The 288,358-nt window shown below is 50.4% G+C and overlaps 1 protein-coding gene across 1 annotated transcript; it reads right to left on the reverse strand.

Moving 5' to 3' along the window:
* Positions 1 to 76,194: 76,194 nt before the first annotated feature.
* stx1b (syntaxin 1B) lies at positions 76,195 to 195,141 on the reverse strand. The gene is made up of 10 exons (XM_063062393.1): positions 195,047 to 195,141; positions 108,817 to 108,891; positions 107,928 to 108,027; positions 107,485 to 107,559; positions 106,640 to 106,713; positions 103,220 to 103,328; positions 101,363 to 101,436; positions 99,003 to 99,140; positions 78,220 to 78,330; positions 76,195 to 77,026 (listed from the first exon to the last, which is right to left on the reverse strand). The coding sequence occupies exons 1-10, from the start codon at positions 195,074 to 195,076 to the stop codon at positions 76,949 to 76,951; spliced, it is 864 nt and encodes a 287-aa protein (XP_062918463.1). The 5' UTR covers positions 195,077 to 195,141; the 3' UTR covers positions 76,195 to 76,948.
* Positions 195,142 to 288,358: the final 93,217 nt, after the last annotated feature.

Below are 288,358 nucleotides of genomic sequence, written 5' to 3' on the forward strand. Positions count from 1 at the left end.
GTTTAAGAGCGTGAGAAGTGTCACGAACATAGGTCGGAAGGGATTGAACAAGGGGGGATAAAACCGTGTCGAGGTATGCAGAAACGAGTTCGGTGGGGCAGGAGTAAGCTGAGACAATAGGCCGGCCAGGACAGGCAGGTTTGTGGATCTAACCTGCACATTTGGGTAACAGCATAAAGACCACTTGGAGATGTACAGATAAATTCCAGAGGAGGGCCCTCTGCAGATACTGGCCGTGTCTTTTGCGATTATGTCTTTGGCAAATCATATAATTTGCCTTTATATTCTTGCACATAGTGTGCTTTAGTCTATGAAGTCTTTCAGCCTCATGCTGTAATTGGACTAGTTCAACAGTAGTTCATGGGGCAACACTGAGGCAGGTCCTGAAGAAGGATCTCGGCTTGAAACCTCAATTCTTTATTCATAGCCGTCTGACCTGTCGCGCTCTTCCAGCATTTTGTATGTGTTACAGTATAAGTTAAATAACATTCAAATTATATGGGACGGCTGTCGCATACATTTTTAAAACAACATGTATAATATTACCCAGAGGATACAGTGGAGCAACCCGGGAGGTCTCAAGTATTGTCCCTGCTGTAACGAGAACAAAGTCAACAGAGAGACGCTGAAGCTTGTGGATACAGAAGTGTTTTATTTAACAAAAACTAGCAGCAGGCATCATATTGAGACGCTCTTGGAGGAAGAGGCCTCCTGACCCAACATTACATGGCATTTTTTAATGTTAAAGATCAAAGGTCACAGCAGGACAATTCTGCATTTACAATGCTTCCTTTGAATTGCATACAGTTTTCAAACCCTTCCTTCTTTGCACCCACACTCCAGACACGCAAAGTGAATATTGATCAGCATTGTCTGGTTTGCAATCAACTCCAGGGCACAGCTTTAGGAAAACTATTGTACAGGGCTGCATTTTAAATTCAATCTACAATCCGTGTTCATGTTTGAAGATCGGTTGATATATACCCTGACTCCAGAATTCACCTTAGCAGTCCCTCCTGTTGCCCCTCCAGGACAAAGATAAATTTGTTCCAGAAAGGCCAAACTTTAAGGAGGATCTAATCAAACAGGACAGAAAAAGTGCCCTGCACTTCGGAATCCCTTCTCCAATTACCCTACGTGCATCCACATCTGAGGCACCATCCCTAATGACTACCTATGAGACTCTAAGCAGATTCTGTCCTGGAAACTTGACCAAGTCTTTAAAATGTAGCTTCATCATCTGTGTGCCTGTTTGCCTGTATCCCTGCTGACCGATTACAGTTTAATCACATTCTTTATTTGGATGACTGTAAGGATCTCACCCTGGTGGCATCCCCTCCAGACACTATGGTCGATCGCTGGTCCAACCACTGGAAGGGCCCAGCTGTGTGTAAATTCTTTTCTTTCTTGGTCTGCCATGCTACTGAAATTGTGGAACCCGACGTCTCTGCTGTAATGTTTTTTTCTGTTCTACGCTATAATTATCTGCCTTCAGCAATTGGAGTCCGGTTGCCATTATAATTAACATGCCATTCACAGCTTGCTGTCACACTCTCTCAGTATCCTCCGTCTTCGCATTTGCTGTGGGTCTGCTTCCATCAGCTGGGGTCAGGTCTGACGCAGCCAGTTGGTGTCCACCACTTGGGTTCTCTGCAATGACGCTGTCACCGGGTACATTGATCTCTCACTCAGTCTGTGAGGGTGACAAGAAGGTGGCTCATACAGCTTAACCTGACTCCGATGTTTCCACTGGCTGCCTCGCCGGGACTGTATACCAACACAGGCATCATTCGTCTGGGGCCCCACCCGTGGCTCTGTCCATTAGTGAGTGAAACCTGTCTTTCCAACCAGCCCCCTTACCGTGACCTGGTCACCTGGTGTGGGAGGACCATCTTCTCTCCCTCTGGCTCTCTCTGATCCACAATTTGTTGCTGCTGCTTTGCTCACTCCCTCAGTGTGTTACCCTGGTTACAGTAGTGCTTCCCATCTCCATGTAATCTTACTAAATCGGCATTTGTAGTTTCTTCCTGTACACTTGTAATTTCTGTAGCTTCTTGTTTTTCCGCTGCCCTCCTTGTACTGATAACCTGCCCAATCGTTCCTTTTCAGCTCTGTACTCTCCCTTTTCTGGTGAGCCTTTACCTTAATCACTGCTCCCTCTCCAGGCAGCTGATGACTTCTAACAGCTCCTGACTGTGCTTGGCCCCAAGCCTTGGGACCTCCTGACATGATTCCCACACATCACCCTGACTCTCCTCCCTGCCTGGGGCTGCTGTCTCTCTGTGGGCCATGTTAGCTGCTTTTCAGGTCACACATGTTCGCTGTCCCTGCCTTGTTCATGTTATTTTTCCTTTTCCTGAGTTTTACTCGGTGTGTCTATCCCCAGGATAGCACCTTCACTCCTTGGGCACACCCAGAAATCTACAGGAAGCTGCACTCCCTCAATCTCCAGTTCCTGGGGCTGACTTCTCTCCACCCTCATTGCTTCATCTCCTGTGCTGGTAATGTACATCTTGTTTCCAGCCACGGGCAGGGGTACATCAGTTATTGATACTGATGGCCTTGTGTCCACCATCATCTCGCATTGCCGGCCCCATAATAAACCTTGTGTACATCAGTGGATGTTGTCAGCTGTCTGTCTGACCTCACCAGCTCTATAGTCCAATCAGCAGCCAAATCGGAATGCTGTGGACTCTGCCTGCTTTGGTGAGTGATTCTCACACCTTTCTCTCTTTTCAGGACACTACCACTAGCCATTATCTCCTTGACCCTCCCATGTCTATTCCAGCAGTTCCTTGCTTCATGCCACAGTTGCTGGCACACAAAGCAAGTCTTGGTGTAATCACATCAGCTACATCCACTGCAGCCACTTACTGACCTCTTTCCCCTCCTCTGGTCTATCTCATTGGCCCATGATGCTCTTGATCCCACTGCTATCCCTAAATCTAAAACTTCCTGGTGGGCTGAGCTCAGGCTTTGTCATAACAAGGGTGCTGGGAGCGAACCCAAATGCAAGACACAGACACTGAAGTACTAGGAACAGGACACGGACTCAGACTAGGAGCTGGGACAGGAACACAGACTTGGGCTAGGACTTGGCTAGGAATGCGGGACCAGGACAAGGAACTTGGAAATAGGACCCTGGGCTTGGACTCTGAGCCAGAGACTGGACAAGGACCCAGAACAAGGGTCTTGACTCGGGCTCGGACTCCGGATCTAGGCGAGGACAAGACGTGGCTACAGTACGTGGCATGGCTACAGGACGAGGAGTGGCAACAGGACTGGATGTGAGACTCCTGGACAGGATGAGGGAACCCCAGCACCGGGCTGGGCGAGGCACATAGACAGGATGAGAACACGAAGCCTTGACTTGGTCAAGGAAGAACAGGAACACAGAGCCTTGGTCGAGGGAGAACAGGAACGCAGAGCGCAGAGCCTTGATAATCTTGGGAGACAGGAACGCAGAACTCAGAGCCTTGGTCTTGAGAGACAGGAACATGGAACACAGAGCTGGGACCCCTCCTTGGGAACAGGACATAGGGCCGGGACTCATACACAGAATGCTGAACAGTACGAGACGGTTCCCAACACAAGGTAGCGGCAAACAGCCAGACCTACCTAGCGAAGGCATGGACATAGAGACAGTTCCAAACAATGATAGCCAGTTCCTTATCTAGACACAACAAGGCTCCGGTCTTGCTCTGGTGGTTGAACCTGACGGCTTTACAGGCGAGGACATAGGTGAAGGTAGCAGGCGAGGCTGCAGAAGGAAGGGGAAGGGGAGGGAAGGGAACAGTCTAGCAACCTAAGCTGAACCCAGGAGCTGTTTATATAGCCAGCCCAAAATGAGAATTATGTGCCTCAATTAAGGCACCAATTGGACAAGGGAAAACCAGAAAACTTGGAATAAGGATTGATGGACTGGACCATGAACTGGAATGCAGATTTCATGGACCGGACCATGACAGGCTTTCCTTCAGCATTTTGAGGAAGACTGGGTTGTCCCTCCCTGAATTATCCAACACTGAATCTGAACTCCTCATACACTCGATATTTACGTTTTGCATAAACTATGATAGGGTCATCAGCTTTCTGAACTACTGACATTATTGTTCCCCAATTACTCTCATCTCCCCCCAGTTGCTGCCTCACTTCCCTTTTAAAGAAGAGATATCTCTCTTCATTGCTGGCATTCCCAGTAGTTGCCCATGTATCATCCTGCACCCTCTGGGCCACAGTGTCCCACATATTGCTTGGGCACTTTGCTTTTACCACCACATGTATATCTTTGGGGCTCATATGGTGAATTTCAACCATTTCCTCGAGCTTGCACCAGAATTCCCGCAGGCGACCTTATGTGAAGGTAACTCTGACAAAATTTTCTGCTTCTCCCCGGGAGTGAAGGACTTATGGATGGTCACAATCAAGGTCAAGGGCTGGCTCGGTTCATCAGGGTTCTCGACCTGACATTGCTTGACCTCAAAAAGTGCCATCGCAACAGATATGTCTGGGTATAACCTCTCGCTCAAATATCTCCACACTAATTCCCACATTATGCAAAATATGAATGACAGATAAAAATTAAAAGAGTACGTATTTCAAACCACAGAGTACATACTCTGCAACCTGCCACTTATGTGTGTCTGAACTCATAATACCTGTTGTATTCCTTTGCATTTAAAACAGTCACTCCAAAGATACAGATGCATTTTTAAAACACACACACTTGCAAATGCGTCTGCCACTATACGGTTCCTTAACGAGTATATATGCACTCCACTGACATCACTAATGTTCAGTAACCACCTTTGGCAACTGGTGGCCCTGTCTTGCCAAATTAACACAGGGATACAGATAAACACACATGCACACATCACACTACTTCTATATCCATTAGCTCATCTCTCCACCGTTTTTGTGCTACCTCGTGATCCTGTGGTCATTGATCCAAACAGATCCTAGTTGTGAGTGCAAATTTCAAAAGCACTCATCCACATAGACTGCTGAGATCCATCACTGGGTCATGAAGGTGTCCCAGACGAAGCCCCAGATGTTGTAATGTGAACAGAGTCACATTGAAGCTAGTGGACACAGAAGTGTTGTACTTTTATTTAACAGGCATCACATTGTAACACTTTGGAGGAAGAGGCCTCCTGACCCAATATTACATGATATTTTTATATGCTAAAGACCAAAGGTAACAGCAAGACAATTTTATAGTTGCAATGTATCTACAATGCCTCCACTGAATTACATGTAGTTTTCAAAGACTTTCTTCTTCACACCCACTCTCCAGACACCCAAAGTGAATGTTAATAAGACCACAAAGCTATTAGGAGCAGAATTAGGCCATTTGACCCAACTGAGTTTGCTCCACCATTTCATCATGGCTGATCCAATTTTTCTCTCAGCCACAATCTCTTGCCTTCTCCCTGTATTCCTTCATGCCTTGACCAATCAAGAATCTATCAACTTCTGCCTTAAATATACATAAAGACTAGGCCTCCACAGATTCATTACTCTCTGGCTAAAGAAATCCCTCCTCATCTCCATTCTAAAAGGATGCCCCTCTATTGTAAGGTTGTGTTCTCTGGTCTTAGACTCTCCCACCACAGGAAACATCTTTTCCATATCAACTCTATCAAGTCCTTTCACTATTTGATAAGTTTCAATGAGGTCACTCTCATTCTTCTGAATTCTGGTGATACAGGCCTAGAGTCATCCAAAGCTCTTCATATGATGAGCCATTCAATCCTGTAATCATCTTTGTGAACCTCCTTTGAACCTTCTCCAGTTTCAGCATATCCTTTCTAAGATAAGAGGCCCAAACCTGCTCACAATACTCCAAGTGCTCTATTAAGTTTCACCATTACATCCTTTTCAAATAAATGCTAACATTACATTTACCTTCCTCACCACAGACTCAACTTGAAAATTAACCTTCAGGGAATCCTGCATGAGAACTCCCAAGTCCTTTTGTATCTTCCTTTTGAAAGGAAGGACATAAGCCGGGAAGATGTGGAATCGATATGGGTAGAGCTGCGTAACACTAAGGGGCAGAAGACGCTGGTGGGAGTTGTGTACAGGCCACCTAACAGTAGTAGTGAGGTCGGAGATGGTATTAAACAGGAAATTAGAAATGTGTGCAATAAAAGAACAGCAGTTATAATGGGTGACTTCAATCTACATGTAGACTGGGTGAACCAAATTGGTAAAGGTGCTGAGGAAGAGGATTTCTTGGAATGTATGCGGGATGGTTTTTTGAACCAACATGTCGAGGAACCAACTAGAGAGCAGGCTATTCTAGACTGGGTTTTGAGCAATGAGGAAGGGTTAATTAGCAATCTTGTCGTGAGAGGCCCCTTGGGTAAGAGTGACCATAATATGGTGGAATTCTTCATTAAGATGGAGAGTGACATAGTTAATTCAGAAACAAAGGTTCTGAACTTAAAGAGGGGTAACTTTGAAGGTATGAGACGTGAATTAGCTAAGATAGACTGGCAAATGACACTTCAAGGATTGACGGTGGATATGCAATGGCAAGCATTTAAAGGTTGCATGGATGAACTACAACAATTGTTCATCCCAGTTTGGCAAAAGAATAAATCAAGGAAGGTAGTGCACCCGTGGCTGACAAGAGAAATTAGGGATAGTATCAATACCAAAGAAGTAGCATACAAATTAGCCAGAGAAAGTGGCTCACCTGAGGACTGGGAGAAATTCAGAGTTCAGCAGAGGAGGACAAAGGGCTTAATTAGGAAGGGGAAAAAAGATTTTGAGAGAAAACTGGCAGAGAACATAAAAACGGACTGTAAAAGCTTTTATAGAGATGTAAAAAGGAAAAGACTGGTAAAGACAAATGTAGGTCCCCTGCAGACAGAAACAGGTGAATTGATTATGGGGAGCAAGGACATGGCAGACCAATTGAATAATTACTTTGGTTCTGTCTTCACTAAGGAGGACATAAATAATCTTCCAGAAATAGTAAGGGACAGAGGGTCCAGTGAGATGGAGGAACTGAGTGAAATACATGTTAGTAGGGAAGTGGTGTTAGGTAAATTGAAGGGATTGAAGGCAGATAAATCCCCAGGGCCAGATGGTCTGCATCCTAGAGTGCTTAAGGAAGTAGCCCAAGAAATAGTGGATGCATTAGTGATAATTTTTCAAAACTCGTTAGATTCTGGACTAGTTCCTGAGGATTGGAGGGTGGCTAATGTAACCCCACTTTTTAAAAAAGGAGGGAGAGAGAAACCGGGGAATTATAGACCAGTTAGCCTAACGTCGGTGGTGGGGAAACTGCTGGAGTCAGTTATCAAGGATGTGATAACAGCACATTTGGAAAGCGGTGAAATGATCGGACAAAGTCAGCATGGATTTGTGAAAGGAAAATCATGTCTGACGAATCTCATAGAATTTTTTGAGGATGTAACTAGTAGAGTGGATAGGGGAGAACCAGTGGATGTGGTATATTTGGATTTTCAAAAGGCTTTTGAAAAGGTCCCACACAGGAGATCAGTGTGCAAACTTAAAGCACACGGTATTGGGGGTAAGGTCTTGGTGTGGGTGGAGAATTGGTTAGCAGACAGGAAGCAAAGAGTGGGAATAAACGGGACCTTTTCAGAATGGCAGGCGGTGACTAGTGGGGTACCGCAAGGCTCAGTGCTGGGACCCCAGTTGTTTACAATATATATTAATGACTTGGATGAGGGAATTAAATGCAGCATCTCCAAGTTTGCGGATGACACGAAGCTGGGTGGCAGTGTTAGCAGTGAGGAGGATGCTAAGAGGATGCAGGGTGACTTGGATAGGTTGGGTGAGTGGGCAAACTCATGGCAGATGCAATTTAATGTGGATAAATGTGAAGTTGTCCACTTTGGTGGCAAAAATAGGAAAACAGATTATTATCTGAATGGTGGCCGATTAGGAAAAGGGGAGGTGCAACGAGACCTGGGTGTCATTATACACCAGTCATTGAAAGTGGGCATGCAGGTACAGCAGGCGGTGAAAAAGGCGAATGGTATGCTGGCATTTATAGCGAGAGGATTCGAGTACAGGAGCAGGGAGGTACTACTGCAGTTGTACAAGGCCTTGGTGAGACCACACCTGGAGTATTGTGTGCAGTTTTGGTCCCCTAATCTGAGGAAAGACATCTTTGCCATAGAGGGAGTACAAAGAAGGTTCACCAGATTGATTCCTGGGATGGCAGGTCTTTCATATGAAGAAAGACTGGATGAACTGGGCTTGTACTCGTTGGAATTTAGAAGATTGAGGGGGGATCTGATTGAAACGTATAAGATCCTAAAGGGATTGGACAGGCTAGATGCGGGAAGATTGTTCCCGATGTTGGGGAGTTCCAGAACGAGGGGTCACAGTTTGAGGATAGAGAGGAAGCCTTTTAGGACCGAGATTAGGAAAAACTTCTTCACACAGAGAGTGGTGAATCTGTGGAATTCTCTGCCACAGCAAACTGTTGAGGCCAGTTCATTGGCTATGTTTAAGAGGGAGTTAGATATGGCCCTTGTGGCTACAGGGGTCAGGGGGTATGGAGGGAAGGCTGGGTTCTGAGTTGGATGATCAGCCATGATCATAATAAATGGCGGTGCAGGCTCGAAGGGCCGAATGGCCTACTCCTGCACCTATTTTCTATGTTTCTATGTTTCTATCTCAGTTTTTCATATTTTTTCTCTCCATTAGGAAAATAGTCAACCCTTTCATTTCTTCTAACAAAGTGCCTGACAGCACACTTCCCATCACTATATTCTATCTGCCATTTCTAAGTCCTTCTGTAGCCTTTCTACTTCCTTAAACCACCTGCCCCTCCACCTATCTTCATATCACCTGCAAACTTGGCAACAAAGCCATCAATTCCATTATCCAAATCACTGACATATAACATAAAAAGGATCAGTCCCAACACAGACCCCTGTGGAACACCACAAGTAACCAGCAGCCAGTCAGAAAAGGCTCCCTTTATTCCCACTCTTTGCCTCCTACCTATCAGTTGCTGCTTTATCAAAGCTAGAATAATTCCTGTAATACCATGGGCTCGTAGCTTGTTAAACAGTCTTGTGTGTGGCACTTTGTCAAAGGCCTTCTGAAAATCCCAGTACATGACAAAAAAAACACAATTTTCTCTTTGTCTATTCTGCTCACGATTTCTTCAAAGAATTCCAATGGATTTTACAGGCAAGAATTTCCTTTGAGGAAACTAGGTTGACTATGGCCTATTTTATTATGTGCCTCCAAGTACCCTCAAACCTCATCCTTAGTAATCGACTTCAACATTTTCCCAACAACTAAGATCAGACCAACAGGCCTATAGTTTCCTTTCTTCTGCCCCCTCCCTTCTTGAAGAGTGGAGTGACATTTACAATTTTCCAGTCTTCCTGAACCATTCCAGAATCTAGTGATTATTGAAAGATCATTACTAATACCTCCACAATCTCTTCAGCCACCTCTTTCAGAACCCTGGGGTGTACACCATCTAATCCAGGAGACTTATTCATCTTCAGATCTTTCAATAACCCTAGAACTTTCTTTCTAGTAATGGTAACTTCACACACTTCATGACCCCTGACACCTGGAACTTCCACCATACTGCTAGTATCTTCCACAGTGAAGACTGATACAAAATACTTATTCAGTTCATCCACTATTTCGTTGTCCCCCGTAAGTACCTCTCCAGCACTGTTTTCCAATGGTCTGATATCCACTCCCTCCTCTCTTTTACACTTTATGTATCTGAAGAAACTTTTGGTATCCTCTTTGATATTATTGTCTAGTTTACTTTTGTAGTCCATCTTTACATTCTTAATGACTCTTTTAGTTGCCTTCTGCTGGTTTTTAAAAACTTCCCAATCCTCTAAATTCCCACTAATTTTTCCTCTGTTATATGCTCTCTCTATGGGTTTTATATTGGCTTTGACGTCTCTTGTTAGCAATGGTTGTACCATCTTTCCTTTAAAATACTTCTTCCTTTTTGGAATGTATATATCCTGTGTTTTCTGAATTGCTTCCAGAAATTCCAGCCATTACTGATCTGCCATCATCCCTGCCAATGTTCTTTTTCAATTAATTCTGGCCAACTCCTCTCTCGTGCCTTTATAACTTCCTTTACTCCACTGTAATACTGATACATCTGACTTTAGCTTGTCCTTCTCAAATTTCAGTGTGAAGTCACTATTAATCAGCATTGTCTGGTTTGCAATCAACTCCAGTGCACAGCTCCAGGAAAACTATTATAGACAATAGACAATAGGTGCAGGAGAAGGCCATTCGGCCCTTCAAGCCAACACCGCCATTCACTGTGATCATGGCTGATCATCCACAATCAGTACCCCGTTCCTGCCTTCTCTCCATATCCCTTGACTCCACTATCTTTAAGAGCTCTATCTAACGCTTTTTTGAAAGCATCCAGAGAATTGGCCTCCACTGCCTTCTGAGGCAGAGCATTCCACAGATCCACAACTCTCTGGGTGAAAAATTTTTTCATCAACTCCGTTCTAAATGGCCTACCCCTTATTCTTAAACACATAATACTCTGCAGGTGCTGGGGTCAAAGCAGCACTTACAACACGCTGGAGGAACTCAGCAGGTCGGGTAGCATCCATGGAAATGATCAGTCAACATTTTGGGCCGGAACACTTCGTCAGGGCTGAAGAGGGAAGGGGCAGAGGCCCTATAAAGAAGATGGGGGGGAGGGTGGGAAGGAGAAGGCTGGTAGGTTCCAGGTGAAAAACCGGTAAAGGGAAAAATAAAGGGGTGGGGGAGGGGAAGCAGGGAGGGGATAGACAGGAAAGGTGAAGAAGGAAAAGGGGAAAACACAATGGGTAGTAGAAGGAGGCAGAACCATGAGGGAGGTGATAGGCAGCGGGGGGAGGGTGCAGAGTGAAACTGGGATGGGGGAAGGGAGGGGGAGGGAATCACCGGAAGTTGGAAAATTCAATGTTCATACCAAGGAGACATCCCAGACGGTATATGAGGTGTTGCTCCTCCAACCTGAGCTTAGCCTCATCATGGCAGTAGAAGAGGCCATGTATGGACATATCTGAATGGGAATGTGAAGCAGAATTGAAGTGGGTGACAACCGGGAGATCCTGTCTGTTGTGGTGGACGGAGCGGAGGTGCTCGACAAAGCGGTCCCCCAGGGTTTCACCGATGTAGAGGAGGCCATACTGGGAGCACCGGATGCAATAGATGACCCCAACAGACTCACAAGTGAAGTGTTGCCTCACTTGGAAGGACTGTTTGGGGCCCTGAATGGTGGCAAGAGAGGAGATGTAGGGACAGGTGTAACACTTTCGCTTACAGGAATAAGTGCCGGGTGGGAGATCCGTGGGGAGGGAGGTGTGGACCAGGGAGTCGCAGAGGGAACGATCCCTGCGGAAAGTGGAGAGGGGTGGAGGGGGATATATGTGCTTAGTGGTGGGGTCCTGTTGCAGGTGGTGGAAGCTGCGGAGGATAATGTGCTGGATCCGGAGGCTGGTGGGGTGGTAGGTGAGGACAAGGGGAACTCTGTCCCTGTCGTGGTGGCGGGAGGATGGGGTGATGGCCGTAGCACAGGAAATGGAGGAGATGAGGGAGAGGGCATCATTGATGATGGCAGAAGGGAAAGCACGATCCTTAAAGAAAGAGGGCATTTGAGATATCCTGGAACGGAAAGCCTCATCCTGGGAGCAGATGCGGCAGAGACGGAGGAACTGGGAATAGGGAATGGCATTTTTGCATGTTGCAGGTTGGGAAGAGGTATAGTTGAGGTAGTTATGAGAGTCAGTGGGCTTATAAAAGATGTCAATGGACAGTCTGTCTCCAGAGATGGAGACCGAGAGATCTAGAAAGGGGAGAGAAGTGTCCGAGATAAACCAAGTGAATTTGAGGGCTGGGTGGAAGTTTGAAGTAAAGTCGATGAAATTGACGAGCTCAGCATGGGTGCAGGAAGCAGCACCAATGTAGTCATTAATGTAGTAAAGGAAAAGTTGGGGAGCAGTACCAGTATAGGTTTGGAGCACAGACTGTTCCACATAACCAATGAAGGGGCAGGCACAGCTGGGGCCCATGCGAGTGCCCATAGCTACACCTTTGGTCTGAAGAAAGCGGGAAGAGCCAAAAGAGACAGTTCCCATTCCCCTTCACAGCTTTAATCCTTTGATGTTGCAATATTCTCAAACACTCACAATTTCACCCAAAGTTTAAACTGCATTTATTATCAAGGTATATAATCTATACAAACTTGAGATTCACTTTCATCTCTTCTCACCTCACACAAGTAACAGTATACAATACATTTTCCTTAACCTTGATTGCAACTCATTTACAACAACATTTATTAAAACAGGTATTCCTGCTTCTGGGATTAATCCAGAATATTTTTAATATATTCTGCAGGTGTTCTACATATTAACCTAATTGATTTCCGTGCACCGCTGTGTATCTTATGCCAGTGCAAGATAAATACTTTATAGCCTCCTTATAGATCAGTTCAGGGTACATTTAAATCAACATATTGCTCATGCCCTCTGCCTCTGCCTCCTGCCTGCCCTGGAGCTACTGCAGATCTCCAGCTGTGCAGGGCACTGGCTGGCACCACCTCACCAGTTGCTCAGGAGGTGCCATTTGCCAGGGACTTTACTCTAACCTGGGGTGCAGCAAGTTACAGATATCTAATTCATCCACAGATTCTAATGCTAATCGTTTTGTTTTAAACACTGAGTTAGACAGCCTGCTTCCACAAACAAGAGAAAATCTGCAGATGCTGGAAATCCGAGCAACACACACATAACGTTGGAGAAGCTCAGCAGGCCAGGCGGCATCTATGGAAAAGAGTGAACAGTCGATGTTTCGGGCCAGTGGGGGAGGGGAGAGAGAATCACCAGGTGATAGGTGAAACCTGTAGGGGGGAGGATAAAGTAAATAGCTGGGAAGTTGATTGGTGAAAGAGACAGAAGGACATGGAAGGAAGAAAAGGGGGAGGAGCACCAGAGGGAGGCAACGGGTGGGCAAGGAGATAAAGTGAGAGAGCGAAAAGGGGATGGGGAATGGTGAGGGGAAGGGGGTGGTGGGGGACATTACTGAAAGTGTGAGAAATCATTGTTCATGTTATGAGGTTGGAGGCTACCCAAGTGGAATATAAGGTGTTGTTCCTCCAACCCAAGTGTGGCCTCACCATGACAGTGGAAGAAGCCTTGGACAATTTACTTGTTCTTTTGGTGATATTCCCTTCTTTAATCTATTCTCACTGTCTCTGATTCATCTAACTATTTTTGCATTTTACATCGACATTGAACGATCATAGGCCACTGTGCAGTCTTCTCACATTTTTCTTTCTCTAGCAACATGTGTGCAGACACTCACTTAGTCCATTCCAACCACTTCTCAACAGACTTCATGCTTTCTGGTCTATAATGTACTGCTGGAGTCCTCTGAAAGGTCCGGGACAGGTGACCTTCACATTACCATCCATGCACACGCATGCAAGGCACTCACTCATACTTTGGAAATATGTTTTTTTAAACCACACACTTTCAGTCTACCTGCGTGGGATCCACCCTGGTCTGAGGAACTCTCTTCATCCATTTGCAGGATACAACCCAGTTCAAAGTACCGTCTTTGTTTATCTGCGGATTATAACCCGGTTCGAAACACCCTCTTAGTGTGTCTGTAGAATACAACCCAGTTTGAAGTACTCTCTTTGTGTATCTGCGGGATACAACCCGACTTGAAATAATGTCTTTGTGTGATTGTAGGATACCACCCAGTCTGAACTACCCCTTTAGTGTGTCTGTAGGATACAACCCAGTTTGAAGTACTCTCTTTGTGTATCTGCGGGATACAACCCGACTTGAAATAATGTCTTTGTGCGATTGTAGGATACAACCCAGTCTGAACTACCCCCTTAGTGTGTCTGTAGGATACAACCCGGTTTGAAATACCCTCTTTGAGTATCTGCGGGATACAACCCGGTTTGAAGTACTGTCTTTGTGTGACTGTAGGATACAACCCAGTTTGAAGTACTGTCTTTGTGTGACTGTAGGATACAACCCAGTTTGAAGTACTCTCTTTGAGTATCTGTGGGATACAACCCGGTTTGAAGTACCCTCTTTGATTTTTACTGTTGTGGCTTTCCTGTCAGTGACAAAGGTATTGATGTACCTTGACTATTCACTCAGGAGGAAATTTGTGTTCTTGCAGCAGCATCAGTCCTTTGCTGACGCAGGAGCGGCCGAGGGTTTAGGACTAATTTAGCATTTTTTGTTGAACGTCAACTTGACCTCATGCCATTTAACAAATACTCCACAGCTACTTGAGGTGAGGGTGTGGATGAAAGTGGAAATGAAGCTCTCCCATAAGAACAGCCTTTCACGGAGGGAGTGTGGTGCTGTCAGTGTGCCTGACATGCTTCCAAATCGAACAAGGGCATTCAGCTGAAAACGAGAGATCCTCAGTAGGGTGGAGAAACAGCCTGCTGCGGATGTGGGGGGTGGGGGGGTGGGGGTGGTGGGGGAGTGTGGTGAGCTGGATCTGACTCTTAGCGCTTGCAAAGAAACCCTTGAGAGCTTAAAATAACCAACACGAGGAGGAGGAGTGTCACATGGTCCGAACTAGGACACCACAAACCACACCAAGAACTGAGACATCAATAGCTGTAAGCAATGGTGTCTACAGAAGGGTGTCTTCGTTGAGTCGGAGATTTATTCAGTGTGTGTGGGAAGCAAACAATGATCTCATGGACCAAGAAATTTTCCAATACCATCGAGGTCGATCTTCACACAGTTCACTGACTCAGGGGGAAATCTGTACGCTAATCAACATCCCTCAGTCCCCCTCTCTCAGAGGGAGATCTGTACACTGACCGGTGTCTCTCAGTCCCTCTCTCTCTCTCAGGAGTTCTGTACACTGACTGGTGTCACTCAGTCCCTCTCTCTCAAGGGTAAAAAGACCCTGCTAGGAGCTATATACAGACCCCCAAACAGTAGTAAAGATGTGGTCTACAAATTATAATGGGAGATAGAAAATGGATGCCAAAAGTGTAATATATTACAATAGTCAAGGGGTATTTCATTATGCAGGTAGATTGGGAAAATCATGTTGGTGCTGGATCCAAGGAGAGGGAGTTCCTAGAATGCCTACAAGATGGCTTCTTAAAGCAGCTCATGGTTGAGCCCACTAGGGGATGAACTATTCTGCATTGGGTGTTGTGCAATGAACCAGGATTGATTAGAGAGCATAAGGTAAGGGAACCCTTTGGGTGAGATGAGGTGAGGGCCTCCATTGGTCACAGTTGACCATGGATATTGCGTCATAGCTGTCTAGATATGCAAGCCTGGGCAGTACGATTATGAGAACAAACTGTTGCCTATGTAGTAAGCTCCCCTTCTCCGCACATCTGACAAACCCAAAGGAATGGCAGAGACCGATACAGTTTGGTACCAGCAGCATTGCAGGAGTTGCCAGTCAACATAGAACTCAATGTAGAACTGCCTTAGGGACTCCAGCTCTGGATTTTTCCTTCGGCGTTTACTCACAAAGCCTTGCCCATGAGTGGGTATAGCCGCGAGGCAGCAGATGTTAGAGATCAGAGTATTCCCTCTCCTAAATAAGCTGCCAACCACAGCTGATGAGTCCCATCTGCCCGAAATGACTGGCTTTAAGGTGTCAGTTACCCACCTTTGCCCCTTCTCCTGTCAGTAGAAACAGCTCCGCAGGGCTTATTAGCTAAGCCACATGTGAAGTCCAGGAGCTGGACTTGGTTGTCAGAGGCTATTTGAGGTGCACGCCATTGGGAGCATTTAATAGGTAGTGGGAGCTTGTCCCCATTACCACCCTCGGCTATAACAACCTTAAGGAACCCTTAGGGACAAGTGATCATAATATGATCGAATTCACCCTGGAATTTGAGAGGGAGAAGCTAAAGTCAGGTGTATCAGTATTACAGCGGATAAAGGGAATTACAGAGGCATGAGAGAGGAGCTGGCCAAAACTGATGGGAAACCTCACTAGTTTCCTTTTTAAATTTCTGTTTGCGCTTCTTATTTAATATAACTATTTAAAATATATATATATATTTACTGTAATTCACAGATTTTTTCTATATTTTTCATGCATTGCATTGTACTGCTGTCACAAAGTAATCAAAGTTCATGACATATGCTGATGATATTAAACCGGATTCTGAAAAGAACACTGGCAAGGATGATGGCAGAGCATCAATGGCTGGAATTTCTGAGAGCAATTCAGAGGGCTTAGGATATATACATCCCAAAGAGGAAGAAGTATTCTAAAGACAGGATGACACAATGATGGCTGACAAGAGAAGTCAAAGCCAATGTAAAAGCCAAAGAGGGACATGTAATAGAACAAAAATAAGTGGGAAGTTAGAGGATTGGGAAGCTTTTAAAACCAACAGAAGGTAACTAAAAGGCCATAAAGGAGTAAAGATGGAATACAAAGGTAAGTTAATCAATAATATTAAAGAGGATACTAACATTTTCTTCAGAAACATGAAGTGTAACAGAGAGGTGAGAGTAGATATTGGACTGCTGGAAAATGATGCTGGAGAGGTAGTAATGAGGGATAAGGAAATGACGGATGAACTGAATAAGTATTTTGTATAAGTCTTCACTGTGGAAGATGTTAGCAGTATATCAGAGGTTCAAGAGTGTCAGGGGGCAGGGATGTGTGAAGTTGCCATTACTCGTGAGAAGGTGCTTAGGAAACTGAAAAGTCTGAAGATAGATAAGTCACCTGGACCAGATGGTGTACACCACAAAGTTCTGAAAGAAGTGGCTGAAGAGATTGTGGAGGCATTAGTAATGATCTTCCAAGAATCAAGAATATACTGCATCCGGTGCACCCGATGTGGCCTTCTATATATTGGTGAGACCCGATGCAGACTGGGAGACCACTTTGCTGAACATCTACGCTCTGTCCGCCAGAGAAAGCAGGATCTCCCAGTGGCCACACATTTTAATTCCACATCCCATTCCCATTCTGACATGTCTATCCACGGCCTCCTCTACTGTAAAGATGAAGCCACACTCAGGTTGGAGGAACAACACCTTATATTCCGTCTGGGTAGCCTCCAACCTGATGGCATGAACATTGACTTCTCTAACTTCCGCTAATGCCCCACCTCCCCCTCGTACCCCATCCGTTATTTATTTTTATACACACATTCTTTCTCTCACTCTCCTTTTTCTCCCTCTGTCCCTCTGACTATACCCTTTGCCCATCCTCTGGGTTCCCCCCACCTTGTCTTTCTCCCCGGACCTCCTGTCCCATGATCCTCTCATATCCCTTTTGCCAATCACCTGTCCAGGTCTTGGCTCCATCCCTCCTCCTCCTGTCTTCTCCTATCATTTTGGATCTCCCCCTCCCCCTCCCACTTTCAAATCTCTTACTAACTCTTCCTTCAGTTAGTCCTGACGAAGGGTCTCGGCCTGAAACGTCAACTGTACCTCATCCTATAGATGCTGCCTGGCCTTCTGCGTTCACCAGCAACTTTGATGTGTGTTGCTTGAATTTCCAGCATCTGCAGAATTCCTGTTGTTTGCGTATCAATTGATTCTGGCATGGTTCTGGAGGAATGAAAAATTGCAAATGTCACTCCATTCTTCAAGAAGGAAGAGAGGCAGAAGAAAGGAAATTACAGGCCAGTTAGTCTGACCTCAGTGGTTGGGAAGATGTTGGAGTCGATTGTCAAGGACGTGGTTTCGAGATACTTGGAGGCACATGATTAAATAGGCCGTAGTCAGCATGAATTCCTGAAGGGAAAGTATTGCCTGACAAATCTGTTGGAATTCTTTGAAGAAATAACAAGCAGGATAGACAGAATTGATGGATGTTGCATATTTGGATTTTATTTGATACTAGCATGATACTGGCTGATTGACAGGAAGCAAAAAGTGGGAATAAAGGGAGCCTTTTCTGCTGCTGATGACTAGAGGTGTTCCACAGAGGTCTGTGTTGGGACGACTTCTTTTTTACTTTACATGTCAATAACTTGGATAATGGAATTAAACATAGAAACATAGAAAATAGGTGCAGGAGTAGGCCATTCGGCTCTTTGAGCCTGCATCGTCATTCAGTATGATCATGGCTGATCATCCAACTCAGAACCCTGTACCTGCCTTCTCTCCATACCCCCTGATCCCTTTAGCCACAAGGGCCATATCTAACTCCCTCTTAAATATAGCCAATGAACTGGCCTCAACAGTTTCCTGTGGCAGAGAATTCCACAGATTCACCACTCTCTGTGTGAAGAAGTTTTTCCTCATCTCGGTCCTAAAAGGCTTCCCCTTTATCCTTAAACTGTGACCCCTCATTCTGGACTTCCCCAACATCGGGAACAATTTTCCTGCATCTAGCCTGTCCAATCCCTTTAGAATTTTATACATTTCAATCAGATCCCCCCTCAATCTTCTAAATTCCATTGAGTATAAGCCTAGTTCATCCAGTCTTTCTTCATATGAAAGTCCTGCCATCCCAGGAATCAATCTGGTGAACCTTCTTTGTACTCCCTCTATGGCAAGAATGTCTTTCCACAGATTAGGGGACCAAAACTGCACACAATACTCCAGGTGTGGTCTCACCAAGGCCTTGTATGATTGCAGTAGTACCTCCCTGCTCCTGTACTCAAATCTCTTGCTATGAATGCCAGCATACCATTCGCCTTTTTCACCGCCTGCTGTACCTGCATGCCCACTTTCAATGACTGGTGTATAATGACACCCAGGTCTCGTTGCACCTCCCCCTTTCCTAATTGGCCACCATTCAGATAATAATCTGCTTTCCGTTTTCTGTTCTGTTTTGTTTGTTTGTTTGTTTGTTTGTTTGTTTTCCTGTTCTTGCCGATTGATGGTTTTGGGGCCAAGTTTGTGGATGATACAAAGGTGGGTGGAGGGGCAACTAGTTTTGAGGAAGTAGAGAGGCTACAGAAGGACTTAGACAGATTAGGATAATGGACAATGAAGTTGCAGATGGAATACAGTGTTGGGAATTGTATGGTCATGCACTTTGGTAGAAGAAATAAAAGGGTAATCTATTTTCTATTTGGGGAGAAAATTCAAAAATTGAAGGTACAAAGGGACATGACAGTTCTTGTGCAGGATTCCTTAAAGATTAATTTGCAGGTTGAGTTGACAAATGCAATGTTAGCATTCTTTTTGAGAGGACTAGAATATAAAAGCAAGGATAAATGCTTTATAAAGCACTAGTGAGGCTTCACTTGGAGTATTGTGAGCAGTTTTGGGCCATGAGACCATAAGACACAGGAGCAGAATTAGGCCATTTGGCCCATTGCCTCTGCTACACCGATCAATCATGGCTGATCCTTATTTCCCTTCCTCAGCCCCACTACCCGGCCTTTTCCCCATAACCTTTGATGCCATGTCCAATTAAGAACCTATATAGCTTTGCCTTAAATACATCCAATGACCTGGGCTCCACAGCTGCCTGTGGTAACAAATTCCGCAAATTCACCATCCTCTGGCTAAAGAAATTTCATTGCACGTCTGTTTTAAATGAATGCCCCTTTATCCTGAGGCTGTGTCCTCTAGTCTGAGACTCCCCACCATGGGAATCATCTTTTCCACATCCATTCTGCCTAGGCCTTTCAACATCCAAAAAGTTTCAATGAGATCCCCCTTCATCCTTTTAAATTCCAGCGAATACAGACCCTGAGCTATCAAACGTTCCTCGTATGATAACCTTTTCATTCCCGGAATCATCCTTGTGAACCTCCTCTGAACCCTCTCCAATGCCAAAACATCTTTCTTTAGATGAGGAGCCCTATAACTGTTCATCTAAGGAAGAATGTGCTGACATTGGAGAGGGTTTAAAGGTAGTTCATGAAAATGATTCTAGGATTGAAAGGTTTGTCCTGTGAAGAACATTTGATGGCTCTGGGCCTTAATTTACTGTTGTTCGAAATGAAGAGTGGCCTCATTGAAACTTATCAAATGTTGGAAGGCCTCGCTACAGTGGATGTAGCGAGCATGTTTCTTGCAGTGGAGGAACCCAAGACCAGAGGACACAACCTTAGAATAGAGGGGCATCCATTTAGAATGGTGGTGAGTGTAAGAGCTATATTTGGGTTTAGCACAGATAGCAAATAACTTCGGGCACCAATGTTCAAATATGAATATAGATTGTAGATTGAATTTAAAATGCAGCTCTGAACAATAGGTTCCTAAATGTCTTGAATCACAGAGCAGACAATGCTGATCAAAATTCACTTAGGCGTCTGTGGCCTGCATGCCAATCGGGAGGTATGAAGTTTGTGTGTTGTTCCAAAGGAAGCATTGTGGATTTATGATAAATATGGAATTATCTTTTGATATTTAGCACATAAAGTTTTGTGGGGTGTAGGGCCAGGCAGACCTTGCTTGGTTCTTGTTTTTCTCTCTCTCTAAGTGGGTGAGTATTTTTATAATTAACACTCAGACTCGGATCTGTTCGAGTCAGTGGTACATGGGCTCGCTAGGTATCACGAATATGTAGAGCTGAGATGTTAGATATCAAAGTAGCGAGTGCGCGAATAATATTATCTAAGAGATAATATCTATTTGTGTGCTAATCTGGTGAGACGGGGCTATCAGTTGTGAAGGGTGGTTATTTAAGTTTCAGAACAGCTGTGGAAGCGTGTATACTCATTCCGGGGGGCTGCATTTTTGCGCACGTTTGCAATTAAGTGTGTGTGTGTGTGTGTGTGTGTCTACACACACACGCCTTGGTGTAGCAGTTAGATGCAAAGGAATACAACAGGCATCGTGAGTTCAGGCGAACAAAAGTGGTCGATTACGGAATACGTACTCTGGTTTTATGAGTGTACTTTTCAAACTAGTATCCGTCATTTATGTTTTGCGTAGTGTGGGAATGAGTGTGGAGATATTTCAAGGAGCGATTTTACTCAGATATATCTGTCAGAATGGCATCTATGAGGTCAGACAACGTCAGCTGAGAACCCTAAAGACCCAAGTCAGCCCTTGGCCCTAATTACCTCCGGGGGAAACAAGCATTTTGCCAAAGTGGCCCTCACTTAAAGTTGCATATGGGAATTCAGAATTCTGGTGCCAGCTCCAGGAAATAGTTGAAATTTATCAGATATACATAGGACCATTAGTTTAATGAGTCATATCACCACTATACTTCTAAGAATTTTGATGACAAGAGCTAAAAGTAAGATATAAGCTGAAATAGGTAAACAACAATGTGGTTTTGTGAAAGACAAAGGTACAAGAAACGCGATATTGATGTTAAAGATACTATCAGAACGAGCTATTCAAGTGTAAAAAGATTTGTTTGTTTTATCAACTACACAAAAGCATTTGATAAAGTGAAGCACAATAAGTTATTTGAAATATTACAGGAAACTCTAGATCTAGATTTGAAAGACCTCCACCTAATCAGAAATCTGTACTGAGAACAAACTGCTGCTGTAAGAATAGATGGAGAAGTGAGTCAGTTTACGAAAATCAAGAGAAGCGTTAGACAAGGGTGTGTTTTCTCCCCTAATTTGTTTAATGTGTACAGTGAAACAATATTACAAATAATAAGAGACATCTTAGGAATCAAAGTTGGCAGTGAAAACATCAATAATTTCAGATATGCAGATGACACTGTGTTAATTGCAAGTACAGAGGAGGAACTATAACACTTAATTGATATAGTTGTTGAAGAAAGTGCAAAAATGGGTCTATCTACCAATCACAAAAAGACAGAATGTGTGGTGATATCCAAAAAGGAGAATCCTATCTGCAGGCTGAGAATAAATGGAGAAGATATAAAACAGTTCAGAACTTTTGCTACTTAGGAAGCTGGGTGACATCAGATGGCAGGTGCGACTTGGACATCAAAAGAAGAATAAGGATGGCAAAAGACACCTTTACCAGAACGAAGAGTATACTGACCAACACTAAACTAGGCATGACAACCCACTTCAGAACACTGAAATGTTACGTTTATCCAGTTATGTTATATGGCTCAGAATGTTGGACAATATCTAGTAACATGAGGAAACGAATTGAAGCAGCAGAGATGTGGTTTTTGAGGAGGATGCAAAAAATATCATGGACGAAACGAATATCTAATGAGGATGTCATGAACAGAGCAAACACAAAAAGAGAAATAATGTATGAGATCATGAAAAGGCAACGTGACTTCATTGGACATGTGACTAGGAAAGAGGAGTTAGAGTACACAGTAATTATGGGAAAGATTGAAGGGAAGAAAGAAAGAGGAAGGCAAAGACAAATGAGGATGGAGACAGCAGCCAGAGAACTGGAAACGAATATCAATGAATTGATCCACTTGACCCGAAACAGGAGTGTGTGGGCCATGGCAGTCAAAGCTCAAACCGGACATGGCACCTGATGATGATGATGATGATACCCTAAAGATATACACGTATTGGTAAAAGCGAAGTGAAGCGCCCGAGGAATATGTGGGACGGTATGGCCCAGGATGTGCGGGCAAATACAGGGAATGCCAGCAACGAAGAGAGATTTTTTTTTAAAAGGGAAGTGAGGCAGCTGGAGTGGTGGTGGTGGGGGGTGGGGTGGTGAATGGTGGTGGGGGGTGTAGATAAGCGTAACTGGGTAATGATAATAGCAGTGATTCAAAGAGCTGATGAGCCAGCCATGGATTATGCAGAACATTAATATCGAGTTTGTGCAGAGTATTCAGGATTGGATAATTTGGGGAGGGACGACCCAGTCTTCCTGAAAATGCTGAAGGAAGACCTGAGTTTAGCCCAGCAGGAAGCTTTAGATTTGGGAATAGTGGTGGGGTCGCCTACTCTGCGATAGTTTCACGGGCCGGTGAGACAGACTAAAGGAAGTGCAAGAGAAACCATAAAGTTGTTGTAGCAACTGTAGCTGTTGTGATGTCACAGGTAAGTTGGTTTGTGTGCTGGCGGTTCTGGGGCACATAGCAAGGAACCGCCGGAGTAGACATGGGAGGGTAAAGGAGATGATTTGTTACAGCTGGGGCTTCTCAGGCCACGGTTGGGGGATTTGTAGCTCTGAAAAACAAGGAAAATGTAGAAAAATCACTTTCTAAAGCAGGCAGAGTCCACAGCAGCTTTCTGATTGAGCTGCTGACCAGATTATAGAGCTGGTGAGGTCAGACAAGCGGCTGGCAGCAGCTTCTGTTACCAGCAGTGGGCATCCAAGGATGTGCATAAGGGGTTTATTGGCAATGCAAAATGTTAGTGGGCACGGAATCGCCAGCATCGATAACTGATCTACCCTTACCCACAACTGCACAGGCAATTTGCAGGAGGAGAAATAATGAGGGCAGAAAGAAGTCAGGCCCAGGCACTGGAAATCAGCAGTGTGTTTCCGGGTCCGTCTGAATAGTGAGGGTACTATCCTCGGTCCCGAGCACAGTCAGGGGCTGTTAGAAGTCGAGCAGCTGCCTGATGTGATTACAGAAAGGGGATAGTAAGGAGCAGAAAGGGGACGAGTGGGCAGACATCAGCGTGAGGAGGGCAGCAGAAGAACAAAAAGCAACATAAATTGCAAGTTTACAGAAAGAAACCACAACTGCCAGTTTATAACACATGGAGAACCAATCACAGCATCATCACTGTACCAAGGGTGACTGATAAGTTCGTGGCCTCAGGTAGAAGGAGTCAATTTTAGAAAACCTAGCACATTCATTTTTCAACATAGTCCCCTCCTACATTTACACACTTAGTCCAGCGGTCGTGGAGTATATGGATCTTGGACCTCCAGAAAGTGCCCACAGCAGTGGTGATTGATAAGTTTGTGGCCTAAGGTAGAAAGAGATGAGTTACTAACTTCAAACTTTCTGCATAATCACTAAAAGAGTTGAACTGCATGTGCATGTAACGAGAGCTGTATAACTCATCTCCTTCTACCCTAGGCCAGCGGTCCCCAACCACCGAGCTGCGGACCGATACCGGGCCGCAAAGCATGCGCTACCGGGCCGCGAGGAAATGATTTGATTTGGCGATATGAGTCAGCTGCTCCTTTCCTCATTCCCAGTCACAGCCAATGTTGAGCTTGAACGCACACGGGGTCATTACCCGCGCGTCATCCATGTCAGCGCGGGAAGGAGATCAACTCCTCCAGCTTGCAAATGACGACGGGCTGAAAAGTATGTTTGACATAACATCTCTGCCGGCATTCTGGATCAAAGTCAAGGCTGACTATCTTGAGATAGCCACGAAAGCACTGAAAATGTTGCTTCCATTTCCAACTTATCTCTGCAATGAATGCAATGAAAATTAAATTGCGGAATAGACTGGACATAAGGAACCCACTTCGAGTATCGCTGTCTCTCATCACCCCTCGATAGGACCGTCTTGTTGCAGGAAAACAAGCCCAGGGCTCCCACTGATTCAGCGGTATTGGTGTGTTGCTGTGATTTTATATGTTCACACGGGGAAAATATGTGCTGTGTGTTTAATATCCAAACGTTACTTAAAATGTTATGATGCTATTGACTTTTATAACCATATGACAATTACAGCACGGAAACAGGCCATCTCGGCCCTTCTAGTCCGTGCCGAACATTACACTCACCTAGTCCCACCGACCTGCACTCAGCCCATAACCCTCCATTCCTTTCCTGTCCATATACCTATCCATTTTTTCATTAAATGATAATATCGAACCTGCCTCTACCACTTCTACTGGAAGTCCGGTCAGCACTTACTTCAAGCTCCCCTGTCCTCCCTTGATAATTGACTTATCACTATATTCATGCGAGAAAAATATGCACTGTGTGTTTAATATTAAATTCGATAGATAAACCCTTTGAGATACGAAATTGAGTGTATTAGTCATTTATCACCTATATTGCGGTCGTGATTAATACCGCCCCCCCCAACAGATTCGCCAAAAACGATTTGCAGAAAAGAAATCGGCACGAACACAGATGCGCAAGTCATACATGCGCACTGGTGCCTGCGCAAGACTTCATGGTCATTGTAGTCTTACTGGGGGTAACCCCAACGTTTTGACTGCTACTTGTGTTCGTTGGCAACCCTACCCCACACACCCACCCCCCATCCCAGTCAGCCGGTCCGCAAGAATATTGTCAATATGAAACCGGTCCGCAGTGCAAAAAAGGTTGGGGACCCCTGCCCTAGGCCACAAACCTATCAATCACCCTTCGTATTGCCGATCAGAGAGAGCTGGAGGGAAAGGGGATAGTCTTCCCACAGCCGGGTGACCAAGTCATCGTGAGGATGGATCGGAGCACAGATGGTACTTTCACAATGACCCATGTCTGCGTGTGGACTCGGTAAGGAGGACAGTGGAAACACTGGACTGAGGTTGAACCGTACGACTCACCTTCCCGTTGCCCCCACAGACAGAGCTGGGGATCAAGCGTGTCATTACAGAGAACCTAAGGGTGGCCGCACCAGACCTGACCAGAGTTGACAGCAGCAGCCTACAGCAAACAGGAAGGCAGAAGACACCAAGGGCGTGACAGCAACCCGTGAATAGCATGCTAAACTGTGATGGTGACGATGCTCTGTACTGAAGGCTGGTTGTTGAATGAAGAGTATTAGTTGATGCATGGAATAGAAAAATATTGGAGAAAATAGATGGGGAGGGTTTAAGTTAAAGCAGAGAGAGCAGGTTCCACAGCTTTGATGGCACAGCAGGCTGAGAAAGATCACACCGGCATCCCCAGCCACCCCCAGCCTGAATGGGGAGTGAATACAAATGAGCTGGGCCCTTTCAGCGGTTGGACCAGCAATCGAATGGACAATTTGGAAGGGGGTGACAATGAGGAGAGTTCCTTTCAGTCATTCATATAGAGACCACCCTACCCCTTTCTGTACATCGACGAGAGGGCCTGTGAGCCTGATGCGTTTACCTTGCTGGTGCCCCTGGAAAGAGGGTGTCTTTGCTAGCAGAGAATGAAGGGATGAAGACAAGGAATGTGATTAAGCTGCAATGGGCCAGCAGGGAAAGAGCCAACAGGCACACGAATGAAGCTGCATTTCTAAAAATTATTGTTTAAATTTCTGGAACAAGGGCCAAGAGAAGGGTCTGTTAGAGCAATTTTTGGGTTTAGCACAATAGCAAATAACTTCAGCCACCAGTTTTCACACCTGAATATAGACTGTAGATTAAAATTAAAATGCAGCTCTGAACAATAGGTTCCTAAAAGCCATGAATTACAGACTAGACAATGCTGATTAAAAATCATTTAGATGACTGTGGTGTGGATCCGAATCGGGAGGCGTGAAGTTTGTATGTATTCAAAGGAAGCATTGTGGATGCATTGGAAATATAGATTGTAAAGTGCAGCATTGGGCTGAGCAGATCTCTCTCTCTCTCTCTCTCTCAGCAGATCTGTACACTGACTGTTCTCAGTCACTCAATCTCTCTTTCTTTCACTTTCATGACTCCAAAGACTGTCAGCTTATTTGTGAAATTTTGTCTAATATGGAAACTGCTACATATCTCTCAGTACTTCTTTCCAGTGACTTTGTTCACACAACGAGGAGGAATTTCTTTAGCCAAAGAGTTGTGAATCTATGGAATTCATTGCCATAGGCAGTCGTGGAGGCCGAGTCTTTGGGTATATTTAAGGCAGAGGTTTATAGATTCTTGATTAGTCAGGGCATGAGGGGATACAGGGAGAAGCCAGGAGATTGTGGCCGAGTTTGAAAATGAACCAGCCATGATGAAATGGCGGAGTAGACTCCTATATCTTGTGCTCTTAAGGTCTCAGGGGGGAGACACTACCTGTCCCTCCACCTATCCTCAAACTTGGCCAAAAAGCCATCAATAAACTTGGCCACATCATTGACATACTATGTAAAAAGAAGCAATCCCTAGAGAACTCCACTTGTCACGGCAGCCAACCGTAAAGGACTCCCTTTTTGCACTCTTTGCCTCCTGCCAGAGGAATGATCTGATAGCTCTTTATAAGATTCTGAGAGGCAGAGACAGAGTAGGCAGGGCTTCCTGCTGTGCCATCGAAGCTGTGGAACCTGCTCTCTCTGCTTTAACTTGAACCCTCCCTATCTATTTTCTCCAATATTTTTCTATTCTATGCATCAACTAATACTTTTCATTCAGCAGCCAGCCTTCATTACAGAGCACCGTCACCATCACACTTTAGCATGCTATTCACGGGTTGCTGTCACGCCCTTGGTGTCTTCTGCCTTCCTGTTTGCTGTAGGAAATATCATCGGCATATGTCATGAAATGTGTTACCTTATGCAAGACTACAAGAGCAAGGATGTGATGCTGAGGCTTCATAAGGCACTGGTGAGGCCTCACCTTGAGTATTGTGTACAGTTTTGACCCCTCATCTTAGAAAAGATGTGCTGGCATTGGAGAGGGTCCAGGGGAGGTTCACAGGGATTATCGAGGAATGAAAGGGTTATCATACAAGGAAAGTTTGATGGCTCTGGGTCTGCACTCGCTGGAATTCAGAAGGATGAGCGGGGACCTCATTGAAACCTTTCGAATGTTGAAAGGCCTAAACAGAGTAGATGTGGAAAGGATGTTTCCCATGGTGGGAGAGTCTAGAACAAGAGGGCACAGCCTCAGGATAGAGGGGCGCCCTTTCAAAACAGAGATACGGAGAAATTTCTTTGGCCAGAAGATGGTGAATTTGTGGAATTTGTTGCCACATGCAGCTGTAGAGGCCAGGTCGTTGGGAGTACTTAAGGCAGAGATTGATAGGATCTAGATTGGGCAAGGCATCAAAGGTTACGGGAAGAAGGTCAGGAACTGGGGTTGAGGAGGAGATAGAAAAAAAGGGGAATCAGCGATGATTAAATGGCAGAGCAGACTCGATGTGCCAGATGGAATGACAGATGCTCATGTGTACCTGCCATTGACCGAAGCTACCGACAGCATGTCGCCTTCTGGACCCGCGTCAGTCCTTTGCACTATTTATATATTTGTGCACATTATAGTAATTGCTATGTCTTGTACTGGCTGCTGTAGCCAAACATTACATTTCACGACAATTTGGGAGATCTGTACGCTGACCAGCGTTCTCAGTGCCCCCTTCTCTCTCTCTGGGGGAGATCTGTACACTGACCGGTGTCTCTCAGTGGGAGATCTGTACACTGACCGGTGTCTCTCAGGCCCTCTCTCTCAGTGGGAGATCTGTACACTGACCGGTGTCTCTCAGTGGGAGATCTGTACACTGACCGGTGTCTCTCAGTGGGAGATCTGTACAGTGACCGGTTTCTCTCAGTGGGAGATCTGTACACTGACCGGTGTCTCTCAGTGGGAGATCTGTACACTGACCGCTTTCTCTCAGTGGGAGATCTGTACACTGACCGGTGTCTCTCAGTGGGAGATCTGTACACTGACCGGTGTCTCTCAGTGGGAGATCTGTACACTGACCGGTGTCTCTCAGTGGGAGATCTGTACACTGACCGCTTTCTCTCAGTGGGAGATCTGTACACTGACCGGTGTCTCTCAGTGGGAGATCTGTACACTGACCGGTGTCTCTCAGTGGGAGATCTGTACTCTGACCGGTGTCTCTCAGTGGGAGATCTGTACACTGACCGGTGTCTCTCAGTGGGAGATCTGTACACTGACCGGTGTCTCTCAGTGGGAGATCTGTACACTGACCGGTGTCTCTCAGTGGGAGATCTGTACACTAACCGCTTTCTCTCAGTGGGACATCTGTACACTAACCGGTGTCTCTCAGGGGGAGATCTGTACACTGACCGGTGTCTCTCAGTGGGAGATCTGTACACTGACCGGTGTCTCTCAGTCCCTGTCTCTCAGTGGGAGATCTGTACACTGACCGGTGTCTCTCAGTCCCTCTCTCACAGGGGGAGATCTGTACACTGAACCGGTGTCTCTCAGTGGGAGATCTGTACACTGACCGGTGTCTCTCAGTGGGAGATCTGTACACTGACCGGTGTCTCTCAGTTCCTCTCTCACAGTGGGAGATCTGTACACTGACCGGTGTCTCTCAGTGGGAGATCTGTACACTGACCGGTGTCTCTCAGTGGGAGATCTGTACACTGACCGCTTTCTCTCAGTGGGAGATCTGTACACTGACCGGTGTCTCTCAGTGGGAGATCTGTACACTGACCGGTGTCTCTCAGTGGGAGATCTGTACACTGACCGGTGTCTCTCAGTGGGAGATCTGTACACTGACCGGTGTCTCTCAGTGGGAGATCTGTACACTGACCGCTTTCTCTCAGTGGGAGATCTGTACACTGACCGGTGTCTCTCAGTGGGAGATCTGTACACTGACCGCTTTCTCTCAGTGGGAGATCTGTACACTGACCGGTGTCTCTCAGTGGGAGATCTGTACACTGACCGGTGTCTCTCAGTGGGAGATCTGTACACTGACCGGTGTCTCTCAGTCTGTCTCTCGCAGGGGGAGATCTGTACACTGACCGGTGTCTCTCAGACCCTCTCTCGCAGGGGATTCACTGTGGACAGAATCACTGGACGGGGTGGTGCTCTGTACACAGAACGGTGTCTCTCAGACCCTCTCTCCCAGGGGGATCACTGTGGACAGAATCACTGGATGGGAAGCCAAGTACACTGACTGGTGTCTCTCACTCCCTCTCTCTCAGGGGGAGAACTGTACACTGACCGGTGTCTCACAGTCTGTCTCTCTCAGGGGGAGATCTGTACACTGACCGGTGTCTCTCAGTGTACTGACTCTCTCAGGGGGAGATCTGTACACTGACCGGTGTCCCTCAGACCCTCTCTCGCAGGGGGATCACTGTGGACAGAATCACTGGACGGGACGCCCAGTACACTGACAGGTCTCTCTTAGTCCCGCTCTCCCAGAGGGAGATCTGTACACTGACCATTGTCTTAAGTCTGTCTCTCTCAGGGGGAGATCTGTACACTGACCGGTGTCTCTCAGATCCTCTCTCTCAGGGGGAGATCTGTACACTGACCAGTGTCTCTCAGTTCGTCTCTCTCAGGGGGAGATCTGTACACAGACCGGTGTCTCTCAGTTCCTCTCTCTCAGGCGGAGATCTGTACACTGACCGGTGTCTCTCAGTCCCTCTCTCTCAGTGGGAGATCTGTACACTGACCGGTGTCTCTCAGACCCTCTCTCCCAGTGGGATCACTGTGGGCAGAATCACTGGACGGGACGCCCAGTACACTGACCGGTGTCTCTCAGTCCCTCTCTCTCAGTGGGAGATCTGTACACTGACCGGTGTCTCTCAGTGGGAGATCTGTACACTGACCGGTGTCTCTCAGTGGGAGATCTGTACACTGACCGGTGTCTCTCAGTGGGAGATCTGTACACTGACCGGTGTCTCTGGATGGGACGCCCAGTACACTGACAGGTCTCTCTTAGTCCCGCTCTCCCAGGGGGAGATCTGTACACTGACTGGTGTCTCTCAGTGGGAGATCTGTACACTGACCGCTTTCTCTCAGTGGGAGATCTGTACACTGACCGGTGTCTCTCAGTGGGAGATCCGTACACTGACCGCTTTCTCTCAGTGGGAGATCTGTACACTGACCGGTGTCTCTCAGTGGGAGATCTGTACACTGACCGGTGTCTCTCAGACCCTCTCTTCCAGGGGGATCACTGTGGACGGAATCACTGGACTGGACGCCCAGTACACTGACCGGTGTCCCTCAGACACTCTCTCGCACGGGGTTCAGTGTTGACAGAATTACTGGACGGGACGCCCAGTTCACTGACTGGACCGGTCTCTCTTATTCCCGCTCTCCCAGGGGGAGATCTGTACACTGACCAGTTCCTCTAAGTCTGTCTCTCTCAGGGGGAGATCTGTACACTGACCGGTGTCTCTCAGTGGGAGATCTGTACACTGACCGGTGTCTCTCAGTGGGAGATCTGTACACTGACCGCTTTCTCTCAGTGGGAGATCTGTACACTGACCGGTGTCTCTCAGTGGGAGATCTGTACACTGACCGCTTTCTCTCAGTGGGAGATCTGTACACTGACCGGTGTCTCTCAGTCCCTCTCTCTGAGTGGAAGATCTGTACACTGACCGGTGTCTCTCAGTGGGAGATCTGTACACTGACCGGTGTCTCTCAGTGGGAGATCTGTACACTGACCGGTGTCTCTCAGTGGGAGATCTGTACACTGACCGCTTTCTCTCAGTGGGAGATCTGTACACTGACCGGTGTCTCTCAGTGGGAGATCTGTACACTGACCGCTTTCTCTCAGTGGGAGATCTGTACACTGACCGGTGTCTCTCAGTGGGAGATCTGTACACTGACCGCTTTCTCTCAGTGGGAGATCTGTACACTGACCGGTGTCTCTCAGTGGGAGATCTGTACACTGCCTCTCTCTCAGTGGGAGATCTGTACACTGACCGGTGTTTCTCAGTCTGTCTCTCTCAGTGGAAGATCTGTACACTGACCGGTGTCTCTCAGTTCCTCTCTCACAGGGGGAGATCTGTACACTGACCGGTGTCTCTCAGTCCCTCTGTTGCAGGAGGAGATCAGTACACTGACGGGGTCTCTCTGTCCCTCTCTCCCAGGGGGATCACTGTGGACAGAATCACTGGACGGGATGCCCGAACACTGACCTGTGTCCCTCAGTCTGTCCTGACCGGTGTCTATCAGTGGGAGATCTGTACAGTGACCGGTATCTCTCAGTGGGAGATCTGTACACTGACCGCTTTCTCTCAGTGGGAGATCTGTACACTGACCGGTGTCTCTCAGTGGGAGATCTGTACACTGACCGGTGTCTCTCAGTGGGAGATCTGTACACTGACCGGTGTCTCTCAGTCCCTCTCTCTCAGTGGGAGATCTGTACACTGACCGGTGTCTCTCAGTCCCTCTCTCTCAGTGGGAGATCTGTACACTGACCAGTGTCTCTCAGTCCCTCTCTCTCAGTGGGAGATCTGTACACTGACCGGTGTTTCTCAGTCTGTCTCTCTCAGTGGAAGATCTGTACACTGACCGGTGTCTCTCAGTTCCTCTCTCACAGGGGGAGATCTGTACACTGACCGGTGTCTCTCAGTGGGAGATCTGTACACTGACCGGTGTCTCTCAGTGGGAGATCTGTACACTGACCGGTGTCTCTCACTGGACGGGATGCCCGAACACTGACCTGTGTCCCTCAGTCTGTCTCTCTCAGGGGGAGATCTGTACATTGACCGGTGTCTCTCAGACTCTCTCTCGCAGGGGATTCACTGTGGACGGAATGCCTGGACAGGACGCTCGGTACACTGACCGGTGTCTCTCAGAACCTCGCTCCCAGGGAGATCACTGTGGACAGAATCACTGGACGGGACGCCAAGTACACTGACCGGTGTCTCTCAGTCCCACTCTCTCACAGGGAGATCTGTACACTGACCGGTGTCTCTCAGTGGGAGATCTGTACACTGACCGGTGTCTCTCAGTGGGAGCTGTCTCTCGCAGGGGGAGATCTGTACACTGACCGGTGTCTCTCAGACCCTCTCTCGCAGGGGATTCACTGTGGACAGAATCACTGGACGGGGTGGTGCTCTGTACACAGAACGGTGTCTCTCAGACCCTCTCTCCCAGGGGGATCACTGTACCCTGACCGCTGTCTCTCAGTGGGAGATCTGTACACTGACCGGTGTCTCTCACTCCCTCTCTCTCAGTGGGAGATCTGTACACTGACCGGTGTCTCTCAGTGGGAGATCTGTACACTGACCGGTGTCTCTCAGTGGGAGATCTGTACACTGACCGGTGTCTCTCAGTCTGACTCTCTCAGGGGGAGATCTGTACACTGACCGGTGTCCCTCAGACCCTCTCTCGCAGGGGGATCACTGTGGACAGAAGCACTGGACGGGACGCCCAGTACACTGACAGGTCTCTCTGAGTCCCGCTCTCCCAGAGGGAGATCTGTACACTGACCATTGTCTTAAGTCTGTCTCTCTCAGTGGGAGATCTGTACACTGACCGGTGTCTCTCAGAGGGAGATCTGTACACTGACCGGTGTCTCTCAGGGGGAGATCTGTACACTGACCAGTGTCTCTCAGTTCGTCTCTCTCAGGGGGAGATCTGTACACAGACCGGTGTCTCTCAGTTCCTCTCTCTCAGGCGGAGATCTGTACACTGACCGGTGTCTCTCAGTCCCTCTCTCTCAGTGGGAGATCTGTACACTGACCGGTGTCTCTCAGACCCTCTCTCCCAGTGGGATCACGGTGGGCAGAATCACTGGACGGGACGCCCAGTACACTGACCGGTGTCCCGCAGACCCTCTCTCGCAGGGTGATCACTGTGGACAGAATCGCTGGATGGGACGCCCAGTACACTGACAGGTCTCTCTTAGTCCCGCTCTCCCAGGGGGAGATCTGTACACTGACCGGTGTCTCTAAGTCTGTCTCTCTCAGGGGGAGATCTGTACACTGACCGGTATTTCTCAGTTCCTCTCTCTCAGTGGGAGATCTGTACACTGACCGGTGTCTCTCAGTGGGAGATCTGTACACTGACCGCTTTCTCTCAGGGGGAGATCTGTACACTGACCGGTGTCTCTCAGACCCTCTCTTCCAGGGGGAGATCTGTACACTGACCGGTGTCTCTCAGACCCTCTCTTCCAGGGGGATCACTGTGGACGGAATCACTGGACTGGACGCCCAGTACACTGACCGGTGTCCCTCAGACACTCTCTCGCACGGGGTTCAGTGTTGACAGAATTACTGGACGGGACGCCCAGTTCACTGACTGGACCGGTCTCTCTTATTCCCGCTCTCCCAGGGGGAGATCTGTACACTGACCAGTTCCTCTAAGTCTGTCTCTCTCAGGGGGAGATCTGTACACTGACCGGTGTCTCTCAGTTCCTCTCTCTCAGGGGGAGATCTGTACACTGACCGGTGTCTCTCAGTTCCTCTCTCTCAGGGGGAGATCTGTACACTGACCGGTGTCTCTCAATCCCTCTTTCTCAGGGGGAGATCTGTACACTGACCGGTGTCTCTCAGTTCCTCTCTCTCAGGGGAAGATCTGTACACTGACCGGTGTCTCTCAGTGGGAGATCTGTACACTGACCGGTGTCTCTCAGTGGGAGATCTGTACACTGACCGGTGTCTCTCAGTGGGAGATCTGTACACTGACCGCTTTCTCTCAGTGGGAGATCTGTACACTGACCGGTGTCTCTCAGTGGGAGATCTGTACACTGACCGCTTTCTCTCAGTGGGAGATCTGTACACTGACCGGTGTCTCTCAGTGGGAGATCTGTACACTGACCGGTGTCTCTCAGTGGGAGATCTGTACACTGACCGGTGTCTCTCAGTGGGAGATCTCTCAGTGGGAGATCTGTACACTGACCGGTGTCTCTCAGTGGGAGATCTGTACACTGACCGGTGTCTCTCAGTGGGAGATCTGTACACTGACCGGTGTCTCTCAGTGGGAGATCTGTACACTGACCGGTGTCTCTCAGTGGGAGATCTGTACACTGACCGGTGTCTCTCAGTCCCTCTCTCTGAGTGGGAGATCTGTACACTGTGGACAGAATCACTGGACGGGATGCCCGAACACTGACCTGTGTCCCTCAGTCTGTCTCTCTCAGGGGGAGATCTGTACATTGACCGGTGTCTCTCAGACTCTCTCTCGCAGGGGATTCACTGTGGACGGAATGCCTGGACAGGACGCTCGGTACACTGACCGGTGTCTCTCAGTGGGAGATCTGTACACTGACCGGTGTCTCTCAGTGGGAGATCTGTACACTGACCGGTGTCTCTCAGTCCCACTCTCTCACAGGGAGATCAGTACACTGACCGGTGTCTCTCAGTCTATCTCCCTCAGGCAGAGATCTGTACAGTGACCTGTGTCTCTCAGTCTGTCTCTCGCAGGGGGAGATCTGTACACTGACCGGTGTCTCTCAGACCCTCTCTCGCAGGGGATTCACTGTGGACAGAATCACTGGACGGGGTGGTGCTCTGTACACAGAACGGTGTCTCTCAGACCCTCTCTCCCAGGGGGATCACTGTGGACAGAATCACTGGATGGGAAGCCATCGGTACACTGACTGGTGTCTCTCACTCCCTCTCTCTCAGGGGGAGAACTGTACACTGACCGGTGTCTCTCAGTCTGTCTCTCTCAGGGGGAGATCTGTACACTGACCGGTGTCTCTCAGTCTGACTCTCTCAGGGGGAGATCTGTACACTGACCGGTGTCCCTCAGACCCTCTCTCGCAGGGGGATCACTGTGGACAGAATCACTGGACGGGACGCCCAGTACACTGACAGGTCTCTCTTAGTCCCGCTCTCCCAGAGGGAGATCTGTACACTGACCATTGTCTTAAGTCTGTCTCTCTCAGGGGGAGATCTGTACACTGACCGGTGTCTCTCAGATCCTCTCTCTCAGGGGCAGATCTATACACTGACCAGTGTCTCTCAGTTCGTCTCTCTCAGGGGGAGATCTGTACACAGACCGGTGTCTCTCAGTTCCTCTCTCTCAGGCGGAGATCTGTACACTGACCGGTGTCTCTCAGTCCCTCTCTCTCAGTGGGAGATCTGTACACTGACCGGTGTCTCTCAGACCCTCTCTCCCAGTGGGATCACTGTGGGCAGAATCACTGGACGGGACGCCCAGTACACTGACCGGTGTATCTCAGTCCCTCTCTCTCAGGGGGAGATCTGTACACTGACTGGTGTCTCTCAGTCTGTCTCTCCCAGGGGGAGATCTGTACACTGACCGGTGTCCCGCAGACCCTCTCTCGCAGGGTGATCACTGTGGACAGAATCGCTGGATGGGACGCCCAGTACACTGACAGGTCTCTCTTAGTCCCGCTCTCCCAGGGGGAGATCTGTACACTGACTGGTGTCTCTAAGTCTGTCTCTCTCAGGGGGAGATCTGTGCACTGACCAGTGTCTCTCAGTTCCTCTCTCTCAGGGGGAGATCTGTACACTGACCGGTGTCTCTCAGACCCTCTCTTCCAGGGGGAGATCTGTACACTGACCGGTGTCTCTCAGACCCTCTCTTCCAGGGGGATCACTGTGGACGGAATCACTGGACTGGACGCCCAGTACACTGACCGGTGTCCCTCAGACACTCTCTCGCACGGGGTTCAGTGTTGACAGAATTACTGGACGGGACGCCCAGTTCACTGACTGGACCGGTCTCTCTTATTCCCGCTCTCCCAGGGGGAGATCTGTACACTGACCAGTTCCTCTAAGTCTGTCTCTCTCAGGGGGAGATCTGTACACTGACCGGTGTCTCTCAGTTCCTCTCTCTCAGGGGGAGATCTGTACACTGACCGGTATATCTCAGACCCTCTCTCCCAGGGGGAGATCTGTACACTGACCGGTGTCTCTCAGATCCCTCTTTCTCAGGGGGAGATCTGTACACTGACCGGTGTCTCTCAGTTCCTCTCTCTCAGGGGAAGATCTGTACACTGACCGGTATCTCTCAGTGGGAGATCTGTACACTGACCGGTGTCTCTCAGTGGGAGATCTGTACACTGACCGGTGTCTCTCAGTGGGAGATCTGTACACTGACCGCTTTCTCTCAGTGGGAGATCTGTACACTGACCGGTGTCTCTCAGTGGGAGATCTGTACACTGACCGCTTTCTCTCAGTGGGAGATCTGTACACTGACCGGTGTCTCTCAGTGGGAGATCTGTACACTGACCGCTTTCTCTCAGTGGGAGATCTGTACACTGACCGGTGTCTCTCAGTGGGAGATCTGTACACTGACCGCTTTCTCTCAGTGGGAGATCTGTACACTGACCGGTGTTTCTCAGTCTGTCTCTCTCAGTGGAAGATCTGTACACTGACCGGTGTCTCTCAGTTCCTCTCTCACAGGGGGAGATCTGTACACTGACCGGTGTCTCTCAGTCCCTCTGTTGCAGGAGGAGATCAGTACACTGACGGGGTCTCTCTGTCCCTCTCTCCCAGGGGGATCACTGTGGACAGAATCACTGGACGGGATGCCCGAACACTGACCTGTGTCCCTCAGTCTGTCTCTCTCAGGGGGAGATCTGTACACTGACCGGTGTCTCTCAGTGACCGGTGTCTCTCAGGGGGAGATCTGTACACTGACCGGTGTCTCTCAGTCCCTCTCTCTCAGTGGGAGATCTGTACACTGACCGGTGTCTCTCAGTGGGAGATCTGTACACTGACCGCTTTCTCTCAGTGGGAGATCTGTACACTGACCGGTGTCTCTCAGTGGGAGATCTGTACACTGACCGGTGTCTCTCAGTGGGAGATCTGTACACTGACCGGTGTCTCTCTCAGTGGGAGATCTGTACACTGACCGGTGTTTCTCAGTCTGTCTCTCTCAGTGGAAGATCTGTACACTGACCGGTGTCTCTCAGTTCCTCTCTCACAGGGGGAGATCTGTACACTGACCGGTGTCTCTCAGTCCCTCTGTTGCAGGAGGAGATCAGTACACTGACGGGGTCTCTCTGTCCTTCTCTCCCAAGGGGATCACTGTGGACAGAATCACTGGACGGGATGCCCGAACACTGACCTGTGTCCCTCAGTCTGTCTCTCTCAGGGGGAGATCTGTACATTGACCGGTGTCTCTCAGACTCTCTCTCGCAGGGGATTCACTGTGGACGGAATGCCTGGACAGGACGCTCGGTACACTGACCGGTGTCTCTCAGAACCTCGCTCCCAGGGAGATCACTGTGGACAGAATCACTGGACGGGACGCCAAGTACACTGACCGGTGTCTCTCAGTCCCACTCTCTCACAGGGAGATCAGTACACTGACCGGTGTCTCTCAGTCTATCTCCCTCAGGCAGAGATCTGTACAGTGACCTGTGTCTCTCAGTCTGTCTCTCGCAGGGGGAGATCTGTACACTGACCGGTGTCTCTCAGACCCTCTCTCGCAGGGGATTCACTGTGGACAGAATCACTGGACGGGGTGGTGCTCTGTACACAGAACGGTGTCTCTCAGACCCTCTCTCCCAGGGGGATCACTGTGGACAGAATCACTGGATGGGAAGCCAAGTACACTGACTGGTGTCTCTCACTCCCTCTCTCTCAGGGGGAGAACTGTACACTGACCGGTGTCTCACAGTCTGTCTCTCTCAGGGGGAGATCTGTACACTGACCGGTGTCTCTCAGTCTGACTCTCTCAGGGGGAGATCTGTACACTGACCGGTGTCCCTCAGACCCTCTCTCGCAGGGGGATCACTGTGGACAGAAGCACTGGACGGGACGCCCAGTACACAGACAGGTCTCTCTGAGTCCCGCTCTCCCAGAGGGAGATCTGTACACTGACCATTGTCTTAAGTCTGTCTCTCTCAGGGGGAGATCTGTACACTGACCGGTGTCTCTCAGATCCTCTCTCTCAGGGGGAGATCTGTACACTGACCAGTGTCTCTCAGTTCGTCTCTCTCAGGGGGAGATCTGTACACAGACCGGTGTCTCTCAGTTCTAGACTGACCGCTTTCTTTCAGTCGGAGATCTGTACACTGACCGGTGTCTCTCAGTGGGAGATCCGTACACTGACCGGTTTCTCAGTGGGAGATCTGTACACTGACCGGTGTCTCTCAGACCCTCTCTCCCAGTGGGATCACGGTGGGCAGAATCACTGGACGGGACGCCCAGTACACTGACCGGTGTCCCGCAGACCCTCTCTCGCAGGGTGATCACTGTGGACAGAATCGCTGGATGGGACGCCCAGTACACTGACAGGTCTCTCTTAGTCCCGCTCTCCCAGGGGGAGATCTGTACACTGACCGGTGTCTCTAAGTCTGTCTCTCTCAGGGGGAGATCTGTACACTGACCGGTATTTCTCAGTTCCTCTCTCTCAGTGGGAGATCTGTACACTGACCGGTGTCTCTCAGTGGGAGATCTGTACACTGACCGCTTTCTCTCAGGGGGAGATCTGTACACTGACCGGTGTCTCTCAGACCCTCTCTTCCAGGGGGAGATCTGTACACTGACCGGTGTCTCTCAGACCCTCTCTTCCAGGGGGATCACTGTGGACGGAATCACTGGACTGGACGCCCAGTACACTGACCGGTGTCCCTCAGACACTCTCTCGCACGGGGTTCAGTGTTGACAGAATTACTGGACGGGACGCCCAGTTCACTGACTGGACCGGTCTCTCTTATTCCCGCTCTCCCAGGGGGAGATCTGTACACTGACCAGTTCCTCTAAGTCTGTCTCTCTCAGGGGGAGATCTGTACACTGACCGGTGTCTCTCAGTTCCTCTCTCTCAGGGGGAGATCTGTACACTGACCGGTGTCTCTCAGTTCCTCTCTCTCAGGGGGAGATCTGTACACTGACCGGTGTCTCTCAATCCCTCTTTCTCAGGGGGAGATCTGTACACTGACCGGTGTCTCTCAGTTCCTCTCTCTCAGGGGAAGATCTGTACACTGACCGGTATATCTCAGACCCTGGGAGATCTGTACACTGACCGGTGTCTCTCAGTGGGAGATCTGTACACTGACCGGTGTCTCTCAGTGGGAGATCTGTACACTGACCGCTTTCTCTCAGTGGGAGATCTGTACACTGACCGGTGTCTCTCAGTGGGAGATCTGTACACTGACCGGTGTCTCTCAGTGGGAGATCTGTACACTGACCGGTGTCTCTCAGTGGGAGATCTGTACACTGACCGGTGTCTCTCAGTGGGAGATCTGTACACTGACCGGTGTCTCTCAGTGGGAGATCTGTACACTGACCGGTGTCTCTCAGTGGGAGATCTGTACACTGATCGGTGTCTCTCAGTCCCTCTCTCTGAGTGGGAGATCTGTACACTGACCGGTGTCTCTCAGTCCCTCTCTCTCAGGGGGAGATCTGTACACTGACCGGTGTCTCTCAGTGGGAGATCTGTACACTGACCGGTGTCTCTCAGTGGGAGATCTGTACACTGACCGGTGTCTCTCAGTGGGAGATCTGTACACTGACCGGTGTCTCTCAGTGGGAGATCTGTACACTGACCGGTGTCTCTCAGTGGGAGATCTGTACAGTGACCGGTGTCTCTCAGTGGGAGATCTGTACACTGACCGCTTTCTCTCAGTGGGAGATCTGTACACTGACCGGTGTCTCTCAGTGGGAGATCTGTACACTGACCGCTTTCTCTCAGTGGGAGATCTGTACACTGACCGGTGTCTCTCAGTGGGAGATCCGTACACTGACCGCTTTCTCTCAGTGGGAGATCTGTACACTGACCGGTGTCTCTCAGTGGGAGATCCGTACACTGACCGCTTTCTCTCAGTGGGAGATCTGTACACTGACCGGTGTCTCTCAGTGGGAGATCTGTACACTGACCGGTGTCTCTCAGTGGGAGATCTGTACACTGACCGGTGTCTCTCAGTGGGAGATCTGTACACTGACCGGTGTCTCTCAGTGGGAGATCTGTACACTGACCGGTGTCTCTCAGACCCTCTCTTCCAGGGGGAGATCTGTACACTGACCGGTGTCTCTCAGACCCTCTCTTCCAGGGGGATCACTGTGGACGGAATCACTGGACTGGACGCCCAGTACACTGACCGGTGTCCCTCAGACACTCTCTCGCACGGGGTTCAGTGTTGACAGAATTACTGGACGGGACGCCCAGTTCACTGACTGGACCGGTCTCTCTTATTCCCGCTCTCCCAGGGGGAGATCTGTACACTGACCAGTTCCTCTAAGTCTGTCTCTCTCAGGGGGAGATCTGTACACTGACCGGTGTCTCTCAGTTCCTCTCTCTCAGGGGGAGATCTGTACACTGACCGGTGTCTCTCAGTTCCTCTCTCTCAGGGGGAGATCTGTACACTGACCGGTGTCTCTCAATCCCTCTTTCTCAGGGGGAGATCTGTACACTGACCGGTGTCTCTCAGTTCCTCTCTCTCAGGGGAAGATCTGTACACTGACCGGTGTCTCTCAGTGGGAGATCTGTACACTGACCGGTGTCTCTCAGGGAGATCTGTACACTGATCGGTGTCTCTCAGTCCCTCTCTCTGAGTGGGAGATCTGTACACTAACCGGTGTCTCTCAGTGGGAGTTCTGTACACTTACCGCTTTCTCTCAGTGGGAAATCGGTACCCTGACCGCTGTCTCTCAGTCCCTCTCTCTCAGTGGGAGATCTGTACACTGACCGGTGTCTCTCAGTCCCTCTCTCTCAGTGGGAGATCTGTACACTGACCGGTGTTTCTCAGTCTGTCTCTCTCAGTGGAAGATCTGTACACTGACCGGTGTCTCTCAGTTCCTCTCTCACAGGGGGAGATCTGTACACTGACCGGTGTCTCTCAGTGGGAGATCTGTACACTGACCGGTGTCTCTCAGTGGGAGATCTGTACACTGACCGGTGTCTCTCAGTGGGAGATCTGTACACTGACCGGTGTCTCTCAGTGGGAGATCTGTACACTGACCGGTGTCTCTCAGGGGGAGATCTGTACATTGACCGGTGTCTCTCAGACTCTCTCTCGCAGGGGATTCACTGTGGACGGAATGCCTGGACAGGACGCTCGGTACACTGACCGGTGTCTCTCAGAACCTCGCTCCCAGGGAGATCACTGTGGACAGAATCACTGGACGGGACGCCAAGTACACTGACCGGTGTCTCTCAGTCCCACTCTCTCACAGGGAGATCTGTACACTGACCGGTGTCTCTCAGTGGGAGATCTGTACACTGACCGGTGTCTCTCAGTGGGAGATCTGTACACTGACCGGTGTCTCTCAGTGGGAGATCTGTACACTGACCGGTGTCTCTCAGTGGGAGATCTGTACACTGACCGGTGTCTCTCAGTGGGAGATCTGTACACTGACCGGTGTCTCTCAGTGGGAGATCTGTACACTGACCGGTGTCTCTCAGTGGGAGATCTGTACACTGACCGGTGTCTCTCAGTGGGAGATCTGTACACTGACCGGTGTCTCTCAGTGGGAGATCTGTACAGTGACCGGTGTCTCTCAGTGGGAGATCTGTACACTGACCGCTTTCTCTCAGTGGGAGATCTGTACACTGACCGGTGTCTCTCAGTGGGAGATCTGTACACTGACCGGTGTCTCTCAGGGGGAGATCTGTACACTGACCGGTGTCCCTCAGTGGGGGGATCACTGTGGACAGAAGCACTGGACGGGACGCCCAGTACACTGACAGGTCTCTCTGAGTCCCGCTCTCCCAGAGGGAGATCTGTACACTGACCATTGTCTTAAGTCTGTCTCTCTCAGGGGGAGATCTGTACACTGACCGGTGTCTCTCAGTGGGAGATCTGTACACTGACCGCTTTCTCTCAGTGGGAGATCTGTACACTGACCGGTGTCTCTCAGTGGGAGATCTGTACACTGACCGGTGTCTCTCAGTGGGAGATCTGTACACTGACCGGTGTCTCTCAGTCCCTCTCTCTCAGTGGGAGATCTGTACACTGACCGGTGTCTCTCAGTGGGAGATCTGTACACTGACCGCTTTCTCTCAGTGGGAGATCTGTACACTGACCGGTGTCTCTCAGACCCTCTCTCCCAGTGGGATCACGGTGGGCAGAATCACTGGACGGGACGCCCAGTACACTGACCGGTGTCCCGCAGACCCTCTCTCGCAGGGTGATCACTGTGGACAGAATCGCTGGATGGGACGCCCAGTACACTGACAGGTCTCTCTTAGTCCCGCTCTCCCAGGGGGAGATCTGTACACTGACCGGTGTCTCTAAGTCTGTCTCTCTCAGGGGGAGATCTGTACACTGACCGGTATTTCTCAGTTCCTCTCTCTCAGGGGGAGATCTGTGCACTGACCAGTGTCTCTCAGTTCCTCTCTCTCAGGGGGAGATCTGTACACTGACCGGTGTCTCTCAGACCCTCTCTTCCAGGGGGAGATCTGTACACTGACCGGTGTCTCTCAGACCCTCTCTTCCAGGGGGATCACTGTGGACGGAATCACTGGACTGGACGCCCAGTACACTGACCGGTGTCCCTCAGACCCTCTCTCGCACGGGGTTCAGTGTTGACAGAATTACTGGACGGGACGCCCAGTTCACTGACTGGACCGGTCTCTCTTAGTCCCGCTCTCCCAGGGGGAGATCTGTACACTGACCAGTTCCTCTAAGTCTGTCTCTCTCAGGGGGAGATCTGTACACTGACCGGTGTCTCTCAGTTCCTCTCTCTCAGGGGGAGATCTGTACACTGACCGGTGTCTCTCAGTGGGAGATCTGTACACTGACCGGTGTCTCTCAATCCCTCTTTCTCAGGGGGAGATCTGTACACTGACCGGTGTAACTCAGTTCCTCTCTCTCAGTGGGAGATCTGTACAGTGACCGGTATCTCTCAGTGGGAGATCTGTACACTGACCGCTGTCTCTCAGTGGGAGATCTGTACACTGACCGGTGTCTCTCAGTGGGAGATCTGTACACTGACCGGTGTCTCTCAGTGGGAGATCTGTACACTGACCGGTTTCTCTCAGTGGGAGATCTGTACACTGACCGGTGTCTCTCAGTGGGAGATCTGTACACTGACCGGTGTCTCTCAGTGGGAGATCTGTACACTGACCGGTGTCTCTCAGTGGGAGATCTGTACACTGACCGGTGTCTCTCAGTGGGAGATCTGTACACTGACCGGTGTCTCTCAGTGGGAGATCTGTACACTGACCGCTTTCTCTCAGTGGGAGATCTGTACACTGACCGGTGTCTCTCAGTCCCTCTCTCACAGGGGGAGATCTGTACACTGACCGGTGTCTCTCAGTTCCTCTCTCTCAGGAGGAGATCTGTACACTGACCGGTGTCTCTCAGTTCCTCTCTCTCAGGCGGAGATCTGTACACTGACCGGTGTCTCTCAGGGGAAGATCTGTACACTGACCTGTGTCTTTCAGTCCCTCTCTCTCAGTGGGAGATCTGTACACTCACCAGTGTCCCTCAGTCCCCCTCTCTCAGGGTGAGATCTGTACACTTGACCGGTGTCTCTCAGACCCTCACTCCCAGGGGGATCTCTGTGGACACTATCACTGGACGGGACGCCCAGTACACTGACCGGTGTCTCTCAGTCCCTCTCTCTCAGTGGGAGATCTGTACACTGACCGGTGTCTCTCAGTGGGAGATCTGTACACTGACCGGTGTCTCTCAGTGGGAGATCTGTACACTGACCGGTGTCTCTCAGTGGGAGATCTGTACACTGACCGCTTTCTCTCAGTGGGAGATCTGTACACTGACCGGTGTCTCTCAGTGGGAGATCTGTACACTGACCGGTGTCTCTCAGTGGGAGATCTGTACACTGACCGGTGTACCTCAGTCCCTCTCTCTCAGGGGGAGAACTGTACACTGAACGGTGTCTCTCAGTCTGTCCTTTCTCTCAGGGGGAGATCTGTACACTAACCTGTGTCTCTCAGACCCTCTCGACCAGGGGGATCACTGTGGAAGGAATCACTGGACGGGACGCCCGGTACACAGACCGGTGTCCCTCAGACCCTCTCTCGCAGGGGGATCACTGTGGACAGAATCACTGGACGGGACGCCCAGTACACTGACCGGAGTCCATCAGACCCTCTCTCGCACGGGGATCAGTGTTGACAGAATCACTGGACGGGACGCACAGTACACTGACCGGACCGGTCTCTCTTATTCCCGCTCTCCCAGGGGGAGATCTGTACACTGACCACTATCTCTAAGTCTGTCTCTCTCAGGGGGAGATCTGTACACTGACCGGTATCTCTCAGTTCCTCTCTCTCAGGGGGAGATCTGTACACTGACCGGTGTCTCTCAGTTCCTCTCTCTCAGGCGGAGATCTGTACACTGACCGGTGTCTCTCAGTTCCTCTCTCTCAGGGGGAGATCTGTACACTGACCGGAGTCTTTCAGTCTGTCTCTCTCAGGGGGAGGTCTGTACACTGACCGGAATCTCTCAGACCCTCTCTCCCAGAGGGATCACTGTGGGCAGAATCACTGGACGGAAGGCCCGGTACACAGACCGGTGTCTCTCAGACACTCTCTTGCAGGGGGAGAGCTGTACACTGACCAGTGTCTCTCAGATCATCTCTCTCAGGGGGAGATCTGTACACTGACCAGTGTCTCTCAGTTCCTCTCTCTCAGGAGGAGATCTGTACACTGACCGGTGTCTCTCAGTTCCTCTCTCTCAGGCGGAGATCTGTTCACTGACCTGTGTCTTTCAGTCCCTCTCGCTCAGTGGGAGATCTGTACACTGACCAGTGTCCCTCAGTCCCTCTCTCTCAGGGGGAGGTCTGTACACTGACCGGAATCTCTCAGACCCTATCTCCCAGGGGGAGATCTGTACACTGACCAGTGTCTCTCTGTCCCTCTCTCTCAGGTGGAGGACGGTACACAGACCGGTGTCTCTCAGACCCTCTCTCCCAGGGGGATCACTGTGGACAGTATCACTGGACGGGACGCTCAGTACACTGACCGGTGTCTCTCTGTCCCTCTCTCTCAGGTGGAGGACGATACACGGACCAGTGTCTCTCACACACTCTCTCTCAGGGAGATCATTGTGGTCAGAATCACTGGACGGGAAGCCAAGTACACTGACTGGTGTCTCTCACTCCCTCTCTCTCAGGGGGAGATCTGTACACTAACCTGTGTCTCTCAGTCCCTCTCTCTCAGTGGGAGATATGTACACTGACCGGTGTCTCTCAGTCCCTCTCTCACAGGGGGAGATCTGTACACTGACTGGTATCTCTCAGGAGGAGATCTGCACACTGACCGGTGTCTCTCAGTTCCTCTCTCTCAGGCGGAGATCTATACACTGACCGGTGTCTCTCAGTTCCTCTCTCTCAGGGGGAGATCTGTACACTGACCGGTGTCTCTCAGTTCCTCTCTCAGAGGGGGGAGATCTGTACACTGATCGGTATTTCTCAGTCCCTCTCTCTCAGGGGGAGATCTGTGCACTGACCAGTGTTTCTCAGTTCCTCTCTCTCAGGGGGAGATCTGTACACTGACTGGTGTCTCTCAGACCCTTTCTTCCAGGGGGATCACTGTGGACGGAATCACTGGACGGGACGCCCAGTACACTGACCGGTGTCCCTCAGACACTCTCTCGCACGGGGATCAGTGTTGACAGAATCACTGGACGGGAGGCCCAGTACACTGACTGGACCAGTCTCTCTTATTTCCGCTCTCCCAGGGGGAGATCGGTACACTGACCAGTTCCTCTAAGTCTGTCTCTCTCAGGGGGAGATCTGTACACTGACCGGTGTCTCTCGGTCCCTCTCTCTGAGGTGGAGGACTGTACACTGACCGGTGTCTCTCAGACCTTCTCTCCCAGGGGGATCACTGTGGACAGTATCACTGGACGGGACGCTCAGTACACTGACCGGTGTCTCTCTGTCCCTCTCTCTCTGGTGGAGGACGATACACGGACCGGTGTCTCTAACACCCTCTCTCTCAGGGAGATCATTGTGGACAGAATCACTGGACGAGAAGCCAAGTACACTGACTGGTGTCACTCACTCCCTCTCTCTCAGTGGGAGATCTGTACACTGACCTGTGTCTCTCAGTCCCTCTCTCTCAGTGGGAGATATGTACACTGACCGGTGTCTCTCAGTCCCTCTCTCACAGGGGGAGATCTGTACACTGACTGGTATCTCTCAGGAGGAGATCTGTACACTGACCGGTGTCTCTCAGTGGGAGATCTGTACACTGACCGGTGTCTCTCAGTGGGAGATCTGTACACTGACCGGTGTCTCTCAGTGGGAGATCTGTACACTGACCGGTGTCTCTCAGTGGGAGATCTGTACACTGACCGGTGTCTCTCAGTGGGAGATCCTCTCTCTCAGGGGGAGATCTGTACACTGATCGGTATTTCTCAGTCCCTCTCTCTCAGGGGGAGATCTGTGCACTGACCAGTGTTTCTCAGTTCCTCTCTCTCAGGGGGAGATCTGTACACTGACTGGTGTCTCTCAGACCCTTTCTTCCAGGGGGATCACTGTGGACGGAATCACTGGACGGGACGCCCAGTACACTGACCGGTGTCCCTCAGACACTCTCTCGCACGGGGATCAGTGTTGACAGAATCACTGGACGGGAGGCCCAGTACACTGACTGGACCAGTCTCTCTTATTTCCGCTCTCCCAGGGGGAGATCGGTACACTGACCAGTTCCTCTAAGTCTGTCTCTCTCAGGGGGAGATCTGTACACTGACCGGTGTCTCTCGGTCCCTCTCTCTGAGGTGGAGGACTGTACACTGACCGGTGTCTCTCAGACCTTCTCTCCCAGGGGGATCACTGTGGACAGTATCACTGGACGGGACGCTCAGTACACTGACCGGTGTCTCTCTGTCCCTCTCTCTCTGGTGGAGGACGATACACGGACCGGTGTCTCTAACACCCTCTCTCTCAGGGAGATCATTGTGGACAGAAACACTGGACGAGAAGCCAAGTACACTGACTGGTGTCACTCACTCCCTCTCTCTCAGGCGGGGATCTGTACACTAACATGTGTCTCTCAGTCCCTCTCTCTCAGTGGGAGATATGTACACTGACCGGTGTTTCTCAGTCCCTCTCTCACAAGGGGAGATCTGTACACTGACCGGTGTCTCTCAGTGGGAGATCTGTACACTGACCGGTGTCTCTCAGTGGGAGATCTGTACACTGACCGCTTTCTCTCAGTGGGAGATCTGTACACTGACCGGTGTCTCTCAGTGGGAGATCTGTACACTGACCGGTGTCTCTCAGGGGGAGATCTGTACACTGACCGGTGTCTCTCAGTCCCTCTCTCTCAGTGGGAGATATGTACTCTGACCGGTGTCTCTCAGTGGGAGATCTGTACACTGACCGGTGTCTCTCAGTGGGAGATCTGTACACTGACCGGTGTCTCTCAGTGGGAGATCTGTACACTGACCGGTGTCTCTCAGTGGGAGATCTGTACACTGACCGGTGTCTCTCAGTCCCTCTCTCTCAGTGGGAGATCTGTACACTGACCGGTGTCTCTCAGTCCCTCTCTCTGAGTGGGAGATCTGTACACTGACCGGTGTCTCTCAGTGGGAGATCTGTACACTGACCGCTTTCTCTCAGTGGGAGATCTGTACACTGATCAGTGTCTCTCAGTCCCTATCTCTCAGTGGGAGATCTGTACACTGACCGGTGTCTCTCGGTCCCTCTCTCTGAGGTGGAGGACTGTACACTGACCGGTGTCTCTCAGACCTTCTCTCCCAGGGGGATCACTGTGGACAGTATCACTGGACGGGACGCTCAGTACACTGACCGGTGTCTCTCTGTCCCTCTCTCTCTGGTGGAGGACGATACACGGACCGGTGTCTCTAACACCCTCTCTCTCAGGGAGATCATTGTGGACAGAATCACTGGACGAGAAGCCAAGTACACTGACTGGTGTCACTCACACCCTCTCTCTCAGGCGGGGATCTGTACACTAACATGTGTCTCTCAGTCCCTCTCTCTCAGTGGGAGATATGTACACTGACCGGTGTTTCTCAGTCCCTCTCTCACAAGGGGAGATCTGTACACTGACTGGTATCTCTCAGGAGGAGATCTGCACACTGACCGGTGTCTCTCAGTTCCTCTCTCTCAGGCGGAGATCTATACACTGACCGGTGTCTCTCAGTTCCTCTCTCTCAGGGGGAGATCTGTACACTGACCGGTGTCTCTCAGTTCCTCTCTCTCAGGGGGAGATCTGTACACTGACCGGTATTTCTCAGTCCCTCTCTCTCAGGGGGAGATCTGTGCACTGACCAGTGTTTCTCAGTTCCTCTCTCTCAGGGGGAGATCTGTACACTGACCGGTGTCTCTCAGACCCTCTCTTCCAGGGGGATCACTGTGGACGGAATCACTGGACGGGACGCCCAGTACACAGACCGGTGTCTCTCTCTCCCTCTCTCTCAGGGGGATCACTGTGGACAGAATCACTGGACGGGACGCCCAGTACACTGACCGGTGTCCCTCAGACCCTCTCTCGCACGGGGATCAGTGTTGACAGAAACACTGGACGGGAGGCCCAGTACACTGACTGGACCAGTCTCTCTTATTTCCGCTCTCCCAGGGGGAGATCGGTACACTGACCAGTTCCTCTAAGTCTGTCTCTCTCAGGGGGAGATCTGTACACTGACCGGTGTCTCTCGGTCCCTCTCTCTGAGGTGGAGGACGGTACACTGACCGGTGTCTCTCAGACCTTCTCTCCCAAGGGGATCACTGTGGACAGTATCACTGGACGGGACGCTCAGTACACTGACCGGTGTCTCTCTCTCCCTCTCTCTCAGGTGGAGGACGATACACGGACCGGTGTCTCTAACACCCTCTCTCTCAGGGAGATCATTGTGGACAGAATCACTGGACGAGAAGCCAAGAACACTGACTGGTGTCTCTCACTCCCTCTCTCTCAGGCGGGGATCTGTACACTAACATGTGTCTCTCAGTCCCTCTCTCTCAGTGGGAGATATGTACACTGACCGGTGTTTCTCAGTCCCTCTCTCTCAGGGGGAGATCTGTACACTGACCGGTATTTCTCATTCCCTCTCTCTCAGGGGGAGATCTGTGCACTGACCAGTGTCTCTCAGTTCCTCTCTCTCAGGGGGAGATCTGTACACTGACCGGTGTCTCTCAGACCCTTTCTTCCAGGGGGATCTCTGTGGACGGAATCACTGGACGGGACGCCCAGTACACTGACCAGTGTCCCTCAGACACTCTCTCGCACGGGGATCAGTGTTGACAGAATCACTGGACGGGCGGCCCAGTACACTGACTGGACCAGTCTCTCTTATTTCCGCTCTCCCAGGGGGAGATCGGTGCACTGACCAGTTCCTCTAAGTCTGTCTCTCTCAGGGGGAGATCTGTACACTGACCGGTGTCTCTCGGTCCCTCTCTCTGAGGTGGAGGACTGTACACTGACCGGTGTCTCTCAGACCTTCTCTCCCAGGGGGATCACTGTGGACAGTATCACTGGACGGGACGCTCAGTACACTGACCGGTGTCTCTCTGTCCCTCTCTCTCAGGTGGAGGACGATACACGGACCGATGTCTCTAACACCCTCTCTCTCAGGGAGATCATTGTGGACAGAATCACTGGACGAGAAGCCAAGTACACTGACTGGTGTCACTCACTCCCTCTCTCTCAGGCGGGGATCTGTACACTAACATGTGTCTCTCAGTCCCTCTCTCTCAGTGGGAGATATGTACACTGACCGGTGTTTCTCAGTCCCTCTCTCACAGGGGGAGATCTGTACACTGACTGGTATCTCTCAGGAGGAGATCTGCACACTGACCGGTGTCTCTCAGTTCCTCTCTCTCAGGCGGAGATCTATACACTGACCGGTGTCTCTCAGTTCCTCTCTCTCAGGGGGAGATCTGTACACTGACCGGTGTCTCTCAGTTCCTCTCTCTCAGGGGGAGATCTGTACACTGACCGGTATTTCTCAGTCCCTCTCTCTCAGGGGGAGATCTGTGCACTGACCAGTGTCTCTCAGTTCCTCTCTCTCAGGGGGAGATCTGTACACTGACCGGTGTCTCTCAGACCCTCTCTTCCAGGGGGATCACTGTGGACGGAATCACTGGACGGGACGCCCAGTACACAGTCCGGTGTCCCTCAGACCCTCTCTCGCACGGGGATCAGTGTTGACAGAATCACTGGACGGGAGCCCCAGTACACTGACTGGACCAGTGTCTCTTATTTCCGCTCTCCCAGGGGGAGATCGGTACACTGACCAGTTCCTCTAAGTCTGCCTCTCTCAGGGGGAGATCTGTACACTGACCGGTGTCTCTCGGTCCCTCCCTCTGAGGTGGAGGACGGTACACTGACCGGTGTCTCTCAGACCTTCTCTCCCAGGGGGATCACTGTGGACAGTATCACTGGACGGGACGCTCAGTACACTGACCGGTGTCTCTCTGTCCCTCTCTCTCAGGTGGAGGACGATACACGGACCGGTGTCTCTAACACCCTCTCTCTCAGGGAGATCATTGTGGACAGAATCACTGGACGAGAAGCCAAGTACACTGACTGGTGTCTCTCACTCCCTCTCTCTCAGGCGGGGATCTGTACACTAACATGTGTCTCTCAGTCCCTCTCTCTCAGTGGGAGATATGTACACTGACCGGTGTTTCTCAGTCCCTCTCTCACAGGGGGAGATCTGTACACTGACTGGTATCTCTCAGGAGGAGATCTGCACACTGACCGGTGTCTCTCAGTTCCTCTCTCTCAGGCGGAGATCTATACACTGACCGGTGTCTCTCAGTTCCTCTCTCTCAGGGGGAGATCTGTACACTGACCGGTGTCTCTCAGTTCCTCTCTCTCAGGGGGAGATCTGTACACTGACCGGTATTTCTCAGTCCCTCTCTCTCAGGGGGAGATCTGTGCACTGACAAGTGTCTCTCAGTTCCTCTCTATCAGGGGGAGATCTGTACACTGACCGGTGTCTCTCAGACCCTCTCTTCCAGGGGGATCTGTACACTGACAGGTGTCTCACTGGACGGGACGCCCAGTACACAGACCGGTGTCCTTCAGACCCTCTCTCGCACGGGGATCAGTGTTGACAGAATCACAGGACGGGACGCCCAGTACACTGACTGGACCAGTCTCTCTTATTCCCGCTCTCCCAGGGGGAAATCTGTACACTGACCAGTTCCTCTAAGTCTGTCTCTCTCAGGGGGAGATCTGTACACTGACCGGTGTCTCTCAGTTCCTCTCTCTCAGGGGGAGATCTGTACACTGACCGGTGTCTCTCAGTTCCTCTCTCACAGGCGGAGATCTGTACACTGACCGGTGTCTCTCAGTTCCTCTTTCTCAGGCGGAGATCTGTACACTGACCTGTGTCTTTCAGTCCCTCTCTCTCAGTGGGAGATCTGTACACTGACCAGTGTCCCTCAGTCCCTCTCTCTCAGGGTGAGATCTGTACACTGACCGGTGTCTCTCAGACCCTCACTCCCATGGGGATCTCTGTTGTCACTATCACTGGACGGGACGCCCAGTACACTGACCGGTGTCCCTCTGTCCCTGTCTCTCAGGGGGAGATCTGTACACTGACCGGTGTCTCTCAGACCCTCTCTTCCAGGGGGATCACTGTGGAAGGAATCACTGGACGGGACGCCCGGTACACAGACCGGTGTCCCTCAGACCCTCTCTCGCAGCGGGATCACTGTGGACAGAATCACTGGACGGGACGCCCAGTACACTGACCGGTGTCCCTCAGACCCTCTCTCGCACGGGGATCAGTGTTGACAGAATCACTGGACGGGCCGCCCAGTACACTGACCGCTGTCTCTCTGTCCCTCTTTCTCAGGTGGAGGACGATACACGGACCGGTGTCTCTCACACCCTCTCTCTCAGGGAGATCACTCTGGATAGAATCTCTGGACGGGAAGCCAAGTACACTGACTGGTGTCTCTCACTCCCTCTCTCACAGGGGGTGATCTGTACACTGACCGGTGTCTCTCAGTTCCTCTCTCTTAGGGGGAGATCTGTACACTGACCAGTGTCTCTCAGACCCTCTCTTTCAGGGGGATCACTGTGGACGGAATCACTGGACGGGACGCCCAGTACACTGACTGCTGTCCCTCAGTCCCTCTCTCTCAGGGTGAGATCTGTACACTGACCGGTGTCTCTCAGACGCTCACTCCCAGGGGGATCCCTGTGGACACTATGACTGGACGGGATGCCCAGTACACTGACCGGTGTGTCTCCGTCCCTCTCTCTCAGGGGGAGAACTGTACACTGACCGGTGTCTCTCAGTCTGTCTCTCTCAGGGGGAGATCTGTACACTGACCGGTGTCTCTCAGACCTTCTCTTCCAGGGGGATCACTGTGGAGGGAATCACTGGACGGGACGCCCGGTACACAGACCGGTGTCCCTCAGACCCTCTCTCGCAGGGGGATCACTGTGGACAGAATCACTGTACGGGACGCCCTGTACACTGACCGGTGTCCCTCAGACCCTATCTCGCACGGGGATCAGTGTTGACAGAATCACTGGACGGGACGCCCAGTACACTGACCGGACCGGTCTCTCTTATTCCCGCTCTCCCAGGGGGAAATCTGTACACTGACCACTGTCTCTAAGTCTGTCTCTCTCGGGGGGAGATCTGTACACTGACCGGTGTCTCTCTGTTCCTCTCTCTCAGGGGGAGATCTGTACACTGACTGGTGTCTCTCAGTCCCTCTCTCACAGGGGGAGATCTGTACACTGACTGGTATCTCTCAGGAGGAGATCTGCACACTGACTGGTGTCTCTCAGTTCCTCTCTCTCAGGCGGAGATCGATACACTGACCGGTGTCTCTCAGTTCCTCTCTCTCAGGGGGAGATCTGTACACTGACCGGTGTCCCTCAGACCCTCTCTCGCACGGGGATCAGTGTTGACAGAATCACGGGACGGGACGCCCAGTACACTGACAGGACCGGTCTCTCTTATTCCCGCTCTCCCAGGGGGAGAGCTGTACACTGACCAGTGTCTCTAAGTCTGTCTCTCTCAGGGGGAGATCTGTACACTGACCGGTGTCTCTCAGTTCCACTCTCTCAGGGGGAGATCTGTACACTGACCATTGTCTCTCAGTTCCTCTCTCTCAGGCGGAGATCTGTACACTGACCGGTGTCTCTCAGTTTCTCTCTCTCAGGCGGAGATCTGTACACTGACCTGTGTCTCTCAGTCCCTCTCTCTCAGTGGGAGATCTGTACACTGACCAGTGTCCCTCAGTCCCTCTCTCTCAGGGTGAGATCTGTACACTGACCAGTGTCTTTCAGATCCTCACTCTCAGGGGGATCTCTGTGGACACTTATCACTGGACGGGACGCCCAGTACACTGACCAGGGTGTCTCAGTCCCTCTCTCTCAGGGGGAGATCTGTACACTGACCGGTGTCTCTCAGTTCCACTCTCTCAGGGGGAGATCTGTACACTGACTGGTGTCTCTCAGTTCCTCTCTCTCAGGCGGAGATCTGCACACTGACTGGTGTCTCTCAGTTCCTCTCTCTCAGGGGGAGATCTGTACACTGACCGGTGTCTCTCAGTTCCTCTCTCTCAGGCGGGGATCTGTACACTAACCTGTGTCTCTCAGTCCCTCTCTCTCAGTGGGAGATCTGTACACTGACCGGTGTCTCTCAGTTCCTCTCTCTCAGGGGGAGATCTGTACACTGACCGGTATTTCTCATTCTCTCTCTCTCAGGGGGAGATCTGTGCACTGACCAGTGTCTCTCAGTTCCTCTCTCTCAGGGGGAGATCTGTACACTGACCGGTGTCTCTCAGACCCTCTCTCCCAGGGGTATCACTGTGGGCAGAATCACTGTACGGAAGGCCCGGTGCACTGACCAGTGTCTCTCAGATCATCTCTCTCAGGGGGAGATCTGTACACTGACCAGTGTCTCTCAGTTCCTCTCTCTCAGGAGGAGATCTGTACACTGACCGGTGTCTATCAGTTCCTCTCTCTCAGGCGGAGATCTGTACACTGACCTGTGTCTTTCAGTCCCTCTCTCTCAGTGGGAGATCTGTACACTGACCAGTGTCCCTCAGTCCCCCTCTTTCAGGGTGAGATCTGTACACTGACTGGTGTCTCTCAGTTCCTCTCTCTCAGGGGGAGATCTGTACACTGACCGGTGTCTCTCAGACCCTTTCTTCCAGGGGGATCACTGTGGACGGAATCACTGGACGGGACGCCCAGTACACTAACCGGTGTCTCTCAGACACTCTCTCGCACGGGGATCAGTGTTGACAGAATCACTGGACGGGACGCCCAGTACACTGACTGGACCAGTCTCTCTTATTCCCGCTCTCCCAGGGGGAGATCTGTACACTGACCAGTTCCTCTAAGTCTGTCTCTCTCAGGGGGAGATCTGTACACTGACCGGTGTCTCTCAGTTCCTCTCTCTCAGGGGGAGATCTGTACACTGACCGGTGTCTCTCAGTTCCTCTCTCTCAGGGGGAGATCTGTACACTGACCGGTGTCTCTCAATCCCTCTTTCTCAGGGGGAGATCTGTACACTGACCGGTGTCTCTCAGTTCCTCTCTCTGAGGGGAAGATCTGTACACTGACCGGTGTGTCTCAGACCCTCTCTCCCAGGGGGACCACTATGCACAGAATCACTGGACGGGACGCCCGGTACACTGACCGGTGTCTCTCAGACCCTCTCTCGCCAGGGGAGATCTGTACACTGACCGGTGTCTCTCAGACCCTCTCTCCCAGGGGTATCACTGTGGGCAGAATCACTGTACGGAAGGCCCGGTACACTGACCAGTGTCTCTCAGATCATCTCTCTCAGGGGGAGATCTGTACACTGACCAGTGTCTCTCAGTTCCTCTCTCTCAGGAGGAGATCTGTACACTGACCGGTGTCTATCCGTTCCTCTCTCTCAGGCGGAGATCTGTACACTGACCTGTGTCTTTCAGTCCCTCTCTCTCAGTGGGAGATCTGTACACTGACCAGTGTCCCTCAGTCCCCCTCTTTCAGGGTGAGATCTGTACACTGACTGGTGTCTCTCAGACCCTCACTCCCAGGGGGATCTCTGTGGACACTATCACTGGACGCGAAGCCCAGTACACTGACCGGTGTCCCTCAGTCCCTCTCTCTCAGGGGGAGAACTGTACACTGACCGGTGTCTCTCAGTTGTCTCTCTCAGGGGGAGATCTGTACACTGACCGGTGTCTCTCAGACCCTCTCTTCCAGGGGGATCACTGTGGAAGGAATCACTGGACGGGACGCCCGGTACACAGACCGGTGTCCCTCAGACCTTCTCTCGCAGGGGGATCACTGTGGACAGAATCACTGGACGGGACGCCCAGTACACTGACCGGTGTCCCTCAGACCCTCTCTCGCACGGGTATCAGTGTTGACAGAATCACTGGACGGGACGCCCAGTACACTGACCGGACCGGTCTCTCTTATTCCCGCTCTCCCAGGGGGAGATCTGTACACTGACCACTGTCTCTAAGTCTGTCTCTCTAGGGGGAGATCTGTACACTGACCGGTGTCTCTCAGTTCCTCTCTCTCAGGGGGAGATCTGTACACAGACCGGTGTCTCTCAGTTCCTCTCTCTCAGGCGGAGATCTGTACACTGACCGGTGTCTCTCAGTTCCTCTCTCTCAAGGGGAGATCTGTACACAGACCGGAGTCTTTCAGTCTGTCTCTCTCAGGGGGAGGTCTGTACACTGACCGGAATCTCTCAGACCCTCTCTCCCAGGGGGAGATCTGTACACTGACCGTTGTCTCTCAGACCCTCTCTCCCAGGGGGATCACTGTGGGCAGAATCACTGGACGGAAGGCCTGGTACACTGACCGGTGTATCTCAGACACTCTCTTGCAGGGGGATAGCTGTACACTGACCAGTGTCTCTCAGATCATCTCTCTCAGGGGGAGATCTGTACACTGACCAGTCTCTCTCAGTTCCTCTCTCTCAGGAGGAGATCTGTACACTGACCGGTGTCTCTCAGTTCCTCTTTCTCAGGCGGAGATCTGTACACTGACCTGTGTCTTTCAGTCCCTCTCTCTCAGTGGGAGATTTGTACACTGACCAGTGTCCCTCAGTCCCTCTCTCTCAGGGTGAGATCTGTACACTGACCGGTGTCTCTCAGACCTTCACTCCCATGGTGATCTCTGTTGTCACTATCACTGGACGGGACGCCCAGTACACTGACCGGTGGCCCTCAGTCCCTGTCTCTCAGGGGGAGAACTGTACACAGACCGGTGTCTCTCAGTCTGTCTCTCTCAGGGGGAGATCTGTACACTGACCGGTGTCTCTCAGACCCTCTCTTCCAGGGGGATCACTGTGGAAGGAATCACTGGACGGGACGCCCGGTACACAGACCGGAGTCCCTCAGACCCTCTCTCGCAGGGGGATCACTGTGGACAGAATCACTGGACGGGACGCCCAGTACACTGACCGGTGTCCCTCAGACCCTCTCTCGCACGGGGATCAGTGTTGACAGAATCACTGGACGGGACGCCCAGTACACTGACCGGACCGGTCTCTCTTATTCCCGCTCTCCCAGGGGGAGATCTGTACACTGACCACTGTCTCTAAAACTGTCTCTCTCAGGGGGAGATCTGTACACTGACCGGTGTCTCTCAGTTCCTCTCTCTCAGGGGGAGATCTGTACACTGACCGGTGTCACTCAGTTCCTCTCTCTCAGGCGGGGATCTGTACACTAACCTGTGTCTCTCAGTCCCTCTCTCTCAGTGGGAGATCTGTACACTGACCGGTGTCTCTCAGTTCCTCTCTCTCAGGAGGAGATCTGTACACTGACCAGTGTCTCTCAGTTCGTCTCTCTCAGGGGGAGATATGTACACTGACCGGTATTTCTCAGTTCCTCTCTCTCAGGGGGAGATCTGTGCACTGACCAGTGTCTCTCAGTTCCTCTCTCTCAGGGGGAGATCTGTACACTGACCGGTGTCTCTCAGACCCTCTCTTCCAGGGGGATCACTGTGGATGGAATCACTAGACGGGACGCCCAGTACACTGACCGGTGTCCCTCAGACCCTCTCTCGCACGGGGATCAGTGTTGAGAGAATCACTGGACGGGACGCCCAGTACACTGACTGGACCGGTCTCTCTTATTCCCGCTCTCCCAGGGGGATATCTGTACACTGACAAGTGTCCCTCAGTCCCCCTCTCTCAGGGTGAGATCTGTACACTGACTGGTGTCTCTCAGACCCTAACTCCCAGGGGGATCTCTGTGGACACTATCACTGGACGGGACGCCCAGTACACTGACCGGTGTCCCTCAGTCCCTCTCTCTCAGGGGGAGATCTGTACACTGACCAGTGTCAATCAGACCCTCTCTTTCAGGGGGATCACTGTGGACAGAATCACTGGATGGGAAGCCAAGTACACTGACTGGTGTCTCTCACTCCCTCTCTCACAGGGGGAGATCTGTACACTGAACGGTGTTTCTCAGTCTGTCTCTCTCAGGGGGAGATCTGTACACTGACCGGTGTTTCTCAGTTCCTCTCTCTCAGGGAGAGATCTTCACTGACAGGTGTCTCTCAGTTCCTCTCTCTCAGGGGGAGATCTGTACACTAACCAGTGTCTCACCGACCCTCTCTTTCAGGGGGATCACTGTGGACGGAATCACTGGACGGGACGCCCAGTACACTGACTGGTGTCCCTCAGTCCCTCTCTCTCAGGGTGAGATCAGTACACTGACCGGTGTCTCTCAGACGCTCACTCCCAGGGGGATCTCTGTGTACCCTATCACTGGACGGGATGCCCAGTACACTGACCGGTGTGTCTCAGTCCCTCTCTCTCAGGGGGAGAACTGTACACTGACCGGTGTCTCTCAGACCCTCTCTTCCAGGGGGATCACTGTGGAAGGAATCATTGGACGGGACGCCCGGTACACAGACCGGTGTCCCTCAGACCCTCTCTCACGGGGGGATCACTGTGGACAGAATCACTGAACGGGACGCCCAGTACACTGACCGGTGTCCCTCAGACCCTCTCTCGCACGAGGATCAGTGTTGACAGAATCACTGGACGGGACGCCCAGTACACTGATAGGACCGGTCTCTCTTATTCCCGCTCTCCCAGGGGGAGATCTGTACACTGACCAGTGTCTCTAAGTCTGTCTCTCTCAGGGGGTGATCTGTACACTGACCGGTGTCTCTCAGTTCCACTCTCTCAGGGGGAGATCTGTACACTGACCATTGTCTCTCAGTTCCTCTCTCTCAGGCGGAGATCTGTACACTGACCGGTGTCTCTCAGTTTCTCTCTCTCAGGCGGAGATCTGTACACTGACCTGTGTCTCTCAGTCCCTCTCTCTCAGTGGGAGATCTGTACACTGACCAGTGTCCCTCAGTCCCTCTCTCTCAGGGTGAGATCTGTACACTGACCAGTGTCTTTCAGATCCTCACTCTCAGGGGGATCTCTGTGGACACTTATCACTGGACGGTACGCCCAGTACACTGACCAGTGTGTCTCAGTCCCTCTCTCTCAGGGGGAGATCTGTACACTGACCGGTGTCTCTCAGTTCCTCTCTCTCAGGCGGAGATCTGCACACTGACCGGTGTCTCTCAGTTCCTCTCTCTCATGGGGAGATCTGTACACTGACCGGAGTCTTTCAGTCTGTCTCTCTCAGGGGGAGGTCTGTACACTGACTGGAATCTCTCAGACCCTCTCTCCCAGGGGGATCACTGTGGACAATATCACTGGACGGGACGCACAGTACACTGACCGCTGTCTCTCTGTCCCTCTCTCTCAGTGGGAGATTTGTACACTGACCGGTGTCTCTCAGTTCCTCTCTCTCAGGGGGAGATCTGTACACTGACCGGTGTCTCTCAGTTCCTCTCTCTCAGGGGGAGATCTGTACACTGATCGGTATTTCTCAGTTCCTCTCTCTCAGGGGGAGATCTGTGCACTGACCAGTGTCTCTCAGTTCCACTCTCTCAGGGGGAGATCTGTACACTGACCAGTGTCTCTCAGACCCTCTCTTTCAGGGGGATCACTGTGGACGGAATCACTGGACGGGACGCCCAGTACACTGACGGCTGTCCCTCAGTCCCTCTCTCTTAGGGTGAGATCTGTACACTGACCGGTGTCTCTCAGACGCTCACTCCCAGGGGGATCTCTGTGGACACTATGACTGGACGGGATGCCCAGTACACTGACCGGTGTGTCTCAGTCTCTCTCTCTCAGGGGGAGAACTGTACACTGACCGGTGTCTCTCAGTCTGTCTCTCTCAGGGGGAGATCTGTACACTGACCGGTGTCTCTCAGACCTTCTCTTCCAGGGGGATCACTGTGGAAGGAATCACTGGACGGGACGCCCGGTACACAGACCGGTGTCCCTCAGACCCTCTCTCGCAGGGGGATCACTGTGGACAGAATCACTGAACGGGCCGCCCTGTACACTGACCGGTGTCCCTCAGACCCTCTCTCGCACGGGGATCAGTGTTGATAGAATCACTGGACGGGACGCCCAGTACACTGACCGGACCGGTCTCTCTTATTCCCGCTCTCCCAGGGGAGATCTGTACACTGACCACTGTCTCTCAGTTCCTCTCTCTCAGGCGGAGATCTGTACACTGACCGGTGTCTCTCAGTTTCTCTCTCTCAGGCGGAGATCTGTACACTGACCTGTGTCTCTCAGTCCCTCTCTCTCAGTGGGAGATCTGTACACTGACCAGTGTCCCTCAGTCCCTCTCTCTCAGGGTGAGATCTGTACACTGACCAGTGTCTTTCAGATCCTCACTCTCAGGGGGATCTCTGTGGACACTTATCACTGGACGGGACGCCCAGTACACTGACCAGTGTGTCTCAGTCCCTCTCTCTCAGGGGGAGATCTGTACACTGACCGGTGTCTCTCAGTTCCACTCTCTCAGGGGGAGATCTGTACACTGACCGGTGTCTCTCAGTTCCTCTCTCTCAGGCGGGGATCTGCACACTGACAGGTGTCTCTCAGTTCCTCTCTCTCATGGGGAGATCTGAACACTGACCGGAGTCTTTCAGTCTGTCTCTCTCAGGGGGAGGTCTGTACACTAACCGGAATCTCTCAGACCCTCTCTCCCAGGGGGATCACTGTGGTCAGTATCACTGGACGGGACGCACAGTACACTGACCGCTGTCTCTCTGTCCCTCTTTCTCAGGTGGAGGACGATACACGGACCAGTGTCTCTCACACCCTCTCTCTCAGGGAGATCACTGTGGATAGAATCTCTGGACGGGAAGCCAAGTACACTGACTGGTGTCTCTCACTCCCTCTCTCACAGGGGGAGATCTGTACAATGAACGGTGTTTCTTAGTCTGTCTCTCTCAGGGGGAGATGTGTACACTGACCGGTGTTTCTCAGTTCCTCTCTCTGAGGGAGAGATCTTCACTGACCGGTGACTCTCAGTTCCTCTCTCTTAGGGGGAGATCTGTACACTGACCAGTGTCTCACAGACCCTCTCTTTCAGGGGGATCACTGTGGACGGAATCACTGGACGGGACGCCCAGTACACTGACTGCTGTCCCTCAGTCCCTCTCTCTCAGGGTGAGATCTGTACACTGACCGGTGTCTCACAGACGCTCACTCCCAGGGGGATCTCTGTGGACACTATGACTGGACGGGATGCCCAGTACACTGACCGGTGTGTCTCAGTCTGTCTCTCTCAGGGGGAGATCTGTACACTGACCGGTGTCTCTCAGTCTGTCTCTCTCAGGGGGAGATCTGTACACAGACCGGTGTCTCACAGACCTTCTCTTCCAGAGGGATCACTGTGGAAGGAATCACTGGACGGGACGCCCGGTACACAGACCGGTGTCCCTCAGACCCTCTCTCGCAGGGGGATCACTGTGGACAGAATCACTGGATGGGACGCCCTGTACACTGACCGGTGTCCCTCAGACCCTCTCTCGCACGGGGATCAGTGTTGACAGAATCACTGGACGGGACGCCCAGTACACTGACTGGACCGGTCTCTCTTATTCCCGCTCTCCCAGGGGGAGATCTGTACACTGACCACTGTCTCTAAGTCTGTCTCTCTCAGGGGGAGATCTGTACACTGACCGGTGTCTCTCTGTTCCTCTCTCTCAGGCGGGGATATGTACACTAACCTGTGTCTCTCAGTCCCTCTCTCTCAGTGGGAGATCTGTACACTGACCGGTGTCTCTCAGTCCCTCTCTCAGAGGGGGAGATCTGTACACTGACTGGTATCTCTCAGGAGGAGATCTGCACACTGACTGGTGTCTCTCAGTTCCTCTCTCTCAGTGGGAGATCTGTACACTGACCGGTGTCTCTCAGTCCCTCTCTCAGAGGGGGAGATCTGTACACTGACTGGTATCTCTCAGGAGGAGATCTGCACACTGACTGGTGTCTCTCAGTTCCTCTCTCTCAGGCGGAGATCTATACACTGACCGGTGTCTCTCAGTTCCTCTCTCTCAGGGGGAGATCTGTACACTGACCGGTGTCCCTCAGACCCTCTCTCGCACGGGGATCAGTGTTGACAGAATCACTGGACGGGACGCCCAGTACACTGACAGGACCGGTCTCTCTTATTCCCGCTCTCCCAGGGGGAGATCTGTACACTGACCAGTGTCTCTAAGTCTGTCTCTCTCAGGGGGAGATCTGTACACTGACCGGTGTCTCTCAGTTCCACTCTCTCAGGGGGAGATCTGTACACTGACCATTGTCTCTCAGTTCCTCTCTCTCAGGCGGAGATCTGTACACTGACCTGTGTCTCTCAGTCCCTCTCTCTCAGTGGGAGATCTGTACACTTACCAGTGTCCCTCAGTCACTATCTCTCAGGGTGAGATCTGTACACTGACCAGTGTCTTTCAGATCCTCACTCTCAGGGGGATCTTTGTGGACACTTATCACTGGACGGGACGCCCAGTACACTGACCAGTGTGTCTCAGTCCCTCTCTCTCAGGGGGAGATCTGTACACTGACCGGTGTCTCTCAGTTCCACTCTCTCAGGGGGAGATCTGTACACTGACTGGTGTCTCTCAGTTCCTCTCTCTCAGGCGGAGATCTGCACACTGACCGGTGTCTCTCAGTTCCTCTCTCTCATGGGGAGATCTGTACACTGACCGGAGTCTTTCAGTCTGTCTCTCTCAGGGGGAGGTCTGTACACTGACCGGAATCTCTCAGACCCTCTCTCCCAGGGGGATCACTGTGGACAGTATCACTGGACGGGACGCACAGTACACTGACCGCTGTCTCTCTGTCCCTCTCTCTCAGGTGGAGGACGGTACACTGACCGGTGTCTCTCAGACCCTCTCTCCCAGGGGGATCACTGTGGACAGTATCACTTGACGGGACGCACAGTACACTGACCGCTGTCTCTCTGTCCCTCTTTCTCAGGTGGAGGACGATACACGGACCGGTGTCTCTCACACCCTCTCTCTCAGGGAGATCACTTTGGATAGAATCTCTGGACGGGAAGCCAAGTGCACTGACTGGTGTCTCTCACTCCCTCTCTCACAGCGGGAGATCTGTACACTGAACGATGTTTAATAGTCTGTCTCTCTCAAGGGGAGGTCTGTACACTGACCGGTGTTTCTCAGTTCCTCTCTCTCAGGGAGAGATCTTCACTGACCGGTGTCTGTCAGTTCCTCTCTCTTAGGGGGAGATCTGTACACTGACCAGTGTCTCTCAGACCCTCTCTTTCAGGGGGATCACTGTGGACGGAATCACTGGACTGGACGCCCAGTACACTGACTGCTGCCCGTCAGTCCCTCTCTCTCAGGGTGAGATCTGTACACTGACCGGTGTCTCTCAGACGCTCACTCCCAGGGGGATCTTTGTGGACACTATGACTGGACGGGATGCCCAGTACACTGACCGGTGTGTCTCAGTCCCTCTCTCTCAGGGGGAGAACTGTACACTGACCGGTGTCTCTCAGTCTGTCTCTCTCTGGGGGAGATCTGTACACTGACCGGTGTCTCTCAGACCCTCTCTCGCAGGGGGATCACTGTGGACAGAATCACAGGACGGGACGCCCAGTACACTGACCGGTGTCCCTCAGACCCTCACTTGCACGGGGATCAGTGTTGACAGAATCACTGGACGGGACGCCCAGTACACTGACAGGACCGGTCTCTCTTATTTCCGCTCTCCCAGGGGGAGATCTGTACACTGACCAGTGTCTCTAAGTCTGTCTCTCTCAGGGGGAGATCTGTACACTGACCGGTGTCTCTCAGTTCCTCTCTCTCAGGGGGAGATCTGTACACAGACCGGAGTCTTTCAGTCTGTCTCTCTCAGGGGAAGGTCTGTACACTGACCGGTGTCTCTCAGACCCTCTCTCCCAGGGGGATCACTGTGGACAGTATCACTGGACGGGACGCACAGTACACTGACCGGTGTTTCTCTGTCCCTCTCTCTCAGGTGGAGGACGATACACGGACCGGTGTCCCTCACACGCTCTCTCTCAGGGAGATCACTGTGGACAGAATCACTGGACGGGAAGCCAAGTATACTGACTGGTGTCTCTCACTCCCTCTCTCACAGGGGGAGATCTGTACACTGACCGGTGTCGCTCTGTCCCTCTCTCCCAGGGGGATCACTGTGGACAGTATCACTGGACAGGACGCACAGTTCACTGACCGCTGTCTCTCTGTCCCTCTCTCTCAGGTGGAGGACGATACACGGACCGGTGTCCCTCACACCCTCTCTCTCAGGGAGATCACTGTGGACAGAATCACTGGACGGGAAGCCAAGTACACTGACTGTTGTCTCTCACTCCCTCTCTCACAGGGGGAGATCTGTACACTGAACGGTGTTTCTTAGTCTGTCTCTCTCAGGGGGAGATGTGTACACTGACAGGTGTTTCTCAGTTCCTCTCTCTCAGGGAGAGATCTTCACTGACCGGTGTCTCTCAGTTCCTCTCTCTTAGGGTGAGATCTGTACACTGACCAGTATCTCTCAGACCCTCTCTTTCAGGGGGATCACTGTGGACGGAATCACTGGACGGGACGCAGAGTACACTGACTGCTGTCCCTCAGTCCCTCTCTCTCAGGGTGAGATCTGTACACTGACCAGTGTCTCTCAGACGCTCACTCCCAGGGGGATCTCTGTGGACACTATGACTGGACGGGATGCCCAGTACACTGACCGGTGTGTCTCAGTCTGTCTCTCTCAGGGGGAGATCTGTACACTGACCGGTGTCTCTCAGACCTTCTCTTCCAGGGGGATCACTGTGGAAGGAATCACTGGACGGGACGCCCGGTACACAGACCGGTGTCCCTCAGACCCTGTCTCGCAGGGGGATCACTGTGGACAGAATCACTGGACGGGACGCCCAGTACACTGACCGGTGTCCCTCAGACCCTCTCTCGCACGGGGATCAGTGTTGACAGAATCACTGGACGGGACGCCCAGTACACTGACCGGACCGGTCTCTCTTATTCCCGCTCTCCCAGGGGGAGATCTGTACACTGACCACTGTCTCTAAGTCTGTCTCTCTCAGGGGGAGATCTGTACACTGACCGGTGTCTCTCAGTTCCTCTCTCTCAGGCGGGGATCTGTACACTAACCTGTGTCTCTCAGTCCCTCTCTCTCAGTGGGAGATCTGTACACTGACCGGTGTCTCTCAGTCCCTGTATCACAGGGGGAGATCTGTACACTGACTGGTATCTCTCAGGAAGAGATCTGCACACTGACTGGTGTCTCTCAGTTCCTCTCTCTCAGGCGGAGATCTATACACTGACCGGTGTCTATCAGTTCCTCTCTCTCAGGGGGAGATCTGTACACTGACCGGTGTCTCTCAGTTCCTCTCTCTCAGGCGGGGATCTGTACACTAACCTGTGTCTCTCAGTCCCTTTCTCTCAGTGGGAGATCTGAACACTGACCGGTGTCTCTCAGTTCCTCTCTCTCAGGAGGAGATCTGTACACTGACCAGTGTCTCTCAGTTCGTCTCTCTCAGGGGGAGATCTGTACACTGACCGGTATTTCTCAGTTCCTCTCTCTCAAGGGGAGATCTGTGCACTGACCAGTGTCTCTCAGTTCCTCTCTCTCAGGGGGAGATCTGTACACTGACCGGTGTCTCTCAGACCCTCTCTTCCAGGGGGATCACTGTGGATGGAATCACTAGACGGGACGCCCAGTACACTGACCGGTGTCCCTCAGACCCTCTCTCGCACGGGGATCAGTGTTGACAGAATCACTGGACGGGACGCCCAGTACACTGACTGGACCGGTCTCTCTTATTCCCGCTCTCCCAGGGGGAGATCTGTACACTGACCAGTGTCCCTCAGTCCCCCTCTCTCAGGGTGAGATCTGTACACTGACTGGTGTCTCTCAGACCCTCACTCCCAGGGGGATCTCTGTGGACACTATCACTGGACGGGACGCCCAGTACACTGACCTGTGTCCCTCAGTCCCTCTCTCTCAGGGGGAGATCTGTACACTGACCAGTGTCAATCAGACACTCTCTTTCAGGGGGATCACTGTGGACAGAATCACTGGACGGGAAGCCAAGTACACTGACTGGTGTCTCTCACTCCCTCTCTCACAGGGGGAGATCTGTACACTGAACGGTGTTTCTCAGTCTGTCTCTCTCAGGGGGAGATGTGTACACTGACCGGTGTTTCTCAGTTCCTCTCTCTCAGGGAGAGATCTTCACTGACCGGTGTCTCTCAGTTCCTCTCTCTCAGGGGGAGATCTGTACACTAACCAGTGTCTCTCAGACCCTCTCTTTCTGGGGGATCACTGTGGACGGAATCACTGGACGGGACGCCCAGTACACTGACTGGTGTCCCTCAGTCCCTCTCTTCAGGGTGAGATCAGTACACTGACCAGTGTCTCTCAGACGCTCACTCCCATGGGGATCTCTGTGGACACTATCACTGGACGGGATGCCCAGTACACTGACCGGTGTGTCTCAGTCCCTCTCTCTCAGGGGGAGAACTGTACACTGACCGGTGTCTCTCAGTCTGTGTCTCTCAGGGCGAGATCTGTACACTGACCGGTGTCTCTCAGACCCTCTCTTCCAGGGGGATCACTGTGGAAGGAATCATTGGACGGGACGCCCGGTACACAGACCGGTGTCCCTCATACCCTCTCTCACAGGGGGATCACTGTGGACAGAATCACTGGATGGGACGCTGAGTACACTGACAGGACCGGTCTCTCCTATTCCCGCTCTCCCAGGGGGAGATCTGTATACTGACCAGTGTCTCTAAGTCTGTCTCTCTCAGGGGGAGATCTGTACACTGACCGGTGTCTCTCAGTTCCACTCTCTCAGGGGGAGATCTGTACACTGACCATTGTCTCTCAGTTCCTCTCTCTCAGGCGGAGATCTGTACACTGACCGGTGTCTCTCAGTTTCTCTCTCTCAGGCGGAGATCTGTACACTGACCTGTGTCTCTCAGTCCCTCTCTCTCAGTGGGAGATCTGTACACTGACCTGTGTCCCTCAGACCCTCTCTCTCAGGGTGAGATCTGTACACTGACCAGTGTCTTTCAGATCCTCACTCTCAGGGGGATCTCTGTGGACACTTATCACTGGACGGGACGCCCAGTATACTGACCAGTGTGTCTCAGTCCCTCTCTCTCATGGGGAGATCTGTACACTGACCGGTGTCTCTCAGTTCCACTCTCTCAGGGGGAGATCTGTACACTGACCGGTGTCTCTCAGTTCCTCTCTCTCAGGCGGAGATCTGCACACTGACCAGTGTCTCTCAGTTCCTCTCTCTCATGGGGAGATCTGTACACTGACCGGAGTCTTTCAGTCTGTCTCTCTCAGGGGGAGGTCTGTACACTGACCGGAATCTCTCAGACCCTCTCTCCCAGGGGGATCACTGTGGACAGTATCACTGGACGGGACGCACAGTACACTGACCGCTGTCTGTCTGTCCCTCTCTCTCAGGTGGAGGACGATACACGGACCGGTGTCCCTCACACCCTCTCTCTCAGGGAGATCACTGTGGACAGAATCACTGGACGGAAAGCCAAGTACACTGACTGGTGTCTCTCACTCCCTCTCTCACAGGGGGAGATCTGTACACTGATCGGTGTTGCTCTGTCCCTCTCTCTCAGGTGGAGGACGGTACACTGACCGGTGTCTCTCAGACCCTCTCTCCCAGGGGGATCACTGTGGACAGTATCACTGGACGGGACGCACAGTACACTGACCGCTGTCTCTCTGTCCCTCTTTCTCAGGTGGAGGACGATACACGGACCGGTGTCTCTCACACCCTCTCTCTCAGGGAGATCACTGTGGATAGAATCTCTGGACGGGAAGCCAAGTACACTGATTGGTGTTTCTCACTCCCTCTCTCACAGCGGGAGATCTGTACACTGAACGGTGTTTCTTAGTCTGTCTCTCTCAGGGGGAGATGTGTACACTGACCGGTGTTTCTCAGTTCCTCTCTCTCAGGAAGAGATCTTCACTGACCGGTGTCTCTCAGTTCCTCTCTCTCAGGGTGAGATCTGTACACTGACCGGTGTCTCTCAGACGCTCACTCCCAGGGGGATCTCTGTGGACACTATGACTGGACGGGATGCCCAGTACACTGACCGGTGTGTCTCAGTCCCTCTCTCTCAGGGGGAGAACTGTACACTGACCGGTGTCTCTCAGTTGCTCTCTCTCAGGGGGAGATCTGTACACTGACCGGTGTCCCTCAGACACTCTCTCGCACGGGGATCAGTGTTGACAGAATCACTGGACGGGACGCCCAGTACACTGACTGGACCGGTCTCTCTTATTCCCGCTCTCCCAGGGGGAGATCTGTACACTGACCAATGTCTCTAAGTCTGTCTCTCTCAGGGGGAGATCTGTACACTGACCAGTGTCTCTCAGTTCGTCTCTCTCAGGGGGAGATCTGTACACTGACCGGTATTTCTCAGTTCCTCTCTCTCAGGCGGAGATCTGTACACTGACCGGAATCTCTCAGACCCTCTCTCCCAGGGGTATCCCTGTGGACAGTATCACTGGACGGGACGCACAGTACACTGACCGGTGTCTCTCTGTCCCTCTCTCTCAGGTGGAGGACGATACACTGACCGGTGTCTCTCAGACCCTCTCTCGCAGGGTGATCACTGTGGACAGAATCGCTGGACGGGACGCCCAGTACACTGACTGGTGCCCCTTAGTCTATCTCTCTCAGGGGGAGATCTGTACACTGACCGGTGTCCCTCAGACCCTCTCTCGCGGGGGGATCAGCTTGGACAGAATAACTGGACGTGACACCCAGTACACTGACAGGTCTCTCTTAGTCCCGCTCTCCCGGGGGGAGATCTCTACACTGACCATTGTTTCTAAGTCTGTCTCTCTCAGGGGGAGATCTGTACACTGACTGGTGTCTCTCAGTTCCTCTCTCTCGGGAGGAGATCTGTACACTGACCAGTGTCTCTCAGTTAATCTCTCTCAGGGGGAGATCTGTACACTGACCGGTGTCTCTCAGTTCCTCTCTCTCACGCGGAGATCTGTACACTGACCAGTGTCTCTCAGTTCGTCTCTCTCAGGGGGAGATCTGTACACTGACCGGTGTCTCTCAGTTCCTCTCTCTCAGGGGGAGATCTGTACACTCTCTGGTGTCTCTCAGTCTGTCTCTTTCAGGAGGAGATCTGTACACTGACCCGTGTCTCTCAGTATGTCTATCTCAGCAATAGAACTGTACATTGACCGGTGTCTCTCAGACCCTCTCTTTCAGGGGGAGATGTGTACACTGACCTGTGTCTCTCAGACCCTCTCTCCCAGGGGGAACTCTGTGGACAGAGTCACTGGACCGGACGCCCGGTACACTGACTGATGTCTCTCAGTCTCTCTCTTCCAGGGGGATCACTGTGGACAGAATCAGTGGACGGCACGCCGGTACACTGACCGTTGTCTCTCAGACCAACTCCCACAGGGGGAGATCTGTACACTGACCAGTGTCTCTCAGTCCCTCTCTTGCAGGTGGATTACTGTGGACAGAATCACTGGAGGGGACGCACGGTACTCTGACCAGTGTCTATCAGACCCTCTCTCCCAGGGGGAGGACTGTACACTGACCGGTGTCTCTGAGACCCTCTCTCGCAGGGGGAGATCTGTGGACAGGGTCACTGGACGGGACGCCAGTACACTGACCGGTGTCTCTCAGTCCATCTCTCTCAGAGGGAGATCTGTAGACTGACCAGTGTCTCTCAGTCCCTCTCTCTCAGGGGGAGATCTGTACACTGACCGGTGTCTCTCAATCTCTCTCTCTAAGGGGGAATTCTGTAAACTGACCGGTGTCTCTCAGTCTGTCTCTCTCAGGGGGACATCTGTACACTGACCAGTGTCTCTCAGTCCCTCTCTCTCAGGGGGAGATCTGTACACTGACCGGTGTCTCTCAGACCCTCTCTCCCAGGGGGAGATCTGTACACTGACCAGTTTCTCTCAGACCCTCTCTCCCAGGGGAGACCTGTACACTGACCGGTTCTTTCAGACCCTCTCTCCCAGGGGGAGATCTGTACACTGACCGGTGTCTCTCAGACCCTCTCTCCGAGGGGGATCACTGTGGACGGAATCACTGGACGTGATGCCTGGTACACTGACCGATGTCTCTCAGTATGTCTCTGTCAACGGTAGAACTGTACATTGACCCGTGTCTCTCAGACCCTCTCTCCCAGGGGGAGATCTGTACACTGACCAGTTTCTCTCAGACCCTCTCTCCCAGGGGAGATCTGTACACTGACCGGTTCTTTCAGACCCTCTCTCCCAGGGGGAGATCTGTACACTGACCGGTGTCTCTCAGACCCTCTCTCAGGGGGATCACTGTGGACAGAATCACGGGACGTGACACTTGCACAGCTCTACACTTCCTTGCGATCATTGGCGGAGCAGTTACGGTACCAAAGCGTGATACCTTCAGACAGAATGTTTCCTATGGTGCATCAGTAAAAATCAGGATCAGAAGTGGGAAGTGTGAGCAATTTCAAGTTCCTGAGGGTCTACATCTCTGAGGATCTGTCCTGGACCCAACATATCGATGCAGCTACAAAAAAAAGGCACGACGGCGGCTAGAGTTCATTAAGTTTGAAAAGGTTTGATATGTCACAGGAGACTGCAAATTTCCACAAATGTGTTATGGAGAGCGTTCTACCTTTGCTGCATCACCGGCGCGGAGGGGCCCAGGATCGAAATAAGCTGCAGAAAGTTGCAAACCCAGTCGTCTACATCATCAGCACTAGCTACCCCGCCACCTCGCCCCCCAACATCCGGAACATCTTCAAAAGGCGGCGCCCATCGTTAAGGAAACCAGTAACCTAGTACAGCCCCTCTTCTCATTGCTGGCACCAGGGACGAGGCACTCACGCAATACTTAGAAACAGCTTCTTCCAGCCTCTCACCCGGTCTCTGAACGAACCTATGAAAACCATCTCGCTGCCGGCTTCCCTCTTTCTGCACTGCTTATTTAACTCAACTTTATATATAAATTAATAGTAATTAAGTTTTATTATTATGTACTGTAAGGTATCGCTGCCGACATATACCGGTGCTATCACTGAAGAGATAGAGCTGAGAGCGAACTTGTGGGCCTGAAGATAGACAAGTCTCCTGGTCCTGATGGAATGCATCCCAGGGAACTGAAAGAAATGGCAGAGGTTATAGTGGGGGCTTTGGTGATGATTTACCAATATTCGATGGACTCTGGGCAGGTCCCGGCGGGTTGGAAGACGGCGAATGTCACACCACTGTTCAGAAAAGGATGTGGGCAAAACCCAAGTGACTGTAGGCCAGTTAATTTAACATCTGTAGTTGGGAAAACGCTTGAAGTTATTACAGAAATAGCAAGGATCTGGAAAGAAATGGATCCATCAGGCAGACACAGCGTGGATTCAGCAAAGGCAGGTCCTGTTTGACAAACTTACTGGAGGTCCTAGAGGATATAACGAGCGCAGTGGATAGAGGGGAACAGATGGACGTTATTGGATTTCCAGAAGGTGTTCGATAAGGCACCACATAAAAGACTTATCCATAAGATAAGGATGCATAGAGTTTGGCATGGATAGAGGATTGGTTAACTAATAGAAAGCAGAGTTGAGATACGTGGGTGTTACTCTGGTTGGCAATCAGTGGTGAGTGGTATGTTGGAGGGGTCGGTGTTGGGCCCACAACTGTTCACGATATACATTAATGATCTGGAAGAGGGTAGATACACTCGTCCCAAGTGTAGTGTATCTAAGTTTGCTGATGACACTAAATTGTGGGAAAGCAAATTGTGCAGTAAATATGGAGAGTCCGCGGAGAGATATAGATAGGTTAAGTGAGTGGGCAAGGGTCTGACAGATGGAGTACAATGTTGATAGATGTGAGGTTATCCACTTTGGAATGAAAAATGGAAGATCAGATTAGTATTTAAAAGGTAAAAAATTGCAGCATGCTACTGTGCAGAGGGACTTGGGAGTGCTTGTGTATGAATCACAAAAGGTTGGTTTGCAGGTGCAGCAGGCTATCAAGAAGGCAAATGGGATGTTGGCCCTCATTGCTAGAGGGATTGAATTGAAGAGCAGGGAGGTTATGCTGAAACTGTACAGGGTATTGGTGAGGCCGCACCTGGAGTACTGCGGGCAGTTCTGGTCTCATTACTCGAAGAATGTTATACTGGCTTTGACTCAGAGGAGGCTCACCAGGCTGATTCTAGAGATGAGGGGTTTAGACTATGAGGAGAGATTGAGTCGTTTGGGACTCTACTCGCTGGAATTCAGAAGAATGAGTGGAGATCTTATAGAAACATATAAAATTATGAAAGGGATAGACAAGATAGAGGCAGAAAAGTTATTTCCACTGGTAGGTAAGATTAGAATTAGGGGACATAGCCTCAAGATTCGGGGGAGTAGATTTAGGATGGAGATGAGGAGGAACGACTTTTCCCGGGGAGTGGTGAATCTGTGGAATTCTCTGCCCAATGAAGCAGTGGAGGTTATTTCAGTAAATACATTTAAGACAAGATTGGATAGATTTTTGTATGGTGGGGGAATTAAAGGTTATGGGGAAAAGTCAGGTAGGTGGCGATAAGTCCATAGCCAGATCAGCCACGATTTTATTGAATGGCGGAGCAGGCTCGACGGGCCAGATGGCCGACTCCCCCTCCTATTTCTGGTGTTCCTATGTAAACACGGTTCTGATTCCGTGGAGGCTTTCGTTGGTGAGCGTTCTGTGGGGTCGGACCGGGACTGGCTGTTGTCGATGTTCTGGAACTTTGAACCCTCTGGCTCTCAGCGTCGGTGATGTAGACAGGAGCATGTGCACCGACCCTCACCCCCACTCCCACCTTCCTGAAGTCTGTGGCCATCTCTTTGGCAGACATCGGCTGGAGAAGGTAGTGTGGCGAATTCCCCGCCTCGGACGGTGGCCGAGGCTGCGTCACTGGGAGAGACGTATTCGAATGAAATGAATGGGACGAGAGCGATGTCGGACACATGAGCTCTGACATTATCGAGTGCTAGGATGGATTTGAGGGGCCAGGTATCCTCCTCTAGGCCGCCCGTCCCGGAGTCAGGTCCAATTACACCCAAGCAGCTCCGTGGACACTCCCAAAACAGGGGCATCATTCCCAGTTCGCCCCCCCCCCGGAAGGTATTACCAGGGGAGACCGTGCAAAAAGTACAAGGCCGAGTTCAAAGCCTCCTTGAAGAAAGCCAATATTCCCAATGACTGCGGGAATCTCTCCCTCTCCTGGAGGATGAGCCTTCGGGATGCGATTAAGAACAGCGAGGACCTGGTCCAAAGCATACCGAGGTTCCGTGGTACGAACTCACACCTCACAGCCCCACTCCAGCCCTCCGCCCGCCCCGTACTGTCGGCACGGTATCGATAGGGGGAGGCGCAGGAGACTGGCGGCGAGGGGAATGAAGAGGTGCGGGAGAAGCGCCGCGGGAGGGGCGGAACTTCTGAACCTTTATAACGTGAACCGTCGTACAGGCTTATAAAGAGAAACGACATCTTGATGTGCACTGGAGATTTAGTTTCTGTATTTGACACATTAAAAAAGACCTTGTGCATAGTGTCATTGTGTGAATATTGAATCAGAGACAGCCACTGTTACCTGGTCAAACACTTACAGTACGGCACTGTCACGCAGTTACAGATTTAAAACTCAACATGCTCTGTATTTACATTATATACACAATTAAAACTGGCTGTGGGTAGGATGGGGGTTAATGTTAGTGTTGGTTAGGATAGATACCCTCTCCTGGCGGCAGATAGCGGGGAGAGGATCGGGTCACCACCGGACATTGCCACTCTCCTGGCCAGGTAGCCGGGACAAGCGCCAGCAAGTGCTGGGATTCGCGGGCAACGCTCCCACCTAGCGGCAGGATGTCGCAACTGCGGGCAACACCCAGACGCGGGGGAAATCATCCCTCTTGGTGATTGCGGCTTCGCTGCCACCGTCAGCCTGAGCCCGGTCCTCAGGGAGAGCGGGATGGTGGACGGGGGTTGGGGAGAGGTTTTTTTCCTTAACGTCTTTCTCTCCCTCTGTTGTGCTCTTTGGTCTGCTGAGCAAGAGCAAACAAAGATTGGTGGGACCGAACGGCCTCTGGCGCGCTGTCACCCTCTCAAGGATCTGTCACCCAGCTTCGTTCCAGGGCAGGAAGGGACGGAGAGGGAGGGGGTGTGGGACACCACTCAGCCCCTCAGTCCGTTCCTGCAATCCATTCTTGGCCTCCCTTCCGCTCACTACCAATGTTAATTCAAATGTCCGTCGGTTTTCGCCTTGACTCGGCCCCGGCAGGTCTTCGAAAAAGAGGATCTCAAGGTTCGAACCCACGGGGAAGAACTCCTGAGAATGAACTGGGTCTGCGCACCCACATTTCAGAGGAACCCGCATTCCATTCACCCGAGTTCAGCTGGTTTCTCACCGGGTGTCCAAGTCTCGGGCTCAGAATAAAGGGCTGCCGTTCCGGCCCGAAGTGGGGAACATCTCCCCCCCCCCCCCCCACACACACACAGGCTGTGGAGGCTTCGGAATTCTCTCTCCTCCTGGGGCTCAGACCCGGAGATTAACGAGTCCCACTGTTCAGAGAATTTGGGAGGAGGAGGCAGATTAGGACGGATTATATATTTCTGTGCTGTCATCGGGAAATGAGAGAGTTGGCGGCAAGAGGTCTCGGGACACGGTAAATTCAAAACACGGGTACACACGACACTCAAGTACACACAGTGATCACATTTGATGTACGCGCACACATATATACAGACGTACACGCGTGTACACTCGTCCAAACATGGACACGCGTGGACACACACACACACACACACACACACACACACACATCGACTATCACACATAGACACGGATACTCGCGCACACATACCTACACAGAGACACCGACTCTCTCACACAGACACAGAGCCACACAGACAGACACACACAGAGCCACACATACACACGCACACATACAGACACAGACACACAGACTCACACACATAGACACTTAGACACAGGAGACGCGCGCGCGCACACACACACACACACACACACTCGCACGCACGCTGAGACTCCTAGACACAGACACACACAGACACACAGACTTACAGACACAGAGACACCCAGACACATACACACACACTCACACAGACACACACACACACACTCCCCAAGAACCTCCAGATGGATGACCAGGATCTCACTGGTCGGAAAACAACATGCCTAGAGAAACGATTCCGACCGTTTAAGGAATCCTGGACAATAGGCAGATTCGGACCAGATGGACCGAAGGGCCTGTTTCTATGCTGTAATATTCTAAACACCACAGAGCTCGGGGTTTCGGGAGTGAAATCCAGAAACTCTGCCACCCACGGGAGGGAATTTGGCTTCTCCTCTGTCGGCGGGTCCTTCGCGCTGTGTCTGGGGGAAGTTTTGTTAACCGGAGCAGGCAGCAGGGGCCGAGAAAGAGCGGGTGGTTCTGCCTCAGAGATCCTGCTGAAGGAGAGGACGCCCTCGAGAGGCTGAACGGTCTCTTGTGCTTTGCAAAGGGTCGCAGGACGGTGGTCTCTCTCTCTCTCTCTCTGTCGCCCTTGGGACACCGAGTCCGCTGGCGCGCAGTCACGTTGATCTAACGGGTAGGGTGAACAGCCTTACATGTAACGGTTACTGTAAAATATATAAATACATTATTGATCCCATAAACATGTGCCTTTTCTTATTAAAAAAAAACAACTATACGTCAACAAGTGTAGATGGGGACTACTCCATGAACACGCCGATTGAAAGCTGGAGGGCCAGTGAAGAGGGTGGGGCCGGGCGCCCGCACAGAACCAATATATCAGAAGGGTCTCGGCCCCAAAACGTCGATTGTTTATTCATCTCCGTAGATGCTGCCTGACCTGCTGAGTTCCTCCAGCATTTTGTGTGTGCTGCTCAGGATCTCTGGGTTCCTGGTTTCCCTCTATACCGGGCATCCTCACCCTCACCCTGAAAGGGACCTCACACACCAGGAGCATTAAACAAATGTTTTAAAATTATTCTGCACGACTGAGAAACAGAAACCATCAACGTTCATTCCACAGTGCTGGGTTCGCCGGGGTGGGGGTGGAAGGTGGAACCACCCGCCTCCCCTCCACCACCCCCCACACCCTTTAACAAAATAAAACACTGAAACACTTAGACGAGGGCCTATCTGTACCTTTCCAGAGAACAGGAGAACTCGCCGCCTCTGGTTCCCCTCCCCTCTGAGAAGCTGCACCCCAACCCTTGAAAGGCAGTACAGCAGGCAGGGAGGAGGTGCTGAGGCAGACAGAGTGGGGGGGGGGAGTTACCTCTTGTACCCGGGGGTTTGTTCACGGGTCTGACAGGGAGGAGGCATTCACTCAGTATCCAATCCTGACCCCCCCCCATTGTCTCCACATCTCCCTCCTCGAACTCCCCACCCCACTGTTAACATTCCCTCCCTCCTTCCTCAACACACCCACTACAGACTCTGCCTCTTTCCTCATCACACCCCCTCCCATTTCTCCTGATTGTGCTCTTTGCCCTTCCCTCTCCTCCCTCACTCTTCCTCCTCCTCTCCTCTCGCCCTTCTTCACCCTCTTTCTCTGTACCCTCACTGCTCCCTCTCCCCTCTCTCTCTCCATCTCTCCTCCTCTCTAATTCTCCCCTTTCCTCCTCTCCCCTCTCTTTCTCCCCTCTCTAATTCTCCCCTTCCCTTCTCCCCCTCCCCTCATTCCCTCCTCTCCCCCTCTTTCCCTCCTCTCCCCCTCATTCCCTCCTCTCCTCCCTCTTTTCTCTTTCCCCAGGCCTACCACAGTGAAGGAGGGAAGAAGGATGTTGAGGGGGCAGGTGGGGGGTAAGGGGAGTGAGGGGACTAGGGGAAGGTGAGGGGGTAAGGGGAGCAAGGGGCAGGTGAGGGGGCAAGGGGAGTGAGGGGGAAAAGGGAGTTAGGGGCAGGTGAGGGGGTAAGGGGAGCAAGGGGGCAGGTGAGAGGGTAAGGGGAGTGAGGGGGCAGGTGAGGGGGTAAGGGGAGAGAAGGGGCAAGGGGAGTGAGAGAGGAGGTGAGGGGGTAAGGGGAGTGAGGGGGTAAGGGGAGTGAGGGGGCATGTCAGGGGGTGAAGGGAGTGAGAGGCAAGGGGAGCAAAGGAGCAGGTGAGGGGGGCACGGTGGGGGGAAGTAGTAGAGGGGGTGGAATGAGGGGACGATGGGGAAGTTTTGAGAGCTTCTCTGCTGCCCCCCTTCTTTCCCTGATCCCCACTCCCTCTTTTCCCCCCTCACCCCTGCCTCTGGGGTGAAGCACAGAAGGACACAGGTGACTGCCCCAAACACGCAAATTGCACGGCAGGAACACGACAACAGCAACGTTCCCCTCCCCCGAGGGGTGGGGGCAAGGGGTGGGGTTAGCCCAGCTACCGGTCTGTCCCCAACCCCCGGTCAAGCACCCCCCCCCCAACCGAGGCTCCATCAACCGAAGATCCCTCCGAAGGTGGAGGCGATGACGACTGCCAGGACCACACAGCAGATAATGATCATAATCTTCTTCTGCAGGGGGAGAGACGGGGGAGGGGGAGGCAGACAGGGGGTGTGGAAGGAGGGAGAAGGGATGGGGAGAGTGGAAGGGGTGAGATGGAAGGGAAGGGAGTGGGAGAGAATGGTTTGAGAGAAGAGGGTGATGATGAAGGGGGCGTGGATGAGCGAGGGGGATGGTGAGAGAGAGGAGTGAGGAGAGGATAGGAGGGAAGGACGGTGGTTGGAAAACAGGAGTGAGGATGAGTGGGAGAGCAAGGGGGAGGATGGTGAGAGGGTGAAAAGAGTGAGGGGAGAGAGGGAGCAAGGGAGGAGAGAGAGACGGCAAGTTAGACACTGAGTGACTCCTCTCATCACACACTCCCAGGGTCAGACAGAATGAATCTCTCTCCAAACCGTCTCATCACACACTCCCGGGGTCAGACACAGGGTGAAGATCCCTCCACACCGTCCCATCCCCATGTCCCCTCCACACCATCCCATCACGCACGACTGGGGTCAGACACAGGTTGAAGCTCCCTCCACACTGTCCCGTCACACACTCCCGGGGTCAGACACAGAGTGAATCTCCCTCCACACCGTCCCGTCACACACTCCCGGGGTCAGACACAGAGTGAATCTCCCTCCACACCGTCCCATCACACACTCCCGGGGTCAGACACAGAGTGAAGCTCCCTCCACACTGTCCCATCACACACTCCCGGGGTCAGACACAGAGTGATGCTCCCCCAACACTGTCCCATCACACACTCCCAGGGTCAGACACAGAGTGAATCTCCCTCCACACCGTCCCATCACACACTCCCGGGGTCAGATACAGAGTGAATCTCCCTCCACACCGTCCCATCACACACTCCCGAAGTCAGACACAGAGTGAATCTCCCACCACACCGTCCCATCACACACTCCCGGGGTCAGACACAGAGTGAATCTCCCTCCACACCGTCCCATCACACACTCCCGGGGTCAGACACAGAGTGAAGCTCCTCACACACAGTCCCATCATACACTCCCGGGGTCAGACACAGAGTGAAGTTCCCTCCACACCGTCCCATCACACACTCCCAGGGTCAGACACAGAGTGAAGCTCCTCACACACAGTCCCATCACACACTCCCGGAGTCAGACACAGAGTGATTATCCCCCCACCACCACCTGTTGACACATTTCCAGAGGTGCAGTTGTTGTAGAGTGAAGTCAGAACCTACCCTGCGAGCTTTGCTCTGGTACTTTACAGCTTTTTTTGTGTCCGAAACGGCACGCTCTACGTAATCCACCGAGTGGTCCACATTGTACTCGATACGATCAATCATCTCCCCCTGGGGTGTGCAGGGATGAGGGGAGGGGAGGGGAGGGGAGGCGAGGGAAAGAGGTAGAAACCAGGTTAAAGTGGTAGGGTGTTATCTGCATCTCCTGATTCAGCAGACTGGGCTAGGAGACCTGGACCTCCCGGTATTGCTGCTAGCATCTCACGGAATAATACGTCAGCCATCCTGGTGTCCGTGTTTGGCACGATGTTTAAAAAGTTGAATATTGAAGGGTGAGGTTTCCGGGTACTTGGAAACACGTGACAAAATAGGCCGAAGTCAGCATGGTTTCCTTAAACACAAACACGAGGAACTCTGCAGATGCTGGAATTTCAAGCAACACACATAAAAGTTGCTGGTGAACGCAGTAGGCCAGGCAGCATCTCTATAGGAAGAGGTACAGTCGATGTTTCGGGCTGAGACCCTTCGTCAGGATTAACTGAAGGAAGAGTGAGTAAGAGATTTGAAAGTGGGAGGGGGAGGGGGAGATCCGAAATGATAGGAGAAGACAGGAGGGGGAGGGATGGAGCCAAGATCTGGACAGGTGATTGGCAAAAGGGATATGAGAGGATCATGGGACAGGAGGCCGAGGGAGAAAAAGGGGGAGGGGGGAAAGCCCAGAGGATGGGCAAGGGGTATAGTCAGAGGGACAGAGGGAGAAAAAGAATGTGTGTATAAAAATAAATAACGGATGGGGTACAAGAGGGAGGTGGGGCATTAGCAGAAGTTAGAGAAGTCAATGTTCATGCCATCAGGTTGGAGGCTACCCAGACAGAATATAAGGTGTTGTTCCTCCAACCTGAGTGTGGCTTCAACTTTACAGTAGAGGAGGCCATGGATAGACATATCAGAATGGGAGGGAATGGGACGTGGAATTAAAATGTGTGGCCACTGGGAGATCCTGCTTTCTCTGGTGGACAGAGCGTAGGTGTTCAGCAAAATGATCTCCCAGTCTGCGCCGAGTCTCGCCAATATATAGAAGGCCAGCATGCGTGCAGGAAGCAGTGCCAATGCAGTCGTCGATGTAGCGAAGGAAAAGTGGGGGACAGATACCAGAATAGGTTTGGAACATAGATTGTTCCACAAAGCCAACAAAAGGGCAGGCATAGCTAGGACCTATACGGGTGCCCATAGCTACACCTTTAGTTTGGAGGAAGTGGAAGGAGCCAAAGGAGAAATTATTAAGAGTAAGGACTAATTCTGTAGCCATGGGCACCTGTATGGGTCCTAGCTATGCCTGCCTTTTTGTTGGCTTTGTGGAACAATCTATGCTCCAAACCTATTCTGGTATCTGTCCCCCACTTTTTCTTCGCTACATCGACGACTGCATTGGCACTGCTTCCTGCACGCATGCAGAACTCACTGACTTCATTAACTTTGCCTCCAACTTTCACCCTGCCCTCAAGTTTACCTGGTCCATTTCCGACACCTCCCTCCCCTTTCTAGATCTTTCTGTCTCTATCTCTGGAGACAGCTTATCTACTGATGTCTGCTATAAGCCTACTGACTCTCACAGCTATCTGGACTATTCCTCTTCTCACCCTGTCTCTTGCAAAAACGCCATCCCCTTCTCGCAATTCCTCCGTCTCCGCCGCATCTGCTCTCAGGATGAGGCTTTTCATTCCAGGATGAGGGAGATGTCCTCCTTTTTTTAAAGAAAGGAGCTTCCCTTCCTCCACCATCAACTCTGCTCTCAAACGCATCTCCCCCATTTCACGTACATCTGCTCTCACTCCATCCTCCCACCACCCCACTAGGAATAGGGTTCCCATGGTCCTCACCTACCACCCCACTAGCCTCCGGGTCCAACATATAATTCTCTGTAACTTCCGCCACCTCCAATGGGATCCCATCACTAAGCACATCTTTCCCTCCCCTCCCCCCCCCGCTTTCTGCAGGGATCGCTCCCTACGCGACTCCCTTGTCCATTCGTCCCCCCCATCCCTCCCCACCGATCTCCCTCCTGGCACTTATCCTTGTAAGCGGAACAAGTGCTACATATGCCCTTACACTTCCTCCCTTACCACCATTCAGGGCCCTAGACAGTCCTTCCAGGTGAGGCGACACTTCACCTGTGAGTCGGCTGGGGTGATATACTGTGTCCGGTGCTCCCGATGTAGCCTTCTATATATTGGAGAGACCCGACGCAGTCTGGGATATCGTTTCGCTGAACACCTACGCTCTGTCCGCCAGAGAAAGCAGGATCTCCCGGTGGCCACACATTTTAACTCCACGTCCCATTCCCATTCTGACATGTCTATCCACGGCCTCTTCTACTGTCAAGATGAAGCCACACTCAGGTTGGAGGAACAACACCTTATATTTCGTCTGGGTATCCTCCAACCTGATGGCATGAACATTGACTTCTCAAACTTCTGTTAATTCCCCACCTCCCCCTCGTATCCCATCCAGTATTTATTTATATACACACATTCTTTTTCTCTCTCTCCCCTTTTTCTCCCTCTGTCCCTCTGAATATACCCCTTGCCCATCCTCTGGTTCCCCCGCCCCCGTCTTTCTTCCCGGACCTCCTGTCCCATGATCCTCTCATATCCCTTTTGCCAATCACCTGTCCAGCTCTCGGCTCCATCCCTCCCCCTCCTGTCTTCTCCTATCATTTCCGATTTCCCCCTCCCCCTCCAACTTTCAAATCTCTTACTAGCTCTTCTTTCAGTTAGTCCTGACAAAGGGTCTCGGCCTGAAACGTCGACTGTACCTCTTCCTAGAGATGCTGCCTGGCCTGCTGCGTTCACCAGCAACTTCTATGTGTGTTGCATGGTTTCCTTAAAGGGAGGTTTTGCCTGACAAATCTGTTGAAATTCCTTGAGGAAATAACAGGATGGATAGACAAAGGAGAATTGGTGAATGTTGTGTACTTTGATTTTCAGAAGGCCTTTGACAAGATGCCGCATATGAAGCTGCTTAACAAGTTAAGAGCTCATGGTATTACAGGAAGAGTTCTGTTATGCATAGACTGACTGGCAGGAGGCAGAGACTGGGGACAAAACAAGCTTTTTCAGGTTGGCTACCAGTGACTGGTGGTGTTCCGCAGGGACTGGTGTTAAGTCCACTACTTCTTACACTAATGATTTTGATGATGGAATTGATGGCTTTATGGCTGAGTAAGGATATGATACGAAGAGAGGTGCAGGGGCAGGTAGTGTTGAGGAAGCAGAGAGTCTGCAGAAAGTCTTGGATAGATTTAGAAAATGGGCAAAGAAGTGGCAGATGGAATATAGTGTAGGGCAGTGTATGGCTGTAGGGCAGTGTATGGCTGTAGGGCAGTGTATGGCTGTAGGGCAGTGTTTGGCTGGAGGGCAGTGTTTGGCTGTAGGGCACTGTATGGCTGTAGGGCAGTGTATGGCTGCAGGGCAGTGTATGGTTGTAGGGCAGTGTATGGCTGTAGGGCAGTGTATGGCTGCAGGGCAGTGTATGGCTGTAGGGCAGTGTATGGCTGCAGGGCACTGTATGGTTGTAGGGCAGTGTATGGCTGTAGGGCACTGTATGGTTGTAGGGCAGTGTATGGCTGTAGGGCAGTGTTTGGCTGCAGGGCAGTGTTTGGCTGTAGGGCAGTGTATGCTTGTAGGGCACTGTATGGTTGTAGGGCAGTGTATGGTTGTAGGGCAGTGTATGGCTGTAGGGCAGTGTATGGCTGTAGGGCAGTGTATGGTTGTAGGGCAGTGTATGGCTGTAGGGCAGTGTATGGCTGCAGGGCAGTGTATGGTTGTAGGGCAGTGTATGGCTGTAGGGCAGTGTATGGCTGTAGGGCAGTGTATGGTTGTAGGGCAGTGTATGGCTGCAGGGCAGTGTATGGTTGTAGGGCACTGTATGGCTGTAGGGCAGTGTATGGCTGCAGGGCAGTGTATGGCTGTAGGGCAGTGTATGGTTGTAGGGCAGTGTATGGCTGTAGAGCAGTGTATGGTTGTAGGGCACTGTATGGCTGTAGGGCAGTGTATGACTGTAGGGCAGTGTATGGCTGTAGGGCAGTGTATGGCTGTAGGGCAGTGTATGGTTGTAGGGCAGTGTATGGCTGCAGGGCAGTGTATGGTTGTAGGGCACTGTATGGCTGTAGGGCAGTGTATGGCTGCAGGGCAGTGTATGGCTGTAGGGCAGTGTATGGTTGTAGGGCAGTGTATGGCTGTAGAGCAGTGTATGGTTGTAGGGCACTGTATGGCTGTAGGGCAGTGTATGGCTGTAGGGCAGTGTATGGTTGTAGGGCAGTGTATGGTTGTAGGGCAGTGTATGGCTGTAGGGCAGTGTATGGTTGTAGGGCAGTGTATGGTTGTAGGGCAGTGTATGGCTGCAGGGCAGTGTATGGTTGTAGGGCAGTGTACGGTTGTAGGGCAGTGTATGGTTGTAGGTCAGTGTATGGCTGTAGGGCAGTGTATGGTTGTAGGGCAGTGTATGGCTGTAGGGCACTGTATGGCTGCAGGGCAGTGTATGGTTGTAGGGCACTGTATGGCTGTAGGGCAGTGTATGGTTGTAGGGCAGTGTATGGCTGCAGGGCACTGTATGGCTGTAGGGCAGTGTATGACTGTAGGGCAGTGTATGGCTGTAGGGCAGTGTATGGCTGTAGGGCAGTGTATGGTTGTAGGGCAGTGTATGGCTGCAGGGCAGTGTATGGTTGTAGGGCACTGTATGGCTGTAGGGCAGTGTATGGCTGCAGGGCAGTGTATGGCTGTAGGGCAGTGTATGGTTGTAGGGCAGTGTATGGCTGTAGAGCAGTGTATGGTTGTAGGGCACTGTATGGCTGTAGGGCAGTGTATGGCTGTAGGGCAGTGTATGGTTGTAGGGCAGTGTATGGCTGTAGGGCAGTGTATGGTTGTAGGGCAGTGTATGGTTGTAGGGCAGTGTATGGCTGCAGGGCAGTGTATGGTTGTAGGGCAGTGTACGGTTGTAGGGCAGTGTATGGTTGTAGGTCAGTGTATGGCTGTAGAGCAGTGTATGGTTGTAGGGCAGTGTATGGCTGTAGGGCACTGTATGGCTGCAGGGCAGTGTATGGTTGTAGGGCACTGTATGGCTGTAGGGCAGTGTATGGTTGTAGGGCAGTGTATGGCTGCAGGGCAGTGTATGGCTGTAGGGCACTGTATGGCTGCAGGGCACTGTATGGTTGTAGGGCAGTGTATGGCTGTAGGGCAGTGTATGGCTGCAGGGCACTGTATGGTTGTAGGGCACTGTATGGCTGTAGGGCAGTGTATGGCTGCAGGGCAGTGTATGGTTGTAGGGCAGTGTATGGCTGTAGGGCAGTGTATGGCTGTAGGGCAGTGTATGGCTGTAGAGCAGTGTATAGTTGTAGGGCAGTGTATGGCTGCAGGGCAGTGTATGGTTGTAGGGCACTGTATGGCTGTAGGGCAGTGTATGGCTGCAGGGCAGTGTATGGTTGTAGGGCAGTGTATGGCTGTAAGGCAGTGTATGGCTGCAGGGCAGTGTATGGTTGTAGGGCATTGTATGGCTGTAGGGCAGTGTATGGTTGTAGGGCAGTGTATGGCTGTAGGGCAGTGTATGGCTGCAGGGCAGTGTATGGCTGTAGGGCAGTGTATGGCTGTAGGGCAGTGTATGGTTGTAGGGCAGTGTATGGCTGAAGGGCACTGTACGGCTGCAGGGCAGTGTTTGGTTGTAGGGCACTGTATGGTTGTAGGGCAGTGTATGGCTGCAGGGCAGTGTTTGGCTGTAGGGCACTGTATGGTTGTAGGGCAGTGTATGGCTGTAGGGCACTGTATGGCTGCAGAGCAGTGTATGGTTGTAGGGCAGTGTATGGCTGTAGGGAAGTGTATGGCTGTAGGGCAGTGTATGGTTGTAGGGCAGTGTATGGCTGCAGGGCAGTGTATGGTTGTAGGGCAGTGTATGGCTGTAGGGCAGTGTATGGCTGTAGGGCAGTGTATGGTTGTAGGGCAGTGTATGGCTGTAGGGCACTGTATGGCTGCAGGGCAGTGTATGGTTGTAGGGCAGTGTATGGCTGTAGGGCAGTGTATGGTTGTAGGGCAGTGTATGGCTGCAGGGCAGTGTATGGTTGTAGGGCACTGTATGGCTGTAGGGCAGTGTATGGCTGCAGGGCAGTGTATGGTTGTAGGGCAGTGTATGGTTGTAGGGCAGTGTATGGTTGTAGGGCAGTGTATGGCTGCAGGGCAGTGTATGGCTGCAGGGCAGTGTATGGTTGTAGGGCAGTGTATGGCTGCAGGGCAGTGTATGGCTGCAGGGCAGTGTATGGCTGTAGGGCAGTGTTTGGCTGCAGGGCAGTGTTTGGTTGTAGGGAACTGTATGGTTGTAGGGCAGTGTATGGCTGCAGGGCAGTGTTTGGTTGCAGGGCAGTGTTTGGCTGTAGGGCACTGTATGGCTGTAGGGCAGTGTATGGTTGTAGGGCAGTGTATGGCTGTAGGGCAGTGTATGGTTGTAGGGCAGTGTATGGCTGTAGGGAACTGTATGGTTGTAGGGCAGTGTATGGCTGTAGGGCACTGTATGGCTGCAGAGCAGTGTATGGTTGTAGGGCAGTGTATGTCTGTAGGGCAGTGTATGGCTGTAGGGCAGTGTATGGTTGTAGGGCAGTGTATGGCTGCAGGGCAGTGTATGGTTGTAGGGCAGTGTACGGTTGTAGGGCAGTGTATGGTTGTAGGTCAGTGTATGGCTGTAGGGCAGTGTATGGTTGTAGGGCACTGTATGGCTGCAGGGCACTGTATGGTTGTAGGGCAGTGTATGGCTGTAGGGCAGTGTATGGCTGTAGGGCAGTGTATGGTTGTAGGGCAGTGTATGGCTGTAGGGCAGTGTATGGCTGTAGGGCAGTGTATGGCTGTAGGGCAGTGTATGGCTGCAGGGCAGTGTATGGCTGTAGGGCAGTGTATGGTTGTAGGGCAGTGTATGGCTGTAGGGCAGTGTATGGCTGTAGGGCAGTGTATGGCTGTAGGGCAGTGTATGGCTGTAGGGCAGTGTATGGCTGCAGGGCAGTGTATGGTTGTAGGGCAGTGTATGGCTGTAGGGCAGTGTATGGCTGCAGGGCAGTGTATGGTTGTAGGGCAGTGTATGGCTGTAGGGCAGTGTTTGGCTGCAGGGCAGTGTTTGGCTGTAGGGCACTGAATGGCTGTAGGGCAGTGTATGGTTGTAGGGCAGTGTATGGCAGTAGGGAACTGTATGGTTGTAGGGCAGTGTATGGCTGTAGGGCACTGTATGGCTGCAGAGCAGTGTATTGCTGTAGGGCAGTGTATGGCTGTAGGGCAGTGTATGGCTGTAGGGCAGTGTATGGTTGTAGGGCAGTGTATGGCTGTAGGGCAGTGTATGGCTGTAGGGCAGTGTATGGCTGCAGGGCAGTGTATGGTTGTAGGGCAGTGTATGGCTGTAGGGCAGTGTATGGCTGTAGGGCAGTGTATGGCTGTAGGGCAGTGTATGGCTGTAGGGCAGTGTATGGTTGTAGGGCAGTGTATGGCTGTAGGGCACTGTATGGCTGCAGGGCAGTGTATGGTTGTAGGGCAGTGTATGGTTGTAGGGCAGTGTATGGCTGCAGGGCAGTGTTTGGCTGTAGGGCACTGTATGGTTGTAGGGCAGTGTTTGGCTGTAGGGCACTGTATGGTTGTAGGGCAGTGTATGGCTGTAGGGCAGTGTATGGCTGTAGGGCAGTGTATGGCTGTAGGGCAGTGTATGGTTGTAGGGCAGTGTATGGCTGTAGGGCAGTGTATGGCTGTAGGGCAGTGTATGGCTGTAGGGCAGTGTATGGCTGTAGGGCAGTGTATGGCTGTAGGGCAGTGTATGGTTGTAGGGCAGTGTATGGCTGTAGGGCACTGTATGGCTGCAGGGCAGTGTATGGTTGTAGGGCAGTGTATGGCTGTAGGGCAGTGTATGGTTGTAGGGCAGTGTATGGCTGCAGGGCAGTGTATGGTTGTAGGGCACTGTATGGCTGTAGGGCAGTGTATGGCTGCAGGGCAGTGTATGGTTGTAGGGCAGTGTATGGCTGCAGGGCAGTGTATGGCTGCAGGGCAGTGTATGGTTGTAGGGCAGTGTATGGCTGCAGGGCAGTGTATGGCTGTAGGGCAGTGTATGGCTGTAGGGCAGTGTATGGTTGTAGGGCAGTGTATGGCTGTAGGGCAGTGTATGGCTGTAGGGCAGTGTATGGCTGTAGGGCAGTGTATGGCTGTAGGGCAGTGTATGGTTGTAGGGCAGTGTATGGCTGTAGGGCAGTGTATGGTTGTAGGGCAGTGTATGGCTGTAGGGCAGTGTATGGCTGTAGGGCAGTGTATGGCTGTAGGGCAGTGTATGGCTGTAGGGCAGTGTATGGCTGTAGGGCAGTGTATGGCTGTAGGGCAGTGTATGGCTGTAGGGCAGTGTATGGCTGTAGGGCAGTGTATGGCTGTAGGGCAGTGTATGGTTGTAGGGCAGTGTATGGCTGTAGGGCAGTGTATGGCTGCAGGGCAGTGTATGGTTGTAGGGCAGTGTATGGCTGTAGGGCAGTGTATGGTTGTAGGGCAGTGTATGGCTGTAGGGCAGTGTATGGTTGTAGGGCAGTGTATGGCTGTAGGGCAGTGTATGGTTGTAGGGCAGTGTATGGCTGTAGGGCAGTGTATGGCTGTAGGGCAGTGTATGGTTGTAGGGCAGTGTATGGCTGTAGGGCAGTGTATGGTTGTAGGGCAGTGTATGGCTGTAGGGCAGTGTATGGCTGTAGGGCAGTGTATGGTTGTAGGGCAGTGTATGGCTGTAGGGCAGTGTTTGGTTGTAGGGCAGTGTTTGGTTGTAGGGCAGTGTATGGTTGTAGGGCAGTGTATGGCTGTAGGGCACTGTATGGCTGCAGGGCAGTGTTTGGTTGTAGGGCACTGTATGGTTGTAGGGCAGTGTATGGCTGCAGGGCAGTGTTTGGCTGTAGGGCACTGTATGGTTGTAGGGCAGTGTTTGGCTGTAGGGCACTGTATGGTTGTAGGGCAGTGTATGGCTGTAGGGCAGTGTATGGCTGTAGGGCAGTGTATGGTTGTAGGGCAGTGTATGGCTGTAGAGCAGTGTATGGTTGTAGGGCAGTGTATGGTTGTAGGGCAGTGTATGGCTGTAGGGCAGTGTATGGCTGTAGGGCAGTGTATGGCTGTAGGGCAGTGTATGGCTGTAGGGCAGTGTATGGCTGTAGGGCACTGTATGGCTGTAGGGCAGTGTTTGGTTGTAGGGCAGTGTATGGTTGTAGGGCAGTGTATGGTTGTAGGGCAGTGTATGGCTGTAGGGCAGTGTATGGCTGTAGGGCAGTGTATGGTTGTAGGGCAGTGTATGGTTGTAGGGCAGTGTATGGCTGTAGGGCAGTGTATGGCTGTAGGGCAGTGTATGGCTGTAGGGCAGTGTATGGTTGTAGGGCAGTGTATGGCTGTAGGGCAGTGTATGGCTGTAGGGCAGTGTATGGCTGCAGGGCAGTGTATGGCTGTAGGGCAGTGTATGGTTGTAGGGCAGTGTATGGCTGTAGGGCAGTGTATGGTTGTAGGGCAGTGTATGGTTGTAGGGCAGTGTATGGCTGCAGGGCAGTGTATGGTTGTAGGGCAGTGTATGGCTGTAGGGCAGTGTATGGCTGTAGGGCAGTGTATGGTTGTAGGGCAGTGTATGGTTGTAGGGCAGTGTATGGCTGTAGGGCAGTGTATGGTTGTAGGGCAGTGTATGGCTGTAGGGCAGTGTATGGTTGTAGGGCAGTGTATGGCTGTAGGGCAGTGTATGGCTGTAGGGCAGTGTATGGTTGTAGGGCAGTGTATGGCTGTAGGGCAGTGTATGGCTGTAGGGCAGTGTATGGTTGTAGGGCAGTGTTTGGCTGTAGGGCAGTGTATGGTTGTAGGGCAGTGTATGGTTGTAGGGCAGTGTATGGCTGTAGGGCAGTGTATGGTTGTAGGGCAGTGTTTGGCTGTAGGGCAGTGTATGGTTGTAGGGCAGTGTATGGTTGTAGGGAAGTGTATGGTTGTAGGGCAGTGTTTGGCTGTAGGGCAGTGTATGGCTGTAGGGCAGTGTATGGTTGTAGGGCAGTGTATGGCTGTAGGGCAGTGTATGGTTGTAGGGCAGTGTATGGCTGTAGGGCAGTGTATGGCTGTAGGGCAGTGTATGGTTGTAGGGCAGTGTATGGTTGTAGGGCAGTGTATGGTTGTAGGGCAGTGTATGGTTGTAGGTCAGTGTATGGTTGTAGGGCAGTGTATGGTTGTAGGGCAGTGTATGGTTGTAGGGCAGTGTATGGTTGTAGGGCAGTGTATGGTTGTAGGGCAGTGTATGGTTGAGGGCAGTGTATGGTTGAGGGCAGTGTATGGTTGTAGGGCAGTGTATGGTTGCAGGGCAGTGTATGGTTGTAGGGCAGTGTATGGTTGTAGGGCAGTGTATGGTTGTAGGGCAGTGTATGGCTGAGGGCAGTGTATGGTGCAGGGCAGTGTATGGTTGTAGGGCAGTGTATGGTGAGGCAGTGTATGGTTGAGGGCAGTGTATGGTTGTAGGGCAGTGTATGGTTGTAGGCAGTGTATGGGTTGTAGGGCAGTGTATGGTTGTAGGGCAGTGTATGGTGTAGGGCAGTGTATGGTTGTAGGGCAGTGTATGGTTGTAGGGCAGTGTATGGTTGTAGGGCAGTGTATGGTTGTAGGGCAGTGTATGGCTGTAGGGCAGTGTATGGTTGTAGGGCAGTGTATGGCTGCAGGGCAGTGTATGGTTGTAGGGCAGTGTATGGTTGTAGGGCAGTGTATGGTTGTAGGGCAGTGTATGGTTGTAGGGCAGTGTATGGTTGTAGGGCAGTGTATGGTTGTAGGGCAGTGTATGGCTGTAGGGCAGTGTATGGTTGTAGGGCAGTGTATGGTTGTAGGGCAGTGTATGGTTGTAGGGCAGTGTATGGCTGTAGGGCAGTGTATGGTTGTAGGGCAGTGTATGGTTGTAGGGCAGTGTATGGCTGTAGGGCAGTGTATGGCTGTAGGGCAGTGTATGGCTGCAGGGCAGTGTATGGTTGTAGGGCAGTGTATGGTTGTAGGGCAGTGTTTGGTTGTAGGGCAGTGTATGGTTGTAGGGCAGTGTATGGCTGTAGGGCAGTGTATGGCTGTAGGGCAGTGTATGGTTGTAGGGCAGTGTATGGTTGTAGGGCAGTGTATGGCTGCAGGGCAGTGTATGGTTGTAGGGCAGTGTATGGTTGTAGGGCAGTGTATGGCTGTAGGGCAGTGTATGGCTGCAGGGCAGTGTATGGTTGTAGGGCAGTGTATGGTTGTAGGGCAGTGTATGGCTGTAGGGCAGTGTATGGTTGTAGGGCAGTGTATGGTTGCAGGGCAGTGTATGGTTGTAGGGCAGTGTATGGTTGTAGGGCAGTGTATGGTTGTAGGGCAGTGTATGGCTGTAGGGCAGTGTATGGTTGTAGGGCAGTGTATGGTTGTAGGGCAGTGTATGGTTGTAGGGCAGTGTTTGGTTGTAGGGCAGTGTATGGTTGTAGGGCAGTGTATGGTTGTAGGGCAGTGTATGGCTGTAGGGCAGTGTATGGCTGTAGGGCAGTGTATGGTTGTAGGGCAGTGTTTGGCTGTAGGTCAGTGTTTGGTTGTAGGGCAGTGTATGGCTGTAGGGCAGTGTATGGTTGTAGGGCAGTGTTTGGCTGTAGGTCAGTGTTTGGTTGTAGGGCAGTGTATGGCTGTAGGGCAGTGTATGGTTGTAGGGCAGTGTTTGGCTGTAGGTCAGTGTTTGGTTGTAGGGCAGTGTATGGCTGTAGGGCAGTGTATGGCTGTAGGGCAGTGTATGGTTGTAGGGCAGTGTATGGTTGTAGGGCAGTGTATGGTTGTAGGGCAGTGTTTGGTTGTAGGGCACTGTATGGTTGTAGGGCAGTGTATGGTTGTAGGGCAGTGTATGGTTGTAGGGCAGTGTATGGCTGTAGGGCAGTGTATGGTTGTAGGGCACTGTATGGCTGTAGGGCAGTGTATGGTTGTAGGGCAGTGTTTGGTTGTAGGGCAGTGTATGGTTGTAGGGCAGTGTTTGGTTGTAGGGCAGTGTATGGTTGTAGGGCAGTGTATGGTTGTAGGGCAGTGTATGGTTGTAGGGTAGTGTATGGCTGTAGGGCAGTGTATGGTTGTAGGGCACTGTATGGCTGTAGGGCAGTGTATGGTTGTAGGGCAGTGTTTGGTTGTAGGGCAGTGTATGGTTGTAGGGCAGTGTATGGTTGTAGGGCAGTGTATGGTTGTAGGGCAGTGTATGGTTGTGCACTTTGGTAGATGGAATAAAAGTGCAGACTATTTTCTAAATGGTGAGTGAATTTGGAAATCAGAGGTGGAAAATGACCTGGGAGCCCTTGTGCAGAAGTCCCTAAACGTTAGCTTGCAGGTGAGTTGGTGGCAGAGAAGGCAGATGCAATGTTAGGACGAGAATATAAAAGCAAGGATGTAATGCTGAGGCCTTATAAGACATTGGAATGTTACGAGCAAATTTGGGCCCCTTATCTAAGAAAGGATGTTCTGGCGTTGGACAGGTTTACAAGAATGATCCTGGGAATGAAGTGGTTAATGCATCAGCAGTGTTTAGTGGCTCTGGGGCTTGTCCTATCTGGAATTCAGAAGAATGAGGGGAGACCTTATTGAATGTTGAAAGGCTGAAATAGAGTGGATGTGGAGAGGATGTTTCCTATGGTGGGAAACTCTGGGACAAATGTTCGATTGGATGGACGTCCCTTTAGAACAGAGAGGAGGAGGAATTTCTTTTACCAGAGGCTGGTGAATCTGAGGAATTCATTGCCACGGATGGCTGTGGAGGCCCGGTCATTGGGTATATTTAAAGCGGAGGCTGACAGGTTCTTGAATAGTCACCAGCAATCAGTCTATTGAGCATATTCCACAGGAGAAATCTCTCTGTTGGGAATCTTACTGAAAAATTTCATGAAATTTGTTAGGAAAAGTATTGGAGATGATCCTTGAAAAAGGATTTACAGACACTTGGTGAAGCACAGTCTGATTAGCGATAGTAAGCACGGCATTGTGAGGGGCAGGTCATGCCTCATGAGCCTGATTGAATTCTTTGAGGATGTGACAAAGCACATTGATTGGGGTAGAGCAGTCGATGTGGCATATATGGATTTTAGTAAGGCACTTGATAAGGGAAATTTGGCTGTGTGGGTGCAGAATTGGCTTGCCCATGGAAGGCAGAGGGTAGTTGCAGATGGAGTGTGTTCTGTCTGGAGGCTGGTGACCGGTGTGTTCCACAGATGTCTGCTCTTGGACCCCAGCTCTTCCTGACCTTTATAAATAACTTGGACGAGGAAGTGAATGAGTGGGTTAGTAAGTTTGCAGATGACACAAAGGGTGGTGGTATTGTGGTGAGCGTAGCAGAAGTTTGCAGATGACACAAAGGATGGTGGTACTGTGGACAGTGTAGAAGGTTGTCGTAGGTTACAGCAGGACATTGATAGGATGCAGAGCTGGGCTGAGAGGTGCAGATGGAGTTCAACCTGGAAAAGTGTGAAGTGATTCACTCAGGAAGGTCAAACACAGGGTAAATGGCAGGATTCCTAATGGTGAGAAGGAACAGAGAGATCCCTAAAGTGACTGTGCAAGTTGATAGGGTGGTTAAGAAGGCATACAGTTTATTGGCTGGGGGATTGAGTTCAAGAGCTGTGAGACAATGCTTCAGCTCTATAAAACTCTAGTTAAACCTCACTTAGAGTATTGTGTTCGGTTCCGGTCGCCTCATTATAGGAAGGAAGTGGAAATTTCAGAGAGGGTGCAGAGGAGATTTACCAGGATGCTGCTTGGATCAGAGAACATGAGCGAGCCAGGGCTTTTCTCTATGGGGTGGAGGATGAGAGGAGATTTCATGGAAGTGTACAAGATGATAAGAGGTTTGGATGTCGTGGACAGCTAGGGACTTTTACCCAGGGTGGAAATGGCTAATACAATGAGCATACAAGGGAGGAGAGAGAGAAGCGCACCACGCATGCGCAGCCCTCCGGTGAAAAATGATATCGTATCCATTAAATAGGGGCTGTGGACAATTCTGATTTGATGGAAATGGACGTGAAAGCACAGAGGAACATCTGGAGAAATTTCTGAAACGCCAGTTCGCTGCTGTTATTACTGCGCGGTCGGGAATCTTTCTGAGGGAAGGCCTCAAAATCCCCGGCTTTGCCTGCTGTTGGCGACCGAGATTGAGGTAAAATCGTTCGGATAGAGATGGCGCTCGGTACTGGGTGTCAGAGAGCTGAATCGGAGGCTTGAAGTTTTCGGATGACTCAGAGTCGGACCGTGGTCGGGTATGGCAGGGAGAGTTTTTCTTCCTTCTCTCCGTCTGCGTGAGAAGTGGGACATTTGACAGACTTTGAACTTTTACTGTCCTCATGGACTTATCAAGTTATGGTATTGTTGCACTGTTGTAACTATATGTTATAATTATGTAGTTTTGTTAGTTTTTTTCAGTCTTGGTGTGTCCTTGTTTTGTGATATCACACCAGAGGAAATATTGTATCATTTCTTAATGCATCCATTACTCAATGACAATAAAAGGGGACTACGTGTCTTCATAATCTAAAGGTGATTAGAAAAAAGTATGGGCGGGGGGGATGTCAGAGGTAAGTTGTTTTGCACAGAGTGGTGGGTATGAGTAACCCTGTTGCCAGGGGTGGTGGTAGAGGTAGAGATATTAGGAACATGCAGTACTCTTAGATAGGCACATGGATGATAGGAAAATGGAGGGCTGTGTGGGAGGGAAGGGTTAGATTGATCTTAGAGTAGGTTAAAAGGTCGGCATAACATGGTGGGCTGAAGAGCCTGTACTGTGTTGTAATGTTCTATGTTACGGGGAGAAAGCAGGAGAATGAGGTTGAGAACCATAGAGGAGACTTGATAGACTGAATGGCCTAATTTTGCTCACATGTCATTTGATATTTGATGTAAGCCCCCAGTTGGGGCATTCCTGCCAGCCATTTAAACCAAATGCTGTGGTGGTGATGGGGCCCAACTCCAGGAAGTTTCAGATGCTAGTGCGGCCCTGAGCCTGAGAGCTAGGCTGGACATGATATCAAACCTAGGCCACAAATCAAACTTGGCAGTTGCCTGCTGCTTCCAGCCTTTGAGTAAGAGTGGCCAAAACAGAACTAGGAGTAAAATGAAGAGTGAACTTTACCTGCTGTGTGAGTGTGGGGATGGGGTGTGGAAGGAACGGGGGGGGGGGTCGCTCGTTCAGCGCTGCGCCCAGGATCACACCTTGGCTTTTCCTGATCTTTTCCCTCTGCTCATTTTCAGGATCCTGATGTCACTGGGGAGGCCCAGTCTTGGGATAGGGATTTATCACCCATCCCAAATTGCCCAGAAGAGGTGAGAGGTTGCCAGCATGTATTACCCATCCCTAATAATCTCTGAAAGGTGGAAGCTTGCCTGTATGTACTAGCAATCACTGATTGCCCCTAATAGGTGGAAGCAACACACACAAAATGCTGGAGGAACTCAGCAGGTCAGGCAGAAACTATGGAAATAAATAAGCAGTCAACGCTTTGGGCTGAGACTCTTCTTCAGGATCGAAAAGGAAGGGGGAAGATGCCAGAATAAAAAGATGGGGAAGGAGAAGGGGAAGGGGGATACTTAGAAGGTGATAGGTGAAGCCAGGTGGATAGGAAAGATCAAGGGCTGGATAGGAGAGGAAAGTGGACCATAGGAGAAAGGGAGGGAGGAGGTGACCCAGAGGGAGGTGACAGGCAGATGAGAAGAGGTAAAAGGTCAGAGTGGGGAATGGAAGAAGAGGGTAGGAGAAGGCATTTATTCTTTAAACGGAAGTAGAAATTGATATTCATGCCAGCAGGTTGGAAGCTACCCAGATGGAATATAAGGTGTTGCTCCTCCACCCTGAGGGTGGCCTCATTGTGTCACAAGAGGAGGCCAAGGACCTACACGTCAGAACAGGAATGGGAATTGGCATTCAAATGATTGGTCACCAGGAAATCCTACATGTGGCGGATGGTGCAGAGGTGCTCGACGAAGCGGCCCCCCAATTTACGATGGGTCTCACCAGTGTAGAGGAGACTGAATCGGGAGCACTGGACACAATAGACAACCCCAGCGGATTCGCAGGTGAATTGTTGCCTCACCTGGAAGGACTGTTTGTGGTCCTGAATGGAGGTGAGGCAGGAGGTGAATGGACAGGGGCAGCACTTGGGCCTCTTGCAGGGATAAGTGCCAGGAGGGAGATTAGTGGGGAGGGATGAATGGCCAAGGGAATCATGGAGGGAGTGATCCCTGTGGAAAGCAGGGAGGTAAAGATGTCTTTGGAGATGGCGGAAGTTATGGAGGATGATGCTTTGGATGCAGAGGCTGATGGCGTGGTAGGTAAGGACAAGAGGAACTCTATCATGGTTAAGGCAGAGGGAAGATGGGGTGAGCGCAGATGTTCAGGGAATGGAGGAGATGCGGGTGAAGGCAGCATTAATGGTGGAGGAAGGGAACATCTCTGATGTCTCAGAAAGGAAAGCTCCATACTGGGAACAGATGCAATGGAGGTGAAGGAACTGAGAAAAGGGAATAGCATTTTTACTGGAGATAGACTGGGAGGAGGCATAATCAGGATGATTGTGGGACTCAGTAGGTTTATAAAAGATGTCACTTGACAGGTCGTCTCCGGAGGGAGAGACAGAGAGATCGAAAAAGGGGAAAGAAGCATGAGAAATGGACTGTGAATTTAAGGGCAGGATGGAAGTTAGAAGCAAAGTTGATGACATTGACGAGGTCAGCGCGGGTGCACGAAGCAGCACCAATGCAATCGTCAATGGAGCAGAGTTGGAGAGCGTCACCAGGAAAGGCTTGGAACATGGACTGTTCTATGTAGCTAACAAAGAGGCAGGCATAGCTGGGGCCCATGGCTACTCCTCCAGTCCGGAGAAAGTGGGAGGAGCCAAAGGAAAAATTGTTGAGGATGAGGACCAGTTCTGCCAGACGGAGGAGGATGGTGGTCGGGGGAACTCTTTGGTCTTTTATTGAGAAAGAAGTGGAGAGCTTTAAGGCTTTCTTGATGGGGGATAGGGACTGAACATCCTTGGTGTAAATGAGGCGGTCAGGGCCGGGGAACTGGAAGTTACTAAGCAGATTGAGACCATGGGACGTGTTGTGGATGTAGGTGGGAAGGGATTGAACCAAGGGGGATAGAATGGAGGTGAGGTGTGAGGGAATGAGTTCAGTGGGGCAGGAGCAGGCAGAGACAATGGGCTTAACTGGACAGACAGGTTTGTGGATCTTGGGTAGGAGGTAGAAGCAAGCAGTGTGGAGTAAGGGAACAATGAGTTTAGTGGCAGTGGTTGGGAGTTCCCCAGATTGATAGGGTCAGTGATGGTTTCGGAGATGTTTTTTTATAGTCAGAGTGGGGTCCTCTTCAGGGGGTCGGTATGAGGACAGTTGTCACCTGGCCTCAGCAAGGTAGAGGTCAGTGCGCCACATGACAACAGCAAGGTGGGAGCCAGCTAGCCTTTATCGCCAATCCCCAAGAGCCCCCTTGAGAAGGTGGGGTGAACCCTCTCCCTCCTGGAACTGTGGTTGTGTCTTCTGGTGTTGATGTTACCATGGTGCTGTCAGTTGAGAGATTTCTGGGGAGGGGATGGGGAGAGTTGTGGAGTGAACTGTTCTGTACAGGGTGCTGGGGGTCTTTGGAGTTGCAGGCGAACAGACTGACCTCTTGTGCTCCTCACCTGTGCCTCGTACATGGGGGAGGGTGTAGGGGCAGACACCTTGGGATTACCCACAGGAGAGAACCCCCACCCCCAAGGCCATGACCTGTTTCTGTAGCCACAGCAATGCACAAAATGCTGGGGAAATCAGCAGGTCAGGCAGCTTCTGTGGAGAGGAACAAACAGTCGATGCTTCAGCTCAAGACCCTTCATCAGGACTGGAGATGAAGGGTGCAGGAGCACAAGCTGGCAGGTAAGGGCGAGTCCAGGTGAGAGGGGGAAGTTAGCGATTGTTCATTCCCTCTCCCTGTGCTGAGTTCCTCCAGATTATTGTTGTTGTTCCAGATTATCAGCCTCTGCAGGATCTCCAAGGCTCAAAGGTTCATTTTATTATCGAAGTATTTGTGCAGAATACAACTCTGAGATTCGTCTTCTCCAGATAGCCACCAGAATACAGAAAACCATAGAAGTAGTTGAAAGACATCAAACCCCCCCAACATGAAAAGAAAAAAAACAAAAAACTTGCAAACCTCAAACCCCCACAACCACCGCACACAAAAATCTAACAGATCTCCCAAACCCCCTGCCTGCCCATCGGCAACAAGAAAAAATGTGTGAGAACGCAAAATAAAACATAGAACTGAAAGGGGCCAAAATGAACTACAGTCCAATCCATAAATCTCAGAATTTCGATAACATCATGTCTCCTGGAGCAAAATGGTTCATGTGGCTGGTCTGGCTGAGAATCCAGTGCACGGTAACCCCCTACCCACCACCCAGTAAGGTGCAGAACCTGGTGATGGGAATCCTAGTGAACGTCAAGGGGAGGCGTGCGGACCCTCCTCTGTGCATGGTCTCTGCTGGGCTCCTCTAGGCCCTGGATGTTACCTGCCCCTGAACAGCTGGTACCCGAGTGCTGGTCACAGCAGGCAGAGGCTGCCTCTCTTGCTGAGCGCCCGCCGATGGGAGTGGATGTGAGAAACGGGAGCGGCAGTCAGCCATGGAGTCTGCTGCGTCCTTCAGTGAGATCATGGCTGACTTGGTTGAGGTCTCAGCTTCACTCACCTGCCTGTCCTATAACTCCTACTCGGGGATATGTCAGAGAAGGTGTTTAATTTTACAGAGTGGCGGGTGCATGGAATATACAGCAGGGGTGGAGTTGGTGGCCGATACACGAGGGATATTTGAGAAACTCATAGATGGGCAAACGGAGGGTTGTGGAGTGTGTAGGAGGGAAGGGTTAGATTGATCATGGAGGAAGTTTCTATGGGTCTGTACAACACAGTGGGCTGGAGGGTCTGTCTGCTATATTATTCTATGCAAAAATCTATCTAGTTGTGTCTTAAATATATTTAATGAGTTGGTCTCTACGGCTTCCCTGGGTTGGGAATTCCTCAGGTTCACTACTCTCTGGAGAAAAGTAGTTCCATCTCGCCTCAGTCTTCTACTCCCCCCGCCCCCCCCGCCCCCATCCCGGGGGTTCCGTCTCTAGTTCTAGTCTTGCCCAGAAGTAGGAATGCCTTCCTGGCCTCTGTCTCGTCCGTCCTGTCTGTCAGCAGATGTCCTCGGTCAGGCATGATGGAAAGGAGGTCTCGGAGTCACAGAGTGCAGTTGTTCCTTTTTCCTGACCCATACCTGCCGACCAAGGTCCCTCCCCACTCCCTGTCAGCTGCAAGGGGCTGGGCTGAGTTCACTGCTGCAGAGGCATCTTGACCTTGCAACCTACCTCGCTGTGGTCTCGCACCTTATTGTCTACCTGCACTGCACTCTCTCTGCATCTGTTACACCTCAATCTGCATTCTGTTAATTGTTTACCTGGTTATACCTCAATGCACTGTGGTCTATATGAACAGTATACAAGGCAAGCTTTTCACCGTACAATAATAATTTAATTCTAATATACTTCCATCAGATCACTCATCAATCTCCTACGTCCAGGCAACAAAGTCCAAGGCTAAGCAACCTCTCCTTGTAACTCAGATCCCCAAGACCAGGTAGGCACACACAAAATGCTGGAGGAACTCAGCAGGTCAGGTAGCATCTTTGCAGAGGATATTCTGAGCTGAGACTCTTCATCAGGACTGCAAAGGGTGAAGAAGCCAGAGTAAGAAAGAGAGGAGAGGGGAAGGAGAACAAGCTGGCAGGTGATAGGTGAGACCAAGTGACGGGGAAGGTGGTTGGCCGGGGGAGGAGGGATGAAGAAAGAGGCTGGGAGGTGATAAGTGGAAAAGATAGACGACTGAAGAATGAATCTGACAGGAGAGGAGAATGGACCATGGGAGAAAGGGAAAGAGGAAGGGTAACAGAGGTGGGTGATAGGCAGGTGAGGAGATGAGAAGGCGTAAGGGGGGAGGCAGAATAGGGTATGGGAAAGGAGTGAAGGGCGGGGGGAAAATTACCAGAAGTTGGAGATATTGATGTTCATGCCGTTCGGCTGGAGGCTACACAAACAGAACACGAGGTTTTGCTTCTCCGTCCTGAGCGTAGCTTCATTGTGGCTGTAGAGGCGGCCATGGACCGACATGTCAGTATAGGAATGGGGAGTGGAAGTAAAATGGCTGGCCACCAGGAAACCTTTACTGCATTCTTTCTAGTTCAACAACATCTTTGCGATAATGGAACCAAAACCGTACGCAGTTCTCCAAATGCAAGGCAGGCTTTTCACTGTCCCTCAGTATGTGTGGAATAATAAACTGTTTCCAGGCCCTACAGCAATCAATTCCATCTTCCACAAACACAAGAGATTCTGCACACGCTGGGGATTAATAGAAGGGAATAAACAGTTGACATTTTGGCCTGAGATGATGAAGGTCTCGATCCCCTCCATCGATACTGCCTGCTTGCTGATTCCTCCAGCATTTTGTGCATATTGCTCACCATCTCTCCCTGGCTAACAGGCCACAGGTGGAGGATTTGCCCACTGACAGGATTCTTGAGCCTTACTGTATGAAGGCCAATCTCGCTCTATTGATGTACGTCATGGGGAGCCACAGGAGGTGGTGATCCAGCACTGGGCCAGGTCCAGCTTCGAGTCTGGGGTCTGCCTGACTTCTGCAGCTAGGCCTGGGTTAAACGGGGCCAGAGCCTGGCCTGAGACTGCAGGCCTCACCTGGCTCTCGACGAGCATCGCCATGTCGACGAACATGTCATGGAGCTCGCGGATACTGTTCTCAAGCTTGATGATTTCCGTGTGGCGGGTCTCGATCTCGTTTAGGGCCTGCTTCGTGATCTTGGAGTCCATAGTGATCTGGGTAGAGAAGAATGAGATCTGCATGAGACGAGGGCCCGGCTGAAAGACATGGCCCCAAATTGAGGGAGGGTGGAAGAAGAGATGGGGAAAGGTCCTTAAATCTCTGTAGTCCCTTCCCATTCTTACACCCCTCCCCATCTCCATGACTCTCTCCTTCCCTTATGCCCCCATCTTCGTGACCCCCTACCTCCCCTACCTCTGTGATTCTCCCACTGTCTCCATGATGCCCCAACTTCTCCTGCATCCCACAGTCTCTGTGATCCCCCTGTCTCCCCTGTGACCCCCACCCTCTCCTACACCTCTCCCTGACCTTCCTCTCTTCCCTCGTCTCTCTGAGACTCTCCCTTGTCTCTGTGATCCCCTCAATTAAATCTCCATGACACCCTCCCTTCTATGTGCCTGTCTCCGTCACCCTCTCCCCTGTTGATGTGATCCTCTCCCTACTATGTGATGCCCCTCCGTGATCCCCCCTCACATTGTCAGTGAAGACCAACAGCTTTGCATTCCTGTCCCTCCTCCTTCCTCACAGCCCCCAGCCGCTCTGTGTCTCCACACCCTCCCCTCTGCTCCCACCCCCCACCTCCCCTCTACACACCCTCTCTGCGTTAACCAGCTCCATCCTCCCCATAGAACCCACCCACTGTGTTCCCCAGACCCCCTCCCTCCCCTCTACACACCCTCTCTGAGTTAACCAGCTCCATCCTCCCCACTGACCACACCCACTGTGTTCCCCAGACCCCCCACGTCCCCTCTACACACCCTCTCTGAGTTAACCATCTCCACCCAAACACAGGCCCCACCCACTCTGTTCCCCAGACCCCCTCCCTCCCCTCTACACACCCTCTGAGTTAACCAGCTCCATCCTCCCCATAGAACCCACCCACTGTGTTCCCCAGACCCCCCACATCCCCTCTACACACCCTCTCTGAGTTAACCATCTCCACCCAAACACAGACCCCACCCACTCTGTGTTCCCCAGACCCCCTCCCTCCCCTCTACACACCCTTTCTGAGTTAACCATCTCCAGCCAAACACAGACCCCACCCACTGTGTTCCCCAGACCCCGCCCCTCCCCTCTACACACCCTGAGTTAACCATCTCCACCCAAACACAGATCCCACCCACTCTGTGTTCCCCAGACCCTCTCCCTCCCCTCTACACATCCTCTCTGTGTTAACCATCTCCACCCAAACACAGACCCCACCCACTCTGTGTTCCCCAGACCCCCTCCCTCCCCTCTACACATCCTCTCTGTGTTAACCATCTCCACCCAAACACAGATCCCACCCACTCTGTGTTCCCCAGACCCTCTCCCTCCCCTCTACACATCCTCTCTGTGTTAACCATCTCCACCCAAACACAGACCCCACCCACTCTGTGTTCCCCAGACCCCCTCCCTCCCCTCTACACATCCTCTCTGTGTTAACCATCTCCACCCAAACACAGATCCCACCCACTCTGTGTTCCCCACACCCCCTCCCTCCCCTCTACACACCCTCTCTGAGTTACCCAGCTCCATCCTCCCCATAGAACCCACCCACTGTGTTCCCCAGACCCCCCACGTCCCCTCTACACTCCCTCTCTGAGTTAACCATCTCCACCCAAACACAGACCCCACCCACTCTGTGTTCCCCAGACCCCCTCCCTCCCCTCTACACACCCTCTCTGCGTTAACCAGCTCCAGCCAAACACAGACCCCACCCACTGTGTTCCCCAGACCCCCCACGTCCCCTCTACACACCCTCTCTGAGTTAACCAGCTCCATCCTCCCCACAGACCCCACCCACTCTGTGTTCCCCAGACCCCCCACGTCCCCTCTACACACCCTCTCTGAGTTAACCATCTCCATCCAAACACAGATCCCTCCCACTCTGTGTTCCCCAGACCCCCTCCCTCCCTGCTGCACCCACTCTTCTCCTCTGCCCTATCCACTCTACATCACCAATCCCCCCACCCACTCTGCATCACCAATATCTCACCCTCCCCTCTGTCCCTACCCACTGTGTTCTGCAGCCCCCTCCGACTCTTGTTTCCCCAGTACCCCCCCCCCACTCTGTGTCACCAATCCTCCTCCCTCCCTACAGCCCCCACCCACTCGGCACTCCCCAGACCCCTCCTTACCAATTGCACCCACCCCCCTCCCCTCACTGCTAGTCCCCCTCCCTCCCCTCTGCCCCACCCACTCTGCATCCCCTCCCCCTCCTCGCCCCACCACTCACATCATCGGTGAAGACAGCCAGCTTGCCGCTCTCCAGCATGTCCTCCAGTTCTTCATTGGTTGTAGTTCGGCCGGCTGCAGGAGGGAACCAGAGGTGAGATCACTGCGGATGGGGGGGGGGGAGGGCAGTGTAGGAGGGAGGGGGAGTGGGGAAGGAGGGAGTAGGAAGGGAAGGATGGAGATGGAGGGGGAGGGGGGAGAGGGGAGGGGAGAGGGGGTGGGGGAAGAGAGGAAGAGGAAGAGGGTAGGGAGAAGGGTGGAGGGGGAAGGAGGGTGGAGGGGGAGTGGGGAGAGAGGGGAAAGGCAAAGAGAGAGAGAAGGGAAGGAAGGGGAAGGGAGGGGAGGAAGGATGGCATGGATGAAGGGTGGAAAGGAGATGGGGGAAGGAAGAGGGGGAGGGGAGGCTCTAGAGATGGGCAGGGGGATGGAGGAGGGGAGAGGGTAAGGGGAGGGGAGGGGAGAGGGGGAGAGGGGAGGGGGGAGAGATGGAGGGGGAGAGATGGAGGGGAGAGAGGAAGGGGAAGAGAGGAAGAGAGGAAGGGGAAGAGAAGAAGAGAGGAAGGGAAGGGGGTAGGGAGAAGGGTGGAGGGGAAGGAGTGTGGAAGGGGAGGGGTGCGGAAGGGGAAGTGGGAAGAGAGGGGAAAGGGGGAAGAGAGAGAGAAGGGAAGGAAGAGGAAAGGGGAGGGGAGGAAGGGTGGCATGGATGAAAGGTGGAAAGGGGATGGAGGGGGTGAGGGTGAGGAGGGAGGGGGAAGGAAGGGGGAGGGGAGGCTCTAGAGATGGGGAGGGGGATGGAAGAGGGGAGAGGGGAGAGGGGGAGGGGAGGAAGGGGGAAGGGGAAGGGAGGGATGGGGAGAGGAAGGGGAAGAGAGGAAGGGGAAGAGAGGAAGGGGAAGAGAGGAAGAGAGGAAGGGAAGGGGGTAGGGAGAAGGGTGGAGGGGAAGGAGTGTGGAAAGGGAGGGGTGCAGAAGGGGAAGTGGGAAGAGAGGGGAAGGGGAAGAGAGAGAGAAGGGAAGGAAGAGGAAAGGGGAGGGGAGGACGGGTGGCATGGATGAAAGGTGGAAAGGGGATGGAGGGGGTGAGGGTGAGGAGGGAGGGGGAAGGAAGAGGGGGAGGGGAGGCTCTAGAGATGGGGAGGGGGATGGAGGAGGGGAGAGGGGAGAGGGGAGAGGGGAGGAGGGAGAGGAGAGAGGGGGAGGGGAGGGGGGAGGGGAGGAAGGGGAAAGGGGGAAGGGGAAGGGAGGGATGGGGAGAGGAAGGGGAAGAGAGGAAGAGAGGAAGGGAAGGGGGTAGGGAGAAGGGTGGAGGGGAAGGAGTGTGGAAGGGGAGGGGTGCGGAAAGGGAAGTGGGAAGAGAGGGGAAAGGGGGAAGAGAGAGAGAAGGGAAGGAAGACGAAAGGGGAGGGGAGGACGGGTGGCATGGATAAAGGGTGGAAAGGAGATGGAGGGGTTGAGGGTGAGGAGGGAGGGGGAAGGAAGAGGGGGAGGGGAGGCTCTAGAGATGGGGTGGCGGATGGAGGAGGGGAGGGGGAGAGGGGGAGGGGGGAGAGGGAGGGGAGGTGGGAAGGAGTGGCGGGGAGAAAGTCAGAGATGACGTAAGGTGTCACAGGTGGAGGGGAGATTATGGGCAGTGAGGTTGGAGGAAATGAAGGAGATGGGGAGGAGAAGGCAGCAAGGAGAGGGAGTCGGTGGGAGAGCTGACAGGGTCGGGCTGGGAGGGTCAGGATAGGTGCCGGGGCTGGATGGGTCAGTGCCAGAGTTAGTACTGGAACCGAGGAGTCAGTGTCGGGGACGCAGGGATCAGGGTCAGGTTTGGACTGGAGGGTGGTGGGGGGAGAGGCTTCTCGATCGTCACTCACTGATTTCCAGCTGTCGTTGAATCCGATCCTTGCAGCGGTCCCGGTACTTGGACTGAGTGGCGTTGTATTCCGTCATCACCTCCACAAACTTCCGAGACAGGGTGGAGTGCTGCCCAGGGTGGGTGTGAGAAACACAGGGTGAGTCAGTGAGAGTAACAGTGTTCCTGGTGGGAGGGCGGTGTGTCCGATGTCCGGACCCCATGGGGCGAGAGGGTTTGGTGTGTCACGCCCGGTCCCGTGGGATGAGAGGGGTTGGTGTGTCACGCCCGGTCCCATGGGGTGAGAGGGGTTGGTGTGTCACACCCGGTCCCGTGGGGTGAGAGGGTTTGGTGTGTCACGCCCGGTCCCGTGGGGTGAGAGGGGTTGGTGTGTCACGCGAGAGGGGTTGGTGTGTCCGATGCCCAGACCCCATGGGGTGAGAGGGTTTGGTGTGTCATGCCCGGTCAGGTGGGGTGAGAGGGGTTGGTGTGTCACGCCCGGTCCCGTGGGGTGAGAGGGGTTGGTGTGTCACGCCCGGTCCCGTGGGGTGAGAGGGGTTGGTGTGTCACGCCCGGTCCCGTGGGGTGAGGGGGTTTGGTGTGACGCCTGGTCCTGTGGGGTGAGAGGGGTTGGTGTGTCACACCCGGTCCTGTGGGGTGAGGGGGTTTGGTGTGTCACCCGGTCCCGTGGGGCGAGAGGGGTTGGTGTGTCCGATGCCCAGACCCCATGGGGTGAGAGGGTTTGGTGTGTCACGCCCGGTCCCGTGGGGTGAGAGGGGTTGGTGTGTCATGCCTCGTCCCGTGGGGTGAGAGGGGTTGGTGTGTCACGCCCAGTCCCGTGGGGTGAGAGGGTTTGGTGTGTCACGCCCGGTCCCGTGGGGTGAGAGGGGTTGGTGTGTCACGCCCGGTCCTGTGGGGTGAGAGGGGTTGGTGTGTCCGACGCCCAGTCCTGTGGGGTGAGAGGGTTTGGTGTGTCCGACGCCCAGTCCCGTGGGGTGAGAGGGGTTGGTGTGTCACACCCGGTCCCGTGGGGTGAGAGGGGTTGGTGTGTCACGCCCGGTCCCGTGGGGTGAGAGGGGTTGGTGTGTCACGCCCGGTCCCGTGGGGTGAGGGGGTTTGGTGTGACGCCCGGTCCTGTGGGGTGAGAGGGGTTGGTGTGTCACACCCGGTCCTGTGGGGTGAGGGGGTTTGGTGTGTCGCCCGGTCCCGTGGGGTGAGAGGGGTTGGTGTGTCACGCCCGGTCCCATGGGGTGAGAGGGGTTGGTGTGTCACGCGAGAGGGGTTGGTGTGTCCGATGCCCAGACCCCATGGGGTGAGAGGGTTTGGTGTGTCACGCCCGGTCCCGTGGGGTGAGAGGGGTTGGTGTGTCATGCCCCGTCCCATGGGGTGAGAGGGTTTGGTGTGTCACGCCCGGTCCCGTGGGGTGAGAGGGGTTGGTGTGTCACGCCCGGTCCTGTGGGGTGAGAGGGGTTGGTGTGTCCGACGCCCAGTCCTGTGGGGTGAGAGGGTTTGGTGTGTCCGACGCCCAGTCCCGTGGGGTGAGAGGGGTTGGTGTGTCACACCCGGTCCCGTGGGGTGAGAGGGGTTGGTGTGTCACGCCCGGTCCCGTGGGGTGAGAGGGGTTGGTGTGTCACGCCCGGTCCCGTGGGGTGAGGGGGTTTGGTGTGACGCCCGGTCCTGTGGGGTGAGAGGGGTTGGTGTGTCACACCCGGTCCTGTGGGGTGAGGGGGTTTGGTGTGTCGCCCGGTCCCGTGGGGTGAGAGGGGTTGGTGTGTCACGCCCGGTCCCATGGGGTGAGAGGGGTTGGTGTGTCACGCGAGAGGGGTTGGTGTGTCCGATGCCCAGACCCCATGGGGTGAGAGGGTTTGGTGTGTCACGCCCGGTCCCGTGGGGTGAGAGGGGTTGGTGTGTCATGCCCCGTCCCGTGGGGTGAGAGGGGTTGGTGTGTCAAGCCCAGTCCCGTGGGGTGAGAGGGTTTGGTGTGTCACGCCCGGTCCCGTGGGGTGAGAGGGGTTGGTGTGTCACGCCCGGTCCTGTGGGGTGAGAGGGGTTGGTGTGTCCGACGCCCAGTCCCGTGGGGTGAGAGGGGTTGGTGTGTCACGCCCGGTCCTGTGGGGTGAGAGGGGTTGGTGTGTCCGACGCCCAGTCCTGTGGGGTGAGAGGGTTTGGTGTGTCCGACGCCCAGTCCCGTGGGGTGAGAGGGGTTGGTGTGTCACGCCCGGTCCCGTGGGGTGAGAGGGGTTGGTGTGTCACGCCCGGTCCCGTGGGGTGAGAGGGGTTGGTGTGTCACCCCCAGTCCCGTGGGGTGAGGGGGTTTGGTGTGACGCCCGGTCCTGTGGGGTGAGAGGGGTTGGTGTGTCACACCCGGACCCGTGGGGTGAGGGGGTTTGGTGTGACGCCCGGTCCCGTGGGGTGAGAGGGGTTGGTGTGTCACGCCCGGTCCCATGGGGTGAGAGGGGTTGGTGTGTCCGATGCCCAGACCCCATGGGGTGAGAGGGTTTGGTGTGTCACGGCTGGTCCCATAGGGCGAGAGGGTTTGGTGTGTCACGCCCGGTCCCGTGGGGTGAGAGGGGTTGGTGTGTCACGCCCGGTCCCGTGGGGTGAGAGGGGTTGGTGTGTCACGCGAGAGGGGTTGGTGTGTCCGACGCCCAGTCCTGTGGGGTGAGAGGGTTTGGTGTGTCCGACGCCCAGTCCTGTGGGGTGAGAGGGGTTGGTGTGTCACACCCGGTCCCGTGGGGTGAGAGGGGTTGGTGTGTCACGCCCGGTCCCGTGGGGTGAGAGGGGTTGGTGTGTCACGCCCGGTCCTGTGGGGTGAGAGGGGTTGGTGTGTCCGATGCCCGGTCCTGTGGGGCGAGAAGGGTTGGTGTGTCCGACGCCCAGTCCCGTGGGGTGAGAGGGGTTGATGCGTCATGCTGGGACCCCGTGGGGTGAGAGGGTTTGGTATGTCATGCCCGGTCCTGTGGGGTGAGAGGGGTTGGTGTGTCCGATGCCCAGACCCCATGGGGTGAGAGGGTTTGGTGTGTCACGCCCGGTCCCGTGGGGTGAGAGGGTTTGGTGTGTCACGTCCGGTCCCGTGGGGTGAGAGGGGTTGGTGTGTCACGCCCGGTCCCGTGGGGTGAGAGGGGTTGGTGTGTCACGCCCGGTCCTGTGGGGTGAGAGGGGTTGGTGTGTCCGACGCCCAGTCCTGTGGGGTGAGAGGGGTTGGTGTGTCACGCCCAGTCCCCATGGGGTGAGGGGGTTTGGTGTCACGCCCAGTCCTGTGGGGCGAGAAGGGTTGGTGTGTCCGACGCCCGGTCCCGTGGGGTGAGAGGGGTTGATGTGTCCGATGCCTGGTCCCCGGGGGGGGGGGTCGGGTGAGAAGGGTTGGTGCGTCTGACGCCCGGTCCCAGGTGGACAGTAGGGTTGGGGGGGGGGGAGGACAAGTACAACACGTATTACCTACCTGAGTTTTCCGAATTCGCAGATCTGCAGAAGATCGGTTCTGCCCTTCTTCCTGCTCAATGCTCTGCTCGATGGCTGGTGGGACAGAAACCTTCAGTGATCAGTTGAGGATTATCCGCGGATCTCAGCAGCAGCGGTTAGCAATCGGAGTTCCAGCCCTGCTTAGGAACCCACAGCAGCGGGAAGCGAGCCCGGGGCTCAGCCTCCAGCAGGCTCTCAAGGTCATTCCCGAGCCTGGTCTCAGGGTATTGGGACAGAATGGGAGTGGCTTTCTGATACCCCAAGTCCATCTCTACTTCTCGTTCCGACCAATCTCTTCCCTGTTGTCTTGAGGAAGACTCACAGAGCCGAGATCCCTTCTTCCCTCAGAACGGGGCATTACTCTCTGGGAACCTTCCCCCCCCCCCCAAGACAGTTCATACCACACCAGCATTTGCCCCCAGCTAACAGACACCCCTCCCTCACACCATCCCTCGTTGTGCCTTGGTGACAAAGCCTGGGGTCTGCGTCCTGTATTACCCCTGCACTCCCTCTGCCCCCATTGAGTGTCCTCCAGATTCCTCCACCTTCCCTCGGGTCAGGTCGGAGTGGAAGGAGGGTCGGGGCAGGGGCAGGGCAGGGTGGGGGAGAATGTCTGCAATCCCAGCCCCTTCCAGGTAGGTAGGAGGGTCCCTGAAGCTCCCCGTGAGCAGTAGACGGGGTGGGGCGGGGGTCTGCCCCACCAGGGAGGGAGGTAGGAGGATCCCTGAAGCTCCTCGAGACGAGTGGACGGATTGGGCGGGGGTCTGCCCCGTCCAGGGTGGGAGGAGGCACTATCCCGAGGTGATGATTAATACACACACTCACTTTTTAACTTGGAGCGGACCTTGTTGGCGGTTTTCTTGATGTCAGCCGTGAGATCCTCGAGGTCCTGTTTGATTTCTGTGCAAAGACCGGGCGGAGGATTAAACACGATGCCACACACTAACCGGGAAGGGGGCGGGTGGGGAAACGGGGAGGTTAGGGAGATTGGGGAGCGGGGAGGGGGAGATGGGGGACGGAGGAGGGGTCATCGAGATTGGGGGAAGGGGAGGAGGGGAGGTGCAGGCCTTCCTCATCTGGCGTGTGGGCGGTAGCAGAGGAGGGAGCAACGGGATGGGACAGTGGAGGGAGAGCGTCGGGGAAGGGTAGAGAGCAACGAGCAGGACATCCCAGGCGGGGCTGGGGTGGGGGTGGGTGGGGGGTGAACGTGCACAGTGTCCATGCCCCTTGGCCACAGCAGCTCCCACTGCCGGTAGCATTACACGTACTGTCATCCGGGTTGGGGGCGGCGAGGATGGCACTGTGTTGTTTCTTCACTTTGTCTACGTCTTCCGACAGCTTCTCAATGCAGCCGCGGATTTCTTCCACCTGGAACCAGACCAGGCCCAGATTAGGAATTCATCACCTCACCCCCTGCGTTCTCTCCTCAGCCCTATTCTTTTCCCAATCTAATCCCACTGCTCCCTCCCCCCCCCCAACAACCTTCTGTCAGTCCCGAAACTAATCCTACTGCCCCGTATCAATTCCCAAACTAATCCTACTGCCGTGTCTCTCCCCACAGTCCCGTGTCAGTCTTTAAACTAATCCCACTGCCCCGTCTCTCCCTACAGCCCCGTGTCAGTCCTTAAACTAATCCCACTGCCCCGTCTCTCCCTACAGCCCCGTGTCAGTCCCCAAACTAATCCCACTACCCTGTCTCTCCCCACAGTCCCGTGTCAGTCCTTAAACTAATCCCACTGCCCCGTCTCTCCCTACAGCCCCGTGTCAGTCCCCAAACTAATCCCACCACCCTGTCTCTCCCCACAGTCCCGTGTCAGTCCTTAAACTAATCCCACTGCCCCGTCTCTCCCTACAGCCCCGTGTCAGTCCTTAAACTAATCCTACTGCCCTGTCTCTCCCCATAACCCTGTGTCAGTCCCCAAACTAATCCCACTACCCTGTCTCTCCCCACAGTCCCGTGTCAGTCCTTAAACGAATCCCACTGCCCCATCTCTCTCCACAGCCCCGTGTCAGACCTCAACCTAAACCCACTACCCCAGTTCAAACTGTGCAGCATCCGTCCCCTCTGCAAGTGCTGAAAACACAACGTACACGCATGCCCCTCTGCACACATGCCTGTGCCTGTGTGTAGCACACTGCCTGCATTGGGATACTCACCTGTTCAAAGAATTCATCCATGAAATGGTCCCGGTCAACGTGAACGATTTCATCATCGTCGTCACTGTCCTTGCCCTGCAGCACAGAAGGTGGGACTGTCAGAGGGTGAGACACAGTAACCTCAAATCAGGTGACTGCAGCTTGAACTTAGGAAGGGACCGGTCATGGTGCAGGACCTTCTAAAACACACAGGCATATCGCTGTGTCTGTCAGTCTCCTCTTACTCAGGGAGAGATCTGTACACTGACTGGGATCTCTCAGCCCCTCTTTCTTGGGGAGATCTGTACACTGACCTGTGTCTCTCAATCCCTCTCTCTCTCAGGGGGAGATCTATACACTGACTGGTGTCTCTCTGACCCTCTCTCTCAGGGGGAGATCTGTACACTGACCGGTGTCTCTCAGTCCCTCTCTCTCAGGGGGAGACCTGTACACTGACTGGTGTCTCTCAGTCCCTCTCTCTCAGGGGGAGACCTGTACACTGACTGGTGTCTCTCAGTCCCTCTCTCTCAGGGGGAGACCTGTACATTGACTGGTGTCTCTCAGTCCCTCTCTCTCAGGGGGAGATCTGTACACTGACCGGTGTCTCTCAGTCCCTCTCTCTCAGGGGGAGATCTGTACACTGACCGGTCCCTGTACAGGAAGTATATGATGAGAAACTGTGGAGGGAGATTCACTCTGTGCCTGACCCCTGGAGTGTGTGATGGGACAGTGTGGAGGGAGCTTCACTCTGTCCAACCCCGGGAGTGTGTGACAGGACAGTGTGGAGGGAGCTCCACTCTGTGTTTGACCCTGGGGATGTGTGGCGTGACGATGTGGATGGAGTCTTTTTCAATCCAGCACATGTTGTCAAGTTCAAGTTTAGTTTAAATGTCATTCAACCACACATGAACTCCCATGAATACAACCACACAAAGGTTCAAAACACAGCACCAATATTCATACGCAGCACAAGACACATATAAGAAAGCAAGCATATATAAGATCACAGTAAAATAGTCCAAAAATAAAGTCCAATCCCTGAGTCCATGAATGTTGCAGCAGTCTGCAGTCGAACACAATATGGCTTGACTTTTGCTGAGCGAACACTGTGGGGCAGCACTGACTCCGACGTGGATGTTGCGCTACTCCGCCTCTGGTGGAGTACACTGACTCTGACGCCTCTCCCCTGGGTGGCTGTAAACAGGTGACACCGTGGCTTCCGGCCCAGTTCTTGTAATGATCAAGGCCACGCAGCTCACCCGCTGTCTGCCAATAAACCAGTGAATCTGACTTGCGACCTTCCACATTAACAACGTCCGACAGGATCTTGCGTTCACAAGAAACGCGACTGAAACAAATACTGCACACCTTCTTCGCACACCACCCACTCCTCCGATGCCTCCCTGACACAGGCAGCCGCACAATCCACACCAAGTGACCCGCTGATGGGGTAGCCATGCAGAACCTTAACTTCTTAATGTCCAGCAGGGACGATCATAAAAAATGTTTAAAAAATACGATAACACCTTTGGTTGGTAGAAGTCGCTGTGTCCCAGTGCACGGCCATCCAACTAGAGGTCCTGGCCCTGGGTATTGTTATCCCTCTGAAGGTTGTTCTTTCTGTTCTGTACCTGTACAAGGAACTAATTCCCAGTGGTCAACTCACCCTTCCCTGCACATCTTTAGGAACCCAGAGAACCCAGGAGTGGGGGGAAGCCATGCTGTCACAGGGGGAACGGTGCAGACTTTACACAGACAGCAGAGGTCAGGATCGAATCCAGAATCAGTCCGAATTCCCTGGAGTTGTGAGGCTGAAGCAACAACTGCCTTTGCTACCTCCATGTGCCCTCAAAGTTTAGAATTTCGCCAACCTTTGCAAAGTCGTAGGTAGCTTTTACTCCTATTGGTCAATGTTGTCTGTCTCAGCATTTGTTCAAACCACAGAGCAGTGGATTTGACATCACCATCGTGCATGGCGAACGGACATTAAAAGCCCCCTCAGCTCTCGCTCATTGAACAGGATGAAGAGATGTGGTGTTGAAGGGAGGTGCTGATGTACAGAGAGGCCTGGGTGTCTTTGTCCATCAGTCAGCAGAAACAAAAATGCAGGAGCAGTGAGAAACTAAGAAAGCTTGCTCTCTTTACAGGAGCATTCAAAGACAGAGAGCAAGGCTGTCTTGTTACCATTACACACGGTCTCGATAAGACCACATTGGGATTAATAAGTAAAGGCATCCGTTAGTCTTGTGAGACCATGGACCTGCGCCTGGAAAGTCTTCACTCTCCAGGGCGCAGGCCTGGGCAAGGTTATATGGAAGACCAGCAGTTGCCCATGCTGCAAGTCTCCCCTCTCCACGACACCAATGTTGTCCAAGGGAAGGGCATTGGGACCCATACAGCTTGGCACCAGTGTCATCGCAGAGCACTGTGTGATTAAGTGCCTTGCTCAAGGACACAACACATTGCCTTGGCTGGGGCTCGAACTCATGACCTTCAGATCACTAGTCGAATGCCTTAACCACTTGGCCACGTGCCCACAAGATTAATAAAGGACCAGTGTAAATGGGTGGTTGATGGCTAGTGTGAACTTGACGGGCTGAAGGGCCGATTTCCCGGCAGAGCCTCTCTGCAATTTTGTGACTATGACCATGGAATTTTGTGTGCAGGAGGAGTTTACCTGACAGGGAAAGAGCAGCAAAGGTTCACCAAATCGACTGCTGGGATGCTGGGATTACTGGAAACCTACCAATTATATCCTCATTCAGTTATTAATACAGATAACTAGAAACAGCAAGCACAGCACTGATCCCTGTGGCACACGACCAGTTACAGGCCTCTGATCCAGTAACAACAGGACCAGCAAGGATCTCATTGTACTCCCAGGTGAGTCAATGTTCCAGAGTACAGATGCTATGGGTGTGGCAGTGGTGGAGGTGAGAGAGGACGGGGGAGTGTTTTTTTTAAAATCAGGGAGAACATTGATGCAGTACTGGGATGGAATCTTCTTCAGAGATTATCCAGTGGGGTGATAACAAATAGACCTTGGAAATAAGTCAGGGTTCCTCACTTTGATGGGACTGGATTACAGACCATCCTCCTCTGCTCCCAATGCCGGGCTGGAATTAGAGAGGGATATTACTCTTTAGAGCTTCAATAATGGGTGATTTCAAAGTGCACGGGTCTGCCAAAGTCCAAACTGCTTTGATGGGACAGGATTGGTTCTGTGTGTGCAGAAGTGCTTTCCCAAACAGTATGTAGATTTCCCTCTCAAGAAGGGGCAACACTGGACCTCCTACTGAGAAATGGGGCAAGTCCGGAGACCAGAGTGTTAGCTAGGGAGAACTTTGGGACCACAGATCTATTAACCATATAACAATTACAGCACAGAAACAGGCCATCTCGACCCTTCTAGTCCATGCCGAACGCTTACTCTCACCTAGTCCCACTGACCTGCACTCAGCCCATAACCCTCCATTCCTTTCCTGTCCTTTAGCTATCCAATTTAACTTTAAATGACAATATCGAACCTGCCTCAACCACGTCTGCTGGAAGCTCATTCCACACAGCTACCACTCTCTGAGTAAAGAAGTTCCCCCTCATGTTACCTCTAAACTTTTGCCCTTTAACTTTCAACTCATGTCTCTTGTTTGAATCTCCCCCACTCTCAATGGAAAAAGCCTTTCCAAGTCAACTCTATCTATCCCCCTCATAATTTTAAATACCTCTGTCAAGTCTCCCCTCAATCTTCTACGTTCCAAAGAATAAAGACCCAACTTGTTCAACCTTTCTCTGTAACTTAGGTGATGAAACTCAGGTAACATTCTAGTAAAATTTCTCTGTACACTATCTTGTTGACATCTTTCCTATAATTCGGGTGACCAGAACTGTACACAATACTCCAAATTTGGCCTCACTAATGCCTTATACAATTTCAACATTACATCCCAACTCCTATACTCAATGCTCTGATTTATAAAGGCCAGCATGCCAAAAGCTTTCTTCACCACCCTATCCACATGAGATTCCACCTTCAGGGAACTATGCACCATTATTCCTAGATCCCTCTGTTCTACTGCATTCTTCAATGCCCTACCATTTACCACGAATGTCTTATTTTGATTAGTCATACCAAAATGTAGCACCTCACATTTATCAGCATTAAACTCCATCTGCCATCTTTCAGCCCACTCTTCTGACTGGTCTAAATCTCTTTACAAGCTTTGAAAACCTACTTCATTATCCACAACTCCACCTATCTTAGTATCATCTGCATACTTACTAATCCAATTTACCACCCCATCATCCAGATCATTAATGTATATGACAAACAACATTGGACCCAGTACAGATCCCTGAGGCACACCACTAGTCACTGGCCTCCAATCTGATAAACAGTTATCCACCACTACTCTCTGGTGTCTCCCATCCAGCCACTGCTGAATCCATTTTACTACTTCAATATTAATACCTAATGATTGAACCTCCCTAACTAACCTTCTGTGCGGAACCTTGTCAAAGGCCTTACTGAAGTCCATATAGACAACATCCACCGCTTTACCCTCGTCAACTTTCTTAGTAACCTCTTCAAAAAATTCAATAAGATTTGTCAAACATGACTATCCACGCAAAAATCCATGTTGACTGTTCCTAATCAGACCCTGTCTATCCAGGTAATTACATATACCATCTCTAAGAATACTTTCCATCAATTTACCCACCACTGACGTCAAACTCACAGGCCGATAATTGTTAGGTTTACTCTTAGAACCCTTTTCAAACAATGGAACAACACGCCAATCCTCCGGCACCATCCTCGTTTTTAATGACATTTGAAATATTTCTGTCAGAACCCCTGCTATTTCCACACTAACTTCCCTCAAGGTCCTAGGGAATATCCTGTCAGGACCCAGAGACTTATCCACTTTTATATTCCTTAAAAGCGCCAGTACTTGCTCTTCTTTAATCATCATAGTTTTCATAACTTCCCTATCTGTTTCCTTTACCTTACACAATTCAATATCTTTCTCCTTAGTGAATACCAAAGAAAATAAATTGTTTAGAATCTCCCCCATCTCTTTTGGCTCCACACATAGCTGTCCACTCTGGTTCTCTAAGGGACCAATTTTATTCTTCACTATTTCTAATTTCTTTCTTAAGATTCTTTTTACATTCTTTATATTCCTCGAAAACCACATTTACTCCATGCTGCCTATATTTACTGTAGATATCTCTCTTTTTCCGAACCAAGTTTCCAATATCCCTTGAAAACCATGGCTCTCTCAAACTTTTAACCTTTCCTTTCATCCTAACGGGAACATAAAGATTCTGCACCCTCAAAATGTCACCTTTAAATGACCTCCATTTCTCTATTACATCCTTCCCATAAAACAAATTGTCCCAATCCACTCCTTCTAAATCCTTTCGCATCTCCTCAAAGTTAGCCTTTCTCAAATCAAAAATCTCAACCCTGGGTCCAGTCTTATCCTTCTCCATAATTATATTGAAACTAATAGAATTGTGATCACTGGACCTTTAGTGCTCCCCAACACAAACCTCCATCACCTGACCTATCTCATTCCCTAACAGGAGATCCAACACTGCCCCTTCTCTAATTGTTACCTCTATGTATTGCTGCAAAAAACTATCCTGTACACATTTTACAAACTCCAAACCATCCAGCCCTTTTACAGTATAGGCATCCCAGCCTATGTGTGGAAAATTAAAATCTCCCACAATCACAAGCTTGTGCTTACTACAAATATCTGCTATCTCCTTACAAATTTGCTCCTCCAATTCTCGCTCCCCATTTGGTGGTCTATAATACACCCCTATAAGTGTTACTACACTTTTCCCATTCCTCAATTCCACCCAAATAGCCCCCCTAGACGAGCCCTCTAATCTATCCTGCCAGAGCACCGCTGTAATATTTTCTCTGACAAGCAATGCAACACCTCCCCCTCTTGCCCCTCCAATTCTATCACACCTGAAGCAATGAAATCCAGGAATATTTAGTTGCCAATCACACCCCTCCAGCAACCATGTTTCACTAATAGCTACAACATCATACTTCCAGATATCAATCCATGCTCTAAGCTCATCCACCTTTCTTACAATGCTCCGAGAATTAAAATAAATGCATTTAAGAAATTTTCCACCTCTTACTCTCTGTTTATCACAATGGTGCAAACAACTTTACTATCTCCTTTTTCTTCCTTCTCCCCTACATCTGTTCCTACACTCTGGTTCCCCTCCCCCTTTGTATCTAGTTTAAATCCACTGGAGCCTCTCTAGCAAACCTACCTGCAAGAATATTTGTCCCCCTCCAGTTCAGATGTAAACCATCCCGCCGGAACAGGTCCCACCTTCCCTGGAAAACTGCCCAATTATCTATAAATCTGAAGCCCCCCCTTCTGCACCATGTCCTCAGCCACGTGTTGATCTGCGCTATCTTACTGTTTCTAAACCCGCCTGCATGTGGCAATGGTAGCAATCTTGAGATTGCTATCCTGGAGGTCCTGTCCTTTAACTTGGCGCCTAACTCCCTAAACTCGCCTTACAGGACCTCCTCACTCTTCCTACCCACGTCATTGGTCCCTATATGGACCATGACATCCAGCTGCTCACCCTCCCTCTTGAGAATACTGAGAACTCCATCCGAGATATCGCAGACCTTGGCACCAGGGAGGCAACAGACCATCCGGGATTCTCGATCTCTTCCGCAGAACCTCTTATCTGTCCCCCTAACTATCGAATCTCCTATCACTACTGCTCTCCTCTTTTCCCTCCTTCCCTTCTGAGCTGAGGGTCCCATCTCAGTGCCAGAGACGTAAACACTGCAACTTGTCCCTGGTAGGTCGTCCCCATCAACAGTATCCAAAATGATATACTTATTGTTGGTGGGAACCACCACAAGGATAGTTGAACAGTTTGGAAAAAGATTGCACTGAACCACAAGTTAAAGTCCTAAATTGGGATAAGGCAAATTTTAGACAGGAGCTTGCAAAGCTGGATGAGGAGCATTTGTTTGCCTAGCCAGTGAGACTGAGAGTGAGTCAGGGAAAGATCAGGGACAGAAGGTTCCTGTTAGAGAGAGTCAGGAAGAGACCAAGGACAGTGGGTTCTTGTTAGAGAGTCAGGGACAGTGGATTCTCCTGAGAGAGTCAGGGAGAGGTCAGGGACTCCAGGGTCCGATTAGAGAGAGTCAGGGAGAGATCAGGGACAGTGGATTTCCATTGGAGAAGATCAGGAAGAGATCAGGGACAGTGGGTTCCTGTTAGAGAGCCAGGGAGAGATGAGGGGACAATGGATTGCCATAACAGAGTCAGGGAGAGATCAGGAACACCAGAGTCCTGTTGGAGAGAGTCAGGGACATTAGATTCCCATTAGAGAGAGAGAGTCAGGGAGAGATCAGGGCTAATGGATTCCACTTAGAGAGTTAGAGAGAGATCAGGGACAGTGGATTCCTGTTGGAGAAAGTCAGGGAGAGATCAGAGACAGAGGGTTCCTGTTGGAACTCTTAGGAGAGTCAGGAAGAGATCAGGGACAGTGGATTCCCACTAGAGAGAGTCAGGGAGAGAAGAGGGACAGTGGATTCCTGTTGGAGAGAGTCAAGGAGAGGTCAGGGACAGTGGATTTCTGTTGGAGAGTGTCAGGGAAAAATCATGGACAGTGGATTCCCACTAGAGAGAGTCAAGGAGAGATCAGGACAGTGGATTCCCTTTAGACGGAGTCAAGGAGAGATCAGGGACACCAGGGACCTGTTGGAGAGAGTCAGGGAGAGATCAGGGACAGTGGATTCCCTTTAGAGAGAGTCAGGGAGAGATCAGGGACAGTGGGTTCCTGTTGGAGAGAGTCAAGGAGAGATCATGGACAGTGGATTCCCACTAGAGAGGGTCAGGGAGAGATCAGAGACACCAGGGTCCTGTTGGAGAGCGTCAGGGAGAGATCAGGGACAGTGGATTCCCTTTACAGAGAGTCAGGGAGAGATCAGAGACAGTGGGTTCCAGTTAGAGAGAGTCAAGGAGAGATCATGGACAGTGGATTCCCACTTGAGAGAGTCAAGGAGAGATCAGGGACAGTAGATTACAATTAGAGAGCGTCAGGGAGAGATCAAGGAAGGTAGATTCTCTTTAGAGAGATACAGGGAGAGATCAGGGACAGTGGATTCCTTTTGGAGACAGTCAGGGAGAGATCAGGGACAGTGGGTTCCTGTTGGAGAGAGTCAGGGAGAGATCAGGGACAGTGGATTCCCTTTAGAGAGAGTCAGGGAGAGATCAGGGACAGGGGGTTCCTGTTGGAGAGAGTCAAGGAGAGATCATGGACAGTGGATCCCCACTAGAGAGGGTCAGGAAGAGATCAGGGACACCAGGGTCCTGTTGGAGAGCATCAGGGAGAGATCAGGGACAGTGGATTCCCTTTACAGAGAGTCAGGGAGAGATCAGAGACAGTGGATTCCTGTTGGAGAGAGTCAGATAGAGATCAGGGACAGTGGGTTCCTGTTGGAGAGAGTCAAGGAGAGATCATGGACAGTGGATTCCCACTTGAGAGAGTCAAGGAGAGATCAGGGACAGTAGATTACAATTAGAGAGAGTCAGAGAGAGATCAAGGATGGTAGATTCTCTTTAGAGAGATTCAGGGAGAGATCAGGGACAGTGGATTCCTTTTGGAGAGATTCAGGGGGAGATCAGGGACAGTGGGTTCCTGTTGGAGAGAGTCAGGGAGAGATCAGGGACTTCAGGGTCCCGTTGGAGAGAGTCAGGGAGAGATCAGAGACAGTGGATTCCTGTTAGAGAGAATCAGGGAGAGATCGGAAGATTCTCTTTAGAGAGAGTCAGGGAGAGATCAGGGACAGTGGATTCCTTTCGGAGAGAGTCAGGGAGAGATTAATGACGGTAGATTCTCTTTAGAGATAGTCAGGGAGAGGTCAGGGACAGTGGATTCCCACTAGAGAGAGTCAAGGAGAGATCAGAGACAGTAAAGGCCCATTAGAGTCAGGAAGAGATCAAGGATGGTAGATTCTCTTTAGAGAGTTTCAGGGAGAGATCAGGGACAGTGGATTCCTTTTGGAGAGAGTCAGGGACAGATCAGGGACAGTGGCTTCCTGTTGGAGAGAGTCAGGGACATCAGGGTCCTGTTGGAGAGAGTCAGGGAGAGATCAGGGACAGTGGATTCCTGTTGGAGAGAGTCAGGGAGAGATCAAGGATGGTAGATTCTCTTTAGAGAGAGTCAGGGTGAGGTCAGTGACAATGGGCTCCTGTTGGAGAGAGTCAGGGAGAGATCAGGGACAGTGGATACCTCTTGGAGGGAGTCAGGGAGAGATCATGGACAGTGGATTCCCATTAGAGAGAGTCAGGGAGAGATCAAGGATGGTAGATTCTCTTTAGAGAGATTCAGGGAGAGATCAGGGACAGTGGATTCCTTTCGGAGAGAGTCAGGGAGAGATCAGGGACAGTGGATTCCTGTTGGAAAGAGTCAGGGAGAGATCATGGACAGTGGATTCCCTTTAGAGAGAGTCAAGGGGAGATCAGGGACAGTGGGTTCCTGTTGGAGAGAGTCAGGGAGAGGTCAGTGACAATGGGTTCCCCTTAGAGAGCCAGGGAGAGATGAGGGGACAATGGATTGCCATAACAGAGTCAGGGAGAGATCAGGAACAACAGAGTCCTGTTGGAGAGAGTCAGGGACATTAGATTCCCATTAGAGAGAGTCAGGGAGAGATCAAGGATGGTAGATTCTCTTTAGAGATAGTCAGGGAGAGATCAGGGACAGTGGATTCCTGTTGGAAAGCGTCAGGGAGAGATCACAGACAGTGGATTCCCTTTAGAGAGAGTCAAGGAGAGATCAGGGACAGTGGGTTCCTGTTAGAGAGAGTCAGGGAGAGATCAAGGATGGTAGATTCTATTTAGAGATAGTCAGGGAGAGATCAGGGACAGTGGGTTCCTGTTGGAGAGAGTCAGGGAGAGGTCAGTGACAATGGGTTCCCCTTAGAGAGTCAGGGAGAAATCACGGATAATGGATTCCTGTTGGAGAGAGTCAGATAGAGGTCAGGGACAGTGGATTCCTCTTGGAGGGCGTCAGGGAGAGATCGTGGACAGTGGATTCCCACTTGAGAGAGTCAAGGAGAAATCAGGGACAGTAGATTCCCATTAGAGAGAGTCAGGGAGAGATCAAGGATGGTAGATTTTCTTTAGAGAGCTTCAAGGAGAGATCAGAGACAGTTGAATCCTTTTGGAGAGAGTCAGGGAGAGATCAGGGACTTCAGGGTCCCGTTGGAGAGAGTCAGGGAGAGATCAGGGACAGTGGATTCCTGTTGGAGAGAGTCAGGGAGAGATCAAGGACGGTAGATTCTCTTTAGAGAGAGTCAGGGTGAGGTCAGTGACAATGGGCTCCTGTTGGAGAGAGTCAGGGAGAGATCAGGGACAGTGGATACCTCTTGGAGGGAGTCAGGGAGAGATCATGGACAGTGGATTCCCATTAGAGAGAGTCAGGGAGAGATCAAGGATGGTAGATTCTCTTTAGAGAGATTCAGGGAGAGATCAGGGACAGTGGATTCCTTTCGGAGAGAGTCAGGGAGAGATCAGGGACAGTGGATTCCTGTTGGAAAGAGTCAGGGAGAGATCATGGACAGTGGATTCCCTTTAGAGAGAGTCAAGGAGAGATCAGGGACAGTGGGTTCCTGTTGGAGAGAGTCAGGGAGAGGTCAGTGACAATGGGTTCCCCTTAGAGAGCCAGGGAGAGATGAGGGGACAATGGATTGCCATAACAGAGTCAGGGAGAGATCAGGAACAACAGAGTCCTGTTGGAGAGAGTCAGGGACATTAGATTCCCATTAGAGAGAGTCAGGGAGAGATCAAGGATGGTAGATTCTCTTTAGAGATAGTCAGGGAGAGATCAGGGACAGTGGATTCCTGTTGGAAAGCATCAGGGAGAGATCACGGACAGTGGATTCCCTTTAGAGAGAGTCAAGGAGAGATCAGGGACAGTGGGTTCCTGTTGGAGAGAGTCAGGGAGAGATCAAGGATGGTAGATTCTATTTAGAGATAGTCAGGGAGAGATCAGGGACAGTGGGTTCCTGTTGGAGAGAGTCAGGGAGAGGTCAGTGACAATGGGTTCCCCTTAGAGAGTCAGGGAGAAATCATGGATAATGGATTCCTGTTGGAGAGAGTCAGATAGAGGTCAGGGACAGTGGATTCCTCTTGGAGGGCGTCAGGGAGAGATCGTGGACAGTGGATTCCCACTTGAGAGAGTCAAGGAGAAATCAGGGACAGTAGATTCCCATTAGAGAGAGTCAGGGAGAGATCAAGGATGGTAGATTTTCTTTAGAGAGCTTCAAGGAGAGATCAGAGACAGTCGAATCCTTTTGGAGAGAGTCAGGGAGAGATCAGGGACTTCAGGGTCCCGTTGGAGAGAGTCAGGGAGAGATCAGGGACAGTGGATTCCTGTTGGAGAGAATCAGGGAGAGGTCAAGGATGGTAGATTATTTTTAGAGATAGTCAGGGAGAGATTAGGGATAGTGGGTTCCAGTTCGAGATAGTCAGGGAGAGGTCAGGGACAGTGGATTCCCACTAGAGAGTCAGGGAGAGATTAGGGACAGTGGATTCCTGTTGGAGAGAGTCAGATAGAGGTCAGGGACAGTGGATTCCTCTTCGAGGGAGTCAGGGAGAGATCATGGACAGTGGATTCCCACTTGAGAGAGTCGAGGAGAGAGCAGAGACAGTAGCTGCCCATTAGAATCAGGGAGAAATCAAGGATGGCAGATTCTCTTTAGAGAGATTCAGGGAGAGATCAGGGACAGTGGATTCCTTTCGGAGAGAGTCAGGGAGAGATCAGGGACATCAGGGTCCTGTTGGAGAGAATCAGGGAGAGATCAGGGACAGTGGATTCCTGTTGGAGAGACTCAGGGAGAGATCAAGTACGGTAGATTCTCTTTAGAGAGAGTCAGGGTGAGGTCAGTGACAGTGGTTTCCTGTTGGAGATAGTCAGGGAGAAATCAGGAACAGTGGGTTCCTGTTGGAGAGTGTCAGGAAGAGAGCAGGGACAGTGGATTCCCACTAGAGAGAGTCAAGGAGAGATCAGGGACAGTAGATTCCCATTAGAGAGAGCCAGGGAGAGATTAAGGATGGTATATTCTCTTTAGAGTCAGAGGTATCAGGGACAGTGGATTCCTTTTGGAGAGAGTCAGGGAGAGATCAGGGACAGTGGGCTCCTGTTGGAGTCAGGGAAAGATCAGGTACATCAGGGTCCTGTTGGAGAGAGTCAGGGAGAGATCAGGGACAGAGTGTTCCTGTTGGACAGTGTCAGGAAGAGATCAGGGACAGTGGATTCGTACTTGAGAGAGTCAAGGAGAGATCAGGTACAGTAGATTCCCATTAGAGAGAGTCAGGGAGAGATCAAGGTTGGTAGATTCTCTTTAGAGAGATTCAGGGAGAGATCAGGGACAGTGGATTCCTTTTGGAGAGAGTCAGGGAGAGATCAGGGACAGCGGGTTCCTGTTGGAGAGAATCAGGGAGAGATCAGGGACATTAGGGTCCTGTTGGAGAGAGTCAGGGAGAGATCAGGGACAGTGGATTCCTGTTGGAGAGAGTCAGATGAAGGTCAGGGACAGTGGATTCCTCTTGGAGAGAATCAGGGAGAGATAAGGGACAATAGGGTCCTGTTGGAGAGAGTCAGGGAGAGGTCAGCGACAGCGGATTCCTGTTGGAGAGAGTAGGGAGAGATCAAGGACAGTGGAATCACTTTAGAGAGAGTTAGGGTGAGGTCAGTGACAATGGGTTCCCGTTGGAAAGAGTCAGGAAGAGATCAGGGACAGTGGATTCCTTTGGAGAGAGTCAGGGAGTGATCAGTGACAGTGGATTCCCACTAGAGAGTGTCAGGGAGAGGTCAGGGACAGTAGATTCCCATTAGAGAGAATCAGGGAGAGATCAGGGACAGTGCGTTCCTGTTGGAGAGAGTCAGGGGGAGATCAGGGACAGTGGATTCCCACTAGAGACAAAGAGAGATCAGGGATAGTAGATTCCTATTAGAGAGAGTCAGGGAGAAATCAGGGACAGTGGATTCCCACTTGAGAGAGTCAAGGAGAGATCAGGGACAGTGGATTCCCATTAGAGACAGCCAGGGAGAGATCAAGGATGGTAGATTCTCTTTAGAGTCAGAGGTATCAGGGACAGTGGATTCCTTTTGGAGAGAGTCAGGGAGAGATCAGGGACAGTGGGCTCCTGTTGGAGTCAGGGAAAGATCAGGTACATCAGGGTCCTGTTGGAAAGAGTCAGGGAGAGATCAGGGACAGAGTGTTCCTGTTGGACAGTGTCAGGAAGAGATCAGGGACAGTGGATTCCCACTAGAGACAAAGAGAGATCAGGGATAGTAGATTCCCATTAGAGAGAGTCAGGGAGAAATCAGGGACAGTGGATTCCCACTTGAGAGAGTCAAGGAGAGATCAGGGACAGTAGATTCCCATTAGAGAGTGTCAGGGAGAGATCAAGGATGGTAGATTCTCTTTAGAGAGATTCAGGGAGCGATCAGGGACAGTGGGTTCCTGTTGGAGAAAGTCAAGGAGAGATCAGGGACATCAGGGTCCTGTTGGAGAGAATCAGGGAGAGATCAGGGACAGTGGATTCCTGTTGGAGAGACTCAGGGAGAGATCAAGGACGGTAGATTCTCTTTAGAGAGAGTCAGGGTGAGGTCAGTGACAGTGGTTTCCTGTTGGAGATAGTCAGGGAGAAATCAGGAATAGTGGGTTCCTGTTGGAGAGTGTCAGGAAGAGAGCAGCGACAGTGGATTCCCACTAGAGAGAGTCAAGGAGAGATCAGGGACAGTAGATTCCCATTAGAGACAGCCAGGGAGAGATCAAGGATGGTAGATTCTCTTTAGAGTCAGAGGTATCAGGGACAGTGGATTCCTTTTGGAGAGAGTCAGGGAGAGATCAGGGACAGTGGGCTCCTGTTGGAGTCAGGGAAAGATCAGGTACATCAGGGTCCTGTTGGAGAGAGTCAGGGAGAGATCAGGGACAGAGTGTTCCTGTTGGACAGTGTCAGGAAGAGATCAGGGACAGTGGATTCGTACTTGAGAGAGTCAAGGAGAGATCAGGTACAGTAGATTCCCATTAGAGAGAGTCAGGGAGAGATCAAGGTTGGTAGATTCTCTTTAGAGAGATCAGGGAGAGATCAGGGACAGTGGATTCCTGTTGGAGAGAATCAGGGAGAGATCAGGGACATTAGGGTCCTGTTGGAGAGAGTCAGGGAGAGATCAGGGACAGTGGATTCCTGTTGGAGAGAGTCAGATGAAGGTCAGGGACAGTGGATTCCTCTTGGAGAGAATCAGGGAGAGATAAGGGACATTAGGGTCCTGTTGGAGAGAGTCAGGGAGAGGTCAGCGACAGCGGATTCCTGTTGGAGAGAGTAGGGAGAGATCAAGGACAGTGGAATCACTTTAGAGAGAGTTAGGGTGAGGTCAGTGACAATGGGTTCCCGTTGGAAAGAGTCAGGAAGAGATCAGGGACAGTGGATTCCTTTGGAGAGAGTCAGGGAGAGATCAGTGACAGTGGATTCCCACTAGAGAGTGTCAGGGAGATATCAGGGACAGTGGATAACCACTAGAGAGGGAGAGATCAGTGACAGTGGATTCCTTTTAGAGAGAATCAGGGAGAGATCAGGGACAGTGCGTTCCTGTTGGAGAGAGTCAGGGGGAGATCAGGGACAGTGGAATCCTGTTGGAGAGAGTCAGGGGGAGATCAGGGACAGTGGATTCCAGTTGGAGAGACTCGGAGAGATCAAGGACAGTGGGTTCCTGTTGGACGGAGTCAGGGAGAGATCACGGACAGTGGATTCCCACGAGAGAGTGTTAGGGAGAGATCAGGGACAGTGGGATCCTGTTGGAGAGAGTCAGGAAGAGATCACGGACAGTGGATTCCCACTAGAGACAAAGAGAGATCAGGGATAGTAGATTCCCATTAGAGAGAGTCAGGGAGAGATCAAGGATGGTAGATTCCCACTTGAGAGAGTGAAGGAGAGATCAGGGACAGTAGATTCCCATTAGAGAGTGTCAGGGAGAGATCAAGGATGGTAGATTCCCACTTGAGAGAGTGAAGGAGAGATCAGGGACAGTAGATTCCCATTAGAGAGTGTCAGGGAGAGATCAGGGACATCAGGGTCCTGTTGGAGAGAATCAGGGAGAGATCAAGGACGGTAGATTCTCTTTAGAGAGAGTCAGGGTGAGGTCAGTGACAGTGGTTTCCTGTTGGAGATAGTCAGGGAGAAATCAGGAACAGTGGGTTCCTGTTGGAGAGTGTCAGGAAGAGAGCAGGGACAGTGGATTCCCACTTGAGAGAGTCAAGGAGAGATCAGGGACAGTAGATTCCCATTAGAGAGAGCTAGGGAGAGATCAAGGATGGTAGATTCTCTTTAGAGTCAGAGATATCAGGGACAGTGGATTCCTTTTGGAGAGAGTCAGGGAGAGATCAGGGACAGTGGGCTCCTGTTGGAGTCAGGGAAAGATCAGGGACATCAGGGTCCTGTTGGAGAGAGTCAGGGAGAGATCAGGGACAGAGTGTTCCTGTTGGACAGTGTCAGGAAGAGATCAGGGACAGTGGATTCGTACTTGAGAGAGTCAAGGAGAGATCAGGTACAGTAGATTCCCATTAGAGAGAGTCAGGGAGAGATCAAGGTTGGTAGATTCTCTTTAGAGAGATTCAGGGAGAGATCAGGGACATTGGATTCCTTTTGGAGAGAGTCAGGGAGAGATCAGGGACAGTGGATTCCTGTTGGAGAGAGTCAGGGGGAGATCAGAGACAGTGGATTCCAGTTGTGGAGATTCGGAGAGATCAAGGATAGTGGGTTCCTGTTGGAGGGAGTCAGCGAGAGATCAGGGAGAGTGGATTCCCACCAGAGAGTGTTAGGGAGAGATTAGGGACAGTGGGTTCCTGTTGGAGAGAGTCATGAAGAGATCAGGGATAGTAAATTCCCATTAGAGAGAGTCAGGGAGAGATCAAGGATGGTAGATTCCCACTGGAGAGAGTCAAAGAGAGATCAGGGACTGTAGATTCCCATTAGAGAGAATCAAGGAGAGAGCAAGGATGGTAGATTCCAATTAGAGAGAGTCAGGGAGAGATCAAGGATGGTAGATTCTCTTTAGAGAGATTCAGGGAGAGATCCGGGACAGTGGATTCCCTTTGGAGAGAGTCAGGGAGAGATCAGGGACAGTGGGTTCCTGTTGGAGAGAGTCAGGGAGAGATCAGGGACTTCAGGGTCCCGTTGGAGAGAGTCAGGGAGAGATCAGGGACAGTGGATTCCTTTTTGAGAGAGTCAGGGAGAGATCAAGGACAGTAGATTCTCTTTAGGGATAGTCAGGGAGAGGTCAGGGACAGAGGATTCCCACTCGGGAGTCAGGGAGAGATCAGGGACAGTGGATTCTTGTTGGAGAGAGTCAGATGGAGGTCACAGACAGTGGATTCCTCTTGGAGAGAGTCAGGGAGAGATCATGGACAGTGGATTCCCACTTGAGAGAGTCAAGCAAGGAGAGATAGAGACAGTAGATGCCCATTAGAATCAGGGAGAGATCAAGGATGGCAGATTCTCATTAGAGAGATTCAGGGAGAGATCAGGGACAGTGGATTCCGTTTGGAGAGAGTCAGGGAGAGATCAGGGACAGTGGGTTCCTGTTGGAGAGAATCAGGGAGAGATCAGGGACATTAGGGTCCTGTTGGAGAGAGTCAGGGAGAGATCAGGGACAGTGGATTCCTGTTGGAGAGAGTCAGATGAAGGTCAGGGACAGTGGATTCCTCTTGGAGAGAATCAGGGAGAGATAAGGGACATTAGGGTCCTGTTGGAGAGAGTCAGGGAGAGGTCAGGGACAGCGGATTCCTGTTGGAGAGAGTAGGGAGAGATCAAGGACAGTGGAATCACTTTAGAGAGAGTCAGGGTGAGGTCAGTGACGATGGTTCCCGTTGGAAAGAGTCAGGGAGAGATCAGGGACAGTGGATTCCTCTTGGAGAGAGTCAGGGAGAGATCAGTGACAGTGGATTCCCACTAGAGAGTGTCAGGGAGAGATCAGGGACAGTGGATAACCACCAGAGAGAGGGAGAGATCAGTGACAGTGGATTCCTTTTAGAGAGAATCAGGGAGAGATCAGGGACAGTGGAATCCAATTGGAGAGACTCGGAGAGATCAAGGACAGTGGGTTCCTGTTGGAGGGAGTCAGGGAGAGATCAGGGACAGTGGATTCCCACTAGACAGAGTCAAAGAGAGATCAGGGATAGTAGATTCCCATTAGAGAGAGACAGGGAGTGATCAAGGATGGTAGATTCCCACTAGAGAGAGTCAGAGAATGATCAGTGACAGTAGATTCCCATTAGAGAGAGTCAGGGAGAGATGAAGGATGGTAGATTCTCTTTAGAGAGAGTCAGGGAGAGATTAAGGACAGTGGATTCCTTTTGGACAGTCAGGGAGAGATCAGGGACAGTGGGTTCCTGTTGGAAAGAGTCAGGGAGAGATCAGGGACAGTGGATTCCCACTAGACAGAGTCAAAGAGAGATCAGGGATAGTAGATTCCCATTAGAGAGAGACAGGGAGAGATCAAGGATGGTAGATTCCCACTAGAGAGAGTCAGAGAACGATCAGTGACAGTAGATTCCCATTAGAGAGAGTCAGGTAGAGATTAAGGACAGTGGATTCCTTTTGGACAGAGTCAGAGAGAGATCAGAGACAGTGGGTTCCTGTTGGAAAGAGTCAGGGAGGGATCAGGGATAGTGGATTCCCTTTAGAGAGAGTCAGGGAGAGATCAGGGACGGTGGATTTCCAATAGAGAGAGTCAGAGAGAGATCAGGGACAGAGGATAACCACTAGAGAGAGGGAGAGATCAGTGACAGTGGACTCCTTTTAGAGAGAGTCAGGGAGAGATCAGGGACAGTGGATTTCCAATAGAGAGAGTCAGAGAGAGATCAGGGACAGAGGATAACCACTAGAGAGAGGGAGAGATCAGTGACAGTGGATTCCTTTTAGAGATAGTCAGGGAGAGATCAGGGACAGTGGGTTCCTTTTGGAGTGTGTCCGGGAGAGATCAGGGACAGTGGTTTCCCCTTAGAGAGTCAGGGAGAGAACAGGGACAGTGGTTTCCTGTTGGAGAGAGTCAGGGGGAGATCAGGGACAGTGGACTCCTTTTAGAGAGAGTCAGGGAGAGATCAGGGACAGTGGGTTCCTTTTGGAGTGTGTCCGGGAGAGATCAGGGACAGTGGTTTCCCCTTAGAGAGTCAGGGAGAGAACAGGGACAGTGGTTTCCTGTTGGAGAGAGTCAGGGGGAGATCAGGGACAGTGGATTCCAGTTGGAGAGACTCGGAGAGATCAAGGACAGTGGGTTCCCACTAGAGAGAGTCAAAGAGAAATCAGGGACAGTAGATTCCCATTAGAGAGAGTCAGGGAGAGATTAAGGATGGTAGATTCCCATTAGGGAGAGTCTGGGAGAGATCAAGGATGGTAGATTCCCATTAGAGAGCATCTGGGAGAGATCAAGGATGGTAGATTCTCTTTAAAGAGAGTCAGGGAGAGATCAGGGACACTGGATTCCTTTTCGAGAGAGGGAGAAATCAAGGATGGTAGACTCTCTGTAGAGATCGTCAGGGAGAGATCAGGGACAGGAGATTCCTGTTGGAAAGAGTCAGGGAGAGATCAGGGACAGTGGATTCCCTTTAGAGAGAGTCAGGAAGAGATCATGGACAGTGGATTCCAACTAGAGACAAAGAGAGATCAGGGATAGTAGATTCCCTTCAGAGAGAGTCAGGGAGAGATCAAGGACAGTGGGTTCCTGTTGGAGGGAGTCAGAGAGAGATCAGGGACAGTGGATTCCTGTTGGAGAGAGTCAGGAAGAGATCATGGACAGTGGATTCCCACTAGAGACAAAGAGAGATCAGGGATAGTAGATTCCCATTAGAGAGAGTCAGGGAGAGGTCAGGGACAGTGGATTCCTGTTGGAGATAGTCAGGGAGAGATCAGGGACAGTGGATTCCCACTAGAAAGTGTTAGGGAGAGATCAGGGACAGTGGGTTCCTGTTGGAGAGAGTCAGGGAGAGATCAGGGGCAGTGGATTCCTGTTGGAGAGAATCAGGGAGACATCAAGGACAGTAGATTCTCTTTAGAGAGAGTCAGGGAGAGGTCAGTGAAAATGGGTTCCCCTTAGAGAGTCACGGAGAGATCACGGACAGTGGATTCCTGTTGGAGAGAGTCAGGGGGAGATCAGGGACAGTGTATTCCAGTTGCAGAGACTCGGAGAGATCAAGGACAGTGGATTCCTGTTGGAGAGAGTCAGGGAGAGATCATGGACAGTGGATTCCTGTTGGTGAGAGTCAGATAGAGGTCAGAGATAGTGGATTCCTCTTGGAGGGAGTCAGGGAGAGAACATGGACAGTGAATTCCCACTTGAAAGAGTCAAAGAGAGATCAGGGAGATTAGATTCCCATTAGAGAGAGTCAGGGAGAGATCAAGGATGGTAGACTCCCATTAGATAGAGTCAGGGAGAGATTAAGGACAGTGGATTCCTATTGGAGATAGTCAGGGAGAGATCAGGGACAGTGGATTCCCACTAGAAAGTGTCAGGAAGAGATTAGGGACAGTGGGTTCCTCTTGGAGAGAGTCAGGGTGAGATCAGGGACAGGGGATTCCCACTGGAGAGAGTCATGAAGAGATATCAGGGGCAGTAGATTTCCATTAGAGAGAGTCAGGGAGAGATCAAGGATGGTAGATTCCCACTAAAGAGAGTCAGGGATAGATCAAGGATGGTAGATTCTCTTTAGAGATAGATAGGGAGAGATCAGGGACAGTGGACTCCTGTTGGAGAGAGTCAGGGAGAGTTCAGTGACAATGGGTTCCCCTTAGAGAGTCAGGGAGAGATTAGGGATAGTGGATACCTGTTGGAGAGAGTCAGGGGAGATCAGGGACAGTGTATTCCAGTTGCAGAGACTTGGAGAGTTCAAGGACAGTGGATTCCTGTTGGAGAGAGTCATGAAGAGATCATGCACAGTGGATTCCCACTAGAGAGATCAAAGAGAGATCAGGGACAGTAGATTCCCATCAGAGAGAGTCAGGGAGAGATCAAAATGGTAGATTCCCATTGGAGAGAGTCAGTGAGAGATCAGGGACAATGGATTACCACTAGAGAGTGTCAAAGAGAGATCAGGAATAGTAGATTCCCATTAGAGAGAGTCAGGGAGAGATTAAGGACAGTGGATTCCTTTTGGACAGAGTCAGGGAGAGATCAGGGACAGTACATTCTCTTTAGAGATATTCAGGGAGAGATCAGGGACAGTGGATTCCTGTTGGAGAGAGTCAGGCGGAGATCAGGGACAGTGGATTCCAGTTGGAGAGACTCGGAGAGATCAAGGACAGTGGGTTCCTGTTGGAGGGAGTCAGGGAGAGATCAGGGACAGTGGATTCCCACTAGAGAGTGTTAGGGAGAGATCAGGGACAGTGGGTTCCTGTTGGAGAGAGTCAGGAAGAGATCATGGACAGTGGACTCCTCTTGGAGAGAGTTAGGGAGAGATCATGGACAGTGGATTCCCACTTGAGAGAGTCAAGCAAGGAGAGATCAGAGACAGTAGATGCCCATTAGAATCAGGGAGAGATCAAGGATGGCAGATTCTCATTAGAGAGATTCAGGGAGAGATCAGGGACAGTGGATTCCTTTTGGAGAGAGTCAGGGAGAGATCAGGGACAGTGGGTTCCTGTTGGAGAGTATCAGGGACATTAGGGTCCTGTTGGAGAGAGTCAGGGAGAGATCAGGGACAGTGGATTCCTGTTGGAGAGAGTCAGATGAAGGTCAGGGACAGTGGATTCCTCTTGGAGAGAATCAGGGAGAGATAAGGGACATTAGGGTCCTGTTGGAGAGAGTCAGGGAGAGGTCAGGGACTGCGGATTCCTTTTGGAGAGAGTAGGGAGAGATCAAGGACAGTGGAATCACTTTAGAGAGAGTCAGGGAGAGATCAGGGACAGAGTGTTCCTGTTGGAGAGAGTCAGGGAGAGATCAGGGACAGAGTGTTCCTGTTGGACAGTGTCAGGAAGAGATCAGTGACAGTGGATTCCCACTAGAGAGTGTCAGGGAGAGATCAGGGACAGTGGATAACCACTAGAGAGAGGGAGAGATCAGTGACAGTGGATTCCTTTTAGAGAGAATCAGGGAGAGATCAGGGACAGTGCGTTCCTGTTGGAGAGAGTCAGGGGGAGAGCAGGGACAGTGGAATCCTGTTGGAGAGAGTCAGGGGGAGATCAGGGACAGGGGATTCCAGTTGGAGAGACTCGGAGAGATCAAGGACAGTGGGTTCCTGTTGGACGGAGTCAGGGAGAGATCACGGACAGTGGATTCCCACGAGAGAGTGTTAGGGAGAGATCAGGGACAGTGGGATCCTGTTGGAGAGAGTCAGGAAGAGATCATGGACAGTGGATTCCCACTAGAGACAAAGAGAGATCAGGGATAGTAGATTCCCATTAGAGAGAGTCAGGGAGAGATCAAGGATGGTAGATTCCCATTAGAGAGAGTCAGGGAGAGATCAGGGACAGTGGATTCCCACTTGAGAGAGTCAAGGAGAGATCAGGGACAGTAGATTCCCATTAGAGAGTGTCAGGGAGAGATCAAGGATGGTAGATTCTCTTTAGAGAGATTCAGGGAGCGATCAGGGACAGTGGGCTCCTGTTGGAGAGAGTCAGGGAGAGATCAGGGACATCAGGGTCCTGTTGGAGAGACTCAGGGAGAGATCAAGGACGGTAGATTCTCTTTAGAGAGAGTCAGGGTGAGGTCAGTGACAGTCGTTTCCTGTTGGAGATAGTCAGGGAGAAATCAGGAACAGTGGGTTCCTGTTGGAGAGTGTCAGGAAGAGATCAGGGACAGTGGATTCATACTTGAGAGAGTCAAGGAGAGATCAGGTACAGTAGATTCCCATTAGAGAGAGTCAGGGAGAGATCAAGGTTGGTAGATTCTCTTTAGAGAGATTCAGGGAGAGATCAGGGACATTGGATTCCTTTTGGAGAGAGTCAGGGAGAGATCAGGGACAGTGGATTCCTGTTGGAGAGAGTCAGGGGGAGATCAGGGACAGTGGATTCCAGTTGTGGAGATTCGGAGAGATCAAGGATAGTGGGTTCCTGTTGGAGGGAGTCAGCGAGAGATCAGGGAGAGTGGATTCCCACCAGAGAGTGTTAGGGAGAGATTAGGGACAGTGGGTTTCTGTTGGAGAGAGTCATGAAGAGATCAGGGATAGTAGATTCCCATTAGAGAGAGTCAGGGAGAGATCAAGGATGGTAGATTCCCACTGGAGAGAGTCAAAGAGAGATCAGGGACTGTAGATTCCCATTAGAGAGAATCAAGGAGAGAGCAAGGATGGTAGATTCCAATTAGAGAGAGTCAGGGAGAGATCAAGGATGGTAGATTCTCTTTAGAGAGATTCAGGGAGAGATCCGGGACAGTGGATTCCCTTTGGAGAGAGTCAGGGAGAGATCAGGGACAGTGGGTTCCTGTTGGAGAGAGTCAGGGAGAGATCAGGGACTTCAGGGTCCCGTTGGAGAGAGTCAGGGAGAGATCAGGGACAGTGGATTCCTTTTTCAGAGAGTCAGGGAGAGATCAAGGACAGTAGATTCTCTTTAGGGATAGTCAGGGAGAGGTCAGGGACAGAGGATTCCCACTCGGGAGTCAGGGAGAGATCAGGGACAGTGGATTCTTGTTGGAGAGAGTCAGATGGAGGTCACAGACAGTGGATTCCTCTTGGAGAGAGTCAGGGAGAGATCATGGACAGTGGATTCCCACTTGAGAGAGTCAAGCAAGGAGAGATCAGAGACAGTAGATGCCCATTAGAATCAGGGAGAGATCAAGGATGGCAGATTCTCATTAGAGAGATTCAGGGAGAGATCAGGGACAGTGGATTCCGTTTGGAGAGAGTCAGGGAGAGATCAGGGACAGTGGGTTCCTGTTGGAGAGAATCAGGGAGAGATCAGGGACATTAGGGTCCTGTTGGAGAGAGTCAGGGAGAGATCAGGGACAGTGGATTCCTGTTGGAGAGAGTCAGATGAAGGTCAGGGACAGCGGATTCCTGTTGGAGAGAGTAGGGAGAGATCAAGGACAGTGGAATCACTTTAGAGAGAGTCAGGGTGAGGTCAGTGACAATGGGTTCCCGTTGGAAAGAGTCAGGGAGAGATCAGGGATAGTAGATTCCCATTAGAGAGAGTCAGGGAGAGGTCAGGGACAGTGGATTCCTGTTGGAGATAGTCAGGGAGAGATCAGGGACGGTGGATTCCCACTAGAAAGTGTTAGGGAGAGATCAGGGACAGTGGGTTCCTGTTGGAGAGAGTCAGGGAGAGATCAGGGGCAGTGGATTCCTGTTGGAGAGAATCAGGGAGACATCAAGGACAGTAGATTCTCTTTAGAGAGAGTCAGGGAGAGGTCAGTGAAAATGGGTTCCCCTTAGAGAGTCACGGAGAGATCACGGACAGTGGATTCCTGTTGGAGAGAGTCAGGGGGAGATCAGGGACAGTGTATTCCAGTTGCAGAGACTCGGAGAGATCAAGGACAGTGGATTCCTGTTGGAGAGAGTCAGGGAGAGATTAAGGACAGTGGATTCCTTTTGGACAGAGTCAGGGAGAGATCAGGGACAGTACATTCTCTTTAGAGATATTCAGGGAGAGATCAGGGACAGTGGATTCCTGTTGGAGAGAGTCAGGCGGAGATCAGTGACAGTGGATTCCAGTTGGAGAGACTTGGAGAGATCAAGGACAGTGGGTTCCTGTTGGAGGGAGTCAGGGAGAGATCAGGGACAGTGGATTCCTCTTGGAGAGAGTCAGGGAGAGATCAGGGACAGTGGATAACCACCAGAGAGAGGGAGAGATCAGTGACAGTGGATTCCTTTTAGAGAGAATCAGGGAGAGATCAGGGACAGTGGAATCCAGTTGGAGAGACTCGGAGAGATCAAGGACAGTGGGTTCCTGTTGGAGGGAGTCAGGGAGAGATCAGGGACAGTGGATTCCCACTAGACAGAGTCAAAGAGAGATCAGGGATAGTAGATTCCCATTAGAGAGAGACAGGGAGTGATCAAGGATGGTAGATTCCCACTAGAGAGAGTCAGAGAATGATCAGTGACAGTAGATTCCCATTAGAGAGAGTCAGGGAGAGATGAAGGATGGTAGATTCTCTTTAGAGAGAGTCAGGGAGAGATTAAGGACAGTGGATTCCTTTTGGAGAGTCAGGGAGAGATCAGGGACAGTGGGTTCCTGTTGGAAAGAGTCAGGGAGAGATCAGGGACAGTGGATTCCCACTAGACAGAGTCAAAGAGAGATCAGGGATAGTAGATTCCCATTAGAGAGAGACAGGGAGAGATCAAGGATGGTAGATTCCCACTAGAGAGAGTCAGAGAACGATCAGTGACGGTAGATTCCCATTAGAGAGAGTCAGGGAGAGATTAAGGACAGTGGATTCCTTTTGGACAGAGTCAGAGAGAGATCAGAGACAGTGGGTTCCTGTTGGAAAGAGTCAGGGACGGATCAGGGATAGTGGATTCCCTTTAGAGAGAGTCAGGGAGAGATCAGGGACAGTGGATTTCCAATAGAGAGAGTCAGAGAGAGATCAGGGACAGAGGATAACCACTAGAGAGAGGGAGAGATCAGTGACAGTGGACTCCTTTTAGAGAGAGTCAGGGAGAGATCAGGGACAGTGGGTTCCTTTTGGAGTGTGCCCGGGAGAGATCAGGGACAGTGGTTTCCCCTTAGAGAGTCAGGGAGAGAACAGGGACAGTGGATTCCTGTTGGAGAGACTCCGAGAGATCAAGGACAGTGGGTTCCTGTTGGAGTGTGCCCGGGAGAGATCAGGGACAGTGGTTTCCCCTTAGAGAGTCAGGGAGAGATCAGGGACAGTGGATTCCCACTAGACAGAGTCAAAGAGAGATCAGGGATAGTAGATTCCCATTAGAGAGAGACAGGGAGTGATCAAGGATGGTAGATCCCCACTAGAGAGAGTCAGAGAACGATCAGTGACAGTAGATTCCCATTAGAGAGAGTCAGGGAGAGATTAAGGACAGTGGATTCCTTTTGGACAGAGTCAGAGAGAGATCAGAGACAGTGGGTTCCTGTTGGAAAGAGTCAGGGAGGGATCAGGGATAGTGGATTCCCTTTAGAGAGAGTCAGGGAGAGATCAGGGACAGTGGATTTCCAATAGAGAGAGTCAGAGAGAGATCAGGGACAGAGGATAACCACTAGAGAGAGGGAGAGATCAGTGACAGTGGACTCCTTTTAGAGAGAGTCAGGGAGAGATCAGGGACAGTGGTTTCCCCTTAGAGAGTCAGGGAGAGAACAGGGACAGTGGATTCCTGTTGGAGAGAGTCAGGGGGAGATCAGGGACAGTGGATTCCAGTTGGAGAGACTCGGAGAGATCAAGGACAGTGGGTTCCCACTAGAGAGAGTCAAAGAGAAATCAGGGACAGTAGATTCCCATTAGAGAGAGTCAGGGAGAGATTAAGGATGGTAGATTCCCATTAGGGAGAGTCTGGGAGAGATCAAGGATGGTAGATTCCCATTAGAGAGCATCTGGGAGAGATCAAGGATGGTAGATTCTCTTTAAAGAGAGTCAGGGAGAGATCAGGGACACTGGATTCCTTTTCGAGAGAGGGAGAGATCAAGGATGGTAGACTCTCTGTAGAGATCGTCAGGGAGAGATCAGGGACGGGGGATTCCTGTTGGAAAGAGTCAGGGAGAGATCAGGGACAGTGGATTCCCTTTAGAGAGAGTCAGGAAGAGATCATGGACAGTGGATTCCCACTAGAGACAAAGAGAGATCAGGGATAGTAGATTCCCTTTAGAGAGAGTCAGGGAGAGATCAAGGACAGTGGGTTCCTGTTGGAGGGAGTCAGAGAGAGATCATGGACAGTGGATTCCTGTTGGAGAGAGTCAGATAGAGGTCAGGGATAGTGGATTCCTCTTGGAAGGAGTCAGAGAGAGAACATGGACAGTGGATTCCCACTTGAAAGAGTCAAAGAGAGATCAGGGAGAGTAGATTCCCATTAGAGAGAGTCAGGGAGAGATCAAGGATGGTAGACTCCCATTAGATAGAGTCAGGGAGAGATTAAGGACAGTGGATTCCTATTGGAGATAGTCAGGGAGAGATCAGGGACAGTGGATTCCCACTAGAAAGTGTCAGGAAGAGATTAGGGACAGTGGGTTCCTCTTGGAGAGAGTCAGGGTGAGATCAGGGACAGGGGATTCCCACTGGAGAGAGTCATGAAGAGATATCAGGGGCAGTAGATTTCCATTAGAGAGAGTCAGGGAGAGATCAAGGATGGTAGATTCCCACTAAAGAGAGTCAGGGATAGATCAAGGATGGTAGATTCTCTTTAGAGATAGATAGGGAGAGATCAGGGACAGTGGACTCCTGTTGGAGAGAGCCAGGGAGAGTTCAGTGACAATGGGTTCCCCTTAGAGAGTCAGGGAGAGATTAGGGATAGTGGATTCCTGTTGGAGAGAGTCAGGGGAGATCAGGGACAGTGTATTCCAGTTGCAGAGACATGGAGAGTTCAAGGACAGTGGATTCCTGTTGGAGAGAGTCATGAAGAGATCATGCACAGTGGATTCCCACTAGAGAGATCAAAGAGAGATCAGGGACAGTAGATTCCCATCAGAGAGAGTCAGGAGAGATCAAAATGGTAGATTCCCATTGGAGAGAGTCAGTGAGAGATCAGGGACAATGGATTACCACTAGAGAGTGTCAAAGAGAGATCAGGAATAGTAGATTCCCATTAGAGAGAGTCAGGGAGAGATTAAGGACAGTGGATTCCTTTTGGACAGAGTCAGGGAGAGATCAGGGACAGTACATTCTCTTTAGAGATATTCAGGGAGAGATCAGGGACAGTGGATTCCTGTTGGAGAGAGTCAGGCGGAGATCAGTGACAGTGGATTCCAGTTGGAGAGACTCGGAGAGATCAAGGACAGTGGGTTCCTGTTGGAGGGAGTCAGGGAGAGATCAGGGACAGTGGATTCCTCTTGGAGAGAGTCAGGGAGAGATCAGTGACAGTGGATTCCCACTAGAGAGTGTCAGGGAGAGATCAGGGACAGTGGATAACCACCAGAGAGAGGGAGAGATCAGTGACAGTGGATTCCTTTTAGAGAGAATCAGGGAGAGATCAGGGACAGTGGAATCCAGTTGGAGAGACTCGGAGAGATCAAGGACAGTGGGTTCCTGTTGGAGGGAGTCAGGGAGAGATCAGGGACAGTGGATTCCCACTAGACAGAGTCAAAGAGAGATCAGAGATAGTAGATTCCCATTAGAGAGAGACAGGGAGTGATCAAGGATGGTAGATTCCCACTAGAGAGAGTCAGAGAATGATCAGTGACAGTAGATTCCCATTAGAGAGAGTCAGGGAGAGATGAAGGATGGTAGATTCTCTTTAGAGAGAGTCAGGGAGAGATTAAGGACAGTGGATTCCTTTTGGACAGTCAGGGAGAGATCAGGGACAGTGGGTTCCTGTTGGAAAGAGTCAGGGAGAGATCAGGGACAGTGGATTCCCACTAGACAGAGTCAAAGAGAGATCAGGGATAGTAGATTCCCATTAGAGAGAGACAGGGAGAGATCAAGGATGGTAGATTCCCACTAGAGAGAGTCAGAGAACGATCAGTGACGGTAGATTCCCATTAGAGAGAGTCAGGGAGAGATTAAGGACAGTGGATTCCTTTTGGACAGAGTCAGAGAGAGATCAGAGACAGTGGGTTCCTGTTGGAAAGAGTCAGGGACGGATCAGGGATAGTGGATTCCCTTTAGAGAGAGTCAGGGAGAGATCAGGGACAGTGGATTTCCAATAGAGAGAGTCAGAGAGAGATCAGGGACAGAGGATAACCACTAGAGAGAGGGAGAGATCAGTGACAGTGGACTCCTTTTAGAGAGAGTCAGGGAGAGATCAGGGACAGTGGGTTCCTTTTGGAGTGTGCCCGGGAGAGATCAGGGACAGTGGTTTCCCCTTAGAGAGTCAGGGAGAGAACAGGGACAGTGGATTCCTGTTGGAGAGACTCCGAGAGATCAAGGACAGTGGGTTCCTGTTGGAGTGTGCCCGGGAGAGATCAGGGACAGTGGTTTCCCCTTAGAGAGTCAGGGAGAGATCAGGGACAGTGGATTCCCACTAGACAGAGTCAAAGAGAGATCAGGGATAGTAGATTCCCATTAGAGAGAGACAGGGAGTGATCAAGGATGGTAGATCCCCACTAGAGAGAGTCAGAGAACGATCAGTGACAGTAGATTCCCATTAGAGAGAGTCAGGGAGAGATTAAGGACAGTGGATTCCTTTTGGACAGAGTCAGAGAGAGATCAGAGACAGTGGGTTCCTGTTGGAAAGAGTCAGGGAGGGATCAGGGATAGTGGATTCCCTTTAGAGAGAGTCAGGGAGAGATCAGGGACAGTGGATTTCCAATAGAGAGAGTCAGAGAGAGATCAGGGACAGAGGATAACCACTAGAGAGAGGGAGAGATCAGTGACAGTGGACTCCTTTTAGAGAGAGTCAGGGAGAGATCAGGGACAGTGGTTTCCCCTTAGAGAGTCAGGGAGAGAACAGGGACAGTGGATTCCTGTTGGAGAGAGTCAGGGGGAGATCAGGGACAGTGGATTCCAGTTGGAGAGACTCGGAGAGATCAAGGACAGTGGGTTCCCACTAGAGAGAGTCAAAGAGAAATCAGGGACAGTAGATTCCCATTAGAGAGAGTCAGGGAGAGATTAAGGATGGTAGATTCCCATTAGGGAGAGTCTGGGAGAGATCAAGGATGGTAGATTCCCATTAGAGAGCATCTGGGAGAGATCAAGGATGGTAGATTCTCTTTAAAGAGAGTCAGGGAGAGATCAGGGACACTGGATTCCTTTTCGAGAGAGGGAGAGATCAAGGATGGTAGACTCTCTGTAGAGATCGTCAGGGAGAGATCAGGGACGGGGGATTCCTGTTGGAAAGAGTCAGGGAGAGATCAGGGACAGTGGATTCCCTTTAGAGAGAGTCAGGAAGAGATCATGGACAGTGGATTCCCACTAGAGACAAAGAGAGATCAGGGATAGTAGATTCCCTTTAGAGAGAGTCAGGGAGAGATCAAGGACAGTGGGTTCCTGTTGGAGGGAGTCAGAGAGAGATCATGGACAGTGGATTCCCACTAGAGACAAAGAGAGATCAGGGATAGTAGATTCCCATTAGAGAGAGTCAGGGAGAGGTCAGGGACAGTGGATTCCTGTTGGAGATAGTCAGGGAGAGATCAGGGATGGTGGATTCCCACTAGAAAGTGTTAGGGAGAGATCAGGGACAGTGGGTTCCTGTTGGAGAGAGTCAGGGAGAGATCAGGGGCAGTGGATTCCTGTTGGAGAGAATCAGGGAGACATCAAGGACAGTAGATTCTCTTTAGAGAGAGTCAGGGAGAGGTCAGTGAAAATGGGTTCCCCTTAGAGAGTCACGGAGAGATCACGGACAGTGGATTCCTGTTGGAGAGAGTCAGGGGGAGATCAGGGACAGTGTATTCCAGTTGCAGAGACTCGGAGAGATCAAGGACAGTGGATTCCTGTTGGAGAGAGTCAGGGAGAGATCATGGACAGTGGATTCCTGTTGGAGAGAGTCAGATAGAGGTCAGGGATAGTTGATTCCTCTTGGAGGGAGTCAGAGAGAGAACATGGACAGTGGATTCCCACTTGAAAGACTCAAAGAGAGATCAGGGAGAGTAGATTCCCATTAGAGAGAGTCAGGGAGAGATCAAGGATGGTAGACTCCCATTAGATAGAGTCAGGGAGAGATTAAGGACAGTGGATTCCTATTGGAGATAGTCAGGGAGAGATCAGGGACAGTGGATTCCCACTAGAAAGTGTCAGGAAGAGATTAGGGACAGTGGGTTCCTCTTGGAGAGAGTCAGGGTGAGATCAGGGACAGGGGATTCCCACTGGAGAGAGTCATGAAGAGATATCAGGGGCAGTAGATTTCCATTAGAGAGAGTCAGGGAGAGATCAAGGATGGTAGATTCCCACTAAAGAGAGTCAGGGATAGATCAAGGATGGTAGATTCTCTTTAGAGATAGATAGGGAGAGATCAGGGACAGTGGACTCCTGTTGGAGAGAGTCAGGGAGAGTTCAGTGACAATGGGTTCCCCTTAGAGAGTCAGGGAGAGATTAGGGATAGTGGATTCCTGTTGGAGAGAGTCAGGGGAGATCAGGGACAGTGTATTCCAGTTGCAGAGACTTGGAGAGTTCAAGGACAGTGGATTCCTGTTGGAGAGAGTCATGAAGAGATCATGCACAGTGGATTCCCACTAGAGAGATCAAAGAGAGATCAGGGACAGTAGATTCCCATCCGAGAGAGTCAGGAGAGATCAAAATGGTAGATTCCCATTGGAGAGAGTCAGTGAGAGATCAGGGACAATGGATTACCACTAGAGAGTGTCAAAGAGAGATCAGGAGTAGTAGATTCCCATTAGAGAGTGTCAGGGAGAGATTAAGGACAGTGGATTCCTTTTGGACAGAGTCAGGGAGAGATCAGGGACAGTACATTCTCTTTAGAGATATTCAGGGAGAGATCAGGGACAGTGGATTCCTGTTGGAGAGAGTCAGGCGGAGATCAGTGACAGTGGATTCCAGTTGGAGAGACTCGGAGAGATCAAGGACAGTGGGTTCCTGTTGGAGGCAGTCAGGGAGAGATCAGGGACAGTGGATTCCTCTTGGAGAGAGTCAGGGAGAGATCAGTGACAGTGGATTCCCACTAGAGAGTGTCAGGGAGAGATCAGGGACAGTGGATAACCACCAGAGAGAGGGAGAGATCAGTGACAGTGGATTCCTTTTAGAGAGAATCAGGGAGAGATCAGGGACAGTGGAATCCAATTGGAGAGACTCGGAGAGATCAAGGACAGTGGGTTCCTGTTGGAGGGAGTCAGGGAGAGATCAGGGACAGTGGATTCCCACTAGACAGAGTCAAAGAGAGATCAGGGATAGTAGATTCCCATTAGAGAGAGACAGGGAGTGATCAAGGATGGTAGATTCCCACTAGAGAGAGTCAGAGAATGATCAGTGACAGTAGATTCCCATTAGAGAGAGTCAGGGAGAGATGAAGGATGGTAGATTCTCTTTAGAGAGAGTCAGGGAGAGATTAAGGACAGTGGATTCCTTTTGGACAGTCAGGGAGAGATCAGGGACAGTGGGTTCCTGTTGGAAAGAGTCAGGGAGAGATCAGGGACAGTGGATTCCCACTAGACAGAGTCAAAGAGAGATCAGGGATAGTAGATTCCCATTAGAGAGAGACAGGGAGTGATCAAGGATGGTAGATTCCCACTAGAGAGAGTCAGAGAATGATCAGTGACAGTAGATTCCCATTAGAGAGAGTCAGGGAGAGATGAAGGATGGTAGATTCTCTTTAGAGAGAGTCAGGGAGAGATTAAGGACAGTGGATTCCTTTTGGACAGTCAGGGAGAGATCAGGGACAGTGGGTTCCTGTTGGAAAGAGTCAGGGAGAGATCAGGGACAGTGGATTCCCACTAGACAGAGTCAAAGAGAGATCAGGGATAGTAGATTCCCATTAGAGAGAGACAGGGAGAGATCAAGGATGGTAGATTCCCACTAGAGAGAGTCAGAGAACGATCAGTGACAGTAGATTCCCATTAGAGAGAGTCAGGGAGAGATTAAGGACAGTGGATTCCTTTTGGACAGAGTCAGAGAGAGATCAGAGACAGTGCGTTCCTGTTGGAAAGAGTCAGGGAGGGATCAGGGATAGTGGATTCCCTTTAGAGAGAGTCAGGGAGAGATCAGGGACAGTGGATTTCCAATAGAGAGAGTCAGAGAGAGATCAGGGACAGAGGATAACCACTAGAGAGAGGGAGAGATCAGTGACAGTGGACTCCTTTTAGAGAGAGTCAGGGAGAGATCAGGGACAGTGGGTTCCTTTTGGAGTGTGCCCGGGAGAGATCAGGGACAGTGGTTTCCCCTTAGAGAGTCAGGGAGAGAACAGGGACAGTGGATTCCTGTTGGAGAGAGTCAGGGGGAGATCAGGGACAGTGGATTCCAGTTGGAGAGACTCGGAGAGATCAAGGACAGTGGGTTCCCACTAGAGAGAGTCAAAGAGAAATCAGGGACAGTAGATTCCCATTAGAGAGAGTCAGGGAGAGATTAAGGATGGTAGATTCCCATTAGGGAGAGTCTGGGAGAGATCAAGGATGGTAGATTCCCATTAGAGAGCATCTGGGAGAGATCAAGGATGGTAGATTCTCTTTAAAGAGAGTCAGGGAGAGATCAGGGACACTGGATTCCTTTTCGAGAGAGGGAGAGATCAAGGATAGTAGACTCTCTGTAGAGATCGTCAGGGAGAGATCAGGGACAGGGGATTCCTGTTGGAAAGAGTCAGGGAGAGATCAGGGACAGTGGATTCCCTTTAGAGAGAGTCAGGGAGAGATCAAGGACAGTGGGTTCCTGTTGGAAGGAGTCAGAGAGAGATCAGGGACAGTGGATTCCTGTTGGAGAGAGTCAGGGGGAGATCAGGGACACTGTATTCCAGTTGGAGAGACTCGGAGAGATCATGGACAGTGGGTTCCTGTTGGAGGGAGTCAGGGAGAGATCAGGGACAGTGGATTCCCACTAGAAAGTGTTAGGGAGAGATCAGGGACAGTGGGATTCTGTTGGAGAGAGTCAGGAAGAGATCATGGACAGTGGATTCCCACTAGAGACAAAGAGAGATCAGGGATAGTAGATTCCCATTAGAGAGAGTCAGGGAGAGGTCAGGGACAGTGGATTCCTGTTGGAGATAGTCAGGGAGAGATCAGGGACGGTGGATTCCCACTAGAAAGTGTTAGGGAGAGATCAGGGACAGTGGGTTCCTGTTGGAGAGAGTCAGGGAGAGATCAGGGGCAGTGGATTCCTGTTGGAGAGAATCAGGGAGACATCAAGGACAGTAGATTCTCTTTAGAGAGAGTCAGGGAGAGGTCAGTGAAAATGGGTTCCCCTTAGAGAGTCACGGAGAGATCACGGACAGTGGATTCCTGTTGGAGAGAGTCAGGGGGAGATCAGGGACAGTGTATTCCAGTTGCAGAGACTCGGAGAGATCAAGGACAGTGGATTCCTGTTGGAGAGAGTCAGATAGAGGTCAGGGATAGTGGATTCCTCTTGGAGGGAGTCAGAGAGAGAACATGGACAGTGGATTCCCACTTGAAAGAGTCAAAGAGAGATCAGGGAGAGTAGATTCCCATTAGAGAGAGTCAGGGAGAGATCAAGGATGGTAGACTCCCATTAGATAGAGTCAGGGAGAGATTAAGGACAGTGGATTCCTATTGGAAATAGTCAGGGAGAGATCAGGGACAGTGGATTCCCACTAGAAAGTGTCAGGAAGAGATTAGGGACAGTGGGTTCCTCTTGGAGAGAGTCAGGGTGAGATCAGGGACAGGGGATTCCCACTGGAGAGAGTCATGAAGAGATATCAGGGGCAGTAGATTTCCATTAGAGAGAGTCAGGGAGAGATCAAGGATGGTAGATTCCCACTAAAGAGAGTCAGGGATAGATCAAGGATGGTAGATTCTCTTTAGAGATAGATAGGGAGAGATCAGGGACAGTGGACTCCTGTTGGAGAGAGTCAGGGAGAGTTCAGTGACAATGGGTTCCCCTTAGAGAGTCAGGGAGAGATTAGGGATAGTGGATTCCTGTTGGAGAGAGTCAGGGGAGATCAGGGACAGTGTATTCCAGTTGCAGAGACTTGGAGAGTTCAAGGACAGTGGATTCCTGTTGGAGGGAGTCAGGGAGAGAACATGGACAGTGGATTCCCACTTGAGAGAGTCAAGGAGAGATCAGGGATAGTAGATTCCCATTAGAGAGAGTCAGGGAGAGATCAAAGATGGTAGATTCTCTTTAGAGAGATTCACGGAGAGATAAGGGACAGTGGATTCCTTTTGGAGAGAGTCAGGGAGAGATCAGGACAGTGGGATCCTATTGGACAGAGTTAGGGAGAGATCAGGGACTTCAGGTTGCCATTGGAGAGAGTCAGGGAGAGATCAGGGACAGTGGATTCCTGTTGGAGAGAATCAGGGACAGGTCAAGGACGGTATATTCTCTATAGAAAGAGTCAGGGAGAGATCAGAGACAGTGGATTCCTTTTGGAGAGATTCAGGGGGAGATCAGGGACAGTGGGTTCCTGTTGGAGAGAGTCAGGGAGAGTTCAGGGACATCAGGGTCCTGTTGGATAGAGCCAGGGAGAGATCAGGGACAGTGGATTCCTGTTGGAGAGAGTCAGGAAGAGATCAAGGATGGTAGATTCTCTTTAGAGAGAGTCAGGGTGAGGTCAGTGACAATGGGTTCCTGTTGGAAAGAGTCAGGGAGAGATCAGGGACAGTGGATTCCTCTTGGAGAGAGTCAGGGAGAGATCAGTGACAGTGAATTCCCACTAGAGTGTGTCAGGGACAGATCAGGGACAGTGGTTTCCTGTTGGAGAGAGTCAGGGAGAAATCAGGAACAGTGGGTTCCTGTTGGAGAGAGTCCGATAGAGATCAGGGACAGCGGATACCTCTTGGAGGGAGTCAGGGACAGATCATGGACAGTGGATTCCCACTTGAGAGAGTCAAGGAGAGATCAGGGACAGTAGATTCCCATTAGAGAGAGTCAGGGAGAGATCAAGGATGGTAGATTCTCTTTAGAGAGATTCAGGGAGAGATCAGGGACAGTGGATTCCTTTTGCAGAGAGTGAGGGAGAGATCAGGGACAGTGGGTTCCTGTTGGAGAGAGTTAGGGAGAGATCAGGCACTTCAGGGTCCCATTGGAGAGAGTCAGGGAGAGATCAGGGACAGTGGATTCCTTTTGCAGAGAGTGAGGGAGAGATCAGGGACAGTGGGTTCCTGTTGGAGAGAGTTAGGGCGAGATCAAGGACGGTAGATTCTCTTTAGGGATAGTCAGGGAGAGATCAGGGACAGTAGGTTCCTGTTGGAGAGAGACAGGGAGATGTCTTGGACAGTGGATTCCCACTTGAGAGAGTCAAGGAGAGATCAGAGACAGTAGATGCCCATTAGAATCAGGGAGAGATCAAGGATGGCAGATTCTCTTTAGACAGTTTCAGGGAGAGATCAGCGACAGTGGATTCCTTTTGGAGAGAGTCAGGGAGAGATCAGGGACAGTGGATTCCTTTTGGAGAGAGTCAGGGAGAGATCAGGAACAGTGGATTCCTTTTGGAGAGTGTCAGGTAGAGATCAGGGACATAGGGTTCCTGTTGGAGAGAGTCAGGGAGAGATCAGGGACTTCAGGGTCCTGTTGGAGAGAGTCAGGGAGAAGTTAGGGACAGTGGATTCCCACTAGCGAGGGTCAGGGAGAGATCTGTGACAATGGGTTCCCCTAAGAGAGTCAGTGAGAGATCAGGGACAGTGGATTTCTGTTGGAGAGAATGAGGGAGAGATCAGGGACAGTGAATTTCTGTTGGAGAGAGTCAAGGAGAGATCAGTGACAATGGGTTCCCCTTAGAGAGTCAGGCAGAGATTAGGGACAGTAGATTCCCACTGGAGAGAGTCAGGGAGAGATCAGGGAAACTAGAGTCCTGTTGGAGAGAGTCAGGGAGAGATCAGGGATAGTTGATTCCTGTTGCAGAGAGTCAGATAAAGGTCTGGGTCAGTGGATTCCTCTTGGAGGGAGTCAGGGAGAGGTCAGGGACAGTGGATTCCTATTAGAGAGAATCAGGGAGAGGTCAAGGATGGTATATTCTGTATAGAGAGAGTCCGGGAGAGATCAGGGACAGTGGATTCCTTTTGGAGAGAGTCAGGGCGAGATCAAGGACGGTAGATTCTCTTTAGGGATAGTCAGGGAGAGATCAGGGACAGTAGGTTCCTGTTGGAGAGAGACAGGGAGATGTCTTGGACAGTGGATTCCCACTTGAGAGAGTCAAGGAGAGATCAGAGACAGTAGATGCCCATTAGAATCAGGGAGAGATCAAGGATGGCAGATTCTCTTTAGACAGTTTCAGGGAGAGATCAGCGACAGTGGATTCCTTTTGGAGAGAGTCAGGGAGAGATCAGGGACAGTGGATTCCTTTTGGAGAGAGTCAGGGAGAGATCAGGAACAGTGGATTCCTTTTGGAGAGTGTCAGGTAGAGATCAGGGACATAGGGTTCCTGTTGGAGAGAGTCAGGGAGAGATCAGGGACTTCAGGGTCCTGTTGGAGAGAGTCAGGGAGAAGTTAGGGACAGTGGATTCCCACTAGCGAGGGTCAGGGAGAGATCTGTGACAATGGGTTCCCCTAAGAGAGTCAGTGAGAGATCAGGGACAGTGGATTTCTGTTGGAGAGAATGAGGGAGAGATCAGGGACAGTGAATTTCTGTTGGAGAGAGTCAAGGAGAGATCAGTGACAATGGGTTCCCCTTAGAGAGTCAGGCAGAGATTAGGGACAGTAGATTCCCACTGGAGAGAGTCAGGGAGAGATCAGGGAAACTAGAGTCCTGTTGGAGAGAGTCAGGGAGAGATCAGGAACAGTGGATTCCCACTAGAGAGAGTCAAAGAGCAATCAGGGACAGTAGTTTCCCATTAGATAGAGTCAGGGAGAGATGAAGGATGTTAGATTCGCATTAGGGAGAATCAGGGAGAGATCAAGGATGGTAGATTCTCTTTAGAGAGAGTCAGGGAGAGATCAGGGACAGTGGGTTCCTGTTGGAGAGCGCCAGGGAGAGGTCAGTGACAATGGGTTCCCCTTAGAGAGTCAGGGAGAGATCAGGGATAGTGGATTCCTGTTGGAGAGAGTCAGGGAGAGATCATGGACAGTGGATTCCCATTAGAGAGAGTCAGGGAGAGATCAAGGATGGCAGATTCTCTTTAGAGAGATTCAGGGAGAGATAAGGGACAGTGGATTCCTATTAGAGAGAATCAGGGAGAGGTCAAGGACGGTATATTCTCTATAGAGAGAGTCAGGGAGAGATCAGGGACAGTGGATTCCCTTTGGAGAGAGTCAGGGAGAGATCAAGGATGGTAGATTCTCTTTAGGGATAGTCAGGGAGAGATCAGGGACAGTAGGTTCCTGTTGGAGAGAGTCAGGGAGAGGTCATGGACAGTGGATTCCCAGTTGAGAGAGTCAAGGAGAGATCAGAGACAGTGGATTCCTTTTGGAGACAGTCAGGGAGAGATCAAGGATGGCAGATTCTCTTTAGAGAGTTTCAGGGAGAGATCAGCGACAGTGGATTCCTTTTAGAGAGAGTCAGGGAGAGATCAGGGACTTCAGGGTCCCGTTGGAGAGAGTCAGGGAGAAGTTAGGGACAGTGGATTCCCACTAGCGAGGGTCAGGGAGAGATCAGTGACAATGGGTTCCCCTAAGGGAGTCAGTGAGAGATCAGGGACAGTGGATTTCTGTTGGAGAGAGTCAGGGAGAGATCAGGGACAGTGGATTCCCACTAGCGAGGGTCAGGGAGAGATCAGGGACAGCAGGGTCCTGTTGGAGAGAGTCAGTGAGAGATCAGGGACAGTGAATTTCTTTTGGAGAGAGTCAGGGAGAGATCAGGAACAGTGGATTCCCACTAGAGAGAGTCAAAGAGAAATCAGGGACAGTAGTTTCCCATTAGATAGAGTCAGGGAGAGATGAAGGATGGTAGATTCGCATTAGGGAGAGTCAGGGAGAGATCAAGGATGGTAGATTCTCTTAAGACAGAGCCAGGTAGAGATCAGGGACAGTGGGTTCCTGTTGGAGAGCGTCAGGGAGAGGTCAGTGACAATGGGTTCCCCTAAGAGAGTCAGTGAGAGATCAGGGACAGTGGATTTCTGTTGGAGAGAGTCAGGGAGAGATCAGGGACAGTGGATTCCCACTAGCGAGGGTCAGGGAGAGATCAGGGCCAGCAGGGTCCTGTTGGAGAGAGTCAGTGAGAGATCAGGGACAGTGAATTCCCATTGGAGAGAGTAAGGGACAGTGGATTCCAGTTAGAGAGAATCAGGGTGAGATCATGGACAGTGGATTCTTGTTGGAGAGAGTCGTGGAGAGATCAGTGACAATGGGTTCCCCTAAGAGAGTCAGGGAGAGATCAGGGACAGTGGATTTCTGTTGGAGAGAGTCAGAGAGAGATCAGGAACAGTGGATTCCCACTAGAGAGAGTCAAAGAGCAATCAGGGACAGTAGTTTCCCATTAGATAGAGTCAGGGAGAGATGAAGGATGGTAGATTCGCATTAGGGAGAGTCAGGGAGAGATCAAGGATGGTAGATTCTCTTAAGAGAGAGCCAGGGAGAGATCAGGGACAGTGGGTTCCTGTTGGAGAGCGTCAGGGAGAGGTCAGTGACAATGGGCTCCCCTTAGAGAGTCAGGGAGAGATCAGGGATAGTGGATTCCTGTTGGAGAGAGTCAGATAGAGGTCAGGGACAGTGGATTCCTCTTGGAGGGAGTCAGGGAGCGATCATGGACAGTGGATTCCCATTAGAGTCAGGGAGAGATCAAGGATGGTAGATTCTCTTTAGAGAGATTCAGGGAGAGATCAGGGACAGTGGATTCCTATTTGAGAGAATCAGGGAGAGATCAAGGACGGTATATTCTCTATAGAGAGAGTCAGGGAGAGATCAGGTACAGTGGATTCACTTTGGAGAGAGTCAGGGAGAGATCAAGGACGGTAGATTCTCTTTAGGGATAGTCAGGGAGAGATCAGGGACAGTAGGTTCCTGTTGGAGAGAGACAGGGAGAGGTCTTGGACAGTGGATTCCCACTTGAGAGAGTCAAGGAGAGATCAGAGACAGTAGATGCCCATTAGAATCAGGGAGAGATCAAGGATGGCAGATGCTCTTTAGAGAGATTCGGGGAGAGATCAGGGACAGTGGATTCCTTTTGGAGAGAGTCAGGGAGAGATCAGGGACAGTGGGTTACTGTTGTAGAGAGTCAGGGAGAGATCGGGGACAGTGGATTCCCACTAGCGAGGGTCAGGGAGAGATCAGGGCACAAGGGCCCTGTTGGAGAGAGACAGGGAGAGATCAAGGACAGTGGATTCCCATTAGAGAGAGTCAGGGAGAGATCAAGGATGGTAGATTCTCTTTAGAGAGATTCAGGAAGAGATCAGGGACAGTGGATTCCTATTTGAGAGAATCAGGGAGAGGTCAAGGACGGTATATTCTCTATAGAGAGAGTCAGGGAGAGATCAGGGACAATAGGTTCCTGTTGGAGAGAGTCAGGGAGAGGTCTTGGACAGTGGGTTCCCACTTGAGAGAGTCAAGGAGAGATCAGAGACAGTAGATGCCCATTAGAATCAGGGAGAGATCAAGGATGGCAGATGCTCTTTAGAGAGTTTCAGGGAGAGATCAGGGACAGTGGATTCCTTTTGGAGAGAGTCAGGGAGAGATCAGGGACAGTGGGTTACTGTTGTAGAGAGTCAGGGAGAAATTGGGGACAGTGGATTCCCACTAGCGAGGGTAAGGGAGAGATCAGGGACACCAGGGTCCTGGTGGACAGAGTCAGGGAGAGATCAGGGACAATGGGTTCCCCTTAGAGAGTCAGGCAGAGATCAGGGACAGTGGATTTCTGTTGGAGAGAGTCAGGGGCAGTGGATTCCAGTTAGAGAGAATCAGGGAGAGATCAGGGACAGTGTGTTCCTTTTGGAGAGAGTCAGGGAGAGGTCAGGGACAGCAGGGTCCTGTTGGAGAGAAACTGGGAGAGATCAGTGACAATGGGTTCCCCTAAGAGAGTCAGGGAGAGATCAGAGACAGTAGATTCCCATCAGAGAGAGTCAGGGAGAGATCAGGGACAGTGGATTCCCACTAGAGAGGGTCAGGGAGAGATCAGGGACACTAGGGTCCTGTTGGAGAGAGTTAGGGAGAGATCAGGGACAGTGGATCCCACTAGAGAGAGTCAAAGAGAGATCAGGGACAGTAGATTCCCATTAGAGAGAGTCAGGGAGAGATCAAGGATGGTAGATTCTCTTTAGAGAGAGTCAGGGAGAGATCAGGGACAATGGGTTCCTGTTGGAGAGAGTCAGGGATAGGTCAGTGACAATGCATTCCCCTAAGAGAGTCAGGGAGAGATCAGGGACAGTGGATTTCTGTTGGAGAGAGTCAGGGAGACATCAGGGACAGTGGATTCCCACTAGCGAGGGTCAGGGAGAGATCAGGGACACCAGGGTCCCGTTGGAGAGAGTCAGGGAGAGATCAGGGACAGTGGATTCCTGTTAGAGAGAGTCAGGGACAGTGGATTCCAGTTAGAGAGAATCAGGGTGAGATCAGGGACAGTGGATTCCAGTTAGAGAGAATCAGGGTGAGATCAGGGACAGTGTGTTCCTTTTGGAGAGATTCAGGGAGAGGTCAGGGACAGCAGGGTCCTGTTGGAGAGAAACTGGGAGAGATCAGTGACAATGGGTTCCCCTAAGAGAGTCAGGGAGAGATCAGGGACAGTGGATTCCTTTTGGAGAGAGTCAGGGAGAAATCAGGAACAGTGGATTCCTTTTGGAGAGTGTCAGGGAGAGATCAGGGACAGAGGGTTCCTGTTGGAGAGAGTCAGGGAGAGATCAGGGACTTCAGGGTCCCGTTGGAGAGAGTCAGGGAGAAGTTAGGGACAGTGGATTCCCACTAGCGATGGTCAGGGAGAGATCAGTGACAATGGGTTCCCCTAAGAGAGTCAGTGAGAGATCAGGGACAGTGGATTTCTGTTGGAGAGAGTCAGGGTGAGATCAGGGACAGTGGGTTCCTGTTGGAGAGAGTCAGGGAGAGATCAGGGACAAGGGGTTCCTGTTGGAGAGAGTCAGGGAGAGGTCCGTGACAATGGGTTCCCCTAAGAGAGTCAGGGCGAGATCAGGGACAGTAGATTCCCACTAGAGAGAGAGTCAGGGAGAGATCAGGGACAGTGGATTCCCACTAGAGAGGGTCAGGGAGAGATCAGGGCCACTAGGGTCCTGTTTGAGAGAGTCAGGGAGAGATCAGTGACAATGGGTTCCCCTAAGAGAGTCAGGGAGAGATCAGGGACAGTGGATTTCTGTTGGAGAGAGTCAGGGAGAGATCAGGGCACAAGGGCCCTGTTGGAGAGAGACAGGGAGAGATCAAGGACAGTGGATTCCCATTAGAGAGAGTCAGGGAGAGATCAAGGATGGTAGATTCTCTTTAGAGAGATTCAGGAAGAGATCAGGGACAGTGGATTCCTATTTGAGAGAATCAGGGAGAGGTCAAGGACGGTATATTCTCTATAGAGAGAGTCAGGGAGAGATCAGGGACAATAGGTTCCTGTTGGAGAGAGTCAGGGAGAGGTCTTGGACAGTGGGTTCCCACTTGAGAGAGTCAAGGAGAGATCAGAGACAGTAGATGCCCATTAGAATCAGGGAGAGATCAAGGATGGCAGATGCTCTTTAGAGAGTTTCAGGGAGAGATCAGGGACAGTGGATTCCTTTTGGAGAGAGTCAGGGAGAGATCAGGGACAGTGGGTTACTGTTGTAGAGAGTCAGGGAGAAATTGGGGACAGTGGATTCCCACTAGCGAGGGTAAGGGAGAGATCAGGGACACCAGGGTCCTGGTGGACAGAGTCAGGGAGAGATCAGGGACAATGGGTTCCCCTTAGAGAGTCAGGCAGAGATCAGGGACAGTGGATTTCTGTTGGAGAGAGTCAGGGGCAGTGGATTCCAGTTAGAGAGAGAATCAGGGAGAGATCAGGGACAGTGTGTTCCTTTTGGAGAGAGTCAGGGAGAGGTCAGGGACAGCAGGGTCCTGTTGGAGAGAAACTGGGAGAGATCAGTGACAATGGGTTCCCCTAAGAGAGTCAGGGAGAGATCAGAGACAGTAGATTCCCATCAGAGAGAGTCAGGGAGAGATCAGGGACAGTGGATTCCCACTAGAGAGGGTCAGGGAGAGATCAGGGACACTAGGGTCCTGTTGGAGAGAGTTAGGGAGAGATCAGGGACAGTGGATCCCACTAGAGAGAGTCAAAGAGAGATCAGGGACAGTAGATTCCCATTAGAGAGAGTCAGGGAGAGATCAAGGATGGTAGATTCTCTTTAGAGAGAGTCAGGGAGAGATCAGGGACAATGGGTTCCTGTTGGAGAGAGTCAGGGATAGGTCAGTGACAATGCATTCCCCTAAGAGAGTCAGGGAGAGATCAGGGACAGTGGATTTCTGTTGGAGAGAGTCAGGGAGACATCAGGGACAGTGGATTCCCACTAGCGAGGGTCAGGGAGAGATCAGGGACACCAGGGTCCCGTTGGAGAGAGTCAGGGAGAGATCAGGGACAGTGGATTCCTGTTAGAGAGAGTCAGGGACAGTGGATTCCAGTTAGAGAGAATCAGGGTGAGATCAGGGACAGTGGATTCCAGTTAGAGAGAATCAGGGTGAGATCAGGGACAGTGTGTTCCTTTTGGAGAGATTCAGGGAGAGGTCAGGGACAGCAGGGTCCTGTTGGAGAGAAACTGGGAGAGATCAGTGACAATGGGTTCCCCTAAGAGAGTCAGGGAGAGATCAGGGACAGTGGATTCCTTTTGGAGAGAGTCAGGGAGAAATCAGGAACAGTGGATTCCTTTTGGAGAGTGTCAGGGAGAGATCAGGGACAGAAGGTTTCTGTTGGAGAGAGTCAGGGAGAGATCAGGGACTTCAGGGTCCCGTTGGAGAGAGTCAGGGAGAAGTTAGGGACAGTGGATTCCCACTAGCGATGGTCAGGGAGAGATCAGTGACAATGGGTTCCCCTAAGAGAGTCAGTGAGAGATCAGGGACAGTGGATTTCTGTTGGAGAGAGTCAGGGTGAGATCAGGGACAGTGGGTTCCTGTTGGAGAGAGTCAGGGAGAGATCAGGGACAAGGGGTTCCTGTTGGAGAGAGTCAGGGAGAGGTCCGTGACAATGGGTTCCCCTAAGAGAGTCAGGGCGAGATCAGGGACAGTAGATTCCCACTAGAGAGAGAGTCAGGGAGAGATCAGGGACAGTGGATTCCCACTAGAGAGGGTCAGGGAGAGATCAGGGCCACTAGGGTCCTGTTTGAGAGAGTCAGGGAGAGATCAGTGACAATGGGTTCCCCTAAGAGAGTCAGGGAGAGATCAGGGACAGTGGATTTCTGTTGGAGAGAGTCAGGGAGAGATCAGTGACAGTGGATTCCTTTTGGAGAGAGTCAGGGAGAGATCAAGGACAGAGGGTTCCTGTTGGAGAGAGTCAGGGAGAGATCAGGGACTTCAGGGTCCCGTTGGAGAGAGTCAGGGAGAAGTTAGGGACATTGGATTCCCACTAGCGAGGGTCAGGGAGAGATCAGTGACAATGGGTTCCCCTAAGAGAGTCAGTGAGAGATCAGGGACAGTGGATTTCTGTTGGATAGAGTCAGGGAGAGATCAGGGACAGTGGATTCCCACTAATGAGGGTCAGGGTGAGATCAGGGACAGCAGGGTCCTGTTGGAGAGAGTCAGTGAGAGATCAGGGACAGTGAATTCCCGTTGGAGAGAGTCAGGGACAGTGGATTCTAGTTACAGAGAATCAGGGTGAGATCAGGGACAGTGGATTCCTGTTGGAGAGAGTCAGGGAGAGATCAGTGACAATGGGTTCCCCTAAGAGAGTCAGGCAGAGATCAGGGACAGTATATTCCCACTAGAGAGAATCAGGGAGACATCAGGGACAGTGGATTCCCACTAGAGAGGGTCAGCGAGAGATCAGGGAAACTAGGGTCCTGTTGGAGAGAGTCAGGGAGAGATCAGGAACAGTGGATTCCCACTAAAGAGAGTCAAAGAGCAATCAGGGACAGTAGTTTCCCATTAGATAGAGTCAGGGAGAGATGAAGGATGGTAGATTCGCATTAGGGAGAGTCAGGGAGAGATCAAGGATGGTAGATTCTCTTTAGAGAGAGTCAGGGAGAGATCAGGGACAGTGGATTCCTGTTGGAGAAACATAGAAACATAGAAACATAGAAAATAGGTGCAGGAGTAGGCCATTCGGCCCTTCGAGCCTGCACTGCCATTTATTATGATCATGGCTGATCATGCAACTCAGAACCCAGCCTTCCCTCCATACCCCCTGACCCCTGTAGCCACAAGGGCCATATCTAACTCCCTCTTAAACATAGCCAATGAACTGGCCTCAACAGTTTGCTGTGGCAGAGAATTCCACAGATTCACCACTCTCTGTGTGAAGAAGTTTTTCCTAATCTCGGTCCTAAAAGGCTTCCCCTCTATCCTCAAACTGTGACCCCTCGTTCTGGACCTCCCCAACATCGGGAACAATCTTCCCGCATCTAGCCTGTCCAATCCCTTTAGGATCTTATACGTTTCAATCAGATACCCCCTCAATCTTCTAAATTCCAACGAGTACAAGCCCAGTTCATCCAGTCTTTCTTCATATGAAAGACCTGCCATCCCAGGAATCAATCTGGTGAACCTTCTTTGTACTCCCTCTAGAGTCAGATAGAGGTCAGGGACAGTGGATTCCTCTTGGAGGGAGTCAGGGACAGATCATGGACAGTAGATTCACATTAGAGAGAGTCAGGGAGAGATCAAGGATGGTAGATTCTCTTTAGAGAGATTCAGGGAGAGATCAGGGACAGTGGATTCCTATTTGAGAGAATCAGGGAGAGGTCAAGGATGGTATATTCTCTATAGAGAGAGTCAGGGAGAGATCAGGGACAGTGGATTCCTGTTAGAGAGTCAGGGAGAGATCAGGGACAGTGGGTTCCTGTTGGAGAGAGTCAGGGAAAGGTCAGGGACAGCAGGGTCCTGTTGGAGAGAAACTGGGAGAGATCAGGGATAGGAGATTCCCACTAAAGTGGGTCAGGGTGAGATCAGGGACAGTGGGTTCCTGTTAGAGACAGTCAGGGAGAGATCCGTGACAATGGGTTCCCCTAAGAGAGTCAGGGAGAGATCAGGGACAGTGGGTTCCTGTTGGAGAGAGTCAGGGAGAGATCAAGGATGGTAGATTCTCTTCAGAGAGAGTCAGGGACAGGTCAGGGACAGTGGTTTCCTGTTGGAGATAATCAGGGAGAGATCAGGGACAGTGGGTTCCTGTTGGAGATAATCAGGGAGAGATCAGGGACAGTGGGTTCCCACTAGAGAGAGTCAGGGAGAGATCAGGGACAGTGGGTTCCTGTTGGAGTGAGTCAGGGTGAGATCATGGACAGTGGATTCCCACTTGAGAGAGTCAAGGAGAGGTCAGGGACAGTAGATTCCCATTAGAGAGCATCAGGGAGAGATCAAGGATGGCAGATTCTCTTTAGAGAGAGTCAGGAAGAGATCAGTGACATTGAGTTCACCTTAGAGAGTCAGGGAGAGATCAGGGACAGTGGATTCCTGTTGGAGAAAGTCCGGGAGAGATCAGGTACAGTGGATTCCCACTAGAGACAGTCAGGGAGAGATCAGGGACAGTGGGTTCCTGTTTGAGAGAGTCAGGGAAAGATCATGGACAGTGGATTCCCACTAGAGAGTGTCAGGGAGAGATCAGGGACAGTGGGTTCCTGTTGGAGGGAGTCAGGGTGAGATCATGGGCAGTGGATTCCCACTTGAGAGAGTCAAGGAGAGGTCAGGGACAGTAGATTCCCATTAGAGAGCATCAGGGAGAGATCAAGGATGGTAGATTCTCTTTAGAGAGAGTCAGGGAGAGATCAGGGACAGTGGGTTCCTGTTGGAGAGAGTCAGGGAGAGGTCAGTCACAATGCGTTCCCCTTAGAGAGTCAGGGAGAGATCAGGGACAGTGGATTCCTGTTGGAGAAAGTCCAGAAGAGATCAGGTACAGTGGATTCCCACTAGAGAGAGTCAGGGAGAGATCAGGGACAGTGGATTCCAGTTGGAGAGACTCGGAGAGATCAAGGACAGTGGGTTCCTGTTGGAGGGCGTCAGGGAGAGGTCAGGGACAGTGGATTCCTGTTGGAGAGAGTCAGTGAGAGATCAGGGACAGTGGATTCCCACTAGAGAGAGTCAGGGAGAGATCAGGGACTGGGTTCCTGTTGGAGAGAGTCAGGGAGAGATCAGGGACTGGATTCCCACTCGTGAGGGTCAGGGAGAGATCAGGGAGAGTGGATTCCTGTTACAGTCAGGGACAGTGGATTCCAGTTAGAGAGAATCAGGGAGAGATCAGGGACAGTGGATCCCTGTTAGAGAGTCAGGGAGAGATCAGGGACAGTGGGTTCCTGTTGGAGAGAGTCAGGGAGAGATCAGGGACAGTGGATTCCCACTAGAGAGAGTCAGGGAGAGATCAGGGACTGGGTTCCTGTTGGAGAGAGTCAGGGAGAGATCAGGGACTGGATTCCCACTCGTGAGGGTCAGGGAGCGATCAGGGAGAGTGGATTCCCGTTAGAGTCAGGGACAGTGGATTCCAGTTAGAGAGAATCAGGGAGAGATCAGGGACAGTGGATCCCTGTTAGAGAGTCAGGGAGAGATCAGGGACAGTGGGTTCCTGTTGGAGAGAGTCAGGGAGAGGTCAGGGACAGTGGGTTCCTGTAGGAGAGAAACTGGGAGAGATCAGGGACAGGAGATTCCCACTAGAGAGCGTCAGGGAGAGATCCGGGACAATAGGGTCCTGTTGGAGAGAGTCAGGGAGAGATCAGGGACAGTGGATTCCCACTAGAGAGAGTCAGGGAGAGATCAGGGACTGGGTTCCTGTTGGAGAGAGTCAGGGAGAGTGGATTCCCGTTAGAGTCAGGGACAGTGGATTCCAGTTAGAGAGAATCAGGGAGAGATCAGGGACAGTGGATCCCTGTTAGAGAGTCAGAGAGAGATCAGGGACAGTGGGTTCCTGTTGGAGAGAGTCAGGGAGAGGTCAGGGACAGTGGGTTCCTGTAGGAGAGAAACTGGGAGAGATCAGGGACAGGAGATTCCCACTAGAGAGCGTCAGGGAGAGATCCGGGACAATAGGGTCCTGTTGGAGAGAGTCAGGGAGAGATCAGGGACAGTGGGTTCCTGTTGGAGAGAGTCAGGGAGAGATCAGGGACAGTGGGTTCCCCTAAGAGAGTCAGGGAGAGATCAGGGACAGTGGATTCCTGTTGGAGAGAGTCAGGGAGAGATCAGGGACAATGGGTTCCTGTTGGAGAGAGTCGGGGAGAGATCAGGGATAATGGATTCCCCTTAGAGAGTCAGGCAGAGATCAGGGACAGTGGATTCCTGTTGGAGAGAGTCAGGGAGAGTTCAGGGACAGTGGATTCCTGTTGGAGAGAGTCAGGGAGAGATCAGGGACGCCAGGGTCCTGCTGTAGATAGTCAGGGAGAGATCAAGGATGGTAGATTCTCTTCAGAGAGAGTCAGGGACAGGTCAGGGACAGTGGTTTCCTGTTGGAGATAATCAGGGAGAGATCAGGGACAGTGGATTCCTGTTGGAGAGAGTCAGGGAGAGATCAGGGACAGTGGGTTCCTTTTGGAGAGAGTCAGGGAGAGATCAGGGACAGTGGGTTCCCCTAAGAGAGTCAGGGAGAGATCAGGGACAGTGGATTCCTGTTGGAGAGTGTCAGGGAGAGATCAGGGACAATGGGTTCCTGTTGGAGAGAGTCAGGGAGAGTGGATTCCCGTTAGAGTCAGGGACAGTGGATTCCAGTTAGAGAGAATCAGGGAGAGATCAGGGACAGTGGATCCCTGTTAGAGAGTCAGAGAGAGATCAGGGACAGTGGGTTCCTGTTGGAGAGAGTCAGGGAGAGGTCAGGGACAGTGGGTTCCTGTAGGAGAGAAACTGGGAGAGATCAGGGACAGGAGATTCCCACTAGAGAGCGTCAGGGAGAGATCCGGGACAATAGGGTCCTGTTGGAGAGAGTCAGGGAGAGATCAGGGACAGTGGGTTCCTGTTGGAGAGAGTCAGGGAGAGATCAGGGACAGTGGGTTCCCCTAAGAGAGTCAGGGAGAGATCAGGGACAGTGGATTCCTGTTGGAGAGAGTCAGGGAGAGATCAGGGACAATGGGTTCCTGTTGGAGAGAGTCGGGGAGAGATCAGGGATAATGGATTCCCCTTAGAGAGTCAGGCAGAGATCAGGGACAGTGGATTCCTGTTGGAGAGAGTCAGGGAGAGTTCAGGGACAGTGGATTCCTGTTGGAGAGAGTCAGGGAGAGATCAGGGACGCCAGGGTCCTGCTGTAGATAGTCAGGGAGAGATCAAGGATGGTAGATTCTCTTCAGAGAGAGTCAGGGACAGGTCAGGGACAGTGGTTTCCTGTTGGAGATAATCAGGGAGAGATCAGGGACAGTGGATTCCTGTTGGAGAGAGTCAGGGAGAGATCAGGGACAGTGGGTTCCTTTTGGAGAGAGTCAGGGAGAGATCAGGGACAGTGGGTTCCCCTAAGAGAGTCAGGGAGAGATCAGGGACAGTGGATTCCTGTTGGAGAGAGTCAGGGAGAGATCAGGGACAATGGGTTCCTGTTGGAGAGAGTCGGGGAGAGATCAGGGATAATGGATTCCCCTTAGAGAGTCAGGCAGAGATCAGGGACAGTGGATTCCTGTTGGAGAGAGTCAGGGAGAGATCAGGGACAGTGGATTCCTGTTGGAGAGAGTCAGGGAGAGATCAGGGACGCCAGGGTCCTGCTGTAGATAGTCAGGGAGAGATCAAGGATGGTAGATTCTCTTCAGAGAGAGTCAGGGACAGGTCAGGGACAGTGGTTTCCTGTTGGAGATAATCAGGGAGAGATCAGGGACAGTGGGTTCCTGTTGGAGATAATCAGGTAGAGATCAGGGACAGTGGGTTCCCACTAGAGAGAGTCAGGGAGAGATCAGGGACAGTGGGTTCCTGGGAGTGAGTCAGGGTGAGATCATGGACAGTGGATTCCCACTTGAGAGAGTCAAGGAGAGGTCAGGGACAGTAGATTCCCATTAGAGAGCATCAGGGAGAGATCAAGGATGGCAGATTCTCTTTAGAGAGAGTCAGGAAGAGGTCAGTGACATTGAGTTCACCTTAGAGAGTCAGGGAGAGATCAGGGACAGTGGATTCCTGTTGGAGAAAGTCCGGGAGAGATCAGGTACAGTGGATTCCCACTAGAGACAGTCAGGGAGAGATCAGGGACAGTGGGTTCCTGTTGGAGAGAGTCAGGGAGAGATCAGGGACAGTGGATTCCCACTAGAGAGAGTCAGGGAGAGAACAGGGACAGTGGGTTCCTGTTTGAGAGAGTCAGGGAAAGATCATGGACAGTGGATTCCCACTAGAGAGTGTCAGGGAGAGATCAGGGACAGTGGGTTCCTGTTGGAGGGAGTCAGGGTGAGATCATGGGCAGTGGATTCCCACTTGAGAGAGTCAAGGAGAGGTCAGGGACAGTAGATTCCCATTAGAGAGCATCAGGGAGAGATCAAGGATGGTAGATTCTCTTTAGAGAGAGTCAGGGAGAGATCAGGGACAGTGGATTCCTGTTGGAGAAAGTCCAGAAGAGATCAGGTACAGTGGATTCCCACTAGAGAGAGTCAGGGAGAGATCAGGGACAGTGGATTCCAGTTGGAGAGACTCGGAGAGATCAAGGACAGTGGGTTCCTGTTGGAGGGCGTCAGGGAGAGGTCAGGGACAGTGGATTCCTGTTGGAGAGAGTCAGTGAGAGATCAGGGACAGTGGATTCCCACTAGAGAGAGTCAGGGAGAGATCAGGGACTGGGTTCCTGTTGGAGAGAGTCAGGGAGAGATCAGGGACTGGATTCCCACTCGTGAGGGTCAGGGAGAGATCAGGGAGAGTGGATTCCTGTTACAGTCAGGGACAGTGGATTCCAGTTAGAGAGAATCAGGGAGAGATCAGGGACAGTGGATCCCTGTTAGAGAGTCAGGGAGAGATCAGGGACAGTGGGTTCCTGTTGGAGAGAGTCAGGGAGAGGTCAGGGACAGTGGGTTCCTGTAGGAGAGAAACTGGGAGAGATCAGGGACAGGAGATTCCCACTAGAGAGCGTCAGGGAGAGATCCGGGACAATAGGGTCCTGTTGGAGAGAGTCAGGGAGAGATCAGGGACAGTGGATTCCCACTAGAGAGAGTCAGGGAGAGATCAGGGACTGGGTTCCTGTTGGAGAGAGTCAGGGAGAGATCAGGGACTGGATTCCCACTCGTGAGGGTCAGGGAGAGATCAGGGAGAGTGGATTCCCGTTAGAGTCAGGGACAGTGGATTCCAGTTAGAGAGAATCAGGGAGAGATCAGGGACAGTGGATCCCTGTTAGAGAGTCAGGGAGAGATCAGGGACAGTGGGTTCCTGTTGGAGAGAGTCAGGGAGAGGTCAGGGACAGTGGGTTCCTGTAGGAGAGAAACTGGGAGAGGTCAGGGACAGGAGATTCCCACTCGAGAGCGTCAGGGAGAGATCCGGGACAATAGGGTCCTGTTGGAGAGAGTCAGGGAGAGATCAGGGACAGTGGGTTCCTGTTGGAGAGAGTCAGGGAGAGATCAGGGACAGTGGGTTCCCCTAAGAGAGTCAGGGAGAGATCAGGGACAGTGGATTCCTGTTGGAGAGAGTCAGGGAGAGATCAGGGACAATGGGTTCCTGTTGGAGAGAGTCGGGGAGAGATCAGGGATAATGGATTCCCCTTAGAGAGTCAGGCAGAGATCAGGGACAGTGGATTCCTGTTGGAGAGAGTCAGGGAGAGATCAGGGACAGTGGATTCCTGTTGGAGAGAGTCAGGGAGAGATCAGGGACGCCAGGGTCCTGCTGTAGATAGTCAGGGAGAGATCAAGGATGGTAGATTCTCTTCAGAGAGAGTCAGGGACAGGTCAGGGACAGTGGTTTCCTGTTGGAGATAATCAGGGAGAGATCAGGGACAGTGGATTCCTGTTGGAGAGAGTCAGGAAGAGGTCAGGGACAATGGGTACCCCTAAGAGAGTCAGGGAGAGATCAGGGGCAATGGGTTCCCCTTAGAGAGTCAGGCAGAGATCAGGGACACCAGGGTCCTGATGGAGAGAGTCAGGGAGAGATCAGGGACACCAGGGTCCTGATGGAGAGAGTCAGGCAGAGATCAGGGACACCAGGGTCCTGATGGAGAGAGTCAGGGAGAGATCAGGGACACCAGGGTCCTGATGGAGAGAGTCAGGGAGAGATCAGGGACATCAGGGTCCTGTTGGAGAGAGTCAGGGAGAGATTAGGGACAGTGGATTCCTGTTGGAGAGAGTCAGGGAGAGATCAGGGACACCAGGGTCCTGTTGGAGAGAGTCAGGGAGAGATCAGGGACATCAGGGTCCTGTTGGAGCGAGTCAGGGAGAGGTCAGGGACACCAGGGTCCTGATGGAGAGAGTCAGGGAGAGATCAGGGACACCAGGGTCCTGTTGGAGAGAGTCAGGGAGAGATTAGGGACAGTGGATTCCTGTTGGAGAGAGTCAGGGAGAGATCAGGGACACCAGGGTCCTGTTGGAGAGAGTCAGGGAGAGATCAGGGACATCAGGGTCCTGTTGGAGAGAGTCAGGGAGAGGTCAGGGACACCAGGGTCCTGATGGAGAGAGTCAGGGAGAGATCAGGGACACCAGGGTCCTGTTGGAGAGAGTCAGGGAGAGATCAGGGACAGTGGGTTCCCGTTATAGTGAAGGGTAAGGAAACCCTGGGTGACAGAGGATAGTGAGATTCTGGTCAGGAAAGAAGAAAGTAATGTCTGACAGGGACCAGGGAAACCCCTGGAGGAGTATAATGGATGTTGGAATTTACTTAAGAGAAAATCAGGAGGACTATAATAAAGGCCAAGAAACAGCTTTGAAGGATAAGATAAAGGGATGTGACAAGTATATTGCAGGTGAAAGGGTAACAAGAGGGAGAATTGGTCCCCTTAATGATCAATATGGTCACCTTTGTTCCGAACGACAGGAGACAGGAAAAGTGAATATTTTCTTTCTGTATGTACAGTGGAAGCTGAGGGTCAAAGGGAAATGTGTGGGATGTGTAGGAACATATTCACATTATGAAGAGGTGCTGGTGGTTTAAAAGTATATACGTCCCTCTGGAATAGAAACTAGAAGCATAGAAAACCTGTAGCACAATACAGGCCCTTCAGCCCACAAAGCCGTGCCGAACATGTCTTTACCTGAGAAATTACCTAGGGTTACCCATAGCCCTCTATTTTTCTAAGCTCCATGTACCTATCCAGGAGTCTCTTAAAGGACCCTATAGTATCCTCCTCCACCACTGTCGCTGGCAGCCCATTCCACGCACTCACCACTCTCTGTGTAAAACACTTACCCCAATATCGACTCTGTACCTACTTCCAAGCATCTTAAAACTGTGCCCTCTCATGCTAGTCATTTCAGCCCTGGGAAAAAACCTCTGACTACCCACAGGATCAATGCCTCTCATCATCTTGTACACCTCTATCAGGTCACCTCTCATCTTCCGTCGCTCCAAGCAGAAAAGGCTGAGTTCACTCAAGCTATTCTCATAAGGCATGCTCCCTAATCCAGACAACATCCTTGTAAATCTCCTCTGCACCCTTTCTCAAGGACATTGAGTGGTGAGGAAATTGCAGGATCCCTTGCACGGAAACAACATCATCTTTCATCCTGAATCAGGTATCAGAAGGCGGACGGGTAAGTAAGGTTCTGCCTTTGTTTAAAAAGGACTGCAAGGACTAGCCAGGGAACAACAGGCTAGTAAGCCTAACATCAGTGTCGGGAGGTTACTGGGGGCGGGGGTGGATTTGAAGGTCGGGTTCCACCAGAATTTGAAAAGCGAGGACTAATTTGGAATAGTCAACATGGCTTAGTGTGTGGGAAGTGGTGTCTCTCATATTGATTCAGTTTTGTTTTGAAGATACTACTGAGAAGATTGACGAGGGCTGGGCGGTAAACTTCAGCAAGGCCTTGGACAAGGTTACGGACAATAGGCTGGTTCAGAATTTCACATGGAATCCAGGGCAGCTGGCCAAATGCACACAAAATTGGCTTGGTGGATGAGGTGGAGGGTAGTAGTGGAAGGTTGTATTTAAGATGAGAGGCCTGTAATCAGTGGGCAGTGGGGTCCACAGGAATCGTCAGACATCCCAGGGCCCTGCAAAAATTCATTTCAGGGGGGTAGCACCTCTGCCCCCTGCAACCCCATATTCCGCGCACCCCCCCCCCACCGTCGACCTCCAAGGGTGTATGCAATACTTTGTTTAGTGATTTTGTCTAATCTGTAAACCAAGTTGGGTATATGCAGAAAATGTGACATTAAAATATGTACTTATGTTATATTATCATGTTTATTCTATTGCAACTTTAAGCAAATCTACAGGGAGTTTGGCCTCGTCACGTAGGACATCAATAGCGTAGCTCCTTAGCAGCTAGCCAGCTAGTTTAAATAACGTTAGCTATGCTAATGAACGAATGACACCTGTTAAACTCATCTCAACATGTCTTTTACATTTTAACCCACCATGGGCAATAGAAAATTCACTGCTGCAAACAGTGCAGCGAGCAACACTGTCATTATTTTTGACCCCTATTAGGCAGGGGTACACTTTAGGGTAGTCTGGGGTGACATACCTTTTATATTTTCTTTTTTTGGAACACTCTGCCATGTCGGTGCAGGACATGAAACTGAACTGATGGAGAGACAGAGGTAGACTATAAAGCCCGCCCACAGAGAAAACTGATAGGTCTACTTAGCACAAAGATGCTTGCTCTCGCTCCCGTTCTTGCTCCCACTCCTGTTCTCACTCTCGACCTCAAAAAAATCAATTTCCAGGATATGGTATATAATTTGCAGGTGTCAGGGAGCTGCCAGAAATATGCGGGAGACTCCCGGAACTTCTGGGAGAGGTGGGATGTCTGGATCGTTGCTGGGCCTGCTGTTACTAAATTAGCAGACATCCCACCCTGCAAAAGCCCTTTTCAGGGAGGTAGCATCATCAACTTGCGGGAAACTCCCGGAACTTCCAGGAGAGGTGGGATGTCTGCAATAGAGTAGCTCCTTAGCAGCTAGCCAGCTAGTTTAAATAATACACATAAAAGTTGCTGGTGAATGCAGCAGGCCAGGCAGCATCTCTAGGAAGAGGTACAGTTAATGTTTCGAGCCGAGACCCTTTGTCAGGAGGGTCGTAAGTCCTGACGAAGGGTCTCGGCCCGAAACGTCAACTGTACCTCTTCCTAGAGATGCTGCCTGGCCTGCTGCGTTCACCAGCAACTTTTATATGTGTTGCTTGAAATTCCAGCATCTGCAGATTTCCTTATGTTTGCGTAGTTTAAATAATGTCAGCTATGCTAATGAACGAATGACACCTGTTAAACTCACCTCAACATGTCTTTTACAGTCTTAACCCACCATGGGCAATAGAAGAGTCACTGTTGCAAACAGTGCAGCGAGCAACACTGTCATTATTTCTGACCCCTGTTAGGCAGGGGTACACTTTAGGGTAGTCTGGGGTGAGTACGTTTTATATTTTCTTTTTTTGGAACACTTTGCCATGGTGTTTTTTCTTTTTCTTTTTCTTTTTTTTCTTTTTCTTTTCTCTCTCTCTCTCTCTCTCTCTCTCTCTCTCTCACGCTCGCTCTATCGCTCACTCTCATAAATTTGATTTCCGGGATATTGTATATAATTTGCGGGCATCAGCGAGCCACTATTAATATGCGGGAGACTTCCGGAACTTCCGGGAGAGGTGGGATGTCTGGATTGGAGGCCTGTAACCAGTTGTGTGCCAGAGGGATCGATGCTGGGCTTGCTGTTACTAGTTATCTATATTAATAACTTGAATAAAGAAATAGTTCACATAACTAGTAAGTTTGCAGTTGACAAAAAATTTGGTGGTATGGTGGACAATGAACAGCATTATCCAGGATTGAGATGAACCAGGAAAGTGGGCCAAGGAATGGTAGATGGAAATTAATTCATTCAAGAGTGAGGTGTTATTAATAAGTTCAACCAGGGCAGGACTTAAAGAGTAAAGGTATGTCCCTGGTCATTGTAGAACAGGTATATGTTTTGCAGAAAATGGAGACACAGGTAGACAGGACAGAGGAGGCAGCATTTGGCATGCTAGCCTCCACCATTCAGGGCTCTGAGTAGACTCAGGACATCAGTGAACAACTGTACAGTTATCAGCGAGACCATACATGGAGTATTGTGTGCAATTGTGGTTGCACAGCTACATAAGACAATAAAACATAGGAGCAGAATTAGGCCATTCAGCCCATCAAGTCTGCTCTGCCATTCCATCATGGCTGATTTATTATCCCTTTCAACTCCATTCTCCTGCCTTCTCCCTGTAATTTTTGACATCCTGAATAATCAAGAACCTATTAACCTCCAATTTAAATAAACCCAATGACTTGGTCTTCACGGTTGTCTGTGGCAATGAATTCCACAGATTCACCACCTTCTGACCCAAGAACTGTCTCTTCATCTCTGTTCTGAAGGGATGTCCCTCAATTTCGAGGCTATGTTCTCTGGTTCTATAGTCATAGTCATACTTTATTGATCCCGGGGGAAATTGGTTAAATTGGTTATACACCTCCATTATAGAAAACATCCTCTGCCCGTCCACTCTTTCTGGGCCTTTCAATATTCGATGTGTTTCTTTTAGATTCCACAACACGCCCCCCCACCCCGGCCAGCATTCTTCTTAACTCCAGCAAGTACAGGCCCAGAGCCACCAAACGCTCCTCGTACATTTCGTAACCGTTTAATTTCATGAAGCTGCTCTGGACCCTCTCCAATCTCAGCATATCTTTTCTGAATTAAGGAGCCTTATAAAGCCTCAGCATTACATCCTTGATTTTGTAATCTAATCCACTTGAAACGAATGTTAACATTGCATTTGCCTTCCTCACCACCGACTGTCCTGTAATTTAACCTTTAGGGAATCCTGCACAAGAACTCCCACGTCTGTTTGTAACTCTGATTTCTGAATTATCTCCCCATGTAGAAAATGCCTTTATTCCTCCTACCAAAATGCATTGCCATACACTTCCCCACATCTGCGACTTCTTTGCCCATTTTCTCCTAATCTGTCTAACTCCTGTGGACTCCCTGCTTCGTCAACATGACCTGCCCTTCATCTTTCTTCAAATCATCCGCGGATTTGGCCACAATTCCTTTGGTGACACATAACACGAGAAGAAGTGGTTCCAAAACCACGCCCTGCGGAACACCACTAGCTTACAAAAGCCAGCCAGAAAATATCTCGTCTATTGCCACACTTCGCCCCCTGAAAGTCAGCTGATTTTCTCCGTGCTAGTATCTTTCCTGTAATACAAGCTTTTTTCTTATTCAGCAGCCACATGTGCACACCTTGCCAAAGGCCATCTGAAAAGCCAAGTAAACAGCAGCCACTGACAGGAAGCACATCATGCAATTGGAGAGAGAGGAAAAAAAGATTGACAAAGATGTTACTGGAACAGGGCAGCTGGACAGGCTGGAACAGTGCATCCAAAAGAACAGGAGGCTGAGTACTGACAAAATAGAAGTGTGTAAAGTGAAGACATGCATAAATAAACAAATTGGTAATGGTTACTTCCCAGGGTGGGGCAGTCTCAAAGTGGAGGCCTAGGCTGAAGGTGAGAGGACCCAGGGGTAACTGCCTCCATACAGAGGCGGTGGGAATGCGGAATGAACTGCCAGAGGACGTGACCCTGACATACCACACACCCATCACTTTGACATCGAACCACACAAACTTCACTGTAACACCAAGCCACCTCCTCTCACACAGACAAACCCACATCCCTCACTGTAACACTGACACACCCCACACCCTCACTGTAACATTGACACAACCCACACCCCTCACTGTGACACCGACACACCCCACACACCTCACTGTGACACCGACACACCCCACACCCTTCACTGTGACACACTCACGACAAACCCCACACCCGTCACTGTGACACCGGCACACCCCACACCCTCACTGTAACATTGACACACCCCACACCCCTCACTGTGACACCGACACACTCCACACCCTCACTGTAACATTGACACACTCCACACCCTCACTGTAACATTGACACACCCCACACCCCTCACTGTGACACCGGCACACCCCACACCCTCACTGTAACACCGGCACACCCCACACCCTCACTGTAACATTGACACACCCCACACCCCTCACTGTGACACCGACACACCCCACACCCTCACTGTAACATTGACACACCCCACACCCCTCACTGTGACACCGACACACCCCACACCCTCACTGTAACATTGACACACCCCACACCCCTCACTGTGACACCGGCACACCCCACACCCTCACTGTAACACCGACACACCCCACACCCTCACTGTAACATTGACACACCCCACACCCCTCACTGTGACACCGACACACCCCACACCCTCACTGTAACATTGACACACCCCACACCCCTCACTGTGACACCGACACACCCCACACCCTCACTGTAACATTGACACACCCCACACCCTCACTGTAACACCGACACACCCCACACCCTCACTGTAACATTGACACACCCCACACCCCTCACTGTGACACCGACACACCCCACACCCTCACTGTAACATTGACACACCCCACACCCCTCACTGTGACACCGACACACCCCACACCCTCACTGTAACATTGACACACCCCACACCCCTCACTGTGACACCGACACACCCCACACCCCTCACTGTAACATTGACACACCCCACACCCCTCACTGTGACACTGACACTCCCCACACACCTCACTGTGACATTGACACACCCCACACCCTCACTGGAGGGCCGACATATTCCCCACCCTTCGTAGTGACACTGATGCACACTTCATTGTGACACTGACCAACCACACAACCCTCAATGTAAAACCATCATACCCCTCACCCCTCACTGTAACACCAACACACCCCACACCCCTCACAGTGAAACTAACACACCCCACACCCCACTGTAACACCAACACACCCCACACCCCACTGTAACACCCGACACACCCCACACCCCTCACAGTGAAACTAACACACCCCACAACCCCACTGTAACACCAACACACCCCACAACCCCACTGTAACACCAACACACCCCACACCCCACTGTAACACCCGACACACCCCACACCCCTCACAGTGAAACTAACACACCCCACAACCCCACTGTAACACCCGACACACCCCACACCCCTCACAGTGAAACTAACACACCCCACAACCCCACTGTAACACCAACACACCCCACAACCCCACTGTAACACCAACACACCCCACAACCCCACTGTAACACCCGACACACCCCACACCCCTCACAGTGAAACAAACACACCCCACAACCCCACTGTAACACCAACACACCCCACAACCCCACTGTAACACCAACACACCCCACACCCCACTGTAACACCCGACACACCCCACACCCCTCACAGTGAAACTAACACACCCCACAACCCTCACAGTAACACCGACATACTGCACACCACTAACTATGACACCGACACACCCCACACCCTCACTGTAACATTGACACACCCCACACCCCTCACTGTGACACTGACACACCCCAGACTCCTCAATATAACACTGACACATCCCACACCCCTCACTGTGACACTGACACAACCATACCCCTCACTGTGACAACAACACACCCCACACCCCTCACTGTAACACCGGAACAACCTACACCCCTCAGTATAACACCGATACACCCCACACCCCTCACTGTAACACTGACACACCCCACACCCATCACTGTGACACTGACACACCCCAGACTCCTCAATATAACACTGACACATCCCACACCCCTCACTGTGACACTGACACAACCATACCCCTCACTGTGACAACAACACACCCCACACCCCTCACTGTAACACCGGAACAACCTACACCCCTCAGTATAACACCGATACACCCCACACCCCTCACTGTAACACTGACACACCCCACACCCCTCACTGTAACACTGACACACCCCACACTCCTCACTGTGACACTGACACACCCCACACTCCTCACTGTGACACCGACACACCCCACACCCCTCACTGTAACACTAACACACCCACACCCCTCACTGTAACACTGAATCACCCCAGACTCCTCAATATAACACTGACACACCCCAAACCCCTCACTGTAACACTGAATCACCCCAGACTCCTCACTGTAACACTGACACACCCCACACCCCTCACTGTGAAACTAACACACCCCACACCCCTCACAGTAACACCGACATACTGCACACCACTAACTATGACACCGACACACCCCACACCCCTCACTGTAACACTGACACACCCCACACTCCTCACTGTAACACTAACACACCCAACACCCATCACTGTGACACCGACACACCCCACACCCCTCACTGTAACACTGACACACCCCACACCCCTCACTGTAACACTGACACACCCCACACTCCTCACTGTAACACTAACACACCCACACCCATCACTGCTACACCGACACACTCCATACCCCTCACTGTGACACTGAAACACTGCAGACCCCTCACTGTGACACACACACCCCACACCCCTCACTGTAACACATACACACCCCACACCCATCACTGCTACACTGACACACTCCACACCCCTAACTGTGACACTGACACACTCCACACCCCTCACAGTGACACTGAAACACTGCAGACCCCTCAGTGTGACACTGACACACTCCACACCCCTAACTGTGACACTGACACACCCCACACCCCTCACTGTGACACTGAAACACTGCAGACCCCTCACTGTGACACTGACACACTCCACAACCCTAACTGTGACACTGAAACACTGCAGGCCCCTCACTGTGACACTGGCACACTCCACACCCCTCACTGCTACACCGACACACTCCACACCCCTCACTGTGACACTGAAACACTGCAGACCCCCCACTGTGACACTGACACACTCTACACCCCTAACTGTGACACTGACACACTCCACACCCCTCACTGTAACAGTGACACACCCCACACTTTGACACAGACACACCCCACACCCCTCACTGTGACACCGACATACCCCACACCCCTCAATATAACACTGACACACCCCACACCCCTCACTGTGACACTGACACTCCCCACAGAATCACTGTGACACCAACACACCCGACAGCCCTCACTGTGACACCGACATTCCCCACACCCCTCACTGTGACACACACACCCCACACCCCACAAAGTAACACATACACACCCCACACCCATCACTGTGACAATGACACACCTCACACCCCTCACTGATACACAGACACACTCCACACCCCTCACTGTGACACTGAAACACTGCAGACCCCTCACTGTGACACTGACACACTCCACACCCCTAACTGTGACACTGACACACTCCACACCCCTCACTGTGACACTGAAACACTGCAGACCCCTCACTGTGACACTGACACACTCCACACCCCTAACTGTGACACTGACACACCCCACACCCCTCACTGTGACACTGAAACACTGCAGACCCCTCACTGTGACACTGACACACTCCACACCCCTAACTGTGACACTGACACACCCCACACCACTCACTGTAACTCTGACACACCCCAAACCCCTCACAGTAATACTGACACACTCATCACCGATCACTGTGACACTGACACTCCCCACACCCCTCAATATAACACTGACACACCCCACACCCCTCACTGTGACACTGACATTCCCCACAGAATCACTGTGACACCAACACACCCGACAGCCCTCACTGTGACACCGACATTCCCCACACCCCTCACTGTGACACACACACCCCACACCCCTCACTGTAACACATACACACCCCATACCCATCACTGTGACAATGACACACCTCACACCCCTCACTGCTACACAGACACACTCCACACCCCTCACTGTGACACTGAAACACTGCAGACCCCTCACTGTGACACTGACACACTCCACACCCCTAACTGTGACACTGACACACTCCACACCCCTCACTGTGACACTGAAACACTGCAGACCCCTCACTGTGACACTGACACATTCCACACCCCTCACTGTGACACTGAAACACTGCAGACCTCTCACTGTGACACTGAAACACTGCAGACCCCTCACTGTGACACTGACACACTCCACAACCCTAACTGTGACACTGAAACACTGCAGACCTCTCACTGTGACACTGACACACTCTACACACCTCACTGTAACACTGACACACTCCACACCCCTGACACACTCCACACCCCTCACTGCTACACCGACACACTCCACACTCCTCACTGTGACACTGAAACACTGCAGACCCCTCACTGTGACACTGACACACTCCACACCCCTGACACACTCCACACCCCTCACTGTGACACTGAAACACTGCAGACCCCTCACTGTGACACTGACACACTCTACACCCCTAACTGTAACACTGACACACTCCACACCCCTGACACACTCCACACCCCTCACTGCTACACCGACACACTCCACACTCCTCACTGTGACACTGAAACACTGCAGACCCCTCACTGTGACACTGACACACTCTACACCCCTAACTGTGACACTGACACACTCCACACCCCTCACTGTGATACTAAAACACTGCAGGCCCCTCACTGTGACACTGACACACTCCACACCCCTCACTGTGACACTGAAACACTGCAGGCCCCTCACTGTGACACTGAAACACTGCAGACCCCTCACTGTGACACTGACACACTCCACACCCCTAACTGTGACACTGACACACCCCACACCCCTCACTGTGACACTGAAACACTGCAGACCCCTCACTGTGACACTGACACACTCCACAACCCTAACTGTGACACTGAAACACTGCAGGCCCCTCACTGTGACACTGGCACACTCCACACCCCTCACTGCTACACCGACACACTCCACACCCCTCACTGTGACACTGAAACACTGCAGACCCCCCACTGTGACACTGACACACTCTACACCCCTAACTGTGACACTGACACACTCCACACCCCTCACTGTAACAGTGACACACCCCACACTTTGACACAGACACACCCCACACCCCTCACTGTGACACCGACATACCCCACACCCCTCAATATAACACTGACACACCCCACACCCCTCACTGTGACACTGACACTCCCCACAGAATCACTGTGACACCAACACACCCGACAGCCCTCACTGTGACACCGACATTCCCCACACCCCTCACTGTGACACACACACCCCACACCCCTCAATGTAACACATACACACCCCACACCCATCACTGTGACAATGACACACCTCACACCCCTCACTGCTACACAGACACACTCCACACCCCTCACTGTGACACTGAAACACTGCAGACCCCTCACTGTGACACTGACACACTCCACACCCCTAACTGTGACACTGACACACTCCACACCCCTCACTGTGACACTGAAACACTGCAGACCCCTCACTGTGACACTGACACACTCCACACCCCTAACTGTGACACTGACACACCCCACACCCCTCACTGTGACACTGAAACACTGCAGACCCCTCACTGTGACACTGACACACTCCACACCCCTAACTGTGACACTGACACACCCCACACCCCTCACTGTAACTCTGACACACCCCAAACCCCTCACAGTAATACTGACACACTCATCACCGATCACTGTGACACTGACACTCCCCACACCCCTCAATATAACACTGACACACCCCACACCCCTCACTGTGACACTGACACTCCCCACAGAATCACTGTGACACCAACACACCCGACAGCCCTCACTGTGACACCGACATTCCCCACACCCCTCACTGTGACACACACACCCCACACCCCTCACTGTAACACATACACACCCCATACCCATCACTGTGACAATGACACACCTCACACCCCTCACTGCTACACAGACACACCTCACACCCCTCACTGCTACACAGACACACTCCACACCCCTCACTGTGACACTGAAACACTGCAGACCCCTCACTGTGACACTGACACACTCCACACCCCTAACTGTGACACTGACACACTCCACACCCCTCACTGTGACACTGAAACACTGCAGACCCCTCACTGTGACACTGACACATTCCACACCCCTCACTGTGACACTGAAACACTGCAGACCTCTCACTGTGACACTGAAACACTGCAGACCCCTCACTGTGACACTGACACACTCCACAACCCTAACTGTGACACTGAAACACTGCAGACCTCTCACTGTGACACTGACACACTCTACACACCTCACTGTAACACTGACACACTCCACACCCCTGACACACTCCACACCCCTCACTGCTACACCGACACACTCCACACTCCTCACTGTGACACTGAAACACTGCAGACCCCTCACTGTGACACTGACACACTCCACACCCCTGACACACTCCACACCCCTCACTGTGACACTGAAACACTGCAGACCCCTCACTGTGACACTGACACACTCTACACCCCTAACTGTAACACTGACACACTCCACACCGCTGACACACTCCACACCCCTCACTGCTACACCGACACACTCCACACTCCTCACTGTGACACTGAAACACTGCAGACCCCTCACTGTGACACTGACACACTCTACACCCCTAACTGTGACACTGACACACTCCACACCCCTCACTGTGATACTAAAACACTGCAGGCCCCTCACTGTGACACTGACACACTCCACACCCCTCACTGTGACACTGAAACACTGCAGGCCCCTCACTGTGACACTGACACACTCCACACCCCTAACTGTGACACTGACACACTCCACACCCCTCACTGTGACACTGAAACACTGCAGACCCCTCACTGTGACACTGACACACTCCACACCCCTAACTGTGACACTGACACACCCCACACCCCTCACTGTGACACTGAAACACTGCAGACCCCTCACTGTGACACTGACACACTCCACAACCCTAACTGTGACACTGAAACACGGCAGGCCCCTCACTGTGACACTGGCACACTCCACACCCCTGACACACTCCACACCCCTCACTGCTACACCGACACACTCCACACCCCTCACTGTGACACTGAAACACTGCAGACCCCTCACTGTGACACTGACACACTCTACACCCCTAACTGTGACACTGACACACTCCACACCCCTCACTGTAACAGTGACACACCCCACACTTTGACACAGACACACTCCACACTCCTTACTGTGACACCGATACACCCCACACCCCTCACTGCTACACCGCCACACTCCACACCCCTCACTGTGACACTGAAACACTGCACACCACTCACTGTGATACTGGCACACCCTACACACCTCACTGTGACACTGACACACCCCACACCCCTCACTGTAACTCAGACACACCCCAAACCCCTCACAGTAATACTGACACACCCCACACCCCTCACTGTAACACTGACACACTCATCACCCATCACTGTGACACTGACACTCCCCACACCCCTCAATATAACACTGACACACCCCACACCCCTCACTGTGACACTGACACACCCCACACCACTCATTCTGACCCAGACATACCCCACACCCTTCACTGTGACACCAACATACCCGACACCTCTCACTGTGACACTGACACACACAACACCCGTCACTGTGATACTAACGCACCCCTCACAGTAACACCGACACAACAAACACCCTTGACTGTAACACCGATACACCCCACACCCCTCACTGTAACAGTGACACACCCCACACTTTGACACAGGCACACTCCACACTCCTTACTGTGACACCGATACACCCCACACCCCTCACTGCTACACAGACACACTCCACACCCCTCACTGTGACACTGAAACACTGCAGACCCCTCACTGTGACACTGACACACTCCACACCCCTAACTGTGACACTGACACACTCCACACCCCTCACTGTGACACTGAAACACTGCAGACCTCTCACTGTGACACTGACACACTCCACACCCCTCACTGTGACACTGACACATTCCACACCCCTCACTGTGACACTGAAACACTGCAGACCTCTCACTGTGACACTGACACACTCCACACCCCTCACTGTGACATTGAAACACTGCAGACCCCTCACTGTGACACTGACACACTCCACAACCCTAACTGTGACACTGAAACACTGCAGACCTCTCACTGTGACACTGACACACTCTACACCCCTCACTGTAACACTGACACACTCCACACCCCTGACACACTCCACACCCCTCACTGCTACACCGACACACTCCACACTCCTCACTGTGACACTGAAACACTGCAGACCCCTCACTGTGACACTGACACACTCCACACCCCTGACACACTCCACACCCCTCACTGTGACACTGAAACACTGCAGACCCCTCACTGTGACACTGACACACTCCACACCCCTAACTGTGACACTGACACACCCCACACCCCTCACTGTGACACTGAAACACTGCAGACCCCTCACTGTGACACTGACACACTCCACAACCCTAACTGTGACACTGAAACACTGCAGACCCCTCACTGTGACACTGACACACTCCACACCCCTAACTGTGACACTGACACACCCCACACCCCTCACTGTGACACTGAAACACTGCAGACCCCTCACTGTGACACTGACACACTCTACACCCCTAACTGTGACACTGACACACTCCACACCCCTCACTGTAACAGTGACACACCCCACACTTTGACACAGACACACTCCACACTCCTTACTGTGACACCAATACACCTCACACCCCTCACTGCTACACCGCCACACTCCACACCCCTCACTGTGAGACTGAAACACTGCACACCCCTCACTGTGATACTGGCACACCCTACACACCTCACTGTGACACTGACACACCCCACACCCCTCACTGTAACTCTGACACACCCCAAACCCCTCACAGTAATACTGACACACCCCAAACCCCTCACTGTAACACTGACACACTCATCACCCATCACTGTGACACTGACACTCCCCACACCCCTCAATATAACACGGACACACCCCACACCCCTCACTGTGACACTGACACACCCCACACCCCTCAATATAACACTGACACACCCCACACCCCTCACTGTGACACCGACATACCCCACACCCCTCAATATAACACTGACACACCCCACACCCCTCACTGTGACACTGACACACCCCACACCCCTCAATATAACACTGACACACCCCACACCCCTCACTGTGACACTGACACTCCCCACAGAATCACTGTGACACCAACACACCCGACAGCCCTCACTGTGACACCGACATTCCCCACACCCCTCACTGTGACACACACACCCCACACCCCTCACTGTAACACATACACACCCCACACCCATCACTGTGACAATGACACACCTCACACCCCTCACTGCTACACAGACACACTCCACACCCCTCACTGTGACACTGAAACACTGCAGACCCCTCACTGTGACACTGACACACTCCACACCCCTAACTGTGACACTGACACACTCCACACCCCTCACTGTGACACTGAAACACTGCAGACCCCTCACTGTGACACTGACACATTCCACACCCCTCACTGTGACACTGAAACACTGCAGACCTCTCACTGTGACACTGAAACACTGCAGACCCCTCACTGTGACACTGACACACTCCACACCCCTAACTGTGACACTGACACACTCCACACCCCTCACTGTGACACTGAAACACTGCCGACCTCTCACTGTGACACTGACACACTCCACACCCCTCACTGTGACACTGACACATTCCACACCCCTCACTGTGACACTGAAACACTGCAGACCTCTCACTGTGACACTGACACACTCCACACCCCTAACTGTGACACTGACACACTCCACACCCCTCACTGTGACACTGACACACTCTACACCCCTCACTGTAACACTGACACACTCCACACCCCTGACACACTCCACACCCCTCACTGCTACACCGACACACTCCACACTCCTCACTGTGACACTGAAACACTGCAGACCCCTCACTGTGACACTGACACACTCCACACCCCTGACACACTCCACACCCCTCACTGTGACACTGAAACACTGCAGACCCCTCACTGTGACACTGACACACTCTACACCCCTAACTGTAACACTGACACACTCCACACCCCTGACACACTCCACACCCCTCACTGCTACACCGACACACTCCACACTCCTCACTGTGACACTGAAACACTGCAGACCCCTCACTGTGACACTGACACACCCCACACCCCTAACTGTGACACTGACACACTCCACACCCCTCACTGCTACACCGACACACTCCACACTCCTCACTGTGACACTGAAACACTGCAGACCCCTCACTGTGACACTGACACACTCTACACCCCTAACTGTGACACTGACACACTCCACACCCCTCACTGTGACACTAAAACACTGCAGGCCCCTCACTGTGACACTGACACACTCCACACCCCTCACTGTGACACTGAAACACTGCAGGCCCATCACTGTGACACTGAAACACTGCAGACCCCTCACTGTGACACTGACACACTCCACACCCCTAACTGTGACACTGACACACTCCACACCCCTCACTGTGACACTGAAACACTGCAGACCCCTCACTGTGACACTGACACACTCCACACCCCTAACTGTGACACTGACACACCCCACACCCCTCACTGTGACACTGAAACACTGCAGACCCCTCACTGTGACACTGACACACTCCACAACCCTAACTGTGACACTGAAACACTGCACACCCCTCACTGTAACTCTGACACACTCCACAACCCTAACTGTGACACTGAAACACGGCAGGCCCCTCACTGTGACACTGGCACACTCCACACCCCTGACACACTCCACACCCCTAACTGTGACACTGACACACCCCACACCCCTCACTGTGACACTGAAACACTGCAGACCCCTCACTGTGACACTGACACACTCCACAACCCTAACTGTGACACTGAAACACGGCAGGCCCCTCACTGTGACACTGGCACACTCCACACCCCTGACACACTCCACACCCCTCACTGCTACACCGACACACTCCACACCCCTCACTGTGACACTGAAACACTGCAGACCCCTCACTGTGACACTGACACACTCTACACCCCTAACTGTGACACCGATACACCCCACACCCCTCACTGCTACACCGCCACACTCCACACCCCTCACTGTGACACTGAAACACTGCACACCACTCACTGTGATACTGGCACACCCTACACACCTCACTGTGACACTGACACACCCCACACCCCTCACTGTAACTCAGACACACCCCAAACCCCTCACAGTAATACTGACACACCCCACACCCCTCACTGTAACACTGACACACTCATCACCCATCACTGTGACACTGACACTCCCCACACCCCTCAATATAACACTGACACACCCCACACCCCTCACTGTGACACTGACACACCCCACACCACTCATTCTGACCCAGACATACCCCACACCCTTCACTGTGACACCAACATACCCGACACCTCTCACTGTGACACTGACACACACAACACCCGTCACTGTGATACTAACGCACCCCTCACAGTAACACCGACACAACAAACACCCTTGACTGTAACACCGATACACCCCACACCCCTCACTGTAACAGTGACACACCCCACACTTTGACACAGGCACACTCCACACTCCTTACTGTGACACCGATACACCCCACACCCCTCACTGCTACACAGACACACTCCACACCCCTCACTGTGACACTGAAACACTGCAGACCCCTCACTGTGACACTGACACACTCCACACCCCTAACTGTGACACTGAAACACTGCACACCCCTCACTGTGACACTGAAACACTGCAGACCTCTCACTGTGACACTGACACACTCCACACCCCTCACTGTGACACTGACACATTCCACACCCCTCACTGTGACACTGAAACACTGCAGACCTCTCACTGTGACACTGACACACTCCACACCCCTCACTGTGACATTGAAACACTGCAGACCCCTCACTGTGACACTGACACACTCCACAACCCTAACTGTGACACTGAAACACTGCAGACCTCTCACTGTGACACTGACACACTCTACACCCCTCACTGTAACACTGACACACTCCACACCCCTGACACACTCCACACCCCTCACTGCTACACCGACACACTCCACACTCCTCACTGTGACACTGAAACACTGCAGACCCCTCACTGTGACACTGACACACTCCACACCCCTGACACACTCCACACCCCTCACTGTGACACTGAAACACTGCAGACCCCTCACTGTGACACTGACACACTCCACACCCCTAACTGTGACACTGACACACCCCACACCCCTCACTGTGACACTGAAACACTGCAGACCCCTCACTGTGACACTGACACACTCCACAACCCTAACTGTGACACTGAAACACTGCAGACCCCTCACTGTGACACTGACACACTCCACACCCCTAACTGTGACACTGAAACACTGCAGACCCCTCACTGTGACACTGACACACTCTACACCCCTAACTGTGACACTGACACACTCCACACCCCTCACTGTAACAGTGACACACCCCACACTTTGACACAGACACACTCCACACCCCTCACTGTGACACCGACACACTCCACACCCCTCACTGTGACACCAATACACCTCACACCCCTCACTGCTACACCGCCACACTCCACACCCCTCACTGTGACACTGAAACACTGCACACCCCTCACTGTGATACTGGCACACCCTACACACCTCACTGTGACACTGACACACCCCACACCCCTCACTGTAACTCTGACACACCCCAAACCCCTCACAGTAACACTGACACACTCATCACCCATCACTGTGACACTGACACTCCCCACACCCCTCAATATAACACGGACACACCCCACACCCCTCACTGTGACACTGACACACCCCACACCCCTCAATATAACACTGACACACCCCACACCCCTCACTGTGACACCGACATACCCCACATCCCTCAATATAACACTGACACACCCCACACCCCTCACTGTGACACTGACACACCCCACACCCCTCAATATAACACTGACACACCCCACACCCCTCACTGTGACACTGACACTCCCCACAGAATCACTGTGACACCAACACACCCGACAGCCCTCACTGTGACACCGACATTCCCCACACCCCTCACTGTGACACACACACCCCACACCCCTCACTGTAACACATACACACCCCACACCCATCAGTGTGACAATGACACACCTCACACCCCTCACTGCTACACAGACACACTCCACACCCCTCACTGTGACACTGAAACACTGCAGACCCCTCACTGTGACACTGACACACTCCACACCCCTAACTGTGACACTGACACACTCCACACCCCTCACTGTGACACTGAAACACTGCCGACCTCTCACTGTGACACTGACACACTCCACACCCCTCACTGTGACACTGACACATTCCACACCCCTCACTGTGACACTGAAATACTGCAGACCTCTCACTGTGACACTGACACACTCCACACCCCTAACTGTGACACTGACACACTCCACACCCCTCACTGTGACACTGACACACTCTACAGCCCCTCACTGTAACACTGACACACTCCACACCCCTGACACACTCCACACCCCTCACTGCTACACCGACACACTCCACACTCCTCACTGTGACACTGAAACACTGCAGACCCCTCACTGTGACACTGACACACTCCACACCCCTGACACACTCCACACCCCTCACTGTGACACTGAAACACTGCAGACCCCTCACTGTGACACTGACACACTCTACACCCCTAACTGTAACACTGACACACTCCACACCCCTGACACACTCCACACCCCTCACTGCTACACCGACACACTCCACACTCCTCACTGTGACACTGAAAGACTGCAGACCCCTCACTGTGACACTGACACACTCTACACCCCTAACTGTGACACTGACACACTCCACACCCCTCACTGTGACACTAAAACACTGCAGGCCCCTCACTGTGACACTGACACACTCCACACCCCTCACTGTGACACTGAAACACTGCAGGCCCATCACTGTGACACTGAAACACTGCAGACCCCTCACTGTGACACTGACACGCACAACACCCGTCACTGTGATACTAACGCACCCCTCACAGTAACACCGACACAACAAACACCCTTGACTGTAACACCGATACACCCCACACCCCTCACTGTAACAGTGACACACCCCACACTTTGACACAGACACACTCCACACTCCTTACTGTGACACCGATACACCCCACACCCCTCACTGCTACACAGACACACTCCACACCCCTCACTGTGACACTGAAACACTGCAGACCCCTCACTGTGACACTGACACACTCCACACCCCTAACTGTGACACTGACACACTCCACACCCCTCACTGTGACACTGAAACACTGCAGACCTCTCACTGTGACACTGACACACTCCACACCCCTCACTGTGACACTGACACATTCCACACCCCTCACTGTGACACTGAAACACTGCAGACCTCTCACTGTGACACTGACACACTCCACACCCCTCACTGTGACATTGAAACACTGCAGACCCCTCACTGTGACACTGACACACTCCACAACCCTAACTGTGACACTGAAACACTGCAGACCCCTCACTGTGACACTGACACACTCCACACCCCTAACTGTGACACTGACACACTCCACACCCCTCACTGTGACACTGAAACACTGCAGACCCCTCACTGTGACACTGACACACTCCACACCCCTAACTGTGACACTGACACACCCCACACCCCTCACTGTGACACTGAAACACTGCAGACCCCTCACTGTGACACTGACACACTCCACAACCCTAACTGTGACACTGAAACACTGCACACCCCTCACTGTAACTCTGACACACCCCAAACCCCTCACAGTAACACTGACACACCCCACACCCCTCACTGTAACACTGCCACACTCATCACCCATCACTGTGACACTGACACTCCCCACACCCCTCAATATAACACTGACACACCCAACACCCCTCACTGTGACACTGACACACCCCACACCACTCATTCTGACCCAGACATACCCCACACCCTTCACTGTGACACCAACATACCCGACACCTCTCACTGTGACACTGACACACACAACACCCGTCACTGTGATACTAACGCACCCCTCACAGTAACACCGACACAACAAACACCCTTGACTGTAACACCGATACACCCCACACCCCTCACTGTAACAGTGACACACCCCACACTTTGACACAGACACACTCCACACTCCTTACTGTGACACTGAAACACTGCAGACCACTCACTGTGACACTGACACACTCCACACCCCTAACTGTGACACTGACACACTCCACACCCCTCACTGTGACACTGAAACACTGCAGACCTCTCACTGTGACACTGACACACTCCACACCCCTCACTGTGACACTGACACATTCCACACCCCTCACTGTGACACTGAAACACTGCAGACCTCTCACTGTGACACTGACACACTCCACACCCCTCACTGTGACACTGAAACACTGCAGACCCCTCACTGTGACACTGACACACTCCACAACCCTAACTGTGACACTGAAACACTGCAGACCTCTCACTGTGACACTGACACACTCTACACCCCTCACTGTAACACTGACACACTCCACACCCCTGACACACTCCACACCCCTCACTGCTACACCGACACACTCCACACTCCTCCCTGTGACACTGAAACACTGCAGACCCCTCACTGTGACACTGACACACTCCACACCCCTGACATACTCCACACCCCTCACTGTGACACTGAAACACTGCAGACCCCTCACTGTGACACTGACACACTCCACACCCCTAACTGTGACACTGACACACACCACACCCCTCACTGTGACACTGAAACACTGCAGACCCCTCACTGTGACACTGACACACTCCACAACCCTAACTGTGACACTGAAACACTGCAGACCCCTCACTGTGACACTGACACACTCTACACCCCTAACTGTGACACTGACACACTCCACACCCCTCACTGTAACAGTGACACACCCCACACTTTGACACAGACACACTCCACACTCCTTACTGTGACACCGATACACCTCACACCCCTCACTGCTACACCGCCACACTCCACACCCCTCACTGTGACACTGAAACACTGCACACCCCTCACTGTGACACTGACACACCCCACACCCCTCACTGTAACTCTGACACACCCCAAACCCCTCACAGTAATACTGACACACCCCACACCCCTCACTGTAACACTGACACACTCATCACCCATCACTGTGACACTGACACTCCCCACACCCCTCAATATAACACTGACACACCCCACACCCCTCACTGTAACACATACACACCCCACACCCCTCAATATAACACTGACACACCCCACACCCCTCACTGTGACACTGACACTCCCCACAGAATCACTGTGACACCAACACACCTGACAGCCCTCACTGTGACACCGACATTCCCCACACCCCTCACTGTGACACACACACCCCACACCCCTCACTGTAACACATACACACCCCACACCCATCACTGTGACAATGACACACCTCACACCCCTCACTGCTACACAGACACACTCCACACCCCTCACTGTGACACTGAAACACTGCAGACCCCTCACTGTGACACTGACACACTCCACACCCCTCACTGTGACACTGAAACACTGCAGACCCCTCACTGTGACACTGACACACTCCACACCCCTCACTGTGACACTGAAACACTGCAGACCCCTCACTGTGACACTGACACACTCCACACCCCTAACTGTGACACTGACACACTCCACACCCCTCAATGTGACACTGAAACACTGCAGACCCCTCACTGTGACACTGACACACTCCACACCCCTCACTGTGACACTGACACACCCCACACCCCTCACTGTGACACTGAAACACTGCAGACCTCTCACTGTGACACTGACACACTCCACACCCCTCACTGTGACACTGACACATTCCACACCCCTCACTGTGACACTGAAACACTGCAGACCTCTCACTGTGACACTGACACACTCCACACCCCTAACTGTGACACTGACACACTCCACACCCCTCACTGTGACACTGAAACACTGCAGAGCCCTCACTGTGACACTGACACACTCCACAACCCTAACTGTGACACTGAAACACTGCAGACCTCTCACTGTGACACTGACACACTCTACACCCCTCACTGTAACACTGACACACTCCACACCCCTGACACACTCCACACCCCTCACTGCTACACCGACACACTCCACACTCCTCACTGTGACACTGAAACACTGCAGACCCCTCACTGTGACACTGACACACTCCACACCCCTGACACACTCCACACCCCTCACTGTGACACTGAAACACTGCAGACCCCTCACTGTGACACTGACACACTCTACACCCCTAACTGTGACACTGACACACTCCACACCCCTCACTGTGATACTAAAACACTGCAGGCCCCTCACTGTGACACTGACACACTCCACACCCCTCACTGTGATACTGAAACACTGCAGGCCCCTCACTGTGACACTGACACAATCCACACCCCTCACTGTGACACTGAAGCACTGCAGGCCCCTCACTGTGACACTGACACACTCCACAACCCTAACTGTGACACTGACACACCCCACACCCCTCACTGTAACACCAACACACCCCACACCCCTCACTGTCACACCAACATACCCCACACCCTTCACTGTGACACCGACACACACGACACCTCTCAGTGTGACACCGACGCACTCAACACCCCTCACTGTGATACTGACACACCCCACACCCCTCACTGTAACACCGATACACTCCACACCCCTCACTGTTACACTGCAACACCCCACACCCCTCACTGTGACACTGACACATTGCACACCCCTCACTGTGACACTAACACACCCCACACCCCTCACTGTAACACACACACCCCACACTGTGACACTGACACACCCCACACCCCTCACTGTAACACTGACACACCCCATACCCATCACTGTGACACCGACACACCCCACACCCCTCACTGTAACACTGACACACTCCACACACCCCTCACTGTAACACTGACACACCCCACACACCCATCACTGTAACACTGACACACTCATCACTGCTTACTGTGACACTGACACACCACACACCCCTCACTGTGACACTAACACACCCCACACCCCTGACTGTAACACACACAGCCCACACTGTGACACTGACACACCCCACACCCCTCACAGTGACACCAACACTCCACACCCCTCACTGTAACACTGACACACCCCATACCCATCACTGTGACACTGACACACTCCACACTCCCCTCACTGTAACACTGACACACCCCACACACCCATCACTGTAACACTGACACACCCTCACTGTGACACCGACACACCTCACACCCCTCAATATAACACTGACACACCCCACACCCCTCACTGTGACACTGACACACCCCATACACCCCTCACTGTGACACTGACACACCCCACACACCCCTCACTGTAACACTGACACACTCATCACCCATCACTGTGACACTGACACACCCCACACCGCTCAATATAACACTGACACACCCCACACCCCTCACTGTGACACTGACACACCCCACACCACTCAATATAACACTGACACACCCCACACCCCTCACTGTGACACTGACACTCCCCACACCCCTCAACATAACACTGACACACCCCACACCCCTCACTGTGACACCGACACACCTCACACCCCTCAATATAACACTGACACACCCCACATCCACTCACTGTGACACTGACACACCCCACACCCCTCAATGTAACACTGACACACTCCACACCCCTCAATATAACACTGACACACCCCACACCCCTCACTGTGACACTGAAACACTACAGACCCCTCACTGTGACACTGACACTCCACACCCCTCAATATAACACTGACACACCCCACACCCCTCACTGTAACACATACACACCCCACACCCATCACTCTGACAATGACGCACCTCACACCCCTCACTGCTACACAAACACACTCCACACCCCTCACTGTGACACTGAAACACTGCAGACCCCTCACTGTGACACTGACACACTCCACACCCCTCACTGTGACACTGAAACACTGCAGACCCCTCACTGTGACACTGACACACCCTACACCTCTCAATATAACACTGACATACCCCACACCCCTCAATATAACACTGACACACTCCAGACCCCTCAATATAACACTGACACACCCCACACCCCTCACTGTGACACCGACACACCCCACACCCCTCAACATAACACTGACACACCCCACACCCCTCACTGTGACACCGACACACCCCACACCCCTCAACATAACACTGACACACCCCCACACCCCTCAACATAACACTGACACACCCCCACACCCCTCACTGTGACACCGACACACCCCACACGCCTCACTGTGACACCGACACACCCCACACCCCTCACCGTGACACTGACACACCCCACACCCCTCAACATAACACTGACACACCCCCACACCCCTCACTGTGACACCGACACACCCCACACGCCTCACTGTGACACCGACACACCCCACAACCCTCAATACAACACTGACACTCCCCACACCCCTCACTGTGACACTGACACTCCCCACACCCCTCAATATAACACTGACACATGCCACAACCCTCAAAATAACACTGACACACCCCACACCCCTCACTGTGACACTGACACACCCCACACCCCTCAATATAACACTGACACACCCCACACCCTTCACCGTGACACTGACACATCCCACACCCCTCAACATAACACTGACACACCCCCACACCCCTCACTGTGACTCCGACACACCCCACACCCCTCACTGTGACACCGACACACTCCACACCCCTCAATATAACACTGACACACCCCCACACCCCTCACCGTGACACTGACACACCCCACACCCCTCAACATAACACTGACACACCCCCACACCCCTCACTGTGACACCGACACACCCCACACGCCTCACTGTGACACCGACACACCCCACACCCCTCAATATAACACTGACACACGCCACAACCCTCAATATAACACTGACACACCCCACACACCTCACTGTGACACTGACACACCCCACACCCCTCACTCTGACACCGACACTCCACACCCCTCACTGTAACACCAACACACCCCACAGAATCACTGTGACACCAACACACCCGACAGCCAACACTGTGACACCGACATTCCCCACACCCCTCACCGTGACACTGACACACCCCACACCCCTCAACATAACACTGACACACCCCCACACCCCTTACTGTGACACACACACCCCACACCCTTCACTGTAACACATACACACCCCACACCCATCACTGTGAAAATGACACACCCCACACCCCTCACTGCTACACCAACACACTCCACACCCCTCACTGTGACACTGAAACATTGCAGACCCCTCACTGTGACACTGACACACTCCACACCCCTCACTGTGACACTGAAACACTGCAGGCCCCTCACTGTGACACTGACACACTCCGCAACCCTAACTGTGACACTGAAACACTGCAGGCCCCTCACTGTGACACTGACACACTCTACACCCCTCACTGTAACACCAACACACCCCACATCCCCTCACTGTGACACTGACACATCCCACATCCTCTCACTGTGACACCGACACACCCCACACCCATCACTGTGACACCGACACACCCCACACCCCTCAATGTGACACTAACACACCCCACACCCCTCACTGTAACACCAACACACACCACATCCCCTCACTGTGACACTGACACACCCCACACCCCTCACTGTGACACTGACACACCCCACACCCCTCACTGTGACACCGACACACCCCACACCCATCACTGTGACACCGACACACCCCACATCCCCTTACTGTGACACTGACACACTCATCACCCATCACTGTGACACTGACACACCACACACCCCTCACTGTAACACACACACCCCACACTGTGACACTGACAAACCCCACACCCCTCACTGTGACATCGACACACCCCACACCTCTCACTGTGACACCGACACACACAACACCCGTCACTGTGATACTAACACACCCCTCACAGTAACACCGACACAACAAACACCCCTGACTGTAACACCGATACACCCCACACCCCTCACTGTGACACTAACACACCCCACACCCCTCACTGTGACACCGACACACCCTACACCCCTCACTGTGACACTAACACACCCCACACCCCTCACTGTGACACCGACACACCCAACACCCCTCACTGTGACACTAACACACCCCACACCCCTCACTGTGACACCGACACACCCCACACCCCTCAATGTGACACTAACACACCCCACCCCCATCACTGTGACACCGACACACCCTACACCCCTCACTGTGACACTAACACACCCCACACCCCTCACTGTGACACCGACACACCCCACACCCCTCACTGTGACACCGACACAGCCCACACCCCTCAATGTGACACTGACACACCCCACACCCCTCACTGTGACACCGACACACCCCACACCCCTCACTGTGACACTAACACACCCCACACCCCTCACGGTGACACCGACACACCCCACATCCCTCACCGTGACATCGACACACCCCACACCCCTCAGTATAACACTGACACAACCCACACCCCTCACTGTGACATCGAAACACCCCACACCCCTCAATATAACAGTGACACACCTCTCACCGTGACACCGACACACCCCACACACCTCACTGTGACACTGACACTCTCCACACCCCTCACTGTAACACCAACACACCCCACAGAATCACTGTGACACCAACACACCCGACAGCCCTCACTGTGACACCGACATTCCCCACACCCCTCACTGTGACACTGACACTCTCCACACCCCTCACTGTAACACCAACACACCCCACAGAATCACTGTGACACCAACACACCCGACAGCCCTCACTGTGACACATACACACCCCACACCCATCACTGTGACACTGACAGACTCCACACCCCTAACTGTAACACCAACACACCCCACACTACTCATTGTGACCCAGACACACCCCACACCCTTCACTGTGACACCGACACACACGACACCTCTTAGTGTGACACCGTCACACACAACACCCCTCACTGTGACATCGACACTCCACACCCCTCACTGTAACACCAACACACCCCACAGAATCACTGTGACACCAACACACCCGACAGCCCTCACTGTGACACCGACATTCCCCACACCCCTCACTGTGACACTGACACACCCCACACCCCTCACTGTAACACCAACACACCCGACACCCATCACTGTGACACTGACAGACTCCACACCCCTAACTGTAACACCAACACACCCCACACTACTCATTGTGACCCAGACACACCCCACACCCTTCACTGTGACACCGACACACACAACACCCCTCACTGTGATACTGACACACCCCACACCCTTCACTGTGACACTGAAACACTGCAGACCCCTCACTGTGACACTGACACACTCTACACCCCTAACTGTGACACTGACACACTCCACACCCCTCACTGTGACACTGAAACACTGCAGACCTCTCACTGTGACACTGACACACTCCACAACCCTAACTGTGACACTGACACACTCCACACCCCTCACTGTAACAGTGACACACTCCACACTTTGACACAGACACACTCCACACCCCTTACTGTGACACCAATACTCCCCAGACCCGTCACTGCCACAGTGACACACCCCACACCCCTCACTGTGACACTGAAACACTGCACATCCCTCACTGTGATACTGGCACACCCTACACACCTCACTGTGACACAGACACACTCCACACCCCTCAGTGTTACACCGACACACCCCACACTACTCATTGTGACCCAGATATACCCCACACCCTTCACTGTGACACCGACACACACGACACCTCTTAGTGTGACACCGACACACACAACACCCCTCACTGTGATACTGACACACCCCACACCCCTCACTGTGACACTAACAAACCCCACACCCCTCACTGTGATACTGACACACCCCACACCCCTCACTGTGACACTAACAAACCCCACACCCCTCACTGTGACATCGACACACCCCACACCCCTCACTGTGACACTGACACACCCCACACCCCTCACTGTGACACCGACACACTCCACATCTCTCAATATAACACTGACACACCCCTCACCCCTCACTGAGACACCGACACTCTCCAGGCCTCTCAGTGTAACACCGACACAATAAACACCCCTGACTGTAACACCGATACACCCCACAACACAGTGCGACACTGACACTCTCCCCACCCCTCACTGTGACTCTGACACACTCCACACCCCTCACTGTGACACTGACACACCTCACACCCATCACTGTGACACCAACACACTCATCACCCATCACTGTGACACTGACACACCACACACCCCTCACTGTAACACACACACACCCCACACTGTGACATTGACACACCCCACACATCTGACTGCAACACAGACACACCCCGCAGCCCTCACTGTGACACTAACACACCCCACACCCCTCACTGTGACACTGACACACCCCACACCCCTCACGGTGACATCGACACACCCCACACCCCTCACTGTGACACCGACACTCTCCACACCCCTCACTGTGACACTGAAACACCCCACACCCCTCACTGTGACACCGACACTCTCCACACCCCTCACTGTGACACTGAAACACCCCACACCCCTCACTGTAACACCAAAAGACCCCATACGCTTCACTGTGACACTGACACTCCTCACAGCCTTCACTATAGGGCCGACATATCCCACAAGTCTCATAGTAACACTGACGCAAACTTCATTGTAACACTGACCCATCACACACCCCTCAATGTAACACTGACATACCCCACACTCTTTGACAATAACACACCCCACATCCCTCACTGTAACACTGACACACATCTCAACCGTACTGTGACAGGGCACACAAACCACATCTTACACCCCTCACAGTGACACTGACGCACCCTTCATTGTAACATGAACACACCAACGTCCTGCACTGTGACACCCAAACATCCCACACCTCTCACTGTGACCCTAACACACCGCACACCCATCACTCTGACAAAAACACACCACACGCCTTTCATTGTAACACCAAGACGCAACTCACCCCTCACTGTAAAACCAACACACCCCACACACTTCACTGTGACATCAACACACCGGCAACCCTCACCATCACACTGACACAACCCACAGGCTTCATTGCAATACCAACACACATACGGTCCCCAAAGTGTGACAACGACACACGCTTCACTCTTCATTGTAGGGTAACATATACCGCACTCCTTACAGTGACACTGACACACCCTTCACTGTAACACAGAAACACCCCACACCCCCCACTGTGACAGTGACACACCCCACACTTTGACACAGACACACTCCACACCCCTTACTGTGACACCGATACACCTCACACCCCTCACTGCTACACCGACACACCCCACACCCCTTACTGTGACACCGATACACCTCACACCCCTCACTGCTACACAGACACACCCCACACCCCTTACTGTGACATCGATACACAACACTGACACACCCCACACCCTTCACTGTAACACCGACACACCCCACACCCATCACTGTGACACTGACACACCCCACACTGTGACACCGACACACCCCACATACCTGACTGTAGCACCAACACACCCCACACCCCTGACTGTAACACCAACACACCCCACACCCATCACTGTGACACTAACACACCCCACACTGTGACACCGACACACCCCACATACCTGACTGTATAACCGACACACCCCACACCCATCACTGTGACACTAACACACCCCACACCCCTCACTGTGACACTGACACACCCCACACCCCTCACTGTGACACCGACACATGCCACACACATCTCTGTAACACAGGCATACCCCACACCCCTCACTGTAACACTGACACACTGCACAAACCTCACTGTGACATGGACACACCCCGCACTGTAACACTAACACACCCGACACCCCTCACTGTGACACCGACACATTCCACACCCCTCACTGTGACACCAACACACCCCACACCCCTCACTGTATAACCGACACACACCACACCCCTGACTGTAATACCAACACACCCTACACTCTTCACTGTGACACTGACACACCCCACAACCCTCGCTGTGACTTTGACACACCCCACACCCCTCACTGTAACACCGACACACCCCACACCCATCACTGTGACACTGACACACCCCACACCCCTCACGGTAAGACTGACACACCCCACACCACTCACTGTGACACCAACACACCCCACACCCCTCGCTGTAACACCGACACACCCTACACCCCTCAGTGTAACAGTGACACACCCACACCCCTCACTGTGACACCGACACAACCCACACCCCTCACCATAAAACTGACACACCCCACATCCCTCACCGTAACACTGACACACCCAATACCCCTCACTGTGAGACTGACACACCCCACAGCCCTCACTAAGACACCGACACACCACACACCCCTCACTGTGACACCGACACACCCCACAAACCATCACGGTAAGACCGACAGACCCCACACCACTCACTTGTGACACTGACACCCCCCACACCCCTCACTGTTCGACCGACACACCCCACACCCCTCACGGTAAGACCAACAGACCCCAGACCCCACAATGTAACACCGACACACCTCACACCCAACTGTGACTCTGACAGACCCCACACCCCTCACTGTGACACTGACACACCCCACCCCCCTTACTGTGACACCGACACACCCCACACCCCTCACTGTGACACCGACACATCCCACATCCTCACTGTGACACTGACACACCTACACCCCTCATTGTAACACTGACACATCCCTACCCCTCACTGTGACACCGACACACCCACACCCCGGACTGTAACACCGACACACCCCACACCCCTCACAGTGACACAGACACATCGCACACCCCTCACTGTAACACTGAATCACTCCACACCCCTTACTGTAACAAAGACACACCTCACACGCCTTACTGTGACACCGATACACCCCACACCCCTCAATGTGACACTGACACACCACACACCCCTCACGGTGACACTGACACACACCACACCCCCCAGTGTAACACTGACACACCGTACACCCCTCACTGTAACACCGACACACCCCACACCCAGCACTGTAACACTGAATCATCCCACACCCCTAACTGTAACACACACACCCCACACCCAGCACTGTAACACCAACCAGACCTCTCACAAGGACGTTACAAGTGGTGCTGGTGGAATCTCCAGATAGGCATCTGCCAGGCGTACTGGTATTCCAGACTCAACCGGAAATTACTGAAGGATGCTTGACAGTTCTAGAAGGGCTTGAATATTTCACCCATTACAAAGTGAAATTTCACAACACAGGTGACAACAGGGCTCCATTTCCAGCTGAGCTCAATGCCTTCTATACTGACCTTGGTTTGACTGTCAAGCTATGGCGAACCGCTACAGCTCCCACTGACCCTGTGATTTCAGTGTCTGAGGCCCACTTTGGGAGGGTGAACCCACAAAAAGCACGCGGCCCAGAAGGGGTACCTGGCCAAGTACTAAAGACCTGTGCTGATCATCTGGCGGGAGCGTTCAGAGATTGTTAATCTCTCGCTTCAGCACTCTGAGCCACCCACCTGCTTCAAGCAGGCTTCAATCATACCAGTGCTAAGAAGAATGTGGTGACCTGCGTCAATGTTTATCACCCAATAGCACTGATATCCACTGTAAGGAAGGTTTCGGAGAGGTTGGCGAGGAAACATATCAAATCCTGTCTGAGAGGTGACTTTGAACCACTCCAATTTGCCTACTGGAGCAACAGGTCCACGGCAGATGCCATCTCATCGGCTCTTCACTCGATCTCGGAACATCCGAACAGCAAAGATGCATACATCAGGATGCTCTTTATCGACTTCAGCTTGGCATTCAATTCCAACGTTCCCTCAAAACAAAGCAAAAAGCTTCAAGACCTTGACCTCAATTCCTCCTTGTGCAATTGGATCCTCGATTTTTTCACTTGCCGACCCAGTCTGTTTGCTTTGACAACATCTCCTCCACGATTTCCATCAGCTCAGATGCACCACAAGGCTGTGTGCTTCACCCCCTGCTCTACTTGCTTTGCACTTATGACTGTGTGGCTAAGCAAAGCTCCAATGTCATACTCAAGTTTGCTGATGACATCATGTCTTGGGCTGAATCAATGGTGGTGATGAATCAGCAGAGAGGACGGAGACTGAAAACTCGGCCCAGTGCTGCCATAACAACAACCTCTTACTCAATGTCCGCAAGACCAAGGAGCTGATTATAGACGTCAGGAGGACGAAACCACAGGAGCATGAGCCAGTCCTCATTGGGAAATCAGAGGTGGAGAGGTTCAGCAACTTTAAATTCCTTGGTGCCATTATTTCGGGAGAGCTGAACTGGGTTCTGCATAGAAGTGGGATTGAGAAGAAAACATGGCGGCACCTCTGCTTCCTCAGGAGTTTGCGAATATTCAGCATGACATCTAAAACTTTATCAAACTCCTATAGATGTGTGGTGGAGAGTATACTGACTGGCTGTATCACAGCCTGGTATGGAAACACCAATGCCCTGAATGGAAATCCTTCAAGAAGTAGTGGACACAGTCCAGTCCATGGGTAAAGCATTCCCAAATATTGAGCACATCTACACACTGTCACAGGAAAGCAGCATCCGCCATCAAGGAGCCCCACTACCCAAGACACGTTCTCTTCTTGTCAGCGCCATCAGGAAGGAGGTACAGGAGCCTGAGGATTCACGCCACCAGGTTCAGGAACAGTTACTACCCCATAAACATCAGGTTCTTGAACCAGAGGGGAATAGATTCACTTGCCTCATCATTGAAATGGTCCCACAGCCTATGGATTTGCTTTCAACAACGCTTCATCTCATGTTCTTGATATCTATTGTTTATTTATTTATTATTATTATTATTTCTTTCTTTTTGTATTTGCACAATTTGTTGTCTTTTGCACACTGGTTGTTGCCCAGGTTGGTGCGGTCTTTCATTGATTCTGTTATGGTTATTATTCTGTTATCGATTTATTGAGTATGCCCACAAGAAAATGAATCTCGGGGTTGTACGTGGTGACATATACGAACTTTGAAAATAAATTTACTTTGAGCTCCTCACTGTGACACTGACACGCCCCACACCCCTCACTGTAACACCTCTTGCACCCCTCAGTGATACCGACACACCCATCACTGTAACTCTGACACACCCATCACAGTGACACAAACACACCCCTCACCATGATGCCAACACCCCCTCACCCCTACTCACTTCTCCCAACCCCCCCATCTTCCTATCACTTTGATCCATGTTGCTCCTTCCATCTCTGTAACCCCTTCCCTCCATGACTGACTCCCTCCCTCCCCTCGCCCATCTATGTCTCTGTGACCCTCTCCCTCCACACCTCTTCCTGGGTCTGCCCTCCTCTACACCCCTTTCTGTCTGTGATCCACTCCCTCCCTTACCCCCTCTACACATCTGTGACGACCTCCATCTGTCACCCCTTCTGCATTTTGTGACTCCATCCCTCCCGGCCTCTGTCACCCTACTGGAACTCTTTGCCCTTCACTAGTTCCGCCTCTCGTTTACCATCACTCCGTTGCCATCAGGCCTCAGGTGCCTGGGCTCTAGCCTCTGGGCCTGTCTTTCTCAGCCTCGCTGCCCTGTCTCTCCATGGGGAGAGCCTGAGTCTGCCGGCCCAGCAGTCCCCTGAAGTAATAGGAGCCTGACCCCCTTGAAGGACCTTGTACCCCCTCTCCCGGTTGTCTCTGAGGTAGAGCAAAGGGTCAGAGAGATCTCCGACCAGGACCCCCAGCCCTGCCAGCCTTCCAGTCCACAGAAACCAATGGTGAGCTGCCCCGGTCTCAGAGAGCAGCGACCCCGTCCAAGCGTCGGTCCCCTTCTGCAGAGAGCAATGGGCCCGGGCAAGGTTAAAAGACAGCCAGGTCGCCGTGCTGTGCACATCCAGCAAATGAGAGGCTGGTCTGCGACAGGAAGATGTGTCACCCGCCGGTGACACAGCGCATCAGCCCCGTTATTGGAAATCTGCCATGGTTATTAACGGGGAGGAGCTGTGGGGGAGGGGAGGGTTCGGGGGGGGCAAGTCAGTAAACGAATCCGAATAGGAAAGGGTTTTCTCTCTTCCCCCGCTCCCGTCTCTTTTGCAAATCATCAAATCCCGTAACATCACTTCTGCTGCTCTCAGACCGACCCTGTTGCAATGATCTTGGCATTCCCTATCTTGTGACCTTTTTCTCCCTCACTTGCCCGAATGCTGCAACGTTTTCCCTCCGCCCTCCCAACTCCTCCCCGGGAAAAAAAAGCCAAAAGGCGATAATTAAATAAATCATAAAATATTAACAATTGCATGCACGGGAAAATAAGGTTTTTTTTTCAAAAAATGGAATTTTTACTCTTTCATTACTTTGAACAAAAGGGCAGGGACGTGCATTTCAGGGAAACAGATATATGATCTTTGTTTCTTACGCTCCTGAGCTCCTGTGTGCGGTCCTTCATATTGGCTACAGATGCGCTTTGCGATGCTCTCACACTGCCTGCCTCCTTGGTCCAGGGCCCGGCAATGCGCCTGCGCGGGCGTCTTTGATTGACAGCAGCGGGCCGTCTCCGCGGAGCATGCGCCGTCCCTCGGATCCCCGACGTTCCCGCCTCCAACTGCGCACGCTACCGCGCCTGCGTAGCGTCCGCAACCGGGCCGACCCTGGCCCCACTTGTTTCTGGGAGTTGGAGTCCGAGGTTGGCGGCAAACGGGGTTGGTGGAGACTTCCCTCGGGCTAACGGGCTCCATTGGCCGGGCTGTGCCTTTTACATGCTTGAAACCAGGCTTCCAGACGGTGGGCCTTCATCTTGTTTGTGACATTCCCGCCCGGTGAAGGTGATCTGGGGAGGGGTGCCGGGGCCCATTCCTCTCCCTCAGGAATAGCAGAGCCCAGGAGCACACACGCCCCACCATGCTTAGCCTCCTGTTCCATCAGGCACCAGTAGCCCTTCCAGTGACGAGACCCTTGCTTTGACCTCTTTCAGAGGTATCGTTGATCCTAACAACACACCAAAGTTCCTAAGGTAGCACCTTCCAGGTCCACGACCGCTACGATCTAGAAGGACGAGAACAGCAGGTACTTGGGAACACCAACACTTGGAAATCCCCCCTCCAAATTACTCACCATCCTGACTTGGAAACATATCACCATTGCTTCATTGTCACTGGGTCAAAATCATGGGATTCCTTCCCTAACGGCACTGTGGGTGTACCTACAATCAGGGACTGCAGCAGTTCAGGAAGGCAGCTCATCACCACCTTCTCAAGGGCAACTAGGGATGGGCAATAAATGCTGGCTTAGCTGGCGATGCCCACATCCCGTAAATGAATAATAAAAAAATCCTGGCCCCAGGGTGGTAGAGCACCTTCCTGGAGTCCCCTCTACCACTGCAGAATCTCCTGTCCGCCCACCCCTCCTGCATTGGCCTCTGTGGAGATCCCAGAGCAGGTCTGAAGCAGCCCACCCTGGACCCGAGGGGTGGGATTGGTGGAAGAACGAGAGCTCTGTTACCGGACGAGTTGGTGGGGAAGGAGAAAGAGGCCAGGAGTCGACCGAAATCAAGATTCAAGATTAGGAACATACAGTGAAATGCATCATTTGCATTAACAACCAACACCCGAGGCTGTGTCCGGAACAGTCCACAGGTGTCACCCCCACGTTTCCACCACCAACATATGTAGCCTGCCTATAAGACTCAGCAGAGCAACGCAAAACATGGGAGCACCAATCAACACAGCAATTCCTCCCTCCCACTCACACCAATAATCCTCTAACCCCAGGACAGGCTGTTTTCGGCCTCCAACCTCCAGCATACTCAGGCTCAGGGTCGCAGACGTTGGACTTTGAATTCCCCAGTGGATTTGCAGATAAGGGGCTCTGACCATCAAGCTTTGACTTCCAGACTTCCAATCGACCGCAAGGCTTGATCCTTGGCGTTGACCCCAGGACCCACTGATTACTAAACACTAGGCCTCAAACTCCAATTCGGGAACCGGGGGCGCGGGGAGGGGTGTGTCATTGGACCTTGATTGTCCTGCCTGCACGGAACTCAGAAATCAGAACCTGCCAGCAACTCACTGACCCTAGGGGGCCATCAGCCCTCGTCCGTCTTGGTCTGCTGGTCCTACATCTGAATGCGGATGTCTGCATCACTGGCCTCCGTGCCTGAAATGAGATAAGTGAGTATGGAATCAAAGATCCCTGGAGCCAACGAGCCTGGAGGGGAAACCTGTCCTGTGGTCAGAGTCAGGTGGGTATTGGGAGTCTTTCATCCCCACTCCAGGATATCTCTCTAAGGGTTCCATAGGGCAGTGCCCTCCACCCATCCTGCTTCATTGATGACCTTCCTGATGAAAAGGTTGGAAGTGTGGATGTTTGCTGATGGTTGCATCATGTTCCAGTAATAGTTTCTCATCAGTGAAACAGCTCATGTGTTCAGAAAAGGCTGATATGCGGTACAATGTTTGTTCCACAAATGTGGCAGGAAATGGCCATCTAATGTCATTTGGGAAGAATGACATTGAGGGGCACTCCCAATGTATAAACCCCACACCAGATCGTCAGTGTGTCTTTCTCTTCTGCTTCTCTGTGCTCCAGAAATGTACTCGTGGGCACGTGTTCATTAACTTGTGGGTTTGTACATAGTATGTCATTTGTATTTTTGAGCTCTCTGTCTGTCCGTCTAGCTCTCTCTCTCTTCCCCCCACTCTTTTCTTTGTTTCTTATTCCTAAATGATGTGTGTGTTTATAGAGTTACAAAGTCATACAGTTCAGAAAGAAGTCCTCAGTCCCACCTTGTCCATGCCGAGCAAGGTGCCTATTAAATGTGGTTAGTGTACTATACCTCCCTCAACCGCTTCCTCTGGCTGCTTGTTCCATACATGGACAACATCCACTGCCCTACCCTCATTTACTGTCTTAATTATGTCCTCCAAGAGATTAGCTAACACATCTTCCCATGCACACAGCTGTGCTGATTGTTTTGAATCAGACCTGTCTCTCCAAAGGTTGGTTGATCTTGTCCCTCAGAATCACCTTTGATTTATCCACACCGCTCTCAGACAAACTGCCCTGTAGTTCCCTGGCTTGTTTTTGCTACCCTTTTTAAACAATTTAGCCACTCTTCAGTCCTCCAGGACCTCACCTGTTGTCAGAGGTGAAGCAGAAATCTCTGCAGGGGTCTCCATAATTTCTTCTTTAGCTTCCCACAAGGCCCAAGGTCATGCCCTGGGATTTATTCACCTTAGTGCACTTTAAGACTTTCAGTACTCCCTCACTAATTTGTATGTGGTCCAAGTCACCACTCACTTCCTCATATTCTGTACAGTAGAAACTGAAGAGAAATACTCATTAAAAAATCTGTCCCATTTCCTGTGGTTCCATACAGAGACAGCCATACTAATTTTTAACACTTAAAATACCTAAAAGACTGATTATAGTGACAAAAGTCAGTTCAGAAGATCAAACCTAAAGGCAAGAGTACAGGGTGAATGGCAGGATTCTCAACAGTGGTGGAACAGAGGGATCTTGAGGGTCCATGTTCGTAGACCCATGCTGCACAAATTGATAGGATGGTTAGAAGGCTTACAATGTGTTGTCCTTCATTAGGCAGGGGATTGAGTTCAAGTGCCATGAGGTAATGTTGCAGCTCCATAAAACTCTCATCAGCCCACACTTGGAGTATTGTGTCACTGTATAATAAGAAGGGTGTAGGATCTTTAGAGAGGGTGCAGTGTAGATGCTGCCCAGATTCGAGAGCATGTCTTATGAGGAAAGGTTGAGCGAGCTAGGGCTTTTCTCTCTGGAGCGAAAGAGGATGAGAGGTGACTTGATAGAGGTGTACAAGGTGATAAGAGGCATTGACAGGGTGGACAGCCAGCACCTTTTGTCCCAGGGTGAAAATGGCTAATATATGAGGGCAAAACCTTAATGTGATTGGAGGAAAGTGTAGTGGTAGACATGTCAGAGGTAGGTTTTTTACACAGGGAGTGGTGGGTGTGGGGAACACACTGACAGGTGGCAGAAGCGATGAATACATTAGGTATATTTAAGAGAGATAGACACGTGGATTAAAGATAAGTGGAGGGCTTATGGAAGGGAGTGTTAGATTAAACTTGGAGTAAATTAAAAGGTTAGTATAACATTGTGGGCTGAAGGGTCCGAAATGAGCTATACAATTCTATGTTTTATTTGTGCATTGTGTTTATGCACCTGTTTGTCTGTCGATGATGCATATAAGCTTCACAGGCTGATAGAATTATTTGTATGAAAATTATCCTGTACATGCCTGTTGGGTTATGTATGCATCTGTGTATGTGTGTGTGTACGGTGTTGTGTGCAGTGTTCACACGTTCACATACATGTGCCACTTGATAAGGACCCTCCTGTGTATGTTCATGGTCTTCTGCTGCTGTAGCCCATCCACTTCAAGGTTTGACATGTTGTGGATTCAGAGATGCTCTTCTGCGCATCACTGTTGTGGCATGTGGTTACTTGAGTTATTGTTGCCTTCCTGTCAGCTTGAACCAGTCTGGCCATTCCCGTCCGACCTCTCTCATGAACAAACCAGAGAAAATCTGCAGATGCTGGAAACCCAAGCTGGAGGGACTCAGCAGGGCAGGAGCGTCTATGGAAATGAGTACATCGACATTTCAGGCCAAGACTCTTCATCAGGACTGGAAGAAAAAGAATCAGAATCAGGTTTATCATCACCGGCATGTGAGGTGAAATTTGTTAATTTAGCAGCAGCAGTTCAATGCAGTACATAATCTAGCAGAGAGAGAAAAAAATCAAAATAATAATAATAAATAAACAAGTAAATTAATTACATATATTGAACAAATTTAAAAAGTGCAAAAACAGAAATACTGTATATAAAAAGTGAGGTAGTGTCCAAAGATTCAATGTTAATGAGAGAAGACATTTTCTCTCATTAACAAGTCACTTTCACCCCCAAAACTGCTGCTCACTGGATGTTTTGTTTTGCTTTTCGCACCATTCTCTGTAAAAATGTGTGTGAAAATCCCAGGTTATCAGCCGTCTCTGAGATACTCAAATCACTCCCTCTGGCGCCCATGGTTAAAGTCACTGAGATCACATTTCTTCCCCATTCTGATGTTTGGTCTGAGCAACAACTGAACCTCTTGACCATGTCTGTATGCTTTTAATCATGTGGAGCTGCTGCCACATGATTAGCTGATTAGATATTTGCATTAAAAGCAGGTGTACCTAATAAAGTAACACGCACAACACGCTGGAGGAACTCAGCAGGCCAGGCAGCATCCGTGGAAACGAACAGTCAACATTTCGGGCTGAGACCCTTCGTCAGAACTGATAAAATGGCCACTGAGTGTATATGTATGTATGTGGGAGTCAGCTGCCTTGGCTTAAATGTATTGTTTTTGTAAGTCTGTCTTGTACTCTCACTGTCAGACCACTGTGGTGTGGTTGGTGCGTGTTGTGTGTGTGTGTGTGTGTGAGAGGGAGAGGGAGATAGAGATATCCATTCAGGTTATGCAGAAGCTGATAGGGTGGTACTCACACACTCACAAGCACACACACTTTTCAATATACAAGGCATGACACAAATGCCATATAGCCACTCTCGCACACACAGAGTGCAGATCTCGCTAACTCTCTCACATACAGAGTGAGGATCTTTCTCTCTCACACACACACAGTGCAGATCTCTCTCACACTCATACACAGTGCAGATCTCTCTCTCACACTCATACACAGAGTGAAGATCTCTCTCTCTCACACACAGTGCAGATCTCTCTCTCACACTCATACACAGTGCAGATCTCTCTCTCACTCATACACAGAGTGAAGATCTCTCTCTCTCACACAGTGCAGATCTCTCTCTCACACTCATACACAGAGTGAAGATCTCTGTCTCTCACACACAGTGCAGATCGCTCTCACACACACCCACAATGCAGAACTCTCTCTCACACACAGTGAAGATCTCTCTCTCATACACACACAGTGCAGATCTCTCTCTCTCTCACACACACTCACACACAGAGTGCAGATCTCTCTCTCACACACTCACACACAGTGCAGATCTCTCTCACTCTCTCTCACACACACAGAGTGCAGATCTCTCTCTCTCACACAGTGTAGATCTCTCACACTCACACACGGAGTGAAGATCTCTCTCTCACACACACTGTGCAGATCTCTCTCTCTCACACACACTGTGCAGATCTCTCTCTCTCACACACAGAGTGCAGATCTCTCTCACACACAAAGTGCAATCTCTCTCTCTTACACACACAGTTCAGATCTCTCTCATACAGAGTACAGATCTCTCTCACTGTCACACACACAGAGTGTAATCTCTCTCCCTCACACACACACAGAGTGCAGATCTCTCTCACACTCACACAGAGTGAAGATCTCTCTCTCACACTCACATACACAGTGTGCAGATCTCTCTCACACACACACAGAGTGAAGATCTCTCTCTCTCTCACACACACACACAGAGTGAAGATCTCTCTCACTCTCTCACACACACAGAGTGTAGGTCTCTCTCTCAGAGTGGAGGTCTCTCTCATGCAGAGTGCAGATCTCTCTCACTCTCTGTGGTAAACCATATATATGTTGTAACTGGGTTAACTGTCTGGACACGCCCCTCTGCTGACTGCCACTGTGGTTCCTCCCACAGATCCCTGAATAAAGGTGATTTCGCCTTGCTCCTCTCCCTCAGTCCGGGGCAGACACTTAGCATGGAAGTCATATTTTACTGCGAATAAAAGCCTTTCAGTATTTACCCTACTTCTGTCTTTTGTTGTTATTGAAGGTGCCTCACTCTCACACACATTAGAGTGCAGATCTCTCTCCCTCTCACACACAGAGTGCAGATCTCTCTCTCTCACACAGAGTGCAGATCTCTCTCACTCTCACACACAGAGTGCAGATCTCTCTCTCTCACACAGAGTGCAGATCTCTCTCACTCTCACACACAGAGTGCAGATCTCTCTCTCACACACAGAGTGCAGAACTCTCTCACACACACACTGAGTGAAGATCTCTCTCTCTCACACAGTGTAGATCTCTCTCTCACACACATTGTGCAGATCTCTCACACACAAAGTACAGTCTCTCTCTCTCTCTCACACACACACACACACACACACACAGAGTGCAGATCTCTCTCTCACACTCACACACTGAGTGAAGATCTCTCTCTCTCACAGTGCAGATCTCTCTCTCACACAGTGCAGATCTCTCTCACAGAGTGTAGATCTCTCTCTCTCTCTCACTCTCACACAGAGTGCAGATCTCCCACTCACACACACACACAGTGGAGATCTCTCTCTCTCACACACACGCAGAGTGCAGATCTCTCTCTCTGTCTCACACACAGAGTGCAGGTCTCTCTCACAGAGTGTAGATCTCTCTCTCACTCTCACACAGAGTTCAGATCTCTCTCTCTCTCTCTCTCACACACACACACACACACACACACACACACACAGTGGAGATCTCTCTCTCTCACACACACGCAGAGTGCAGATCTCTCTCTCTGTCTCACACACAGAGTGCAGGTCTCTCTCACAGAGTGTAGATCTCTCTCTCACTCTCACACAGAGTGCAGATCTCTCTCTCTCTCTCTCTCACACACACACACACACACACACACACACAGTGGAGATCTCTCTCTCTCTCACACACACACACACAGAGTGAAGATCTCCCTCACATGGAATGTAGATTCCTGTCACACACACACAGAGTGATCTCTCTCTCTCACACACACAGTGAAGCTCTCTCTCACACAGAGTGTCGATCTCTGTCTGACATTCACACATACACAAACCATAGACTGACTTGTGCATGCAGATATGCCTCTCCTAGTATTAGTACCTGAACAACCCACATACATTTGTGTGTGTTTTGTATCTGTGTGTCTCTGTGTGCATGTATGTGGCTAAAGCAGTTCCCTTGAAGACATATAAAAATTGAAAAATAAACAAAAACAACTCTGCAGATACTGGAAATCTGAGATAAAAATGGAAAATCAAGAACAGCACTGTGAGTGGGCGTGTACGTCACTGAGAGTGGCTGCCCGGTGGACAGGATAGCAAAAGAAGATGTAAGCCATACTTGCCTTCATCAGTCAAGACTGTGGCCTGGATTGAAGAGATCAGCTATAAGGGTTGCCAGAGGCTAAGAGGTGATCTGATATACATATATAAAATTAGGAGAAGTATAGATAGGAAAGGTCATCAGAGTCGTTCTGCGGAAAGCTGGAAATGTCAAATATTAGAGGGTATAGGTTTAAAGTGAAGAGGCAAAGCTGAAAGATTTATGAGATACATTTTGCTTACACAGTAAGTTCCTAGGAGGTGCTGCCAGGAGATGTGGCATAAGTGGAGAAGATAACAATGTTCAGGAACCATTGACAGGACTGAGCAAAAGCCTACACACATAAATATAGATAGGTGGTCAAGACTTTTGCACAGTACTGTATTTGTCAAGCAACACACAAAATGATGAAGGAACTCAGCGGCCGGGCAGCATCTATGGAAAATTGTACAGGCGATGCTTCAGGCCAACACCCTTCATCACCCTTCTGCTGAAGGGTCTTGGCCGGAAATGACGACTGTTTACTCCTTTCCAGATGCTGCTGGCCTGCTGAGTTCCTCCAGCATTTTGTGTGTGTTGCTTTGGATTTCCAGCATCTGCAGATTTTCTCTTGTTTGTGATTATATCTGTCAAAACGGATCAGAGAGTGAGTTTGCAAATCTGTCAGGAGCAAAGGATGTTGGGAATGGCAAAGAAGGAGTGCTGCGGGAGGGGTGTGGGACAGACGGCAGAGAGGGAGTTCCAGGGTCTCTGTGCATGTTCTTGTATGTGTCTCTGCGTGTGTGTTTGATTGTGGGTGTTGTAGTATGTTTTTTGGGGATCAGACACACAGAGCCCTGATATAACAAATAAGGTCATTTGATTCCAAGCAACTGATTTATTGATCATTGCAAAAGGTCTCTGGTGTTTCTCACTCCCTCACCTTTCCTTTACCTTTTTTACAACCACGAGCCACCTCCTGTGCCCCCTTCCACCTCTCACTCGACAACAGAGCCCCATATCAGAATCAGGTATATTATCACTCACATATGTCATGAAGTTTAGTTTCATTTTCTGGCAGCAGTACAGTATAATACACAAAATTATTACAGTACTGTGCAAATGCCTAAGGAACCACATCGATATATACTGTATGTACCAAAGTTTTTTGCATAATACTATGGGGGGTGCAAGGACAGTCAGTGAACAGTGGGAGATCGACAGGGTACAGGGACAGGCAGTGAACAGTGGGATATAGACAGCGTACAGGGCCAGTCAGTGAACAGTGGGATATAGACAGGGTGCAGGGACAGTCAGTGAGCAGTGGGATATGGACAGGGTGCAGGGACTGTCAGTGAACAGTGGGATATGGACAGGGTGTAGGGACCGTCAGTGAACAGTGGGATATGGACAGAGTGCAGGGACAGTCAGTAAACAGTGGGATATGGACAGGGTGCAGGGACAGTCAGTGAACAGTGGGATATGGACAGAGTGCAGGGACAGTCAGTAAACAGTGGGACATAGACAGGGTGCAGGGACAGTCAGTGAACAGTGGGATATAGACAGGGTGCAGGGACAGTCAGTGAACAGTGGGATATAGACAGGGTGCAGGGACAGTCAGTGAACAGTGGGATATAGACAGGGTGCAGGGACAGTCAGTGAACAGTGGAATATAGACAGCATACAGGGACAGTCAGTGAGCAGTGGGATATAGACAGGGTGCAGGGACAGTCAGTGAACACTGGGATATGGACAGGGTGCAGGGACAGTCAGTGAACAGTGGGATATGGACAGGGTGCAGGGACTGTCAGTGAACAGTGGGATATGGACAGGGTGCAGGGACAGTCAGTAAACAGTGGGATATGGACAGGGAGCAGGGACAGTCAGTGAACAGTGGGATACAGACAGGGTACAAGGAGAGCTAGTGAACAGTGGGATATAAACGGTGCAGGCACAGTCAGTGAACAGTGGGATATGGACAGAGTGCAGGGACAGTCAGTAAACAGTGGGACATAGACAGGGTGCAGGGACAATCAGTGAACAGTGGGAGATCGAATGGGAAAGGGACAGTCAGTGAACAGTGGAATATAGACAGGGTACGGGGACAGTCAGTGAGCAGTGGGATATAGACAGGGTGCAGGGACAGTCAGTCAACAGTGGGATACAGACAGGGTGCAGGGACAGTCAGTGAACAGTGGGATATGGACAGGGTGGAGGGACAGTCAGTAAACAGTGGGATATAGAACAGGTGCAGGGAGAGTCAGTGAACTGTGAGATATGGACAGGGTGCAGGGACAGTCAGTAAACAGTGGGATTTCGAATGGGAAAGGGACAGTCAGTGAACAGTGGGATATAGACAGGGTGCAGGGACAGTCAGTGAACAGTGGGATATGGACATGGTGGAGGGACAGTCAGTGAACAGTGGGATATGGACAGGGTGTAGGGACAGTCAGTGAACAGTGGGATATGGACATGGTGGAGGGACAGTCAGTGAACAGTGGGATATGGACAGGGTGCAGGGACAGTCAGTGAACAGTGGGATATGGACAGGGTGCAGGGACAGTCAGTAATCAGTGGGACATAGACAGGGTGCAGGGACAATCAGTGAACAGTGGGAGATCGAATGGGAAAGGGACAGTCAGTGAACAGTGGGATATGGACAGGGTGGACGGAAAGTCAGTGAACAGTGGGATATAGACAGGGTACAAGGACAGTCAGTGAACAGTGGGATATAGACAGGGTGCAGGGACAGTCAGTGAACTGTGAGATATGGACAGGGTGCAGGGCCAGTCAGTGAACAGTGGGATATAGACCGGATGCAGGGACAGTCAGTGAACAGTGGGATATAGACAGGGTACAAGGAGAGTCAGTGAACAGTGGGATATAGACCGGATGCAGGGACAGTCAGTGAACAGTGGGATATAGACAGGGTACAAGGAGAGTCAGTGAACAGTGGAATATAGACGGTGCAGGCACAGTCAGTGAACAGCAGGATATGGACAGGGTACAGGGACAGTCAGTAAACACTGGGATATAAACAGGGTACAGGGACAGTCAGTGAACAGTGGGATATAGACAGGGTACAGGGACAGTCAGTGAACAGTGGGATATAGACAGGGTACAAGGACAGTCAGTGAACAGTGGGATATGGACAGGGTGCAGTGACAGTCAGTGAACAGTGGGATATAGACAGGGTGCAGGGACAGTCAGTGAACAGTGGGATATAGACAGGGTACAAGGACAGTCAGTGAACAGTGGGATATGGACAGGGTGCAGTGACAGTCAGTGAACAGTGGGATATGGACAGGGTGGCGGGACAGTCAGTGAACAGTGGGATGTAGACAGGGTGCAGGGACAATCAGTGAACAGTGGGAGATCGAATCGGAAAGGGACAGTCAGTGAACAGTGGAATATAGACAGTGTACAGGGACAGTCAGTGAACAATGGGATATAGACAGGGTGCAGGGACAGTCAGTGAACAGTGGGATATAGACAGGGTGCAGGGACATTCAGTGAACAGTGGGATATGGACAGGGTGCAGGGAGAGTCAGTGAACAGTGGGGTATGGACAGGGTGGCGGGACAGTCAGTAAAAAGTGGGCTTTTGACAGGAGCAGGGCCAGTCAGTGAACAGTGGGATAAAGAGAGGGTGGAGGGACAGTCAGTAAACAGTGGGACATAGACAGGGTGCAGGGACAGTCAGTGAACAGTGGGATATGGACAGGGTGCAGGGACAGTCAGTGAACAGTGGGATATGGACATGGTGGAGGGACAGTCAGTGAACAGTGGGATATAGACAGGGTGCAGGGACAGTGAGTAAACAGTGGGATATTAACAAGCTGCAAGGACAGTCAGTGAACTGTGGGATATAGACAGGGTTCAGGGCCAGTCAGTGAACAGTGGGATATAGACAGGGTGCAGGGACAGTCAGTGAACAGTGGGATACAGACAGGGTGCAGGGACAGTCAGTGAACAGTGTGATACAGACAGGGTACACGGAGAGCCAGTGAACATTGGGATATAAACGGTGCAGGCACAGTCAGTAAACAGTGGGACATAGACAGGGTGCAGGGACAATCAGTGAACAGTGGGAGATCGAATGGGAAAGGGACAGTCAGTCAACAGTGGAATATAGACAGGGTACAGGGACAGTCAGTGAACAGTGGGATATAGACAGGGTGCAGGGACAGTCAGTGAACAGTGGGATATGGACAGGGTGCAGGGACAGTCTGTAAACAGTGGGATATAGAACAGGTGCAGGGAGAGTCAGTGAACATTGGGATATGGACAGGGTGGAGGGAAAGTCAGTGAACAGTGGGATATGGACAGGGTGCAGGGACAGTCAGTGAACAGTGGGATATAGACAGGGTGCAGGGACAGTCAGTGAACAGTGGGATATAGACAGGGTGCAGGGACAGTCAGTGAACAGTGGGATATGGACAGGGTGGCGGGACAGTCAGTAAACAGTGCGATATAAACAGAGTGCAGGGACAGTCAGTGAACATTGGGATATGGACAGGGTGGAGGTAAAGTCAGTGAACAGTGGGATATAGACAGGGTGCAGGGACAGTCAGTGAACAGTGGGATATAGACAGGGTGCAGGGACAGTCAGTGAACAGTGGGATATAGACAGGGTGCAGGGACAGTCAGTGAACAGTGGGATATGGACAGGGTGGAGGGACAGTCAGTGAACAGTGGGATATAGACAGGGTGCAGGGACAGTCAGTGAACTGTGAGATATGGACAGGGTGCAGGGCCAGTCAGTGAACAGTGGGATATAGACAGGGTACAAGGAGAGTCAGTGAACAGTGGGATATGGACAGGGTGCAGGGACAGTCAGTGAACAGTGGGATATAAACAGGGTGCAGGGACAGTCAGTGAACAGTGGGATATAGACAGGGTGCAAGGACAGTCAGTGAACAGTGGGATATGGACAGGGTGGTGGGACAGTCAGTGAACAGTGTGATATAAACAGTGTACAGGGACAGTCAGTGAACAGTGGGATATAGACAGGGTGCAGGGACAGTAAGTGAACAGTGGGATATAGACAGGGTGCAAGGACAGTCAGTGAACAGTGGGATATGGACATGGTGGAGGCACAGTCAGGAAACAGTGGAATATAGAGATTGTACAGGGACAGTCAGTGAACAGTGGGATATATACAGGGTGGAGGGACAGTCAGTGAACAGTGGAATATAGACAGGGTACAGGGACAGTCAGTAAACAGTGCGATATAAACAGGGTGCAGGGACAGTCAGTGAACAGTGGGATATGGACAGGGTGCAGGGACAGTCAGTGAACAGTGGGATATAGACAGGGTGCAGGGACAGTCAGTGAACAGTGGGATATGGACAGGGTGGAGGGACAGTCAGTGAACAGTGGAATATAGACAGCGTACAGGGACAGTCAGTGAGCAGTGGGATATAGACAGGGTGGAGGGAAAGTCAGTGAACAGTGGGATATAGACAGGGTACAGGGACAGTCAGTGAACAGTGGGATATAGACAGGGTGCAGGGACAGTCAGTGAACAGTGGGATATAGACAGGGTGCAGGGACAGTCAGTGAACAGTGGGATATAGACAGGGTGCAGGGACAGTCAGTGAACAGTGGGATATGGACATGGTGGAGGGACAGTCAGTAAACAGTGGAATATAGAGATTGTACAGGGACAGTCAGTGAACAGTGGGATATAGACAGGGTGCAGGGACAGTCAGTGAACAGTGGAATATAGACAGCGTACAGGGACAGTCGGTGAACAGTGGGATGTAGACAGGGTGCAGGGACAGTCAGTGAACAGTGGGATATAGACAGGGTGCAGGGACAGTCAGTGAACAGTGGGATATAGACAGGGTGCAGGGACAGTCAGTGAACAGTGGGATATGGACATGGTGGAGGGACAGTCAGTAAACAGTGGAATATAGAGATTGTACAGGGACAGTCAGTGAACAGTGGGATATGGACAGGGTGCAGGGACAGTCAGTGAACAGTGGGATATGGACAGGGTGCAGGGCCAATCAGTGAACAGTGGGATATGGACATGGTGGAGGGACAGTCAGTGAACAGTGGGATATAGACAGGGTGCAGGGACAGTCAGTGAACGGTGGGATACAGACAGGGTGCAGGGACAGTCAGTAAACAGTGGGATACAGACAGGGTACAAGGAGAGCCAGTGAACAGTGGGATATAGACAGGGTGCAGGGACAGTCAGTAAACAGTGGGATATAGACAGGGTGCAGGGACAGTCAGTGAAGAGTGGGATATGGACTAGGTGCAGGGCCAGTCAGAGAACAGTGGGACATAGACAGGGTGCAGGGACAATCAGTGAACAGTGGGAGATCGAATGGGAAAGGGACAGTCAGTGAACAGTGGAATATAGACAGTGTACAGGGACAGTCAGTGAACAGTGGGATATAGACAGGGTGCAGGGACAGTCAGTGAACAGTGGGATATAGACAGGGTGCAGGGACAGTCAGTGAACAGTGGGATATAGACAGGGTACAAGGAGAGTCAGTGAACAGTGGGATATGGACAGAGTTCAGGGACAGTCAGTGAACAGTGGGACACAGACAGGGTACAAGGAGAGTCAGTGAACAGTGGGATATGGACAGAGTGCAGGGACAGTCAGTGAACAGTGGGATATAGACAGGGTGCAGAGACAGTCAGTGTACAGTGGGATATGGACAGGGTGGAGGGACGGTCAGTGAACAGTGGGATATAGACAGGGTGGCGGGACAGTCAGTGTACAGTGGGATATGGACAGGGTGGAGGGACTGTCAGTGAACAGTGGGATAGAGACAGGGTGCAAGGACAGTCAGTGAATGGTGGGATATAGACAGGGTGCAGTGACAGTCAGTGAACAGTGGGATATGGACATGGTGGAGGGACAGTCAGTAAACAGTGGAATATAGAGATTGTACAGGGACAGTCAGAGAACAGTGGGATATATACAGGGTGGAGGGAAAGTCAGTGAACAGTGGAATATAGACAGGATACAGGGACAGTCTGTGAACAGTGGGATATAAACAGGGTGCAGGGACAGTCAGTGAACAGTGGGATATAGAGATTGTACAGGGACAGTCAGTGAACAGTGGGATATGGACTGGGTGGATGGAAAGTCAGTGAACAGTGGGATATAGACAGGGTGCAGGGACAGTCAGTGAACTGTGAGATATGGACAGGGTGCAGGGCCAGTCAGTGAACAGTGGGATATAGACAGGGTACAAGGAGAGTCAGTGAACAGTGGGATATGGACAGGGTGCAGGGACAGTCAGTAAACAATGTGATATAAACAGGGTGCAGGGACAGTCTGTGCACAGTGGGATATAGACAGGGTGCTAGGACAGTCAGTGTACGGTGGGATATGGACAGGGTGGAGGGACAGTCAGTGAACAGTGGGATAGAGACAGTGTACAAGGAGAGCCTGTGAACAGTGGGATATAAACAGGGTGCAGGGACAGTCAGTGAACAGTGGGATATAGACAGGGTGCAAGGACAGTCAGTGAACAGTGGGATATGGACATGGTGGAGGCACAGTCAGGAAACAGTGGAATATAGAGATTGTACAGGGACAGTCAGTGAACAGTGGGATATATACAGGGTGGAGGGAAAGTCAGTGAACAGTGGAAAATAGACAGGATACAGGGACAGTCTGTGAACAGTGGGATATAAACAGGGTGCAGGGACAGTCAGTGAACAGTGGGATATAGACAGGGTGCAAGGACAGTCAGTGAACAGTGGGATATAGACAGGGTGCAGGGACAGTCAGTGAACAGTGGGATATGGACAGGGTGGAGGGACAGTCAGTAAACAGTGGGATATAGACAGGGTGCAGGGACAGTCAGTGAACAGTGGGATATATACAGGGTGGAGGGAAAGTCAGTGAACAGTGGAATATAGACAGAATACAGGGACAGTCTGTGAACAGTGGGATATAAACAGGGTGCAAGGACAGTCAGTGAACAGTGGGATATAGACAGGGTGCAAGGACAGTCAGTGAATGGTGGGATATAGACAGGGTGCAGGGACAGTCAGTGAACAGTGGGATATGGACATGGTGGAGGGACAGTCAGTAATCAGTGGAATATAGAGATTGTACAGGGACAGTCAGTGAACAGTGGGATATATACAGGGTGGAGGGAAAGTCAGTGAACAGTGGAATATAGACAGGATACAGGGACAGTCTGTGAACAGTGGGATATAAACAGGGTGCAGGGACAGTCAGTGAACAGTGGGATATAGACGGTGCAAGGACAGTCAGTGAATGGTGGGATATAGACAGGGTGCAGGGAAAGTCAGTGAACAGTGGGATATGGACATGGTGGAGGGACAGTCAGTAAACAGTGGAATATAGAGATTGTACAGGGACAGTCAGTGAACAGTGGGATATGGACAGGGTGCAGGGACAGTCAGTGAACAGTGGGATATGGACAGGGTGCAGGGCCAATCAGTGAACAGTGGGATATGGACAGGGTGGAGGGACAGTCAGTGAACAGTGGGATATAGACAGGGTGCAGGGACAGTCAGTGAACAGTGGGATACAGACAGGGTGCAGGGACAGTCAGTAAACAGTGGGATACAGACAGGGTACAAGGAGAGCCAGTGAACAGTGGGATATAAATGGTGCAGGGACAGTCAGTAAACAGTGGGACATAGACAGGGTGCAGGGACAGTCAGTGAAGAGTGGGATATGGACTAGGTGCAGGGCCAGTCAGAGAACAGTGGGACATAGACAGGGTGCAGGGACAATCAGTGAACAGTGGGAGATCGAATGGGAAAGGGACAGTCAGTGAACAGTGGAATATAGACAGGGTACAGGGACAGTCAGTAAACAGTGCGATATAAACAGGGTGCAGGGACAGTCAGTGAACAGTGGGATGTATACGGTGCAGGCACTGTCAGTGATCAGTGGGATATGGACAGAGTGCAGGGACAGTTAGTAAACCGTGGGAAATAGACAGGGTGCAGGGACAATCAGTGAACAGTGGGAGATCGAATCGGAAAGGGACAGTCAGTGAACAGTGGAATATAGACAGTGTACAGGGTCAGTCAGTGAACAGTGGGATATAGACAGGGTACAGGGACAGTCAGTAAACAGTGCAATATAAACAGGGTGCAGGGACAGTCAGTGAACAGTGGGATGTAGACAGGGTGCAGGCACAGTCAGTGAAGAGTGGGATATGGACTAGGTGCAGGGCCAGTCAGAGAACAGTGGGACATAGACAGGGTGCAGGGACAATCAGTGAACAGTGGGAGATCGAATGGGAAAGGGACAGTCAGTGAACAGTGGAATATAGACAGCGTACAGGGACAGTCAGTGAGCAGTGGGATATAGACAGGGTGCAGGGACAGTCAGTGAACAGTGGGATATAGACAGGGTGCAGGGACAGTCAGTGAACAGTGGGATATGGACAGGGTGCAGGGACAGTCAGTGAACAGTGGGATATGGGAGGGTGCAGGGACAGTCAGTAAACAGTGGGATATCGAATGGGAAAGGGACAGTTAGTGAGCAGTGGAATATACGCAAGGTACAGGGACAGTCAATAAAACGTGGGATATAAACAGGGTTCAGGGACAGTCAGTAAACAATGGGATATAAACAGGGTGCAAGGTCAGTCAGTGAATGGTGGGATATAGACATGGTGGAGGGACAGTCAGTAAACAGTGGAATATAGAGATTGTACAGGGACAGTCAGTGAACAGTGGGATATGGACATGGTGGAGGGACAGTCAGTAAACAGTCGAATATAGAGATTGTACAGGGACAGTCAGTGAACAGTGATATATATACAGGGTGGAGGGAAAGTCAGTGAACAGTGGAATATAGACAGGATACAGGGACAGTCTGTGAACAGTGGGATATAAACAGGGTGCAGGGACAGTCAATGAACAGTGGGATATAGAGATTGTACAGGGACAGTCAGTGAACAGTGGGAGATCGAATCGGAAAGGGACAGTCAGTGAACAGTGGAATATAGACAGTGTACAGGGACAGTCAGTGAACAGTGGGATATAGACAGGGTGCAGGGACAGTCAGTGAACAGTGGGATATAGACAGGGTGTAGGGACAGTCAGTGAACAGTGGGATATAGACAGGGTACAAGGAGAGTCAGTGAACACTGGGATATGGACAGAGTTCAGGGACAGTCAGTGAACAGTGGGACACAGACAGGGTACAAGGAGAGTCAGTGAACAGTGGGATAAGGACAGGGTGCAGGGACAGTCAGTAAACAATGTGATATAAACAGGTTGCAGGGACAGTCTGTGAACAGTGGGATATAGACAGGGTGCTAGGACGGTCAGTGTACGGTGGGATATGGACAGGGTGGAGGGACAGTCAGTGAACAGTGGGATAGAGACAGGGTACAAGGAGAGCCTGTGAACAGTGGGATATAAACAGGGTGCAGGGACAGTCAGTGAACAGTGGGATATAGACAGGGCGCAAGGACAGTCAGTGAATGGTGGGATATAGACAGGGTGCAGGGACAGTCAGTGAACAGTGGGATATGGACATGGTGGAGGGACAGTCAGTAAACAGTGGAATATAGAGATTGTACAGGGACAGTCAGTGAACAGTGGGATATATACAGGGTGGAGGGAAAGTCAGTGAACAGTGGAATATAGACAGGATACAGGGACAGTCTGTGAACAGTGGGATATAAAAAGGGTGCAGGGACAGTCAGTAAACAGTGGGATATAGACAGTGTGAAAGGACAGTCAGTGAATGGTGGGATATAGACAGGGTGCAGGGACAGTCAGTGAATAGTGGGATATGGACATGGTGGAGGGACAGTCAGGAAACAGTGGAATATAGAGATTGTACAGGGACAGTCAGTGAACAGTGGGATATATACAGGGTGGAGGGAAAGTCAGTGAACAGTGGAATATAGACAGGATACAGGGACAGTCTGTGAACAGTGGGATATAAAAAGGGTGCAGGGACAGTCAGTGAACAGTGGGATATAGACAGTGTGAAAGGACAGTCAGTGAATGGTGGGATATAGACAGGGTGCAGGGACAGTCAGTGAACAGTGGGATATGGACATGGTGGAGGGACAGTCAGGAAACAGTGGAATATAGAGATTGTACAGGGACAGTCAGTGAACAGTGGGATATATACAGGGTGGAGGGAAAGTCAGTGAACAGTGGAAAATAGACAGGATACAGGGACAGTCTGTGAACAGTGGGATATAAACAGGGTGCAGGGACAGTCAGTGAACACTGAGATATAGACAGGGAGCAAGGACAGTCTGTGAACAGTGGGATATAAACAGGGTGCAGGGACAGTCAGTGAACAGTGGGATATGGACATGGTGGAGGGACAGTCAGTAAACAGTGGAATATAGAGATTGTACAGGGACAGTCAGTGAACAGTGGGATATATACAGGGTGGAGGGAAAGTCAGTGAACAGTGGAAAATAGACAGGATACAGGGACAGTCTGTGAATAGTGGGATATAAACAGGGTGCAGGGACAGTCAGTGAACAGTGAGATATAGACAGGGAGCAAGGACAGTCTGTGAACAGTGGGATATAAACAGGGTGCAGGGACAGTCAGTGAACAGTGGGATATGGACATGGTGGAGGGACAGTCAGGAAACAGTGGAATATAGAGATTGTACAGGGACAGTCAGTGAACAGTGGGATATATACAGGGTGGAGGGAAAGTCAGTGAACAGTGGAATATAGACAGGATACAGGGACAGTCTGTGAACAGTGGGATATAAAAAGGGTGCAGGGACAGTCAGTGAACAGTGGGATATAGACAGTGTGAAAGGACAGTCAGTGAATGGTGGGATATAGACAGGGTGCAGGGACAGTCAGTGAACAGTGGGATATGGACATGGTGGAGGGACAGTCAGGAAACAGTAGAATATAGATATTGTACAGGGACAGTCAGTGAACAGTGGGATATATACAGGGTGGAGGGAAAGTCAGTGAACAGTGGAAAATAGACAGGATACAGGGACAGTCTGTGAATAGTGGGATATAAACAGGGTGCAGGGACAGTCAGTGAACAGTGAGATATAGACAGGGAGCAAGGACAGTCTGTGAACAGTGGGATATAAACAGGGTGCAGGGACAGTCAGTGAACAGTGGGATATGGACATGGTGGAGGGACAGTCAGTAAACAGTGGAATATAGAGATTGTACAGGGACAGTCAGTGAACAGTGGGATATATACAGGGTGGAGGGAAAGTCAGTGAACAGTGGAATATAGACAGGATACGGGGACAGTCTGTGAATAGTGGGATATAAACAGGGTGCAGGGACAGTCAGTGAACAGTGAGATATAGACAGGGAGCAGGACAGTCTGTGAACAGTGGGATATAAACAGGGTGCAGGGACAGTCAGTGAACAGTGGGATATGGACATGGTGGAGGGACAGTCAGTAAACAGTGGAATATAGAGATTGTACAGGGACAGTCAGTGAACAGTGGGATATATACAGGGTGGAGGGAAAGTCAATGAACAGTGGAATATAGACAGGATACAGGGACAGTCTGTGAACTGTGGGATATAGACAGGGTGCAAGGACAGTCAGTGAATGGTGGGATATAGACAGGGTGCAGGGACAGTCAGTGAACAGTGGGATATGGACATGGTGGAGGGACAGTCAGTAAACAGTGGAATATAGAGATTGTACAGGGACAGTCAGTGAACAGTGGGATATATACAGGGTGGAGGGAAAGTCAGTGAACAGTGGAATATAGACAGGATACAGGGACAGTCTGTGAACAGTGGGATATAAACAGGGTGCAGGGACAGTCAATGAACAGTGGGATATAGACAGGGTGCAAGGATAGTCAGTGAATGGTGGGATATAGACAGGGTGCAGGGACAGTCAGTGAACAGTGGGATATGGACATGGTGGAGGGACAGTCAGTAAACAGTGGAATATAGAGATTGTACAGGGACAGTCAGTGAACAGTGGGATACAGGGTGGAGGGAAAGTCAGTGAACAGTGGAATATAGACAGGATACAGGGTATAGTCTGTGAACAGTGGGATATAAACAGGGTGCAGGGACAGTCAGTGAACAGTGGGATATAAACAGGGTGCAAGGACAGTCAGTGAACAGTGCGATATCAGCAGGGTGCAAGGACAGTCTGTGAATAGTGGGATATAGACAGGGTTCAGGGACAGTCAGTGAACAGTGGGATATGGACAGGGTGGAGGGCCAGTCAGTGAACAATGGGATATAGACAGAGTGCAGGGACAATCAGTGAACAGTGGGATATAAATGGTGCAGGGACAGTCAGTAAACAGTGGGACATAGACAGGGTGCAGGGACAGTCAGTGAAGAGTGGGATATGGACTAGGTGCAGGGCCAGTCAGAGAACAGTGGGACATAGACAGGGTGCAGGGACAATCAGTGAACAGTGGGAGATCGAATGGGAAAGGGACAGTCAGTGAACAGTGGAATATAGACACGGTACAGGGACAGTCAGTGAGCAGTGGGATATAGACAGGGTGCAGGGACAGTCAGTGAACAGTGGGATATAGACAGGGTGCAGGGACAGTCAGTGAACAGTGGGATATGGACAGGGTGGAGAGACAGTCAGTAAACAGTGGGATATGGGAGGGTGCAGGGACAGTCAGTAAACAGTGGGATATCGAATGGGAAAGGGACAGTTAGTGAGCAGTGGAATATACGCAAGGTACAGGGACAGTCAATAAAACGTGGGATATAAACAGGGTTCAGGGACAGTCAGTAAACAATGGGATATAGACAGGGTGCAAGGACAGTCAGTAAATGTTGGGATATAGACATCGTGGAGGGACAGTCAGTAAACAGTGGAATATAGAGATTGTACAGGGACAGACAGTGAACAGTGGGATATGGACATGGTGGAGGGACAGTCAGTAAACAGTGGAATATAGAGATTGTACAGGGACAGTCAGTGAACAGTGGGATATATACAGGGTGGAGGGAAAGTCAGTGAACAGTGGAATATAGACAGGATACAGGGACAGTCTGTGAACAGTGGGATATAAACAGAGTGCAGGGACAGTCAATGAACAGTGGGATATAGAGATTGTACAGGGACAGTCAGTGAACAGTGGGAGATCGAATCGGAAAGGGACAGTCAGTGAATGGTGGGATATAGACAGGGTGCAGGGACAGTCAGTGAACAGTGGGATATGGACATGGTGGAGGGACAGTCAGTAAACAGTGGAATATAGAGATTGTACAGGGACAGTCAGTGAACAGTGGGATATATACAGGGTGGAGGGAAAGTCAGTGAACAGTGGAATATAGACAGGATACAGGGACAGTCTGTGAACAGTGGGATATAAAAAGGGTGCAGGGACAGTCAGTGAACAGTGGGATATAGACAGTGTGAAAGGACAGTCTGTGAATGGTGGGATATAGACAGGGTGCAGGGACAGTCAGTGAACAGTGGGATATGGACATGGTGGAGGGACAGTCAGGAAACAGTGGAATATAGAGATTGTACAGGGACAGTCAGTGAACATTGGGATATATACAGGGTGGAGGGAAAGTCAGTGAACAGTGGAAAATAGACAGGATACAGGGACAGTCTGTGAACAGTGGGATATAAACAGGTTGCAGGGACAGTCAGTGAACAGTGAGATATAGACAGGGAGCAAGGACAGTCTGTGAACAGTGGGATATAAACAGGGTGCAGGGACAGTCAGTGAACAGTGGGATATGGACATGGTGGAGGGACAGTCAGTAAACAGTGGAATATAGAGATTGTACAGGGACAGTCAGTGAACAGTGGGATATATACAGGGTGGAGGGAAAGTCAGTGAACAGTGGAATATAGACAGGATACAGGGACAGTCTGTGAACAGTGGGATATAGACAGGGTGCAAGGACAGTCAGTGAATGGTGGGATATAGACAGGGTGCAGGGACAGTCAGTGAACAGTGGGATATGGACATGGTGGAGGGACAGTCAGTAAACAGTGGAATATAGAGATTGTACAGGGACAGTCAGTGAACAGTGGGATATATACAGGGTGGAGGGAAAGTCAGTGAACAGTGGAATATAGACAGGATACAGGGACAGTCTGTGAACAGTGGGATATAAACAGGGTGCAGGGACAGTCAATGAACAGTGGGATATAGACAGGGTGCAAGGATAGTCAGTGAATGGTGGGATATAGACAGGGTGCAGGGACAGTCAGTGAACAGTGGGATATGGACATGGTGGAGGGACAGTCAGTAAACAGTGGAATATAGAGATTGTACAGGGACAGTCAGTGAACAGTGGGATATATACAGGGTGGAGGGAAAGTCAGTGAACAGTGGAATATAGACAGGATACAGGGATAGTCTGTGAACCGTGCGATATAAACAGGGTGCAGGGACAGTCAGTGAACAGTGGGATATAAACAGGGTGCAAGGACAGTCAGTGAACAGTGCGATATCAGCAGGGTGCAAGGACAGTCTGTGTATAGTGGGATATAGACAGGGTTCAGGGACAGTCAGTGAACAGTGGGATATGGACAGGGTGGAGGGCCAGTCAGTGAACAATGGGATATAGACAGAGTGCAGGGACAATCAGTGAACAGTGGGATATCGAATGGGAAAGGGACAGTCAGTGAACAGTGGGCTATAGACAGGGTGCAGAGACAGTCAGTGAACAGTGGGATATAGATAGGGTGCAGGGACAGTCAGTGAACAGTGGGATATAGACAGGGTGCAGGGACAGTCAGTGAACAGTCGGATATGGACAGGGTACAAGGACAGTCAGTGAACAGTGGGATATAGAGAAGGTGCAAGGACAGTCAGTGAACAGTGGGATATGGACAGGGAGCAAGGACAGTCAGTTGTGCTCGTTGGAATTTAGAAGATTGAGGGGGGATCTGATTGAAACGTATAAAATCCTAAAAGGATTGGACAGGCTAGATGCAGGAACATTGTTCCCGATGTTGGGGAAGTCCAGAACGAGGGGCCACAGTTTGAGGATAGAGGGGAGCCTTTTAGGACCGAGATTAGGAAAAACTTCTTCACACAGAGAGTGGTGAATGTGTGGAATTCTCTGCCACAGGAAACAGTTGAGGCCAGTTCATTGGCTATACTTAAAAGGGAGTTAGATATGGCCGTTGTGGCTACGGGGGTCAGGGGGTATGGAGGGAAGGCTGGGGTGGGGTTCTGAGTTGGATGATCAGCCATGATCATAATAAATGGCGGTGCAGGCTCGAAGGGCCGAATGGCCTACTCCTGCACCTATTTTCTATCTTTCTATGTTTCTATGAACAGTGGGATATGGACAGGGTGCAGGGACAGTCAGTGAACAGTGGGATATGGACAGGGTACAGGGAGAGTCAATGAACAGTGGGATATGGACAGGGTGCAGGGACAGTCAGTGTACAGTGGGATATGGACAGGGTGGAGGGACAGTCAGTGGACAGTGGGATATGGACAGGGTGGAGGGACAGTCAGTGGACAGTGGGATATGGACAGGGTGGAGGGAAAGTCAGTGAACAGTGGGATATAGACAGTGTGCAGGGAGAGTCAGTGAAAAGTGGGATATAGACCAGTTGCAGGGACAGTCAGTGAACTGTGAGATATGGACAGAGTGCAGGGACAGTCAGTGAACAGTGGAATATTGAATGGGAAAGGGACAGTCAGTGAACAGTAGGATATGGAGACGGTATACGGCCAGTCTTCGAACTGTGAGATATGGACAGGGTGCAGGGCCAGTCAGTGAACAGTGGGATATAGAGAGGGTGCAAGGACAGTCAGTGAACAGTGCGATATGGACAGGGAGAAGAGACGGGCAGTTGTACACGTTGGAATTTAGAAGATTGAGGGGGGATCTGATTGAAACGTATAAAATCCTAAAGGGATTGGACAAGCAAGATGCAGGAACATTGTTCCCGATGTTGGGGAAGTCCAGAACGAGGGGCCACAGTTTGAGGATAGAGGGGAAGCCTTTTAGGACCGAGATTAGGAATAACTTCTTCACACAGAGAGTGGTGAATCTGTGGAATTCTCTGCCACAGGAAACAGTTGAGGCCAGTTCATTGGCTATATTTAAGAGGGAGTTAGATATGGCCCTTGTGGCTACGGGTGTCAGGGGGTATGGAGGGAAGGCCGGGGCGGGGTTCTGAGTTGGAAGATCAGCCATGATCATAATAAATGGCGGTGCAGGCTCGAAGGGCCGAATGGCCTACTCCTGCACCTATTTTCTATGTTTCTATGAACAGTGGGATATGGACAGGGTACAGGGACAGTCAGTGAACAGTGGGATATGGAATGGGAAAGGGACAGTCAGTGAACAGTGGGATATGGACATGGTGGAGAGTCAGTCAGTAAAAATTGGGATATAGACAGGGTACAAGGACAGTCAGTGAACAGTGGGATATGGACATGGTGGAGAGTCAGTCAGTAAAAAGTGGGATATAAACAGGATGCAGGGACAGTCAGTGAACATTGGGATGTAGACAGGGTGGAGGGCAGTCAGTGAACAGTGGGATACAGACAGTGTACAAGGAGAGTCAGTGAACAGTGGGGTATAAACAGGATGCAGGGACAGTCAGTGAACAGTGGGATATCGAATGGGAAAGTGACAGTCAGTGAATAGTGGGATATAGACAGGGTGCAGGGCCAGTCAGTGAACAGTGGGACATGGACTGGGTGCAAGGCCAGTAAGTGAACAGTGGGATATAGACAGGGTACAAGGACAGTCAGTGAACAGTGGGATATGGACAGGGTGCAGGGCCAGTCAGTGAACAGTGGGATATAGACAGGGTACAAGGACAGTCAGTGAACAGTGGGATATGGACAGGGTGCAGGGCCAGTCAGTGAACAGTGGGATATCAAATGGGAAAGGGACAGTCAGTGAACAGTGGGATATGGACAGGGTGCAGGGCCAGTCAGTGAACAGTGGGATATAGACTGGGTGCAGGACAGTCAGTGAACCGTGGAATATCGAATGGGAAAGGGACAGTCAGTGAACAGTGAGATATGGACAAGGTGCAGGGACAGTCAGAGAACAGTGGGATATGGAAAGGGTGCAGGGACAATCAGTGAAAAGTGGGATATGGACAGGGTGGAGGGACAGTCAGTAAACAGCAGGATATAGACAAGGTGCAGGGACAATCAGTGAACAGTGGGATATCGAATGGGAAATGGACAGTCTGTGAACAGTGGACTATAGACAGAGGAGCAGGGACAGTCAGTGAATAGTGGGATATAGACCGGATGCAGTGACAGTCAGTGAAAAGTGGGATATAGACCAGGTGCAGGGACAATCAGTGACGAGTGGGATATAAACAGGGTGCAGGGACAGTCAGTGAACAGTGGGATATGGACAGGGTGCAGGGACAGTCAAGGAACAGTGGGACAGAGACAGGGTACAAGGAGAGTCAGTAAACAGTGGGATATAGACAGGGTGCAGGGACAGTCAGTGTACAGTGGGATATGGACAGGGTGCAGGGACAGTCAGTGTACAGTGGGATATGGACAGGGTGGAGGGACAGTCAGTGGACAGTGGGATATGGACAGGGTGGAGGGACAGTCAGTGGACAGTGGGATATGGACAGGGTGGAGGGCCAGTCAGTGAACAATGGGATATAGACAGAGTGCAGGGACAATCAGTGAACAGTGGGATATCGAATGGGAAAGGGACAGTCAGTGAACAGTGGGCTATAGACAGGGTGCAGGGACAGTCAGTGAACAGTGGGATATAGACAGGGTGCAGGGACAGTCAGTGAACAGTGGGATATGGACAGGGTGCAGGGCCAGTCAGTGAACAGTGGGATATGGACAGGGTGGAGGGACAGTCAGTAAACAGTGGGATATAGACAGAGTGCAGGGACAATCAGTGAACAGTGGGATATCGAATGGGAAAGGGACAGTCAGTGAACAGTGGGCTATAGACAGGGTGCAGAGACAGTCAGTGAACAGTGGGATATAGACAGGGTGCAGGGACAGTCAGTGAACAGTCGAATATGGACAGGGTACAAGGACAGTCAGTGAACAGTGGGATATAGACAGTGTGCAGGGAGAGTCAGTGAAAAGTGGGATATAGACCAGTTGCAGGGACAGTCAGTGAACTGTGAGATATGGACAGAGTGCAGGGACAGTCAGTGAACAGTGGAATATTGAATGGGAAAGGGACAGTCAGTGAACAGTAGGATATGGAGACGGTATACGGCCAGTCTTCGAACTGTGAGATATGGACAGGGTGCAAGGACAGTCAGTGAACAGTGCGATATGGACAGGGAGAAGAGACGGGCAGTTGTACACGTTGGAATTTAGAAGATTGAGGGGGGATCTGATTGAAACGTATAAAATCCTAAAGGGATTGGACAAGCAAGATGCAGGAACATTGTTCCCGATGTTGGGGAAGTCCAGAACGAGGGGCCACAGTTTGAGGACAGAGGGGAAGCCTTTTAGGACCGAGATTAGGAATAACTTCTTCACACAGAGAGTGGTGAATCTGTGGAATTCTCTGCCACAGGAAACAGTTGAGGCCAGTTCATTGGCTATATTTAAGAGGGAGTTAGATATGGCCCTTGTGGCTACGGGTGTCAGGGGGTATGGAGGGAAGGCCGGGGCGGGGTTCTGAGTTGGAAGATCAGCCATGATCATAATAAATGGCGGTGCAGGCTCGAAGGGCCGAATGGCCTACTCCTGCACCTATTTTCTATGTTTCTATGAAAAGTGGGATATGGACAGGGTACAGGGACAGTCAGTGAACAGTGGGATATGGAATGGGAAAGGGACAGTCAGTGAACAGTGGGATATGGACATGGTGGAGAGTCAGTCAGTAAAAAGTGGGATATAAACAGGATGCAGGGACAGTCAGTGAACATTGGGATGTAGACAGGGTGGAGGGCAGTCAGTGAACAGTGGGATACAGACAGTGTACAAGGAGAGTCAGTGAACAGTGGGGTATAAACAGGATGCAGGGACAGTCAGTGAACAGTGGGATATCGAATGGGAAAGTGACAGTCAGTGAATAGTGGGATATAGACAGGGTGCAGGGCCAGTTCGTGAACAGTGGGACATGGACTGGGTGCAAGGCCAGTAAGTGAACAGTGGGATATAGACAGGGTACAAGGACAGTCAGTGAACAGTGGGATATGGACAGGGTGCAGGGCCAGTCAGTGAACAGTGGGATATAGACAGGGTACAAGGACAGTCAGTGAACAGTGGGATATGGACAGGGTGCAGGGCCAGTCAGTGAACAGTGGGATATCAAATGGGAAAGGGACAGTCAGTGAACAGTGGGATATGGACAGGGTGCAGGGCCAGTCAGTGAACAGTGGGATATAGACTGGGTGCAGGACAGTCAGTGAACCGTGGAATATCGAATGGGAAAGGGACAGTCAGTGAACAGTGAGATATGGACAGGGTGCAGGGACAGTCAGAGAACAGTGGGATATGGAAAGGGTGCAGGGACAATCAGTGAAAAGTGGGATATGGACAGGGTGGAGGGACAGTCAGTAAACAGCAGGATATAGACAAGGTGCAGGGACAATCAGTGAACAGTGGGATATCGAATGGGAAATGGACAGTCTGTGAACAGTGGACTATAGACAGAGGAGCAGGGACAGTCAGTGAATAGTGGGATATAGACCGGATGCAGTGACAGTCAGTGAAAAGTGGGATATAGACCAGGTGCAGGGACAATCAGTGACGAGTGGGATATAAACAGGGTGCAGGGACAGTCAGTGAACAGTGGGATATGGACAGGGTGCAGGGACAGTCAAGGAACAGTGGGACAGAGACAGGGTACAAGGAGAGTCAGTAAACAGTGGGATATAGACAGGGTGCAGGGACAGTCAGTGTACAGTGGGATATGGACAGGGTGCAGGGACAGTCAGTGTACAGTGGGATATGGACAGGGTGGAGGGACAGTCAGTGGACAGTGGGATATGGACAGGGTGGAGGGACAGTCAGTGGACAGTGGGATATGGACAGGGTGGAGGGCCAGTCAGTGAACAATGGGATATAGACAGAGTGCAGGGACAATCAGTGAACAGTGGGATATCGAATGGGAAAGGGACAGTCAGTGAACAGTGGGCTATAGACAGGGTGCAGGGACAGTCAGTGAACAGTGGGATATAGACAGGGTGCAGGGACAGTCAGTGAACAGTGGGATATGGACAGGGTGCAGGGCCAGTCAGTGAACAGTGGGATATGGACAGGGTGGAGGGACAGTCAGTAAACAGTGGGATATAGACAGAGTGCAGGGACAATCAGTGAACAGTGGGATATCGAATGGGAAAGGGACAGTCAGTGAACAGTGGGCTATAGACAGGGTGCAGAGACAGTCAGTGAACAGTGGGATATAGACAGGGTGCAGGGACAGTCAGTGAACAGTCGAATATGGACAGGGTACAAGGACAGTCAGTGAACAGTGGGATATAGAGAAGGTGCAAGGACAGTCAGTGAACAGTGGGATATGGACAGGGAGCAGGGACAGTCAGTTGTGCTCGTTGGAATTTAGAAGATTGAGGGGGGATCTGATTGAAACGTATAAAATCCTAAAAGGATTGGACAGGCTCGATGCAGGAACATTGTTCCCGATGTTGGGGAAGTCCAGAACGAGGGGCCACAGTTTGAGGATAGAGGGGAGCCTTTTTATGACCGAGATTAGGAAAAACTTCTTCACACAGAGAGTGGTGAATGTGTGGAATTCTCTGCCACAGGAAACAGTTGAGGCCAGTTCATTGGCTATACTTAAAAGGGAGTTAGATATGGCCGTTGTGGCTACGGGGGTCAGGGGGTATGGAGGGAAGGCTGGGGTGGGGTTCTGAGTTGGATGATCAGCCATGATCATAATAAATGGCGGTGCAGGCTCGAAGGGCCGAATGGCCTACTCCTGCACCTATTTTCTATGTTTCTATGTTTCTATGAACAGTCGGATATGGACAGGGTGCAGGGACAGTCAGTGAACAGTGGGATATGGACAGGGTACAGGGAGAGTCAGTGAACAGTGGGATATGGACAGGGTGCAGGGACAGTCAGTGAACAGTGGGATATGGACAGGGTGGAGGGACAGTCAGTGGACAGTGGGATATGGACAGGGTGGAGGGACAGTCAGTGGACAGTGGGATATGGACAGGGTGGAGGGAAAGTCAGTGAACAGTGGGATATAGACAGTGTGCAGGGAGAGTCAGTGAAAAGTGGGATATAGACCAGTTGCAGGGACAGTCAGTGAACTGTGAGATATGGACAGAGTGCAGGGACAGTCAGTGAACAGTGGAATATTGAATGGGAAAGGGACAGTCAGTGAACAGTAGGATATGGAGACGGTATACGGCCAGTCTTCGAACTGTGAGATATGGACAGGGTGCAAGGACAGTCAGTGAACAGTGCGATATGGACAGGGAGAAGAGACGGGCAGTTGTACACGTTGGAATTTAGAAGATTGAGGGGGGATCTGATTGAAACGTATAAAATCCTAAAGGGATTGGACAAGCAAGATGCAGGAACATTGTTCCCGATGTTGGGGAAGTCCAGAACGAGGGGCCACAGTTTGAGGACAGAGGGGAAGCCTTTTAGGACCGAGATTAGGAATAACTTCTTCACACAGAGAGTGGTGAATCTGTGGAATTCTCTGCCACAGGAAACAGTTGAGGCCAGTTCATTGGCTATATTTAAGAGGGAGTTAGATATGGCCCTTGTGGCTACGGGTGTCAGGGGGTATGGAGGGAAGGCCGGGGCTGGGTTCTGAGTTGGAAGATCAGCCATGATCATAATAAATGGCGGTGCAGGCTCGAAGGGCCGAATGGCCTACTCCTGCACCTATTTTCTATGTTTCTATGAAAAGTGGGATATGGACAGGGTACAGGGACAGTCAGTGAACAGTGGGATATGGAATGGGAAAGGGACAGTCAGTGAACAGTGGGATATGGACATGGTGGAGAGTCAGTCAGTAAAAAGTGGGATATAAACAGGATGCAGGGACAGTCAGTGAACATTGGGATGTAGACAGGGTGGAGGGCAGTCAGTGAACAGTGGGATACAGACAGTGTACAAGGAGAGTCAGTGAACAGTGGGGTATAAACAGGATGCAGGGACAGTCAGTGAACAGTGGGATGTATACAGGGTGCAGGGATAGTCAGTGAACAGTGGGATGTATACAGGGTGCAGGGACAGTCTGTGAACAGTGTGATATAGAGAGGGTGCAGGGCCAGTCAGTGAACAGTGGGATATCGAATGGGAAAGGGACAGTCAGTGAACAGTGGGACATGGACTGGGTGCAGGGCAAGTCAGTGAACAGTGGGATATCGAATGGGAAAGTGACAGTCAGTGAATAGTGGGATATAGACAGGGTGCAGGGCCAGTCAGTGAACAGTGGGACATGGACTGGGTGCAAGGCCAGTAAGTGAACAGTGGGATATAGACAGGGTACAAGGACAGTCAGTGAACAGTGGGATATGGACAGGGTGCAGGGCCAGTCAGTGAACAGTGGGATATAGACAGGGTACAAGGACAGTCAGTGAACAGTGGGATATGGACAGGGTGCAGGGCCAGTCAGTGAACAGTGGGATATCAAATGGAAAAGGGACAGTCAGTGAACAGTGGGCTATATACAGGGTACAAGGAGAGTCAGTGAACAGTGGGATATAGACTGGGTGCAGGACAGTCAGTGAACCGTGGAATATCGAATGGGAAAGGGACAGTCAGTGAACAGTGAGATATGGACAGGGTGCAGGGACAGTCAGTGAACAGTGGGATATGGAAAGGGTGCAGGGACAATCAGTGAAAAGTGGGATATGGACAGGGTGGAGGGACAGTCAGTAAACAGCAGGATATAGACAAGGTGCAGGGACAATCAGTGAACAGTGGGATATCGAATGGGAAATGGACAGTCTGTGAACAGTGGACTATAGACAGAGGAGCAGGGACAGTCAGTGAATAGTGGGATATAGACCGGATGCAGGGACAGTCAGTGAAAAGTGGGATATAGACCAGGTGCAGGGACAATCAGTGAACAGTGGGATATGGACAGGGTGCAGGGACAGTCAAGGAACAGTGGGACAGAGACAGGGTACAAGGAGAGTCAGTAAACAGTGGGATATAGACAGGGTGCAGGGACAGTCAGTGTACAGTGGGATATGGACAGGGTGCAGGGACAGTCAGTGTACAGTGGGATATGGACAGGGTGGAGGGACAGTCAGTGGACAGTGGGATATGGACAGGGTGGAGGGACAGTCAGTGGACAGTGGGATATGGACAGGGTGGAGGGAAAGTCAGTGAACAGTGGGATATAGACAGTGTGCAGGGAGAGTCAGTGAAAAGTGGGATATAGACCAGTTGCAGGGACAGTCAGTGAACTGTGAGATATGGACAGAGTGCAGGGACAATCAGTGAACAGTGGGATATGGACAGGGTGCAGGGACAGTCAAGGAACAGTGGGACAGAGACAGGGTACAAGGAGAGTCAGTAAACAGTGGGATATAGACAGGGTGCAGGGACAGTCAGTGTACAGTGGGATATGGACAGGGTGCAGGGACAGTCAGTGTACAGTGGGATATGGACAGGGTGGAGGGACAGTCAGTGGACAGTGGGATATGGACAGGGTGGAGGGACAGTCAGTGGACAGTGGGATATGGACAGGGTGGAGGGAAAGTCAGTGAACAGTGGGATATAGACAGTGTGCAGGGAGAGTCAGTGAAAAGTGGGATATAGACCAGTTGCAGGGACAGTCAGTGAACTGTGAGATATGGACAGAGTGCAGGGACAGTCAGTGAACAGTGGAATATTGAATGGGAAAGGGACAGTCAGTGAACAGTAGGATATGGAGACGGTATACGGCCAGTCTTCGAACTGTGAGATATGGACAGGGTGCAGAGCCAGTCAGTGAACAGTGGGATATAGAGAGTGTGCAAGGACAGTCAGTGAACAGTGCGATATGGACAGGGAGAAGAGACGGGCAGTTGTACACGTTGGAATTTAGAAGATTGAGGGGGGATCTGATTGAAACGTATAAAATCCTAAAGGGATTGGACAAGCAAGATGCAGGAACATTGTTCCCGATGTTGGGGAAGTCCAGAACGAGGAGCCACAGTTTGAGGATAGAGGGGAAGCCTTTTAGGACCGAGATTAGGAATAACTTCTTCACACAGAGAGTGGTGAATCTGTGGAATTCTCTGCCACAGGAAACAGTTGAGGCTAGTTCATTGGCTATATTTAAGAGGGAGTTAGATATGGCCCTTGTGGCTACGGGTGTCAGGGGGTATGGAGGGAAGGCTGGGGCGGGGTTCTGAGTTGGAAGATCAGCCATGATCATAATAAATGGCGGTGCAGGCTCGAAGGGCCAAATGGCCTACTCCTGCACCTATTTTCTATGTTTCTATGAACAGTGGGATATGGACAGGGTACAGGGACAGTCAGTGAACAGTGGGATATGGACAGGGTACAAGGAGAGTCAGTGAACAGTGGTATATGGACAGGGTGCAGGGACAGTCAGTGAACAGTGGGATATCGAATGGGAAAGGGACAGTCAGTGAACAGTGGGCTATATACAGGGTACAAGGAGAGTCAGTGAACAGTGGGATATGGACGGTGGAGGCACAGTCAGTGAACAGTGGGATATAAACTGGGTGCAGCGACAGTCAGTGAACAGTGGGACAGAGACAGGGTACAAGGAGAGTCAGTGAACAGTGGGATGTAGACAGCGTGCAGGGACAGTCAGTGAACAGTGAGATATGGACAGAGAGCAAGGACTGTCAATGAAAAGTGGGATATGGACAGGGTGCAGGGACAGTCAGCAAACAGTGGGATATGGAATGGGAAAGGGACAGTCAGTGAACAGTGGGATATAGACAGGGTACAAGGACAGTCAGTGAACAGTGGGATATGGACATGGTGGAGAGACAGTCAGTAAAAAGTGGGATATAAACAGGATGCAGGGACAGTCAGTGAACAGTGGGATATGGACAGGGTGCAGGGCCAGTCAGTGAACAGTGGGATATGGACAGGGTGGAGGGACAGTCAGTAAACAGTGGGATATAGACAGTGTACAAGGAGAGTCAGTGAACAGTGGGGTATAAACAGGATGCAGGGACAGTCAGTGAACAGTGGGATGTATACAGGGTGCAGGGATAGTCAGTGAACAGTGGGATATAGACATGGTACAAGGAGAGTCAGTGAACAGTGGGATATAGACATGGTACAAGGAGAGTCAGTGAACAGTGGGATATGAACAGGGTGCAGGGACAGTCTGTGAACAGTGTGATATAGAGAGGGTGCAGGGCCAGTCAGTGAACAGTGGGACATGGACTGGGTGCAAGGCCAGTAAGTGAACAGTGGGATATAGACAGGGTACAAGGACAGTCAGTGAACAGTGGGATATGGACAGGGTGCAGGGCCAGTCAGTGAACCGTGGAATATCGAATGGGAAAGGGACAGTCAGTAAACATTGGGATGTAGACAGGGTGGAGGGACAGTCAGTGAAGAGTGGGATATGGACTAGGTGCAGGGCCAGTCAGAGAACAGTGAGATATGGCAGGGCGCAGGGCCAGTCAGTGAACAGTGGGACAGAGACAGGGTACAAGGAGAGTCAGTGAACAGTGGGATATGGACAGTGTGCAGGGAGAGTCAGTGAACAGTGGGATATGGACAGTGTGCAGGGAGAGTCAGTGAAAAGTGGGATATAGACCAGGTGCAGGGACAGTCAGTGAACAGTGGAATATTGAATGGGAAAGGGACAGTCAGTGAACAGTGGGATATGGAGAGGGTATAGGGCCAGTCTTTGAACAGTGAGATATGGACAGGGTGCAGGGACAGTCAGTAAACAGTGGGATATAGACCGGGTGGAGGTACAGTCGGTGAACAGTGGGATATGTACAGGGTGTAGGGACAGTCAGTGAACAGTGGGATATGGACAGCGTGCAGGGACAGTCATTGAACAGTGGGATATGGATAGGGAGCAGGGACAATCAGTGAACAGTGGGATATGGACAGGGTGCAGGGCCAGTCAGTGACGAGTGGGATATAGACAGGGTGCAGGGACAGTCAGTGAACAGTGGGATATGGACATGGTGCAGGGACAGTCAGTGAACAGTGGGACAGAGACAGGGTACAAGGAGAGTCAGTGAACAGTGGGATATGGACAGGGTGCAGGGCCAGTCAGTGATGAGTGGGATATAGACAGGGTGCAGGGACAGTCAGTGAACAGTGGGATATGGACGGGGTGCAGGGATAGTCAGTGGACAGTGGGATATGGACAGGGTGCACGGCCAGTCAGTGAACAGTGGGACAGAGACAGGGTACAAGGAGAGTCAGTGAACAGTGGGATATGGACAGGGTGTAGGGCCAGTCAGTGATGAGTGGGATATAGACAGGGTGCAGGGACAGTCAGTGAACAGTGGGATATGGACAGAGTGCAAGGACGGTCAGTGAACAGTGGGATATGGACAGGGTGCAAGGACAGTCAGTGAACTGTGAGATATGGACAGGGAGGAGGGAAAGTCAGTGAACAGTGAGATATAGACAGTGTGCAGGGAGAGTCAGTGAAAAGTGGGATATAGACCAGGTGCAGGGACAGTCAGTGAACAGTGGAATATTGAATGGGAAAGGGACAGTCAGTGAACAGTGGGATATGGAGAGGGTATAGGGCCAGTCTTTGAACAGTGAGATATGGACAGGGTGCAGGGACAGTCAGTAAACAGTGGGATATAGACAGGGTGGAGTTACAGTCGGTGAACAGTGGGATATGTACAGGGTGTAGGGACAGTCAGTGAACAGTGGGATATGGACAGTGTGCAGGGACAGTCATTGAACAGTGGGATATGGATAGGGAGCAGGGACAATCAGTGAACAGTGGGATATCGAATGGGAAATGGACAGTCTGTGAACAGTGGACTATAGACAGAGGAGCAGGGACAGTCAGTGAATAGTGGGATATGGACAGGGTGGAGGGAAAGTCAGTGAACAGTGGAATATAGACAGGGTTCAGGGAGAGTCAGTGAACAGTGGGACATAAACAGGGTGCAGGGACAGTCAGTGAACAGTGGGATATAGAGAGGGTGCAAGGACAGTCAGTGATCAGTGGGATATAGACAGGGAGGAGGGAAAGTCAGTGAACAGTGGGATATAGACAGTGTGCAGGGAGAGTCAGTGAACAGTGGGATATGGACAGGGAGCAGGGACAGTCAGTTGTACACGTTGGAATTTAGAAGATTGAGGGGGGATCTGATTGAAACGTATAAAGTCCTAAAGGGATTGGACAGGCTAGATGCAGGAAGATTGTTCCCGATGTTGGGGAAGTCCAGAACGAGGGGCCACAGCTTGAGGATGGAGGGGAAGCCTTTTAGGACCAAGATTAGGAAAAACTTCTTCACACAGAAGAGTGGTGAATCTGTGGAATTCTCTGCCACAGGAAACAGTTGCGGCCAGTTCATTGGCTATATTTAAGAGGGAGTTAGATATGGCCTTTGTGACTACAGGGGTCAGGGGGTATGGAGGGAAGGCTGGGGCGGGGTTCTGAGTTGGATGATCAGCCATGATCATAATAAATGGCGGTGCAGGCTCGAAGGGCCGAATGGCCTACTCCTGCACCTATTTTCTATGTTTCTATGTTTCTATGAACAGTGGGATATGGACAGGGTACAGGGACGGTCAGTGAACAGTGGGATATAGACAGGGTGCAGGGACAGTCGGTGAACAGTGGGATATAGACAGGGTGCAGGGATAGTCAGTGAACAGTGGGATATGGACAGGGTGCAGGGACAGTCAGTGAACAGTGGGATATAGACAGGGTGCAGGGACAGTCAGTGAACAGTGGGATATAGACAGGGTGCAGGGACAGTCGGTGAACAGTGGGATATAGACAGGGTGCAGGGATAGTCAGTGAACAGTGGGATATGGACAGGGTGCAGGGACAGTCAGTGAACAGTGGGATATGGACAGGGTGCAGGGACAGTCAGTGAACAGTGGGATATGGACAGGGTGCAGGGACAGTCAGTGAACAGTGGGATATGGACAGGGTGCAGGGACAGTCAGTGAACAGTGGGATATGGACAGGGTGCAGGGACAGTCAGTGAACAGTGGGATATGGACAGGGTGCAGGGACAGTCAGTGAACAGTGGGATATGGACAGGGTGCAGGGACAGTCAGTGTACAGTTGGAAATAGACCTGTTGCAGGCCAACTGGCTTAATTGGTATTGGCATCATTGTCAGCACAGACATGGGTGGTTCACGGACGTGACTCTGTGCTGTACTCTTCTATGTTTTTTCTCTCAGTCGGGCAGCATCTGGAAAGAGTGAGACAGATTGAATCTTTCAGATCAGGTACTGAAGGGTCTGACATGATATGTTACATTCTCTTTCTCTGTCCACAGATCAAAGTTCAAAGTTGATTTATTATCAAAGTACATAAATGTCACCATATACGTTTATTTCATATACATTATATGTTCACTTCCTTGCGAGCACAACCAGTAAATTCAAGAAACACAATAGAATCAGTGAGAGAGCGTTCCCAACAGGACGGACTAACAACCAACATGCAAGAGATTCAAGATTCATTTTTTATCAAAGAATATATGGATTATACAACCTTAAGATTTGCTTGCTCACAGGTAACCACAAAGCAAGAAACCTGAAAGAATTGAAGACCAACTAAATAAAGAAAAAAAAATAAAAGACCAACACTCGATGTGCAAGGAAACGAAAAAGATACAAATAATGCCAACGATTGAAGTGAACAACAGCATTCCAAACCAAAATCGATTTCTCAGATCTGAACCCTGGAGCAGCCCAAAACCTCATTTATCAGTTCATCATATTAGCGTGAACGGAGCACAGCAGCCGGGACAGTATTCATAACCTCAGTACCGTGGAGAATGAGTGAAATTGACTCTTGTGCCGACCGACACCCTGTATTTTCAGTCTATCTGGGCCTGTGTTTAAATTGACCTAACAACAGAACAGCAAAAGGCTCCGTGCCCTTGTGATAGGAGTGAAGATCACGGAGAGTGAGGGAAATCAGCTCTCGCCTCCGATCTAGGCCGGCATTTAAATTGTCTAAACAGCAAAATGTACCTCGTACTAGGACCCTGGCACCAGGCCTTGACCATGCTGCCCAGCAACTTGTTCCGGGCCCAGATTCCGTCGCCCAGCCTGAATCTGCTCTCAAGCTCCTCATATCTATTCGGTGTCCAGAGCAATCCAATCTTGCACCCGGGCCAGTTGAATGAGCATCAGAACCTCTTCGCCCAGGTCCCAACTCCCTTTGGCACCCAGAGTGATCCACCCTCACTTCTTGCCCAGCTGTATGGGCAAAATCCAACCATGATGATTCTGCAACAAACCATCTTGGCTCTTCCCCCGAACTCACTTCGCCATTGCTCATCCCTTCACTGTTTGCGGTGATAAATGAACATAATTTACCAGAGGAAAGGTATTTTTAGTGATGTTTTTAGTCAGATTTCTTCTCTTTTTGACTACCAGAAACTGTCACACACATTCAGTCGGTAGTGCCCTCTTAACCAAAAGACAACAGATTTTGGAAGTACAAAAGCAAAAACAAAGATAATAAATAAATAAATAAATAAGAAATAAACATGGAGAACCTGAGATGAAGAGTCCTTTAAAGTGAGTCCATAGGTGTGGGAACATTTCAATGATGTGGTGAGTGAAGTTATCTCCTCTGGTTCAAGGTTCTGGTGGATGAGGGGTAATAATTGTTCCTGAACCTGGTGGTGTGGGTCCTGAGGCTCCTGTACCTTCTTCCTGATGGCAGCAGTGAGATGGGAGCATGACTTGGGTGGTGGGGGTCCTTGATGATGGATGCCTCTTTTTTGCAACAGTGCTCCGTATAGATGTGTTCAAAGGTGGGAAAGACTTTACCTGTGATGGACTAGACCATATCCACTACTTTTTGTAGAATTTTCTGTTCAAGGGCGTTGGTGTTTCCATACCAGTCTGTGATGCAACCAGTCAATCTACACATCTATAGATGTTTGTCAATGTTTTAGATGTCATGCTGAATCTTTGCAAACTCCTAAAGAAGTAGAGGTGCTGCTGTGCTTTCTTCATAATTGCAATTATGTGTTGGGTCCAGGTCGGGTCTCTGAAATGATACAGCAAGGAATTTAAAGTTGCTGACCCTCCCCACTCTGGATACCCCAGTGAGGTCCGGCTCATGGACCTCTGGGTTCTTCCTCCTGAAATTAATAATCAGCTCCTTAGTTTTGCTGACTTTGAGTGAGAGATTGTTGTGGCATCACTCAGCCAGACTTGCAAATTGCCTTTTATATGCTGATTCATCACCGCCTTTGATTTGGCCAATGACAGCAAATTTAAATAATGACATTGGAGCTGTGCTTAGCCTCACAGTCATAAGTGTAAAGTGAGTAGAGCAGGGGGCTAAGCACATAGCCTCGTGGTGCACCTGTACTGATGGAGATTGTGGAGGAGATATTGTTGCTAATTCGTATAGACTGGGGTTTGCAAGTGAGGAATTCGAGGATCCAATGACACAAGGTCTTGAAGCTTTTTGTTTAGTTTTGAGAGGATGGTGGTATTGAATGCTGAGCTATAGTAGATGCTGCTGGACTTAAATTCAATATAGATTTGAAATGCCCATCCATCCTCCCGACCTCCCCCACCCACCCCTTGACAGCCCCTGCAACCCCTGACAAACCGGTGATTTCAGTTAGTGAGATCAGCATGAGAACATCCTTTGGGAGGGTGAACACACAGAAGCATCTGACCCAGATGGTGTATCTAGCTGGATACTGGAAACCTGTGCTGATCGACTGGCTGAAGTATTCACTGAGCTCTTTAACCTCTCGCTCCAGCAGTCTGAGGTATCCACCTGTTTCAAGCGGGATTCAACCGTACTGGTGCCCAAAAGGAAGTGGTGGTCTGCCTCAAGGACTATCATCCAGTGGCACTTACATCCACTGTGGTGAAGTACTTACAGAAGTTGGAGATGAAGTATATCAACTCCTGCCTGAGGAGTGACTTGGATCCACCTACCGTCACAACAGGTCAACAGGAGATGCCCTTTTAGGCTCTTCACTAAGCTCTGGAACATGTGGACAACAAAGATGCCAACATCAGGATGCTCTTCATTGACTAAACCTGAGCATTCAATACTACCATCTCCTCAAAACTAATCAGTAAACTCCAATACCTGGGCCTCGGTATCTCCCTTTGCAACTGGATTCTCGATTTCCTCACTTGTAAACCCTAGTCAGTTTGGATTGGCAACAACATCTCCTCCACAATCTCCATCTGTACAGGTGCACCACAAGGCTGTGTGCTTAGTCCCCTGTTCTACTGGCTTCTCACTTATGACTGTATGGCTAGGTACAACTCCAAAGCCATATTGAAGTTTGCTGACAACACTGTCACTGGCTGAATCAAAGATGGTGATTAATCAGCAAATAGAAGGCAGACGGAAAATCTGTCTGAGTTGTGCTACAGCAACAACCTCTCACTCAAAGTCAACAAAACTAAAGAGCTAATTATTGACTACAGGAGGAAGAAACCCAAGGTCCATGAACCAGTCCTCTTTAGGGGATTGGAGGTGGTGAGGATGCATAACTTTAAATTCTTTGGTGCTATTATATCAGAGGATCTGTCATGGGGCCAGCCTGTAAATGTCATTATAAAGAAGGCATGGCAGGACTGTACTTTCTTAGATGTTTGCGAAGATTCACCAAAAACTTTGACAAACCTCTATGGATGGACTGTATCTAATTGGTTGCATCACGGCCTGGTATGGAAACACCAAAGACCAGGAGTGGAAAAGTTTACAGAAAGCGTTGGATTTAGTCCAGTCCAGCACAGGCAAAGTCCTCCCCAGCACTGAGCACATTTACATGGAGTGCTGCCACAAGAAAGAAGCATCCATCATCACAGACCCCTACCATCTAGGCCACATTCTCTTCTTACTAATACCATCGGGCAGGAGGTATAGCAGCCATCGGTTCCAGACCACCAGATTCAGGAACAGGCACATCTCAAGGTATAACTAAATATGGGAAGGATAGCGTAGGGGATAGAATGTTCCAGAGAAAGGAGAAGGTGTCAATATAAGGAACTAATGTTGTATCCAGGCTAGCTTTGGCAGAAAATAATTACAATAACCAATGTTGATTTTACATCTAATAGTATATTAATATAGAACAAAACTATTCTAAAACTGTCTAACTCGTGTAATTGTAAGATTTCCTGTGGACGTAATGATCAATATTATAAATTGTGAAGAATTGTGATTCGAGGGAGGGTAGTGTCCGGACTGGCTCTTTGGGAGATCAGTCTGTAACTTTCCCCATAGCATGCTATGAATAAAGGGTAAAGTTTGAGAGAGTATTGCTTGTGTTATTGTGTTTGTGTTATCTGCGCTTTTGCATCGGGTTGATCTGCCTTGACACCATGACAGCCCACAGGCAATGGGTGATAGTTTGTGATGAGCTGCCTCTCATCAACTTCACAGATCATGTGTTTGTGTGTGTGACCATCTGCAGGACAGTATGAATTATTCTTTGTATGTGTGTGTGTGTGTCTGTGTGTTTGAACATCAGCACATATTTCTCTGTCATTCTTTGAGTATGCACGTCCAGGTCTCTGTGGAGGTGTACATTTCGGGTCCTTTTGCAGTTGTGGAAAAATGAATTAAATTTGAACGTTCAACTCGAAGTACATTCTTGAGAAGAGGTGTGCTGCTGTTACCAAGAACAGTGTTAGACCACAGGCAGTGAGCGATGGAGATTGTGATAAGATAACACATGTGTCTGGACTTTGTACTGACTGTTTTCTCATGACTCTCTGCCTAAAAAAAAATTCCTCCTTACCTCTGTTCTAAAAAATCGCCCCTCAATTTTGAGGCTGAGCTCTCTAGATCTGGATAGCCCCACCACAGGAAACATTCTCTCTACATTCACCCTAGTCCTTTCAAAATTCAATAGGTATTCAGTGCCCTAGGTGGAAGATGTGAAAAATCTTCAGGGAAGCAATTTCCTCATCAAACCCTTTTTACAGATGTTCCACCTTAGTAACAAACCTTTTTTGAGAGGGCTTCACATCAGAAGATCGCTTGTTCATTCATTTTGTGTCGTGTCGTATGACATGGGCAATCCATGACTACGATTGTTCTTGGCAGATTTTTCTACAGAAGTGCTTTGCCGTTGTCTTCTTCTGGGCAGTGTCTTTACAAGCTGGATGACCACAGCCATTTTCAATACGCTTCAGAGACTGCCTGGTGTCAGTGGTCGCATAACCAGGAATTGTGATTTGCACCGGCTGCTCGTACAATCGTTCAACATCTGCTCCCATGGCTTTGCATCACCCTGATCGGGCGGGGGGGGGGGGCTAAGCAGGTGCTACACCTTGCCCAAGGGTGACCTGCAGGCTAGCTGAGGGAAGGAGCACCTTACACCTCTTTTGACAGAGATGTAACTCCATCTCACAACCCTAACATCAGAAGATACTCCTGTTAAAAAATGGATCACTAATTAACAGCTACCACATTTAAAGAGGCCTCCCCACCCCGTTGAAAGAGGGCTTCACTTCATCAGGGACTCTAACAGAATTCGTCTCTCCCATCAGGAATTTGTTTTAAAGAGGAGATGACTCCCAACGAGACACCACTTTTTTTTTCAATATTTTAATTGATATATTTCACATCTACAAATAAACAATAATTAAACTAAATAGTGAAACATATCCTCATGTTTTTCACAATCATCAAAGGAAAAGAAATATAACATTTCACATACTTCCCATATTTAACAAAGAAATAAAATAAAAACATGTCAGAAAAAAACCGTAGAAGCACTCAACGACACCCAGCTATTTCAAAATGACTGTGCACCTTGACGTCCAAGAAACTCCAATAAAGGTTTCCACACATTTTCAAATTCTCCTGCCCTTCCTCTGGTTATGTAAGTCAGTATCTCCAATACAATACAAAATGCCATCTCCTTCACCCACACGTGTATCGAAGGTATATCCATTTTTCTCCAAGATATAGCTATCATCCTCCTGGCCTGCAGGAGTCCAAAGTCAATTAAAATTGACTGTTTTGAACTAACAGTAAAGTTCTTTGGATACATACCTAGTACATACATTTTTGCTTGGTGAGGCACCTTTACTCCAACGATCTCAGATATAGTCTGAACAACTGTTTTCCAGTACAGGGGAGATCTGTACACTAACCAGTGTCTCTCAATTTCTATCTCTCAGGGGGAGATCTGTACACTGACCGGTGTCTCTCAGTCCTTCTCTCTCAGACGGGGATTTGTACACTGACTGGTGTCTCTCAGTCCCTCTGTCTCAGGGGGAGATCTGTACACTGACCGGTGTCTTTCTGTCCCTCTCTCTCAGGGGGAGATCTGTACACTGACCCGTGTCTCTCTGTCCCTCTCTCTCAGAGGGAGATCCGTACACTGACCGATGTCTCTCTGTTCCTCTCTCTTGGTGGGAGATTTGTACACTGACCATTGTCTCTCTATCCCTCTCTCTCAGAGGGGAATTTGTACACTGACTGGTGTTTCTCTGTCCCTCTCTGTCAGTAGGAGACCTGTGCATGGACAGTCTCATTTCCTCCCCTTCTCTGATTTTATTTATAACTCTTCTGGTGTCATTTTGCAACTTTTGTGACTCCTATTCTGCTAACCTCGGACTCTGCATTATCACCAGATAATTTCACATCTTGTGTTACCTCCCTCCACATTGCCACTGACTCTGATGCCATTTATTTTGAGGCCGTGGAAGTTGCTCTTCTATCACGAACAAGCGAAAATCTGCAGATGCTGGAAATCCAAGCAACACACACAAAATGCTGGAGGAACTCAACAGGCCAGGCAGCTTCTATGGAAAAGAGTAAACAGTTGACGTTTTGGGCTGAGACTCTTCGGTAGGACTGGGAAAAAAAAGCTGAGGAGTAGATTTAAAAGGTGGGGTCAGGAGAGAGAGGAACACAAGATGGTGAGTGAAACCAGGAAGGGGAGGAATAAAGTAAAGAGCTGGGAAGTTGATCGGTGAAAGAGATACAGGGCTGGAGAAGGAGGAATCTCATTGGAGAGGACAGAAGGCCATGGAGGAAAGAAGAGGGAAGATGAGCACCAGAGGGAGGGATGGGCTGGCAAGGAGATAAGGTGAGTGAGGGCAAAGGAGATGGGGAAAGGTGATGGAAGTGGGAGGGTCATTACCGGAAGTTCGAGAAATTGATGTTCATGCCTTCAGGTTGGAGGCTGCACATTGGAATATAAGGTGTTGCTCCTCCAACCTGAGTGTGGCCTCATGCGACAGTATTGACCGTGGATTGACATATCAGAATGGGAATGGGAAGCAGAATTAAAATGGTGGCCACTGGGAGATCTTGCTTCTTTGGCTTGACGAAGAATAGGTGCTTGGTGAAGCGGTCTCCCAATCTACGTCAGGTCTCACCGATACACAGGAGGCCACACCGGGAGCACCAGATACAGTATATGACCCCAACAGACTCACAGAAAATGTTGCCTCACCTGGAAGGACTGTTTGGGGCCCTGAATGGGTCCGTTCTGGCATTTACCCTTGCAAACAGAACAAGTGCTACTCCCCCTCCCTCACTACTGTTCTTTCTTCCATGACCTTCTGTCCTCTCCTCTGAAATTCCCCTTCTCCAGCCCTGTATCTCTCACCAATCAAGTTCCCAGCTCTTTACTTCACCCATCCCCTTCCTGGTTTCACCTATCACCTTGTCTTTCTCCCTCTTCTCACTGCACCTTTTAAATCTACCCCTCATTTCCTTTTCTCTTGACCTGCTGAAGGGTCTCGGCCTGAAATATCGACTGTACTTTACTTTATACTTTATACTTTATTGTCGCCAAACAATTGGTACTAGAACGTACATTCATCACAGCGATATTTGATTCTGCGCTTCACACTCCCTGGATTACAAATATTAAATATTATAAATATTTAAAATAGTTAAAATTAGTAAATATTAAAAATTTAAATTATAAATCATAAATAGAAAATAGAAAAATGGGAAGTAAGGTAGTGCAAAAAAACCGAGAGGCAGGTCCGGATATTTGGAGGGAACGGCCCAGATCTGGGTCAGAATCCGTTCAGCAGTCTTATCACAGTTGGAAAGAAGCTGTTCACAAATCTGGTCGTACGAGTCTTCAAGCTTCTGAACCTTCTCCCGGAGGGAAGAGGGACGAAAAGTCTGTTGGCTGGATGGGTTGTGTCCTTGATTATCCCGGCTGCTCTGCTTCGATAGCATGCGGTGTAAAGTAAGTCCACAGACGGAAGATTGGTTTGTGTGATGTGCTGCGCCGTGTTCACGATCTTCTGCAGCTTCTTTCAGTCTTGGACAGGACAACTTCCATACCAGGTTTTGATGCCCCCTAGAAGAATGCTTTCTACGGAGCATCTATAAAGATTAGTGAGGGTTTTAGGGGACAGGCCAAATTTCTTTAGTTTTCTCAGGAAGTAAGGGCACTGGATTCTGTTTGTTTGGACCAAGTCAGGTCATTTGTGATATTGACCCCGAGGAACTTAAAGCTTTGACCTGTTTCACTTGCGCACCACCGTTGTAAATTGGGTCATGCTGTCCGCTACTCCTTCTGAAGTCAACAACCAATTCCTTCGTCTTGCTGACGTTGAGGGATAGGTTACTGTCTTCGCACCATGCCACCAGGTTCTTAATTTCTTCTCTGTACTCAAACTCATCATTACCCGAGATATGGCCTACAATTGTTGTGTCATCAGCAAACTTATATATTGAGTTTGATGGAAACTTGGCTACACAATCATGGGTGTACAGTGAGTACAGCAGGGGGCTGAGTATACAGCCTTGTGAGGCACCGGTGCTCAGAGTGATTGTAGAGGAGAGCTTGTCCCCTATTTTTACAGCCTGGATCCTGTCTGTGAGGAAGTTGAAGATCTTCTTTTCCAGAGATGCTGCCTGACCTGCTGAGTTCCTCCAGCACTTTGTGCATGTTGCTGTTCTGTGTTGAATTTTGTTTTAAGTTTTTCCCTGATATTTGGCTTGTTCTGGGCCTAGCTCACAGGCTTCAGCCTCCTTCTTTGCTCTCACTGTGCTCACTTGTTCACCTGTTGTGTCTGGGCTTACGGGCTTGGTCTTCTCTACAGCTGACTTGTCTCCTGCTTCATTACCTGTTGGCAGTCTCCTGTCTGGGCGCACAGCTTTGGTCTACTCTTTGGCTGGCTGTCTTCTCCCTAGTAACCTGTTGGCAATCTCCTGTTTGGGCTCACAGCCATGGTCTATTCACCACTGATTTTCTCCACTGCAGCCACCTCTCCTTCCCATTTTCTATCCTCTTTCTTACCCCACTCCCCATCTCCGTCCCATGCTCCATCTTTTCTTCTATAAAAGCTGAATGATGGAATTAGTGAATAGTCAGTCCTAGACAGAAATTACTTGGATGGAAATGAAGGTCCTGTGATTGGTAAGTTTGCTGATGACACAGTATTGTTGCAGTAATTTCCATATCTTTGCACTGTACTGCTGCTGTAAAACACCATATTTCATGCCACGTGGTTCATATGCTGAGCTGTAGATGAAGGAGGTTGTTGAATGATGCATGGGGATATGGGGCAGCTGGAAAGTTGGTTGGAGAGGTGACAGGTTGAACTTAACCCAGACATGTGTGACGTACACAGTCAATGGCTGTGTCCTCTGGAGAGTTGAAGTATAGACACATCCTGTGGGGCGCAAGTTCATAGATCCTGAGAAGGGTAAAACAGGGAGGGAGGCTAGTGAATGAAGGCATTTGACGTTCTTCCTTCATCGCCTGAAACATTAGACCATAGACCATAAGGCCATAAGATATAGGAGCAGAATTGGGCCATTTGGCCCATCGAGTCTGCTCCACCATTTCATCATGGCTGATCCAATTTTCCTCTCAGCCACAATCTCCTGCTTTCTACCCATATCCCTTCATGCTCTGACCAATCAAGAATCTATCAACCTCTGCCTTAAATATACATGAAGACTTGGCCTCCACAGCTGCCTGTGGCAAAGAATTCCACAGATTCACCACTCTCTGGCTAAAGAAATTCCTCCTCATCTCCATTCTAAAAGGACACCCCTCTATTTTAAGGCTGTGTCCTCTGGTCTTAAACTCTCCCACCACAGGAAACATCCTCTCCACATCCACCCTATCAAGGCCTTTCACCATTGGATTGGTTTCAATGAGGTCATTTTGAATTCCAGTGAATATGGGCCCAGAGCCATCAAACACTCTTCATATGACAAGCCATTTAATCCTGGAATCAATTAGGTATACTTGTCTTCCACTAACTTCTTCCAATATACCTCTGGTTCCTTTCCCTTAACCCCCTCCACTCTAGGCCCCATTTCTCCCTTCCCCATCTGGTTCCATCCACTTTTCTCCTCCCCCATTAACTCTCATTGCACCTTCCCTACTGATCAAATTCCAGCATTGGTAATCTTCCTGCTCCCAGTTATCACCCTCCTGGCTGTCTCCACCTTGCATCTCCCCCTCTTTCCCATCTGGCTCCATCTACCTCCATCTACCGATCACTGACTCGCCTCTGTCTCCCAGCTCCACTCTTCTCACATCTGGATCCATGTGCTGGTCACTTTTCACCCTTTCTCAATCCACCAATCACCTGCTGGCCCCCTGTCTCAGACCCCATTCCCACCCCCCCCAACTTCTGTACAGGATAGCTTCCCTCTCTACTCCCAGTCCTGATGTAGGTCTCCAGTCGAAACGTTAGCAATTCCTCCTCCCCACCACCCCAACCCCCATAGATGTCACTGAGTTCCTCCTGTTGCTCCAGGTTGTAGAATCTGTGGTCTCCTGTGCCTCTACAGGACATGGGACACCATGTTGAATCTGTGTACAATACAGTATGTTGTTTAGGCATCAATCAGTTCAGTCTTGCGTAAAGTTCTGCTTGCTTACAGGAAGGATGTTGTGGCTTTAGACCATCCAACAGCACAGGAGCAGGTGCTGTGGCCCATATTGTCGTGTTAAACTAGTAACTAAATGCCTAACTAAACTAATTCCTTAGGTCTACACAATGTACATTTCCTCCATTCTCTGCACCTTCATGTACCTATCTAAATGCCTTTTAAATGCCCTGGTTGTATCTGCCTCCACCACTATATCTGGCAGCACGTTCCTGGCACCCACCCCTCTCTGTGCCAAAAAAAACATGCCCTGCACATATTTGAATTTACCCCTCCTCATCTTAAACTCATGCCCTCTAGTATTATACATTTCAACTGTGAAAGAAAAATACCAGCTGTCTACCCTATCTACTGTATGTCGCTCATGATCTCTTAAACTCCTACAGGTTTTCCTCAGCGTCATCACTCAAGAGAAAATAACTTGAGTTTGTCCAACCTCTCCTTATAGCTCACGCCCTCTAATCCAGGTAGTATGCTGGTGGAACCTCTTCTGCATCCACGCCAGACCCCACCCCCCACACCCTTCCTGTCATGCGGTGACCAGAACTGAATGCAGTACTCCAGATGCGGCCTGACCAGAGTTTTATAAAACTGCAACATAATTTCCTGACTCCTGAACTAATAAAGGCAAGCACGATAAATTCTCAGTGGTGTTCTGAGGTGACTGTTGTGTCGCACTTGTTTTCCCCCAACTTTGAACGCCTAACAGTCAAATGCCATCTGTTCTATTTACCTGGAGAGTTTCTTCTGTAGACTTGACTGCGATTTCCATACCACCAGCGGCTGACTATAATCAAGTGCTCGCGATGCTGCATGACGCCATTTTCAAACAACAGTCTATCCCAACACATTTCAAATCATAGTCAGGGACTTCAGTCAGGCTTGTTTGAAAACCCTGCCCAATCACCATCAGCATATCACCCGTAGCAGCAGAAGTCCCAACACACTAGACCACTGGTACATTATGACAAGGAATGCCTGTTCTTCCATGACCTGACCTCATTTCTGGAAATCTAATTATTTGGCTGTCCTTACAGGCAGAGTTTAAAGAGCAAGGCTCCAGAGACTAGGACAATAGGTGGTCATGGGAGGTAGAGGAGCAGAAATGGGATTGCTTCGAGCCAGTGGACTGGGTCATTTTCAGGGACTCGTCTGTGGATCTGAATGAATACAGCATAGTAGTCATGGACTTTATTAAAACAGTTGTAGAAGAGCGTGTCTCCATAAAATCATTCAGAGTCTTCTCCAACCAGAAGCCTGGATGAACCATGAGATCCGCAATCTGATGAGGGCAGCTCAGAGGTTTTCAAGTCTGTTGACCAAGAAAGTTGCAAGAGGTCCAGGTACGATCTCCAGAAAGTCATCTCATAGGCGAAGTGTCAATTCCGGACTAAACTTGAATCAACGAAGGATGCTCAACAATTGTGGCAGGACCTGAACGCTGTCACCTCTTTTAAAGTAAAATCAAGCGACATGGGTGACAACAGGGCTTTGCTTCCAGATTAGCTCAATGCCTGCTTTGACTGTCAAAACATGGATGAACCATCACCAACTCCCACAGCCCCCTATGATCCTGTGATTTCAGTCTCTGAGGCTGATGTGTAAATATTCTTCAGGAGGGTGAATCCAGATGGAGTACCTGTCCAAGTACTAAAGACCTGTGCTGATCTACTGGCTGCAGTGTTCACTGAGATCCCTAACCTCTTGCTTTGTCAGTCTGAGGTACCCACCTGCGTTAAGCTGGCTTCAATTATACTGGTGCCTAGGAAAAGCATAGTGGTAATGTGCTCAATTACTATTGTCCAGTAGCACTTACATCCACTGTGATGAAATGCTTTGAGAGGTTGGTGATGAAGCATATCAACTCCTGCCTGAGAAGTGACTTGGGTTTGCTCCAATTTGCCTACCAGTGTAAAAGGTCAACAGCAGATGGACTTCAAAGGAGCATACATCAGGATGCTGTTTATTGACTGCAGCTCAGCATTCAGTCCTGTCATCCACTCAAAACTAATCAATGAGCTTAAAGATCTTGGCCTCAATACCTCCTTGTGCAATTGGATCCTCGATTTTCTCACTTTCAGACCCTAGTCAGTTCGGATTAGCATCAACATCTCCTTCACAATCTCCATCAGCCCAGGTGCACATCAAGGCTGTATGTTTAGCCCCCTGCTGTACTCACTTTACACCTATGACTGTGTGTCCCAGCACACCTCCAATGCCATTTTCACGTTGTAGCCCGAATCAAAGGTGATGACGAATCAGTAAGTAGGAGGGAGATTGAAAATCTGGCTGAGTGGTGCCTCAACGACAACCTCTCACTCAATGTCAGTAAGACCAAGGAGCTGATTATTGACTTCAAGGGGAGTAAACTGGAAGTCCGTGAGCCAGTCCTCTTTGCAGGATCAGAGGTGGTGAGGGTCAGCAACTTTAAATTCCTCAGTGTTATCATTTCAGAGGATCTGTCTTGGGTCCAGCACACAAGTGCAATTGCAAAGAAAGCACAGCAGCACCTCTACTTCCTTAGGAGTTTGCAGAGATTTTGCATGACAGCTAAAACTTTGACAAACTTCTATAGATGTGTGATGGAGAGTATCTTGATTGGCTGCGTCACAGCCTAGTATGGAAACTCCAATGCCCTTGAATGGAAAATCCTACAAAAAGTAGTGGATATGGCCCTGTCCATCATGAGTAAAGCCCTCCCCAACACTGAACACATTTACAGGAAAGCAGCATCTATCATCAAGGATCCCTACCATCCAAGCCATGCTTTCTTCTTGCTGCTGCCATCAAGAAGAAGGTACAAAAGCCTCAGGACTCACACGGCCTGGTTTAGGTACAGTTACTAACCCTCAAACATCAGGCTCTTGAACCAAAAGGGATATTTATTTATTTATTCAGATACAGCACAGAAGAGCCCTTCTGCCCCTTCAAGGTGTGCCACCCAGCAACCCCTGATATAACCCCAGCCTAATAACAGGACAGTTTACAACAACCAATTAACTTACTAACTGGTACGTCTTTTGACTGTGAGAGGAAACCTGCGCAGTCACGGAGAGAATGTACAAACTCCTTACAGACAGCAGCGGGCCCCATCACTGAACTGTTCTCAATTTTAACAGTTTGTTTGTTTGTTTATTTATTTATTTATTCATTCATTCATTCGTTCTTTCTTTCTTTTGTATCTGGACAGTTTGTTCTCTTTAGCACACTGTTTGTCTGCCCTGCTGGGTGTGATCTTTCATTGGTTCTATTATGGTTATTGGATTTGCTGTGAATGCCCGCAAGAAAGTGAATCTCAGGGTTGTATATGGTGACATATATGTACTTTAATAATAAATTTACTATGAACTTTGAACTTTGAGGTCAGGATAGTAAATGAAGTGTTTTGGCAGGTCACAAGGGATGCTACACAATTTAGCATCAACATAACTTGCCACCATGTTCCATAGCACAACCCAGTTCCGCTGCCAAAGAGTTCTCATTTGAGAGATCATTAATATGAACATCGAAAACGCCAGCAATGAGAATCCTGTCATAGTTCAATATCATAGAGGATAAGAGTTCTGAAAACTGAGAGAAAGCTGGCATTGAATTTTACGAGGGTAATAAATGATAACATAGAGGACAGGATCTGTACCGCAGATTCTAAACATAGGTACCTCAGAATTTGAAAATTGAAGACGGACAGTAGATCAGTATATACTTCCACCCCCCATCAGGAAGGTCTCAAAGCTCTATGCTTCTTTTTGGATTCCAGACCTAATCAGTTCCCCTCTACCACCACTCTGCTCCGTCTAGCGGAATTAGTCCTTACTCTTAATAATTTCTCCTTTGGCTCCTCCCACTTCCTCCAAACTAAAGGTGTAGCTATGGGCACCCGTATGGGTCCTAGCTATGCCTGCCTTTTTGTTGGCTTTGTGGAACAATCTATGTTCCGTGCCTATTCTGGTGTCTGTCCCCCACTTTTCCTTTGCTACATCGACGACTGCATTGGCACTGCTTCCTGCATGCATGCAGAGCTCGTTGACTTTATTAACTTTGCCTCCAACTTTCACCCTGCCCTCAAGTTTACCTGGTCCATTTCCGACACCTCCCTCCCCTTTCTAGATCTTTCTGTCTCTGTCTCTGGAGACAGCTTATCCACTGATGTCTACTATAAGCCTACTGACTCTCACAGCTATCTGGACTATTCCTCTTCTCACCCTGTCTCTTGCAAAAACGCCATCCCCTACTCGTAATTCCTCCGTCTCCGCCGCATCTGCTCTCAGGATGAGGCTTTTCATTCTAGGAAGAGGGAGATGTCTTCATTTTTTAAAGAAAGAGGCTTCCCTTCCTCCACTATCAACTCTGCTCTTAAACGCATCTCCCCCATTTCACGTACATCTGCTCTCACTCCATCCTCCCGCCACCCCACTAGGAATAGGGTTCCCCTGGTCCTCACCTACCACCCCACCAGCCTCCGGGTCCAACATATTATTCTCCGTAACTTCCGCCACTTCCAACGGGATCCCACCACTAAGCACATCTTTCCCTCCCCACCTCTCTCTGCATTCCGCAGGGATCGCTCCCTACGCAACTCCCTTGTCCATTCGTCCCCCCCATCCCTCCCCACTGATCTCCCTCCTGGCACTTATCCGTGTAAGCGGAACAAGTGCTACACATGCCCTTACACTTCCTCCCTTACCACCATTCAGGGCCCCAAACAGTCCTTCCAGGTGAGGCAACACTTCACCTGTGAGTCGGCTGGGGTGATATACTGCGTCCAGTGCTCCCGATGTGGCCTTTTATATATTGGTGAGACCCGACACAGACTGGGAGACCGCTTTGCTGAACATCTACGCTCTGTCCGCCAGAGAAAGCAGGATCTCCCAGTGGCCACACATTTTAATTCCACATCCCATTCCCATTCTGAGATGTCTATCCACGGCCTCCCCTACTGTAAAGATGAAGCCACACTCAGGTTGGAGGAACAACACCTTATATTCCGTCTGGGTAGCCTCCAACCTGATGGCATGAACATCAACTTCTCTAACTTCCGCTAAGGCCCCACCTCCCCCTTGTACCCCATCTGTTACTTATTTTTATACACACATTCTTTCTCTCACTCTCCTTTTTCTCCCTCTGTCCCTCTGAATATACCCCTTGCCCATCCTCTGGGTCCCCCCCCCCTTGTCTTTCTTCCCGGACCTCCTGTCCCATGATCCTCTCGTATCCCTTTTGCCAATCACCTGTCCAGCTCTCGGCTCTATCCCTCCCCCTCCTGTCTTCTCCTATCATTTTGCATCTCCCCCTCCCCCTCCAGCTTTCAAATCCCTTACTCACTCTTCCTTCAGTTAGTCCTGATGAAGGGTCTCGGCCTGAAACGTCGACTGTACCTCTTCCGAGAGATGCTGCCTGGCCTGCTGCGTTCACCAGCAACTTTTATGTGTGTTGCTTGAATTTCCAGCATCTGCAGAATTCCTGTTGTTTGCACCCAAATTAGCAGTAATCTTCTAAAAAAATTCTCTCGCAAGCTGTGGTTATTTTGGGCCCAAGTTATCATTGATTAATGAATTAGAAACAATAATTATCGACGTTTTTAAAGGGAAAGGATGAGCCCTGTTGATTATTTATATATATTTATTGTTTTACTATTAATTAATGTATAACAGAGACGGATTGAAATAAATGAAGCATTTTTTATTAATATTAATCTTTTAAAAACAATTTAAAAGCATCATTTCTAAATGCTATTGCTATTGGAAACATTTACTATCCAAATACTGCTGTGTAGACCAGGTCTGCGAGGATTTCAAAACGTATCATCAAATGTAATATGTTCTCGCTGGTGCCAAGCCGTTGTGAAGCATTTCCTGTGAAAACATCTCACTGCTCTTGGTTGTAAAAATCACTTGCTGCTTCATTCGGCGGTCAAGATAATCATTATGTGTCTTCTAATTACAGGGGGAGTTCAAAGAATCGAGAGATTGAAGCAAGCCGCTTGCCAACAAATTTTTTTTGCGCTCCATCTTGGGCACATGCACGATAGGTTTGCCATGCCTCTTGTCATTTGCTTCAATATGGTCCACTGGTATGATAAAATGAATTACTTGTCTCACAATCTACTCTGTTATGGGTTTGTATTTTACTAGCTGATTGCACTGCATTTTCTCTCTAACAATTTATTCTGCTCTCTGTTATTGCTTTTCTTTCAGAACCGTGTAATGAAGTAATCTATGGATGGCATGCAAAACAAAGTTCATCACTGTATGTTGTGACAGTAATAAACCCACTTACCAGGTCTCTCCTCACCCTCAAACACTCTTGAGAAAACAACCCAGGTTTGTCCAACCTCTCATTATAGTTTGTACCCTCTAATCCAGGCAGCGTCCTGAAGGAATGGGTGAGCATTATAAACACACACATTCTCAGGAAATGGAAGCACATTGATCATAAGCAGGCAGAAGAGATTTATTTTAAATTGGTTCATCCTGGGTCAAGGAGCCTCTTCTCACAGTATACTATTCTCTGTAAGTTCTCCAGTGATCTGCTTCCACTGTCTTCCAGACTGATTGAGAGAATCCTTAACAATATTCCAAACATTGCAGGACAGGATGGAGGACCCCTTCCACTTTTATAATATGTAAAAGTTTATTTGAATGATTGAATTATCACAGCAACACACAAAATTATGTAATATTCAGACTTCAATATACGCACTATTTAGAGTTTCAAATTAAAATATGATTGTCACTGACAACAGCTCACTGAAGGGTCCACCATTCCCAGAAATTCCCCATCGTACCCCATAGACACTGCGTGCACCTTCTCCAGCAACATCCAGGCAAGGAGAGGGGCAGGCAGTCAGTTCAGACACAGCCCTTGACTGCCTGCTGCCTGGACCATGAGTGGCCAGTTTGGCCGGGCCCAAGAACAAAATGACCAGGAGATCCCCTGAGCAACCCACACTGCTCCGCACCGGGTGACTGAAGGTCGGGAGTGCGGGGCTGAAGTGCAGGAACTTGAGGAGCATCCCCTTCAGATATTCAAATAGAGCCTGCCATCTTTCACACTCTGTGTACATGTGCTACACTGTCTTCTCCCGGCCACAGAAATGACAGTGAACTGACTCAAGAGTCTATTGCTTAGTACTGCTCTATGCAACACTCTCAACCCTACCTCCCCAATGGAAAGAGGGATTTCTTTTTGCGTAAAGAGGCTTCAATAAGGTTATTAACAGAAGAGATTCTGCGGATGCTGGAAATCTGGAGCAACACACACAAAAGGAGGAACTCAGCAGGTCAGGCAGTACCTGTGGAGCGGAATAAATAGTTGATGTTATGAAAAGTCTGTTTCCCCGAAACATGGACTGTTTATCCCCCTCCACAGATGCTTGCTGACTTGATGAATTCCAGCATCGGCGCTATCTTTTGTGATTCCTTCTTCAGCCCTCTAGCTCTCCACCTATCACCTCCCAGCTTCTCACTTCATCCCCCATCTCCCATCCACCCACCTTCTCTGCTCACCTGGTTTCATCTATCATGTGTCAGCTTGTACACCTTCCCCACCCTCACCTTCTTATTCTGCCTTCTGCCCCCTTCCTTTCCAGTCCTGATGATTTGTCTCGGCTCCAAATGTTGACTCTTTATTCCTCCCTGTAGATGCCGCCTAATCTGCTGGATTCCTTCACTTTGTGTGTGTCGCTCCACTGGGGACATCTTGTTCCCCTTCTGCAAACCCACTGTATCCCCGGGTTGACATTAATGGAAAGCATGTCTGGTCGTCTTGTAGAACTACTTCCTGTCCTGCTTGCTGACAGGGCCACTAAAGACTCTTCCTGGGAAACAGGAGAACTTCCTTGGCATGCGAACCTAGACAGGGAGCATCAGTGGACCATTGAACGAGGTAGGGAGGGGTAGACATCCCAGCCAAACTCTGTCCTCCCCAAGCATAAGCAGGTTCAGACCCTTTGGAGAGAATGTGGGGGGTTCACAAGACAGTAGTGGGAATTGATCCCTTGGACATCTGCCCACAGAATGGGGCAGGAGAGTGGGCAGTGACCCTCCTTATCATTGCCCATTAAATTGACTCTGAACACATGCACTCATTCCTCAAATATACTTTGTTTTACTTGTGCACAAGGAGAACTGCATGCCCCCTGTCACCCTCACTGTTCTGAAGTCTGAACACTTTCACACAGAACTGACCATCAGTTATGGATATTGACCATTTGGTAAACTGTGTATGTTTGAATTCCTTACTTGCAAGATCAATCACCATTCACCATTCAGAATTCAGAATACAGGTGCTTAAAGTCAATAGAAACTACAAGTAAAACCAATGATGATACTTTGAAGTTTGTGAAGTAACTGTCCCTTAGTTTGTGTGTGTTTTTCACATCCCTCTATTACTTTCTTAATTTATCTGCAGTGAACTGAAATGGGAAGCTATGCTCTTCAAAGACCTCTCTTGTCTGGGCTGTCTGCCCTCTGTCTGTAATTTATCCTTGCCTGGACATTATGTTCAAAGTTCAAATTATATTTATTATCTCAGTATGTATATCATATACATTCTTGTAGGCAGCCACAAAACAAAGAAACAGAATAGAATCCATGAAAAACTCCACAGCATAAACACTGTCAAATATCCAATGTGTGAAAAAGAAAACATATCGTGCAAACAATAAAAAAAAACAAACCACAGAATGTGAACAGCAGAGTCACCAAAAGATGTCCACAAGCCACAGCACCTGTTCAGTGCTGAAGTCGGTCTTGTCATGGTTCCGTTTGGCTGTTCCCCTTTAACACTGCTTTCTCCCTGATTATGCCCTAATTTCAGTCATTAGATTTCCAATTGCTGCTAGTTTACAGTACACCTGGTTTTCATCAGAGACTGTGTAATAAGTACGACAGTGTCACTATCACAGGTTGCAAGTTTGTTGATCTATTCTTGTGTGATACTTTGTTCTCTTATCCGATTAGAACCGTTAGTTCCAAGTTCAGCTCTAGTTTCAAAATAGTCCCTGTAAATCTTGCCTCCTTGTCAAGATTCCTCCGGTTTGCTGCTCTACGTTCATGTTTACGCCAGCATCCCCAACTCAGTCAACGTGCCGGTGTCCTGAACTTGGGTTCTCCTCAGTAGCCCTGTGCAACAGGTCCAGGAGCCTGATGGCTGCAGGCCACAGCCACAGAGCCAGTTTGGTGCTGGGTTGAATGAAGCCTGGCGGAGCAGTGAGCTGAACAGCAGGTCGTCCTCTACCCTCAGCCTTGACATCTTGATCTTTTAAATGTGGCTCACTGTTTAAATTGGACAAACATCAATTTTTATCCACTTTCGGGCCTGGGCTCTGTGGTTTCATACCAGGCCCAAGTCTGCTCTAGCAATGGCCACCTCAGCCGCAGCTGCATTCTCACATTTTCGAGCCTTGAATTTACCACAGCTTCCACATCCTGGCTGCTGAGTAGAATCTGTGAGTACCTGTGAAGGCTTTTAATCGAGAGGTGTATTGCTGGTGGTGGGAACAGCTAATGGGAGACCACATCTTAAGGTTCGTCGTTCACTGCTTGAAGGAATGTTTTTCCATGAACAGAAGGTATTAAAGGTGAGCTTCATGAGGAGTCCTCAGAGTTCCTCCATTAGATAACTCACTCAGGTTCATTATTGTCACATGGACCGAGATAAAGTGACAAGCTTTTGTCTGCCATTTAGACACATTTTTTCCACATATATGTACCTGGTGGTAATACATAAGGAAACAGAATACAGCATCTATGCTCGGTAGCAGTTTATTAGGTACACCTGTACACTGCTTGTTAATGCAAATATCTAATCATCTAATCATGCAGCAGCAACTCAATGCATAAAAGCATGCTGACATGGTCAAGAAGTTCAGTTGTTCAGACCAAACATCAGACTGGGGGAGAAATCTGATTTAAATTACTTTGGCTGTGGAATGATTGCTTATGCCAGACAGGGTGATTTGAGTACCTCAGAAACTGCTGATCTCCTGGGATTTTCACACAGAACAGTCCCTACCAAGAATGGTGCGAAAACAAAAAAAAACATCCAGCGAGCGTCTGTTCTGTGGGTGATAACACCTTGTTAATGAGAGAGGTCAGAGGAGAGTTACCAAACTGGTTCAAGCTGACAGGAAGGTGTTAGTAACTCAAATAACCACACGTTACAACAGAGGTGTGCAGATGAACATCTCTGAATGTGCAACAGATCGAACCTTGAAGTGGACGGGCTACAGCAGCAGAAGACCATGAACACACACTCACTGGCCACTTTATTAGTGACAGAAGGTACCTGAAAGAGTGACTACTGAGTGTATGTTCGTAAATTGGCCACTGAGTTGGAGGGAGTGTAGTGCAGGCAGGCAAATAAAGAGCAACACGCACAAAATGCTGGAGGAAATCAGGAGGTTAGTGGGTATCTATGGAGAGGAATAAACAGTTGACATTTTGGGCCAAGGTGCTTCGTCAGGACTGGAAAGGAAGGGGGCAGAAGACAGTGCAAGAAGGTGGGGGAGGGAGAGTGATACAGACTGGTGGGTTCTGGGTGAGACTGGGTGAGGGGGATGAAGTGAGAAGCTGGGAGGTGATAGGTGGAGAAGATGAAGGGTTGAAGAAGAAGTAATCTGATAGGAGAGGAGAGTGGACCATGGGAGAGAAGTAAGGAGGAGGGGCCCCAGGGGGAGGTGATAAGCTGGTGAGGAGAGGAGAAAAAGGAAAGGGGGAGCCAGGGTGAGGACTAGAAGAAAGGAAAAGGGGTGGAGTAAGACAAAATATGAGGTCTTGCTCCTCCAACCTGAGAGTTGCCTTGCTGAGTCAGTAGATGGAGCCATGAACTTAACAGGTCAGAATAGGAATGGGAAGTAGAATTAAAATGGGTGACCACCAGGAAAGCTCACATCTCGTGGCACATGGAGTGAAGGTGTTTGTACAAAGTGGTCCCCCAACCTACATCGGGTCTCATTGATGTAGAGGAGGTTACACCAGGAGCACTAGATACAGTACACTGATAAATCAAGAGTTCAAATTTATCTATGGGAGTCTTTAATCGGGGAAAAGAAGTTGTCCAGAAGCCTGGTGGTATGTGTTCTCAGGGTTAAATATTGTATCATTTCTTAATGCATGCATGACTAAATGACAATAAAAGAGGACTGCGTGTCCTTCTAATCTAATATTGTCTGCCCAATTGGTGGTGGTGGAGGAGCGGGGAGAAGAGAGAATGAGGAGGTAGGTAGGTTCATTTTATTTATTTAGAGATACAGCACAGTACAGGCCTTTGTGGCCCAATGAGTCGTTTTGCTGAGTAATGTACCTAGTTAACCCTAGCCTACTCACAGGACAGTTTACAGTGACTGATTAACCTATGTGTCTTTTCACTGTGGGAGAAAACTGGAGCACCCAGAGGAAACCCATGTGTTCATGAGAGGAATATACAAACTCCTTACTGCTGAGGTTGGAATTGAACTGCAAACTCTAACTCCCCGAACTGTAATAGCGTTGCGTTAACCGCTACACTACCATGGCACCCGTTAGGGTTTGAGTTCACTCACAAGTCTGTATCAGCTCCCATCACACACATCCTTAGGAGACGAGGATTAGTGACTGGAACAGAGGTTTAATGGCTTCGCTGCTTTGACCTCTCTCCATTAACCCAAAAATCTATAAAGTTCAGATCTGAACATCTGGGAGGGAGATTCTCAAAATTCCTAAACTCTGGATGAACAGATTCGTCTCCCCTTTGCCCTGAGTTACTGAGCCTATCCAACCTGAAGAAGCACCTTCTCGTGATCCGCGGCAGCTCCCTGCCTGAATGAGACACCATTTCCATTGCGCTAGCTTCAGTCCTTGGGCAGTACTGCCATCTTGTGGTTTGATCAGGAATGATCAGCAACCTTCCCTCTCTCTTCCTCCCCCTACCTCCCTTCCCCTCCCCTCTCCCTCTCCACACCGATCCTTCCCTCCACTTCTCCCTTCTCCTCTTCCGTCCCCCTCTTCTCCCCTCCCCTCCGTCCACCTTCCTCCTTGTATCCCTCTTTCCCCTCCCCCCCCCCCAGCGGCCTCAATGACTACAGACCGTTGGCATTGACCTCCCACATCATGAAGACCCTGGAGAGACTTGTTCTGGAGCTGCTCCGGCCTATGGTCAGGCCACACTTAGATCCCTTTCAGTTCGCCTACCAGCCCCAACTAGGAGTTGAGGAAGCCATCGTCTACCTGCTGAACCGTGTCTACGCCCACCTGGATAAGCCAGCGAGCACTGTAAGGGTCATGTTTTTTTGACTTCTCCAGTGCGTTCAACACCATCCGCCCTGCTCTGCTGGGGGAGAAGCTGACAGCGATGCAGATGAATGCTTCCCTGGTGTCACGGATTCTTGATTACCTGACTGGCAGACCACAGTACGTGTGCTTGCAACACTGTGTGTCCGACAGAGTGATCAGCAGCACTGGGGCTCCACAGGGGACTGTCTTGTCTCCCTTCCTCTTCACCATTTACACCTCAGACTTCAACTACTGCACAGAGTCTTGTCATCTTCAGAAGTTTTCTGATGACTCTGCCATAGTTGGATGCATCAGCAAGGGAGATGAGGCTGAGTACAGGGCTACGGTAGGAAACTTTGTCACATGGTGTGAGCAGAATTAATTGCAGCTTAATTTGAAAAAGACTAAGGAGCTGGTGGTAGACCTGGGGAGAGCTAAGGTACCGGTGACCTCTGTTTCCATCCAGGGGGTCAGGGTGGACATGGTGGAGGATTACAAATACCTAGGGATACGAATTGACAATAAACTGGACTGGTCAAAGAACACTGAGGCTGTCTACAAGAAGGGTCAGAGCCGTCTCTATTTCCTGAGGAGACTGAGGTCCTTTAACATCTGCCGGACGATGCTGAGGATGTTCTATGAGTCTGTGGTGGCCAGTGTGATCATGTTTGTTGTTGTGTGCTGGGGCAGCAGGCTGAGGGTAGTAGACACCAACAGAATCAACAAACTCATTCGTAAGGCCAGTGATGTTGTGGGGATGGAACTGGACTCTCTGACGGTGGTGTTTGAAAAGAGGATGCTGTCCAAGTTGCATGCCATCTTGGACAATGTCTCCCATCCACTACATAATGTACTGGTTGGGCACAGGAGTACATTCAGCCAGAGACTCATTCCACCGAGATGCAACACAAAGCGTCATAGGAAGTCATTCCTGCCTGTGGCCATCAAACTTTTCAACTCAGGGTCAGACACCCTAAGCCAATAGGCTGGTCCTGGACTTATTTCCTGGCATAATTTACATATTACTATTTAACTATCTATGGTGTTATTACTATTTATTATTTATGGTGCAACTGTAACGGAAACCAATTTCCCCCAGGATCAATAAAGTGTCTCCCTGTCTCCCTGTCTCCCTGTTTTTAAGAGTGGTAGGAGAGGCATTAGGTTGGAAGGCTCCTAGCCCGTTTAGTGAGGAGGTTTGCTCTTCCTGTCATTGCCCTGGTACTCTGGTGGTCTCTGGAAATTCTGTTGCCCACAGTGACTGGTACAGAACTCAGTGTGAGGGGGGCAGTGAGACTGTGGGGTAAGGCTCTATGACAGGGAATGACTTGTGAAGGGGAACCACTTGCTGCACAGTGTTGTGTGCCTGAAGCTGAGAGTTCTTCCAAGTCAGCACTTCACTGGGATCTTCCTGCATGTCCGTTGTTCCCGGGACCTGATGATGCACTGGGGAACATCACAGGTAAATGCCCAGCAGAGGCCAGTAAAGAGCACAGGCCAGTGGACTGTGGAACATGATACAAAATGCAGGAGGAACTCAGCAGGTCAGGCAGCAGCAATGGAGGGGAATGAGCCATTCAAGTTCAAAGTTCATTGTACATTTATTGTCAAAGCATGTATACTATATATAAACTTGAAGATTCATCTTCTTGCAGGCAGCCACAAAACAAAGAAATACAAAAAAATGAGTTAAAATCCCATGCATCAAAGACAGTCAAGCGCACAATGTGTGAAAAAGGAACAAATCGTGCAAACAAAAAAGTAAACAAATAACAGACAGAACATGAACTGCAGAGTCCCCGAAAGTGAGTCCACAGCCATGCGCCAATTCAGTGCTGAGGTGAGTGAAGCCAGTTGAGGAGCTGATGGCTGCAGGTCACAGTCATGTCGCCAGTTCACTGCTGAGGAGAGTAAAGCCTCACAGTGTAGTGAGCTGAACACTGGTTTGTACTATGTCCTTTGCCGAAGGTTTCCAGATGTGGGGGGTCAATAGATTTATGGCTGTGAGGGTAGCAAAGGGAGAGGAGATGAGAGCAATGCATAGTCAGGGAGGGTACTGGGAAATAAGGCGAGAGGGGAAAGGAATAGGTTGCATTACTTTGCTGGGAGCTAGCTCAGAGACTATGGGACAAAGGGTAACCTTCTGTCTTATTATAAATAATTGAGGTCCGGAGGTAAGAGGTACAACTGAGGGTGTACTGATCTGAAGTGAGGGCGGCTGATATTACAGAGGGGCTGATCACTGAGGCCTGAGGCCTGGAGCTAAATTTGGGCTCAGGCCAGAGAAAGGGGGAGTGACTGAAGGAGATTTTACAATAATAAGAATCCATCCCTTCTTCCACCTGAGTCAGATCTAAAGAGCCAGGTAAGTCCTGAAGAAGGGCCTTGGCCTGAAATGCCAGTTCTTTATTCCTTTCCACAGATGCTGCCTGACCTGCTGAGTTCCTCCAGCATTTTGAGTGTGTTACACTTAACAATCAGTTTCCTAACATCAAATCCATTGGTTTGTTTTATGCTCAGGAAGTGAAGAGCTCATGATTATCTCATGAGTGTCTGTCTTTTGATACTTATTGTCTGGGCCAAAACTTTAGCTGTGCTGAATTGTCTGAAGGGTTTTCCGGAGGCCTCGAATGATGACACGCGATTATTTGAAAAGCTTTTTTAAAACTTCCCCAGCCAAGTGCTTCAGGAAGAAAATATTCAATATAAAATTGTGAGAGACATAGACAGGGTAGATCGTCGAAATCTTTTTTATTGCCAGGAAGGAACTATCAAATACGGGAGGCATAAAGAGAGAGGGGGAAAAGCTTAAAGGAACACACACAAAATGCTGCAGGAACTCAGCAGCTCCGGCAGCATCTATGGGAAAGAGTACACAATCGATGTTTTTGAGTCGAGACCCATCTTCAGGATTGAGAAGGAAGGAGAAAAACACCAGAATAAAAAGGTGGGGGTAGGGGAAACAGGATAGCTGGAAGGTGATAGGTGGGTGGGAGAGGTGAAGGGCTGGAGAAGAAAGAATCTGATAGGAGAGGAGAGTGGACCATAGGAGAATGGGAAGGAGGGGGGACTCAGGGGGAAGAAATAGGCAGGTGAGAAGAAGTCAAAGGTCAGGTTTGGGAATAGAGGAAGGGGGTGGGTGAAACTTGCTTACCAGAAGGAAAAATCGATGTTCATGCCATCAGGTTGGAGGGTACCCAGATGGAATATAAGGCTTTGCTCCTCCACCATGAGGGTAGTCTCATTTTGGCACAAGAAGAGGCCATGGATTGATAGGTCAGAATAGGAATAGCGATGGGAATGGGAAGTAACATGTTTGGCCACTAGAAAATTCCACATTTGATGAATGGAGCAGAAGTGCTCAAAGAAGCGGTGCCCCAGTTTACAACAGGTCTCACCAATGCAGAGGATGCCACACAGAGAGCACCAGACACAATAGATGACCCCAGCAGATTCACAGCGTTCCCTCACCTGAAAGGACTGTTTGGGGCACTGAATGGAGGTGAGGGAGAAGGTGAAGGGGCAGGTGTAGCACTAGGCCACTTGTAGGGATGAATGCCTGGAGGGAGATTCGTGGGGAGGGTCAAATGGACAAGGCATTCGTGGAGGGAACAATCCCTGTGGAAATTGGAGCGGGGAGGGGTGGTAAAGATATGTTTAGAGGTTGGCTCTCTTTGAAGATGGTGGAAGTTATGGAGGATAATGTGTTGAATATGGATGCTGATAGGGTGTTAGGTAAGGGCAAGAGGGGCTCTATCACTATTATGGCAGCAGGAAGATGTGGTGAGCATGAATGTATGGGAAATGAAGGCGATGCGGGTGAGGGCAGCATCAATAGTAGAGGGAGGGAAGCCCCTTTCTGTACAGAAGGTGGACATCTCTGATCTCTGAAGTCCTGGAATGGAAAGGTGAGTCTGGGAAATTTAAGTTCCTTGGGATCAATATCACAAATGACCTGACTTGGTCCAACCAAGCAGAGTCCACTGCCAAGAAGGCCCACCAGCACCTTTACTTCCTGAGAAAACTGAAGAAATTTGGCCCGTCCCCTAAACCCCTCACTAATTTTTATAGATGCACTGTAGAAAGCATTCTTAGGGTGCATCACAACCTGGTATGGAAGTTGTCCTGTCCAAGACCGGAAGAAGCTGCAGAAGATCGTGAACACGGCGCAGCACATCACACAAACCAATCTTCCGTCCGTGGACTCACTTTACACCGCGCGCTGTCGGAGCTGTGCTGCCAGGATAATCAAGGACACGACCCACCCAGCCAACACACTTTTTGTCCCTCTTCCCTCCGAGGGAAGGTTCAGGAGCTTGAAAACTCGTATGGCCAGATTTGGGAACCAGCTTCTTTCCAACTGTGATAAGACTGCTGAACGGATCCTGACCTGGATCTGGGCCGTACCCTCTAAATATCCGGACCTGCCTCTCGGTTTTTTTGCACTACCTTACTTCCCATTTTTATATTTTCTATTTATGATTTATAATTTAAATTTTTAATATTTACTATCGATTTGTAATCCAGGGAGTGTGAAGCGCAGAATCAAATATCGCTATGATGATTGTACATTCCAGTATCAATTGTTTGGCGACAATAAAGTATAAAGTGTAAGTAAAGTATAAGATGCGACGAGTGAAGAATCTGAGAAAAGGGAATAGCATTTTTAAAGGCGATAAGGTGGGAAGAGGTGTAGTTGAGATAACCATGGGAATCAGTAGGTTTATAAAATGTGTCAGTTGACAGTTTCTCTCCACAGATAGACAGTTCGAGAAAGGGGAGGGAGGTGTCAGAAATGGACCAAGTGAATTTAAGGGCGGGTGGAAGTTAGAGGCAAAGTTGATAAAATTGACATGGGTGCAGGAGGCAGTGTCTACGCAGCTGTCAGTGTAGTGGAGGAAGAGTTATGGATTATGACAGGGCAAGGCTGTGAACATAGACTGTTTTACACAGCTGACGAAGAGGCAGGCATAGCTTGGGACCAAGCGAGTGCCCATGGCTACCCCTCGAGTTTGGAGAAAGTGGTAGAAGGCAAAGGAAAAATTGTTGAGAGTGAGGACCAGTTCTGCCAGATGGAGGAGGGTAGTGGTGGAGAGGGATTGGTTGGTTCTTTTGTCAAGAAAGAAGTGGAGATCTTTGCGGTCTTCTTGATGGGGAATAGAAGTATAACCATATAACAATTACAACACGGAAACAAGCCATCTCAGCCCTTCTAGTCCGTGCCGAACTCTTACTCTCACCTAGTCCCACCGACCTGCATTCAGCCCATAAGTCTCCATTCCTTTCCTGTCCATATAGCTATCCAATTATACTTTAAATGACAATATCAAACACGCCTCTACCATTTCTGCTGGAAGCTCGTTCCACATAGCCACCACTCTCTGAGTAAAGAAGTTCCCCCTCATGTTACTCCTAAACTTTTGCCCCCTAACTTTCAACTCATGTCCTCTTGTTTGAATCTCCCCCATTCCCAATGGAAAAAGCCTATCCACATCAACTCTATCTATCCCCCTCATAATTTTAAATACCTGTATTAAGTCCCCCCTCAACCTTCTACGCTCCAAAGAATAAAGACCTAACTTGTTCAACCTTTCTCTGTAACTTAGGTGCTGAAATCCAGGTAACATTCTAGTAAATCTTCTCTATACTCTCTCTATTTTGTTGACATCTTTCCTATAATTCAGTGACCAGAACTGTACACAATACTCCAAATTTGGCCTTACCAATACCTTGTACAATCTTAACATTACATCCCAACTCCTATACTCAATGCTCTGATTTATAAAGGCCAGCATACCAAAAGCTTTCTTCACCACCCTATCCACATGAGATTCCACCTTCAGGGAACTATGCACCATTATTCCTAGATCCCTCTGTTCCACTGCATTCTTCAATGTCCTACCATTTACCTTGTATGTCTTATTTTGATTAGTCCCACCAAAATGCAGCACCTCACATTTATCAGCATTAAACTTCATCTGCCATCTTTCAGCCCACTCTTCTAACTGGCCTAAATCTCACTGCAAGCTTTGAAAACCTACTTCATTACCCACAACGCCACCTATCTTAGTATCATCTGCATACTTACTAATCCAATTTACCACTCCATCATCCAGATCATTAATATATATGACAAACAACATTGGACCCAGTACAGATCCCTGAGGCACACCACTAGTCACCGGCCTCCAATCTGACAAACAGTTATCCACCACTACTCTCTGGCATCTCCCATCCAGCCACTACTGAATCCATTTTACTACACACTATATAGGGACTGAACATCCACGGTGAAGATGAGGTGGTCAGGGCCAGGGCAACGAAAGTTAGTGAGGAGATCAAAGGCATGAGAAGTGTTGCGGATGTAGGTGGGAAGGGACTGAACCGAGGGGGATAGAATGGAGTTGAGATATGAGGACACAAATTCAGTAGGGCTGGAGCAGCAGAGACAGTCGGCCTCCCCAGACTGTCCAGTTTGTAGATCTAGTGGATCTAGTTTAAAGGAGATCTGCGAAGTAAGTTTTGTTTTACACAGTGAGTGTAACGGCCTGGAATAGGCAGTGGTAGGTGCCTAGCGTGGCGGGGAAGTGTGGAAGTAGGTGCGATATCAATGATTAGACACAGGATGATCCAGTAGAGGAACAGGCCATTTGGTCCACAATGTCAGTGCTGAACACGATGCTAAATCTCTTCTACCTCCGCATGATACACATCTCTCCGTTCCCTGCATGTGCACGTGCCCACCTAACAGTCTCTTAGACGCCACAAGTGTATTTGTTTTCACCAGTACCCCTGGAAGCTCACTCCAGGCACCCATCACTCTATGTAACAAAACTTCCCCCGCACATCTCCCTTAAACTTGCAGCTGTGTGGAGAAAGAGGCCGGTCCTCCTATGGAACCAGAAGGGCATAAGACATAGCAGCAAAATCAGACCATTCGGCCCATAAAAACTGCCCTTCCATTCTATCATGGCTGTTTTATCATCCCCCTCCATCCCATTCTTCTGCCTTCTTCCCATAAACTTTGATGCCCTTACTAAACAAGAACCCATCAACCTCCACTTTAAATATACCCAATGACATGGCCTCCACAGCTATCTGTGGCAATGAATTCCACAGACTCACCGCCCTCTCATAGTGCCATAGAACACTACAACACAGAAACAGGCCTTTTGGCCCATCTAGCCCATGCTGAACCATGAATCTGCCTAGTCCCATCGACCTGCACCCGCACCATACCGCTCCATACCCCTCCCATCCATGTACCTATCCAAATTTCACTTACAAGTTGAAATTGAACCTGCATCTGCCACTTACACTGGCAGATCATTCCACACTCTCGCCACCCTCTGAGTGAAGTAGTTCCCCCCCCATGTTCCCCTTAAACCTTTCACCTTTCACCCTTAACCTATGATCTCGAGTTGAGGTATCACCCAATCTCAATGGAAAAAGCCTGCTTGTATTTACCCTATTTAGTCCCCTCATAATTTTGTATACCTCTATCAAATTCCCCTCATTTTCCTACTTTCCTGGGAATAAAGTCTTAACTTATTCAACCTTTCCCTATAACTCAGATCTTCCAGTCCCAGCAGCATCCTTGTAAATTTTCTTTGTACTCTTTCAATCTTATTTACATCTTTCCTGTAGGTAGGTGACCAAAATGTACATAGGACTCCAAGTTAGGCCTCGCCAATGTCTTATACAATTTCTACATAACATTCCAACTCCAGTACTTTGATTCTTTGATTTCTGAAATCTAATTTCCCAAAACCTTTCTTTCAGACCCTATCCACCTGTGACATTGCTTTCAAGGAATTATGGATCTGTATTCCCAAATCCCTCTGTCTGCCCACGTTCCTTGGTGCCCTATCGCTCACTGTTTAAGACCTACATACTCTGGTTGGTCCTACTGAAGTGCAACACCTGGCACTTGTCTGCGTTAAATTCCATTGGCCATTTTTCAGTCCATTTCACTGCTGGGCCAGATCTGATCACATTCATCCCCAATCTTGGTGTCATTCACAAATTTGCTGATCCAATTTACCACCTTATCATTCAGATTGTTGATATAGATGACAAACAACAACAGATTCAGCACCAGACTCTGTGCCACACTACTAGTCACAGGCCTTCAGTCAGAGAGCCGACCATCAACAACCACTCACTGGCTTCTTCTGCGAAGCCAACGTCTAATCCAATTCACTACCTCATCTGGAATGCCAAGCGACTGAACTTTCTTGACCAATGTCCCACTCGCGACCTTGTCAAATGTCTTGCCAAAGTCCATGTAACAACATCCACTGCCTTGTCTTCATCGGCTTTCCCAGTAATTTTCTCGAAAATTTCTGTAAGATTGGTTAGGTACAACCTACCACATACAGCGTCATGTTGACTATCCCTAATCAGTCCCTGTCTATCGAAATACATATATACCTTCCAATAACTTTCCCACTACTGATATCAGGCTCACTGACCTTTAACTTCTTGGCTTATTCTTGGAGCCTTTCTGAAACAATGGGACAACATTAGGATTCCTCCAGTCCTCCAGCACTTCACCTGTGGCTAAGGATGTTTTAAACATCTCTGCTCCCGCCCCTGCAAAAGCCTCCCATGCAGTCTGAGGGAACAATTTGTTAGGTCCTTGGAATTTATCCACCCTAATTTACCTCAAGACAGCAAACGCCTCCTCCTTTGCGTTATGTATATGGACCTCTCTGCTGCTTTGCCTCACTCCTTCTACTCTGTGTCTGTCTCCTGAGTAAATAGATGCAAAAACTCCATTTAAGAACTCCCATATCTCTTTTGCCTCTACTCTTACATTACCACTCTGATCTTCCAGAGGATCAGTTTTGTCCCTTGCTATCCCTTTGCTCTTAATATATCTGTAGAAAGATTCTCTTTCACCTTGTCTGCTGGAGCAACCACATGTCTTCTTTTAGCCCTCTTGATTTCCTTCTAAATTGTTCTCTTGTGTTTCTTATACTCCTCGAGTACCTTATTTGTTCCTGTCTACTGTAATTACACCTGCTAAGCCCCTCCTTTTTCTTAACCAGAGCCTCAATATCCATTGAAAATCAAGGTTCACAAAACCTGCCATCCTTGCCTTTTACTCTGGGAACATACGAACTCTGTGCTCTCAAAATTTCACTTTTGAAGGCTTCCCACTTACCAAGTACACCTCTGCCAGAAAACAATCTGCTCCAATCCACACTTGCCAGATCCTTTCTGATACCATCAAAATTTCCCTTTCTCCAATCTAGAATCTCAACCCCTGTACCAGAGCTACCTTTTTGCATATTTATCTTGAAACTAATGGTATTGTGGTCACTGGATGCAAAGTATTCCCCTACACAAACTTCTGACACCTGCCCTGATAGAAGATCAAGTATAGCACTGCCTCTCACTGGGACTTCTCTGTACTGATTAAGGAAACTTTCCTGGACACATTTGACAAACTCTATCCCTTTTTACAGTGTGGACGTCCCAGTCAATATGTGGAAAGTTAAAGTCACCTGCTATAACAACCTTATGTTTCGTGCAACAGTCTACAATCTTTCTAAAAAATTGTTCTTCTAAGTCTCGCGGACTGTTGAGTGGTCTATAATATAGCCCCATTAACGTGGTCATACCTTTCTTCTTCCTCAGTTCCACACATAAAGCCTCCCCAGACGAGTTCTCCAGTCTGTCCTGACTGAACACTGCTGTGACATTTACCCTGACTAGTAATGCTACCCCTGCTCTTTCAATCCCTTCTGCTCTATCATGTCTAAAACAATGGAATCCTGGAACACTGAGCAGCCAGTCTTGTCCCTCTTGCTACCAAGTCTCACTAATGGCTACAATGTCATAATTCCACGTGCTGATCCATGCCCTGAGCTCATCTGCCTTTCCTACAATACTCCTTACATTGAAACATACGCAGTTTAGAACATTAGTCCCACCAGGCTCAACCTGACTCCTGACCTTGGATGCAGGCTTACAACATCTGTCTCCACAACCACTCCACCGTCTGTTCTAGCACCCTGGTTCCCATCCCCCTGCAACTCTAGTTAAAACAACCTTCCCCCACTCCCCCTCCCCATACAGTACCAGCTCTGGCTAGAGAAATGCCCCTTCATCTCTATGCCAAAGGGATATCCTTTTATTCTGAGGCTGTGTCCTGTGGTCCTAGACTCCCCCACCATATGAACCATCCTCTCCACATCCACTCTTTCAATATTCAATATGACCTAACAATTTCCATACATTCACCAGAGGCTCAGGTGAGAATTAGCTCTGGAGAGCTCCAGGTGTGAACTAAGGCATTGATCGTGTGGATAGTCAGAGGCTTTTTCCCAGGGCTGACATGGCTAACACGAGAGGGCACAGGTGCTTGGAAATAGGTACAAAGGAGATGTCAAGGGTAAGTTTTTTTTAACTCAGAGAGTGGTGAGTGCGTGGAATGGGCTGCCGGCGGTGGTGGTGGGGGCGGATACGATAGGGTCTTTTTAAAGTCTCCTGGATAGGTAAATGGAGCTTAGAAAAATAGAGGGCTATGGGTAACCCTAGGTAATTTCTAAAGTAAGTACATGTTTGGCACAGCATTGTGGGCCGAAGGGCCTGTATTGTGCTGTAGGGTTTTTATTTCTAAGGCTTTGGTGCTGACACATACTCGCTGTAGTACAAGCTGCTTGCAAGCATCAGGCTCCTGAACCAAAGGTGATAACTTCACTCAACTCAACTGTTCCCACAACCCATGGACTCACTTTCAAGGACTCAACTACTCATTTTCTTGATAGTCATTGCTTATTTACTTATTAATATTATCGTTTTTATTCTCATTTTAAATTTGCACAGTTTGTTGTTTTTTGCACATCTGTTGTTTGTCTGTCCTGTTGGGTGTGGTCTTTCATTGATTCTTTTATGTTTCTTAAATTTATTGAATATGCCGCAAGAAAATGAAACTCAGGGTTGTATAGGGTGATATATGTATTTTGATAACAAATTTACTTTGAACTTTGAAGTGTAATCCATCCTGATCTGCATTTCCCTTAAGGTAATAAAACAGATTGAAACGTGTTTGTGATTCACGTCTGACTTCTCAGTGGCAGAAGTTTCATCTCCTGGTAACCTCAGTACACATGTTTACAACAGCCCCAAAACCGGAGATCAAAGCACAAAGGTCAATCGGAAGTCTGGCAGCCTAGACCTGATTGGCTGAAACCCAATGTCTGTGAATCTGTGAGTCTGCTGGAGACTGGAGGGGGCCTGTCCTGTGTGGGAGCGCTGTTTGTGTGTGTGTGTGTGCGTTTGTGTGTGGGTGTGTGTCAGTGCATGTGTTTGTATGTGTGTGATTTGCTTCTGTGTGTGTGTCTGTGTGTGAGTCGTGTGTGTGTCTGTGAATTTGTGTGTGTCTATGTGTGTGTCTGTGTGTGTGTGTGAGTCGTGTGTGTGTCTGTGAATTTGTGTGTGTGTGTCTGTGAGTGTGTCTATGTGAGTGTGTGAGGGTGTGTGTGTGTGTCTGAATTTGTGTGTGTCTATGTGTGTGTGTGAGTCGTGTGTGTGTGTGTCTGTGAGTGTGTGAGTCATGTGTGTGTGTCTATGTGAGTGTGTGAGGGTGTGTGTGTGTCTGTGAATTTGTGTGTGTGTCTATGTGAGTGTGTGAGGGTGTGTGTGTGTGTGTGAATTTGTGTGTGTGTGTCTATGTGAGTGTGTGAGGGTGTGTGTGTGTCTGAATTTGTGTGTGTCTGTGTGTGTGTGAGTCGTGTGTGTGTGTCTGAATTTGTGTGTGTGTGTCTATGTGAGTGTGTGAGTCATGTGTGTGTGTCTGTGAATTTGTGAGTGTGTGAGGGTGTGTGTGTGTGTCTGTGAATTTGTGAGTGTGTGAGGGTGTGTGGGTAGGTGGGAGGAGATGGAGCTGTGTTCCGTGTGGTTCTGCTGAACGTTGTGAGCATGCTGCTTTGGTGCCAGAATGGGTGGTGGCACTTGTGAGCTGCCGAGCACATCCTCGTGTGTTTTGACAACACACCTCACTGCACGTTTCAATGTACACGTGACAAATAAATGAATCTGAATGTATGTCTGATAAAACTCAATGGGTGCCTGTCAAGTGTAAGCCCCACCCCTGGGGTGAGGGAAGATCATTGAAACACGGGGGTAAACCAGAGAACATACAGCACCAATCAGGCCTTCCGGCCCATAGTGTTGTGCTGAACTAATTAAATTTATCAAGTGCCTGATTTAACAAATCTCTTCTGCCTACACAGTGCCATACCCCTCCATTCCCTCCACATTCATGTGCCTATCTGAGAGCCTTTTAAACACTCTTACTGCATCTGCCTCCAGCACCAGCCCAGACAGTGCATTCCAGGCACTCACAACTCTGTGTAAAAAACTTGCCCTCATATCTCCTCTGAAACTGCTCCCTCTCACTTTAAATGCATGCTCCTGGTATTAGACACTTCAACCCTGGGAAAAAGGTCCTGTCTGTCTACTCTCATAATCTTATGTCTCTCGTATTTAGCCTTTATCAGATCTCCCCTCAGCCTCCACTGCTCAAGAGAAAACAACCCAAGTTTTTCTAACTTCTCCTCATAGCAAGTGCCTTCTAACCCAAGTGAATATCTTCTGCACCCTCTTCAAAGCCCCCACACCCTTCCTGTACTGGAGCAACCAGAACTGAATTCAATACTCCAATCAGAGTTTTATAATTCTGGAACTTAACTTCCCAACTCTTGAGCTCAGTATAACGACTAATAAAGACAAGCACGTCATATTCCTTCATAACCATCTTGTGAACCTGTGTAGGCACTTTCACGGAGCTGTGAACTTGGGCTCCAAGTTCCCTCTGCTCATTAACACTGTTAAGGGTTTGAAATATTGCAGATTACTGTTAAGGGTCTTGACATTAACAGTGTACTGTCTCTTTATATTTGAACTCCCAAAATGTAACACATTTGGATGGGTTAAATTCCATCTGCCATTTCCCACTGTATGCTTTGCCAATAATCTTTGCACCATCTGCAAACTTACTGACCCACCCATCTATGTTTTCATCCAAGTTATTTGCATTACTGTGCAAAAGTCTTAGACACATAGTTTGGGTCCTAAGACTTTTGCACAGTACTGTATTTGCCAATGTGGAGCGCAGAGCGAGGTGTAAATCTGGTGGAAGCAAAGGATGTTAGGAATCGTGAGGGTGGAGCACCGTGGGAGGGGTGTGGGACAGGAGGCAGAGAAAGAGTGCCAGGGGCAGGGGTGGCACGGTTGCAGACACACCCAGCCCTGGGGCACCAGGCAAGGTCATTTGGTTTCAAACAATTGGTTTATTCGTCATTACTGACTGTTCTCTGGTGCTTCCCACTCCCTCTCCTCTCCCTTCCCCTTTTCCCAACCATGATTCCCCTCTCCCTGCCTCCCTTCCCACTCTCAGTCCACAATAGAAACCCATATCAGAATCAGGTTTATCATCACTCACATATGTCATGAAATTTGTTTTTTTTTGTGGCAACAGTACAGTGCAATGCATAAAATCACTACAGAACTGTGGAAAAGTCTATGTACTCTATATATGCCTAAGAGTTTTCCACAGTCCTGTATATATGTTACCAACAGCAGAGATCCCAGTACTGATCTCTGCAGAACATCATTAGTCCGAGACTTCCAGCCAGAAGAACTCTCATTGACCACTACCCCCTGCTTTCTATGGACAAGCCGGTTCTGAACACATGCTGGCTGATGTGAACACAAACAGCCCTTCCTCCAAGTCCTTATGCAGTGCAGCTAGATATTTAATGATCTCACCAGTCATGCAAAGGTAAGAACCTTAAATAGCTGCAGTTTCAACATCAGCCATTTGACTCATTGTGCCCCATTCAGCCGAATGCTGGCGAACTACCTGCCCTTTATGGAAGAGTTCTTCCAGTATAAACCTTTGCCCACATGTCCATGAGGCTGTGGTCAGTACGGAATGTCCTACAGACACTGCGAGATGGGGAGTCTGTGCACATGGTGGGGTGGTTTCATAACCAGATATCTGGCAGAATGCCTCCTTGCTAGAACTCACCAACAAGCACCAAGATATCACTTGGCTGGCAGTGAGAGTGGCCCTCGCACCCGGAGCCTCCATCTACGGACAAAATATAATCTTCAACGTAAACTGTGAGAGGACCCCCCACAGTCAGATCCACTCGACAAACAAAATATCATCTCCAACATAGTCTGTGAGAGGGTCCCTCACAGTCAGATCCACTCTGTACAAACAAAATACCATCCCCAATGTAGTTGGTTGAGAGGGTTCCTCAAGGTTAGACCCTCCATCTACAGACATAATATCATCCCCAACCTAGTCTGTCCTCAGGATTGCTGTGGTAGGGAGGAGAGTCACCCATCTCTTTGGATGGTGGATTTGTCTACAAGGATAGCATGGTGGCATAGTGGTTAGAGCAATCACTTTACAGTGACTGTGATCACTGATCACGGTACGATTTCCCGCTGCCTGTCAGAAGTCTGTTTGTTGCAAATGACGCATTTCACTGTATGTTCGATGTTTTGATATACATTTGACTAAAAACGCTGATCTTTGAGATCTTTAATCTTTGCAAAGAGGGTGTGGAGGAAGATGCAAGGTTCCTGTCTTAGATCATCAACAGCTGTGCAGCAGAGGACACTCTGATCTGTGGATTGTTCAAGATCTATGGTCTTGGCACACACCAAGAACAATAGCAATCCATCTCATTTTCCATTCTTTGTCCATAGCAATGTAAGTTTCTTCCTAAAAAATAAATCATTAATTGTTTTCCAAAGCAACAAACACAAAACGTTGGAGGAATTCACCGGGTATGGAAATGAATAAACAGTCAACGTTGACGTTTTAGGCCGAGACCCTTCATCAGGACTGGAAAGGAAGGGGGCAAAAGCCAGAATAAAAAGGTTGGCGGGGAGTACAAGCTAGAAGCTGATAGGTGAAGCCGGATGGGTGGGAAAGGTAATGGCTGGAGAGAAAGGACTCTGATAGGAGATGAGAGTGGACCATTGAGAAAGAGAAGAAGGAGGGGCACCAGGGAGAGGTTAAAGGTAGGTGAAGAGAAGAGGTAAGAGGCTAGAGTGGGGAATAGAGGGAAGGGGGAGGGGAAAAAATTACTGGAAGGAGAAATCGATGTCCATGCCATCAGTTTGGAGGCTACCCAGACAGAGTATGCGTTGTTGCTCTTCCAACTTGAGAACAGCCTCATTGTGGCAGAAGAGGCCAATGAAACATCAAGTTGGAATGGGAATGAGGATAGAAATTAAAATAGTTCAGCTCAAGTTGAGTTTATTAATGTGTGCACAAGTACGATGAGGAACAGGTACAGTGAAAATCTCACTTGCAGCATCACAGGTACGTAGTTTGAGATAAGAACAAAGAATATAATTTATATAGAAATAATTCAGGCAGCTAATGAAAGTGGGATAGGAAAGGCTTAGAGGGATATGGATCTATTACAGACAAATGGGATTGGTAAATTGGTTTATTAAGGACTAATCAAAATAGGACATACATGATAAACGGTAGGGACTTGAAGAATGCAGTAGAACAGAGGGATCGAGGAATAATGGTGCATAGTTCCCTGAAGGTGGAATCTCATGTGGATAGGGTGGTGAAGAAAGCTTTTGGTATGCTGGCCTTTATAAATCAGAGCATTGAGTATAGGAGTTGGGATGTAATGTTGAAATTGTACAAGGCATTAGTGGGGCCAAATTTGGAGTATTGTGTACAGTTTTGGTCACCGAATTATAGGAAAGATGTCAACAAAATAGAGAGAGTACAGAGAAGATTTACGAGAATGTTGCCTGGGTTTCATCACCTGAGTTACAGAGAAAGGTTGAACAAGTTAGGTCTTTATTCTTTGGAGCGTAGAAGGTTGAGGGGGAACTTGATAGATTTATTTAAAATTATGAGGGGGATAGATAGAGTTGACGTGGAAAGGCTTTTTCCACTGAGAGTGGGGGAGATTCAAACAAGAGGACATGAGTTGAGAGTTAAAAGGCAAAAGTTTAGGGGTAACATGAGGGGGAACTTCTTTACTCAGAGAGTGGTAGCTGTGTGGAATGAGCTCCCAACAGAAGTGGTTGAGGCAGGTTCGATGTTCTCGTTTAAAGTTGAATTGGATAGCTATATGGACAGGAAAGGAACAGAGGGTTATGGACTGAGTGCGGGTTGGTGGGACTAGGTGAGAGTAAGAGTTCGGCATGGACTAGAAGGGCCAAGATGGCCTGTTTCCATGCTGTAATTGTTATATGGTTATATGGTTATATTAGACAATTAGAACATAAGACATTGGAGCAGAATTAAGCCATTCAGCCCATCAAGTCTGCTCATGGCTGATTTACTATCCCTCTCAACCTCGTTCTCCTGCCTTTTTCCTGTAACCTTTCACACTTCGACTAATCAAGAACTTATCAACCTCTGCTTTAAATAATTCCAGTGACTTGACCTCCACAGCCTTCTGTGGCAATGAATTCCACAGATTCACCACCCTCTAGTTAAAGAAACTCCTCGTCATCTCTGTTCTAAAGGGACATCCCATTATTCTGAGGTTGTCCTAGACATCCCCGATTATAGGAAACATTCTCTCCACATCCGCTCTATCTAGGCTATATTTAATTGGTTTCAATGAGACCCCTTCTCATTTTCCCAAGCGCCAGAGAGTACTGACCCAGAGCCATCAAGAGCGCCTCGTACATTAACCCTTTCATTCCTGGAATCAGTCTCATGACCCTCTCCAATGTCAGCACATCTCTTCTTAGGGAAGGGGCCCAGATCTGCTCACAGTACTCCAAGTGTGGTCCGACCAATGCCTCATACTGAGGTACATGGACAAACTTGCATACTGTTCGTTCAAACCAATTGATTGTAACAGGGCTCTGAGGTAGTACAAGATAAAACACCAAGCGAGAACAGAGTAAAGTGTTACAGTTAACACCATGGTTAGCAAGAACCAGTTGGGCTGAAGGGTCTGCTTCTGTGCTGTGCAACAACTATAGGAACTGTTATGTTCATTTTCTCTGTCCATCTCTCTCCCTCTCTCTCTCCCCCCATCTTCTGTTACCACTATTTATCCCTCACTCCTGTTGTAAATGCAAACAACAGGAATTCTGCAGATGCTGGAAATTCAAGCAACACACATCAAAGTTGCTGGTGAACGCAGCAGGCCAGGCAGCATCTCTAGAAAGAGATACAGTCGATGCTTCAGGCCCACACCCTTCGTCAGGACTAACTGAAAGAAGAGCTAGTAAGAGATTTGAAAGTGGAAGGGGGAGGGGGAGATCCAAAATGATAGGAGAAGACAGGAGGGGGAGGGATGGAGCCAAGAGCTGGACAGGTGATTGGCAAAGGGGATATGAGAGGATCATGGGACAGGAGGTCCGGGGTGAAAGACAGGGGGGGGACCCAGAGGATGGGCAAGAGGTATAGTCAGAGGGACAGAGGGAGAAAAAGAAGAGAGAGAGAAAGAATGTGTGTATATAAATAAATAACGGATGGGGTACGAGGGGGAGGTGGGGCATTAGCGGAAGTTAGAGAAGTCAATGTTCATGTCTCCCTGTCCCAGTTTCGTGTTGGTCAATGAGTTAACTGGATGTTGTAATTTGCCCCTGGTGTAGGTAGGGGAACCACAGGGTGAGTGGGGGGGGGGGGGAGAGGGTTGATTGGAATGTGAGAGCGAAGAGACTGCAGGATAATGAGTGGGGCAGTGAGAATGATCGCTCTGAGAGTTGGCATTGACTCAATGGGTCAAATGGCCAGCTATCTCATTTGAATTACGAAAATTCAGAGTTTAGTCTCTCTCTCTCTCTCTCTCTCTCTCACACACACACACACACACACACTCTCTTCTCTCTCTTTCTCTCTCCATCTCTCTCATAGGTCTCTGCTCTGATAGGCCACAACTTCACCCCCCCCCCCCCGCAACACAACTCTCTGTCCTGATTCCAGCCCCTTCCTGTCTGCCATCTGTGGCTAGGACAACAATGAGCAGGGCACACCCTCGCAGAGGGTCTGATCACTTTCAGCTTCACACAGAGCCCCATTCAGCAGCCGGGAGAGCTCCCCCAGCGCTCAGACAATGTGCAGCTGAAACAGGAGCCCTCTCCCATTGCTAGGCCGAGTCCCAGCGGAGGGGAGACTGACAAAGCCGAGGAACTCCGGCCCCCCGCTCGCTTTGTCCTGCCTGCAGAATGGACAATGAGGCACACTCAACAGAAACAAGCTGTGGCCCGTCACAGAAGGACAGGTGAATTTAGGCTTTAAACCAAACAAAAACAGGTTTTGGTGTTCTCACCTTTTTTTTGCAGATTTAATTAACTTTGATGGTAAACTTGTTGCCTGCATCTGTTTCTCATGCAGAAATGGGTTTATAAAATGTACAAAACTACAGCACAGTATAGGCCCTTCGTCCCATTGGCTGCGGTGACCTCTTAATCTACTCCAAGAATAATCTAACCCTTCCCTCCTACAGAACCTTCCATTTTCTATCATCCATGTTGCTAATCTAAGGGTTTCTTAAATGCTCCTAATGTATCTACCTTTCCCATATAAATATATGATATATATATTTATATGTGTAATCATTTAATCGCATATTGTGTTCTTCTTGTTCGCCCATCGTCGACGTCGATGAAGACCTCGACACCATTATTGATGTTGTGTACTGTCTGATATTTTGCACTGTGGATTAGTACTGGGGTACGTTACACAGCTTCCACTCAAACTTGAATACCCTGTTTGGCGGGACCGAGAGCTGAGTCCCCTCGAGCGGCAAACCTGGTAGGCTAAAGCCATCCTCGACACCGGGTCGCAGGTCATGTTACTCTACAACCAGTATCTGAAGCATTTGCCCTTGACCCCATTTAGTGCGCTGGAGATTTGGGGTATCAGTGTTGGTGATTATCTGTACGACAGTTACTTGTCAGTGAAACTGGAGTTCTCAGAGGCCGATGTGGGAGTAGCTGAGGTTCTTGAGACATTAGTGCTGGTTTGCTGGGATCCGGTTGAGACGGGCGGTGTTTCAATTCTGGTGGGGACCAACACCCCTCTTGTGCGGAGGCTCATGGGGGCCTGCAAGGAGAAGGCGGGTGAGAGCTTTTTGGGGACTTTGTCTGGGCACCCAGAGTTTCGAGCTGTGTTTGAGGAAATGCTGGCCGCATGGGGCCAGATACCGAATTTAAACGAGGGACTGTGTGGTGCACCCAATCAAAACCTAAGGTGATACGGCCCAGGGAAGTAGCGAGGGTGATGGGGACCCCTAGATTTCCTGGAGCGCCTGAAGGTTCTTAGTGGACTCTCCAGAAGACCTCAAGGGGGAGTCACGATATCCGGCGGGAGTGCTGGTGAGGCCCGAATTGCAGAGGCCCTCGGTTGTACAGGTGAGCAGGATGGCTGTGACTGTCAGGAACACTACGAAGAGGGAGGTCACCTTCAAGGGAAGGATTTGTTCCCGGTGACAGTAATGTCTAGTGCTCCCGTGAGGCTCGCTGGGGAGAAACTATTGGAAAAAAGGGAAAAGTTGACCTCTGGGGCATTTAACTTTGGGGACTCTCCTGCGCTGCCGGGCTGGAAAAGGAGGCTGGTAGAGAAGATGTGGAAGTTGGAAGGTGTCTTTTCCATTGGTGAGTTTGATGTGGGTTGTTCCAAGAGCACTCGTCACACTATCGGGTGACCAAGGACACCCCGTTTAGAGAGAGGTCGCGGCGACTGGCCCCTGCACATGTGGAAGACATGCAGCAGCATTTGTATAAGTTGAAGGAAGCTGGGATCATCACTGAGTCCTGAAGCCCCTATGCATCCCCAATAGTAGTTGCCCAGAAGAAGAACTGAAAGGTATGCATGTGTGTGGACTATAGGACTTTGACCAGTATATGGTCCTGAGGGTCGAAGACGCGCTGGCCTATCTGAGTGGTGCAAAGTGGTTCAGTGTGCTGGATTTGAGGAGTGGATATTACCAGATCCCGATGAGTGAGGCTGACAAAGAGAAGACTGCATTTATATGTCCCCTGGCATTCTTCCAGTTCGAAAGGATGCCCCAGGGCATATCGGAAGCCCCTGCCACCTTCCAGAGGGTCATGGAGAAGACGGTGGGGGATATGAATTTTCTTGAGGTGTTGGTGTATTTGGATGACCCAATAGTATTTGGATCCACCTTGGAAGAACATGAAGTGAGGCTATTGAAGGTGCTAGGCTGCCTGAAGGATAAAGGGTTAAAACTTTCCCTGGACAAGTGCTAGTTCTACATGATGTCTGTTAGCTATGTCGGGCATATAATCTCATGAAATGGAGTAGGTACAGACCCGGCTAAGATAGAAGTGGTGACCACTTGGTCAAGGCCCCAGACTGTGAGCACTCTGCGCTCGTTCCTTGGGTTCTGTGCTTATTATCGGAGATTCGTGAAGGGCTAATCTGAAGTGAGTCACCCCTTGAATCAGCTTCTGTGTGGTTACCCTCCCTTGGGGAAGAAAAGGAAAGAGATAAAAGGACGGGAGGTTGGAGAGTATCTAAACCCATCGGAGCCCTTCGGACAGAAGTGGGATGCAAAATGTGAGGAGGCTTTTCAGTTGCTGAAAGAGTTGCTGACCCAGGCACCAGTACTGCCCTTTGCGGACCCCCGATTGCTGTATGTACTACACACAGATGCCAGCCGAGAAGGATTAGGAGGCGTCCTGTATCAGGATCAGGGCACCGGGTTGAGGCCTGAGGCGTTTGTCAGCCGGAGAAACTATCCCACCCACAAGTTGAAATTTCTGGCGTTGAAATGAGCGGTGGTGAATAAGTTGAGTGACTATCTCTATGGGGCCAAGTTTGAGGTGAGGACGGACAACAACCCTCTCACTTATATCCTGACATTAGCAAAACTGGATGCTACAGGCCATCAATGGTTGGCAGCGTTGTCTGCCTATGATTTCAGCCCGAAGTACTGGTCAGGGAGCCAGAACATCGATGCGAATGCTCTGTCCCGACAGGTGCATGAGGGACTGGACAGGGACAAGGAGTGGGAGAGCATTCCTGCCCCTGGGGTGAAGGCCACGTGTCAGTTTGCTATCACCGTGAAGGCCAAGGAAAAGGGGAGGCCGGATCGAGCAGTGGATCAATTGGGGGCTTCTGATGACGCCCTACCCCCAGTTTACTGTAACTTGACTGCTCTGAAGACAAATCAACTGCCGGAATTGAGCTCTGGGGAAGTGGTAGCTGCTCAGCGAGATGATCCGGGCATTGGCACTATTCGGTCCGCGGTTGGAAAGGGAGACACGGCTCAGGCGGAGAACATGAAACCCGCTTCAGTGCCTCCATTACTGAAAGAATGGCCTCGGTTAGAGTTGAAGAACCAGATCTTATACCGGGTCACGTCACCCCCAGACTGACCTCAGCGCTGCCAGCTGCTTCTGCCCGAGAAGTATTGGAAGATTGCATTGATGTCACTTCATGATGATTTTGGACCTTTGGGGGTGGAAAAGACCTATGGATTGCTCAAAGACCGGTTTTACTGGCCCTGAATGAAGTTGGAGGTTGAAGAATACTGCAAGTCATGCATTCGCTGCATACGGCAGAAGACACTGCCTACGCAGGCAGCTCCTTTGTCCCACTTGCAGAGTGCAGGGCCCTGGACCTGGTGTGTATGGATTTCCTGTCCACAGAACCCGATGCCAGCAAAATGGCAAATGTCTTATTCATCATGGACCACTAAACCAGGTATGCTCAGGCTTTTCCTACCAAGGACGACTACGGTGGCAAAATTGTTATGGGAGAAGTATTTTGTTTATGGCCTTCCCAGGTGGATACATAGCGACCAGGGACGGGACTTCGAGAGCAGATTCATCTATGAGTTACTGCACATACTTGGAGTTGAGAAGTTGAGGACCACACCCTATCACCCGCAGGGCGACCCCCAGCCTGAGAGGTTTAATCAGACCTTCCTAGACATGCTCGGGACCATGGAGATCAGCAAGAAGAGCAGGTGGAGTCAACATATTGGGCATCCGGTTCAGTGTTACAACTGTACACGAAATGAAGCTACTGGGTACTCGCCATATTATCTGATGTTTGGGTGCGAGGCGAGGTTGCCCATTGACCCTTGTTTTGGGACTGACGAGGGTGACTTACCACTGAAGCCTTATCAGAAGTATGTGTCTGATATGAGGAGAGACCTGACAAGATCTTATGAATTGGCTGGGGTTGCGGCCGCCAAGCAGAATCGAGGAAATAAGAGGAGGTATGATCAGAAAGTGAGGTTCTCCCAACTCCTGCTGGGAGACTGAGTCCTCATAAGGAATTTGGGGCTACCTGGAAAGCACAAGTTGGCTGATGGCTGGGTGGTCACACCCTATGTGGTGGAGAGTCAGATGCCAAACCTACCAGTTTTCCGGGTGAAACCAGAGGAGGGGAATGGGCCTGTCAAAATTCTCCATTGGAACCACCTGATGCCCCCGGGACAAGAGGTGCAGGTAGATCCAGAGCCCGACTTGTAGCCTACACCCAGTAAGAGGACTCTGCGAAAATGTGGGGCAACTGCAGGGCCCACAGTAGGAGAGGCTGGGCTGGGCCTCATCCATGAGAGAGATACTGATTCGGATGTGTGGTACATGCTGCCTTTCACGAACTCCCCATTGATTGAGGAAGAGACTCCTGGCCCTTCTCCCACTGAGTCAGGTGAGGTGAGGGCGGCTCTGGGTGGGCAGCCTGGGGTACAGCAAGACTCTGAAGGAGAGGAGGTGGGGCCTGGACACGGGACAGGGGGCTCCGAGTTGCAGGGGGCTTTGAGTGATAGATCGCGGGAGGTTTTGCCAAGCAGACCCAAAGTATCCCCAGTAGCATCTGAGCCGGAAGAGTTAGGTGAGGAGGTACGGAGGTCTCAGAGAATTAGGAACCCCCCAGATAGGTTGGCCTATGTGGCACCAGGGGAACAGGACGTGATCTCCACTGTTTTGGGGAGCCATGTCACTGCTTTCTGTACCTGGATTGGGCTTTGTGTTTTGCAGGAAGGGTTGGCGAATTATCTGAACGTCATGAGGGCATGATTTATATCTTATGTATTTATATTTGTTGAGTTTTTTATTATTGTGTTCTTTTTCTTAGTGTGTTTTTTATATGCTGTATTGGTTGGATTGTAACAATTATTTTGTCCTCCTTTACACCTGTGTACTGGAAATGATGCTGAACAGTCTTAAATCTTGATATGGAATGAACTGCCAAAGAAGAGGTGGGTACAATTACAACATCTGAAAGCCACTAGCAAAGGTACTTGGACAGGAGAGGGTTTGAGGAATCTGGGGCAAATGGGATTAGCGCAGATTGGCACGAGGGTCAGCACGGATCAGCTGGGTCAAACGATCTGCTTCTGTGCTGTACGATTCTATGACTCTGTGTATCGAAGGGCACAATGGTGGTGTAACGCTTTCCAGCGCCAGTGATCAGAGGATCGGGGTGCAATTCCCGCTGCTCTCTGTAAGGAGTTTGCATGTTCTCCCCGTGACTGTGTGGGTTTCCTCCAAGTGCTCCGGTTTCCTCCCACATTCCAAAGGCGTATGGGTTAGTATTAGCGAGAGATTTACATGCTACGTTGGCACTGGAAGCTGGCAACACACGTGGGCTGCCCTCAGCACATTGCAGGTGATGGCGCCAATGGGGCATTTTACTGTATGTTTTGATATTTTACTGTACATGTGACAAATAAAGCCATTCTTTATCTCTGATCTTCGAATCATTGGGCTGTCTTCCAGGGAAGGTGAAGCCTGTACGGAAGGGACAGTTTGCACTTGGACTGGAGAGGGATTAATAGCCTAGCGGGGAGGTTTGCTAATGCCACCCGGGGGTGGGGGTTGTTGAAACTGAAGCTGCAGGAGAATGGGGACAGATAATGGGGTGGTTGTGGAGACAGATGTTGTTAAGCCTACGTACAAGGTCAAGAATCAGAAGGTTAAGCATTGTGGGGCTAATATTCTGAGCTATGTATATTTCAATGCAAGGGGTATTGTAGGAAAGGCAGATGAGCTCAGATCATGAATCGACATATGGAATTATGATATTGTAGCCATTAGTGAGACTTGGTTACAGGAGAGGCAGGACTGGCAGATCAATATTCGGGGACTCCAGTACTGTAAAAGTACTAGATGGGATAGATCTTGTCAAATGTGTTCTGCAAAGTTTCATTATTCACTACAAAGAAGTCCCAATGAGAGAGCGTGCAATACTTGATCTCCTATGAAACAGGGCAGGTGACAGAAGTTTGTGCAGGGAAACACTTTGCACCCAGTGATCAGAATGCCGTTAGTTTCAAGGTAAATATGGAAAAGAATAGGTCTGGTCCTCGGGTTGAGATACTAAATTGGAGAAAGGTCAATTTTGATGGTATCAGAGAGGATCTGGCAAGTGTGGTTTGGGACAGGCTGTTTTCTGGCAAAGGTGTACTAGGTAAGTGGGAGGCCCTTGAAAGTGAAGATTTGAGAGTGCAAAGCTTGTACTTGCCTATCAGAATAAAAGGTAAAGATAACAGGTTTAGGTAACTTTGGTTTTGAAAAAATAGTGAAGAGCTGGTTAAGAAAAAAAAGAGGTGCATAGCAGGTTTATGCTGGTAAGAACAAATGAGGTACATGAGGAGAATGAGAAATGCATGAGTACACAAGAAAGAAATCGTGAGGGCTAAAAGAAGATATGAGGCATCCCTAGCAGACAAGATGAAGGAGAATCCTAAGGGATTCTATAGATATGTTAGAGCAAAAGGATTGAAAAGGACAAAATTAGTCCTTTGGAAGATCAGAATGGTAATCCATGTGTGGAGTGAAAAGAGATGGGGAGATCTTATATGAATTTTTTGCATCTGTAATTACTTGGGAGATGGAGCCCATAGAAGTGAGGCAAAGCAGCATCGACTTTGTGGGCCCAATACAGATTACAGAGGAAAAGGTGTTTGCTGTCTTGAGGCAAATTAGGGTGGATAAACCCCCATGGCCTGACAAGGTGTTCCATTGGACCCTGTGGGAGGCAGCTGCAGAAATTGCCAGGGCCCGAGAAGAGATATTTGAATTACCCTTAGTGACAGATGAGGTACTGGAGGAGTGGAGGATAGTTAATATTGTTCCGTTCTTTAAGAAAGGCTCTAAAAATAAACCAGGAAATTATAGGCCAGTGAGCCTGACATCAGCAGTGGAAAAGTTATTGGAAGGTATTCTAAAGGACTGGATATATGAGTATTTGGATAGACAGGGACTGATTAGGGATAGTCAGCATGGCTTTGTGCATAGTAGGTCATGTCTAACCAATCTTTTGGTTTCGAGGAAGTTACCAGGAAAGCTGATGAAGGCAAGGCAGTGGATATTGTTACATGGCTGTAGCAAGACATTTGACTAGGTCCCACTGGGAGGATGGTCAAGAACGCTCAGTTGCTAGGCTTTCAAGATGAGGTAGTAAACTGGATTAGACATTAGCTTTGTGGAAGAAGCCAGTAGATAGTTGCCTTTCTGAAAGGAGGCCTGTGAATAGTGGTGTGCTGCAGGAATTGGTGCAGGGTCCAGTGTTGTTTGAGTATCAGTGATCTAGATGATAACGTCATTAACCAGATTGGCATATTTGAGGATGACACCACAGAATCTCATGACAATAACCAGGAACTCCTTAAAGATGGTGGCAGGAAATAGTGTTTCTCAGAAAGCCGGTCAACTCCTGGCTGACAAGAACAACAATGAGTCCTCAATTCATGGTTTGCTTAATGGTTCTTGTAGATCTGGTGACTGTGATGAGGCTCTTGGCCAAGGAGAACCAGGACTGGAAGTGGGAGTCATGGGTTAAAGGTGAAAGGTGAAATATTTAAGAGGAGTCAGAGGGGAATCTTCTTCACTCAGAGGGTGGTGAGAGTGTGAAACGAGCTGCCAGTGGAAGTGGTGGATGTGAGTTTGATTTTGGCATTTAAGAGAAGTTTGGATTGCTACATGGATGGGAGGTGTATGGAGGGCGATGGTTCAGTTACAGCTCAGTGGGACGAGGCAATTAAGTAGTTCGGCATAGACCATATGGACTGAGAGGTCCGTTTCTGAGCTTGTAGTGTCTATGACTGTCTGACTCTGTTATCCAATCAGGGAGCTTCTGCTCTGGTGGGGTGCAACAGCGAGACTGGCATTGCCCAATCATCCACAATATCTGTGGACAGGTCTCACCAGTGTAAAAATCATATATTGTCTTTATTTTTCACATGTACCTCGAAACATACAGTGAAACGTGTCATTTGTGTCAACGAACAGCACAGTCCGAGGATGGAATTCAATGCAGACAAGTGCGAGGAGTTGCAGGTCGGTGGGACCAGTCAGAGTCGGTCTTACACGGTGAACAGCAGGGCACTGAGGAGTGCAAAGCACAAGAAACTGGAACTCCTGGAGGCAACAAATGCACTCATGGGGAGAGCATGCAAACTCCTTACAGTGTTGTAGTCACATGTTCATGGGTGCTGGCGATGTAATCATATGTCATGTATGTCAGTGTTGTAGTCATGTGTTCATGGGTGTTGCTGTTGTAGTCACTGCATCGTAGATAGGTCGATGTTGTCCTTTGTATGTGTAAGAACAGCACACTGGCATGGTGCTGGAGAATCCGTTAGATGAATCGGGAATTCCCTTCAGCATAGAGCCGTGAATTTAGGCAAAGGAGATGAGCTTCTTTCTTGGCCAAGGCAGCTCCAAGGAGTTGCAGTGGGGACTCAAATGCCTTTGTGTTGCCCGGGCCCAGGTCTAACTGGGCTTTATGTTACTTGGCCTCTAATTACAAAGGACATGGTTTCCAGCACTTCCAGGTTCCTGTTGCCCTGCCCTGCATTTCCGAGGTTATGTGTTGCAAAGTCCCTCATTGCTGAGATTTCTTTCACAGCTGAGGTCTCTTTCACAGCTGAGATCTCCTTCATTGCTAAGATCTCTTTCACAACTGAGGTCTCTTTCACAGCTGAGATCTCTTTCACAGCTGAGATCTCTTTCATTTCTGAGATCTCTTTCACAGCTGAGATCTCCTTCATTGCTAAGATCTCTTTCACAACTGAGGTCTCTTTCACAGCTGAGATCTCTTTCACAGCTGAGATCTCCTTCATTGCTAAGATCTCTTTCACAGCTGAGATCTCTTTCACAGCTGAGGTCTCCTTCATTGCTAAGATCTCTTTCACAGCTGAGATCTCCTTCATTGCTAAGATCTCTTTCACAACTGAGGTCTCTTTCACAGCTGAGATCTCTTTCATTTCTGAGATCTCTTTCACAGCTGAGATCTCTTTCATTGCTGAGATCTCTTTCACAACTGAGGTCTCTTTCACAGCTGAGGTCTCTTTCACAGCTGAGGTCTCTTTCATTGTTGAGATCTCTTTCACAGCTGAGGTCTCTTTCATTGCTGAGATCTCTTTCACAGCTGAGGTCTCTTTCACAGCTGAGATCTCTTGTTGCCCAGTCTTGTGGTGACGTTTAGAGAGAGATTAGCTTTATTTATGACCAGTACATCGAAACATACGGTGAAAAGTGTGGTTTGCCTTCAACCAAATCTGTGAGGATGTGCAGGGGGCACCTTGCAAGTGTTGAATTCTTCCAGCGCCAGCATAGTATGCCCACAGTTTACTACAGTCTTTGGAATGTGGGAGGAAACCAGAGCACCCGGAGGAAACCTATGCGGTAACAGAGACAATGTCCAAACACCTTACAGATAATAGCACTGATTGAACCCCGACAGCAGCAGGAATTGAACCCTGACTTTCCAGCTGTAAAGCATTATGCTAAGCTACACGGCAGACTTTGGACACACAGTCAGGTGCACACAGTCGAGCACGTCCATCGATGATTTATCAAGGTGTAGAAGTTGCTTGAGGAAGGGTATCAATGTAACAGAGTTGTGGGACAATTCCACCGATTCAGTGAGTGTAGTTACTGACGCCTGCCCCTGTTCATACAGTACTCTGCCAGCAACTACATTATCCCCCAGCAGCGCTGTAATCCCAGTGGGGAAAGGCAATTCCACATGCGACCTGGTTTTTGTAAATCGTTTTTTGTGCTGCAATTGTCATCAATCCCTCAAATAACAGGAGAGAAAGAAAGAGAGGGGAATAGTATGAGAGGGAGGGGGATCGAGAGGTAGAGGGAGGGGAGAGGAAAGAAGGATAAAAGGAGAGAGGAATAGAAGGAGAGAGCAGGATAAAGAGAGAGAGAATGATGTGACAGAAAGAGAGAGAGAGGTGGAATAAAAAGAAAGAAGAGAGGGGAGGATACAATAAATAAGAGAGAGGAAGAGAGAGTGGAGGATAGAGGGTGAAATGAAAGGGAGAGATAGGGAGAGATTGAGAGTGAGAAGGGAGAAAGAGATGGAAGGAGAGAAAGGGAGGTAGGGAGTGAAAACGAGAGAGGGAGAAAAAGGTGGTAGAGAGGGAAGGAAAGAGAGGGGAGAGAGAGAGAGAGAGAAAGAAAATGAAAATGAGAGGGGGAGGGGAGTGAGAGAGAGAGAGAGAGAATGAAAGAAAGTAAAACAAAAACTTGCAACTTGCATTGACAATCTAGTATCTAGTACTCAGGGAGATTCATCTGAAAGTTTCGGTGCTCAACAGAAAACTGTTCCAATCAATGGACCAGTGTCCAAAGCTGGGCAATTGACTTTTCAAAATCCCAAATAACAAATGTGATGAGCCCTGAAGTGAGTGACATAGAGTGGCCGCTGCAATTGACAGCCTCACAACCCGAGAGAGATATCGATCAGGTCTCTGCAGTGATGGGATCAGCTCGGTTAAGTTGTTTTTCTCTTCTCAAAATAAATCCTTATGCTCTTCTGCTGACGAGCTTTAAAAATAAAACCTTAGAGTCTTCCGCTGATGAGTTTTGCCCTGGGTGCTCGTGCTTGCGACCCTGCCCGGCACGTTGGGGGCATTCAGCAGTCAGCTGCCCTTCATCTGGCCACTGCATTGCTGAAGGTAACACCTCCTGAACTGGGCTCTGTCTGCACGTGGCTGATAGGAAGTCACAGGAGGCCGTTCAGCCCAACGGGCCTATACCAGTTATTAGTGCAATCCCGTTGCCCCACATCCTGACTGGGAGTGTGACTGTCTGATATGCAGGTTCCACAGAACGGCGAACATTACACTCCATACAGGTTCTTCGGCCCATAATGATGTGCTGACCTTTTAACCCGCTCTAATATCAATCTAACCCTTCCCTCCCACACAACTCTTCATGCTTCTATTATCCATGTCTCCATTTAAGAGTCTATTAAATGCCTTTCTTGAATGTCTCTTAAATTGCTTCTAATGTCTCTTAATGCTTCTGCAGTAGGTTTTCTCAAACAAAATGGAGTGAGGCGTTTTATGTTTAATGAAACCCGTAACACATTATTGAACTCCAAAACCTACGCAACAAAAGCACACTAAAAATCTTTACAAAACCATGTCAGACCAGCCTCTCAAAGCAAAACGCCAGCTCAATGTTGGTGGTTGTGAATTATGTACATTTCTCCCAATTATGTTACCTCACACAGGCCCCCGCTAGAATTTACTAAAACCGGCATCGTGAGCCTGTCTGGAGCTCGGACGAGCTGCCCAGTCCGGCTCCTGTGTTCCATGGGTGGAGGGACTGCAGGTACAGAGGTGTTGACACACTTATGGTCATGTCGTGATGCCAGGGGCATGGCAGTGGAATACTCCAAATCTTGGTGGGCCGGTTTAAGACGATCTACCGAAATACGTTTAGTTCTACCCTTCTTATCTATGATTAAGTCTTTTCTCCCTGTTCCAAAAGTGGAGCAGGCCATCATAAGGGGGCTTACGTGGACATTGGTGTGCAACATGGTGGGCAAAAACAATCAAGGGGGAACGTAGGTCAACAGGAACCCAAGAGCATTGTACACCATGATGGGAGGCAGGAATAATTAGATTAGATGAGATTAAATTATGAGGACAAAAAAGTCTCAAAGTCCCGATAGCCCCAACATCTCACACAGATGGTAAAAGGGAGAAACTCTCCCTGCCATGAGCTTCCAGCGCCACGAACTTGCTGATGCAGCATCCTGGAAGCACCCGACCACAGTCCGACTCTGAGTCCGTCCGAAAACTTCGAGCCTCCGACCAGCCCTCCGACACCGAGCACCGAGCACCATCTCTGCCGAGCGCTTTGACCCCAACCCCGGCCGCCAAGCAACAGGCAAAGCTGAGGACTCGGGGCCTTCCCCTCCGGAGATTTTGGATCACACAGTAGCAGTGGCAGCAAAACAGGCATTTCAGAAGTTTCACCAGATGTTCCTCTGTGCTCTCACGTCTGCCTCCATCAAATCAGAATTGTGCACGGCCTCCTACTTGACAGATAACAGATATTCATCACCGGAGAGGCCGTGCGTGCTGTGTCGCGCCGTCATCTTCTCCTCCCACGTTAAAAGGAAAAGGTGAAAAGGAATTGAATTTACTGAGGAGGTTGGAATGCTGTTTAGAGGCTGACCAGGCAACCGTGGCATCAGGAATGAAATTACCTGACACTCCTAACTGCTGCCTGTATACCAACTCAGCCAGTGATGTCTGCAAACCCTCTTTTGGAGCTGTTCTGAGCCCCAGCAGGACCCACGGGAGACGACCATGCCAACAATCATCGGTCAGGGAAGCCCTCAGAGCAGCCTTTAAGGAGCGGTGAAACCATTCGCATATCCCATTGGATCGCAGGTGATAAACCATAGCGTGATGTCTCCTAACACAGAGGTTGTGGGCCATCACAGCCCAAAACACTGAAATGAATCGGGGAGTACAGTCAGAGGAAATGTCAGATGGACTGCCAAACTGAGCAACCCAGGTGCTGATGAACACCGAGCCACATTTGTGTTAGAGAGAGGACGTATGGTGACCATGGTATGGTGACCATAGTAAGAAGGTGCATGAAATCATGGGGGAAGAGGACCAATGAGGCGTGTTGGGGAATGGGTGTGCCAGTCGGGTTGCCTTAGAAATAGCTCATTTGGTATCGTCAAATTCCCTGGTCATGTCCGCTGACCAGTCAAGCACTTGATTAGGGATAGTGCTTTTAAGCACACTATACAGGGGGACTATAAGTACAGCAGCTCATGGAATGAAGTGGTGATAGAAATTCACCATGCCTAAAAACTCCTGTAATTTATTTAGTAGTGCCAGGCGGTGGGAAATCCATAATAGTGGCTACTTTTAATGAGAGGGGTTATGCACCTTCTGCAGAGATGCAATGGCTGAGAAAGTGAATGGTTGACAACCAAAATTGGCATTTAGCAGGGATAATTATCAACTCATTATGGTTTAAGAGCTTGAAAAGTGTGTGGAGATGAGATGTGTGTTCAGATTTGGATGCACTGGCACCAAGTTTGTTATCCAGGTAAACAGAAAGAAAACCTAAGTCTTTTAATACAGAGTCCATCAACCGCTGGAAAGTCTGTGCTGCAATTTTCAGTCCAAAAGGCATGTGCAGAAACTCCAAAAGGCCAAATGGGGTTATCACAACTGTTCTGTGAATGTCCTCTGAGCACAGGTACCTGATAATAGCCCCCAACTAGATAAACTTTGGAAAAAATTCAACTTTACAGCGAATGGTGCTGAAAAGTTTTGGATGTGTGGGATGGGGTAATGATCGGGAATGATGGTCTCATTAAGGCATTGGTAATTGCCACATGGGTGGCAACCACCACTGGATTTAGGGACCAGATGGAGGGGTGAAGCACAGGGGCTATTCAACTGGCGTACAGTGCCAAGTCTTAGTCATAGTCATAGTCATAGTCATACTGTATTGATCCTGAGGGAAATTGGTTTTCATTACAGTTGCACCATAAATAATTAAATAGTAATATGTAAATTATGCCAGTAAATTATGAAATAAGTCCAGGACCAGCCTATTGGCTCAGGGTGTCTGACCCTCCAAGGGAGGAGTTGTAAAGTTTGATGGCCACAGGCCGGAATGACTTCCTATGACGCGTTGTGTTGCATCTCGGTGGAATGAGTCTCTGGCTGAATGTACTCCTGTGCCCAACCAATCCATTATGCAGTGGATGGGAGACATTGTCCAAGATGGCATGCAACTTTAGTGACTGTAGTGGAGAATGTGGGCGTGGCAAGGTTTGGGGATCCACCCAGCAATCAAGTAAACTCACAGTCCTTGTGGAAATTTACTGGGGGAGCAGGATAATGACCCAAAATCTTTGACATCCACAAGTCAGCATTTCTTAAGATTGACTAACAGTCCTTGGGCACCCAGGAAATCTGCACTACTTTAGCCAGGAAGTCCCATGTGTAACGCCACCCACTGAAGCAGACCGTCACCTGTCGTGTCCTGTAAGTCTGGATTTTGCTGCTGTTGGTGGCCTCCAGCGAGGTTTGGTTGCTCTTTGCCTTCTCATCCATAGGCGATGCTGGGAGCACACTCACTTGAGCACCTGTGTCACACAAGAAGTGTTGCCCTGACAGCCGGTCCGTAATGAACAGTAGACAACCCTGGTAGATGTTCTCTGACCTCTGATGTCCTGATGTGCTGGCACTGTCAAAGCTGCAAGGTGGTCAGCATTTCCTAGCATTCGTACCAAAGCGAGCGTCATAAAAACACAGGCCCGAAATTGTCTGTTTCGCAGGCGCGGGGGCCTTGCTGACTGAGCTTTTTGAGGTAAGGAAAGGAGGAGGAAGGATGCACCTCTGCCTGGCTGAGTGTAGACTATCAGCCATTTTAGCAAGCTTCCTATAGTCCATCAGGGGAGCATTAGCGAGGACTATGCGAACTCGATTGGACATTTGCTGCATGAAGAGTTCTTTAAAAACAGAACAAGGATGGTGATTTCCCAGGACGGACAGCATGTGGTCCATTACCTGTGAAGGCCTAGCATTGCCGAGACTAGGTAAGGAGAGAGGCTGTTTGGCGTGCTCAGACTCCGATAGTCCAGAAGTCTGTAAGAGGTGAGTTTTCAGCCATTGGTATTTATCGTGTTCAGGCAGGTGTTCAAGCAGATTCACCACCCCCACAGCCGTGGAACTGCTGAGTGACACGGCCAATTAGGAGAATTTGATGTCGTCAGCAGTGATTTCTCACAGTGCGAACTGGGCCTTAACTTGTACAAACCAAGTGACGGCATTTTGCTCCCAAAACTCTAGCAGCTTCATGCCCAAATGCTCAATAGCTCTGGAATTGTTCTAGAGCATCAGGATCACCAATAAAACAAAGTGAGGTGTTTTATGTTGAATGAAACCTGTAACACATTTTATTGAGCTCCAAAACCTAAACACAAAAATCTTTATGTAACAAAGCCATCACGTCAGACCAGCCTCTTAAAGTGAAACCCCAACTCAATGTTGTTGGTTGTGAATTACGCACGTTTTTCCCAATTACGTTACCCTACACTACTATCACCACTGGCAGTTCCATACACCCACCACTCTTTATTTAAAGAAATTACCTCTGACATTAGCCATTTCTGCCCTGGGGAAAAGTCTCTGCTTATCATCTTTGTAACGAGAGAGCTATGGAGGGTGGTGATCCCAAGTGCGGAGTAAGGTCTAGAATTAACTCAGACTCAGACTGGAAACAAGCAAGACAACACCAACAAAATCCAAAGGCAAAATTAGAAGCAGTTGTACTAGA

The sequence above is a fragment of the Mobula hypostoma genome, chromosome 11 (assembly GCF_963921235.1).
Source record: "Mobula hypostoma chromosome 11, sMobHyp1.1, whole genome shotgun sequence".
NCBI classification, from domain to species: domain Eukaryota; kingdom Metazoa; phylum Chordata; class Chondrichthyes; order Myliobatiformes; family Myliobatidae; genus Mobula; species Mobula hypostoma.

Bases quoted from the DNA above. Each gene is read 5' to 3' on its own strand.
- stx1b (XM_063062393.1), bottom strand. From the start codon at position 195,076: ATGAAGGACCGCACACAGGAGCTCAGGAGC. The intron at 78,331-99,002 runs GTGAGGCCTGCA...TGCACACCCCAG, and splicing joins CGATGCTCGTCGAGAGCCAG to GGGGAGATGATTGATCGTAT. The intron at 77,027-78,219 runs GTAGGTTCTGAC...CTCCCCCTGCAG, and splicing joins ACCAGAGCAAAGCTCGCAGG to AAGAAGATTATGATCATTAT.